This window comes from Lineus longissimus, chromosome 4 (genome assembly GCF_910592395.1).
Source record: "Lineus longissimus chromosome 4, tnLinLong1.2, whole genome shotgun sequence".
Classification (NCBI taxonomy): Eukaryota; Metazoa; Nemertea; class Pilidiophora; order Heteronemertea; family Lineidae; genus Lineus; species Lineus longissimus.
Window position 1 is genome coordinate 3,257,496 of NC_088311.1, and position 235,280 is coordinate 3,492,775.

Consider the following 235,280-nt stretch of genomic DNA (forward strand, 5'->3'; position numbering starts at 1 on the left):
ACAACACCACGCATTCTTTGATGCGTCGCGGTCAAACATTGACAATTTAACTGCTAAAAGGCTTAAAAAATCAATTGTGGTCTTGTCTCTGACAACATGATGGGAGAGATGATAGAGATGAGATTGTCACAGCCACAGTACTTCGATCGTTTCTCCTCCGCACGTGCTAGGACGTGTCTGTCGGAGCTGACAGCTATATCGATGATTAGGACCTCCTTTTCCTTCTCATAGAAGACGAGCATGTCGGGGTGCCGGTGTTTTATAGCCGGGCCCGTGGGGACTAGCGAGTCCCAGAGCAATCTCAGCTTCTTTCCAGAGTACGAGTGGTCATTGGAACCGGCTTCTCAAGACCACATACCGATGGTATCCATCAATGGTACAACCAACCTCTGCCAGCTGGTTATCTGATCTCACGAGACTGGCAGTACACAATATCTACCTGACAACTCTTTAAGTACAACTTGAGTACTACTTGGGACCACAGTCATCTTAAACGTGCCACCAAAATGACGTCAATATCTACATAAAAATACTTTACTTGATCAATTTGTCTACAGTGTAATTTTGGAAAGAAGCCCTCAAATTCGTTGTCAGTCCTCGTTTGATTTTTAGCCGTAGCACTAGCAGCCAATAGCTGGTCTCAAATCATCCACAACAATCAACAGAACATTGGGTTTCTGGGAATGTGCGATACCTGAAACAAATGCCAACACAACCGAGATGAAAGTGGATACAGAATTGTGACAAAGATACTGATGATAACATCACACATGCCAATGGAGTATTTAATTGTGCTGGCTCCTCAATTAGAAATTACTCGAAGAGAAATTTGTCCAAGAGACATCTCCAATAATCATATGGGCAGTCTCATCAGTCAGTCGGTCCTAAAGACATTTCTAATAAACATGGGGACAATCTCTTCCGAGTGGTAATCTGTCCAATTGACCAAGACCAAGTATCTGATTTATAGTAGGGGCCTATATGTAGACTAGGCCTGTGGTCTGCTGGTATGACCCATATTTTGGGTATTGTAAAATTGTTATGACAAATATATTTAAAAAACTCTTACATAAGAATATTAATTGGTGTAATAGGTATCTATCGAAAAAATCAAGATCACTTTCAGGTTGATATTTCTTGAGATGAAAACGAAAGAACATATTAGTGAAGGCACATTAGCAAAACCAAAATATTGATCTTTCAGAAATTAGTTAGGTATCAAACTTTCGTTTATCTGCTACACGTTTTGAAGTGGTCGTGATCGCGTAATAGACGAACGCCTGCTGACCAAATACTCGTAGCACAGTGACATGTGCATATCTTTGCAAATCTTGACTATTTTGCTATACAGCCATGTATATGCAACATAGTTAATTTATTCTAAGATATGCATGCATGCCATGGTGACCAATATTGAGGATCACCGATTGTTGATGTCTGGGGCATGACCTATCCTCCCATTGCATGCCCCTACATCCTCTATATAATGGTACCGGTACTGTTTACATCAGTCAAGGAGACACATATTGATGGATACCATCGGTATGTGGTCTTGAGAAGCCGGTTCCAATGACCACTCGTACTCTGGAAAGAAGCTGAGATTGCTCTGGGACTCGCTAGTCCCCACGGGCCCGGCTATAAAACACCGGCACCCCGACATGCTCGTCTTCTATGAGAAGGAAAAGGAGGTCCTAATCATCGAGATAGCTGTCAGCTCCGACAGACACGTCCTAGCACGTGCGGAGGAGAAACGATCGAAGTACTGTGGCTGTGACTATCTCATCTCTCTCATCATGTTGTCAACACGGTGGAGCAGCCAGGACTGATTCGGCCTGGCTGTGACTTCCTCATCTCTCTCACCATGTTGACAACTTGGCAGAGCAGCCAAGACTAATTTGGCCTGGCTGTGACTGTCTCATCTCTCTCACCATATTAACAACTAGGCAGTGCGGCGAAGACTGATGCCGCCTGGCTGTAACTGTCTCATCTCTCTCACCATATAGACAACTTGGCAGAGCAGCCAAGACTGATTTGGCCTGGCTGTGACTGTCTCTCATCTCTCTCACCATGTAGACAACTTGGCAGAGCAGCCGAGACTGATTTGGCCTGGCTGTGATTGTCTCATCTCTCTCGCCATATTAACAACTAGGCAGTGCGGCGAAGATTGATGCGGCCTGGCTGTGACTGTCTCATCACTCTCATTTCTTCAAAATCTACGTTATTTACTCACACTAAAATTTTTTAACTAATAAAACGCTTTATTCTTCCTATCAGCACTTTCACAATCAGAACACTATTTAACACCAGATAAGTACAGAGGGTCCACGAAACTACAAAGATAAATCAACAAACATCAAACCGTGCACAATAGAAAGACGGATAACGCAATGCGGAATCCTTCCGCATTGCTAACCAAAAAATAGATCGTATAACTGCGATTTCTTCAAAATCTACGTTATTTACTCACACTAAAATTTTTTAACTAATAAAACGCTTCATATAGAGGCAACTGTCAAGAACATAACACAAACCTAATTACAACCACTATGAAAAATGTCCATACAACTCTACACATGTGCTGTCTTCACTAAGTTTACCATGATTACTGACAACCCAAAACTTGAGCTGTAAATGAGTCTGGCGCCTGGGGATAAACATAATGATTCATGAAAACCTCCTTAGTTTTCCAACGTCCAATCTGCATTGCTGTCTCGGGTGCAACCCCTGTCTGCACCGCAAGAGTGGCCCCAGTGGGCCGGAAGGATTTGGCCGAAAAACCCAAATGGCCAAGCCCTGCCAATTCGATGGCCTCCTGAAGAATACGACTAATGGTATCTCCTGAAATTGCCTTATAAGGGCGCGTCAAGGACAGAAACAATGCCCTGTTATCCCCAAACCGTGCACAATAGAAAGACGGATAACGCAATGCAGGCCGAATCAGCCAGGATTGATTCGGCCTGGTTGTGACTTCCTCATCTCTCTCATCATGTTGTCAACACGGTGGAGCAGCCAGGACTGATTCGGCCTGGCTGTGACTTCCTCATCTCTCTCACCATGTTGACAACTTAGCAGAGCAGCCAAGACTGATTTGGCCTGGCTGTGACTGTCTCATCTCTCTCACCATAATTATTGTCAACACGGTGGAGCAGCCAGAACTGATTCGGCCTGGCTGTGACTGTCTCTTCTCTCTCGCCATATTAACAACTAGACAGTGCGGCGAAGAATGATGTGGCCTGGCTGTGACTGTCTCATCACTCGCATCATGTTGTCAGTACGGTGGAGCAGCCAGGATTGATTCGGCCTGGCTGTGACTTCCTCACCTCTCTCATCATGTTGTCAGCACGCTGGAGCAGCCAGGATTGATTCGGCCTGGCTGTGACTTCCTCATCTCTCTCATCATGTTGTAAACACGGTGGAGCAGCCAGGACTGATTCGGCCTGGCTGTGACTGCCTCATCTCTCTCACCATGTTGACAACTTAGCAGAGCAGCCAAGACTGATTTGGCCTGGCTGTGACTGTCTCATCTCTCTGAAGAATACGACTAATGGTATCTCCTGAAATTGCCTTATAAGGGCGCGTCAAGGACAGAAACAATGCCCTGTTATCCCCAAACCGTGCACAATAGAAAGACGGATAACGCAATGCAGGCCGAATCAGCCAGGATTGATTCGGCCTGGTTGTGACTTCCTCATCTCTCTCATCATGTTGTCAACACGGTGGAGCAGCCAGGACTGATTCGGCCTGGCTGTGACTTCCTCATCTCTCTCACCATGTTGACAACTTAGCAGAGCAGCCAAGACTGATTTGGCCTGGCTGTGACTGTCTCATCTCTCTCACCATAATTATTGTCAACACGGTGGAGCAGCCAGAACTGATTCGGCCTGGCTGTGACTGTCTCTTCTCTCTCGCCATATTAACAACTAGACAGTGCGGCGAAGAATGATGTGGCCTGGCTGTGACTGTCTCATCACTCGCATCATGTTGTCAGTACGGTGGAGCAGCCAGGATTGATTCGGCCTGGCTGTGACTTCCTCACCTCTCTCATCATGTTGTCAGCACGCTGGAGCAGCCAGGATTGATTCGGCCTGGCTGTGACTTCCTCATCTCTCTCATCATGTTGTAAACACGGTGGAGCAGCCAGGACTGATTCGGCCTGGCTGTGACTGCCTCATCTCTCTCACCATGTTGACAACTTGGCAGAGCAGCCAAGACTGATTTGGCCTGGCTGTGACTGTCTCATCTCTCTCACCATAATTATTGTCAACACGGTGGAGCAGCCAGAACTGATCCGGCCTGGCTCTGACTGTCTCATCTCCCTCGCCTTATTAACAACTAGGCAGTGCGGCGAAGATTGATGCGGCCTGGCTGTGACTGTCTCATCACTCGCATCATGTTGTCAACACGGTGGAGCAGCCAGGACTGATTTGGCCTGGTTGTGACTTCCTCATCTCTCTCATCATGTTGTCAACACGGTGGAGCAGCCAGGACTGATTCGGCCTGGCTGTGACTTCCTCATCTCTCTCACCATGTTGACAACTTGGCAGAGCAGCCAAGACTTATTTTGCCTGGCTGTGACTGTCTCATCTCTCTCATCATGTTGTCAGCACGATGGAGGAGCCAGGACTGCAAGCTCTCGTGGCATCCGATATGCCACTAGAGCTTGCACTTACATAATAGTGTAAAACTAAAATTTATATAATATATATATATGTATATAAAACCGTCATCGGATGCGCATCCGATATGCCACGAGATCCTTCACCGTCAATTCCCTTACCGTCTTCGGATCCGATATGCCACGAGATCCTTCACCGTCAATTCCCTTACCGTCTTCGGATGCGCATCCGATATGCCACGAGATCCTTTACCGTCAATTTCTTTACCGTCATCGGATGCGCATCCGATATGCCACGAGATCCTTCACCGTCAATTCCCTTACCGTCTTCGGATCCGATATGCCACGAGATCCTTCACCGTCAATTCCCTTACCGTCTTCGGATGCGCATCCGATATGCCACGAGATCCTTTACCGTCAATTTCTTTACCGTCATCGGATGCGCATCCGATATGCCACGAGATCCTTTACCGTCAATTCCCTTACCGTCTTCGGATCCGATATGCCACGAGATCCTTCACCGTCAATTCCCTTACCGTCTTCGGATGCGCATCCGATATGCCACGAGATCCTTTACCGTCAATTTCTTTACCGTCATCGGATGCGCATCCGATATGCCACGAGATTTTTTGTAACTTAACCGTCAATTCCTATACGGTCATGGATGCCACGAGCTTTGTTGTCGTTGTAAAGATTTCGGGGATACGACCAATGCATGCGAGCACCGTCGGCGGAACCCCAAACCGCCCTCTCGATCTATCCGTAAGGACAAGCCACTCTCGTGACCGTCACGGTTACGGACTCCGGACCTCCAGACTTTAGAGACCGAGCTTTTCTTTACCTTACAATTACTGTATACTCGGCGCCTCACTTATATGTGGTTTTTTTCACATACATTGTTCTCGTGGTTTACGGAAAAGTAGGCCTAAAATGTTATAGTGTCTAAAAACAATATTCAGTTAATGGAATTACACTTTTTTCCATTACTGCTTGCTTGATATTGCCCTAACAACTTTTTCATGAATCAATTTTGAGCATTATGTTTACAACGTAGTTATTATAGCACGAAATATGAGTCTAAAATGCCAAATACTTGCAACTATTATGTTAATCACTGAAATCTTAGTGTACTAATTGCTCGCTATAAGCTAGGTTATTGCGCCCCTAAACCAACGTACTGACAACGCTACCTCCCCGGGACTCAAACTCTAACGTGAGTTAATTGTAATCTTACTCTCTATATACCAAAGTGATTTACCTAGGAATACAGTTGCACTTCACCTGAAAACTAATGATGTGTTGATGAGTTCAATGAATCCTTCGATTCCTTTGGTTTTCTTGGGGAACTGACGTCCGACAATCAATGACCCGTTGACGTGTACCTGCAATACGCCATTGCCGTAGTGTGTAAACAGATCTATTTTTGGACGAAACTCAGCCCCTCACAAACGATTTCACCAGTGATGACACTGCCACTGCTGTCCGCTGCCGGCCGCTGCTGGATCAACCCCCTCGCCCCCCCCCCCATCATCAGATTCAGAGGCCTGGCCCAGCCCTGTGATTTAGCCAAATTCAATATGATTCTTTTCTACTGTGATCATGATGTTATTGTTAAGGCCCTTGTGCCATGCAGCATATTCTGTAGCACCGGTACACAACTTATGTTAAACCGCGACGTCTGCTTCAATTCAAATTGCATATGACGCACAAAAAATAACTCATATGGTGGTGTCATTTTGGGCAGTAAACATCCCCTTCTCGAAAGTAACTCAAATAAAGAAAACAAGAACCTGTTGATGGACAACGCTATTTAATAGACACCCTGCGAAAATAAATTTCGGCCATTTTGAAACGACCCTTTTCACAGGCAATGTTTGCTTACCATCGCATACATGGCATGATAAAAGTAAAAGCTCGTTCAAGCAATTAACTTAAAGTCGTCCATGCCTTTCAATGTTCATGATATTTTGAATGCTTTTGGTGATGATTTCATTTAAAACATCATGGTAAACTTACGCTGCCTGTGAAAGATGGCCGAAATTTATTTTCGCATAGGCCTACGGTCAATTGCAATTGTCCTTTTATTTGTAAACTACAATACATATAAATGTTACTATTTATTATGAATTTGATCACTTAGTAGGCCTAGGGCCTATGTAGTTTTTTTGTGTCCGAAAATACTACCACTGTCTAGTAGGCCTACTGCTACTTCTATAGTAGTAGTATAGTAGTACAGTAGACGGACAGTACCATAAAAAGGCGGGCCCACTATCATCCACTTAAGAATAACGTACTAACACTTATCATGACAAAGCGTCGACAGCCAGTGTCATGTTGAGTCATGAGTGTACTCGTATCATACTGTAAGACTGAGGGACAGAGAGACTAGTTGTGAGTGTCATGCCTGTATTCTGCACTTAAAATGCTAGCAATGCCTAAACATGTAAAATACGAGCTTTGCATTTTGGCATTGCTAAATTGTCTTTTCCCTGGGAGTCGCTCCAAGGCCTACTAGTGTTACCTTATGCATGAAATTTGTGTCAATTGCTTTCAGAATGAATAATGATTGGTAGCATTCTTTTGCGGCCTCTCCTGCAGGCTTCAAAATGGATGGCCGCTTCCAGAAACACGAGCAGAGTTATCAGGCACAGACACTCAAACCCTCGTCGTTCATTTATGTACGTTCCTGCTTGTCAGGACAAGATGATTAGAAAGGCTGCAGCCATGGACGTTGACTGTATTGTGATGGACTGCGAGGATGCTGTAGCACTGAATAGAAAGGTACATGATAGTCTCAAGGAAGTAATTAAAGCAAACTAGCAAGTAGCAAACTACATCCTTGTTTGAAATTAAGAGGCCTTTGAACCATCATCCCTGCAGCAGTTGTTTTCTAAATACTCTGCCTCTTCATGGTGAACCATTAGGGAACTTCCCTACAGTTTGTTACAGCATGTAGGCCAAGTGACCAATGGTGTCACTCTGGACAATTGCCTCCAGTGTCCCAAACACTTTAATGTTGTCTTGGCCCCTTTTCGGACACCTTATGTTGATATCCTTACATGCCCCATCATTCAATATTCTAGGAAGAGGCCAGATCTCTTGCAGCCAAGGCATTGGATGAGTTTGATTTTGGGCGGTCTGAATTCTCTGTTCGTGTGAATTCTATTGGAAGTGGGTTGGCAGAGGCAGACCTTGATACCGTCCTTCACGCAAAGAGGTTACCTAACATGATAAACCTTCCAAAGGTCCAGAAGGAAGAAGATGTGATGTGGGTAAGTTTCACAATTTATGCTATTGTCTCTAAGTTTGAGGTACCGGATACAAGTAGTGTCTGAATCTATGACTGTCTGAAGTTATGCGACAATCTATGACTGTTGGAGGTAATGTGACTATCTATGAGTTGACTACATGTAGTACTTTAGGAGGGGGTATGTGACAATCTACGACTGTTTGAGGTACAAGATTGTAGCGTCACAGTCAATGTTACAAATGTTTGTGATGTCACAGGCTAAATCAGGTGATGTTGTTACTACAGTCCTTGACTGTTGGTGGTCATTTTGTGGTCTGTGATTGTTCGCAGGGAAGTATTGTCACAGTTGGACTGTTGGTAGTTGTGTCTCAATCTATATTTTTGTTTAGTATCATAATTCATAGCTATTGGAGGTAGAGTTGTGACAATGTCTTCACTCTGGAGTGATACAGGCAACTTTGAACAACATTTAGATTGTCATGTGCATTTTCCAATATGGTGTTTGCATATCTGTTTATCAATTTGAAGGAGAAGTAGATTAATAGGCTTCTCTTTTAGCTTTCAGATCAGCTTAAAAAGAGACTTGGGCAGCACCAGCTCTCGAAGAAGGTGTCTCTAACCCTCACGATTGAGAGTCCTCTTGGTTTAGTGAACATGAAAGACATCTGTAAAAAGGGTCTAGAATTGAGTGAGAATGCTCCCTTCCAACTTGAGGGGGTTATTTTTGGTTATGACGACTTCTCAGCTGAAGTAGGTAGGTAACATTTTGATTCTCACCACGCTGAGCTGAAAATAATAGGAAATTTAGTCCTGGTGTGCGTGCCTTTGTGCTGACTAAAACCCCTGTCTCTGTGGTCACAATTCCTGTGTGCCTTACTACTGAAGCCCCTTCCCCCTGCTAAATACGACCCTGTACTACAGCAGATTTCTTTACACTCTAGTCTTCCTACACTTCAGGTGTTGAGAGAACCCTCGAAGTGTCTGAATCATTGGTAGCCCGCCAGATGATGGTGATCATCGCCAAAGCATACGGTCTCCAGACAATAGATGTGGTCTTCACAGAATTCAAAGGTGAGAATGTCATCCTTCTTCTGGATGCTCAGATGGTGAAGATGAGATGAGGAAGTCAAGAAGTTTGTAAAATCTGATCCTATTCCTTGTCCCCAAGTGTTTGATCCTAGATTCTGGCTCTGGATGGCCAAAGACATATCCCTGCAGGCTGTCAAGTTTATACATCTTGTTTGTCTCTGCTCATCAGTCATTGGCTAGGCTTTGCGAGGTCATAGGTCACTCGCGCTAATTCCAAATTGATGCAGGAGATGCAGATGATGTCTCTATGGTTTGCAACTTTTACAACAAATAGTTCTATGTTTTTTTTCAGATCTTATGGGATTAAGGAAACAGTGCGTGGAGGCGGCCAAGATGGGCTACACTGGGAAGCAAGTGATTCATCCATCTCAGGTTTCAGTGGTTCAAGAATGCTTCTCGCCAAGCAAAGAACGGGTCCAGTGGGCCACCAAACTGATGGCAGCCTTTCAGGAACATCAACAATCTGGAAAGGTATTTATTTTGATTTTACTACTGATCCATTTGCCATGCCTTGTACAGAGAAAATTCACATTTGTGCAAAACACAGAATTCTAGGTTATTTTGATATAGGCCTACTCTTCATAGATGGCAGTACCGTTGGGAATTAGCACCGGGAAAAGAGAAGTCATCCAGTCACCAGAGGACATGGACAAGTGATTGTGATTGCCTTCCTTGTGCTTTGAAGGATGTGTGCTTTGTGCCTGGAACTTTGAGCTGATCCCTGCAGGATGATTACTTCCCGAGTCTCCGACCAAGTGAATAATTTGTTCTTGTGCTGTTTCAGGGTGCATTCACATTTCAAGGAAAAATGGTCGACATGCCAGTTTTTCTCCAAGCTCAGAGCATTGTGCAACTGAAGGAATTCATCGAGGGAAAAACGTGAGGCTATATATGTGCTAGAGGATTTCTTAAATAGTGCGCTTCTAAGGCTTATCGTGTGGTACTACTTGTAAAGAACAGCTGGTGGTAGCTATATTTTCCAGCGTTAGTTAGGCTTGTGTCGTTAACGTGAACCGAGACGTAATACATGTTATTGATTTCTATAAAGGCTTTTTACAGAAATATCTTGCCTTCTTTTTCAATTTCAATACCCATGCCGGCATGCAGCCATTGGGGCATCCTGAGGAAGTCAGGGGTTAATGTTCGCTTCTCCGGCACTGCGCACAAACCCCAAGTAGCCAGTGCAGAAGTAAGTCGCCCAATCAGAGCGTCGCTTACATTTGAGTCTAGGAATTTCAAAAATGATATCCAAACTCGCATTAATTCTCCAGCGCAGTGGATAGTAGTGATAGTAGTCCTGCACTATGCTTGAATGTTATCGCTGCTTTGGAGAATGACTCGCATTTGATCAAGCCGACAACGAGAGAGCAGTGCCTCCTTCGAGGTGCGCACTGCAACCTCGATTCTAAGAGATCTGAGTGCGGTTTTCATTCTTACAAATCATAGAACTAGAACCGAGATTGATAGTCTAATCTAGGTGCCGACTTAAAAGTGATGTATGCCTGTACTTCACCAAATGAGTGCGAATGTCTCCGGGGTTTGTGTGCAGGGCAGGAGAGGTGAACATTGACCCGATTTCATCAGGATGGCATTGGGGTACGGACACTTGACAAGTCTTTGCAGATGGGGCAGTGAGGCGTGTACACTCGAGTTCCCATCGAACGCAACATTGCATTGTCATCTTCATCAACAGCAGTCAACAACTGCAGTCGACTTCGAACACATAAAGGGCCAACAGAGCCAGCGAACAGACCTAGTAAATGACGTGAATTCGAGGTTGTGACACGTGATTGGTTTGTCATGTCCGTTTCACTGTGTTGGTTATTATTAGCTCAGCTGACTTTCACTTCCCTCCAAGGGACGATGTCACAACCTACTCAACACCAGCTTGAGCATGTGCCAACCACAAGTTGTGATATTGTCCCTAGCAACCTGTTTGCAGCATGGTGAACAGAGAGGGCTACTTGTTTAGTATGTGCATTCCAGGGGGTCAAGATTAAATTTCACCTTCGACATTGCGACAGCTAGGCCATAATCACCAGTTGTGACATTGTCCCCGTGGTATACCACGGTAAAGGTAATTGTACCGGTACACAGGAGACTGTGCCCCCTTGCAGAGTCAGTTCGCCACTACCTCATTCTTTCGACATTGCCAGTGTCCATCAGCAACTCCGATGACCTGCCTTATTGATAAACAGTAGTTGGAATGAACTTGTAACAGCTCTCCTTCTCCTTGTTGGTAGAAAGGCAGTTGGCATGGCAGCAAATCAACTGACTGGTTCCGAGCTACCAATAACTACCCAGCAATCATAATGTGAATACCTTGACCATTAGGCCATGGGGACCATGAACAAGGCAAGGGAGAGGAGAACAAAACTTATTTTTTTTATGTTATGTTTATTGCAACTAAATATTCTAGTCATGAACGTGGCGGTTGACAGCAGGTCATACTGCAATAGTAAGCAGCTTTTTTGGCATGGATATTTTTGTGGAAAATCACCAATGCACAATGAGCACCGGTCCAGTGGGAATTGTATTCGTGGTCAAATCCGAAAAAATTACCCTGCAATCAACTGTCAACATCTATAGTGCAAGATACACAAACCGTTACAGAGCGTGCAAAAGACATTGTGCCTTCACCATCCCAGTATAACTGCATAACACCTGAAGCCGAGAAAAACCAGAGAAATCACAACCAAGATGTGGAAATATTCGATATCAGAGTTGCCAACCTGCTGGAATGAAAACCCAGGAGGTCAAACACAAAGCATAGGTTTATTCAATATCAGAGTTGCCAACCTGCTAGAATGAAGTCTCGGGTGGTCATCTCCAACTTATTCCGAGAATTTAGTTGTGTATTTATTACATAACTTCCTATTTTGGAGCTCTCACTGCCAGCAAGATAACAACTTCATATCATGATCAGCAAAGAGCCATACTACACTGAAATTCACACAGAGGCAGTATGAAGTCAGACAAGTATCCCCAAATGGCCAGTTGTCATCAAAACAAGTTATTTTCCCTGGACACTCGCCGATTCGTCCTGAATCCTGACTGCTCTCTTGCTATAACCTGCGTCATTTCTGAAAAATAGGTTTTGGCAAAAGAGCGCACATCTGCACATGTCCATGATGATTGCAATGATGAGACTTCAAATTTCTCAGTCAATAGGTCCTACACCAGTGTCTTCAGGGGGTTGATGCCTTATTTGGCTACAACTGGCTAAAACAGCAACAACACACTGCTTGAGGATCCTTGCTTGACTGAGGTGAAGAAGCAGTGCACCAAGTACAGTCAGGCATTTCCAAAAATATCTAATTTATTTACCTTTCTGAAGTATATATCTTAAGTTCCTCACCTATATTTATCACAGATAGAAAGCAACCTTTTCACAGAGGTGACAGTCTAAAACGCTGAATATCAGCCACTTTTGAATGGAACCATTCGAATCAAAATGGAAACATTTGAATCAAAATCACAGTAATCACAGTCTATCAAACCTTTCGTGTTTTATAGCATACCGGTACATGAAAAAAAATTCTTTGTCAATTTTATGCCGATAAGGCTTCTGATGCAAAAATCGTTAAAAATGTTAAATATATTAACTTCTCCTTATATTTCCAGTGAAGTCATATCAACTACCGTAAACCAACTTCACAGATTTTCAGATTTTGTTAGAATACAGATCAATTAGAAGCTACCACTACAAGAAAAGCATTCCTTGATAACATCCATGTCCAAAAGTATAAAGATTGCGACAGATTTAACAGAATAACTGGAAAATAGCAAATAGTGAAACAGTTTATATTCCCAAAGCTGTAATCTTGGAGATAAGATTTCATAACTCATAATTTCATAATTCAATCAACAATTTTATGAGGCTTCTTCCATTGAACCAAAGCTGGTTCAGTGTCCGATGGGGTTCTGAACCTTGGTTTCATGAAGTGAGCATACAATAAATCGTAGTTGCGGAATTTGCTGTGTTGCCAGTCTTGATTACAGTAGCCTGGGACGGGGTTGTCAACCTTGAACGCATTCAGAGAATCACTTGCTCTCGAGGCCTGAATTAGAAGATTTAAAAATTGCTGATAATTTAACAACTTTTGAGAGGTTTTCCTCTGCATCCTCACAAATGCTATTGACAAATAATTCTTGACAGGCTCTGGCTAAATGTGCAAAAGTTTTTCAAATTAATCATTAGAATGTATTGATTCCTCACACTTTAACTTGACCCCCCATTTTTTTCCATCTGCGTTGGCTGGAGTCCTCAATCTTTCGTGGTTTAGGCTTTTGGTAGAGATAGCTCGAAAGTTTAGAGAAAACCTTGTCCAAGGATAGGTTACTTTGTACTTTCTTTATACTTCATAATTTCACACTAAGAAGAGAGCACTGAGAGTAACGGACCAGCTTACAGTACAAGGCTTACCTTGTTTGCAAACAGCGTAACCAAGAATTTCCCGGGCCTAAAGCAGTCGAGCACATGCTCGATCATCACCTTGAAGTCGTCCTGGGGCACGTTCGTCTCGAAACTCACATAGGAGCAGTTCGGCTGGGGAGTGACATGGATAGTAAAGTAGTGGTCCTAAAATTTAAAAAGCAAGAAAAAGTTCATTAACAACTGGTATCGAGACTGAATTTAAAATAGGTCAGTGAATGCGCACAGTTAAGCTGTATGCTTTGTCATTGAGAAGATCTTCAGGTAAATTCTGACGCTGCTCTTCGACCTTTGTCAACATCCCAACTTTCCTCTTATCTTTAAAAACCCTTAGCAGAAGCACAATAAGTATAGGAACAGATCAAAACTTACATCCTCCAGGAGGCCATTGCAAGAATATCCATACGGGTCAAACAGATACGCATCAATTACTGATCCTGGTACAAGTTTAGATATGCCCGATTTCTGAAATGAATAATGAGACATTTTAAGTCCGTAGCTCCTCTTCCACACTGTGATTCTGTAAACCACAAAGTTTTTACGAGTATTTTGCTTTCGTGAATGACCTCAATTCGCCAAAATAAACCATGTCAGGACCAAAAAATACATCTAATGTCAGTGGCTTCATTTACTAATCAGCTACATTTCTGGATGCACAAGACCAATATCTAGAGTTTGTTACCATCTGTAGTGACACGTAACAAATGCCCACGAAGACTGCAAGTTGGAAGAAATGGACCTACCTCAGTACACTCCTCCCCCGTCTTGCAGCACTTCATAGAGAAGACCTCCATCACGGCAGGGTCTAAATCAGTCATCAGTAGGTGAGGAAAGTCAAGGAAATCAACCGAACAGAGCAAGCTCGCTACATGTCAGACCATGGCTATGTTTGCAAGTCATGTGCTCTTTCATTCTGCCACACAGCCTTACCTGATTACCTTGGAAGATAACCATAAAAATAACTTTGGAAGTTCATATGACTTATATTCATCTACCTCAAGAAAAAAACAACCCCGAGGAATTTTTTTCGTCACTCTTCCCATTTTCATCCCTTTTCTCTGTGGAATTTTTTTCGTCACTCTTCCCATTTTCATCCCTTTTCTCTGTATGTGACAAGGGCCTTCTTTTACCAGAGGAAGTAACATATTCCACCTTCACATCACTGTTTGATGAAATGAAACACGATGGAGATTATTGACTTGGTCTTTTTGTGGAAGCTCAAGAAACAGTTATCGAAAAAGCATGGAAGAAAGCTGTACACCTTTGAATGTTTACAAAAGGATATCTCTAAAGTCTGGTCTGGCTCCATCACTCCGAGTGTATCAATCGTGTAAAAATACCAACACTCTCCATTCAATCGACCAAGGGCATATGCAGCGCCATCTGGAATAGCAGGAGAAATGACAGGACGGAACAAATGGCCAAGGATAACTTCAAATTACAAGCTAATCAAGATTATACATGATAATTCCACTACAGCATTGTGAATAACTGCATCATGGACAACTTGTAATTACAAACTACAGTCCTCTTTAAACAAAGTGAACCAAGCAAGTGAGTTCGATGATGGCTGTGCAAATAAAGTAACTATTATAGAATTCAAAGTGCAAAGTTTAAAATCATACATAAATGTTCATGTATGTGGGCCTCAACATCCTGATGAACACACATTCATGTACATGAGGCCTCAACATCTTGATGTACACACAACATGCACAATGAACTTACTTTCAAACGATTCGTCCAAATGACAAACCTGAAATTCGAGGCATAAAGTGATAAAGATACTATCAAGTATAGATTAATCCATACTTGATACTATCAATACAAGTTATAGCAGACAAGGCTGGGTTCAAAAGAGACCGCAGCCATTGCATCAGAGCACCCTGAACAAAAACCTTTAAAAGTTATAACGAGGCAAATTTGCTCATTATTGATTGGCTATTCTTTTTGACAGCAGTGTTCGCATTGACAAGTGTATATTCAATAAGTAAACACCTCTTGAAATTTGTCTAACAAGTCCTTGAGAATCGGCAGATGGTCTCTATTATCAATTATTTTGCATAACATAGCAATAATAACCAGTCTTTATTTCATTCACAACACGTCACAGATGGTATGTATATGAAAATTAGTCAGGTAACAGATGAGGGCGGTGATTACATCTCAAGTACATGAAGGTGAAATGTAAATTCCCACTGTATTAATTGAAGGATTGTAATTGGTAATCACTTATTCCCTAGTGACTCACCTCATCGTCAAAGGTCTGATGGATGTTGTGCTGAAGCTCTGGTTTCATGAAATTCTTTCGCGAATAAAACAGGTCCTGGAAGACAAAGCAATAGCAATACATGACAATATATTACGTGAAACTACAACTGAGTGTGTTGTAACAGCCGATTTAAAAACTGTTGCCGATTCGGTCAAAATAAGACTATGTGCATGAGGAAAATGTATTTTGAAATACATGTATAAGTAAACGTCTCACGATTCCACATTTTGAGGCAGCTGGTTGCTTTAACAAGTCAGCTGATTCGCAGGGATAGATTTTAACCAAGGCATGAAGGCCTGGTGACCACCTAAAGTAGCCTCATGCCCTCAGATTTCTCTTTGATTAGGTCACATTTTTTACAGATGACCTTAAAATAGGTCCCCCAAATTTCTAGCCCTGGATTAAATCCGGACAAACAAGAACTGCAGGTCTATGTGTGTGTAGTGTGTATTCCTGGTAACTGAGTGATAACATAATGAAGTCCTTCCAATGGCATGCATGGGATGATGCCCTCAAGGGTTTTAAGGATCTTACCATGACTTCAAAGCCACATTTCTCGGTGGCTTCCAACAGCAGTGGTTTGATGGACTTCAATAACGTAGTGCTGCCGCACGTCTTCAGGATGAAACGGTTCTTTGAAACAAACATGCTGCTTTCACTGAAACAACGAGACAAGATGATATTCTTGATGTTGTAGTTGTACAAGCTGAGAGTCAGCTACAAAAACAGAAGCTTTTTTCCATCAATCTTTTTTATTCCAAGGAAAATCAAAAATTGCCAATTTACATGTAGTGAGTACTTAAATTTCAAAGAGAAAAAACCCAATTGAGGATTTACGAAGATTAATACACATGCACATGTATAATACATGTATATAATGAAATTGACTTACCTGAGGATGTATGCATCCATTCCACCAAGGGACTTTTTAGCCAGGATGACACACTGGACATTTGCAAGGAGTTGATCCCAGAAAGGCCTAGAACATGAAACATCATAACTGATTGAACACAGAAAATCTGAGATGACTTGAATTTTAATTGGCAAATTGCGCCTTACAAATGAAGAAAGTACACACACGATTTTTGAGTTGCAGCTACCCCTGTCGCTGCGGGTGACATGCATAGCACATCATGTACATGGTCCCATCTAAAATACAATTTTTCCAGCACCTGGTCGCACCCTCTCTAAACACACTTATCCTGATAGTATAGATGGCGACATTTTCGAATAGCAAATAGTTTTGACCGTTCAGTTAGAAGTTAGCTCCACTGTTTATAATTGGTATCGACTGTCGTCAGCAAACGGCGACGCTGGCCGAAAAATGGCTGCCGCAGTGAAACTGAAGGGTTAAATTTGACGGTTAAAACTTACAATCCCCGATCGGAAATGACGTAGTTTGATCGCATTCAACTATAAATCCATTGAACAGTGGTGCTTTTTTAGTCAACCGATGACCTTTTTTTGGGGTGTGATCGGGGATTGTAAACTCGTTCCAATTTGACCTTTGACAAGATTGCAGCCAGAAATCTACACACACCTTTCAATTGCCCGCAAATCTGCTCCTTCATCATCGCAATTTGTAAACCAGACCTCCAACAGCTTCTCTGTTCCCTCAAAAAAAAGGTGACCATTGGACGCCAAGCTGTTTGCTGCAGTCGCCATGCTTGTTAAGACCCCCTTTAGGAGGGGCTCTTAAGATACACGTGTGTGCGGGAGTATACAATGTAAATGAAGTGAAATAAAGAGAGTAAATATTGTATATCCAACAAACAATTTTTTTTGGTAAATTTCTGAATTAACTCCGTTGAGTTTACCGATTTCTCCGCGATCTTCCGGTGGTGGTTGCTATCCCATTGGTTGAAATTAATTTAAATTAATTTAAATCTTCATGGGAATTCGCTACATCATATGCCTAAGAAATTGGCCAATTATATTAATATTTTTATTAGACAAATATCCGTCCTAAATAATGACAGAAAAGTGTGGTTAATTTCAATTTTGTGTCGACATGATCGAGGTCACGTGACATAAAAACAAAACAATCGCACACACCCGTCCAAAAAAGGCACTTTAAGAAAAACAAATACGTTTTTCCAGCTTAAAACCACACTGACGACTAAGTTATATTGGTCTTCTGCCCAAATCTGAAGTATCAAAATGAATCACAAACTAGAACTAGCTCTATTTAGCAAAAGTTGCGTGAAAAATTCGGGTGAGCGACGTACATTCTGTACCCTAGCGGCCAATAATTACACTACTTTCAGCCGTCTGCTCCGGTCTCGTTAGGGAGTTTTTCCCAAATGTACGCGATGATGACGTGCCCCATTAACAGGACGTAACATCTATTTTAAAATGCGTTTCGAAAGTGAATGCATGAGGACAACCCATTTGTGTCGTATATCACTGGAAACGCCCGATTCCCGTGAATAAGGTCAATCACAATGTATTACATTACCAAAACAAAAATGTGTCGGAAGGAACTATATGGATGGTCCCATCGCACCCCCCCCCCCCTCCAGCAGTATGACACAGAAGGGCTAGTTGACTGTCCACCGGGGGGGGGGGTTAGGGGGGAGCTTCCCCCCAACGCACTGGTAAAAACCTATGTCGACGGAGGGGGGTTTGGGGGGTGTCCCCCCATTGTAACAGCTGTAGTTGTTAGAGCTTGCACTTAACATATGCTCGTAGGGGGGTTCGGGGGAGCTCCCCCGACCTAAAGGGGGGCTCACTAAGTTCTTGACTTTACATATTATTTGATGTTCTTGCACAAGTGACAAGTAGTGTATTAAAAAGTCAGGTTACAACTATTAAATGAAGTTATCCGTCGTATATTCCAATCTTAAAATACCAGTATTCTTGCTTACTAGCTTCAAATACCAGGTGCAATTAAACGAATGTGGGTGCACGACTGGCCGATTATGGAGGTCGTTCCAAATCGCGATAGTTCCGCTTGTCTGGTCAACTGATCCGGGTGTGCTTGCAGAAAACCATGGACATAACAGACATTGCCGAGGGTTCCAATTCAGATGGGCAGAGCTTCATTGACGAAGGTCTCACCGCAGAAAGTTCGCTATCAAAATAATGCATAAACAATAAATATCAGCTGGAATATTTAGATGTAATGATATTTCTGTAGAAAAAGTCGGAAAATGCGAATTCAGTGAGGAGTTTCAACGCTCATGACGCTCCAGACTGCCAGACATGCCAGATGGCGGCAACGGCGGAGGATTTCATGGGTACCCGGATTTCATTTGGTTATTGTCGTTTCATTTTACTGTTCATTTTGACACACTCGGTGCAAGCCGCAGATGTCTCCAGCTGTCTTCGGCACTTTCCAGCGAGAGGTTGGTTGGCTGTTTGAATTGGTCCCCATTCTCTGGCCTGTTTTGAAGTTTTAACTTCTAAAGAACCGGGGGGGGGGGGGGGTCGGTCAGACTCAACCAAGCTGGAGATGTACATCAATGAATTCTTGACTGCATGCAGGGCAGTCTTCCCCCAATAATTGGAGTTGCAAACCAACCTCTGCTGCATTAATTAATCTTTACTAAAGTAGTAAAAGCACAATATTGGCACTCACAAAAAAGGTGGAATCTTGTAGATTTTGAAACAAAACTACCAAACTTGCGATTTAGCGCTGTTGGCGGATAGCGGTAGCCTATTATATAGCCTCGATCTGCTGAGCTGTACTTCCAAGTATTGGTCGATGTTGGCGGGCTGACGATACTCAACGTTACACCCATATATGCCCTAGAGTCCAATTTTGGTCTGCTGCAAGGGTACAGGCTACCTTCTGCCGGCACCTACCTGCATAAATAGTCCGCGATGACAATATTACATGGCAGATATTAAGAGTTCAAGCTATAGCTTATATCTTGGATATTAGTTTATCTTTTGAAGAAACAATAACACTTAAATTATACTGCACAAATTTTATTTCGCAAGCTAATATTTGATTACACAAACATGCTTCTAATATTTGATTAAACAAACATACACTGTACATATTCAAAAACATCAATTTGATCCAGTAGTGGAAGGTCGTTGGAATGTCAGGAGTAATTGACCAGAAAAAGACATCCAATACAGATACCGACAACGACATGGAAGGATACCATTTATTGTAGATTACCTAATGAAACCATTTGTCGCAAATTGCAGCACTCACTAAGATTCATGTAGCGTATTCATCATTCAGTCAACAACCCAACAGAAAATCCAGAGTTAGTCTAACATCGGTACGTACTGTGCACTTCCAATGTTTTGGCCCCGGGAACAAAAAACTATATTTTTAAGTAGTAAAAACATTCCATTACAGTCAACCTCTTGTATATTGAACTCAACTAGACCAAAATATGTTCCTGTTAAATACAGGAAATCTGTTTTTCCCAAATACTGTATAATATAATACTAGAATACAACGGGACCAGGACATTGAAAACCTGTCCTTTATAAGGTAGTATCCAGTTTAAGTTCGATATTCGTGAGGTTGGCTGTCCATAATATTGACTGCTCTAACAAATCTGAAATCTATAGATCTTTTGACTATGGAGTTCTGATTTGATAGTGTGCCAGCCTTAACTTCAGAAACACACAATCTTTTGCAAAACAACTTATAATATAGATAATTATAGTAATAATATTCAACTTAATAGTTGGTATGATAGAATAAATTTCTAAACTGATAAATAAAACAGCTACTACAGCTATGATCACAAGTAACTATCGTAACAAACCAAACAAGCAGATTCACTATTACAAACAGATCTTGATAAAATATCTGACTAATAACCCTTTCGCTGGCAGATTTTCATACTTAGAGAATTTTTCATACCATCTTGACTCCCCCCCATGGATGAAGCAGTGTCTCCCTCCTCATCCTCACTCAACCAGCTAAAACTTTAAACCAGAAGGTATTACTTCACCTACATGTAAATCAGGAGCAGAATACTGAGGCTGACATTTGTATGATTGACGCCCCCCCCCCCCCTCGCCCACAGGTGTATCTGGCAACTGAGGTAACAGGAATTTCCCCTAGTATTCTCTGTACATTACACTTGTTCAATGACAATAACCTTGTTAATAGGTCTGACTGCCAGTGAAAGGGTTTATCACAGTGCTCACAACTGCTCACACTTGGCCCCATTCCTCCCCAGACACTCTAGTGACTGAAAGTTGGCTAAGGTTTGCACTTGCCATAATTTCTTGAGTGATCCTTATCCCTTAAGCCCCGTATTAAAGCAATAGCTATAAATGTGACTCTAATTTAAAAAAAAAGATGTTCCCTTAGCCAAGGTGTCCAAAAGTAGGCTACTTTCACTGTGCTGGTTTTCTCCAGATAGAATAGGGCCCAACCTATGAGAACAGGACAGTTTCACATCACAGTCAACAGCATCCAAGGCTTCCTTGGATAATACATAACGAGATCATGCAACTTGATTTGGCATCAGGACGACATCAAATGAACAGGTCGATGTCACTCTAAACATCTTCATTCCACATCCCTAGTCAACTCATTCAGTATCTTGTCTTTAACAATGTCACGTAGTTTTGCTATATTCCATAAGGTGGAGAGGTAACACTTGGCTCACATCGAAAATGATGTATTCTTTGTTGAGTGACTTTAATTCTGCATCGTCCTTTGAAGATGATGACAATCTGCCTGGAGTCTGGAAAGCAAAATGTCCATTTGTTTAAATTTGATTTTGAGGAGAAAGATAAAAAAATTATGGGAAACCATTGAGGACCGATGCACTACTGGTGCAAATTCCATCGTACAGCTTTTAAGGATTAGGGTGCAAGTGTTTCAAGCACCATGCTTATAACCAAGTCCCAGTTATGTCACCAACACTGGGGTTAATGTTGGTCATTGGCATTGCAGGAGCCAGTGACAAGAATTGGTGATCGCACCAACCTGTCATCAATAAAAACCCAGGGATTTTACCTGTAGACTAGAGATCTTTTGTTGCAAATTGCAGCAAGTAGAATAGCAAGTCGCAGCAACAAAAATTGCTTTTTTGCGCGTCGCGCAGTGCTTTATACTCACTATGACTGAATCAAAGCCTGAAGACGGTGAGACCCGTGTGTGATCTTTCTTCTCGATTGCTTCCACTTTCCCAACCGCTACCTCAACAGTCAAAAGCTTCCCAAGCTGAAATAGTGAAAGGTACACATAGTGGATTATGAGAAGTACTATTTTGCAAATCTTTGTCACCGAGAGCCATCTACTGGTGATATAACATTTTCTGATTCAACAGAAAGAGTTTCGACGTGCAATAAAATTGACAGATTAAGTGATGAGGAACTGTTAAGGAGTAAAGGCTTGACCTGGTATTGGCACCAGGGGCAAGGAACCCCAACAAAGGATGTGGCAATCGAGCCACACTAGTCGGATTATGAGTCAAACTAAAGAACCACTTGACCACACCACCCTCTTTTAAGTGAGGGTGATGTCAGATGAGAGATGTACACAGCACTTAAACTTGATTCATAAAATATTCAAATCTTCCTTATGGAGATATCAAGATATAATCTACCAACAGGACAGCCATTCATGATTGAGTCAATAGAGCGGAACACACAGCGCGACAGAAAGCATTCAACACACAACAACACAAACTGGGTCAAAAACTTTAAAGTCAAGTGAAATGTCCAGCCAGGGCACTTAGCCCTCTCTCTTCTGATGTGTATGAAATAACCTCACTAAACAGACACCTCTGCTTGAGGACATTCCCTTTCCTAAGGATACACAGTATGATCCTGAATTGGTAAATTCTTATCTGTTCCTCTATAATTGAGAAATCTCTCCATTCACATACAAGATTTGGAAGGGTGTCATGAAAGAGAGGTTCTACTGCTGTATAACTTATCAAAATACTCACCGCTGAAAACTGTGCTGCTTTTGATGGATACACTGAAAAGTGTAACCCTCTTCCAAATTCACCATTGGAAAAGTCTGCAAAAACAGGTATTGTGAATTATCAGCAAGGCTCGATGTACAATCAATGCTTAGTGAATGAGTGAACATCCGAGGGGCAGGGAACAGTGGTCAGATCATCAAGCAAACTTCAAATAGTTACCATATGAGTGGCGGGGACGATCGGATGATTAATCAATATCTGGGTAGGGGGTAGTCTGATGATTACGGTTGCTGACTTCAACCTGACACACATGAGCTTGTTACCTCGTACCTGTTATTCGCTTCTATTTTAGATACTTCAGAATTGGACACAAATTCCTACTTACCTCGTTCTGAGAATCCATGTTTGATGATGTCCTGTAAGCGTTCCGGATGCTCTAGTGACCCACAAAAATACAACCGCATCTTCGCCTTGGGGTCGTGGAGTTTGGATGTCCTCATTTGGTAACGCTCTATCACACTGACATTCAGTGTTGCCTGTGATTAGAAAATATATCATTAGACCAGGTTTTCGAAAGTATAATCAGGAAGGATCAGCCTCCACTCATAAGAACTAGTCTAGTGTCACAAAAGTGGCATGACGTCATGTTGCCTGGTGTTGCCTAGCAACTGCATGGGCAAACCCCATTGATTAAAATGGGGATGAGCCCAGGGGTCAAGTTGTTGAGCCCGCGGTTCTTACTCTTCAAGGACCCTGCGTGGATGTACACTTACCCTTATAACCAACTTGACTTCATAATTTCCCTGCACCGTTTTGTCTTTCCTCATAGTTGACTTGAATTCCTCTGTCACTCTGTAGAAGTCCTGCGTATCCTTCATATGGTCATACGGCTCTTTATTCTCATTTGAATAAACCATATACCGCGTCCGGTCTGAAAAAGGGACACTTTTTGACATAAAGAAGCTTTCTTAAAATTAAACTTTCTCTGCTAAGCATATTTTGTACAACTACCAAGATCCTGCTCAATTTGTTAATGGTACATTTGCATCAATTTGAGCTCAAGAGCCCTCATGTACATGTACTCCTATACTGACACTCCTTCGATAACTAGGAACACACCACCATATTGTCATGACAGAAATATGATATCTGCTCAAATAGTCAAATGGTCATCTCCATAGAAACTAAAGCAAAGAGAGCATTCACATAAGGCCGTAATTTCCGGCTCAAAACAAACCAATTTGTCATCTCTGGGCTCACATGGCGTAAGTATCAGTGAGAAATCATTCAAAATCTGACGCCTTAACTCATTATATTAGATGAAGGTTTCTGCTGCACCCAAGGACTACAATACAAACCACAAACCACATACAAACCCTGAACCAATAATTTGGGCCAGCATGGCATCGTCAAAGTCTCAATCTATAAGAAACAGAGGTCAGGGGTTTGGCCCTCTCAATATTTTTGCCAGAAACTGACATTCTATTAACAAAGTGAAGATTCTTCCTACCTATGACATTCATGGCTGAAGCGTCAATGCTCTTTTTCTTCTTATCTCCCTTCTTCTTCTGCTCCTTGCGTTCTTTGCCGGCTTCGACTTCTTTCTCTAGATCCTTGATTAACTTCTTGGTGGTTTCAGGGTCATCGTCATCTTCTGAAGGTAAAGAAGCCCAGATTAATCAGCAAGATAGATCAAATTGGCATGAATAGACTAAATCTGAAGAAAACAGATCGATAAAGCAGAAGGATCAAGCAATGATGCATACCAGTGTGTGATTGCATATGAATTGAAAACGCAACGCTGTAATTTATGTAGACAGTATGATATTGAATAAAATTATATTGTGAGCGAAAAAACAACCTTTTTTACACATGATGAAGGAACAAAATGTGAGTTTGTCACACTGCAAATGAAGTGAAATGGTTCGAAAGGGTAAGAAGATGTGGGAGGGTAACTTAAAACTGCCAAATTTTCACTGCCATTTCATTTTTGCGTAATAACAAATAACCGAGATGCACAATTTGCAATCTGTAAAAGTTAAAATCGTGTATTTTTAACTTTTTGACAAAAAACGAAATTAAAAGACATGAAAATTTCACTGATTTCAGTTAGGTGAAATATTTAAAGAAAAGAAGAGGAAGAGAGGAAAAGGCAGAATTGAATGGTAGGCAAAACCCAAAGCTAGAAACCAGAACATCCTGGAAGAAGATATCGCAATGTTTGAACTCACCACCGTTCACTTCAGGCAGAACAGGAAGCGACAAAACTGAAAATACAATTTTTGGGTCTGTGAAGTCTTCCGAACGTTTGGGCATTTCCTCCCCACAGATCACTCAGAAGATTCCAAACTGCTCCAAGTCAAACTGTTGACTTGATCTGAGGTTGGGCCGTTCGCACAAAGGAGTTTGTGATGTCAGACATCGTGCATTCATGGGGGCAGTGGGGATTCAGGGTACCTGTGTTCACTCACCTTTAATTTCAAATTCAAATTCGCTGGGCGTTTGACAAAAGTCATGTAAATCACCAATCCACAAACTCATGTTTACTACTCGAAGATGGCTGTTAAACTTTCGAAAAATTCCATGAATTATTGAATTTATTTCGTCTGATAGTCCACAATTCCAAATTTAAATAAGAATTTGTAAAACACAGGTTTTCAATTTTGTAAAAACTTCCTTCTGGGGATCATCTGCTTATTCTGTATCTAAGTTATTTTCATAAAATGTCAATTCACTCCCAACCACAACAGCACTTCACAATCTTCAAGACACACACCCTACATGTTCCCTGACGCTGACGGAAATATGAACGCTATAAAGTATAGGATTACCCCAAGAGACAATCATTAGATAAGCAAATCAAGAGCAGTCCTGGTCCCCTAATTAGCAGAAATTGCATCCCGTGGTGTTTACAATTGTTGTACAGAATCTGAAGAATGACGTCAAAGTTCCAAAAGATTCCTTCTGCTGTACTTCAGTATCCCAGAGCCTTTCGGGAATGTTTATTTTTCAAAACGCAGTGATGACATAGGCTCCATTTGATCTCTGAACTCCAATTTGCACATAAATTGCAGGGAATCAAACTCAAGTTTTTATTTGTGAAGAAAGGTTTCTCTCAATTCAGTATGAAAATCACAGAAGCGTAAAAAACTTTTTTTCTCAAAAATTTTAACACAGCTGTTGGCAGTCCTCTATGAATCCACTCTGTCCCACCCTTTGCCCCACCACATAGTTTAACACAACTAACTACAAGGAAATTTCTTGAAATGATTTCAAACACCCATGTTGACATGAAAAGGTCATGTGTCAAAGACGGAGTAAATGATAACAATGAAAAGCACAACAGAGGGACAAAGGAAAGTCTTCATTATCATATTTAAAGACCAGGTTTGTTTGGTCAAAATTTGAACTTTGAAACTGAATTTGAAATTTTTAAATAGGTCAAAACCTGATACTTGAGAGCTTAGAAAAGGAAAGGAGACATTCAATTTCTCATAAAAGTTGTTTCTGAATTGGAATTATCTCCAATGTTATTTTCCAATCTTTACACAGCGCCTCAAAAGTAGCCAAGACATTTTCTTCTGAAGCCAACAATGTTACATCGATCCCAACTGTAGTGGCACTGAAGCCAATTTCAGAAAAATAATCCAACAATGTTGGAGCCCAACTTTAGTGGCACCAAACAAACAAGAGCAAATACGAAGCAGGAAACTCAAGATGAATGGTGCACACTCAACTGAAAACGATTTAATCATAGTTTGACTTTCGAGATACTTTCAAAAGATAATTCTATGATTTATTCTGATTTGTATCATGTTTCTATAGCTGTATTAACCTGTTTGAAGGTCTTGATATGCACCATTAGATATCTAGGGCTTTTACTGGGCTTTCGCAATTTGATGTTGTAATGGGTGAAGCTCTACATGTATGTCTGGTTCGCGATTCCTTTTCATTTGAATATCTAATAAAAGTCAGAGGTTCTGTCAATATCAACTGATAAGTGATTTATAATGGCCTTAAAGATAGAATACACACTGTAGAGAGGCCCAATTATGTTTTTAAAAGTTTTTAAAATGGTATGGAGGAAAACATCTGGCATCAGTTTTTTAAAAATATCACGTCACAGCCGTTTCAGCTATGACTGAACATGGTAAAACATGCTTGAAATGTATACAAGATAACTACTTGATTATAAAACAAAAAACCAGTAATAAATTTAATTACAAAAAATTTTTCCCTAATTTGATCCATAAAAAAATATGTTTGAACCATCTATTTGTTTTTTGCAAAAGATGGTGACCATCTGTGTGCCACAACAGGTTGTTTTGATCATAATGACGTTATCGTTATGATGGTATATAATGAATGCTTTGACAAACTGCAGGAAATGTGGGTGTAGGAAATTTATACTTCACTTCACTTCACAACACATTAACACATGGTGGAGAACATTTTAAAATTTCTCTTTTTTGTTCCCATTCAAGTAGTTATATTTAATAGCCCAACACTGATTGACATCCAAATATAGACGATACCACCAGAAGTTGTACCAACACACCACTACATTTTTTGTTGCTTTTCCACCCCTGAACCCCTGAATTTCCTGACCAAATGACTTTGCGGTGAGGAAACTACTCAATCAGACACAACAAAATTCTACTTACGTCTTTGCCGACTAACAATGTCTACATCTGAGTCGAGAAGTGATTTGGCCACCTCAAATCTATACGTCAAGTATTCCTTCTCTGTAAAGAGCAAACTAATTAGCTTAGTGACAAGATCAAGTTTAGATTATGTAAAGGTTACCATAGTAACCATACTAAGACTATCAATTAAGCGTTCTGATTTTGAAAAAGTGGTAGCCAGGAAATCAATCAAAGAACCAATCCATTCCAACTGTGCCTCATTAAGTCATTTGATGGATCGAAAAATTGACTTCACAGGAGGTATGAAAAAACATAATGTCGTTGTTTTTCTCACCTATGTGGAACTTATCTCTTGTTAACGAATCGTTATCAGCAGCTAGTTTACCAATTAGACCTTGTTGCGAGTTCACCTGAAATGACACGAGATGAGATGATGGTGATGAAATGCTTGACATCAACTTTTTATTTGGATCATGCCAGAAGTTTGAAAAAATATGGAATTTTGGCAGAGAAATGGCTGAAGCCCTCCCAATTATACGAAAAATCACTCATGCTATCAAACAAATTTTGCGCTCCTCTTACATTTTATTTAGTCCTAGTTCACCCCTAAATCAGGCCTACACTGATTTTTCACAACATGTTTTGAAATTGAACTCACCGCAGAAAGGGCCAAGAAAGAAACCAAACTCAATGTACAAGACCATTACCTGTTTGCCATCTACAGTAGACCTTTATATATTTATGATTGTTTACATAGAACGATATACTCTAAGAGCAATCTATTTTAGTAATATTTGGAGTCTAACGCTCTGTAAAGTTTGAAAGAAAATACCAAACATTTGCTTGACCAACACTGGCATGCAGATATAAGACGATGCAGGGCTAACATTAAATCATACAAAATTAATCCCAATACATTATTACTCAGAGCAGGTTATAAATATCTATGTTTTAAAAACTCGAAAAGTTCCTCAACATGAAGTTGTTGATGTCACCATGTCTTGGGTGAGTTTGATACAGAGAGAACAGCAGGTTTACCCAGGGTGACTACATGTAGTAGTAAAAATCAACAATCACTATTCCACCTCGTTTACATTCATGGGAAATGCACTTATAAAGTCAAGCAACAAAAATTACCACCGGCCCCCATCAAGCGCAGTTTCTACAAGAAGACATCAATTCAAAACATGCAGCATGGATGCTTACCTGTCAGAAAAGTTTTTCAATTTTCGGATCTGAAATAATTCACTATTTTTATAAATATCGCGGCCATAGCAAAAATCCACAGGCCATATAGCAAAATAACCAACCAAGACCATCAATAAATCTTGTCGGTACAAAGGAGACAAATAGATCAAATCTCCCAGAAGGAGCTTAAAATACATACAGAGCTATTCACTCCACCAAGGCACAGTGTTATTATTTAGATGAATGAAGGTTACTTTTCTGTTCAATAGATCAATGACAAGGACAAGATTTACCACTCCAGTTTTTCATTATATTCTGACTGATACAGTTCACTGCATCGGGATAAGACTTGTAAGATTACAACCACTCGCAATACTTTCAATATGATCATACTTGTCATGCCTCTGTGCTAAATTCTCATTTCATGTAGTTACCTTTTTTAATTTACTAAGTCCACGAAGATATCTTCTGCGATATCAGTGCTGTTGTGGATTAGAATTGAACAACTTGCTCGAGATCAGAAGGCCGTGGATTTGACTCTTGGAGAGTCTTGAAAATGGGCCTACCTGATCCAAGAACAGCAAGAATAAGCCCACGAAATAAAAACTCAAGCAGGAAGAAATCCATAAAAGATCTCTCACAAAATCGTCAATGTCTCAAAGTAAAGTCACATTCACAGCTCACCTTTCAGGAATCCAGCATGAAATAAGGCAAAACAATGGTATTCACAATAAGTGCCAAATCCAATAACGTTATCAAATCATAAATTATATTGGCAAAATGGCGACAACTTCAACACAAATATGTGCCAATATCACCTTATATCAGAGAACCTGCTTTATTGGTAATATGGACGAAATATCAATGTGCTTGTTAGAATCATAAATTAACCCCCTCAAAACCATTCCCTTGTGCAAAATGGTGGGACATGGCATTTCAGGAGAACATTTAAGTTTGAAATCATATCATGTTTTACTCAGGTTCTCAATTTATACCTGTTCTCTTGTGGGAGGAATTTCCATATGTTGCTGAACAACTACTAACTTTGAATGAACGGGGTTTCGGCACAGGCATTATTACCTCTTGGGAGTCTTAGCGGTTAGCTTCACATTTTCACATGTAACTGTCACTTTTTACTTGTCATTGATGACATGACGAACAGACAAAGACCTATCCAATGAGGCTACATACGACTCACAATGTCGCTTTTCACTCTAAGCCATGCCATGTCATGTTTTCAAGACTAAGTCAGTTTACATACATGCTAGTGACTAGTGAAAAGTGACCTATGAACTGAGAGAACTGACAACATGACTCCTCTATACACCCCGCCTTTGGGGCCTTTATATAAAGATCTACATGTATTAGTTTTGCATAGATGGCAGCACCATCAAGAGAACTAAGACTGTGTCACCATCAGTCTAAATTGGAATGGCATCCGGTAACAAAATGCTCTTTGCATATGAATGTTTGTAATTATAGGGGCTTGAAATTCATATATTAAGGATGGATTCTGTTTGATGATGATTAGCACCAAGTGCCCTCCTGGTGCCTTTACAAATATAGCATTGCATAACATAATTATTGCCATGATAAAAAAAATTTAAAAAAATTGTAACGAATGCAACTCACCACTGCACGTAGTTGTATAATTTCATTGCGTAATCTCGTGGCACATGTTATCTGGGCCTGGTAGGCTTCAACACTTTTTTCTTTCCTGAAAACAGGGCAAATAATAAGCTCACATGTATCAGTCACTTATAAATCCTTAGGCACCAAACCCTAGAAATAATGACAGTAACCTTCAATAATGTGTCATTGAATTTTGTGGCAAAAAACCCTCATGTTTCTCACTTGGTGGGGTGTTTTTAACCTGCCCTGGTATAGACACCAGTTACAAGGTTAAGACTCATTCAAGGGACTGTGAAGAGCCAGGAATTTTTGTTACTTGAAAACCACGTCAGTTCATCCTAAAATACAATCCTGGGTTCTTCCCGGGATCGAACCCGGGCCCTCTTGCGTAGTACCCATGCAATGTTAACCACTAGGCTATGAGGCTCCTCCGCCTTGTTGAACTGAAGACATTTTCTTTCAGCTTTAATAGCCCCTGTTCAACTACAAGATTGGATTGGATGTCTTCCATTGGATCTTTGATTTGCTGTCACCCCATCTTCTACTCACCATTTCTTGAGCTCCTCTTCCATTGACACCAGGTCAATGGCAGCTGTCATGTTACCCAGAACTCCTTGACCTGGAACAGGGAGATTCTGTACTGTTGATAACCTAGTTACCCTGTCCAAGCCAATCTTCTCATATAAAAGACATCAAGTGGGACTCCCTCGAAAACAAAAGTAGGACGAGGAGAGGCACAAAGCAATGACCAAGCCCAGCAGAAACCATGAACTCTCACTCAAGAGGCAGCTCTTTATCACAGCTACATTTGGCAGACTAATTTGTATTCTTATCTGAGCTAGTATGGGCTGTATCAACTCAGCTCTTAGCTAAATTGGTTCAGTTTGTGCCCTTTTTGAATCAGAGCCAATGTTTCAAACCGGATTAATCTGACTGAACATTTACCTGTAAAAGGTGGAAGGTAGCACATCAAAGTGCAATTTGTAAATTGTTCTGCCAGATCACTCCATCTGCTGTTTAGAATGATGTCGTCTGAGAAGTTATAACGACCAAAGAACTCGGTTGCAGAATTGTCCGCATGGACTACGACGGCATCATATGCACCCACTACCATTGGATCTTTGATTTGCTGCAAGCAAAAACTCAAAATTTCAGATACAAATATATTCCCTCTCTGGCCTAGCTCTTACAACACTGCAACCAATTACACTAAGGTATGTACGTCGCACTGCCTCTGTCCGAAGTCTAAGTCTCATAGAAATAAAGACATATGGCCAAATGACAATCTAACCGGCAGAACCAAGTGTACAGAGAATGCAATGTAGAAGAACTGTCCAGCTTTAAATTTTCTGGTTTGGATGTTGCTGCTATTTGATAATACTTACATGTAGTAGATATTTTCCTATTCCCCATTTCCGGAATCTCTTCCTGACCACTATTAACGTCAGGTGTACGACTTTATAGTTTTTACTACAAAATAACAGAGGAAAACATTGTAAAAAACATCAACATAAGCAATTCCAACAATGGCTAGGTCTAGTGTATTTGTACAAAATTTAGAGTAAGAATGGGTCTATGGAGGATCGTTTTAATTCTATCATTAAATTGAACATCTAACAGGGGAACGTTTTGGAAAAAATATGTATTCAAAAGGCGTATTTTAAAAATGGCACAACAACAGAAAAGAGTAATTCCTTCCCTTTTTTGGCTTTTACAGTAAAAAAATCTTTAAGGAAAACTCCTTCTTCTCAAAACTATCAAGACCTAAGTTAATGCCTTTGTGCAGAGGTCCTCTCCTTACCAATACTTTTTCTCCATGGTTGCACATCCAACCAGCCGATTTTCAATGCCCACATGTTCGACTTTATATGGACCAGTGTGTGATTGTCGTTCTTTTCGTCTTTCTTCCACAGCTTTGATGAAAGCGTTCATGCCCTTAGAAAAGTCCTCTTCTTCTTCTTCTTCCCTGTGATGTATAACAGCGAGTATTAGAAATTGGAAATTATAGTTAGAATGCTGGTCTCATAATTAGTTTGTAGATTCAACCCTCAGAAGGATCACCACTGTTTCGTCTTCTTGTCCTCGAGGAAAGCAAGTAATCCTACATTGCTTCTTCTTTCAAATGAGAAGTCAAACTGAGGTTCCTTGTTTCTAGAGACACCAAAAGACCCCTATTCCAAGTGGAGAGTAGCCTGCACTGGACTCATCCAGTCTCCAAGGCCAAAGTTGGAGGGCAGGCCCCTGTCCAATAACCCTGTGTGTAACCATATTGCCATGCAAGAGTGGGCTTTCCCATCTAAGAGCAGAAATACAATGGAGAGGAACTCCCCCTAGTGCAGAGCAGACTCTGAAAAAGGAGAAAGCTAAGTAAACTAAAAAGCTTACTCTTCTTCATCCTCATCTTCTGTCTCCGTATCACTATAAACTGCAGCAAATGTACAAGGGCCGCATTCCTCTGGCGAGTAAATGTCTTCCTCTTCCTCCTCTTCCCCATCCTCTTTCCCATTCTCCACAGCACCATCTAACTTGGACGCATCACCCGATTCAATTGCAGCACCAGTTGTTTCGGTTTTGGACGGTTCTGCCATAAAAGATTTCTGTTCACTATCATTGGACGGTTTTGGCTCGGAGGTTAGTTCAGCAGTAGGAGATTCAGATTTGTCAGTTTTTGAATTTTCGTCATCATTGATTGTCAGGCTTTTCATCTCATCACTAGCATCTTCCGATTCCTTCTTTATGTTTCTTTTCTCTTCAAACTCATCTAGCACATCTGCAAAGCATGAAAGAGAATTTTGAAAACAATTTAATTTAGGTTCACCAAAAATACAGCCAGATGCAGAGTGAAAGGCAGGATTGTAGCTTCTCAAGCCTTGTACCAGAGAGAGAATCATGTACCAGTCACAGTGTTTTCCGCTCTATTTTCTTTTATCCAATGTAGTATGACTGGTAAGCTAAGATTTTGTTCAGATTAAAATTTTTGTTCAGTGACATGCTTTTGGGTCCGATGGTACACTATGTTTAGTTCTTAATCACTGTATACCAGGACTGGCTGCAGGAGGGTTAGTTCTGTTTACACCAAGTAACAAGTGACAGTGATACACAATGATAGTAATGAAAAGGCTTTGCAACCTATTCCTTCCAGTCATACCTCTAACATCCCTAATCAAAAGAAGGGTTCTTGCCCACTTCTCACAGACTGTCGCATAGAGAACGTCAGGGGTCATTTCCGACAAGGAAACATCATAAAGCCCTATCACGGCATGGAGAAGATCTGTATTGGAAACCTGAAGAAAGGATGATAAGTGACCTTGTTATAAGAAATTGGACAATATCTTGAATAATGATTGATAATATTGACACTACAGCAATATTACTGACTTGGAGCGACCTTGTTTATAGGCTTTAGGCTAGCCACCCTTGTGGCTTTGGTGTGGCCTTGCTTAGGCCCATGCCGCCCATGATGTACTTTCAGCCAAGTATACAATAAAACCTCTTTTAAGTTTTGGCATGAATGATGGCGATGCATTGTACTGTCTGTAAAGTGTACATGTAGGCAATGTGATATGGTCATCCTAAAACATGAATTTATGAAAACAGCGTCCACCAGGTTTAAAGTCACTTTACTTTTTAGTCAGGTAAAATAGAAACAACAGTCATCAAAACAAAATTTAGTTGCCATAAACAAACTAAGTACACCATAAAACCCTTTTTACAGATTGCTAGGATATTGTTTAGAGATTGATTTTGAGAGTCTCACCCCTGGAATGACACAGATGGAGGACGATGAACTTGTGAGAAGTCGACGGAAATCGACGATGAGTGGAGTGACCGTCAGTTGCCGGCCTTTTTTGTCATGGAACTCGTGTTTTTCTGCAAATTGCGTTCCGGTTAGAAACTCTTCACAACTCTTAGCTTCTTCTTGAGCTGGCATTACAAAATCTTTATCTGTTTTGTCACTTTTTGGAGAGAAATTAACTGGGGAAAGCCGAGAAGTGAACGACCACGACTCCATATTGTCAACATAGTGGTCCCGCATTCGGTCAAATGCTTGCGAATTGATTGGTTGGAAAAAGGTTCCGGTGTTGTCAAGGCACGGGAAGTTTGTTTGGCGGGAATTCAAACTTATCTGGTTGTTTCGCACCCTGAACTTTTCGCCCCAGTCGTTTCGCTCCCTGGGACTTTTTTGTTGGGGATTAATAAAGTATCCCGTTACAATGAATTATGATTTGTTGAAATTCATAGATAACTCCACATGTACAATAATATTCACTGCATTTGCGGGAAAGTACAAGTGTTAGTTAAAGTTGTCAAATCTACAAAGAAGGAATCGTTTGGCCATCTGTGATCTTTGGCAGGTCACTTGTTGAGGATTACTAGTACATTGTAGTATAGTATAGTAGTGGGTTAACGTATGCTGTCGCCATCTGGTGTTCTTTGTTCTTACTAATCATCAAGTGCTCTTCTGTGATTCTTGTGAAGGTGCTTTTATTTTATAATTAAAGACGATCCCGCCATGTTGGTGAAAACCTGTAGTTTGTTCAATTTTTATCGCTCAATAAAACCACCAGTGTCGAGCGTTGAGCTTTGGTCCTCGACATCACTTGTCTCCCTTTATCATTCGTCGGTCATCAAGAGTGTGATCCGTTGGGCAAGTGTTTTCTTGCAGTCATCAGGGCAAAGTTTCTGGTCTCTCTTGTGATCCAGGGACATTCAATCTTGACACATTTCTAATTGGCATCTTGGGCAGATCACTATATTGTCTAGTTCATTGATTGGTCATCTAGAACTAAGTCACTTGTCCATATCTCGAGTCTATAATATGGTCCTTGGAATTCAGTCTTGTCTAAGTTTTTATGAGTCGTCTACAGTGTGACCTCGGGCAAGACATTTGTCTGTTTTGTGATCAAGACCTTGGGCAATTCCCTTGTCCTATCTTATTGATTGGCAGGCATTTTGAATTTCGAATTTGCACAAGTCACTTATATATATATAATGCATGTGTATCTATTATCAAATAAAATCTCAGGCTTGCACTTACATAATAGTATAAAACTAAAATAAATATAATATATATAACCGTCATCGGATGCGCATCCGATATGCCACGAGATCCTTCACCGTCAATTCCTTTACCGTCGTCGGATGCGCATCCGATATGCCACGAGATCCTTCACCGTCAATTCCTTTACCGTCATTGGATCGATGCCACCAGATTTTGAGACTTCACCGTCAATTCCTTTACTATCATTGGATCGATGCCACCAGATTTTGAAACTTTGTAAAGGTTTTGGGGATACAACCAATGCATGCAGGCACCGTCGTCGGAACCCCAAACCGCCCTCACAATCTATCCCAACCGTACCACTACAGCATTTTATTCACGGACCCCAGTATATAGACCATCGAGCCTTAGAGACCGAGCTTTTCTTTACCTTACAAATACTATATACTCGGCGACTCACTTATATGTGTTGTTTTTTTCACATACATTGTTCTCGTGGTTTACGGAAAAGTAGGCCAAAAATGTATAACCCGTTATAAATGTTTCGCATGCTCCGCTATTTTGCCGCTACGCGGCGCGTTGGGTCCCTGCGTCAAGTTTTCTGACAAGTTAAGGATCAGCCCTTGACACAATGCTAGCTAATCCATCCTTAAGGCCAGGTCACTTGTGCTAGCTGGGGTAATGTCCTGGGAATGATATCCCGCTCCCTGGGACACGTGGGAACATCAAGTAGTAGCCTACTAGTACCTGTGTGCTAGCCTGTACATGCCAGTCTCAGTTCAATACCTTATTACGTGGTGCGCTCGCGTCGTTTATCGAATCAATGTATCGAAATCCACTACTGAGTACATGCTATGAAACGGACCACACGTTAGTGGTCGTTTCTAAATTAAATTGTGAATAACTTTGCTAAATGTGACAAAATTTCTGACCGGCTAGGGCCAACATGGAATACCTGTCTTGGAGATACATATCGCTGTTTGCGGTCATTTTGTGCTCTCAACTTTGGATAGTAACACCTCAAGGTAAGTGACTTTCTCTACTGTTTCCCTTCATCCGATGATATTACCTGGATATTGTAAACTCTTAGCTGCTGTAACTGCCGTGTCATTCCGTGTTTTCCAGATAGCCTTATAGACTATTATGCTGAGTATCATTTTATCCGTTTAAAATGAAAAAATTGCTATGGGCGGATCATAAAGTTACAGGCCTACTATTGATTTCAATGATTGTGATGTGGAGATAGGGCCTGTCTAGGCCTATATTTTGTTTTTGACGCAAGGGCCCAATGCGCCGCGTAGCGGCAAAATAGTGGAGCTGGCGAAACATTTATAACGGGTCACCGTGGCCTTATTGTGGACATACAGCGCGATTGTGGGGTTGTAACTATTTTGCTGTATTGTCACCAGGAAAGAAAAGCACGCGACCTAACGCCGACCTATTTATGTAAAGTGATAATTAGAAGGTATATAGTTCGGGAAATGTTAATAAAAAATCATTCAATATCGTCTTTTGAGAGCATTTTTAATTGTAAAAGATATATGCCTACGTCACAGAGTCTCTGCAATGGTCATTTTTATCAAAGTAGTCTCGCACAGCCAGAAGTTGTTCACTTACTAGTCTGGCGCATGCCATACTGCAGTGGTCATTTTTATCACAGAAGTCTCGCGCAGCCAGAAATTCTTCACTTATTAGTCTGGCGCATGCCAGACCTTCTTTGTACGAGACGTTTTCGAGCACGATGTATGTAGGCAGAAGCAACATTGCGCAAGATTACCTCGAACAGGGGCTAATGATAGATTATGCTAATGAGCATACCTTCCTCATTGAGTTTTCCCAGAATGGTCCATATCGCGCGAAGCTCGGGACGGCATGGTTCTTCTATTGTATGTATAGAGCATTTTTAATCGTAAAAAGTATATGCCTACGTCACAGAGTCTCTGTAATGGTTATTTTATCATAGTAGTCTCGCGCAGCCAGACCTTCTTCACTTATTAGTCTGGCGCAAGCCAGGCGTTCTTTGTACTAGACGTTTTCCACCACAATGTATCTGGCCCGAAGAAACACTGCGCAAGATTACCTCGAGCTGGAGCTAAGCATAGATTATGCTAATGAGCATACTTCCTTTCCAGTTGATGGTGATAAATATCTGTGGTCAGAGATACTTTAATGCTTCATAAGTTAACAGCTCAGTCAAGCTTCAATTTTCAAAAAGGGTCAGCAAGGCTTAACACAGTACTGTCCAAAAGTTACATCCTGAGGTGTGTACACAACTTTACTCACTTCCAGACTGTACTGTATCTTTTTTCAATTGATTTGAAATTGATCTCTATTTCATTATGCCAATGTTGCTAAAAAGAATATGTATGTGGTACTATCGTTCCATTTACATCAAGATCTGTATATTATAATTACCAGAACTAACAATCTTATGTTATAACCAGGCAAAAAATTTAGATAATTTGTCATGGATTTCACGCTGTCTTTTTTACGGATAATGCCCTCTATTTGTCATGATTGTAATATTTATCAGATTCATTATCTTGGGAATGATGTTTAATCAATGGTTTAGAAAGATTCGCAGGATGAGGCTGCTCTGCGGCATCGCTCAACTGACACTTCCATTGATTTACCATGCGACGTTGAAAACATGTCAACGTTTCATAAATTCCGAGCATCTAGATATATTTTCTGTGTTATCATTGGATTAGAAAATCTATATCAACGCTGTCCGCCAGATTCTATGTTTACTGGTGGTTTAAAACGACTCAGCATCACCGAGTGACGTTCTCCCAAGAACAGGTACTTGATTTATTCCATTTACACTATGAAAATAACCCTCCCAACAAAATTCCACATTGCTATGTTTAAGTGACACTTTTTGTGCAAGGAATCTTTTAATTTGTTGAAGCAGGAGCAGTTGACCCCATTTACTTTAGTTTACAAATGCTGCTGAATGGTGTTTATAATCTAATGAGTAAATGTAGTACTGGTCAGAAGTAATACATATCACATGCATTATGTCATGATTGTAATGTTGTGCGCAAGGGATATTACTCCTGGGTAGTGTGAGTACTGTTTTCGATAATTTGAACTAGTGACAATGAAGAATGAAGACGTCTGTGTAATTGTGCCTACAACCCATGACAGATTTTGATGTAGTATTACTGGAGAGCATATCTCTTAGTGAATGAAATCCTGGACCAGAGCACCTGGTCCTGAATAGAATTTGATTGTGGCCATTAATTGTGCCCTAATCAGGGCTGTTATTGACTATTGTCATTGGAACAATAGCGTCGGTTGCTGTGATATTTGCAACATCAAGTGCTGGTATTCTTCTGTCATGATAATCTGATTCAAGACTTGTTCCATTGTCATGCTGGTCTTGAAGTTAGCAACTTATGTCCACCAGATTAGCTGATGACTGTATTTTGACAAATTCCACAATTTATCAAAGATTGGCTTTCCTGATGTTTCCTGCTATGTAGCTCTAGTGTAGTGGTTCAAATCTTTAGACAGATCATAAGCACTTTACTTCTTTACTGGCCAATATTGGTAGATTTTTATTTGTTCTGTCATGTTTTTTCAACATTTACCCAATGACTTAAGTAACTGTTCATAACTCATAGCAAAAGGCCTATATCCCATGCATAAGGTCTTATTCAAATCCTATGTTACTATTCCAACTCCTCTATTCCACAGACGATTTTGTCCTCGAGATATGTGCATAAGGTTTTAGTGTCCAATAGTTATTGCGAAGTGCCTCATGTTTAAAGTAGGTTGTTTGTGGTATAGATTTCGTGGCTGGCTGTCTGTTCCAATATCAAGTCCATTTGTTGTATTTGACAAATAAAATTATGATATACAATGATACTATCAGTTTTTCCCAACAGGCTACCAATGATATAGCAGGAAGACAGATCTTAGGTCATAAATTCAATCTAAAGTTCGGGCCCAGATGACGGTATGGATGTTTTCTTATCGACTGGGGCACTGTCAATGACAATACTAATACTGTCTATACCCATGAGTGTCTGCAGCTGCTCTCTGACCCTCAGCCGCCCTATTGTGAAATATCGCTCCCACAAGGGCCGTCTTGAATGACGGGGTGTCACTGGATCTTGTCACCACCGATCTAACGCGTCTAATGATGAGTAGGCTGCATGTGGTCCGCATTTTTGACTCACTTAATTAGCTAATTACTGTCATCATTGGTGATAAACAGTATGCCTCATTAAATGACCATAATTTTCGATGATCTCAAATGGCCATCCAGGTATCAAGTTTCATAAAATTGAAATCTCATGATTTGCTATCCCCAAATGCCATCCTTGCTTCATGAGTATGTGAGAAAGCCGAGATCTTCAGTGTCAACATTAATTATTGCTTGTAATGATGTTCATCTAAATGGCGAATTGTCATTATATTCTCTAAAGCAAGCATTGGGTCAATGTACTTTCTCAATGACTTCTCCTGGCTATGAAAATCTGACAAAATATAGGCAACTAACGTAGGCTCGTCAAAGATTCGATGAGTCACAATAGATGAAGTGAGACAAAGCAATCAAAGCAACCAGAAACAATGTTTTTTTCATTAAAACGAGACCAGAGGGAACACCCCAAGCTAGTCGGATGTGGCGATGAAATATTGATCCTGAGTGTTAACACGCGCTTAAAATCTACCACTAGCCAGTTATATGCTACTAGCCCTTAGGGCTAGGTAATTGCATTTTGAAAGCATGTTAATTTTCTCATGGTCTTTTCCACAATCAGTGTTAACCCTTTTCCAGCTCACAGCATTTTCTGAGATTCTAAGGTTTTTGAAGTTTTTCCCTTCCTCGAGATTTTTTTAAACCCTACACAAATTCTTGCTCCAAAGATAACATCATAAAACTCATGGCAGTGAAGATTGATTGGTAGCTCCAGCATCCTTTTTAAAGATTAAACATTTAGAACATAAACCCAATCAAATCGACGACAGAATTATCCGATTTTGTCTTTTTTAATGGATCGTAATCCCAAAAGCTGCTTCTGAAAGTCGGGTGATACATCATTGATATAGCCATTTAAACAAAGGCGGTATCAGCCAGGCACCGCATTTAGCAGGAGCTAACGGAAAATGTGGAAAATCACACGTTTTTCACCGGCATTTGAATGGATGTAAGTTAATGTGGAATGTGGGAAACTGTGACAGATTTGAAACACCAGTCCCTTTGGAGTTGCACCCCGATCAAAGTTTGGAAAGTTCCCTTATGCCATTGATGATGATGATGATGATGATGATGAAACAGAAATGACATTACCTGAGCAGCCATTGTTTAACTTGGCCCATTCAGACATGAAGAGGAAAAACTTAGTTAACGTCCTGGTAAAAAAATCAAAGCGGCTTGGAGCTTCATCACCACAGAGATAGGCGAGATGAAAGAGTGAGTGATATTGATGGCTTTTGATAGTACAGGGAGCCACGCTATTGTAATATCCTGATATACACTTGATGTCTGCCCCTTTGGGTTGGTATCAGAACTCACTGTCACCTCTGGTTTGATGAACATTATACCCGTTTGATAGATGAGTTTGGTCTAATTGAGCGGCGGGAACAAAACGGACAAAAAGCGACTCAGGGTGTTAGGAATAGGGAGATGAAAGATAGGAGGATGATACTGATACGCCTTCAAAACAAGTGCCATACAGACCTGACAAAAACATAGGATGCGAACCCCAAGGAACTCGAGTCAAGGGGCTAGCAGAATACTTGTCTGAATGCTGTGCCTCAAAGGACATTCTGCTACTATTCTATAGTTCCATGATCTTGATTGGGAGGGTTTGACGTCAGAAACTCGATCGTATCAAAGTCCTTTGACTAAAGCTTGTGTCCCAGAATGTGTCTGGCTTGCCTTGCACGCTACAAACTCCACCCTGCTCTGGCTTTCCTTGAGAAGTACAAAACTCTACTTCCAGTTAAACCCTTCCCTGTCTTCCCTTCTAGAAACCTCACCCTGCTCTTGATTTTCTGGATAACTGAACCTCAATTTCCTGTTGTTCCCTGGCTTGCCCTGCATCCTCCTAACTCCAGACTTCAATCTGATGTTCTCTTGCTTTCCTTGCATACGATGAATTTCGATACTTCATCCTGATGTTCTCTAGCTTGATCACCTGAATGTGATGTATGTTTTCTATTGATGGGTGTTTTCAATCTTTCATCGATCTACCAGTAAAACAGCCGAAGTCATTTTCGTACCAATGTAATTCTCGCCAGCCATTTAATTAGCATAGCCCATCCATCAGACTGCTCAGACAATTCAGAAAGCTAATTAAGGGATGCTGTGATGATTTGGGCTGGCCTACCATCAAGGGAATGTACATCATGTTAAGATCAAGTATTCCGTCAATGTCGGGAGAATATTTCACCAGTCGGCTTTTACTGCGATCGTGCAGAAGGGGATGATAAAATTAGAGGATTCAAGTATGATGGATCGGTTGTTTTAACTTTCAGTTGATTGGTTTCATAATGTGCATGGTGACTGCAAGATCACATTGTTGACTTCTTTGAACATAATTCTGCATTTCGGCAAAGCTGTTTTTCCAAAATGGGGGTTTGTATTGAGAATCAGATTGTTTCCACACCGAGTGGGCCAGCACACTACACCAGGTTCAAATGATGTTGACGTGGCAATTTGGTGTCCACTGCGCCTGCATGACCGCAACTGAATGAAGAGATCATTCAAGGACTGTCTGACAGCTGTGATTGTTGACTACACCAGGTTCAAGTTCACTCCCAGGTTTCCTTCTCCTTGACTGTTTGCCTGCCAAGGCTTAGGAGGCCGAACCCCAATGCTATATATCAGAGTTTTCCGTCTTCTAGACTGGTTACTTGCCATGGCTATGGGGACCAATCTCATCCAATTTTGATAATATAAACCAGCAGCTAATAGAAACCTGTGGAACATTGAGGATCTGTGATAGAATCTCTGTGAACGGTTTCTATCAGCCATGAGCTAATTGCAAAACAGCTCAAATGCCATCTTAACAAGAATACACACGACATACCATAACATTAACTCAATATTGTTCACGACAGTCAAAGGCGACAAATATCATGTTTGATTTCCGTTTGTTTTTTGTATTTGGCGATTGCAGCTTTGACGAAGCGTGTAAAACATTTGTTTGCATGACTGATATCACTATTGGTGTTTTTGTATTCCACGCTCCTGCCACACGAGTCTATTATTGGACATCACGTTTAGCTGTGATAAGTGGACTGTTAACTAAATGTTCCTTGGAGGGGTCCCTTTGTTTTCGTCCCAGATAAAAGCTTTTGTTTCTTTTTGTTATTGTTTTGTTCATGAGAAGGCGTTCTTTTGTTATCGTTTCGTGATGATCTTTCTGATTTCTGACTTCATATTGATATTGCTCATGAGTGTCACATTCATTAAGCCCGTCCTTTCATGAAAAGGTTAAAACCTGATTACTTCTCTTATGATAAAAAGCAGCACAAGTTACTTTTTATACAGTTTTATTCTTAGTCAATGTTAGTGTCTGCAATGTTCTTACGCTCTTAGGCATGTTATAATTTTCGTGCTCTGTTTTCAGTTGTTTGTACACTAATACTGTGTGTCGAATGATACATTGGCCGTTTACCCAACGAAAAAGGTCCATAACATCTCATAATTTTAATGCAGCCAACAGAGTCAGTGCTGTATGTAGAATTACGTGTTCAATTCAGATCAATTAGATCTGTACTATACCCTTTACATAACCTATTATGACAGTATCACAATATTATTGTGACAATGAACAATATTGAAAGCTCCATGAACAGAATGACCAGACTTACATCATGATGATCAATAACGAAACTGAAGCAAAAATACGAGTCCTTTACTGTGAGAAGCCGGCCTGCCTCCTTTTTCGCCAGAATATTAGGTAATTTAGATGGAGGGCATCAGTTGTAACTTGAGGAAAACTGACTGTTATGGACGAGGAGTTATATCATGATTGCCGAATCAATTGTAGCATTGCAAAAAAATTACTCAGTGCAATGTAACACCATTGCAATATTGACATTTGGTCTTTAAAGATGATGACAGGATGACATCATATTGTTGTATTGAATAATACCCGCTATAACACTCTTCCGTTCATATGCTTTTGGGACCAGTTTGGTAGACGATTCATTGATAGGGCTATGTCAGACAACACTCACAACATCCTTTACAAATACTTCGGTCACAATCTTTTAGTTTACTTTTTCTACTGTTGTGATGTGCAGTGTGCAGAGTGAAATTGTTGGCAAAAGATATGAAGTAAGTGACAGATATGTGGGAAAATGTGAGGATAGTTTGTGATAAAAGATTTTCAACGTGTACAATGAACCCTTGATAACGTACATGGCTGTACTGATGATGTACTCAGGAACTTGAGGTAGTTTCTTGCTTAACAAGGCACTCTGACTAATCCTCTGTTGGCTTGTGGTACAGCTCCAAGTGGCTTGATCAATGCTGACCAAGACACAAGCCATTTTAAGTTGCGTTCTCTCACATATGACTCAGGGCTGAATTACTTATGGTGACAGTTGTAGTACCTTGAGAGACATTCTGGACAAAGATGAAGTATGCAAGGCCAAGTGCACTGGATTCCTAGTTTCTTTTTATCAGCTAGGTTGATAGTGGATCAATTCTGATCAAGATGCAAGCCATTCTGTGTCGCGATCACTCACATATGACTCAGGGCTGAAATACTTATCTTGACAGTTGTAGTACCTTTGAAGGCATTCTGTTCAAAGATGAAGTATGCAAGGTCAATAAATAAATTCTTGGTTTCTTGGAAACTTCTGAAAGAACTGGATGGCTTTTGCTTTAGTGCACTTAGTTCTTGACAAGAGGCTTTTTCAAGGCTAGAACTGGAGTAAAAGTGAGGATTCTAACACTTCAATTGGTTGAAGTCACACATACATTGAAGGTGGTATGTTGGCAAAAAGTGTGGGGTAGGAGTTTAAGCGCCCCTCCCTTTGCCTAAAGGGTTAAAGTTGTCATCCTTCACAAGACATCTTATCTGCTGCTGAATGCATTGATGCAGATTGGTCTGCTGGAACAACAGACTGTCTACTTTGGTAAATGCGGCTTCCTCTCATTGAAACAAGACTTCAGCATTTTCCCACCTATCTAATCCATCTTGAAAGAAAATAAGCTGCTCAGTAACGAGACTGCAGTACATCATCTCCGTGATGGATCCGTTGTTACATCGAAATCTCTTTGTCTTCGCGACACTCTCGTTATTATCACTTTTTTTACGACCAGTGACGCAATAAAGTATCCTCCTTCGTGATTTTATCGGTGGTGATTTCAATATGGTTGTGGCCAAGGGAATACTTTCCGCCACTAATGCTTTTTTTTGCCAGATTGTTCTTGTCTGAAGAGACAAAAATTGTATATCATAACTGTGAGTAGAGTGTCCTTTTGTCTTTTAAGTAATGTGAAAGGGGAGAGGCACACTGTCTGATATTTTCAAATGTTCGGTCACCCCAGCAAGGATTGCCTGAAGAAGTGAATGGCGATATCAATGTAGTTTATCACAAGGCAGTTTTAAATTTGATTGAACTTGTCAAAGATGGTAAGTGGGGAGCAATGACTCAATAACTCAAGAGAGTGCCAAATTTCTGGTTGTGGTTGTGGGTTTGAGCCCCTTTCAAACTAATCAATTTTCTTTCAATGACAATTTGGCGATTTGCATTTGAACACATTGGCCCCTTGTCTTTCTGAAGAAAATTTGAGTTGCAGCAAAGTGTCATTATGAACTCAAACTTGGTAGCTTTAACTTTATAGAAGTTGTACTGGTTGCAAAGAATGAATGGTTATTCTCTTTCAAGGGTTAAAGCGTCGTCAGGGCTAATTATCCGCAATCACATCATTCTGCACATTCTCTCCTTACGAATGTCTCCCTGGCAGTTAGGCATATCCTCTGCTTCTCCTGAGACCAATACACCAGGAAGTGCTAATCATTCTACCGCTGCAGAAATGTTAGGGACGTCATATAAGTGTTTCAGTTGCATCAACTCAAATCCGATCCAATTGAAAAGTATTGCCACTGCAGGGGGCAGTCGGTATGCCCGGACTGCACACTCGAGACAGAGACAATTAGAGAATTTGCGAACTGGCTTGGATGTGAGTGATGTCCATTTTATTGCCTACACGACATGAATACAGTTGATGAATTGCAAATTTCATTTCGACACCAAACTTGTTCCCTTGGCATAGCCTGTTGGTTTTCATGCACATCTTGCCACTTTGCTAATGTTACCAGGCTGTAGGGAATACTTCCTATCATATTATGCCTTGGGTTGAAATGCACGATTCAGTGTAAGATGGTGCTGTGGGGGTTGTTTGTAAACATATTCAATAAGTGTCTGGCACCATGCTACCCGCTGGAACAGTGGAACAGAACACAAGAGACTGTTTCTCCAGAAAGTCCTCAGGCAAGATAGAAGTTTTTGTCTGCTTTTGGTTCACTATTCATCGAGCATTAAAGAAACAATCGATTGTCAATCTATCTGTCTAGTTACTATCCTGCTTGAGGGCTTAAACTGGTAGTGTACTAAGTTCTCCGTTTACTTTACTTTTCTCATGCAACCATTAAGTTCATAATACACCTCTACCGGACTGAAGTGTTTGCTTATTCGGGATATCCTGGGGGAAACTGGTTTTAGTGACTAGTCGGGTGAAGAAAACTCCTTTTATGGCCAGATTCATGATTCTCATTAAGAATTCAACTCTGAGCTGTGTAAGAGCTGTATTTGCATCCCCACCCCCAGGCATGCTGTTGCACAGTGCTTTTGACTTTGTGGACATGTAGGACACAGTCCATTGCTGGGAGTCCGCTCCCTTTCCATGGAGTCATAGGATTTGACTGAGAGGAGCACCAAATCGGAATGGGTCTAAAAGGTATTCAAATTTCAGGTGGCACCATTAAAGTGCACCACTCCCTGGATCCAAACAAGAGTTAAGCTCATTATCAGCAAAAACCATCAGATCAGATCATTGCATGTAATTACCCAAGTCATATTCAGCCAACCATCAATTTTAGGATATTATATTTGAAAATACCTGTTCTTCAATCTAATATCTCTGAAATTTGATCTTTTCATTAATCCCTTAAATCAAATGAAGCGTGACCTTTGGTTCACCCTCACGTGTCGACCTGACGAAACGTGACATACACAGTATCCTATCCCTCTAATTCTGATGACAATTTCATATGGCTTTGGGCTACAAAACTCATTTGACAATTGAAACCCTCCATCGACATGCTAGAAGCTTGGTCTTGACTGTAGAAGCTTATCAAAATCATTATGAGATTACGTGTCTTAATTTTTGAAGTCTCGTGCTTAAGGAGTCAGTTGCTAGGTGGAACGGTGATTAGATGCACTCAGTTCGTTGAATGTGCTAATCTGGTTCTTGTGTTGAAATCCCGTTGATATTTCAGGGCCAACGATTATGAATCATCTCATCAAAATCCAAATTTTGGCAATCTCATGTGTTGTTGACTCACATTGACTCACCTGTGGGCTAACATTTTTCATACTACTTGTTAGTACACAAACATCTATTTGAATTTCCTACTTGAATATATTGAAGATGAGGTGTCGAAAATGAAAGCTTAAAGCCTTTATAGTACCAGTGTTATTCAGTTGTGCCTATCTGACACAAATGAAGTGCTTTACAGAAATGTGTCTACTTTAAGATGGTGTCAAGCACATGAATTGCATGTTCACACATACCATTTGAATGACAAATCTAAGTTTTTCGAAGTTGTCTCTTGTCATTTCTAGTGTTTTCAAGCATGTTACGCACACCATTCCTACATTTCTTGAGATTGTCTTTACATCTAGTGTTTGCAAACAAGCTGACACTCATCACTGAAGTCAATGAGATGTTACGCACACCCGGCCCTGACACAGCACACCCGACCAGACAGACAGCGCCTCTGAATCACTCAGACAATGTCTCGGACATGAACACCGAACTAATCACGAATACACCATGGTAAGGAGGTGGATGCAAATGAGCGTCAAGCGACGACAGTTCCTGATCCAATTTTGCGACAACGTGATGTCATTTTGATGATCCCATCTACCGCGTCGCCTCTCAATGTCGTGGCCGATGTCTTATCTACTTGCGTCGTACACTAAGATCTATCTCGACAGGCAAAATTTAATTATCGTCTTGAGATTTTCGACCTACTCTGAGTTCTCGCTGGGTTCCTCCACTACCACACTTTTAAGGACCATGAATCATCACATCTCGACGTCGGGAACTAATTTTAAACAAGAAGTCGATTACGGAGACATTTTTTTAGCATCATTATCTTATTTTGTGATGTTGCATTAGTTTGCATCCATGGTCTTAACCCTTGAACTGGAAATCGGAAGTTTCCGAAAAGCTTGGTTTACGATGTTTTTCATGGAAATAAATTGCTGAACTTAGATAGATTTTTTTTTCGGCCCATTGCAACAAAACAACCATTAAGTTACCTTCTGATATAACTGCTTGCCAATCTTCTAAAAAGAGTCATTTGTGGCTGAAAAAATGGTCAAGTATCTTTTGACAGGTGGTCATTAGATGATACCGCAGAAGTGCTATGTCATTAACCCAGTGATGCACAAGTTACGGTTTAGTTTCTCAGAGGGTCCAAATAGCCGGCCAGTTCATGCCATATCAATGACAATATCATTAGCCCGATACAAAAAATGGTCATTGTGTTTTGGCAGCTGGTCATTTGGTGATACCTTAGAAATGCTATATTATTATTAACCCAGTGAGAAATAGGATTAATTGAAAAGGTAGTGGCCATTCTTATTGTGCTGCAGGTGGAATATCTGACCAAGTGTCAGTGTCTTGTCACATAATAGGCAATCTTATGACAAAATGACCATTGACATAATGACATGTTACCCAAGTTATTACGTGACTCAAGGTGCTATCTGGACAGTGGGCCTCGGCCATTCTGAGTAAAGTCGGCATACCGTTCTTGAATATCAATGCAACTGATGCAGTGTGTTGCGACAGAAATCAGTGGTGTGTGGAGAGCTTGAGTAAACCAGGTAATGTGCATATGCTATTATCCTTTCAAAAGACTTCTCAAACTGCAAAAACCACAAGTGATACTCTGATGGAATAGCTTTCATTAATGTTGCAGAACTCGGTTGGTTCCTGCGCACGCAAGTCTGCAAGTTCATCTCGGTCAAAACAATACTCATCGCATGTCAATGTTACCGCTGACGATTCCAATGTCAATTTATCGACCGTACGTTTCAAATTATTGCCTCACGTGTGCAAGTATTATGATAATCAGCATGTTTCTTATGTAGGTGTGTGATAGCAATTTGTGATGGCTACGATTATTTGTACGGTGGTTCTACTGTATCATCTGATCAATAAAATACAACAAGCCATGATACCTGTCTGTTTTCATTATGCTCTTTTGTTTAGCAGTAAAAAAGTATACATCCATGTATCATGTTGCATGATATAGCCATGCTGAATTGATCAGTCATTCCTTGTTGACAAGGGAGAATACTACATGTAGTAGGTTTTGAGTTGAATTGAATCAACCATCTAAGTTGAAAGGGGTTTAGAGAGAAAGGTTGGCTCTAAGAGGTTTTCATCGCTTTCAAGGTACAGTTGAACCCCGGTCGACGATGTGATGTTCAAAGTGACATATTCCAGGTTGTTGGCACTGGAGAGACTCGACCAGTTGAGAGAGATCATCATGAGTTTTTCCTGGCTGAATACAGCTCTTGGAGTGGCAATGTTAATTGTTTTCTCTCTACCTTGCAAGCTCGGGAGCGTGGTGTGAATCAAAATGATCACATAAAAAGTTCTTTCCTAAACGGCACAGTGGGAAACTTACAGAAAAAGATACAGCCATCAAGTGCTTTTTGGGTGCGAAGAAGAAGTGAACTCGTACTTAATAAGTAGCTTTCCTTGTTACTTATATTTCCAGTAGCTATCCATTTCGTGTTGTCATTAGGTGAGGCAACCAGTGGGAGAGAGAGGAAATGAAAAGACACAAAAAGGTTAGGTTCCAACAAGTTCAATTTGGGTTGTTATCGGCATCAGATGGGAGTGATTTATTGCACCTAGTTGGAGTATTTGAAACCTTCAGCAGGTTTCACTGCTTGAGAAGTCATGTCAGTGCAAGGAAGCAATAAATTGATCACCGATGCTTGGCAGATTGCTGCATGGAATATGTGCATGGGTGTTTTGTGTGGAAGCCCTTTGAATAGTGACTGCGCCTTCTTAGCTGAGGTTTGCTTGTTTTGAAGATTTACGGCATACGGCAATATTGCAAGGGCCTTGTTTTGCATAATAGGATATTGGATTGAATTACGGTGTGTAGCATCTATATATCACACAAAGCTTTGAGAACATGCCTTCCATCAAGGTTGATATTCTCAAAGGGAGCAGACAGAATGGCCGATGTTTATGCTGGTAGTGAACTTTGAAAATCGTTGAAGTACCTCAATAAGTTTAAAGCGGGCTTTGTGAAATATGGCTTGAAAAGAGCGATTAACCTTTTGACACATTTGATAAAGCTTTGACAGGAGAACACGCTATGGTGACTCCGCCATTGTATCGTTACATGGACCATTTACAGCCGCCATACGTGATGTTGTTGTATTCATTGATTTTTGCTGCTCACGATTTCTTTGATAGTTTCAGACAAAGCTTTGGCTTTGGTTCTCATCTTTGAAGGTTATATAGAAAGAACAATGGATTTTTGTACAATATCCTTTTATCGCCTTTTGATATTGTTTGATAACGGGTAAGAAAAACGTTACCATGAATCTCTCATACGATGCGGTTCTTTTTAATCTTAATGGCCATTGATCTTTGGTTTCGAAGTGCTGCGCAAAGTCTTAAATAGAGATTTTCTCTTAGAGACATTCCTGGGTGGTCGTGTGTCATGTATTGCTAAAGGATGCTCAGGCGGTTATGTGTACCACTGCAATTTCCAGCACAGTACTATGTAGCAGCAAAGACTCCGACTTTAGTCAGAGGAAACCCCACTATCTTGAAGATAAGAGGCCTTTATAGTTGGTTTGGTAGTTCTTCCAAAACTCTGGCAGTTCATGCGAGGTTGAAAACACTGTATAGTTTAGCTCATTTGTATAATGCGCACACAGCAGCCATTTTCTATGATCACCACATCAACCCAGTTCATTAATGCACAGATTAATAAGCGCTGGTTTAATTGACCTATCAAATTAAGCATATATGCTGTTGTTATTTGCTTCCACATTGAAACTGCAGACAAACTGAAGCTGTGACAATAGCAACGTTGTCGCGGAGGTCTCTATGGTGCAAATGAATTCTGAAGAACAGACTAATTGTAGCATAATGATCTGCCCTCTGGTCTAATAAAACATGGAATTTACCGGTTGTTCTGGTGGCATTATTTATCTTGGCTGGAATCGGCTTCAGCACAAACATGATATTTCGAGGATATACGATGTAATGTGGGCTATTGTCTTGATGATGGTGTCGTAATTGGTTTCTCAGTAGGTTTGTATTTTACTTCAGGCTATTCTGTTATGAAAAGTTATTCCCATCAGGAACAAAAACATCACACTTGCTTATGATTACAAAAAGCGTTACACAGTAACTTGTACTTTTCATTCACGAGAACAGAGAATCCTATTGATAAATCTTCGATTACCTCATCTCAATGCCCGTGATCCATCTCAATCCCCTATGGCCATTCTGACAAGGTATGCTAATGAAGTCTGAAGTGTCGTGTTCCCAGATGCGATTACCCGATTTTAACACAGCAGTGTCTCCATGACAAATCTTTTGTTCTGGACGTTCATCATGATGGGGAAGACGGCAATACTCTCACACGCAAAAAAGGCTATCAGAAAACAATGTCCATGCTGTGTTATTAATCCGATCGCTATGCTCTATTCCTATCTCCCTGATGGCTTCAAGATGATAATGTTAACCCTCTATTGCTGAGGCAACTTTGGCTGTCATGTTTCTTGTTCATCACAGTGATTATCGTTGCAGGTCAAATCATCAAAAGTTGTTCATTTGTAATGGGCTTTATCAAGTCACCGCAGTCATCAACATGCCTCAAATCAAACCTCAAATGGATATTTTTCCCTTGAGAAGGCCAAAAACTATCCCAAAGTTTGTTCTCAGTCTTTATGACTAGTTACTAAGCTAGTTGATGAAAAACACGAAAGTGACACCTCATCCATTAATTCAAGCCATGCCTCTCCGCAATCACTACCTCATCAGGAAATGAGTTGTGTTTTTCTCCCCCATTTCCATTCGTGGATGCAAATAACGTTGTTTCTGATAGCCTTGACTAATCTATGACAATAGGAAACAGGATGGGCAGGAAAAGGTTTCATTAAAATATACTTTTCAGGATGTTGGGAAGAGAATCATCAATCTCTTATATTTCCGTCTTTTTGAAAGACAAAAATAGACATTTTTGATGAAAAGGACATAACATCAACAAGAGCACATAAGAAATTTAATTAGCAGACGTCATGACCGATGGCAGCAACTTCTTCTCTTCTTCCATGTAATCAACTTTACTTAGTTCTGTTCTGTCCATAAGTAACCTAGCTTGTGGCGTTTCGGGACACTTCACATCCAACCTTCTTCTGTGGGATTACTAGGACCAGAACAGGGGCCAACTTTTCTATATAGTGGTGGATATCTGCACAAGTGATGTTACTTCTGGTTGTCACTGTGCTACATTGGTTACATTACTTCTAACCAGTACAATAGTCTTACAAATCTGTCCAGTTTGACCACCACCTGTTGCATTGTAAATTGATATTATTTTTCCGTTTCCTGATCGATGGATGAAACGTCTTATGAAACGTCTTATTTCCTTGAGAAAATCTGATCATGCTAAGCTTGATTAGAGATATCTGGTAACCATGACAACTGGTGGAGATGGTCATCACTTGCTTATTGAAGCATGTATAACTTAATGACTTGAGAATAAGCACGTCTCTGAGAGGGTGTGGCTTGTTTAGGTGAAGAAAAAAGTGTTTAGTTATTGGTTGGTTATGCTGGACCAAAGCAAGAACCTAAGCAGGTTTTGGTCTGAGATGGACAGGGTTTCAGTTTGTCCCCTTCCTATTATGTTTGAACTGGGTTACTTCTGAAAAGGATGATGGGATTCCAAATGATACTGCTCAAAAGTAATATCATTTCTGCAATGCTACTATCTGAAACCTTACCTATCCTGTAACATGTTGTACGTATAATCCCAGGAAACTCTACAGGCTGAACATAATAGTTACGCTTTAAAAGGTTACACGGATCGGCGTTTGAAGATGTATTCTGCTCTTACCATCAATACAGGAAGTCCATAGTCAGAACAATCCATGTCCTCCATCAATTAATCAAGGACCAAACTAGGAGAAAGTGTTCCTGATCATCCTCATCAGTCCCCGGAGAGATGATGACTCATCCCGTAAAAAACAAGGTGTCAATGGCCATCTTGACAGTGGTAAATGCTTAGCACCAGTGCTGGAGATGCTGGAGGTCCATTGTCTGCCGAGAAAGAAACCTGGCTAGGAGCCCTGACATTGATTAGTCTCAGGACAATATGATATTTCCAGCCTACAGAAAGCTTACCCACAGCTTCCTATTGAAAGTTATACCAGTGGTTTCAGTTTATTTATGTTGAAATTTGATGTCCGGGTGCAGTTATTTTGCCTCAATTTTAGCGTTAATCAGTTCTTGGTATTTGCTGTAAGAGCAACTCGGTGTATTAAATTTAAGTCGAGACCAAAGTGGCTTTTGTCCATGAATATATCAATTAAACATGTTTTAGCAAACAAGTATATTATTATTTGAAGTGAAGGCAATGGACAGTTTCGTTTGAAATGTGTATGACGTGCACATGTCGCGTGAGTTTCTAGGGTGTAGTATTGTACGGATGTTTTGCCTGGCAAAGAATGTTACTTATGAAAAGAACTGTAGTCAACCCAGGTTTTCTGATGGTTGCACTTCAGGGAAATATGCAAATGGCCCTGACTCCCTGGGAAGCTATGTGTAATTGGTTCCTTGTTTGATAAGGAAATATTTTCTTAATGAAATATTAATGTCTTGATTGCTGTAGACCCACATCATATCTAAACAACAGAACGATAACATTGTGTAAGAAATTTGTTGACAATAAATATCAATTAATGTGCATAATGATGAAATGATTCGGAATGTAACTGCCTTTGCCCCCATGAGCAAATATTTGGACAATTGCTCACTTTTAGTTTGGTCTGGTCTCCTGAGGTTTGAAAAACTGTCAAGTATAAGAACTTTCTGGTTTTCTTCTGCTACAAATAAGAGAGATGCTCGGCATAGTTATGGGGGAATTGGTGGTAAAATTGTAAAAAAATCATCTCATTGCATTATCAGTCCTCTCTTGATGCATACTTCTTTGGATACTGGCCGAACAAGGAAGTTATATATGTGCATTGATCATTGATATGATGGTCATGATATGCTGCTCTTCATGTGTATGTGATCACTTCCCTGAAATTTGAGTCAAGGATCGTGCCCTTTGGCGGTTGCAACAGATAGCTCTGACTCATCTCGAACATCATGAGATGATCATTTTGATCCTTTCCCAACTCTAGGAAATTGCAATACCTCCCGCGGTGTCAAGTAGAATCTTGTGTGGGTGAATTCCTCTTCCAGATGAACAGTCTGGTGAAGATTCTGAGTCCTAAAGATAATGGCCCTTGCCGTTTGAACTATACAGCATTACTTAGAGTAAATACAGGGTGTTCCCCAAAACATGCTAACATTCCAAACAAAAATCGTCAATAGTTTGATGGTCAAATGTTGCTGAACGACAGTATGGATCTCTAACATGAAATTTGATCTAAAGGAAGGATGCCCAAAGGATGCGCAGAGGGTGGAAGCAACAGATATCTGTGACTCATCTCACACCATACGATGATCATTTTCGGTCCAAGGAACTTTCAATACCTCCCATAGAGCCCTGCACATCTTGTATCAGTTCTTAGTATCACTGAGCAAGATGGTGCTCATTCTGCACATTCTGTGGCTAATATCATTACAGTAATAGCAAGGGTCTTGTTAGTCTTGCCAGACGAGTTGATGCTTGTCATGCGACCTTTGCATTACTTGTCGTTAGTCAATATTTGTAGAAGATACCTGATTTGGGATGGTTTAGGTGTTACCCTTAAAGGGTCAGTCAGAGTTGATGGTGTCAGGGCGAGGACCTCTTCGAGAAAAGATATCGAAAGAGCAAGCGAAATTACTAAACCGCATTGAAAGGCCGATTGCCATATTGCACTACTATCATTGAGTTTGGCTCAATGGGTGTACTATCATTAGTGAACTAAAGGTTCCTGCTACCCTGACCGCATACTGGGAAGCTAAACATGACATATCATTCAATGAAACTAATTTGACATCAATTATGTTCCCGAATATTTATCCAAAACAGAAACCCAGCACTCCTAACCCCAGCACCAGCTGCAAATGCAAATTATAATGGAAAACAGTTATTAACATTTTACAAAGCGAAATGAACTGATCAGCTTCCAGATTTCTGTCCAGACCGGTGAATTTGATATTGTGTTCTAAATCCCTTTATTCCAGTTCAATACCTTCCTGTAATATCGCTATCATTCATAAACAAAGACGCTAATTCGCCTCCCTCATAAATTGACATTTGATCTGTTCTGTACTGGCCACATACAGTTAGAAGACGTGACGGGGAACCCTTGGGTATGATGCTTGACTGATTTTCTTGTAAAATATCAAATATATGATGTCGTTTTTGGCTCACCGAAGGGGAGCCTGTACAATACTACAGTGTCCAGCGTCCGTCGTCGTCTTCTATCGTCTGTATCCTGTTTCAAAAGCAGTGGCACGTTTCTTAACTGCTAGGGTTATCAACTTGAAACTTTGTACACAAGACCCCCTAGGTCAGGTTACCTCTGACACTGAATTTCTGCTCAAAATAAGCAACGTCATCAGTCCCGAAAACAAATATTTTTTTCACGTTTTTTGTTGTTGCTCAAAATGAACTAACATCACCTAAAAGTTCAGCCCCCCAATCTTTTTGACTTCTTACTGAATCGTTTCTTTGTAATCGATCAGACCTTAGAGACTTCTGCTCCAAATGATAAAAACTTCATGGTTATGACACAAATTAATTACTGTCGCTCGCAATTCTTCGATCAGTCAAATTTCCGCCGAACCCAAGTACTTTGTGTGACAGGTAATTCATAGTTACCTGCAACCCGAACTGTACTGAACAAAATGGGCGATCCCAGGGGAACGTCTGGGGATGGCTGATTATTTGCAGAAACATTTGATTTTGAATGACGGGAGTCATGGGAATTGGTCCCTGAACAGTTAAACCTTGTCTCAGACTCCATGCTCGGACGTTCAGGAAAGTGCTGCCTGGTTGGTTGTGCAGGTCAAGCAATTGCTGGGGTCTGTATCATTTCATGCGCGACATAGAATATTCCAGACGTGCTTGATGCAATGTGGCCGCATCCCAGGCTCCTTAACAGTCAGGCTTTGCCTCACTCTCTAGACGGAGTAGAGTTTTTCATTTCAACTGAGTTTGACTTCATAGTGTTCATTTGATTCAAAGCTGTGACACCTGCTGTCCATTTTGATCCAATATAACAGTGCTGGAAGTCATTGCTGGCTGCCAAACTCAATCAGCAGCAGCAGCAGCGAGAGTGACAGTTGACATCTGAAGGTGATTGCATCTGATGTTTGCAAAGGTGTCATGTGCCCCATAGGAGTTTTCTAAAAATTTAATTGAAAATGCCATTAAAAATCTTAATCAAATAATGTGTTCTTCGGTGGAATTAAAGGCAAGGCCATTTTGTCTAGTGACTTTTTTTCTCCAATGCTTCTTCCTTGAATATTCCTGTTGAGGTTCAAACATATCGTTGATGTTTTGGGTGCTTTAGCCACCATTAGCTATATGTGTTATTCTGTTGGTAATGTTGCCCAGGTTACTCATCACTAACAATGATAACTACTGCTGGTTGTTAGAGCTTAATTAACAGTACGACTACCTATGGGAAATAGCCGACAACATAATTGATACATATAGAGCCTAAAGCGGTGAAGGAACAAGCCCTAACCTCCTAAAAGGAACTCCTGTCTCCCAAATGGCCGTGGGGTTCGTGGAACTACTTAGTCACCTCGTCAATACGCCATCACGATTTAACGATGGTAATATCGGCTGTAACAACCCGACCTTTAGCTCTTTGTCAACATTTATTTTAGGAGGGAAAGTCATTGATGGAGTTGTGCGCGTCAAGCAAATATTTGTGGGCACCGGGCCATCACTTGGATTTGGAATGCGAAAGGGGAATGATTGTCACTGGTACTAGTAGCCTTGTCATCGCTTGAACAAGGCAAATGAACCTGTGGATGTACTGTTATGGTGTGCCAGCTTGGAGTTGCCACATTTCATTAGCTATTTCTTCCTGTACTGACATATACTTTTGGTCATGGGTACATGGTTGCTATGATCATGACTAAAAGCGTTAATGACGACTTAGAATTTTTTTTATGGCATGTTACATATCGAATGTTTTATGCTCCAGTACAGCCTTGAAGTTATTTTGCAGACTTTAGGGATTTGTGGATAACTGTGCATTTAATTCGTCTAATGCATTAAGCTGAATCAGCTTAATATCACAATTGACTGTAATCTATTGATCCAAGTAAGATATAATTCCAAGTTTTTGTGAGTTTTATATGCTGTACAAGTTTCTGCACATTAATTACGCAGCAGCTTCAGACAAGTTATTGGTGTTTTGGTCATGGGGGGCTAAAACGATTGTGGCGACACTGCTGAGTGTGTGGGAAGTTGTGTTGCCAACTATTGCTGATATCAAATAATGCTGCATTCTTTGCTTGTGGTTCTCAGTGGTGCTACGATATCATTAAGGCCCCTATAAAAAACACAATTTGTAATATGTTACAGGATTTAATACCGATACAGGACCAAGCTGCCTATGTGAAGAAAGTGACTTTCACATGTTCACCAACTAAAGCTATTGCCAGAAGTGAATGACTGCCCACTCCTCCCACATTGAGTTCTTATGATCTTATAAACCAGTCTCAATAGTGTGAAAGTTACCAGAAATCCATGGCGGTCATAGCCTGCGGGATCTTGAATGTGTTATTCACTGTGCAAACCAGACATAAAGTCAATCTATCCTTTGATGTATGTTTCGCCCATTCTTGTCACTTTCTATATACCAGCATGTGGTCACTAGTCTATCAATCCATAACGAACATTCGACCTAATTAGTTTTGCAAGTTAATTAGATGAGTGCGAAATCGCTTTTTGACATGAAAAGAAAGTTGAGATGTATTGTTCTGTAACCTTGGAGGGAAGATAATGATGTCATTTTCGTAATATCTGGGACACGGTAATTACTCACGGATTATTTCCTCATGTGTCTGTGGACAGTGACTTCCGATAATTTTTAGAATCCTTTGTGAAATGGAAATGAGGACCACTGATGTGGTGCATACTTGAGAGACAGACATCTGCATCTTCCTGCATAAATGCGCCTCGAAGCTCCATTGCTTCTCAGCAACCTTGGACAAATCGCTTTGCTCAATTGTCTTTGAATGTGACATTAAACCACGACTCCTCGTATTGAAAGCTATGCCAGGGAAGCAAAAGAACCTCCAAGTTAGACGTGTGGTTAGTATGGAGTTGGTCCTTATCTCTTGCTAAACATGGCGTCACTTGGCTCAACCCCAATTGGTGCCAAAGCGTAGCTTATATCTAATAACTCTTTCTAATAATAAGCACACAACATCCCAGATATCTATCATCAGTAAACAATTCTGATCGCAAAATCAATAATTTAATTGATAGTAAATTAAATAGTCAGAGATTTATGATGGGTTATTTTTGCCAATGTAGCGTGTTATAATTTTATAGATGAACGCATCCAAAATCATATGATTTATCACCAAGTGCAAGAAGACAGAAAGGCTATTTTCTGGCCCATATAGCACGTCATTATCTTGTTCCGCCAACTTGTTGAAAATGATCTTACGGCCTTCTCTTGTGATGTCATTGATCGAGCGCGTTGGTTTTCCAGCTACGATATGTCCATATTCCGATCCATCCCGAGGGAGTTTTATCAATCTGGCTTCATGATGTGTCGGGGATTTCGCAGCATCCATCTTGGCAGCTATTATCCTTGACACGTCAAACGGGCGGTTAAATCTTGTTTTTCTTTGGAAACCAATCCGGCAGTGAAATCTATAGGTGTGTCATTTTACAAATGTTACTGTTGTAAACGTGATGTATGGGGCAAAATACAGAAAGGGTTTTACATTTGAACTCATTCAGTTCCGATAATTGGAGACTTTTACGGTTATCATCATGGATTTTGATGTATTGTGTGCATGTGCATGCTGAAACTATGAAAAATGTTGCTGCCACCAGAACCAACATTAGTTCAGCTGGATGTAGTAACATGTCAAGCTAAAAAGGAAATCTTGGGGGTTTATAGTTTGATATCAACAACAGCGGAGGTTATCATCTAACCTCAGACATCATCATCATCATCATCATCGGTAGTATTTGTACCAAGTTTCAGCCTCCGTCATTTAGAGAGCACACATCGATTGGGGAGTAGCCATTCCGTTTACTGAAAGGTTTGTCTACAACTGTGATGTGGATGGCGACATTGTTTGTTTGACAAAATTGTTGACAGACTGATGAACACACAGTGCTACCATGTCTGCAAACAAGTTATGTTGTGAATCAAGTCTATATTGAAGGTTTACACAGGATCCTTTGTTACCAAACATGCCAAATGGAATCATAATAGTTTGCAAATGTATCAGTTTTGCAGACCCAATTACTTCCTGTCACAAGGGTTAACCTTTGACCTCTAGTCATCACACAGATCTCCCTCCCATGATTAGAAATACCGATCTCCCTTCCGTGATTAGAAAGGCCACGCACCTATAAATATCAATTGACATCCGGAGTGATGGATTCACGAAATCTGAAATATACGGGAACTAAATTTCCTGACAGATCAAGATTTGATTTCAAATGTTGATACAGAATGATCTGTGACAGGATATAAGTTATTCTTTATAAGTGAGGTGCGATGTGAAGGGATTTGTGACAATCCCATTCTGTGTATCATTTGGCATTGATTCTATTAACTTCCATCGTTATCTTCTGCTCTAATAGTTTGTTCTCATTTACTCTTGATTTGAAACACACCATACTAGTATGTGTAGATAGAAAACCAATAACGGACGTATTGGTCAAAATCACATTTAGCAAGATATCTCACTCACAGACATATTTTTGAGCACTCTCAAAAAAGTTCCCTTAGTTTAAACCTCTTGGCAACACTCTCTATTAGATGATATCCTTAATTGAGCTTTAGAAAATGAAAATTGTGAGAATCTACTTGACCAGTGAGATAATCAGACTGAACCTAATTAGCGCAGGGCAGTCGGGTGCTTCACTATCCAATTATTGCACATTCTCTGCATAGAACTGGCTGGCACGGCTCTGTCGTAAAATCGATGCTAGTGTGTTGTTAGACACGAATGAAAGTAGAGCATTTGCATTTGCAGGTGCTGTAAGGGTTTAATGAAAATGGACAGTTTCCTGAATTGAATGTCATGCCCAAATGAGCCTTCTTGCCTGCTGCACGTTAGGATTAAGTTGTTTGATCGTGTTGCCCTGGTTGCAATGAATGATGTATGATGGCAGTGAGAATAAATTCAATGGCTAAAATTGGATCAAGGTTGGCGTGTTGTGATCAAGCTGTCAAATGACTCAAGCCTGCTCCCATCCCAACATTGAGCCCAAACTGGAACCATTAGTCCAAACAACTTGCCTTCTTCCCAGAATGACATTTGGACCTCCTTTGCTTTCCCTCTCTTAGTAGTTTAGGGACTTGAAAGTCATTTGATCTTTATAACCTGATGGACATATGTCTGTGGGTCTGAATTGTGTAAAGGCTATTTGATGATTGTCGGTTGTCCTCAATGCAAGCCTTTTTGTAGTAATATGCTTGTAGTACATGTATATGGGCATGTGGGATCATTCATATGGTCATAAGTTCCAGAGCAAACCCTTGACAACTCGCCAATTACCTCTTCACTGCTGTTGAGTCCAGTACTTCAGTGTCAGCTAGTCTCATATCTGTAGCTAAGCGAATTACAGCGCACTAAAGAGCACATTCTTCATGTTATAGCACACACAGTTGGCAAATAGTAATTTCCCAAGTACCTTGATAGTTGTGTAGATGTCTGTGATATAGCTGGCTTGCAAACACTACAGCCACTTTCCATGATGAATTAAGGGCCATATGTTGCTCTTTGACATGTGTAGTACGTCTGGCCGGCAAAGATGAATAGAACCTGCATTGGATGCATAATCACACTGGACATTGCACGCGGATTTTGGCAACTCATTTATTTCCTGGAGCTGAAGGAGTAGTTCTGTCTTCACAACTGGAGCTGAAGCAGCTATTGAACTGAATTGATGTTTTTGGAAGTGGGGCTGCTGAGTACACACATGTCTAGTGATGAGAGACGGGGGTGTTGATCTGGATGATACTTTTAACGACCACCTGTGATTTGGGTTCATGTGAATTCAAACCAAGCAAATAGTCTATGTAAACAGATTTTCGATTCGATAATTTTGAGGATTTGGACTGCACTCTTAGTACACTCCTTCTGCCATTTTGACATCACCAAGCCAGGGCTCGCAGTTACATTAAATACACACTTGTGCCCAAATCAAGGGGGTCGGTCCCTCCTAACCATTTCTGGGTGTCAAAGTTCACTCTTTCAATGTAAAGTTGCCTACCTAGTAGACAGTGCTGAGGTATATCTATACTAGCTTCCTGATCCGGATACTCCCCTTGTAACACAACCTGACTTAGATCTAGCGTATTAATGAACTATCATGGTGCCCCGGTGAAAGGACCTGTTAATACTATGCCATTATGATTATCGACCAATCTCAGACGTATGCAAGATTCATCATCTTGTTATACATAATTGATAGGTCTGATAGAAAAGGCTGGAGACATGCAACAAAATTTACTCCAATGTTGATGAGATTATTACATTTGCTCATAATTGAAACGCATTGACATGTTACAAAAACTAAACATTGGTGAGCATTACGAAAGCGATATGATGATCAAGCATCCATCAATAGCATTCCACGATAATGACGTCACTGCAGCTGCTGCCCTCTATTTCCCCATCGCTGAATTACAGGCAATGTCGGACAAACATGCGGTTTCGTAATGGATTCAGGCTTTCTAACTAGGGCAGTTAGATTCAATCTGGCACATGTCCGAGTGTTGGAAATACTACATAATTGTTCTGAATATTTCTCGCTCTGACTCTATCATTCATGCTAAAAACAATGCAGGGTCAAAGATAATTGACTTTGAAATAAGCTCAAATGCGTAGAAATAAGTGTCGATGTCCGACTGTCACGTGACTAAAACGTCATCAATATCTTATTCAAATGACCTTGTGAGCTATAAATAGTAACGTCGCGGAATGCTGATGCTCCAATCCTCATTTTCTTCTCAGATCCGCCCCTGGCTGCTAACATGGGTACCATCTTGTAGGCTGCAGCAAGCTTCTGCTGACTGCTAGAATGCACTAATGTTCCAATCATCAGTTCTCCATTTTCTTTGCACATGGTGGTAAGATATTGACAGGTTTACGAAGGAAAGATGTATAGCTGTGCAGTTGTTGATGGTATCAGTGCCTTCTTTGATTCGAAGTGGTAGAAATACATGCAAAACAGCTGGGTATTCAGCTAGATATTCTGCTTCCAGCACCTTTTTTGTACTCTTCTTATTTGTATACCCAACTTAAAATCTGATCCAGGAAATAGTGAAGAAATGAACAATTTATTTACCAGAGATGAAAGGAAATATGTCTGTGGTGTAACCTTGCAATCCATCTTCTAACCATCAGACGTGTTAGCAGCATGTAAACTGAACCGTTATGTTGGAACTGTATATCAACAAAATGATTCAGTGCTCTAAATCATATGGCCATGCTTTGACATGAGGTGACCCTCTGAAGATGGATTGGGAGCTAGTATATTAAAAAGTGAGGCGGCATGTACTTTTTTTGGTGCTGTGAGGAAGCTCGTGAAGCTTGTGTGCATGAAAACGTCCATTTTCCATGGGTGTAAGAGCAGCCATAAAGATAAGAACTACATCATCTCAAAGGTGGGCATTGATAGCCTCAATCAAGTGTATTGATTTTGGCATCATATCACAGCACACCTGAAGATGTGCAGGAATTAATCGCAGTGTGACTCATACAGCAATCTCTCGATTCAGCAATCACAAGATGTCCTTTACAAGATAGGGGTGTTTGCTTGGTGTGATCGATGCTGCGATTGCAACATCCTGTCTCAGGATTGGGGACCTTCTGCTGCTTAAAGGGGCCCTATAGGCAGGAGAGAGGGGGTAAAATATGGTAGTCTCCAGGTGACCAGTAATAATGCACAATTAACCAACCTTTTAGCTAGTAAAGGGCTCATCTCATTCTCCCTATTGAGATGACCTGGCACACTGTAGTTTTAGGGGACACTAACCTCCTGAAGAGCGAGGCCGCATTAGGCTCTATGGACCAGTTGTAGTCAAGGATGTGATGATTCGTTTTGTCACCTGTCAACTTTCATGTAGCTAATCGGAGTCGGGAAGAGCCATTTTCTTGTCCAAAGTTATGAAGTTGGACATTCCTGCCATTACATGATTCTCTCTTCTGTGGGATGCTTGGCACCATCCCCAAAAGAAACAGAAAATATAGAAGTCAAGGTTATAGGCACATGCTCAAGGTCATAACAATGTTACATGGATGCAATCGGCACGACCAAGTATGTGATGCAGGAGTTAGATATCTGTGGGTGTTATAGTGACCACCAGAGAGCTCCTCAGGACGCAAATATTGAACATATTCTGTAATTAGATTCTCTGCTGATTTCCTCAGAATGCGTTTTCATGAAGTTAAATATTGCGATTGGCAAACTAGGTGACTTGCCAATTGTGCAGTGATTAGCATATGACATGGCTAGACGGATGATGATTTTGACGATATCACGCCAACTAAAAGCTTGACATATTTGCATTCTTTCCCTCGATGTAATTGCTACCAGAACATCTTCTGAGTCATCCGCGATTACCCACAGGCGACGGACTGGAGATCGTACGGTATCCCCCGATCGTATCATTTTCATTATGCTTTTCCCCACGTTAGATTGCCACTGATAGCGAACATTATGACATTACACCTTCTGAGAGGGTTAGTTTATGATCGAACGGTGTCCCAAGGGTTTTGTGGATAGTTCGCCGATTCCTTAACTACGGGGCAAAACTGGTATGAGTTTGGTGATTGGTATTACTGAACGTCCCCAGGACTCGTAAATTTGGGTAATTTTCAAACTCGAAGCGATTTCCATTGGTATTGCGGGAAATAACAATGCATTGTGGGACGAGAGAGGTCATTAGCTGCGATAACGCTTGCGGCTTGGGACTGGTTGAGGGTGATACGAGTGGAGATTGGGTTTTCTAGTGGAGTTGAAGTAATGTACTAAAAGCTTTGAAGCATAAGGAGTTCAATGGTTATTGAAGTGATTCAGCTCAGTTCAATAGTTTGAATTAGACACGTGATACATGTAAACCCCAAATCCCATATTTTGAGTTAACCAATTGGTTAAATTTCAATCAGCGACAAAAACTGTTCATATGCATGACGCTTTAGGCTGGTGGTTGTTTTTTAAAGGAAGAAATGTTACGTTTGCAAAGAATTCTGATTTTTTTGACAGGTTGTGTGATTTTCTTTTAGTATTGTTTAACATATCTGTGTATAGAATACCTTCAATAATAACGTAAACATGGTTATACATTATGCATCAAATGTGTTAGATTTTTTGACATTTTCGATAAAAATGGTAATTGCCACATTCTATCACATGCTTGATGCCTGGGGATTCTGGGTAATGGCTCGATAATTGCGTTGACTAGTTGTGATAGCGCTAGAGAGAAAAATGTTGATACATAACCCGGGGTTTTAGTACTTGAGCTCTAAAAGAGCAATAATTTTTCCAGTACTTTTTTTCCAGTATTTTTGAATTATGCTGATGTTCCAGTTTGCCTTCTAATTTGTCTTGAAAAATGTATATATGACGCTTTATGAGTTTTGATGATGCTCATTATTCAAACCCGGATATTCAAACCCGGATTGCCATATTAAAAATTCTTTCGAATCATTTACTTATTTTCATGGGGATTTCATGGCGTTTTGTCATATTGGAGTGATGAATTAACTTTTTTTTCACTCAGTGATGTAACACAGGTTTAAATATACACTCGCTTAGTCCCACTTTTGAGTTACCTCTCTGTTATAAAAGATTGGTAGTTTTCAGTATGGCTTGCCATTAAATCGAACTTGAAATTATGAAGGTAAAGGTATGTTGTTGTCATAAAATATACCACAGGTAAGAAAACTGGCGCAGATTCAAAAATAGAGATGGAATTCATTGAAATAAGACTCGACACAAAAGAGAAACTTGACGCATAATCAATTCTGAGCAGAATTTGATCAATTATAATCATAAATTATTGAAAATCTAGTATCATATTCATATTGATAAAACTCAATTCAATTGAAGTCTGAACAATCATCGCCTGTGGGGACAGTATTGTGCAATCACTTTTCTCCCAAATGCCCAACGGGGCATTTTTCTATCACCGATTGTTCATTTTGTTTCTAAAACCGAAACCCTAAATCACACGTGGCGGATATTTGCGAACAATGCGAAAACATTCTTTTAAATGTAATTTTTTCGAATTGATTGAAAGTGGTATATAGTGTCGGGTTGCGTGTTGTGGCTGAAATTGCATCATGCTAACTTTTTAAAGATTAGATTCATCAAAGGAAATTGCAAAAGCAATTATTTGTAAAGCCATAGATAAGCAATAAAAAACTCAAAAAAAATTATATTGCGAATGTGGAATTATTCCAAAAATATTGTATGTTCTGTAAAAATGAGGATATATAGTAAACAGGGGGTTCACCAAAACATTCTATAAGACCAAAGAGGCATCACTACTACTAAATGGACAAGAGATGATGAAAGAGACGAATAATCAAAGTTGTAGTACATGTAGTACATCATGCATGTAAAAAAGACAAATCACCACCATTGATCCCAAGACCCTTGCACACCAAATAAAGGTCAAAGGGAGCTTAATATGTAAACCTGTGAACTTTTCAGGAGGGAAACTTTGATATTCGAAAGCTATGAAAATGGCCTTTAGACACTTTTTTCGGCAAATACATGAAACGGGGACAGATCTACTATCTGTTTATTATCAATGATAACATAAATTTTCAGTTGACAGCATGCCAAACATAACATGAAAGTTGCATTAGATGTTATGTCTTCTCGTTAACCCTTTCATCATGAGTGTCCAGACAGCCACATAGACTTCGGGCCCCAGTGTGGCATGGCATCCATATGGGAAAAGAGAGGATCCAAGAGTGCACTCGAAGGCATTTAAAATGTCACATACCTCATGCGACACAAACCTGCAAATACTTGATTGAGCAATCAAAGTATACTATTGATGATTGATCTACCCGACATCATATTCGCTTGATCTTTCAACCACCATTTATAAAATCATTAATGTCCGCAAGATAAAATCTTAATAACGAGCATCCCATGCTTTAATCTCTTCCACGGAAACATTTTAGTGGTACGAGGTAATTTATTTGCTCTTGTGACCCGCAGCTACCTTCTTTGTGGTGTTCAAGTGGGGTACGAGCTCAAACGCCGGTGATGTCTTACTCATAAAGGAAGAAGAAGGTTCATTAAATGTCTGGTTGACAAGATAGAAAAAGGTTATTGATTTCATATTGATCTTGGGATTAAACTTTGAGAGTCATGGTTATTACTACTGTAGGGGGGGGGGGGGGGGGGGAGGGGCTCTGATTTTAACCCTAATCCTTTCATAAGTTCAAAATTCTGAAAATTTTTCAAAGTCAAAAAAGTTTGGGAGCGGCGATTCTTGGTCGTCATAGCGGGGTGGTCGCGTTACGGGGGTGGTCGCTGACCGGGGTTCCACTGTATTTACAAGGAACTGATATCAGACCTTAACGTTCATTGATGACTCTAACCTGTTCCCTTGGAGGTATTTGTGTCCACGGCAACTTTCCCACTGCACCGTGTCACCCTAGTCATTTCAGAAATATGACATACTGAAAGGAAGCCTCATCAGCCCCTACATGTAATGCCTTGAGGGATTTGGCTTATTCACTTCAGGGTTCAAATCCTGTCGCAACTCTCCCACTATCATGTCACATCCCTCAAGTTAGGGACATCTTGACAGGAAACCGACGTGGGGCTTCAAGATGCCTTAAGGGATCTCCCCTATTCACCTGGGGATCCGAAATGCCCAAGGCCACAACAAGGTAATAGTGATATCATCCTGAAGGAGACTTCTCATCATCCCAAGGCGAATGATTAATTAGCGAGGCAGTTGTACCACATCTTTAACGAGAGATTTTAATGGCGTGGTAGATATTGCACCAGTGGCTTGTCTCTTGCATTGAGTGTTGCTTTCTTTCTTTGCTGATTGGCCTGTCTTACCCATGACTGGTATCGTATCCATTGTAGATTTTATGGTACTTTTGTTACACCGATCTAAGACTATTTCTGATTATCTGAAAAACATGAGATGTTATCCACATATGCACCTTTCAGAATGCTGAATTTGGAAAGAAAATGAGTTGGGATGTTATCTGGTGGCCATATGATGACGTCGTGTTCGGGCTTAGCCTTTTTGTTTCGATTTCACAGAAAATAATCAACTGGTCTTAGATTAGGGAAATTGAAGTATATTCTGATTGAATTTAACTTCAGCATGCAGTTTGCCTCAAAAGAGCACATGCATTTCTATTCTAGTCCAAAATGATTCTCGGTCTGACCCCTGATTGATGGTATAATAGTGAGTTATAAGTTGGTAATTTCGAAAATAGGTCTAACTTTTAAAAGGAAATTGATCCGGGTCAGGCCAGGAATTTTGATATGTATAAATACCACTTAAGGTAGAGATTGACACTATGTCAAGTTGAATGCTATCGCACCATTTTGAGATTTCGAGTACTTATATAGAATCATCATCTCGTCAGCCTCACAGCTCAAGTTCCGATTGATCGTTAATTGGTGCAATTATCGGTGATTATATTACCGTTTTTAATGAATCTCGCAATGACTGTGAAATTGATTGATTAACGAATCTCATCTCTAAGTGTAATTAAGATATAATACATATGTGATAATGAGGATTGGGAATGAAGATAGCCAATGGAATTACAAGGAAATTATTCGAATTCCGTCGGCTGGCGTCGCTGAATTTCTGAATTGGGTAGTTGTGTTTTGGTATTTGCGTGCAATGTGATAGGAAGTTCAACATAACATTGTTGTGTTAACTTCATATATGGGTGCAAGCCGACGCATAATAAAGCGGTTCAAGTGTAACAGACGTCACCTAATTACCCACTAAATGAGGACAGATTTGGTTGGGTTTTTTTCTCTGAAACTGAGTTATCTCTTTCAAGCTTGACTGATTTGTATATGATTTCATCACACACCGGTATAGCCACAAAAAAGCTTATAATTGGCAAAAACCATCCAAGGAAGGGAGGATTTTTCGGCTGGTTGGTAATCTTCAGTAAATCATCTTATCTTAAGGGAGAAAAAAATTATAAATTTGCGGCCCCGCACGAAATATCTTTCAGTTCTTCAGGATGCAGTTGTGATTATCTTGTACAATGCATCTCATCCACTGTATTCGATTCCATGCTTAATTGAAAGAAGTAGTGTAATTTGTGTGCTGCGACATGGCACTGATTGGACAGTCTTCCCCTGAAACCGAATCAAGATATGTTTTGCGAATTTGCATGGCTGCCTGTCAGTGCACAAATTGAACGAGCCAGGCTGTAATTATCGGAGCGAGTGGACACTGACTTCCGTGATGAGCATATCAAGGTATCCCAAATCAAGCTACTTGACGCTCCATTGTATGCATGACAGGAGCCGCGGAACAATGCATTCTCTTCGTCTAATCCTTCATTAGCCGGAGCGGACGTAATCTTAGCGGAGAAGCTCCGTCAGTGGAGGATCATGGGAGATTGTGTCTCTCAGATGGCGGGTACGCGGAGCTAATATGACCCCAGGTGGTGTGGTGTTAGCAATATTTCGATGGGTAAAGTATACTCCATCATTACTTGAACTGATCTTTCCCGTACAACGATTCTGACTGATACATAACACATTTGGGTCAACATCACATGAAACTGAATACAATCAGACGGCAATGATAGGATTTCGTTTTTAAAATGAGACTGGACCATCTTGATTGACCAAGATTTGGACATTTCAAGATAATTGGAAATTTTCTTGGGCATCAGAAAGCGATGTCAACAATGACAACTTTTAGAGATGGATCTGTGCATCATCTAAGTTACAAGTTTCAGTGCCGTATTCTTTATATCATCGAAGGTTTAAACTTTTAGATTGTCTTTCAAAGATGTTCTTTGATATCCATCATGGCCTCATTATCTATTTCTTTTCACCATACCCTCCTAAAAGTAAAAAGATATCTTCAGAGACTCACAATGTCTCTAATGTTGTCTTAACTAATGGAGGTGGAACCAAACTTCCGATAATGGGAGCCTATCACTCATGTTAAGACTAAATGGATCCGCTGACAGATTTCTTTAAAAATGGATCAAATGACAGATTTTTTTTCAAACCGCTACCTTTCGTACCTGTTTTATTTGTAACTGATGCCCAGCAAGAAGTCCTTGACAATGGGCATTGTTGATAACGTTTAGTTTAGGGAATGAAAAAACGTATATTGGCCTTCTCCAGGGGCCCCACCAGGGAATGAGATAAGATGTGTATTTGTCGATCAGTTGGATGATGATAAGTTACCCCGTGGTATGGCAGTATTTGGTTGTTCTATTTACTGTTGGTGATAGCTGTGCATATCACTGTGGTGTGCTTCCATTGCCTACTTAGCTTGTGAAAGTGTTACTGATGACATCGGGGACATAATGTGGTATAAAAAGAGTAGTTTTTCGGTCTTTTTTCTTTTAACTTCTTCAGGCGTTATGCCTGATTCATCCATTTCAAGCTCAGATGAAGGTGACATCATTGTTTTTACAATACTTCTGTCAGCATAAGATGAAGGTTTGGTTCATAATCCTGTAAAAAGTTCTTCCATCTGACACCAGAGTTCCATTATTTATTTCCATATTAGTTCAGATGATAACAGACTAATGTCATGTTACCAGGCTTGCCCGAGGGCCGCCTTCCATTTCCGGTATTCCTGGGAAGTGAACAAAATGCGGTAAAAGGAAAATAATGCAGTGAAGATGTTTGGTTTCAGTTATCTTCGACATTGAGGTTGTTGGCTTTCAAGTAATGCCAAGTAATGAAATGTGACTGAAGGAAAATATTGCCTTGGGAATCGTGGTTAGTGAGGAAGCAGGATGAAGACATATGAAAGAAGAATATATTACATACAAAGGATGTCAGAAAATCGCTTCTTGGGTGTGGTTTGTGTTTGACATTCCTGTTGAGATGAGCGTAATGTGGTATATAATGAAAAGGATGGCTTGGGTATTGTGGTAGATGAGGAAACGTGATGGAGACATATTAGAGAAAAAAATGAACGATGAATAAAGAAAGTCCAGAACTTCTCTTCTTGGATGTGGTTGTCCGCCTTTCTGTTTGAGATTAGCATATTGTGGTAAATAGAAAATGATGCCTTGTGTATCCTGACTGATGTGAAAGCTGGAGTCATAGCAAAATGATGGGTGCGAGAAGTTATCTTTTTGTGTTGGTATAAAGGCTCTTCGTCATCACATTTGTCACATGATTTCTATAGTAATCCATCACGTTTGGTCGTCAGAATAGATAGATGACAGGTTAAGAAATGGGTCAGTTCTCCCCTTGATTTGGGCGAGGGAATACATGAAATAGATGTGAGCCCCGAGGCAAGATATGTAGCATGACTTCGTGAGGTTGTACAAACATCACACCATTACCTTGTCTAATATTGGACCAACGTAATGGAAGAACCATGTTAGGTGATGTTCCGAGACGACTTTCTGTATCCGACATCACGACATCGAAGAAATCCTTAGAACATCTTGATTGGGATTGGATCGCAATTTTAGACTAATCTTCACATCAGGTCACCCCTGTCAAGATGGGGTGTAATTGACTGTCTTGCAAAACTTTGTTTTCACATCATCTTTAAAGGCCAGGGCCTGTGTTCAGAACAAGTTGGTTGATTACTTGCTTACTTACATGAACCACGTCAGTTTTTATCTGTCATTCGTCTCATGAAGAACAAACAAGTTATTTTCGTGATTGTTACGTCACGAGTGCAGAGTGCTATTGATAGTTATGTACAAATTACTATTTTGGAACGCTCCAAAACCTTGTCTGCGAAAATGAACCGTGCTAAGCCTTGAAACGAGATACCTCCAGTGACACAATTGGAGCGTTGCCGTCTTGTTTCGCTCGACCTTTGATCTGAGAACTGAAACGTGACAACTGGATACCGATGAAATCACAGAACATTGAAAAGTCGTAATCCTGTTGTAGCATTTTCATTTCAAATAGGGATTTATAGGATGAGTAACGACAACAAAGAAACCTGAATGGGATTAGAGCAGACGGCAAGATATGCCTTTGTTGACACTGGTGAAAGGGATTTAAAGCATCTTGATCATTACATGAAATCTTTACGGATTTGAAGACTTCAACTGCGTGAAAATTCTGTCTTTGATTATAGGGGTTGTAAGAAGCTTGATCGGAATTATTAAAATTCCTTAATGAAATTCCAATTTTCTTTTGGCATGATTTGGCTCTGATGAATGAATAATGCAATGGTATTTTGAGAATTGAGGAGGAATTTTTCTTGGATTGTCAATTTCTGAAAACACTGTGCAATTGTAGCATATTGTTCATTGTCTAAAAGGTCAAGTGGAGCAGCATTAGCAGTTCCTGACAGCCTTGTCTACAGCTTAAAATCGACTCTCTTTTCTACCAGATTTTACATTTATCGTTGCACTTGTATCAAGTAAATACTGTAATATTGGAAGTAATCTACTGGTACATGTATCAGACATGTCTGAAGTACAAATCAAGTCGGCTACTAAATGCACCATTACATTTCAATGTAATTAACACAGACTATCAAATCAGCCCATTCAGCTGCGTGAAAAATCTGGATAATTAAACTGGCAGACACATTTGCGTCAGTTTTGATAAATCACGCAATAGGTTGGACAAGATAGAGTTTGTGCAGGCAAAGTTAAGTCAAATTGGATTAAACATTCAGGTTGTCCCTTAGGATTATGAAGTAGAAGACTTTTATTTGATTTTATTAGGAGTGGACTTGAAGTCGGTTAACTAGAATTAAGATTAGATTGAATTTTTGATTGGCCCATTGTCGTGTTGTCGGTCAAAATATCTGCCCATCTTGGCAGATCTCTCTCTTGACTAATGCTATTGTGATATCAAACCCACTCGTCTGTTTATTAATTCATTTCAATTGGCTGCTGAATCATGGCATGTCGATTTCGTGCACCTGGTGGCTAATTCCGTATCAGTGATTGGTCGCGCTTTACGCTGGGAACGTACCAGCTGGGTATCGGAGTATCAGAATCTGACCCCCCCCCCCCCCCCCAAGTAATGCTGCTGGCATGACACGGTTATTTCAACAGCACTTTTCATTCTCAGTCTGATACATGTATCACCTGCTTCTGCAGTTCAGAGGTAGTTCTGATGCAAACTGTATGGGACTTTTGAAGTGTTTCCTTCATGTTTTGTAGGAAATCCTAGCACGATGACCAATGTTTCACCTTTTGATCCGAGCTGTTGATCCCATATTCCATGCATGTTACTTCCTCAAGTGGAGAGCGACACACCCACACGCACACACACAAGAAAATCAGCCAAATGGTCCATGATGAAGAACCATACAGAAACCCCAGTTCGGAATGAACCAAAGTCGAGTATCCTCTCCTAGAGGGAAATGATTGAAAGTTGAGCATCAAATCCCTCGTAAACTTTTCACCTGCAATTAATATAGCCTTTCAAGCATGCCAACCACGCAATAATTGATCCATGGGTGACCACCCTCCTGCATTAACTACACGAGCCGATAATGAATGACATGTCCCAAATGAATCATGGGAAGGTAGAGCGCGCAGGAAATGGCCGTGGCCACTTGCCGGGGATCTTGATGGTACTTAGGTAACATGCGGCAAGGAAAACACGAGATGTGACGAGACTCATCATCAACCTTGGTCAGGAAATGGTGCTGGTCCAGAGGATGCTCTGTGACTTGCTGATGAAGATGGAAACACTACATGGTACAGTCCATGTCAGAAGTATCTTACCGGTAATCTTGATGGCACTTAGGGAACATGCTGCAAGGAAGCTGGAGACGTGAGAAGGTTCCCAAACAACTTTGGTCAGGGAATAGTGCTGATCTGGAAGAATCCCTGACTTGCTGATGAGGATGGAAATAGTCTGTGTCAAAAGAACCTTAAACCATATTCTAAAGTACTTGTGTGGCACGACATGCTGTCCTAAAGCTCCTCAAAGCCATTTAGTTAGCAATGTAAATGCTGCTGGTGAACAGTGCATTGTCTCATCTAATATGAGGATATGTGCTAGCATGCGTCTTGAAAGATCTAAAGGGTTAGATGAGTATGTCAGTTTCTTCTTGAAAACCGCTCCACTGACATATCACAGGCAATCATGTGTGTAATGATGCTACCATAAAGGTGAAAAGGTTACCATAGCTGGAGATGCTCCTCATAGCCATATAATTGGTAATTGTGATGATGATGATGGTGAACTCAGCATTGTCTTATTAAGGAAATTACGGAAGGATATTAGCCAGCATGCACGTTGAAGGATCTAAAATGAAATGTGACTTGTTAAATGTCATTTTCTTCTTGAAAACCTCTCAGCACCTCACAGGCAAGCATGCATGTAATGATGCTGCCGTTAAAGGTGAAAAGGTTACCATCGCTGGAGATGCTACTCAAAGCCAATTGATTGGCAATGTTGATGATATTGGTGAACTAAGCATTGTCTTATTTCTAACTAGGATATGACTGGAAGATATGTGCTAGCAGGCGTGCTAGCATGCATGATGAAGGGCTAATTAGATTTTCAAAGATTAATGACAATGATGGTACTTTAATCAGCACGACCTTGGGGTAATTAGGCTAATTTCCTCGTCAAAGTAGCTGATGTAGAATGCATCAGGTAATGACTTTTACGGTACTGTATTAGCAGTAATGATGTTTATTCTTTAAGGTTGGAAGATGACAAGTCATCGTTTTCTGTTATATATTACAGTATTTTGCTATATTGCATACAGCCAGGAAGTCTGTATTATGTGCTCAGGAACTTATAACAGCTTGTGTTGACGACGGATGCATGATATCATGAAATGGTTGAAAAACGTGTCTGTGTGATGGAACCATACTTATTGAACAATCTGCTGTGGATGTCAGTTACATTACGGTATATCAGAAACTGGTGTCACCAGAACTGAAAAGTGTCAATCATGTTTTGAAACACACAGTAGCTTTCCTATCGATGTTCAGCTGATTGGGCATTAACTTGAGAAAGCTTATCTTACATGATAGGCATGCATTATTTATCCCAGAGAAAGACGCTCGCCAGCTTGCACAGGATTCCTACTAGTAATTCCATTACTTGTATTGGCGGTGTGCCTTACAAGATGTTTGGGCATTAGCCTGATCATATCAACTGCTTTATACCGATTGTTGTTGCTGTGGTGCTTCTCGTGTACAGGTGGTCGCTGGTTTTCTGCCAAGTTGGAAGTGCCTGATACATATTGGTTTTATCTTGGGTATTGCCTCAGGTGTTTCGGGTTCGTGAATGCAATGCTCGCTTCATTTTAACCTCTTCGCTATTTTGCCATTGGAGAAATGCTCAGAATGTGATGCAGTGTTTATTGCGGCATCCTGCCCGAATTGCCTCGGATGCTGTTGATTCATCGGCATACAAATATTTAACCCTCACTAACCCTTGTATGTTATCAAAGCTTATCCTTTCACTCATAGTAAATATCTAAATACCCGAGCAGGTTGCTGGCAAACTTGTCCAACAGGTGAAGATACAACAGCCTCCGGTTCCAACAGAAGCTAACACTAAACAACGGGATAACTTCATGTGTCGTTGTTCATAGCCGTGATGGGTCTAACCAGTTCATTTACTCCTGCCTACCAGGCTAGCTGCTGAGTGTTTTCTTCAACATGTAGACCCTTTAACACAGTTTTTGGCTGTGGTCAATTGTGTTGAAGGGGAACTATCGGCAGTAGCCTGGTTAGCCCTGTAAGTTTCATAAATCAACGACAACAGTCTAACAGTACATTGGGTCTATTCACCCTTGAACGAGGAAAATTGTTTTCACAAAGTCCATCCAGACGCTGCGTATGTTAGTAAAGGTCAGACGCCACCAAGTGAACCCTCTAGTTCCTATAAGTGGCCAACCGACATTGGAGCCTGCAGGAGCTTTCTAGCAGTTGGTTGCTCAGCTGTAGTCAGAGACTCTTGGCAATCGGGCATATGTATATTGGAGCTGGAAACTACTCTGTGATATTTATACTACACAAAAAGAAGGATATCATAAAAGGAATTTGATATTGCTCTGTCTTTTCACCTACATGTTTGCTCTATCCAAGTTGGTCCTGGAGGTTCTTGGCTGTAACATGGCCCCTGCCCAATTTGGTTAATTTGGCCAATTTGCCGTGCTTCCTCTGTGGGGGAATTGTTGTGATTGATCTCCTTCACTTGCCCAGCCAGACAGATTGGGAAATGTGATGAATATGAAAGTGAACGGTAATGTGATTCTGGGAAGGAGGTTGATTGAATATGGTCATGGGCCAAATGGCAAATAGGTCGCGATTTCACCCTAAAAGGCCAAAACGGTCATGATCTTGGACTGGAAGCTGAAAGTGGGTCCTGAGGTAAAAAAAAGGTTGATCTTGACCAAAGGGGTGTAATTGTGGCCAAGAGTACAACTTACAAGCCCAAGGAGTCATGATCTGGGCCCAGGTCAGAAAAACAGTGATCCTTTGAAGAAGGCACATGTCCTCGTTACCAAAAGTAATGACATTCTCTGTAATCTTTGCAACAGCAACCTTACTTTCTTCGCATAATCACCCCTAGACAACAAGAACTGTTGCAATTTCCAGTCCCCCTCAAAGGTTTCCAACCAACAGATAAGAGAATTCCTTTATTACAGGTGGTTAATATCTACCTTTCTTCAGACAAGCCAATCTCCAATTATGATTGTTGGTTTCAGAGTCTAAAATATTGACGACTTTAAAGAACTCGATATTTCCCTCCCTTGAGGGAATTCCGTGAATCTCCGTCCTTGAACATTCAATCTGCATTCATTCAGTTGCATTATAAATGACTAAAGAAACACTCAGGGTATGTTAACCTCATTCCTTTGGCCCTATTTGTACTTTCGATACAGTATGTAGTATGTATGTAGCAACCTTGGAATGAGGTTTCAGTCGTCTGCTGCAGACATATTGTGGTTAACCATGGTGTCATCAAAAACCACATTACCTCCCGGTAGATATGCTGAGTCATAAGCTTCACAAGAAAGCAATTTGCAATCAGTGTAAATTCATGCTACATTACCACCGTCTTGAATAGAGGCAGGTTTGTCATTCTGGTGGGGAAGTCGCCACCTTGGAAAAAATCCATTTCATGTTAGGCTGGATGGAATAATGTGTGCATTGTCATCCTAATTTTGTGCATAGTGTACTGTTCAATTTGGCATGTAGGTTGACCCTTCGTGGGCTTTGACACCAGACACGTTCGGCAAGTTACTTTACCCAAAATGTACTGGATCGATTTTTGATGACAACAGCATGCCACAACACTCTTCCCCTTAATCAGTTAATTCAGGAGCTTTTTCAGCATCATCCCTCGGAATGTCCCTACGGCTTTCTCTGACATGACTTCTGCTCAGCACTGTTAATGTTCCATAGTACATCTACAAAAAACGCTTAGGCTGACTACTACGTGATTCATGGTCCCCATGAGACCTCTGGGTTAATACCTATCAGTGTCCAGTTCCTATCGCTACTCCTTCATGACCGCTATTTTAAAAAGCCAATTGCTTGTGGAGCGTCCGTCGTCAATTGCTTGCCGACCTGGATGGATTGGAAGGAAATGATCGCGGTATCAAGGGAGATTGCTAACGGTGCCTCCATTGACAGGCGAGAGATAGGGAAGCAATATTGAATGAAAATATTGATCAGTTTAGAGGTGATTTGCTGATCGTACGTGTATGATGACGCCCATAATAACCTATCTGCCTGGTTGGTGCCTTTTCCGAATGATGGTGATATTGTCCAATGGCCTAGATCTTGGGGTCTTTTTGTGAAAGTTTGATTCCAGGGTGGTTGATCTACCTCGCAGTATGAATCTTTTTGTTCCTTGAGAGCCAAAGTATTCACTGATCACTATGACCTTCAATCAATATGAAAATCAGCGACTACTGGTTTTTACCTGTAGTCAAGCAATCTCGACAGCTCATCACAGCAACAACTGTCTCGGGTCAAGGTCACGAAAACCGCTGGTTTGCTGGGCACTCAAAGAAATGTTGAATGCTTTCAAGAGTGTCAACATTTCTTTCTTTGACTTCCTTTATTCACACCAGTTACTTAGGCGACAGAAAATATTGAAGTCTCTGACTCAGGTTTAACCTCTGTGGTTTGACGCTTTGTCAGAATTCAAAGGAAGAATGCATTTCTGTGTGGTTTGTATCTACCAATATCTTGATCAGGTAAATATGGATCAACTGGACAAAAGGACCTTGATTGATCTCCGGGAATTACTCATTTGCCTTCCATTGATAGAAGTCCTTCGCCCAGCGTCGGATCAGGCAGAGGCGAAGGTGCGTACTGCATCAAGCAGTCATGTCATCGAAATTCCAATAGTACTGAGTCAGCGTTTATTGTCGATCATAACGGAAAGTGACAATTTTCTAGCTTTTAGGCAATCATGAGATGTGAGTGCTTCACCTGTGATTTAGCTCATATGGGCTTTGTGATGAGATGCTAATTGAGGAATAGTCACTTCCTGGGCATTTTTTACTAGTCGTATTTGCCATAGCTGTTGCTTGTTTGGGTTTGCACCCCCACATTGAAATATATAACTACACTTGACAAAAGTTAATGTATAACCCTTCCTGTTAATGTTTCCTGTTGCATTTTGGCATTTTTTTGTATTGGCTTATATACCCGTACGAAAATGAATGCCAATTCACCATGGTGAAATGATGATTTACAAAGTCCAAAAATACACTGAATAATGTAAAGGATTAACTTGTATACGTAGGATCTGAACAAAAAAACGGATATCATAATTCATCTTTTGGCTGAATCGATCCAGGGATATGTACTAAATGACGTGGTATTGGGAAATTGGCTCAAACTGCCTTAAACGATGTGCTGGTTTATAAATTCGTACAAACACTTGGTGTGCTTGACAAATTTCCTTCATCAGCCGATGATGTATATCCCTGTGGAATGATAATCACGACCGGCGAGACAATAAACCGCTGAATGTGTAGCCCGGATAATTAATAAATTACCCATAATAGGGTCAAGGTATTAGCTATAATTGCGTGCATAAAATTGCTTTGGAACCATTATGGTTACAACCTATGCAATATCTGATATTTTCCTGATATATTGTTAATTTTGTGCCCGGGTTGCCTTTGGAGTTCCGAAAATACACAACCCTGGCATTGGCACCAAGCTGATTCTAATTTCGTCCTGTGTTATTCGGTCTCGACATGCTGTTACAAGGCTCTTAGAAGTCCCCTTGATATGCTTCCTCAACCACAAATTTCTGCCCGTGAAATACCGTGACGGCTGGAAAACACCATCATTGGCTAATGCTTGAAATCCGTATAAACACTACCACCCCTCCCTCTCTAGACTGCAGCTTGTTCAACATCGAACAGTCTCACTTCATAACTCCTAGCCAATTACACTAGCAATGAACGCTACAAAAAGCGCCCGGAAAAATGAAAGCTATCCAAGCCAATTTAGCACTTCACTGTGACATGAAATCACTCCGAAAGCATTGCAAATTTTGATACCATTTGCATGAGTGTTATTCGCAGAGATTGTCAAGATCATTTCCCTAAAGAAGCACTTGCCAGATTACGCTTCCATGAATTCGACACACCCGTAGTTCACGCATCATTTCCTCAATGATATTTTTAAGTAGCTTATAATGGGTACTGTCAGGGGAGGGGAGGAGTGGGGTAAAGGAATGGCCTAACTGGCTTTGATCCAGACAAAAGTTTAATTTATGTTGATACCTAGAAGAATCTTCCCATGAATTGATGGACGGGGAGGCACGGGGCACGTGAATGGGATAACATATACACAAGTGATCTCCTCGGACTCTTACTTATAGTGCTGAGGTATACGAGAAATCTCCTTAAGATGGTCAACTTTTAGATGTTTCCAAGAAGGCATAAAAAAATGTCCAATTTAGGGTTTATTGTTGCACTGGAGAGATACTATTGGGACTGAGAGCCAACTGAGTCAGCCAATAAAGGCGCTAATACAGCGCTAAGTCATGACAAGGAGGGACTGTCAGCCGAATACGGCACACGTTAGTCACCGTAATTCAATTTTTTTCGGAAGTGCCATTGTAATACATGAAATCAATGGACGCAATGCATCACTAATAGTGTCGTGATGACAAACAAGTTTGCCTTGGTGCCAGCGTGAAGAATCATTGCTCTCATGATAAGCTCTATTTGGCTGACACTTGGAGTTAGAATTTGAAAGAGTATTAATGAGAAGGTATGTTTGCAAAGCACTTGAATTTCATGCTTTTTCTCACAGGAATGACATCATTGATTTGTTGAACTAACTAACAGTTGCTTTGTGCTTTAGGCACGTTTTCATCCATATTTGAACGTTAACTTTGGCATGAGTTTCTTTACTGCTGATTCCTATGGCGGGCAATTATGACCAAGTATAACTCTGTTCTTGGTGAGGTTTCTCCTTGGAAACTTTGACTGGGGAGTAACATGCTTTTGGACCATCATCCTCTCCGTTATACTCTAAGCTGTGAACTGTCACAGTATAACCAGGATTAACACAGGCCTCTTCGGCGGCTCGGGCAATAGCCCAGCAGACATGCTTATCGACTGGTTGCTGTATAATTGCTCCGGCTGGCTGCATTCATCCCGACATGCGCATGCACCATTGAATCAATACATGCCCCATTAGCCAAATGAAATGCGGAGTTTGAAATGAACTGTAGCAAGGATTGATAGTGATAACATGGAACGTTGATGCAGTGGGGACTACTAACAAATGGGACAGGTAACACCTGTTGTTGGGTTAAGTTGGAAATACCCAGGGAATATATCATTGTTGGCAGAACATGATAGTTGTAGAGGACATTGATGCAAAACATTTTCGAGAGAAAGTTAGACCAGAGCAGTGGCAATAGTTACTATTCCTCTGCAGTGATCAAGTGTAACTAGTGTACTTCACTTGTGGAATTCTGCCAGAATATTGTTTTTTGCCTATCAGCCAACATACTGACAGAATTGATCTCATTAGCTACAAAATTGAAGTAACTACCTGTTTACTTCCCTGTAGAGTACAATATATTGCAGAGTTTGACACTTTCATTGCCATGATGTGTACTTTGTTGCTTGGATGTTGGTAGCAAAGTCATAAACAAAGTAACTACCGTACTGGCAAAGTTAGTTATATGTTATAGTAGAGACCTTTCCCCCTCGCAATCTATATAGACAGAGGTCAATTACAGCATTTTGCATTGAGTGATGGAGCAGACGGTTTAGGCCAGGGTTGCAAGGAGCTACATGATATCTGGTTTACGGACACGCCTGTAAAAACGTTCACATTATCATGAACCCTTTGTGAAGCCATTGGTCACTGGTGTGTCCATATATTGTGTAGCTCTATTTCAACCTGGTCTAAAGGCCAGTGTCACTACAGCAGTGAAAGCCGGAAACCGTCTGGATTTCACAGGCGTTGGAAATTAATGCGAGGAAGGGGCGTCTGAAGTCATGAGTCTCAGTCCCTAGTCTTTGCAGTCAGGGGTACACACGGTTTGAATCAATCCGGCTACTATACTTGTGCCGTTCCATTACTGTCTCAGTACCACATCTACCAAGCACACCAAACATTACGAGAATGTTAGCCATTAAATAATCTACATCCGACATCTTGTGAAAGCCTTTTGCTGAGGGAAATTATTGACTCTTCATCTTCTAAAGTGCAATGAAATTGCCGAAGTCTAGAATAAATGTACAAACTTCTTGCTTATCTACCGGAAACGACCCGCCAATCTTTTGAAATGCCCTGCAACACATTCCTCTGCAGGATCAAAAAAGTGTAAAGCAGCAGTTATCTGGTTAGGAATGTCTTCATTGCTTATTGCTGTAAAGTAGTCTTCATTGCTTGAAGTAGTTGGAATCTGAAGTGTTGAGACTTGGGTGGTTAGCCAACAGCAAGTTTCAAATGGGTTTTGCACTGACGGAGCACTGGGAGTGGAAAACTATCCAAATGGAACAGGAGGGGTTCGGGCACATCGTAACAGCCTTGGTGCATTGGGTTTTGTCTCAGTTGAAAAGTCAGAGTAGTTTTCCCACTAGGCAGTAAAGAGGTAAATGCCTTTACAAAGTTCAATGGTATACGTATCCTGCCTCAGAACTCTGAGGACCGGTGTTAGTAGCATTCGTCTTGAAAGTTATTCCTATGGATATCAGAGTAAAACTAGACTATATTGCTTTATTTCCATATCATGATATTGACAACAGCGTCAATGAAGAAGTTATAATCCTCTTAGTGAAATCAGGGCTGCTCAGAAAATGGCAAATATTTACAAGCCGATCAAGTTCACTGGGATGGCTTACTCCCATTTCAATATTAATTTCATTATAATTTTAAAATAGGATTAATTTGATTTCAAGAATGCCCATAGGATTTGAATTCTGCGTCTGTTCGTAATGTAATGCATCAGACTTGTTGCTGGTGACTTCACGTCCGTAGCGATGCACACGGACGTGTCGTTTGAAATCAGGTCGCCGTCTAATCCGATACATCCACCGACAAATTAAATCTCCAATCACAAAAGGTCATGCTTTGTCACGTCGCTCCTTCACACTGGCAATTACTAATGAATTTAGGAACGTTCTTCCAATCATGAGGCCTGCTGTGGGTGGTAATGAACCGAATCACAGATCGTCTCTTGTTACAGCGGAAGCAGTTGAAATCTGTATTCATCGGGGAGAATTTGGCCGGGCTAAGTGTCTGTTTATCCCTGTCTTTGATGTCAGGTTACAGACTCACTAGTCTGGCGATATTGGCAACACTGGGCTGGTGTACTTTTCTAGTGCTACCAGTATGTGAGACACCTAACTTCTTGAATTATTCAAATATTTGAATTTGCATACTCTCTGTTTAAAAGATGAGCACACTTTACCAATCTAATCCATTTCCTTCATTGAACATGTTGACTGTAATCAGATGACATTAACACTGCTATTAGCATGTCATTTGCATAATTTTCAAGTTGAAGTGTCTTCAGTTAGTGTCATCAACTCATTTGAAGCTGGCTGCTGACATTGGATAAGTCTTTATTACAAAGAAACCTGAAGGATATTATTTGGGAGGAATGGGAGACATTGGACCAGGCCCTTTGTTGTGCATCCGTCTCTCGGTGCTGCCTACTGCCTTCTGCTCACAATTGCTCAGTAAGATCCTATTCTTCTTAGCTCTTTCTAAGGGCTGCGATACCTGCCTAGTATCAATCTGAGCCAACGGCCAGCAGTATGAAGGAGAAGGAAATATTTACTCTCATACATTGAGAGCAGAGGAAATTGGACAAATCTTCATTCCAAACTCTTATGAAGGACAACGTCAGGCACGAGAACCACCCAATGGGTGCGTGAATGAAATTTATCTCAAACCACAAGCATCTCGACGGACAAAAGTCATTCTATGAGAATCACCAAGAAGTCATTGTGATGGAGAAGCTGGTGAGGTGCACATGGGAACCACCTGGTGGGTTCGATGAGTCAGGAGCAATGAGAGACGACCCTTGGGTTTCGGTGTAAATATTTTATGGGTTAGGTATTGAATCATGCATCTGGAACGTAGCATCAGGAATGCATTGGATATTTGGTGTGATAGAATTGAAATTTACACTGCACTGTTGGGTCATTGTACTAAATCGAGACCATAGGGTGGAGCTCAGATTCCGCCCAAACCTTTAGCCGAATGCCTCAGGTGTGGGCCTACATTTTAACTCCACCCTCCGAGTCTTGATTTAGTACAGAGAGGCCTGCAATGCGGTGGTGGCGATCATGAGGTTGTATGGACAGCGCTGCACTCATGTTTACCTACCACTGATGCAATCAACATACCTCAAGCCCATCACTACATTGCAAGGAAATTGAGATGCGACCAATCCTTTTTTGCTCCCCAAGTTAATATCTCCCCATGGCATTCTTGCGCACGGCTGCATGTCAACAGAGAGGTTTTTCATTGGTTGCCAAAGCTACCTGCATCCTTCGTGAATAACTTATTGCGCCCACAACATTGTGCAACAGGTGACAGTAATGCGCAACACCACTATATCGGCATGTTTGCAATGTAATGAGAACATCCAGCCTGGAAGTGATGAGTTTGAAAGGAAAAAAGTAAATATCGATTAGAATATTTAAATTAAAACCCAGGAAACTCTGGGTTTTAAATATCTCTGTCACCAAAAGAGTGCGCCACATGCGGACAGCATCATTTTTGACATCGCCACACTTCACAAGAGCCATTGTTGTGCCAACAACAAAGTACACCAGGTGGGTCAATGACGTAAAGTTGACGTCCGAAAAGACTTTGATGACGTCATCTACATGGCCTCTATAAGACACTTGGTAGTTTTTCAGTTAAGGAGAGCCTTTTTATGGTGTGCTCCGGAATTGATTTTTTTCTGCATCCAATGTTTGTTCAGTATCCTGGTTTCCGTGTTTATCATAGCATCTTGCTCTTATCACATTCAACTGGTTTCTTCAGCTTTCAGGCCATCATATCCTGCTTATTGGAAATCCATTGATCGTAGGTACAGTTAGCTTGAGCAACTTACTGAGTAAGTGGATTTCCATGTCAAGGAGTCAGACTGCCAGGGGATGCGTTATATTTGGTTTCTGCCACAGCCTCTCTATGATGGTGATGGTGCACTGCACAGACTCTCTTTAGCATTAACCACTTAAAGATGAAAAAAGTAACAAGTCTTACTGAACATTTCAATTTGTATTTCTTTCTTTGAAAGTTTTGTTTTGGCGTTTCTGGTTTTGGAAGCTTCCAGAATTTTCTGTTAAAAACACAGGGTATTTTTGCAAATATACCTTGTTTCTTCCCAAAAAATCCTTAAAAAACCAATATTTTTACAAACAAACGAAGTTTGTTCAGGTTATTGAAAAAACAAACATAGTTTCTTTGCGAAAAAGTTAGTTTGTTTGAATAAATGAACAAACGGTTTGCCATAAATACAGATGGAAGAAGAAGATTGGCTGATAGCAGCACCTCCAGCTGCCAGCACAAAAGCAATCCAACAATATTAAGCCAACTGACTTTCTTTTGCCATCCTATTGTCCTCTGTGACAACAAAAGGCTGGTATCATTACAATGTTTAGATTTCATCAGATGGGGTAGAGAAAAAAGACCGACATACGCCTGAAGGAAACGATTCTGATTGGCCAGTTAGAATAGCTGTAATGCAACTAACGCTGGAAAATGAGATTGTTTTATTTAGCCTTATTTTTCATGTTAGCTGTATCTGACATGGTTGCACAATAGCTCTATCATTCGGGACGACTTGCAAATCTTTCTATACCCCTAAATTTTACCTTCTTTTGCTTGCGAACCGACAGGATGTAGGGCATGTCAATATTTGTCACACCCAGTTCAATTGTCTGACAGAAAGTATCACAGCAACACCAACCTTCTTTCTATTTTAGTTCTGTAGCATTTCCTCAACAACCCCAGCAACTTTTCCTCACCCATGAGATCTTTATAATAGTCACAGCAGGCAACTAAAGTAAATCTTTTGTCACTTTCCTTGGCTTCTTTTAATATGGTGTTAATGACATTTAGCCACTCCATAATATATTCGTACGCAATGGTTTCTTTTGACAGTGACTTCTCAATAGATGATGTTGTGCCTTCTGTTATCATCGTCATCTCAATATAAGGTCTATACTGTGAACCCTTTATTATCTCAAGCCATACTTTTTTGTGGGAGGTTGAAACACAAATTTTAGCGGGGCATAAAAATGTTCTACAAACTCCAGAATCCAGTGGCTGAACACATAGTCTCTATCATTACCTCATCGAATACCACACATAACAGTTCTCATAGTCCATGTTAAGCAATGAGGGGTTCTTGTCCTTGGCTCAGAGAGGTGGGTTACCAATTCCCCAGGGTGAGTGTGGTTGGAGCCAAGGTACCTAGTTTATGATTGCTTCCTTTCTTTCATAGTCCAATCAGATATATATCTTCGGAACAAAACATCCAGGAAATTACTTGTGGTTGTTTGAAGCTTTGGGCTGAGGACTACCTGACTTGTGTACTAGATCCGTTGCTTGGTATGCCATCAATCTTTCCCATCAAGCAAAGGATATCTAGATAACTAACTTTTGAAAACAGGAAATTACCTTTGTGGAATAAGAATGGGGAGGGTTCTGGGGAGAATTGTTTGAGAGAAGGCGTTTTGGTACCAAGTAGATTTCAATGACTTATCGACCTTCAAAAGCTTTGATAGAGACAGGCAAAACAACACAATGACCCCATGCACCGATCTTTGAAGGGGTTAACATGGCATCTCTTCCAAGGATTAGTCCTTTTCAATCAATAATGGTAAGTTATATCAATATGGTTGCATCTTCAAAGAGAAATGCTCGAAATCGTTGCTGCCTCTTCTGTGACCTGAGGCCATGATAAAGCCAATATCGGTATGCATCCCAATGCAACGCCAAACATTGTATCAGCATCAGTTAGCACGCCATCAGCGCCGACTATACAGCACGAGTTGACACCAATGCATGCACGTTCCAGCCATGTTAATCCCTTGGCGCTATTGTATTCTTATTCAATGTCAGTCGAAGGTGAAACATGCACTGAGATCGACATACGAGCAACGCGAGCTGATGCAGCGTTAGATTCGAAGTAATCAATTAGTCGTCATCGTTTTGCTTGCAGTGCAAAGTTGTCATCTCATAAGGCCGTGTTTCCTTTTTGTCGAGCTAAATGGAGATTGGCTCTCTCACAGTAAATTCAGCTCTTGGCTGCAAAGTAAAAGCTTTGCATGTGAAATATTGGGGAAGACAGTTATGTTATGGCGAAATGGGTAAATCGTTTTTAATAGTTTTAATAGCTTTTAGGGTTTGTAGCGATGTCTTACAAATGTACAAATGTACAAATGGATTACTTTTTTCTGATTGTTCAATATGTTTTCAAAATGTGATATAAGAACCATGCTGTGTACATTAGGATAAAGCGAGTCTGGGCATGCTGAGAAAAACATAAAAAGCCTTAATGAAACTCCTTTTATACCGTAATAACTTTCTCGTTCGTGGCCTTCAAGATGAAATGTGCATGTGTGAAAAACCACGACAGTGATGAACCTTTTGGCTATCAAAGCATAATGCATTAGTGCCTTTTAGCTATTAAAAGAACAACACCATTTTTGAACATATGGTTTCAATCAGGTATCAAAATGAACAAAGTCACACGAAAACAAAAGCACAACATCATAACAAAACAAGACATCAGCATCTAAGGATTTTGAAATCAGACTCCAGGACTCCTGCTTCCTTCTTGAAACATTTCAGTCCAGAATCTTCTGACGACTAATTACAGTTGGGAAGAGCCCCTGGACAGACTGCCTTGGGCGACTCTAATTGATTTACCATAACATCCACTTCAAGAACATGAACAGTTAGAGTCGAGATTTCTAATGACTCATTTCAATGACTGATTGCTGTTGCTAAGATGCCGTAGAAATATCACAATGTGTGTCAAATAAGACCAATATCTCAAGAATATGTTAGTCATGCATCTTTCTCCTTATAAAATGCTTAATAAGCACCTTGCATATGTTCTTCCATCAATAACTGGTTGTCAGTTAGTTTTATAGCGCCTGGACACATTGGACTTGTCAATTGCAGCCATAAAGGGATAAATTATGGGCATGAGCAGGACAATATCTGTACATGTATCTTCATTTATCAATGGTACCTTTCCTGTCTAGGCCAGTTGAGTCTCATCTACAGAATTCTAATCCAGTGGTGAATATCGTTGCAAGCTCTTAGAGGAAAGAAAGCAGGCAGTTACAGGAATAATATTTGGAGAATATCCAAACTTCTTTTAGAAATGATAGCCAAATTCTCAATCATTTTCTCACGGCGAACAAGGTAAATCACCAAAGGGAATGGAGGATTAGTTCATATGTAATTCGAAAGCTGAAAATCTCACCATGGCCATGTCGTCGTCGTTTTCAACTCACTGAGTGATGAAAAAATTTCAAAGTACAAACATTTTTTTTTACAAAATTTTGTTTTTGCTCAAAATGAACCAACATCACCAAAAACTGCAGTCCCAACATTTTTTTGATTTTGAAATTTTTGAAAAATTTTCAACTCACTGAGTGATGAAAAAGTTATAAGTACAAACATTTTTTTTTACAAAATTTTTTTTTGCTCAAAAAGAACCAACATCACCAAAAACTGCAGTCCCCAAATTTTTTTGATTTTGAAAATTTTGAAAAACTGCAGTCGTCGTTGTCGTCGTCGTCGTCGTCATGGACGAGGGAATTAGCTCCTGCCAAGCAAAACCAAGATTTGCTTGATCAGCAGCTCCAATGTTCCGCATGCCAATCATAGGTAATATCCTTTCTATGCAAGTCTAGGTTTGTAAATAATGAGAAATCCCGCTCAAGGGAGCACCGCTCGTGCGCCATCAGTTACACCCATACATCAATTTTTCCTGACAGCTCGAATAATGAACGTCCATATTCTATCATGCAAACTTTGCGATAATCGCCAATGCTAAGCTTCAGGGTGCCAAGGTGATTTTTCACACATAGTTTATACTATCAGATGGTAGAAACAATGCAAGCAGACTGCTGGGTAGCTGTGAGAAAATTTGGTGCGTTTTTGTACCATAATGCTATGATCGAGTTCCAGAATTCCTTGTTTGCTTTACTAGGCTGAGGAGACTCTACTACATGTACAACTCCTTAACTCACCCACCTTCTCGGCTGACATCAGTAACTCCAGCTAAAAGCCCATATGAATGTTTCATGCGATCTTCAAAGTCATATCCCGCTATTTCTTCTGGATGGTTAAGTGTAACCCAAAGTACTTGAGCAGTCGACTTTAGATGATTGCATTCAGAGTAACAAGGCTTGTGAAGGAGATGCCATTCTGTCTGAAGAAGGCGAATCATTCTTGACAAGGAGATCACGCCGTGTCCTCGAATGAGACTATATTCTTGTTGATAGTTCAAAGGAAGGGTAGAATGATTGGGATGTTCTTGACTGGCTCCTGGAACTTATCTACAAACCTCACCAAAACTTTGAGACAAGTGAAATATCCTCCCACAGCTGGCCTTTGTATCACGAGTCCTAAATTACACTCAATTAAAACCCTGCTGAAGTTGGCGTGACCAAGAATGTCATTCATGATGCTGATGCCATATTGGTCAAGTAGAAATTTGCCCTCTGCTCTTTCATGCTATCCTATCGAAAGTCAATGTGATCCATCACGAGTTCCAGATACCCTCCTAATCCAAGAGCAACACCCGATGGCTATTTGATCTAGATCCAAGCCAATCAAATTAGTAATTAAGTCACGATAAGTACAGTTGAGAGCACCTCAACATGGCACATTTGTGGATTGTTGACTTTTGGGCTAAAGAGTCTCAACAAGTGGCAGACAGGGCTGGCAGACTGCTGAAGACTGTAATCCTGTAAGTTCTGGGGCTATTACGAGAAAATGTACAATTCATTTCCAAAAATGAAGCCAGATGGTATATGTACTACATGTTCCACTTACTGCCAAGTGAGAGCTTTCCAAGGAATGATTACAAAAAACAACCTTTGACCATTTTTAGTTATTTTGGGGGGTTAATTTCACAAAATGTTTTAAAATTGATCTAACTCAAACTCCAATTGTGAAATGGTCAACAGGTTTAAAATATTTCCATCAGTAAAGTGGAAATGAATGGGAATCGGGCCAAATATTCCCCGGAATGGCAGTCAAGATCATAAACCAATGTGGAGGTGGAGACCGTGGCTATTCCATTACATAAACTGCACTTATATAGTCGAGGAATGTCATTGATATATTTCTATAGCCGAGCCACCATCCGCTAATACATATTTATAACTCCACACACGCTATTTTTGATTGCATTGCCGGACACCAAGTGAAGCAGAAGCATTAATTATGGAACACGTCAGAGTAAATGGAACGGCTGAGTGAAATATAGGTGAGCGAAGTCACTTTCAAATATGGAAATGGTATATGACGATAATGACATAGCAAAGTTGATAGAGGGGAATAGTGAGAGATCTGACTCAAGCAAGAGTCAGTCTTGGGTGACCCAACTAATATCTTGAAATGACTGACGATTCTGTGTGTATTGTCAATTTGGAGCAATATCTCCAAGATAGCGTAGATGCCATGATGTCTCTTCTTATCAATTCGATGATCATCTCTCGTCCTTCCATTAACCATGCTGCGTGGGATTGCGTGATCTCAAGACAATGGTCACATGTACTCTCGTGGTCTCTTGGGACTGCCAATTCCTGGTGCCATGTGTTACTTCGCATGTTCCGTGCCGATGTCTGTTCGAAGTTATTGTGTAAACTTGACATAAGGTCCTGAGACGAATTAACCAGATGCTGAAAAAGACAATGGCCGAGTGAAATTGGTGTGAAGTGTTTAATATTGCACATTAGGAAAGAACAATGGTGTTTTGCCGCAGCACGAGATGGCCTTGAGGCATGGGTTTTTGCCTGAGGAGTCAGATACGGGTAAAAAATGAAAGGAATGTAGTGTTGTTGATGTGACAAATCTAGTCGAAACTCAATAAAAAAATCAGCGATTTTGCAAAGGCATGTAATTTGCCATAGGACATTTGGTTTTTGCAGCATTTATCATAAATCATTGTCTTTTGCTGTGATGCTGATGTACCAATGTTAAAAATAAGATGAAAAAATGTCTAAGTCCAAAAAAATTTTTCACTTGTTTTGTTTCTGCTCAAAATATAGAAACGTCATCAGTCCCAAAAAGTTTTTGACTTTGAAAATTTTTCAGAATTTTGAACTTATGAAGTCCAAATATTTTTTTTTCACTTTTTTTCTGCTGATGTTTCTTAATTTTGAGCAGAAAAAAACAAGTGAAAAAAATATTTAGTTTTTCATCTGTAGTCTGACAAATTTGCTGCAAAGAAACATTCATCTTCAGTCCACATCCTGTCAAACAGGTCAGACATAGGACCATCCACCTTGGCAATCTGCTTCCCCTTTGTTCAACAATCGATACAGAAGAATATTGACCAGGCATTACTTGGGACAGCCAGAGATGACCAGGCTTTAGCCCGAGACTAAAATGGTATTAGCCCATCACATATGATGTGAGAGTTTTCGATGTAGGGTGAAGGAGGCGTGGATAATCACCAAAATTGGCTCGAGGTTAGGTCAGGTGTGAAATTTGTGGCCAACTTGGGCATGGCATAGATGAGGACATTATCCAGGGTGATTGCTTCCTGAGCATCATAAGAACACAAAAGTCGAGGAACTCCAACATTCATAATTAGTTTCAGTAGCGTGCCTGACTCTTCGAGTAAACGAAAAGAAAATCATGCAAATTTTCTTGGTGTGATTTACCAGATTCTATACATCACAACACGCCAGATGAAAATGCACCAGCTTTGAAGTTGTAACGCAAAAGCCTATTGTTCTAGTCTTTGATAAAGCTTTATAAAAGGCTTCCTTAGATTACTTCCGTTTACCCTCTTCAGAAGTCCATTAGGAGACTGCTTTAAACGAAAGAACTGTATCTGAAAAAAAGGCAAATGGAACATGAAATAGCAAACATTGATATCTTGATAAGACTTCAGAATTGCATGTATGTTTTAGCTATGGTTTTGCATAGTGAAGAAAAGTCATCACCAGTATGGCAGTTGTAACCCATTCAACTTCTTGGTGAGAAATAACAATTTTAACAAGCAAATCACAGAAGAAGTTCATTCAAGGCAACCGCCTTTGAAAAAGTAGAAAAAAGTTATAATATATTCTAAATATTTACAGACATTGCACCGGGCAGTTCATGAGTACCGGTAAGTCAATAGAATTCATATTGGCTTTGAGCACTGTAATTCCCTGCATGCAACTCAAATTAGTGTTGATACTACATGCTCACGCAATTGAACACCCCTTTTGTGTGCATAACATGAAATAATGTGTTGATTTTTCCGGTTACCCATTTACAAAGACAACATCAATATCCGCTTTCCCGCCGAGATTCCTTAGAAATCAATACCATTTTGATGTGGCAGTTCAAATGAAGCTGATGCTTTCAGGAGTAAAAACATGTGTAAGCAAGGGATGCATAGAAATGAGGGGAGGGGCTATGTCTTCTGCACCATTTCTGAAAAAGATAACAGGCAAATGTCCCCCTATTGTTCACCTGTGCTTTCCTTAATTGTTGAGTAAAAAGCAACCAGATAGAAGAAGCTTGCTATGACTTTTATAGTAGACGAAAAAGATCGTATGAAACTCTTGAAAACTTTTTTGGCCACAGATATGCTCCCTACAGAGGTTTCAGCAAAATAAAAACCCTAAAGATTTGTTTAGAATCTCAGAAACCTTTATGAGTGATACAAAAACTGATATCGAACATAACTTCATGTTCTTCTGCTTAAGTGCTGCAAACGAGTGATTTTTATCAATGCAACCTGCATTGACCGGGATTGGGAAGCCACTGCAGTAAATCGCAATCAATCATCATGTTGTCAGTGCTATTTCCAGGTAACAGCAACAGCAATGGCTCATGTTGATTGCCTTTGGTCACCATTCCCAGATGATTTGGGAAGGTCTGGTTACGTTCTGTCCCCAAATCATATTACAGATAATAGGCATCATGATGGTCTGCAAAGGAATATATCTGTATGTTGCGATGAGCATCCTTGCCACCTTGGGGAGGTAATGAGATCGTGGGTTATTAGCTTTGAACTCTTGGGTAAGGGCTGGGCAGTATGGGGCCGGTCCATCTCGGGAAGTTATCTGACATTTCATGACGAGGTGGTGTCAGACTTTGCCTTCAGGGCCGCAGGCTAGGGTTCATGGAAACAGTGGCATTAATCATGCTCTCTGCCATAAATTTCTCTTAGTATTACAAGCCGCCAAATGTCTAAAATTGCTTGGTTGGACCTGAAATTATGGTATCATTTGCTGCCATTACCTTGCACAGTGCACAACGCTACAGTCACCTTACTGAATCAGTTAGCACAACTTCGAAGTAAAAGATTACAAGATAAATTCTCCCAAAGGATGACATAGCATGATTCAATTTTCATGCAGCGTCCTCAGAGACATGGAAAAAGTCTTTATAAGAACTCACTCAACAGTCTTGTCTTTTCTTTGACGGAGTTGAAAAAAAGTTACTCTCTCCTCTGTTGCTCTCGGAAAGCATTATTTCATTACCTGGTATACTTCATGGCGGGGTAAATGCATTAGGAGATCATGCTCCCTGAAAGCAACTGTTGACTTGTGCCTGCAGAAAGTGGCTGGTGAGAGTCGGGGAAGAGTGGTTGCTGCTATTCTGATTCAATGGGGGAGTATGATAGCATTGGTCGTGTTGGACTACTTACCAAAGGTCTTGGGGGCGAATCCCTTATTAGCGCCAAACACATATAATGTGACCAGTTGTGATCAGCTTCTTCTTTGGCTCGTCACCTGAAATTTTCTGATTGATGGATTTCCGCAGAAAACATATTGATTCCGACTTTCTAAATAAATTGATTGATCTCGATGTATAACTAGTGAATTGATGGATGCCGTATCGTTCCGAAGCCCATTGATGGATGGTTCAAAACTTCCTCTCAATTTCCCATCCATCCAATAAGCCCAACTGTCTCTCTTACGTTTCCCTCACTTACCAATCGAGCGTCTCGATTATTCCGCGATTGTGACTTTGATTTTCCGAGCAGATAAGTGAACATACCTTCGCCATTTTCTGTGATTGATTTTCTCGGGATTATTGCGTGTTGGAAGTTTGCGGAGTTGCTCCCGCTTTGGGCGATGTCACAGCACTTTGATGGTCATGCCCTTTCAACGCGGCAGTGTAGACTAATTACACCAATCTACCCAGCATGCTCTTGGCCGGTATTATGATCTTTCAGAAGAAAGTATTCCAGAATAAAAGGTCATACGAACAGGAGATGTATGCACATGTTTCCCACCTCTTATGGTCCAATTATTTTTTCGATTTTCCTTTGAGATTTTTCTTCCCCCTTGGTATGTTGGTCTAATTGCCGCTAGATTTTGTTATTTGAAACTTTGAAAGGTTTAGAAGTTCATATCATTCTCAGAAATCAAGGATTGAAGGAAGTGTTATTAATTTTGATATTTGTAAGGTACTTGTCAACTTGTCTCAGGGCTTAGAAGCAGATCAAAAGATGAAATTTGCCTTTTTCCTGATCCCTAGTGGCAGAGTTCTGTCCTGGGCACTCGTCTGGAAGAGGCAAATTCGAATATGATTAAAATGTTGTTATTGTTTCAATCTTTTAAAATTTTGAGTAATTTCTCTGCAATTTAATTTATTGTTATCACCTTTTTCTCTTTCCAGGTAAGATCATTGAACAGAGCAGAATGAAAATGAAAATAAGGGGTATGATTCACTCAATTATGCTGTTACTTTATGGTCACACATTTTAATCCATTGAACACATCATCTTGGTATCAGTGTATCACCTGAAAAAAGGTTGTTTGGCATCGAGGTCATTACCCCAACCACTTCAGGGACTGTCTGGTCCTTTGTCCTAGAAATATCAAATTTAAAATAAGGTTCCCGAGGATTTTTAAATGCCCTTTACTTGTCACGGTTGTAGTGCCAATTTTCCTACTCCATTCCTACGCTCTGTGTCTGTTTGGAATGCCCTGGTAACTTCATCCTCTCATGCTGGCAAATCGTTCTTTATAATCCAATCTACATATTACATTTGACTTGCAAATGAGACATAAATCAATTGAAACATATCAATGCTTTCACTTCTCTCCCAATTTCTTCGGAGCCATAAAAGCTTTTTTATGTTTGGAAATTGCCGTCAATGATGTATAGCCTACCTGCAATGTTGGCAATATTTGTATTGTGAAAGACTTTGTTCTGGGTGTTGACTTACCAATTTAGGTATTTTCAATTTTCATGAAAATGAACACTTAGCTATATATAATGTATGTTCATATCAGGCTACGTGACTTCCCTGTATAGTTATATTCTGATAACATCGATCCAGCCGTTGTACTGAAATTACATCATACAAATAGTTTACCTCTAGAGTTTTCTGAAACCCAGGTGTTATGCTTAAAACCTCATTTTGTGGCACCCCGAAATCCTTTGTTTCCAACTCACCTCTCAAGTTGCATCCCCTTTTAGTTCATTGGTATCAGAATTGTCCATTTCGGAACGCAGGTGCTTCCATCCTAATTTATCAAAGCTTCTGATTTCTTTCAAAGTATCATCAAAACCTTTGTGTCCGGATGCAACTTTCTCTAATTTCACTCCCCCAGGAAGCTTGATGCGCATTATCCGTATCTCAGCATAATTAGTTATATCTGCGACTTCCATGTATAGTATCATGTCACAATCATGGTCAGCCATTAAAAGAAAGTCAACTTTATCACTATTGTGTGGTTAAAATCGTAGCCGCAGGGCAGTTAGCGACTTGTTAATTAGTTATGATTCAATAGGATATTGAGCATTCTTCAGAATCTAGTATTACATGATAGGTCAACTGATTGGTGAATCTAAATCCTTGTCGCCTTAGGCTAGGATACAGGATATTTCACTTCAGAATAGGAATATGATTGTCAAGATCTATATATATTGTAGAAGGTCATTAGGAATTGATTAACTTAATTAGCTATCCACCTGATATTGGTTGGGCATCTTTATAGCAACATGGTATCTGACCAGCAGATTACTAAACGCGCATTGACCAGAGACTCAAATTGTCCGCTCTTGACTTAAAGTATTAACGGTAATGTGTAAATTTGGATTTGTTGAGGCTGGAACAAGATCCATTACCAATCATTAAATCAATATTTGGATTTGACTATAGGAACCACTGCAGAGCACCCCATCATTTCAATCGAAAAGGATTATTGCCACTTCCAACTGGATCAGCTGCCTGCGACTCCACAGAATCCAACATGCAGTTTTTTTCTCCTTCCCAATAAGCATCATAAGATGGTTATCAAAGAGCTCCCACACTTTGTGAAACTGAAAGAAACCACTGCTTTTGTGAAAGAAATCTCGAATTACCACAAGAATGCTTCAGATTCTGTCAATACCGATAATCAAATCTCATCAATACTGTCAACAGTACTGGAGCCACTTAGATGTGGTTACTGAACAAATCCGTGATGTGGGTTCTTACAACTGTTAGCCAATTACCGCTATTCTTTTCTTCTGCCTCTCAGGTTTCTAGTCGTGGTTTACCTGTAAGACGTCTGATTGCTTGTCTTTGATGAAGACAATCTGATTTGTGTCGTACAACTGAAGAAATCATCTTTGGTCACCATTGATTGGCTTGAGTGGAGACTTATTCGAATCCATGAGAACGGCATTGCTGATAGCATACTTGTATCAACAGCATTCGCTGATAGCATACTTGTATGAACAGCAATAGCTGATAGCGTAGTTGTATATCCAGTCATTCTGCACTTGTATGAACAGCAATAGCTGATAGCGTAGTTGTATATCCAGTCATTCTGCACTTGTATGAACAGCAATAGCTGATAGCGTAGTTGTATATACAGTCATTCTGCACTTGTATGAACAGCAATAGCTGATAGCGTAGTTGTATATCCAGTCATTCTGCACTTGTATGAACAGCAATAGCTGATAGCGTAGTTGTATATCCAGTCATTCTGCACTTGTATGAACAGCAATAGCTGATAGCGTAGTTGTATATCCAGTCATTCTGCACTTGTATGAACAGCAATAGCTGATAGCGTAGTTGTATATTTAGTCATTCTGCAGTTGTATCGACAGTCTTCCTGCAGTCTTTAGACCTTGGTTGTCTGGTAACCAATCTAAAGAAAACACCTCTGGTTCCTTTATAGGTCTAGTCAAATTCTTTCTTGATTAAAATTGAAATGAGTTAAATTTACCCAACCAATTTTCAATCTGGTTAGGATGTCATAACTCAAGTTTATTGGTTAATATCACATCCAGGTGGTTGACAGTGGCATTATTAAACCTAACAGTGACTGGCATTGTGTCATTTTAATCTCAGGAACTGCTGTTCAATACCGATTGCATTCTCCAGCTACGGGGTAGGAAATCAAATCATATCTACATGTACATGGTGAAGGTCTATTTGAATGATTGAGTTCTTATTCTGGACTATGGGTATGGAGATTGGCAATAAACAGAGTTGGTGAAGTTGTGGGTCATAAAGTATGCATGATTTAAATCTCGTGGAGTTCAGGGACTTGGCTGTTGAATAGAAGAAGTAGTCAATGGGGGGGGGGGGGGGGGGGTCCAAAGCTGGCTCAAAATAATGATACAGAAGACAATCTAAATCTAAACTCAAGCTATTTTATGTGAGAATTCCTTTAAGCCAACTTATGACACCTTCAAGAATCACATCCGCGAGACCCCTTGCACTACACAATATACAAACTTATCTCTTCAGCCTGACTGCCCCAAGACAAAAGAAAAAGATTATTTTACTTCTTAATTATATCTTTGATGTCCTCTTAAGATGACCAACGAAGCGTGGAAGCTGTTTGATGTTGATCATCCGCCAATCAAGAAGGGACTCAAATCGTGATTCATCTATTTGTGACATCTGAGGTGTTGCTGATTGAGTATCTAATTGTCTTACGTGTGTCGGCTTGAATCTTCTTTGATCAAGATGGTGTTGGATTTTGGTCTTTTTCTGGTAGTTAAGACCTGATTCATGGTTTCATTCAAGTAACAATGATTTGTGAATTTGTCTATTTGTGACATCTGATGTGCTGTTGAGCTAAATGTCTTATGTTTGTCGAGTTGATTCCTGTGTTGGACTGTGGGTGAGATTGGTGTTGATCTGTTCGTTAAACATGATTCATGGTTGCAGTGACATTACCTTTGATGAAACTCTATAAGATTCTTGATGTAGGTCTGATCAAACGGTTATGTTGATATGTCATTGTATTGCATTTAAGCAATCTTTTTTATCATTTCATCACTACGATCCTGAGTTATATCATCGTTAATTTTGTTATGAATATCTCTTTACCAAAGCCTGCAGAATATGATTCGAATCGAATACCACCTTCTCCCTGCCAGCTGATGGCAGCCAGGCTTTCCCTGCGTTGTCATTATATCCAAGGCTATGCTATAATTATAGTTTGAATGTTCTCGAAGATGCAAACCAGTCCTTTTGATCGAAACGTGATGGCGCATTTAATAATTGATTATCTGGTTTCAAAGGGAGGTATTGATAATGATATCAATATTGGCATCTTTTGAAGGTTGTGGAAAACTGCTAGTATTCCTCCACCATGGTAATACATGCAGGGAGGGTATCCGCATTCTGATAGTCAGGCTTAATTTCACTAGGGAAGGCGCCAAAGTGGCGTCAAAACTCAGACGAAATTGACGTTACATCAAGGCAACACCCTAGTGAATGTCAGCACCACAATTTTGCTGATATTGTGATCATGCCAGTGGAAGTAAGCGAGCGGTCTCATCACTGCGTAACTGCGTCTGACAGAATCTCCCGGTAACTACAGTAATTAATCTACAATTTGCCACCAGCACGTAGGAATACGTGCCCTAAGTATGGTGTGAAGAAGAAATGAGAAATAGGACCTAAGCATTCCCAAGGGGTGTGACAAGATAATTGAACACCTGTAGACTGGCAACCAAGCAGCATATCAGTTGTCTATTTCACTTAAAGGGAGAAAATAGGCTTGAGAATCTGCCTTGTTTGATCACGGAATATGATCAGAAATCGAGGGTTAAAACAATGCCACTGCAGAGCCATCCACGCCCTGACTCTCTCAGCAGAAGCAAAAGCATCCAGTTATAAGACAGCTTTGAAAGTGAGCCAATTATCTCGCGTACTGTGGTATTGATTATAACTTAATGTCATCATAAAGTATGATATCCTCGTTTCTTTCCTGGTGCTTCAACTTAACACTCTACCACTGGTGGTATGCTTGAATGTTTGAAAACTAGGTCATTTTCAATTCTCAGGCTAAGGGTGTGGTGTTGTTCAGCATATTGACTGAGAGGTTTCAGTCCTTTCAAAGCCAGCTATATCTTACGTTCTTCAAATTGATCGGTGATGCCAGTGGAAACAACACAGCTTCCCTCACCCAATGCAGTTAGTGCAAAGAGTCCCCAATAGAAGTTGCTGTTGATACCAACTGTAGCACTTTCCTCTTGCGGTTACCATAGCTTCCTTTGTTTTATATGGTGATAGCTTGATGATTATTAGAGCAATCTCCAGCTGAAGTTGTCCTCACACGGTACTTGATGAATATGTCACTTTGCATAAATGTTTCTCTGAATCCCCAATACAGTTCATTAGGTTGGTCCAGGCAGTTTGTAATCCAAATCGCCCATAACTCAATCTCAATATTTTCATAAATATTTCATCTTTGCATGTTATTCTGTTAACAATTTTGGTACCATTTATGGAATATATTTGGTGCTGTATTGCACTATGATGTAGTAAGAGGTGTGAGCGCCGGGCTGATAACCAAGCCGTCATGGATAGGAGTCTCTGAAAGATCACTACTATTTTCAACTAAATGTTCGAATAGAGCAAGGCAAGCTGCCCTACATTGTTCATCCTTCGAATGAGTTGTCATTACTGCACTGGTCAAATTGAATAGAACAATCCAATTTGAAACTGTCCTCAGTGTCCTTGATAGAGAGGGGGTCCTGCTAACAGATGTGTCTGCTGAGGTAGGTTCCAAAGTGTATTCCTCTTGGGTTTGGGTTAAGATCCTCGTTGGTGTACTTTAAGAATCCACAAAATATCAAGATATTATATCAATCAACAGATTACTCTGCTGATGGAGTTGCGTGATTAGTAGATGAAAAAAACTTGCCGCCAAAAATATCCCCGGAGCAATCCGATTGTACGAGGATTTCAGCACCGTGTTGATTCACCCGTTTGCTTCATTCAAGACATCATGCCGATGACACTCTGTGGATAAAGTGGAAAAAATCTCTTGCCTGTCATGGACAGGTTGAGATGGTTTCTTAGAAATCCTCGGGTCTCAAGGAAGACTGATTAGCATTAATACCAGGGTGTTGGTGATAGTAGTATGCAGGGATGATGGGCACCTTTGAGAGTGCTGTGATGTATTACATGTGAGCTGAACACTGAAGTGCCCCATACAACCATTAAGATGTACATGAAGCAACATGCCAACATGATGTTAAAAACAAACATGATTTCTTTACAACCGGGCCCTGAAGATAATCGGGAATATTTGCATATAAAACATTTTTGAGAATTATTGACGTATCCTTTGTTACTAGAAACAGTCAGATCTGGTGCATGTGACTGACAAAGAAAACAACGTCTTACGCCTCCCTAGTGATTAAAATGAAATCCCCTCTAGGTTTTCACTCGCTTCACTCATAGTTAAAAATTTGTTAAAAGTGTGAAAAAGCTCCTCAAAGCAGCTTCATATAAAAAGCCCCAACCGAAGGATGAAATTGAAACTTCTTTGTCTTTGTGATTTGATTTCCTCCCTCCAGCACGTGTGAAGTAATTTCAAGAAAATATTTCTTTCTTCACGTTTGTTTCTCTTCTTTTAAAGAGAGGAAAATTTCAAATTACATATCAGATTTTAGGTCTGTGGGGCATCTGATGCGAAGAAAAATTGAGACTGCCATTCAGTTTGCTATAGCTTTCTACCATTTCATTCTCACCATTGACGTATTTGACAATGCCATCATGGAATGTGTCGTAGTTCATTGCATCATGATATCATTGGACTGATGGTTTGGTCTAGCATATTGCACCATTGCGCACTGGACCAGAATTCCAGTCTACCTTAGTGAAGTGGTTATATTATAGATCATTTGATCCCTTACACCAGTAGCATCCCCATCTCCTGAAAAGAACATTTGTGCTGTCCACCTTCTCTGAGGAGTTAACAGTTCCTCCCCTGAGTTAGCCCCTCCTCCACCTATGACCAAAGCACTACTTCGTCAGTGGTGGTATTCCTTAGAACCAGTGATATATTCATTGATAGAACACCAGTGGAGTCCTCCAGCTAGAGTCAATGATATTTACCCTCTCTAGTTTCACTGAGGTTGTGCTAACAAGGTCTCACACAGGATGAGGGCTATTGGTTTCTTCTCATGTATCGTGTCCGGTACTTTCAGGTGGCTACTTCACCTTCCACAGCCAGAGTGCCACTTGGAATTCTTATTTAGGGCTAACCATAACCTGACAGTGGCTTTTTATGGGATTTGAACATTTTTGGAAGGTTCTTGAATGATCCTTTTAGTGGTCTCGCACACTACTCTGTGGATCTCCATGCAACCACATTAAGAGCATTTGTACTTTGAAATTTTTTCATCAGTCAGTCAATCAGTTGAAAATTTGGAAAAAATTTCAAAGTCAAAAAAGTTTTGGGACTGAAGATTTGGTGATGTTGCTTCATTTTGAGCCCCCAAAAAAGTGAAAAAAATATTTGTACTGATTAGTTCTGATCCCTACCTTCTGCAGACCTGTCAACTACCATCCCAAGTGGAAATATATAACTATCTGCGGGAAATATGTTCAAAATGAAATCACTGATGGAGATAAATGGAATCCAGAATACAATGGTCAATATATATAGCAAGGGGAAATCCGGCAACTCAATTTCGGCAATGATGAAATTCGATCGCTTGTGATGAATAACGGATATATGAATTGATGACGTCCAATAAAAAGGGCGTCGTATGCATTAGGAAGTGGGACTCGTCAGAAAGTTGGTAGTTATTGATGAATTCCATTTAAAAATTGGTTAGAAATCTGATTAGAAGATGTTACAACTCCGAACCCATGAGCCTTTGTCATTTTATTGAAACAATTATTTTTGTGTAATGAAACACTTCATTTCTATTCTTATCTCAAAAATGCATCGGTATTTTATATCAAGACGTTTTTGGCTCAAAATGATCCAAGAAATGATCATTGTTTGACACCGACTCAAGTCATATGATAACAGATTCTCCCGTTACTGGTATAGATCTAATCTCTTCTTGCTGTCACCAGTATCGTCAAGGCTATGGAGTTACAACACCTTATTATCCATCATACCTTCAGTACGGTGTAATTATCTTCATAGTGTTACATGTTTGAAGCTATAACTCAAGGAATGGCGGTCTTTGTTCATCATGTTCATGTGGAATTATCTCGAACTTAAGGGAATGTTACTGAAAGAAGAACGATGCCGAATGCAGGTGATCTACAATCTCCCTGTCCTGGTCCCGCATAGCTAGCAATGTTTGTCAAACTTTCAAAAGAGGAAGGTGCATGTCATGATAACGTCTCAAATCATTTTCAAATACTTGTAGATCTTCAAAGGAGGAATATTAATTGCCAACCTATTTTAATAACGATAAAATGTAGCTGATATTAGCCTGATCATGATTCTCGGATGAAACACAGAGTTCAAGGAGAGGATAGATGTGCTTAGAATCGGCAACCTTGGCGATGTCGGAGATGCAATACACGAATAGGTAGTTGACAAAATGTGTTTTAACTGCCTGCAAAGCTGCTGAACCTCATACAAAGGATACCAGTTGAACTGCCATACGGGACTCATGTTGGGTGCATGTTCTTGTGATAGGGAAGGGAGGATAAACTACCGATGCCACATGTTGATTAATTATTCAGACATCATGGCTACATCCAGATAGTCACATTGTTTGGAACAGTTCACTTTAATCCATCTTCATAAGCCAGGAAGAACGAAAAATGTTACGGCCTGGAAATACACGATCTTTCCCCGCCATTAATCTCGACGTGACATCTGCCGCGTTTGGTATGATTAACGATATACACGTATGGAATATTTTCCTGGTTTATGACTCTGATTATGTACAGCATAATCTGGTTCAACTAAACATGAAAACCCGAGTATTGTATATGGTAGAAGCACTGGAATCCTAGTTCTTCTTAGAATGGAATGTATTGTAATATTACATAGACCAAGACTCGTGTCGCCAGCTGATTCCTGGTGTTTCCGGCATCAACCATTATATTTCTTCTCTGCAAGCTCAATTTTGACAGGGTTTGTTTTGGCATGGCAAAAATATGAAATCTTCTGTCATGGGCATTTTCAGAGGGGCGAAGTTACTCCGTTTTGAAAACAGCCCTTCAGTCTCTGTGACTAGTAAGCCGTAGTAGTAGAAAAAGGATCTGGCACCGCCCTCCTGTGCGCTGGGGCATTGAGAGTACACCTGTTGTCATATCTGTCTTGACTGTTAATAACAAGAAGCCATCATATTCATATAATCCATAGTCATATTATATCTCTGCTAATGGAAATCTGGGCAATAAGGAGCAGCCAAGGCCATTTCAGATACTCTTAGAATACAATACATATTTCTAACCATACAAAATGACATGTTGTCAGGTGACAAACTATTCCATGTTCTGCTCTCTTGATAGAAAGCTTTTAAAAATTGCTGAGCTTCTTGTTAGCTCTTGGTGACTGGCAAGAGATCTTGCTACCGGAGCAATGACCTATCGTGATGTTTATGAAGATTTACACAGACTGTTCCACGTTGCTATTCGCCTCACACTCCCCAAGGAGGAGCTAAAACTTCTTCAAAGGGTTCAGCAAAAAATGCACCTATCAATTATGTATGAAGACTTTGTCCAAGATGTCTTTGTGATAAGAATATTCAGTTCTTGTTACATGTGTTGAATATCTCTACAGAGTAGAAAGGACTTTTCGACTTTCTTGTCTATAGTATAGCGAGTTTGAAGGTTGACTAATTCCTTCGTACCAGAAGGAGTCTGTCCTGGTCATTCTTTGACTGCTCATTCAGCGACTGTAGGCAGGAGATTCAGGCTTTGGTATGCCATTATAAAAGGTGTAGGCTTCAAGGCGTGTGACAGTTTGCTGATTATCAACGTTAGAAGGAGAAAAACTCCTTCATCGTCACTCCATGGTTTGCCGATCAGTTTATCCCACATATTACGTATCATCTCAGCCAGGGTCCTCCCACTTGGCTAACGGTGATTAGCACTGCAAACCTCATGGTGCCCCATGAGTTCTTTCCGATATTAGCTAATGTAACTCTCTGGCCTGCCCACTGATTCACACCAAGGACCGGTCATCCCCACAAGTGACTGAGGTGGCCAACTCTGATCCTGGGGGCCTCTCACCGTTCTCTCTGCGATTGACACTGCAAACCTCATGCTGCCCAACAAGTCCTCTCTAATGTTGGCCAATATAACACTGTGGTCGCCCACCCTTTCACCCCACAGATGACCAGCCATCCCCACAAGTTATTGAGATGGCCATCCTGAGAACCATTCAATGTATAATGGATGATTATCGGGAGGCAAATGGAGCAGGTCATTCCTGATGGATGCGTATGCCATTAGTAATTGATGATGGATCATGCAATATCGTTGCCGAGATAGAACCAAGAATGACCTGTTGCATGATCAGATTCTCTAACCTCGGGAGAAGCGATTAGAATGGCCTGTTGCCTTCTGATAGTGTGGGCAATCAGAGGCGGGAAGCCAGGCTTTTGTTTCATTGCTATTTTCTTGTTTATGTTACAGTGTTACCAGAGAGGGGTTGGGGGTAGTTTAGTGTTTACGATGACAATCTGAATGACTTGGGCAAGGTACATGCAACAGCCTTTGAGTGAGGCATATAAAACTTATATATTCATTGCTCCTTGTGCCCATTTTCAGAGACCATGTCGGGTCCATATGATGAGATCCCCAAGACAGTCCTTACTTAAGTCTCTTCAATACACTGTCAAGAGATGTCATATCGCATAACATATAACTCCAACATCCTTGTACAGGTGTTGGCATTCTAATGGTGAAAGAAAATCCATTCCCAGTAGTCAAGGATGTTGTGTTGTATCTTTACATTGACCTTCACGACAGCTCTATAAGAATACGATTGGTTTCCTCTCATGTTACCTTCTTCTGTTTCAACAATATGTGATCTCATATAATGGAAATAAGGCAAAGGGGAATGGATGTTTTTTTTCCATGTTCCTCATCCTTTCAGAGAAAGAATTGGGGTACCTGCCCCGGCGTTCCATTATCCCAAAGGGCTGTCTAGATTTCTGATAAGCAGTATTGTCCAAATCCCAATTGGCATGCGCATCTGAATAATAAAAAGAAAAATCATATTTCATCTGTTCAATCTCACTGAAATTTATCCTTTAAGTGCTGATGATATACAAGTCTTAAGATGATAGCAAGTTTAATCCTTTGCCGATGCCTTGTAAATCTCTAACATTTAAAACATACTACTTTATCGGGGTTAACTCAGCTTACTTCTTACAGTTAATCAGAATTGGCATGGATTGAACTCTTTCTTTGATGAAAAAGTGTTCCTTTATTTTAATGATGGGAGTTTATATCACTCACAAAAATAGTGTTCGCAGTCTTTGATGTCGAGCTATAGTTTCTACTCATCTGCTCAACGATATTGGAGCAGGCAAAGAAAATCAGCTGATTGTCTGTAAAGAGACCTTAAGGAACGAGCTAATTCTGCTGAAAGCAAGGAAAGGAAGTCTGCTCATTACGTCTGGAGGAGGTGAATGCGTTAAGACCCTTTGAGATGGTGAGAAAAGCTGTTTGACCAAGAGGATGAAGGAACATCTGTCTGACTCCACCAGGTACACAAAACATGAGGAATGAAGACAGGATTGGATTCGTGACATCAACACCTCTTGTATCTAGCAGACTTACAAGCTTTAACACCTCAAAACCTCAAAAAACAAACTCAAGGATAACAAGGTTAAGACTCAACTTCGAAATCCATATTGATTTGTCACAATGGTGGAAACTGTGCCAGTACCACTGATCTGATTTATCAACCAGCATCGTTATACAAGTGTGGAGAGCATCGTGTCAACAATTAGTGCCTACTGTGGCTAAGCCAATAAAAATATCACATTTGTGATGGCAAAACGTGACTTCTAGACATACCCCAGCCACAGAACATGCAGAAAAAAATCTCTCAAGTTCCACTTAGTCGTTGAATGACATGATTGGCAAGAGTCACGCAAGAATAACTAACTCCTTCATCTTCATTAATAGGAGCACTCAGAGGGAATGCGCCAGTATAAAACATGTATTAATCCTAATTCACCGACAGATTGCCGACACGAGAAATCGTCCGCTCGCAAAATTGAAAGTGTCATATAATGAATATCTCGCAATATGCAGATGGGACCCAGCTTCCTTAAATTGTCGGCGGCAATATTGCTCAAATCAGGCCTGATTATCTTGAAATTGACAGGATGGCCTCCAGGTAGCAATCAACAAGTTATTTTACATTTTCCATCCTGCAACGCCGTTGGGGAAGCTGTGATTGCTGAAAAGTCTCTCTTTGAGGTAAGTGAGTCGTGCATTATGGAGGAGGGCTATGAGTGCATTGCGATATGAACGCTGCAATTAACAAGACGATTTACATTTTCTGTCGTGTTCCGTGCCGGTGGGAAAGCTTGGAGTGGCATCGTCGGTCTTGTTGCGGCTAAGAGAGTCTTGCATAATGGAGGAGAACTAAAAGCATGGCTGTAGAAATCATAAGAAACGCCATTTTGAAAGTTGAGAAGCTGCAAAATGTTCAGTTTGGCATTCTGGTAACTGAAGAGGAACGAGACTACAGTGGGTTCCAATCACTGCCATTTTGAAAGTTGGGTGTGTCAGAACTGTTGTAACAATAGAACATGGACATCATTGTCTACGCTTTGTGTTTATGTGTAGCATATTATCTCTATTTGTTGTTTGAGGAGCATGGCAAATAATGGCAAAGTTCTGAATTCTTAATGGAAGTTGTGGCAAGCCTTGAGAAAAAGCAAAACTTCCCTGAATGCCTATCTTTGCCAGCTATCATTGTGTGAGTAAACATCACTGATAAATAAGCTGCAGGCAGTAACATTGTTATCTTCCCCGTTTCGCTTTTGCTGAAATAAAGAAAATCTATGTCTTTTTGGTTGGCCAACTGTTGATGTGCATACATAACGGCTCATTCTTTAGGCTGCACCACGCAAGGTGGTTGTTGTTGGTGAATTACTCTGCAAAGTTATTTTGTAGTTATCACTTGAAAAGTAACCGAATAATACTTCGATACCGTATGACTAGACACCATGCAGGTAACTTTGAGAATTCCAACACGGTTTAAAGATAATGAGAAGCATTCAGCAGTGGCATACCAATGCAATCTCAGCTTATCGTGGAATTCTGTGGCTTTCTGGTGTGATTAGTTGGAAACAAGACATGCATCTCAAATAGAACTTGTAAAACATGAGAGTTTTATGTTTCCTCGACTGGTTTAATATCCTATTGGAGAACGGACTCAATGGATTTGTTGTTAGCGCATTCTTTGAGTTGTGAGCCAAGCATTGATTAATTTATAGTATTGTTAGCTCTTGAGAAACATTTGTGGGTGATTTGTCTAAAGAAGCTTTAAAGTCCCCAGGGGAAACATATGCTCTCATTGAGAGTCAGTCCTCATCAAAGGCGTCTATTAGAAAGCCGTATGATGAGACAGCCGTATGGTTAGAATTTGAACCAGTGGCGACATAGTCAACAGATGCAGAGTTTCATATCACTCTGGCTTTTCAATATTTCTCAATGTCACATACTCAGCCAAACCCGCCAAACCCGTACCTAATCTGTATGTTCACCGGTGTTGTTAGAGAATAGAACTGATCAAATCTAGTTTCCGCATTTGTAAAGATTTCCTCCCAACGAACCTGCTCATCTTTTGCTGTAATTGTCACGGGATAAATATCGGGTGATACTTATGAATCGCTGGTAAAACCGGCTTATGGTAAGCATCAGTATTGTGAATACTTGTAATTCTGCGGATTGCTGATTGCTTCGCTGAAGTCAATTCAGATTTACTCAGGATTAAAAACAAATAAACATGACTAGCGGACATGTTGAAGCTTGTTTATGTGAAACTTTGGCAGCAGTGTTGAGATTAAGACGGGCTCCATTCCTGCTCATTATCAGGAAGAGTATGGACATTGAAGGTCTTCGTGATAGATGCGTCACTACTCATAAGTTTGTTCTCAACTCCTACAGCTTCAGGCTGGATTTTACTTGGTTTATATGTGAACAAAAGGGATATCCAGGTTACCATACCATACTTTGCCTGGACACCAATGGTGTCACTTGGGCTACGATGCTAGCAGCATTTCTCTTTAACGAGTAATTGACAACAACTGATAGAGGTAACAATTCGTTAGCATTTTGGTTTAGGTCAAAATGGCAAAGCCAAATGGGGATAAGATGCTCTATGATACGTATCTGAAGGCATCCATTACTGTGTTCATGCATTTCTGGAAGTATATATCTATTGAAAGAACCAACAAAGCTTAGCAAAAACAATAACACTTTCTTATCACCATTGCAGACTTATTTCCTGCAATGTTAATGGTAATGCCATCCTAATGGATTGTTTACTAGCAGTCATGATTTCTATAGTCATTAGTTTATATTTATGGATATGTTAAATGTTTGGTTCCTTTTAGCCTTTTTGGCTCCCTGTGATGTGAAAGAGCTGCCTTTGATGATGATTGTTAGTGTGGCCTTATTACAGAACTTGGAGGCTCCTGGCTTAAGATCTAATGGAAAAATAAGAGTAATGGGTGGGATGAATGGGACTAACATTATAACAGATGTTTGTTTGATTTGACTGGGAAGCCAGCAGGGTGATTTGTTGGCAGTTTGATCGGATCGTTCCTTAAGATGATAAGTGGTGTTACTTGTATCAGGAAGAAATGGATGCTGAGTAGAGATTGCTGACGAGAATTCATCAGGCTAATTTGGCATTGTTGATTGTCTAATGGCGTGTGTGTAAGGTCAGCAGGATTATACATTATTTATCACCTTGTCAACTTCTGTTATCACCATGTTGAGAAGTTCCTTCCGCTGCTTTCGTCCGATGTGTTGTATTCCACGCATCAAAGAGTACTTGGTCAATATTAATTTTGCTATCTCGGGTAAAAGAGGCTTTTGCGGGTTTCTTTGTGCTTGAGTAATTTGTCAATATGTATCTCATCAGGGACTTTTAGCGGATATAGGCAATCTGATATCTCTTTTGCAACGTTTCTTTTAACACCTTCTGTCCCAACGTTGGATGACTCAGGCAACCTTTGATCTTTTTTAATGATAGTCTGTGCCATCCTTTGTCTCTAATTACATAGCTTCATATGCTGTAGATTAAAGACTTCCATGTAGATTGTGTAGTGAGCTGTGTGAATTTCGATTGGTTGCAAATTAACACAGTTTTTTTGGTCTTGATTGGGTACAGATTGGGTGCAGATTGTGTCGTGTTGAACACAAAGTGTTTTTTAAACTTGTTACTCAGTGGAGGGGACAGGACGGTCCGGTAGCTCAGGGGTTGACTCATATTGGCTCAAATCGTCTCATTTTGTGGCTCATTGAAGCTCACTGCAAACGGTATGGGACAAGATTGATAACAACAAGTATATTTAAATTGTGTGGTTGGAATTCAAAGTAATAAAAGGACAAATGTGAAAAATTCGAAAAATCAGCATGCCGCCAATCTAGAAACAACTCATAAAATCGAAGCCCTACATGACGTCGGCTTTCAAATCCCAAGCACATTGAAGCTACCGCCCTTCTAATTCAATTTGAGCTGGAACACATCAGCCACTCTCAACCTCTTTGGCAGTTGGATGCTGTGGAGTATTAAATTGACAGGTGAAATTAAAAGTCCTTGATGGATTGTTGACTTGATAAATCGGGTTGAGATGCTTAGCTTCGGGAGGTGGCAACTGTTGCTTTGAGATATTAACCCTTTTAGTGCCAATGTGCAGATGGTGAAATCAGGTCTTTTATTTTGTTAGTTATTGGCTTATTTCGAGATAGGGGTGTGCGGTTAAATCAGGCTAACATGCTTTGCTTCAGGAGATGACAAGTGTTGTTCACGTGGCTGGCTGGGTGGGTTTTCTGGAAAACCTTTAAGCGTACTACATGTATTCTAAAGATGAAATTAGTACTAAAGAATGCATTGAAATACAAACTTAGAATCATCCGTGTCTCACTCTTTGTTTTCTTTATGTTTTCCAGAATTATTCAAGACAGCGAGCCGATGTCACGGCGACTATCTCGACCTGCGATGTGGACCAAGGGGGTTGCTCGTGTTCCAGTCCGCCACCTACGGCCGAATGTCCTCCATGGCTTGTGGCGTGAAGGGAAAGACCGGCTGTTACATCGACGTCCAAATGTACATCAAGCGCAAGTGTTCGGGACGCCATGAGTGCCGGATGCTCGTCTCGGAGGAGCAGGCGCGGAGTCAGCTCAATAATCCGTGTGGAGGCGACAAATCATATCTACAAGTGAAATATAAATGTATAGCAGGTAAGAAGATACACAGAACTTTCTTTCCAAAACTTTCTTTGCAGAATTGCTTTCATGTACTGCTCTGACGTCATGAGACAACGCAACAAAATGCATTGTATGACATTTTAATGCATTGCCTTAAAGAAGCCAATAGCAAGCCTCAAGCTGCGATGTACCAAAGGTTCATCACAGTATGAAAAATGATTAAAAAAGTTTAGTACCATCTATTGACAAAAGTAATGACTAATGTACCCTTAATCCAGCTCAAGTGATTTTCAAAATCTTTGAAGCAGACGTGAAAGAATGTCTGGAAGAGTTTCAAAATTCTGACGTAACTTCCGCAGCACGTCTAATGGATTTCCTTTTACTGCCTGATTATCATGTTTTGCTTTCTTATTTATCTTGAATTGGCCAACCAGTTTTAGAGCATGCACCTTGGGATCAAAGTCCTCATGACATTTCAGGTGTAATGCTGCCTTTTTTGCCTCCTTCTACTTTGTTTCATGTTTTATTTTGGGACGATCCACCCAATAATGACATGTCTCCCGCGAGGAACGGAAAAGTCTAAAGAAACAAGTCTTTGGATTATTAGAATGGTTCTGGGGTATGAGACGTCTCCAATATATGATTGAGCTCATAACGTCATGTAGCTCTAAAGGTCTGGAGGGCAAAGAAATGTTCTTTGGTGTATCTAGCAATTGAGATATTTTTATGAAAAATTTCACTTTTGCTGTTAGTTCTTTCTCTTCTCTCTCTTGATGATGAAAGAAAAGTTGTTTTTAGGTGCAAATTCTTAGATTGACCACGTGCTGGCACCCCAATGATGCCAGCTTAAAGTCTTGTGCTTTTTATCCATCCTCAAAAGAGACGAACTTTAACCAGGAAGTAAAAGATCGTGTTCGAGAAAAGTTCTTAAATGTTTTTCTTCACTCGAATTTCAAGTTATTTGAAGCAAGTACAGAAGCCAGATCTGCAACTTCCAGAGTTCCTCCCGTGAATAAATGGCAAATCTTACACCGTTATCTTGAAGTATCTCCAACAACTTGATTACCATTCTCAGCAGCCTAGGCAGCCAGTAATCCAGTAGAGCTCATCATCAGATCCAGCTTTGCCTTTTGTGAGGCTTCCTTGATAAATCACTTTGATTTCGCCATCATTTTCATGACTGCTCCGTGTCTTAATTTTCTGAACCAGTGATTCCTTAAGAGTTCAAATCTTTGCCGTTATTAGCCTTTGTTTTAACTTTTGTGATTTCTAGAAATGTCACAAAAAGAATCGTTCCCTGACTCATTTTTCAAACTTCATTCATTTGAATCAATATCAAAGAATCTAAAAAAGCCTTTTGATTCTGACTACTTTTGATGACGTTTGATGTCGTGAGATGTCAGTGTTTTCTTGGGAGCTAAAACAGCTGCTCTGATCGATCGTTCTAAGGTTGGATTTGATTAGCGATGTTGCCAGTTTTGATGGGAGCCAAAAGTTATCTCTCCAACAACGCTGTCAAACTAAAAAGAGTGAAGAAGCAACCTGAAAAAATTCACTGCCAGGCAAAGAAAGGATATCAACAAGATTTGAGCTCAAGCAGTGCTTGGAATAAGCCAGTCATGCAATCCTCTCAGTGTCTTTCTTTTGACATTAGAACTCAGAGTTTGAGAGGTGTTGGATTCCATATCTTATGAGATTAGTTAGATTCTTCCGGCATTGCTTTCGAAGAAATATGATACAATTTTCAAAAAGGAAAAACTTCCCGATGGATGAGGTTCCCTGAACAGAAGGAATCCTGACCACATACGCATGAATGGAACATAAGAAAGACTGACCGCATGTGCATGAATCACGCAGAAGCCTCAAGAAGCATCATCTTTGATTAGATGCATCATTGGACCTTTTTCTGACCGGAACCTTTCAAGAGCAATACCTAAGATGCCATACATCTGAGGCCATGGAACGGTATCTTTGTTTCTGAACCTGTGCAAGCGGGGACTCAAGACTCAGGTTAGAACCAGGACTGAGATACATTCACAAAGAAATAGATGTTTTGGAGACCTACTGAGGTGGATGATGAAGTGACTCAGTGATGGTGTCAAAGGATTGGTCATGCCTTGATTTTACTCGTTAGGGTAGTATCCATCTGATGAAAAAATGCAAAGACGATAGATATGAGGTTCTATTTTATCGAAATGTTCCTATTTGTGAGTAATTGGATGATGTTACAACATATTCGATTGGGATGCTTAGGATACCCTTCATGCGATGAGGGGACTTCAAGAAGGGGAGCAACGTCTTACAGGTGAATCACCCTTGGACGTATTTCAATATTGTTTATTACCTTGGTATGGGGACGAAATAGAGAAGTCGGTCTCTTTCTTGTTATTATTTCTTGTGCCATCCAATTCTCTCATGAATCATACCAATAGATTTATGATATCATTTCTGCATGATAGAGTAAGGTCTACCAATGTCGTTCTGATTCTTAGCTGAACTCGCACCATTTCTCCAGTCACCCATCATATCATTTGTATCAATTTCATCTGAGGTACGATTTCCTTGATGGCACATTAGACCTAATAACACACATTATTTGTCCCTTTTATCAATTCCCTTGTGTCAAGAACTAGGGTCAGGACAGATATGATTGGCTAGATGTCATCTATGATGACCACCGGTCAAACATTTTCCTGGGAACATTTGTGACTAATCTTGTAAATTTTCTTGCCACTTCGGCATATTCAGCTAGGAAGTGAACCTCAAAGACTGTCACCAGACAGAGATTGTCATTGGTATCTTATCTTGCAATAATCCCAATATTGGATTGCAAAGTCTTGAGATGAGATGTATCATAGATTGAAATATTCTTGTGCTGTCACCTTTTTGGCTTGGTTATGTTTTGCAAATGATGCAATGTAATGCTCTTTGGTCTATAAGACGATACTTGCTGGCTTTTAGATCAGTTGCGAGGTGTGAAAGCTTTGAAATGAGTAGCCAGTACCATTAATATTCTAACAGCACCCACAGCAGGGTAAAGGAGATGATTTCAATTTAGACTGCACAATCTCACTGCCCAATATTCGACACGCAGAATGATATATTTGATACATGTATGATACGCTCTCAGCACCACTGCCAACCCAAACCAGCTGTTAATCAGCTTTGAAAAACTCTTATCTCTCTCCGTTCATTAGATGCAGCCTTTTTCCAATTTGAGGCTTTTCATGCCAGAAAACTCATGATCAAACAACACTCCCTGAATTATAAGCGATGCGTATCAACACCGATAAATCCTGATGAATTGGTCCCAGGGTGACTCTTATGAACTCTGCATCGTTTTTGTGACATCCTGACTCTGACATTGGAGTGCTGAACGGCAAAGGTTTCAGGGGCAAGTGTATTGACAAGTTTATGGGTGATCTGAGAATTCTCTAAACTAGTTTTTTGAACTGATGACTAAGCACAACTTTTCTCTCTGCCTTTGTTGGTGAAGCTTTGATTTTCGAGCTTCGTCAGATCTGTCATCACAATAAACAGCTTTGATGCTTTATAATGTTTTTTGTTCCAGAGGATTATTGAACGATATGTAAGTTCGACTTCTCGTTTTAGTGTAGGTGTTCATCGATATACTTGATATTTCAGTGAAATCCTGGTCCTTTCTAGATCTTGATTTCTCTTTGACTATGCCATGTTCCGGGGTTTGTCAGACTGGTGGGCAAAAAGTTTCCAATTATTTTCATAGACAATGGAGGGTTAATCAGTTTTCTGCAAACTGTATGTGTTAGAATATGCTAAGTATGTAACGAAGTTTGTTTTTAGTAGCAAAGACGACTGCAGCAATGCTAAACAAAGTCAGATAAACACAGATAAATAAAATCTACTTGCTCTTGGGAATTCTCCAGATGGTGTTAACAGTTATGTCGATGAAGTTGCTTTACTTTGCACAGAGCATACTAACGTTTTTACAGTGTCTTGAGAATCAGCAAATATTTTAGGAAAGAGTGAGTTTTCTCAGTGTTGATGGTGAATGCCAAGGTGAATAGCAGTTGCATATTGACATAGAAGGTTCTGAGGTGGCAATGTTCTCGTTACTTTGGATATGAATCTGCTGTTGCTAGGTGTAGGTTTCCAGTTGGTCTTGCTGCATTCATTGTACGAGGTTGCTTCCTCAACAACAGGAAAACGTCACAGTTTTCCACATTTCAGAGGCTTTTGCATCGAAATTAGCCTGTGAAAACCACCTGGTCTCCTGATTTCGCCTCAGTTTCTCACTGTAGTTGAAACTTAGCCTCAGCCAGTTTCACGGGCAGCTTCCGATATTTGTTTTCCTCAAACTTTTGCATGCTTGAGAAGAGCGAGCGAGCATGTAACTGGGAAGGGTTTAGGCCAGTTTGGCTTATAGATGTTTCCTCCTCAAAGCTTGGTGTGCTTGTGGAACTGGTTGGCATGGAATTAGAGAGGGGTTTGGCATGTTTGAGCTGGGTAGGCTCAGCCACTTTTTGGTCTAAGTAACCAGCTACAAAGATTTCCAGTGATTGCTCAGAATAGAATCAAACTTAAAAATCTCCCCACGTTGCTGAGCAAAATAATTTGACTTTATAAGCCTGGAGATTACCTATAATAATTTACAGAGCATGACAGTTAATTTCAAAAGGAATGTGATCTGTTTGAAAAATTAATCACAGAAATGATTTTGTTATTACATGGGTGCGGTCACGAATGTGGCTTTTACAAAAAGAAATTGCTCATGCGGTTCATGACATTTTACGGTTCTGCCCATGTTTTGTTATAACATGTGTAATCATGATAAAACATGATCCGGAATAAAGGTCAGTTGTTTCTACAAGTCATGGCCTGTCTAACATGCGGATAAGGATTAAAGGTAGATGGTGAACTGTAAATCTGATTATTTTTGTAATTATTTTAATTTTTTTAAAGAGAAGCTCTGCATCCCGAAATGATTATATTTCCAGGCAGTGTAATTTTTCAGGCGCAGTCAGGGCTTTGAGCAGGGGTCTGAGTCTAGGAGAATATCTCCCTGTCATTGAAATCTTTGAAAGATCTGGAAGTTTATGGGCTGTACGTGTATAATGAAAGCTTGAGTCTTTATGTTCCAAATATTGAATGTGGTATAGATTGTAACTTCTACGCGTGGTCATAGAGTATGCATTGATCAATATATATTTCATACACATATAATTATCATCTTCTGTATTTGCCCATGGTCTTTTGAAGCTCTTAGAGTATGGTTTAAACTACCCTTGACATTAAGTGATCCAGACTCACATGATATGATAATATCTCTTATACTATCTGTATTTCCAAGAGACAGCACCAATTTAACAAATTATACCCTTGATGTCGATGATCATTTGATATAAATATAGAAAGCCCAGAGGGGCTGATATTAGAAATATAGACCAGACAGTTAGCATCCATATTTTATATCAAACATAGAAATAATAAATGAATTTTATTTCGATTGCATCGATAAATCAATTGTAATGTGTAAGGCCAGTTAACTCTTTGCATATCTTTTGTACAAAAACAATGCCTTGGGCAGGTTTGCGGAGACAACTCTGCATAAATATGCATGTTGCTGTTTCATCAAGACATAGAAAATAGATCGATAACTCTCATAGGGGAAATAAAATGAGATCCTCAAAGGTTAAAACTAATTGAATACCATTTCACAGCATTTCATATTTACAAATTATGGATCTCAAAGGAAATTTCAATTTCAACATATTGTCAATTACCTGCCAAAAGTGTACTTTGATATCAATTAAAATTGCCTGACCTGTCAACTTGGTAATGAATTAGCTTTTACCTTTGGTTTATTTTATTCGGTTTAAATCGGCTATTAACGACATGACTGATGTCATACCACGGAGAGTGAGACAGCTGATTGGCCGATTGCATGACTTGAAATTGACGTAGCTGCAGAGCCAGCAAATTAATAAGACATGCTGCAGATGTGTTCACTTCATCTTATAAAAACTGACAAAACGTTGTGTCACTACAGGAATTACGACCGATTCTTTGGTGAAATGTAAGATACAAGTCTCAGTTGAACAGTCGGGGAAATTAAGCATTAAGGAATCTGTGCTGATTGGGTCTCTTCACCGAAGTGACATTTTGTGAGACTCCGCTTGTTTTGCTCATGAGCTTGCCCTTGACTTTTCCCTTGACATTGGCCTTGCATTACTGAACATATGCTATTCCATTATAATTAACCAATGCCAATTTGTCTTATTAGCCCTCTCTGGAGGAATCCAGGATTAATAGAGACAAACAATCAGACTGCTGCTCTTCTGTGATCCATTATCATTTGACCCTTTGATCTGAGGGAAGGTCTTGTCATGTCTTTGATCTTAATCAAGATCGGGAACCTCTGATTTGTATATTTCTCATCTGTCTACTAGACATCATTAAATGCAAAGGTGATGACCTCGTGCATTTCACATCCATGGTGCTTAACTAAATGAGCCTCCTGGATGCTACATTTGCTGCCTTTACTTTGAAATGTCTTTCGGTGAGTTGTGGGTATGGTGAGAAGCATTGAACCTTGACCTGAGCACTTTAACCAAGGAATGGTTTAGGTTTGAAACAAATCAGTGATTCATATCTTGGTCCTAATTAAGAGAGGTCAGGTCCTGTGCAGTTTTAAAATCCAATCCCTGGATGCTTTCTTTCTTCCCCTTGGCTAGAAACATCTTCCAGCAAGTTGCAAGAAACATAATCAAGGTTCAAGAAACTTTAATATGTGCTTCACCAGCTCAATGATGTTATGGATGCATGATTGATTCTTAGCCAGATGGAGCACCGGTAAAACCCACATCCTTTATTTTCACAGAGCAAGTTGGCAGGATTATGTGTTTTTGTTGTGCTTTGATCGGAAAAATGTCATCAAGAGCACGTTCTTGATCGAGCTAATGGCCCAGGTCAAAGTCACGTGCCTCCCTTGTACCCCAAAGGCCACAGTAATTCCCCATCGAATGGCTAATTGAAAGAAGGTATCAAAAATTCTCTCAACGCTTTGCCAGCATGTTGCTTGGCATGAGGCGAGTGAGACCAGTCTTTGATCCTCAATCCGTAGCACGGCGATTTTTCCCGACTTCTTTTGCCGCCGTCCATTTAGACCATTAGTGTATGATTTCTGGCTCGTACTTATCAATAGAAGCAGGCCTCCCTGAGGCCAGACTCACTCTTTCACTTAATGCAAGGAGATTCGGATTTCATCTTTTACCTGTTGCTCAGCGGTTTTGGGCGACCGTTATTTTCGCTGTTGTGGTTGATTGATGAATGATTGCATTGCCTTTTTAAATTGGTGGCATTGCTGTAATTTTTATGGCAGGAAACTGGTATTCTCGGCAGTATTCACAATGCATGAAATTGACTTTATATTGATGTATCTAGGTGAGATTATGAAAATTGATGTCACATTCTTGAATTAGCGATACGGACTGTCCAGTGCCAGCTTTCAATTCATCCAGTGACATGATCTGCCTTATGTTTACAAACATATTGACCATAAAAGTAGGCGTATGCATCAATGCTCGGTTGTAATCTCCAGTATTGATTTCATGACCAGCGATAACAAGTGTAAAGAATTGAAATGGCTACACGGAGGAAAAAATGAGGCAAGAGAAAATGCCTGTGTTTAGAGATAATCACGAGTTGTCTGTTGTTTGTAAATGTTCCAATGCCTGTGTTTAGAGATAATCACGAGTTGTTTTTAGTCTGTTGTTTGTAAATGTTCCAATGCATCATCATAGTCAACTGTGAAATAAAAACATGCAAATTTGCAAGCTTTTGGCTCTGCAAAAATAACTGGTTAATGTAACCATACCACACCATGTATATCTCAGATTGCATAAAAAAGGACAATTCTGTTCAAACGGAAAGTTTATTGCAAAATTCGTCAGGAAACGCACAACTAAATTCTGAAGAAGTTACTGAGTCAGAACTGATAGGCTTTGAGAAACCATCCAAGCATAGTACAAGAAAACCACATGTTATTTTCCCCGACAGAGCAAATCTGAAACCTGTGAAACGTATCGACCGCATAGCATCCCGCTAACCTTATTGAGAATACAATAAATCTGTGCGCATGGATGATCAGCTTTCACCGAATAAACATCTTCCCCCGAGACACAAATTCGCTTTCCGATCTGCGCGAAACTTCAAAGCTTAGATTTACCTTCGCCAAAGCTGAATGTGGAAATGGATCCCCGAATGTGAAATATTAATAACTGCTTCATATCATGATATTAGCTGGATGTTTGTGCTTGGTCTGGTGGGGCAGAGATGGAGGATCGATGGTGGATGTGGATCATTGTGTAAGGGTTGCTTTTGTGAAGACGAGGTGGAAATGTGGCGGTCTGAAATTCAAAGTGTCTGTTTGCCTATTGTATACATAAAGAATATGTAATATGTCCTTTTTTGTCTCTTTTAAGTGTCATCTGTCATGTTTTGCTAAAAGGTAGAAGGCGAACCTGATCGTTGCTGTTAACAGCTGTCATAAGGCAGCATTAACTGAAAGGTTTTGATGGATGGATATAAGGAAGGGTCATTTGGTTGTCCTTGTCAGTGTGGAACAAACTTGGGCTTGTCACGTCGTTTTATGTGGCATGCGGAGGGAAATGTGTTGACTATAGCCATTTCTATCTACATTTACTTCATAAAAATGCTGATAGAAAGCACACAACGTTAAAAACTTTCCGCTAATTCAAACCGAAGTTAGGAACCTCTACATCTGCCTCATTGGAGTTTGTCATACATTCCCTTAGTCACAGAGAAACCTTCCAAAAGCATCATTTGCGATATTTCCTTGTATTTCTGCGGCTTCTCTGTCATCGCGACTTTCCACCACGCACATACCTGACAGATGACTATTATGGGATGAACGACAGGTCAGGATTAGCGAGACGATGAATATTCTCGGTATTACTCTAACTATCAGTGGGTTTGTTACTACTTACATCCGCTGTGTTGACACCTTCAGATAGCCGTGGATGGTAAAGTCTGTTTCAAAGAATGCAGGCTTGTTACCTCTTAGATATGCTGTGTTGACAGCTACAGACAGCTATAGAAGGTAAAGTCTGTTTCAAAGAATGCAGGTGTATTGCTTCTTAGTTCTGTTGTGTTGACAGCTGAGGAAGGTAAAGTCTGTTCAGTGATTTGGTGTTGGATTTGTAGCTATTAGATCTGCAGTGTTAACTGCTATCGTTGGAGAAGTCGATGGTAAAAGGTTTTGATTCTGTTGAACAGATACAGCGTTCTTCAGCGTTAGTTCTTATCACCCTGCCCCTAGGATTTGGTGACTTTCAGTACATCAGAGAGCAGGAGCTTGAGAGTCTGCAGATCACATCAATATCTGGATGATTGCAAAATTTATCACCATACAATGCATATCACTGATTTATGAGGACATTGAGATAATTTTGGGGCATGGTATTCTGGTGAGGTGTGATTAGTCTCAGAAACATGCATACAGCATCACTCTGCCAGACAGCCATCCATATGTATTCCTACTGGAGATCCAATGGTGTAAATTTATGTTCTTCTGGCTTTTGCATATTTATAACAGCGTGGGCACATTAGGCGAGAACGTTTGCTCAAATGGGAACATAGATCACGAAAAGCGGGGAGGTCTACAACATTTACCATTAGAGGCAGATAACATGTATATTGTCTATCATGCTTTTAGCAAAAGGCAATGGTTGCTCCTTTTTGTCTCATATGGGGTGTATCAATAAAAATGTGTCAACCTGGTATGGATTGCCCTTTGTTGAACGTTGAGAGTTTACATGTAGTAAGTGATTATCTCACTTGGTCATACTCTTTTATGACTTATCCTGAAAATGTCTTCTCAACCGTCTTCAACTTACCATCTGACTATTGATGGTACCATCAGAAAACCTTATTCACGGTACCAAAAGCACCCTCTGATGGTACCATTTTCTATTTGGGTTGATAGTCACTTTGAGTAAGAGATATAGACTCGCTCACGGCTTGCAGTTCTTCCTCCTGTTTTTAAACCAATTTTCTCTGTCTAAGGTGCTTCTTTACCTGCATTAACTGAAGAAAGATAAATCCATTTATCTCGGAATTGTGTTTTAATTCCATTAGTATAAATTGTTAGAGTGGTTGATTTAACTTGATATAAGCTTCTTATTCGAAAATTTGTAAGTTAAAGTTTTTTTTTGCAGTTTTCTAACTGAGATCTGTGAAAATAGAAATCACGAAAATATGTTTCGATTTGAAAAACCTAGAGAAATTTCATAATCCTTCAAAACAAAAATCGTTAAAATTAATTTTTTCAGATATCTTTGCGAATTGCAAAAATGTAGAGGCGTTGAAATTTGGCTGTTAACAGAGTGTCTTAGTCCGCAATATAGTTCTCTCATGTCTTGTTATCAGGCTAACTAATTGGATCACTTCATTTAGCAGTTGATTAGATTATGGGCCCTATTAATTCAATTATTGTTATTTTCCCGTCAAGCTTTAATGTGGAAGATTGGTGTTGACGCAAGGGATGTCGCTGTTTTCCATCCGTAAAGCTTGAGCTGTTTGACTTGATTATTTATGAGGTAATGGAAGGCCTTAGGCAGGTTGACAGAGGAAGAGAACTCGAAAATTATGGCTAAACTAGGGACAACCCATGCAACCACCACACCCCTTTAATTTCAACCCAACAATTGCATGTGCGACCAATTTGTCCTTGGGAACACAAAAACATATACAGCTGACTGCTCAATATCTTCCATGAATAATGGACATGGTCATCTCATTAATTACTAACACCGATGCGATATATCTCTGGCGCCAAAGCCATTTAATCAGAAAGGTGCATTTGCATGTGCGGTTTTAGCGAAAAATGGTCTGAAAAACACTCCGAGGACTACATCTTTTTTTTGCCTTCCGGGTTTTTCTGATTTCATGTTTAACAAAAGTGCATCAGAGCAACTCGAATAGACACTGCAATAGTAGTCGGGACGTAGCATGGAATGATCCAGTGGTCAACAGGAATACTAGAGCTGTGCCCTTCATCTGGCATTCTGCAGCTTTTGAGTCTGTGACCTTGACCTTAGAACAGATGACTGTGCACCTAGTGCTTTCTATTGCCGCCTCATACTGACATCATGATCGCGTATGATGAAATGTCAATCTATGAAAGCTTACATATTGCTATCTCACAGGAGAACATGATCTTTCTCAACTTCATAAAGAGCCAAAATGGCAAGAATTTGTTATCAATTAGCCTCACTCACATTCCTAGATCACTTGTTACAAAACATGGTTAATTTTTCAACTGAATTTTTCCAGATAAGATCGAAATACATACCGACACTGGCAAAGCATGCTGGTAGCCTCATCCTTTGTCAGCTTGTCGGTTTATCTTTTTTTTGTAAATAGGCGTAATATGGTATTGAAAAATCCCGAAGGATTATCAGGAATACTGTCATAATATAAATACCAAGCTCAGGAAACACATAGATTGCTGCCTGCATTCTGTTGAATGCATCGCTGAATGAATTTTTTATCTCAGTCTATGTACACCTTAGCGATCTAATTACTCTAATCAATAATGGAGGGCGCTTAACGAAGTGCAACGAGTGCATAGCTTAATGTGGAGTGTTGCGTTGACGCAGCCTGTGTGGTGCGGTAGGCGTAAATGAAGCCAATGGCATGCGATCCATTATTAATGGACCTTCATGTTTCTGTAACCACCCCCTGTGATTTGTGTCAGTTATCCACCAAGGACATGCCACGCAGACATCACTTATAGCAGCTGCTGCTGCACAAGTACGCAATAGTCACAGTGTTTCAAGCCCAGATTGTTTGCTTGTTGGGAAACACTGAAATATGAAGGACAACCAAAAACACTGCACCAGGTTGGGAAACTGCCGAACTGTTGCTAAACTTTTGTACTCTTTTAAGAGCGGATTCATGGGTATCGCCTTGGGTGTCCTGTTATTCTGTCGTCCATTAGTGAGCATTACTGGAACACCTTTCTCCCGGTTTATTGGCTTGGCAAAACCATCCCTAGTAACCATACCCATTCACACCAACGATGTCAAGAAAAACAAAGGTATTGCCATTGGTGGTGTCAGTCTACCTTCTTTCTTCTTTCTTCATATCAACACTATGACAGATCTGTTTTACTTCAGAATATTATGACAGAAACGTTTAGTCTAATTATTGTTTTCTATCAGGTAACCATGAGTTACTCATGATAACTTGCTCTCCTAAGGCAAATTATGCCTCTTTTAAAGGCTTTAATAGCATTTCTGCTGAAAGATTGCTTAAACGACTACATGGAAACCTATTGTGATTGCTTGCCAGAATCGTTTACCGTTTCCATTGTGTCATAGAGATGTAGTCTCAAATATAGAACATGAAAAGACTAACATTATTTGCTGTAGCCCTTTTCCTTCCGTTGTGGTACCAAGTCAGAAAAATCCTTCTGAGAATTCTCATGGTTTTCAGCTGTGACAATGCAAATCAACTTTAAGTTGCTTCCCCCAGAATGTGTCATTCCTTTCCATTTCCGCCAAGTCTTACAGATATAAATTGGTATTACCAAGAAAGATCTAATGGCTTGAGCCTTAGGTCTGCTCTTGGTTTCGTTGCTGTGGTTATCACAATACAATGTAGAAGAACAAAGTCATTTACCATTTCCCAATACCTTATGATTTGGTTTATAAAAGCACATTTCCTATCCTCATAATGGAAACTATTTGATAGTATTCCTTTGGAAGATATTTCAGAGGTGGCAAAGTTGGCACATTTTCTGATGAAGTTGGCATATTTTATGGTTTCAATAAAGCAAACTAATCCTATTAAGATCGTCATATATTGCCATGGGCACTGACTGGCCAGGGGCATCTTGGTGGTTATATTGAATGTAATACACCCCCTGAAGGAACTTTCCAACCTTGATTGAGAATAATGAGAATAATAATTCAATTTTTTCACTTTGATTAAGTTTGTTGGACGAGTGAAATTGGCAACTGCCCGTTAATCTGGAATTCTGATGACCATAATTCTGAGAGGCCAAGGTAGAAATGGCCTCTTGAGATGGAGTTTTCACCCAACTTTTGTTTGAAATGGAGACTATAAATCGCAGTTGTTGTCCGGCTTTAAAACAGGATGCCGATACATGTGCCCCCTTGGCTAGGACTGCTGGTGACATCTCTTGCCTGATGAAGCTACCAATACCAGTGATATTCTCCTTTTGCTCTCGGTGCACCAGTTGTAACGTTATCGATATCTTCAGCGTCATACACTGCTGATATCTTCTTGAGAAATATTTGAACAGGCCTAGAGGACCTATTGCAAATAAAAGTTTTATCTCACAGTACAAGATGTTGCCATTATCTCTGACAAACGTGACTTTGCAAAGTTAAAAGGCTTCAAGCTGCAGAATTTTCTGGATTTGCATGTCAGGGTGATCCCAGGCAAATCGTTGTTTTTATTCCATCACTGTCTTCTATCATATTTTTGTTATGAATGAGCATGCTTGTGCATTTATTTGCATTCCTGACCTCTCTGATGTAAATGACTTTGGACCGCGAACGTCAAAAACTTCAGTCCCAAAAGTCCCAAAAACTTCAGTCAAAAAACTTTTGGGACATAAGTTTTTGGTGATGTTGGTTCATTTTGAGAAAATAAATTTGGGTCACAGCAAAGCATTAACCAGAAAGGTAAGCACTTTCTTTGCAGATCCTTCCTCTAGGCACATATAATTAGGTGGGGAAAAACTGGTGAATTTCTGCACCTATTTCATCACCAATCAAGGACCATGCATAAAAGCTGTTAGTTCTTGCTGCCTCTGGGTCTTCAAGAGTGGACAATTTATCATGGCTTGCCTCATCGATATCTTCGCACAATCATGAATGGAAATTGTGCTCGATGCCAATTACGGTTGGAAAGTTACCGTAGCCGCTGGCTGACGAAGTCAACCAGGTGTTGGATGGACTCCTTTATACCTCATTGGGTACATTGGATGTGCCCTCAAGACCGTTACAGATGCTTGATGGTTACCACTAACGCTGCGGGTGATGGTGTGTATTACTGCTCTCTCTTGATTATTATAACACCACTGGCAGTGGCTATCATGAGAATCCATATGAAAACTTTTGTACAGGCAGTTTCTATCAGTTGAAAACTAATAATAAGAATTTTGAAATTTTGAAAAAAGTTCAACTCGGAAAGATGAAAAATTTTCAAAGTCCAAATATTTTTTTCACTTGTTTCGTTTCGGCTCAAAATGAAGAAACGTCATCGGTCCCCGGATTTTCAACTTCACTAACGCGACCACCCCGGCCATTCAACCTCGGTCCCTTGAGGGGTCGTGTTACCGGGGTTCCACTGTACTTACAGTATCATCAGGTAATCTATAAACATCACCATTAAATATCATTGGTGTTATTAATATAATCTTTAGTTTAGTATAACGATCAGCTACCGTGTGATAATGGTTATTTTCCCCGGCCGTATCATGTGCTATACTAATGGTTCTGTCCGAACCAGAAAAGCCATTAATCCAGCCATACTGCCCATTAGTTTTCATGTCAAATAGTTGTGACAGGCTCTGTAGCCTACTGATAAGGTGTGATGCTTTGCCTTGGTCAGTTGCCATTGCTGGTTGGGGTACTTCACAAATGAGGGAAGTACATTTGCTCGGAGTATTGAGTTGTGCCTCGATTTCAAAATTTCAGACAGATCTTGACCCGTTACTTGTATATCCCTGGGTGTGTCCTTCTTCTTTTCCTTTTACTTTGGCAGACAGAGGTGCCTCCTGATTTGATTATAAAGTCAATTGTTCTCTGGAGTTGTTCTTTGTCTCTAAATAGCTGGTCATGTAGACAAATCTTCCTCCTGACGGTCTCCAGTCTTGGAATCTTCTCAGTCATGGGCTCCATGATGCATGGGCAGATATTTCCTTACAATTTAGAAACTACTGAACAGACTGTCATTGTCTGTTCAATGGTGCTGCACTGAGTCTTATGAAGGTGAAATTAGAGTACGATAGTATTTCCTTTTTGTCGACATTGCCACCCAGGCACATCAAGAATCACTATTATTGCACTATTGTACCCAGCCCTGAAATGTCCGATATCCAGTGACCTTCAGCTACGGGTAATAAGACCTGTGACTCCTGATAGCCAATTGGACGACACCTCATCTTTCATGTCTCCATCAGAAGCAGTTGTAGCTCACCTTTTGACTGATGATGATGTCTGGTTACCAGATCTTAGATATTGTGGAAGGTGTGAAGGATGTGGTTATCTCACATCTTGACTGCTAAGTGTTTGACATCGCTACACCAATTGTACAACCACTGTCTGTTGTCTAGTCTTGGGTGGACACTGCCCTAATATGTTAAGAATATACTTTTAGTAACTACTCCGGGGACGATGGCATTGGCGAAGTCAAGAACAAGTCCTTCCCTTTGAGAGCATGTCATACTATATAGCTCCAGGCAAAACAATGGTCACCGCGTGGAGAACATTAGCAACATGAGCTATAAGGTTCTTTAGGCTAATACCTCTTGTGTGGAACTCAGAATTTCTAAGACGGAGTGCTACCCTTTGTTTGGAGAGAAAATGTTGCGGGTAATTTGAGAGTTTGATGTATCCATCCTTCAAAAACATGTTGTCATCAAACAAGCTTTTCCTTCATTGTACGATGTTGCCAACTATAAACCATGTTGGAAGTAGAGGCTTGATTGCCCATTAGATGCATTAGCTCACTGTAGTTAAAAGAGGTAACTAGGTTTCCACCGCAAGCCATCGCTCTTCTCTGTTTGGAAAGGAATCAATGATGGCTTCAAGGGTACTTCGAGTCTGTCTGCCCCTAAGACCAAGTCAATTGCGAACTGCTGTTACCTACCAACTCTTAATTGTCATGCTCTGGGGAAGACATTGCCAAGGATATTGAACGTGGAATATATCTAGGGCCATGGGGTGATGGTGTAGGCAGAATTTATTTTTACGACAATGTTCTCACTGTCTCTGTTTGGAAAGTTTACATATGTGACTTGCTCTGGCATACTGCCTACTTTAGCCAGAACGAGTCACAAATATAGGGCATGCAGATGAAAAATAGATCCAAAGTGTTCATTCCCGAGAAGTTTGACATGTTAAAAATATCCTCTGTTAAGATTTTAATGAAAATTGAATTATTTTGCTTGATTGATGACTAAAAGTTAAAGGGATTGTCTTTCATCTCTAATTGACAACTGGAACCAAAGATTTTTCCAAAGTTTTCTATTTAATTGAAATTGGATTAGTGGAGAAATTAAACTTAAGCTTGATAAAATAAATTTGTTTTGAGGAAAAACGTCATTTTAATATCCTTAAAATTCAGTTAACGAAAGTGTGTTACGGGAATAAGGATCAACTGAATTTAAAAAAAAGTTAGTTCCAGCAAGTTGGTCCTGTCGTGCACAATAGAATATGGCCTCTGGTCACCAAATGTCGCATTAGTATGCCGAGGGCACATCATCATGGGTAATTAATTTGTAACTTGATTAGTCTGGACCCCTGCCTGGCGTTGAAGCCACGGTCACACCCCAGCCCGTCACAGTCATGCTCCTCCTGTCTCAGTTTCATGTGATTACCTAACAGCATGAGACATTTGCCTGCAGTGTATCAAAGTGGTCCAATCTGTTCTCTCCGTAGGGATTTAATGCAGGCGCTGAAGGTTGAAGAAACTTGATAAAATCGTTGCTGTTTCTATCAAAATATACAGTTTTACAGCCCTATATGTAGTTTTCTTTACGAGTAGACCTACCCTATGGCAAATATCCCTGTAGAATATAAAAATTAATTTTGGTAGGCAGGTACCTTCAATATCAGTTGTATCTATAAATTCATGCAAATAACACTTTCGTCATCATCCATGTCAAATGAAGCATTATGCAAAGTGTGGCAGTTGTCATTTTGACTTGGAACAAGTAGGCTCATATTTACACTTGAAATGATGGTCAATAACAAAGTGACGTCGCTTTCAAATAAACGGAAAACTGGACAAGTGGAGAGGAAATTGACAAACAAGGAACATGGCTGCTGCTACTTTGTGCCAATACAAGTCATTGATCATGAGGTTGTAGGTTTAAATCCAGAATATTCAGTCATTCCTACCCTTTGACAATTCAAGTTGGAACATACCCCCATCCCAAAATATTGGAAATAATTAGGTCTTGATTGAGAACTATATCAGAACTAGAGGTACATTTTTCTCATTTATTCACTTTGCACCAGTTTCGCCTAAATGTACTAAGTGGCAAGTAATTGAGTTACTTGCCAATACAGCACCTTGGACATACTTAGCCGAGGGCAGTCGACAAAGGTAATTAATTCTAATGAATTTTCAGGTGCCACTTTTCGGCCTTGATCAGTGTCATAGTCGAATCTTGAGAAGTTCCGTCAAATTGCAGTTTCAGGTAGAAAGATCTAGTGCTGATTCAATTTGAGGCGAGATAATTGTTAGGTGGCGACATCAAAGGAGAGATACTTCAGGGTAGGGCTAGAAATGGAATGATGATTTTGACTGTTACCTGGCCAGAATTGTCGTTCATACAGTTCTCTCAGGCAATGAGGTGTGGAACCAAAGCCTGGCGATCATAGTGAAAGTCGTAGTCATGTCGTGTTGGAGTCAGTTTGGTGATCATGAGATTCGGGTTTTGTATCACTTCTGTGGTATGTTGTTCTTCTCTCAGTATTTACGTTCAAATGGCAGGTGATATAATGTTCCATTACGCTGTAAACTGCCAAAAATGTGAGCGAAGTAGGCGAAAAACTGGTCCTGCAAGGTTGCAATACTCTGGAATATTTTCAACTTTTGGAGAGCAAAAAACTCGTAGTTCTAAATCTCCATGTCTAGGGAAATCATTCCGATGGTTTTATGGTAAAGCTGGTGATAGCCGAACCACCAGCCTAAGCCATCAGGATAACACGAAACTCTGCAAAGCTTCTTTAGATGATTATTACCAAAACCTGCCAGTTCTCGCTGGCGGGAAAGCAAAGTATCAAATACTTAAAGGAGGATGAAAATGAATGTTTGCCAAATGAGAGCTATAATCTTCGACTTCTATTTCAATAGATTTACAAACCAAGCTTAGATGTAAATCTTGATGAAAAACCTTTGGTGTTTTGACTTGACAGTGACCTTTTGACTAGACACATTGGTGTTATAAGCTGCGAGCTGAAAGTTGTGTTGCGAGGTCAAGCTTTTACTGATGTCATTCTGTCATGGTGGTATTGCAATGCAAATGGATAACAAATGATGTCCCTGGTCATGTCTGTCACATTTTCCACCAGCCTTCCAAATCAGTGCCAGTTCCTATAAGTTCAAAGGTTAATTGCTGCATTTGGTAGCAACATCGGCTATACTACTATATTCAAGTCACAGTTAAAGTAATGTTCAACTTGCGGTATCTATGACTAATCCGAAGTACGTAGGTTGTGGCCTGATTACCATATCGAAATCACTATTCCACGCCTGGGCAACATCATTAAGAAAATATTACCACAACCAATCAAATCATCTTGCATGTCTAACCTCTTCTCTGAACTCTGAATTCCGCTCTCGCATTCTGGCCATGTTGGTCTTGGAGGCAAACCACATTGTCGTCTGGCGGAAAACCGTCTGTTCATCCAGCGTGATGTCAAGTTGGTGAAGTATGCTGTGGTACAAGGATTGGGAAACTAATTGCCTCATTATTCCAGTTGGTGGTGTTTTTGATGGTGGACATAAGGGTGTGAGGGGCGGAGGGCCCAGGAGGTGGAGTGGTTGGAGGATGATGGGTGGAGCTGGGATGGGTACTTAGTCGGTTGTTTGGCCCTGGTAGAGATTTGAAGGTAGACATAAGAATGTGAGGACTGGAGGGCCCAGTAACTTGGAATTGCAGCATATTATGTGCCAACCTTGGCGGTAAGTGAATTACTAAACTGCCTTGGGTATTGGTGCAATATTTATCATGCCTCACAGCAAGATCTGTTCACAGTAATTGATTTCCTCCGAATGAATTTCCCATTATTGAGAACATTATTTTATTTTATTCCGAAAAATAAAGTTATTGAAATGACAAATTAATAGGTGTGTAATTTCAGCCATCGGAGATGCTTCTTTGCTGGAAAAACAATAATCTATTAGCAGAAGTAATTGTCTGTTTCTATTCTATTCTGCTTTGGCTGTCTTTCAGCTTCTCAGCGATGAATTGTAAATTTTATTAAGGCAAGTTGATTTCTGAAGTATGATTGAAGAATTTCATCGCAACGTGTGATATTCACAACATCAACACCATGTTGATGTTAACCATACCATGACATTGTCCATACGATTACTGATCTCTCCTCCAGAATCTAGAGCATTTGGGCCAGCAGTAACACATTTATCATGAAAAATCTCCAAGATTTTCCAATGAATTCCAACGAAGTTTTTTTTGCTGTTGATTGGACTCACGTTAAGGTTTTGATTTCAATCATGTGCACTCACAACACAAACTACACACGTTGCAAGTATCGGATTCTACGCAAACCGTCCCAGTAAGATGATGGATGAGTGGTACCTGGGCGTATTCCTTTCAAAAAACCTTTGGATATTTTTGAACCGAGTGACTCATGTGGTCTTCTTATGGCTATCACAACTAGGCCTATGCAATACGGAGTGCGGTGTAAGGATGACGTATGCTAGGCAGCCCAATTATGGCAGGAAATATGCAGAAAACTAGGTTGGAAATTTGGGATGGGGCATGCTAGAATCTCTTTTAATACAAGATCCAAGATGGTCACCACAGCGGCCATCTTTAACTGATCTTCCATTGATCGAGATGGCCACCATGTACAGTACAACCAAGTTCAAACGAGAAATGGTTGCTTTGCAGGAGGGCATTTTACAGGAAGATCATATAAACAAGAACAAAGTAATCGCCTCACAGAGAAAGTATATACATGTAAATCCGAAAAATCATGTACTTCCTTCTATGCTCCCACTGTGTAGCAACCACTTCTCTTGCTCAAGGTTAGCAATCATTAGCACCAAGATAATTGTTTTCTGCTGGTAATTTGATTCCCAATCTCTGATGTGTTGCCCAAAGGTGAGAGCATTAGCCGTTTTTTTCTGCGATCGATTACTTAAATGGCGAGGCTGTTATGCTGCATTGCTGTATGATGGGAAAAAATGAGCATTTCTGAGGTGTTCGTCATTGTAGATGCTACAATAGCTTGAGGGGTCGGTGTTGTCCTTTGAAGCCTGCATACACACAGGAATCAAAGGGAATATAGAAAAAATCTATCACATGCCGATTAGAAAGTGGTATACAGGGTGTCCCACAGAGCATGCAAATGGATTTGTACCAATTCATCAGTTTCACAATGGTGAATGTTGTATCGTCACACCAGGTGACATTTGTAATGACTATTTTCTCTACTTGCAGAATACCTATCATTGACAACTGTGCTTTACATCATTCGCTATCATCTCCACTGCATTGCATCTTTCAGTGAGCCAAGCAGGACATGTATAATCCATCTGCATCCCTGATCCAAAAAAGAAGAAAGTCCCTTTAATTTGAGATGCTTACGTTCTGGTTCTTCCTGGGTTATCTGTTCTAACCATTCCTTTACCGTTGTATCTTTCAGTGAGCCAGATAGCAACCACATGTAATGAGATGCTTACGTTCTGGTTCTTCCTAAGTTATCTGTTCTGACCATTCGTTTACCGTTGTATCTTTCAGTGAGCCAGATAGCCACCACATGTAATGACAGCCACCCTATTGCCCTAACACAGCGGACCAGCTTCATCCAATCTCCTAACTTTCCAAACAAATACCCGCAAGACCATGACTGCAAGTGGCAGATCAACTTAGAAAAAGGCTACCGCGTTAACTTCACGATATTTGACTTTGAGTTAGACGGACGCCGTAGCATGCGGTGCTTTGACTTTTTGACAATTAACGATAATTCTGAGCAGGCCGAGGCAAGAAATGCTCAGGGAAAGACAATATTTTTAGATTGCGGAGTGATTCTTGGTCGCCAGATTTCAAGTACTCAAGGTGCTAGTCAAGTTAATGTCCATTTTTCGTCCCATGCCGGGACTAACAATCGGGGATTTCTCATGCAGTATACTGGTAAGTTGTCCTGGACTATAGTTTAACTATTGATATTGAGAAATTTTCCTTACTTAAGTTTCTCTTGGAATTTCATTAACCTACCGCAAAAGAGTCTTCATATCCTGTCCGACAGTTTTCCCAACTTCTGGCTTCTATTCTCAGCAGACGTACTGCTGCCATCTACTTTTATCTTCATAAACTCAAAACTAGAGTTACAGTATTAATGAAAAAGTAGTTTTGACTTTTCGGAAGATGGCACTTGCTTTGGTAGTTATAATGAAAACACCATGCCTACTATATGAGGGCTGAATTAGGAAGCTGAACGAACCTTTGTACCCATTGATCGTATTGATTGAAAGAACTATTAATTTCAGTGTACGAGACAGACCACCTATTGTTTGAGGAGATCCCAGCCATCCGACCGGCGACCACAACGTCTGGTATGACCGCAGTTGACGTGTTTCCAAATGACCAAATCCATGAGAACGATACTAAAATATCTTATATGCCCGCAGGTTTGTAATGTTCGGAGAATTGGTGAAATAAAAAATTGATTTAAGAAAATGTTATAAGCAGTGGCCCCTGATAGATGTGACGTTTTTTTCAGTCTATAGGCAATAGTTGCTGTTCCCCTGTGAAGTAGCAGTGAATGTGTGATTGTTTATGAAGTCTTGTACATTTATATCAAGTAATGTACATTTACTTGTATCTTATGTTCACTCCTTTATTTGTTTATTTGGTGAAAATCATATAAGCAGAGATCACCGTTGCCTTTGATTGAAAAATGAAAGAAATATCATGATGAAGTAACAACTTAGCAATACTTTATTCTGTGCTTTTATACAACTTCCTATGCCATAAGATCTTTACTCGAGATAGTTTAGTCTGCCAAATTCAACTTTGCTATCATTTGCTAAGTCTCACAAATTACAATCTTTAGACCAGGCTTTACAATCTGCTTGAAATTCTTCGCCAACTGTTTAGAATAGCTTAAAGGAGGAGTGTCACAAGACGATGCTGGGTCGGCACTGATGATTATTACCGAGTTAATGTAAGCGGTGCTGCTGATATGCATCTGAAAATGTGCACAAATAGTTTAAAGAACACATTTTATGATACATGTACATCTCGAACAGCCCTCTTTACAATTTCATTCGTATCAGGCTGGCAGTTTCTTGAGAAAATCTTCCTTTATATGTTTTGATTGAACAAAATTATGGGTTGACTATGGTTCTTCGGCTTCAGTTCTGTACAGTTTTCACAAGTTTCCTCCAACAGTCCATAATATCACTTAGTTGGTCTAAAAGTTCTCACTCATCAGCAAAAATTAACGGTATCCGTTAAACTGAGCAGCCTAATGCCACAATGTTGATTCCTCACACGTGAATGTCGTGGCCAACTGCATAGAGAGTCCCAATAACTTGAACTACTTCTGAATAATTAATTGCCATCATCTCAAGTTTGAAACCAGAACAGCAAATACATATGTTTCTCGTGTTTTCTGTTGCATTTGAAATCTGGTTGTTCCATCTTGTTGCATGCAGATGTTGCATCCTCTGTGGCTATAGTTTTATCCAGTGCGATAACGTGTAATTATGTTAATTGGTTTCTAAGATAACCAAGTTAAGATGCGACAACAGTGCTGTGCTAAGCGCAGTACGTTTCAAAAGAAACCTTGGTTCACTTTACAGTATAAAGGAAAACATATAACAATCAAAAGGTTTTAAAATAGTTATTAAATCTTGTACATAAACTGTATTGTATCATGTCTCGTAATCTTCTGCTAGTACTGGGTGTAAAACAATGTCCTGAACTTCACAAAATTCAAAACGTCTTGTGAAAAAGACTTAATTGTCTTTCTTCAATAAGTCGAATTGAAAAGAAGTTGGACATTCTTATCCACCCAGTGCTGTACCTTTACTTGGCGTTTAGTCAACCCTGGCTTTCTCCCCACTTTGCCTGTCTATGTCGTTTACGTTGCTCGCATGTTTCTGCTTAGGTAAATCTGATGTGACCACCACACACTCCCCGACCCCCCTCGGAGACACGATGTCCAACGACCACACCCAAGAGATGCTAAGCCCCATGTTTATAGGTAATATATGGCATGTCATAAAGAATTTGGATGATTGAAGATATGGACAACAGATGGCAACACTGGGTCTTTTGCCGTCGAAAACCAGTAGTTTTACCTCATGGCCAGAATTTTCTGGGATGAAAATAGCAGTTATATCCTCCACCTTTGAAATAATGGTGTCATCTGTTGCCATATTCCTGCAGCATCAGTCTGAGTGATGAGTTTATAGTATTTTCTGTTCTGTTAATCAAATGATTCTAGGCGCAGTGCTCAACATATACAATGTTTCTTCTGACCACTCCAGTATGACTGCCTCCATCTAGTTAGCCTGTCCTCACATCTAACTTAACATCTCGACTATGCTTGCCTAACCTAAGTGTTACACTAACTTTGATATGTCAAGAATGTTTGTTAGGTCTCATAGCAATAATTTTCAGAGATATTTTGATTTAAGCTATTTCATTCTTGTGTAAAATCCTGGAACAGTGGAATCCAGCTATTTCAACCAATCATCATCCACTTGTTTTTTAGCCACCCATGTTATTTCTTGACTGCAACTAGAATTCCTCTTCATTCATTTTCGATGTTCCCCTCATGTAGCATGTAGCATGATCAGTGTTTTTCCAGATATTATGATATCTGCAATAGGACTCCGTAGTTTTATCACGTTTGTGGCATTTTGTGAAAAAAAATTCTCATTTCCTTAGATCCTTATAGTGCCCTCTGTTGGGTGACATCAATCAATGTTCTCAAGGAAATTTAGCTGCATAAAACAAGGAACAGGAAATTGCCTTCAACATGTTTAAAATGTAATATGTATCGTGAAACTGGCTCGAGGATGATATTGTAAACCCATGGTGAAGATGTCTCATTGTATTGTGTAAAGTAAAGTACAAGTCAGCAGTAATATTTCTTGTTGTCTTTTGTACATTACACACGTATGGTGGGTCTTCGTTCCAGACTGCAAATTTTAGGAAAGAATCTCATCTGAAATAAATGCCAGGCAGTTGCACAAAAGTTGGATTGGCTTTGAAAATTTTTCAGAATTTTCAACTTATGGATTTTCAACTTCACTAATGTGACCACCCCGGTAACGTGACCATTCAACCTCGGTCCCATGAGTGGTCGTGTTACCGGGGTTCCACTGTAGTTCATATTCAGACTTTACTAATTGCGTGTATTTTCAGGGATAATTGTTGGCGTTCTCTCAGCTATTATTGTGCTCCTACTCATTGCTGTGATAGTGCTGCTGTTGTACCGAAAGTAAGTAATGATGATCCACGTTTTTGGAAAGTATTGTATTCATAGGATGCATGACTCCTGACCTGTCCTTGAATCTGTTCTTTCCATCGAGGTTTGCTCTATGATCGCTGGGCTGAATACTACCCCCTATACTGCTACCCATTTCATAAGTGCTGGTTAAATCTAACCAAAGTCAACATGACCTAACTAGATTGGTCCTGGGTTTTCAAATGCGTACTTCAGGAATCAATTTTTGTTGTTTCATATGTTTTGCATTGCCTTCTCACATCACTCGTAACAAAACATAAGTTCATTCGTTCTTTGTCCTTCAGGTATGGTTCCAAGTCCTCCAAACCTCGCGCTGTCGATGCTCACGAAAAAGATACTCATGAAACTCTACTACGTAATGGTGCCCAGCCGCCAAATTTCATCCAAGACGATGACTCAAAAGGTCGGCGGGTCGTCATGGAAATACAAGGGAGTCGAATAGCATCATTACATCTCGGTCCAACGAAAAATGGGGCGACAACACTTCCTCAGGAGGACACTAAAACATTAATGGCAAATCCTTACAAGGAGTCCTACCCTGGGGAAACGTGTAATAATGCGACGATGTGCTTCACTATGCCAGCAGCGTCACACTATAAAGACACTGGTACCAGTTCGACAGGTCGATACAAGGATCCACCGCGTATTCAGAACTATTATGATGATGGATACAAGGCACCACGCCGCTCCGTGCCACACCGCCATAGCGGACATGGATACCAGGAGGAAAATGAGTATGCGACGATAGACGAGGGAGCTTACGCGGTCAGTGACATTACGAGACAGGTTCCGCCTGACCCACTAGCTCGACTCATGTACAAAGTACCCATACCAGTGGCGCCACCAGCCCCAGCACCACAAAACACAACAAATCTTAACAGAAAAAGCGGAACTGTGCATTATTTTGAGTATGACCAAGGATTCTCGAGTCGTGATGACTTGGACGTTGGGCCACCTGCTGACTCCAGTGATGACCCTGCGTGTTATTCTTACGCTGACAATACTCACCCAGCTCATTCAAACATGTTCTCGACATTCCAGGCCCGCAGACACCAGGGGGAGCCGCCTGAAGAATTCTTAATGGAAAGTGACTTATATCGGCATAATACTCATTATAAAACATGACAGGAATTCTAAAATCTAGTTCACCTTAAGTTAAGTTGGAAAGTACTTTACATTTACATACGTGCTTGTATGAAATGTAGAGCTTTTTTTGGCTTGCTTGTTGCGAAACAGTTTCTAAGTAAAAAGACTCAAATAACTGGTTGTTGGCTTCCACTTTTTGTCTGGGATGTCACTCACCTGAGATATAACACTTGAATGCATAACCAGGTAGTGAGTTTGTCTGAGCGCCAGTCAACTAAACCTCGGGGTTGTACCTCAAGTAAGGGATGTCAGTTGACTGAGGGTAAGACTGCAACCTGGTTTAATAAGTTATTTCATTTTAAGAAGGCTGACAGCTTATGTACACAAAGTAGAGTAAATGTACGCAAGCTGTGGTTCTGGTTAGGTCGGAAATTACTGTATAGTGTGGTCGTTTATATTTTTGTGAAATATTTATAAAGTTATGAGCTGTAGTGTGTACACCATGTGACTTCAAGGAACATGATGCCAATTAATTGATCTATCTAATTAGCGACAATTACATAATTGGTCATAAGCAGGATAATTAACCAGAGACATGATAGAAAGATACATTTTAGGCCAAGAGAAAGATGATGTTTCTTGTCCAGTGAATCGTTCGAAATTGATGTGCTAATCTCAATTCAAACAAATACCTGGGTATTTTATCATGTGGCTTCGAGTATGTATGCTGGTACGGAATTTTAACTTATCACATTCTACAAAATAAATTATTGGAAGGGGATCACAATAGGTCTTTAAAAAGTATTCTCCAGATAACAGAGATACATGTAGTCAAGTATTCAAATGAATAATTGATGTAGTCTATTGGATTAAAAGTGATTAACAGAATATAGCGGCAACATTGGTCAACCAATTTCTGCTGATTCTTTAGTTTTTGCGTATCTCTTCAAAAATGATTTCACCAGACATAAGTTTGTGATGGCATCTGTTTTAGTCGCAGTGATGTTTAGACCCCTAGTAATTGACGCATTATGTGTAGTCAGTGCATACAAATGTTTAAAAGGAGATTTCTATTTTATACATTTTGTACATAGATGATGTCAGTGTCACCCTGGTATTGTACAATGTGGGCTGGGTCTCTATACTCATACCTTAGTCGTTTTTTATACAATAGGTTTTTGTTTAAGATCAACCGAAAAAATGACTGTATGCTTTTCTGAGTGATAGCAGTGTATAGACATGCTACGAGTTCTCCTATCATGCTCGCTCATATTTGGCTCCGTAATGGGTGCATAATTTGGCCTATCAACATGATCAACTTACCTATTGCATAATTCATGCTCTCTTGTTCAATTCAATAGCTAATTTTACAACTCCTTCCATTTAGCTTGAACTAAGGTGATCAGCTCATGTAATAGCCGCGTCAAATAAAAGATGCCTTTGATAGTGTGTTCTACTGATATTTGGATATCAGATCTTTCCAACTACAAGCGCCATACATTGCATTATTAAGCCATATACGCTTACAATGCTTAGTTGACCTTAGATTGCCAATTTTCACATTAGTCTTTTGAATTTCCATCGCCTGAACCATCATCCAAAAGGTTTACTTTCTTCTGGCTGTATAGATCGAAACACAACATTAATTTTGATAATACTTTTATGGTCTTCTGTGTCAAATCCTGTGTTCTGTGTCATTTCATTCTCTTAAAAGCCTGCTCCGTTCATTCAAAAATGAGAAAATTGAACAAGATTTTAAAAAGTTCCAATAGCATTCCGCGATAATGACGTCACTTCAGCTGCTGCCCTCTATTTCCCCATCGCTGAATTACAGGCAATGTCGGACAAACATGCGGTTTCTTAATGGATTCAGGCTTTCTAACTGGGGCAGTTAGATTCAATCTGGCACATGTCCGAGTGTTGGAAATACTACATAATTGTTCTGAATATTTCTCTCTCTGACTCTATGGTATCATTCATGCTAAAAACAATGCAGGGTCAAAGATAATTGACTTTGAAATAAGCTCAAATGCGTAGAAATCGACTGTCACGTGACTAAAACGTCATCAGTATCTTCTTCAAATGACCTTGTGAGCTATAAATAGTAACGTCGCGGAATGCTATTGTGTACATTATAGTACTGAATACAAATTTGGACAATGCCATCTGTAGCCTGATGCACAAATGCTACAACAAGTGATAAAACTTCAGCCAGAACAAATATTTGATGTCTTGCCCCCCCCCCTTGCATAATATGTTGTGGACAATCTTCGAATCTGTCTGTGATTGTGTAGAGTAAAGATTATAAACTAAAGTCACAGTCATCAACAATGTGAAATCTGTAGTTTATGTTGTAAAATCTGGCTCATTATTTGTGTTAGAATATGAATCTTCTATACTGGGTGTCCCAGAAATGATGCTTGTGAAGTTAGTTTGGGTAATGATTAAGCTTGGCATACTACGGATGTGTCCAGCAGACAGCATTGCCCTGCTGGTAACTTCACCTTGGTAACTTCATTTGAGTGTTATTTCTTGGACAGCCAGTGACAGTCAAAATATCTGATCACCATGAGGAACTGAAGTTCTCCTTCTTGTATAGATTTTGTGAGATATTTTTGTAATTTAAAATGTTGTTTTTATTAAAATTATTAGAACAATGCAAGAGGTGTGCATCAAATTCTCAGTATCTCCGAGGCAGTCAAAGTTCTGTGAACTGCTGGTGCTGCTCTCTTTCAGCAAGTAGATGAACTGACTGTTCAAATTTATGGTAATTTTGGCTAAAGGGTTACCTGAATTGTAACCTATAAGCTTATTGAAGTGTAAGTAACCTTTTATCTGAATTCACATGACTAAAATGTATCTTTTAGCTAAATCAAGTGACTAAAAAGTGACCTTTTAACAGAATTCAAAACGTATCTTTTTATATTGTTTTTATTTGAGTAATTGTTTATTGTTTGAGCATCAAAATCAAAATGTTTTGTTAAAATAATGAACATCTAAAACTTTCTTCCAAGGAGGTACCATATTTTCCTCTAAAATGCAAATATATTCCATAGTCACACCGGTGTGACGGGGATAGTAGTCCTAGGGCTAATAGTCCGTGTAACAATAGCCCGCATTGCTAAATGTTTTGGTTAGGGTTAGCGGTACAATAGATCATGCTGCTTAATTGGTCAAATACAATGCTACCGGACTATGACTCCAGGGAGACTATATCCGCTGTCACACCGGCAGAGCCGATCTAAAGTTGACATCTTGCTTTTTGTCTATTCATTAAAGGAGGTGTGGCAAGCACGTTTGTAGTTCACAGAGGTCCTGAGGCTTGCAGAGAGGGAGCTGAAGGTATACACTCGAAAGGTTGCACAAACTGTTGATACATATATGAACAGCCATTCAGAACTTGCTTTTCCTTTCATAGCCTCTGCATGTACCTCTGAAAAAATCCATGCCATCTATCTCACACCTCCTCTAATATTGTAGACGGACAACAGTTGCTAGACTATGTATGCTGTACTGCTGCGTTGTGACAGTTGCCAGGGGTTATATCAATACTACACAGCAAATAAATCAGAATTTGTAATCTTCCAAAGAAGAGCTGCGAAAATAATTACAACCAACGCACTGCTTAATGAGGGAAATCTGATGATATATTCACATGTTTCTTTCTGAAATGTGGTAGGGAAAATTGGTGTATTAAAGGTAATTTGGAACATTTTTCATTATTTCATTGATATTGTGAATTTTAGGCAGAAGTATACTCAAAGTTTCATGAGAAGTATTTAATTTCACTGGGAAGGCTTCTGAAGCTTCCCTAGATTGCACAAAGCACTGAATTTATTCATAAATGCACACGTTGGTTATAAATATTTAAAACTTCTGTGACATGTTTTTAGTCATTGTTGCCTGTGTCAAGGAGTTTCCCACTCCATTGTTTTTGTGGCAAAATATGATGAAAAATGGGGGTGAGCGGATGCATTTACAATTTCTGTGTATGCATTTAAGACTGCTTCAACTGATCACTGACAAAGATCAATTGATCACTGACAATTGACAACTTATTTTAGTTAAAAATCGCTTTCTCGAATAATGGTATTCTATGAGTAATTCCATTGCTACAGCCAGCCCAGTAACTTGTAAGGTGATGTAAGGCAAGTTGCTGCCACCCCAATGTGAGACATGTGGGGCGTATCATATTGCCATCTTGCATAGTGTGGGGTTGATTTCGACGGCCGCCACAATAATATGTATGTATATTTTGGAGAAAATTATGGTGTAAATTATCTTGACATGACTGTCTGGGTTATATGTTCTGATTCATCACTTGATTGTGAGTAAAATTGAAAAGTTGTAAAAATAAAAGTGTCTTTTGTGATTCTGTGCCTTCTACTTCTTTTGGGAGCCACAACCATCATTTGCAGGGAGTACATCATACCAGGGCCGTATTTAGAGGGGGGGCAGGGGGGGCAGCTGCCCCCCCTGTGCAATAAATGTTGAAAAATATTTTTTCAGACAGTAATAAAAAGACAAACTAATCTTAGCCATAGCTTTACCAGCATGATAGCAGCAAATGGATAGCAGATGTTATCAACTCAGGTGCAACCCTTATAATCTGACCAGTCCAGTGCCCTGACCCTAGTCTTCATAAAAGTGCCAAGTGGTCCATTTTTAGAGTAAAAATACTATTGATTCACACTTCCAAATGCCAGGAAAATGCCATTTCAGACCTTTTATTTTCAAATTTTTCTGGGGGAGAGCCCCCAGACCCCCCCTTTCGGATGCGCCTGCGGCGCATGCAGATCGCCTTCGGCGATCTATCCCACTGCCCCCCCTGGACAAAAAAGTTAAATACGGCCCTGCATACTGAACGTCCAGTGGTAATGCCTCCATAGCCTCCACCGACTTGTCTTGGCGCTGTGCAATTTCAATACATTGAGGATCAAGATGGGGGTTGAGTTGTGTTATTTTGGCTCAATTACAATGCACCAACAAGGCATGGCTACCATCAGGCCTAAAACCCTTCCAACTGCTAAAAGGGATGCGGCCTGGCCTGGTCTAGTGTACAGTCCCTGTCCACCCATATAGTTCTTGATATGCAGCGAGATAGTAGAAGCACCTATTGATCAACCCTTAATCTGGCTGACCTGAGACCTTCAGATTGCCAACGTTTCACAACGGACACCCCTTTTCGTACCCCAGGAGAGTATCCGCCGAAGAGATTACTATCCCCTTCGGTTCCTTCTTCTCCCTGACGATGGCGATGGTGACGTTTTAACGTTGAAGGCATGAGCGCACAGATAACCAACTGGAAGAGGTGTCTTTGCCCGGGAAGCCGAGGCTTATAATTATATGTACTTGTAAGTGCAATCGACGATCATCTTGGCTAACTGATTAGCTTCGGCTACTACCGGCCAGTACGCAGATATAAAAGGCTCACACCCTTGGGGTTGAATCAAAATCTGGGGAATGACTTCTTCTGCTGAAGGAATCAACTCTCCCTATTTCGACCAGACTCTTGGTGAGGTGGTTTCCAAAAGGCTTTAACCTAGCCTTGTTCTGTCTACAAATGACTAGTCGTTAGATGTTAGGCTAATGGCACGCACACATTGGTACGTGAAAATATTTTATAGATGATGGTGATGGTGTGTTTGTGTAGGTGAGTGTGGGAGGGGGGTGGGTGTCGGGTGAGTATGTGACTCACAGACACGACTTGGCCGGTCAATTTGACAACGAGAATTGGAGTTGGCATTCCTTTTTTTATTTCATCAAATAATTCAATTAAAGGCACACTCTGTAGTGAAAGGAACACACACATTTCTAAAAACATCGAAAAAATATATAGAAATCACATGGTTTAGAGCATAAGACTGCTGAGTGTATGTATATATCCATGAGTCTATGTTGCGTTAGATAAATGTGACCCGTTCAAGCCAAACCAGTCGCATGTCGCACATAAGATGAGCCTAGACGACACCAGGAGATAATAGAAGAAATTGATGTCGTCAGATTTCACAAAATGCAGACAATAGTGAATGAACAAACAGTCCATCTCAACCTGCCAAGCTCAGAGCGACATGCGACTGGTTTTGCTGGAACGGGTCACAAATGTCGGTGTACGATGCCGAGGAGCTGTACGAAAGCTTGCCATTTAAAGCGTACCGGGTACAAGAATACATGGGCTATGTAACTGAACTGTGTATGTATGAAAATCTATTTCCCTGTACCAGTAATTCAGGATGACCTTGTTTTCATGAGAAGTAGCATTTGGCAGAGCAAGTCGTCCCAATGTGTAGCACACTGCATGTCCCAGTGTAAATAGTAAATAGGTTTTATGTCCGTTCAGAGATTTATAGCTGTAGAGGACTACAAGTTAGATTATGATCTAACAACAGAATCTTTGGTTAATCAAGCAACTCATGATCAGTTAAAAAGAGAAATTAGCTTTCATTTCAGGTGTCAACCTTTGCAGTTAAGATCGGAGACCACGATTAAAAAGCTCGGGAGTCGTCGCATAGCGCCAACAACAGCAAGTACATGTATCTGCGTTTCTTTTATCAACATACGGTACGCTTCCCTTCTGAACATCCAGAGGAATTCCCTCTGTCAGTCTGTGACTTACTCCGCTGATACGCCCAAGGAGGAGTCCAATCAGGGTCAAGATGCACCACCTCATGTATCCGCGTTTATTATTTCGACATAAGCAGCATCACCTCCTTGATCATCTCACAGTATCTCCTCGCATTTTCATCAGTTGTCTTGTGAGTGTAGTAACCACAGCTGAACATGAATTTACCGTTGACGGTCACACAGCCGGGCACAAAGAGGGCGTCATTGATGGAATGATCTGCGGTCGCCCAGTGCGTTCCTTCAAAAGTCACAGCATTCTCACCACTATCCGCCGGCGGTCTGATTTCAAAAGCACCCCTGTTCGTCGTGTAATAGGTGTAGTACGTGAACTCGGAATTTGCAAGGTGGTGTAATGTCCCCTCAATATCATCTGTGAAGTCAAAGGCAATCAGCCTTGCTTCAGCCATATGGAGGTTGGCTGCAAATGCGTTGTGGACGCCGTGATGGCACTGCTTGGCAAGAGACCAGAATTTGTCAGGGTCTCTGTTCGCCGAGACCGGGACGTCCTTGTTCATAGGGATGAATGAGGTCATACAGAGGACCTGTTCCGCCGGGATGGGTGGGTTTGCAAAACGGCGAATGTTCGCCATGAATGAGGTCTTCAGTTGGACCCTGTCGTCCATGAGACCGCATTTCTCCCCAAGTAGCGCCACAGTGGCACTGGCTACAGCAGCAGAGACGTAGCCATTGAACTTGATGCCATGCGCCCGGCATTTGCTGATGATACGCTTAGTGTCTTCAACGGAGAGTTCAAACACTTCAAGTTTTGTTGTAGCAGTGATGTTGTTAGTGTCTGCTGGGCGGATACTTCCCTGGAGAAGCGTTGTGATGTGGTCCGGCTCGTCGAAGCCGGAGTAGCGGAATGGAGCAGTTACTTTGAGCCAGAGGTAGTCAAACCAGGGCATCATTAGTTCCTGGTACATCTCGTCCCTACAGGGAAGAAGTGGTAGGGATTCTACAGGTTTGCTCTCTTCACCCGTGACGATATCATTTAGAAACTTGTGAAAGTCAGTGTTGATACCCGCCATGATTGAGCCACCGTCTAGAATGGCATGGTTGTATACAAACACGAATGTGTGCATCCATTTCCCGTTCTCTTGGTAAGGTTCCAACATCTTTACGCGCCACTGGAGTTCGTCGATCCTGAACTGTGCCGAGTTGGCTAGCTCACAGTGCACTGCATCCTTCCAGGCCACGGTAGATACAACCTCGAGGTCAGGGTCACTGTCTAAGTATGCAAAGTAGCGTTCCGTTCTATTCTTCTCATTCACCACAACCCGCATCCTCAGATTAGGATGACGTTCATAGAGTTTACGTAAAGCTAAACGTACCTGGTAAGCAGTGATTCGAATCTTACAACCGATAAACACAGCGTTCACGTTTAATAACAAGCCCATCTTCTCCATACCGAAGTCTAGAGCAGTCTCGAATGGTCCCAGCTTCCTTCCGATGAAGCCACGCTCAACCAGAAATGTCTCCTCATCGCATTTCTGATGAGGCGGTCGCCGCCGAAATAGAAATCCAAGCACCACTGGCGACGCAAGGGTCGCGGCAACCTTCAGCATTTTGACTGCTTACGAAAATCGGCGAGCTTTCTAGATCTGTTAAGGCTGAGAGGGTACAACACTGCAATATCCTTGTTCAGGAGGTGCTTACGCTGACGTCAGCCAAATATCGATTGCGCTTCAGATCAACTGAATCATTCTTTGTCTGGGTTGCGATGACAAAGGCTGATTCGCCACTTGCTCTGAGAGATGTCGCTTGATGGTAACCATGGCAATCTCTGGTCATCCTACCAGTCCGCCGAGTCTGGCGGAATGTGCAGACATATACCTCTTGGACATTGGTACGGTCGACAGTTGCTACAATTATCTCTGCCATTACATTTGGTTATTGTGAGAACTATCTGCTGTTACGTTTGGTTACTGTGAGAACTGTCTGCCATTACATTTGGTTATTGTGAGAACTATCTGCTGTTACGTTTGGTTACTGTGAGAACTGTCTGTCATTACATTTGGTTATTGTGAGAACTATCTGCTGTTACGTTTGGTTACTGTGAGAACTGTCTGCCATTACATTTGGTTATTGTGAGAACTATCTGCTGTTACGTTTGGTTACTGTGAGAACTGTCTGCCATTACATTTGGTTATTGTGAGAACTGTCTGCCATTACATTGGGTTTTTGTTTAAACTGTATGCAATTACATTTGGTTATTGTGAGAACTATCTGCTGTTACGTTTGGTTACTGTGAGAACTGTCTGTCATTACATTGGGTTATTGTGGTTGTTGTTTTTTTCTTTTATATCACTCTTGAGAGTGCGCTTTTTCACGTGTATTAACAGAAGAGAAAAGGATAAGGTTCTACAGGTTGTTTTTTACCAAGGTGTGACCCTCCAGGCCATTGCTTCAACGATGGCGAAAGGAATTATTGATTTTGGTAGCGAGATAGAAAGGGGCAATTTGGTGATGGCGAAATACACAGAGGAACCGCTCATACCGGCGGACGCAATTCTGCTGGTCATAAGGTTTTATTCAAGATCAAGTTGATGGTTGAAATAAAAAGGCGGCGATACTGTTTTCTCTCAAAGCTCAACTCTGCAATGTTGAACCTGTTTTATTTTCAGCGCGGGGATTGCGCTACTTGTTCGCCCGGGCCGGCCTGCGCCCTGTTGTTGCGCCGTGGAGGTTTTTCATAATCCCAAAAAGCATGAGGGTTCTTCAATTAACCGAAAAAGCTCTTTGCCAGCATTTATACTCCAAACCTAGAGGTCGAGCATTTAATGACAACCGCCCCCATTAACTGAATTCTAACCAGGGAAGGTTACTCCATATAAAACACTGACACTCCTATAATAATACTCAAATAGTAATTGAAATAATTAGCTTTCACCAATAAGTATAGACGAGGTCACAAAATTAACCACACTTTGTCGGAACAATAAAAGTTAGCGTTCTCTAATAAACTTATAGGATGAGGAATCTGTATATCAAGGTCTTCTGCCAAGAAATTTTAAAGGCAAAATCATATGATATTTTTGCTGGGCATTTACGGATTGACAGGAAGGACTGAGTCGGATGGGACTGGTCTCGGTCTATTAGAGACAGTAACAGCAAAGTCTGCTACTCGACATTGTGATTGTTTTAACCTGAGATAGTTTCGGGGATATTCTGAAGAAAGGTTTGGTAACTTCATTTGATCAGGTATCAAAGCAACTGACTGAACATAAGGAGACGATTTACTCGGAAGCAAGAGCGTATCAAGTAAGACACCAGCCGAATGGGCCATCAGACACAGTGACTTTATTTTGCGGTATAAGATCAATATTATTTCCCGACCACAGTTAGCCATGATTAGTTTAATGTAATGATATAGGCCCGATGACTGACACTGGCAGGTCACCTACACGATGCTGGTATGATGTGGAAGACACTGTACAATGTATAATGTATAACATGCAGAATACTGCTGTTCAACATTTTGCCGCATTGCCGCCGAGATCGCCAATTCCCTTAAAGGTTATGTGCCACTTATAACTGACTTTATTGTTGGAGAAGAGCAAGATGAGAACACTCGAGTGTGATAACCTCAATTACTCGGGACATTGGAACAAGATCCTGAAAGTCCGCAATAAGCCAGAGATCAACAAATCTATAAATAAGACTTTTTGGCAGGATGACAACGCTCCCAGGGTCCACAGCCTTGGAATCCGTTGATGGTAATCTTGCCTCGCGGACATGACATTATACAACAAAACCTCTAGACAACATTCACAAAGGTGTAACGTTCTTGGTGTTCACGTTATCTCCGCGTTCTGTTAACAATAGACTCACTCTCAAAGCATTCAACAAGGCGATCTGAAACTTGTGAGATAATAAAGGTTTGCTCCATTTCACACAAGGTTCAGTTCGCCATAGCCTGGCTATGAGACGCGAAGAAAATCCTCACCCTAACATTAAAGCGTTTGTGGTTCAACGGTTAGAATGCTGGACTTTCGATCTGGTGGTCGCGGGTTCGAGTCCGCTGTGATTCCATTATTTTATTCTCTTTTTTTTCTCTCGTCATTTTGTTGTCGTTTATTCATTCATGTACGTATAGTATTATAATGATAATTATTAATATCACTATCATTATTATCTTGCCCCTGAACCCGAACTGTACAAACTGCTATTATTTCATTATAAGTGCTTCGTTATAAGAGTTACATGAAGCCTCTGAGGATGTATTGCTGAGGTATCTTATTAACAAAAAACGATAACAGATAATGTGTACATTGTACCATGTCACATGACTCATATCTTGACCACCATAACATTACACATTTCCTTTATTGAGGTCACTGATTTTGAGTTTGCTTGTACTGAAAAGAACTATACCACAACACTATGGTGCCGGTGTAATGTTTTTGAGTGTTTCTGTTTTTGAGTGTTTCCCCTCATTGTTTGGGAACGCTCAAAAATAGATTGACGAGTTTTTCTGTGTATCCCCCCTATTGAAAAGTCATGGTCTCTCTAGCTGCCTATTGTTTGGAAACACTGAAACATGGGGAACAACCACAGATGTTACACCGGTGTAGAAGTAGAAAGTGTCACCCTGGAAAAAGTTGCCGACCCTATTGTTTTCGGAGGGATCATTTCATATGGTTCTATGACCAGCCAAAATCTTGATATGGGTAAAAAAGGACAACGAGACCATGTGACTGTGGGTGGGGGATAGTCAGCAACTCAATTACAGGTCGGAACCGGTTGGGCCAAAACTCTGGTAGATATGAGTGACGTATGGAACAAAGTTGAAAATGTTTGAAATTGTTTGACACTGAATAATGTTCTAGGTCGTGACTAATTGATTGATTTTGTGATCGATGAGTATTGTATTTAGACATCGATCCTGCCTATTGAGAGGAGTGTCTCACGGTTCAAGTGTAGTGTGCGCGTGCAGGTCATTGATGGGTTTACCTAAATTTCCTTAATTGGGTTTGAGCAACAAAAGTAGGTGGGTGAATTGAAGAGCAAATCGATCGGCCTATAAAATTGAACTACGTGTATTAATTTTTATGAATTTGAGATTTGAATATAACATATAACATGTGTCCTTAAAAAAGATGGGTGGGTTAAACTCCTTAATCTTGATCTTGAATAATTCACTAAAAATTTGGTTTCCTCTCGAATATATTGTGCATTTTGGAGCAATCGTTGATGGAAAGAGACTAGAATGCGAATATTAAGCACTGGTAATACTGTAAACTTGCAAATTTGGCGCGGGTGCTTCATTTTCGCGGAATTTGCGAATATTTTGGATACGTGAAAATATGAGAGATCGCGAAAAAATATTTTTTGGTTGGAAACCCGAGAGAAATTTCGTGAACCGCAAATAAGAGCGTGAAAAGTATATCCGTTTAGAAATATTTGCGAATTGCAAAAAAAGTGTAAAAAAATCCATTTGACAATATATCTGTTCAAAATGTCAAGCCAGCGAGTGCAAAATGATAGAGAGATATTTTAAGATATCCAGGAAGACAATACTCAGTTATTCATATTGGATTTTTATATAAGTCGCGAAGAACAATCTGCTGACCCATAATCAACCTTTAAGAAACAATACCGCAATCACCAACCCTCACCCTTGAAGCCACAACTGACATCGAATAATTCTTTTTTTGCAGAATGTTAAAAACTTAAACAAATATTTAGATTCATTGAGATAACAAGTCCGATTAAACTTTCAATTCTGTCATTATTCGACCTGGTTGATACCATATTTCATGTAACGCATTGGCCTTTAGACAGCTCAAGAATTAAAATTTAGAAGATAATGAATTCAGAACAAGACCAAAATAACGTGACCCGGGCTCCCCGGCCCTGAGATGAAGGTTGAGAGGCGCTTCTCAATCTATCCTGGTAACTTAGGGAGTTGATGGATTGCTTATACCGATAGGTTAAAGCCCTTGACTCGGTGACCGAACTGCTTTGAACTCGTACTTGAGAGGTAATGAGGAGCTGGTCCATATTTCAATCATTGACATTTAAACCTTAGTGAACCATAGAAATGACACTTTTTTTATTTTTCTGCCGAAATCATCAATATATTTGTCAGTTTTGGCCGATTCGTTGTATTTACTGACTATTTATGTAGCTGTTTATCGCTTGAGCAAGAAGAAGGGAAAGTGTATGGAAAAGGAGGGAGTCGAAATCAGGTGAAATAGGAAAGTAATACTTGTATCTATCAAATTTTGGCGTTGTCATGAATGATGTAATTAGCAATATGTAATATCATTATCTGCATAACAATTTGAAAAACCCAAATAGATTTCTTTTTAAACTCTCCGAGATTGCCTCCGGATATATAATGTATCTCAATAACGTCAGGCTGTTGAAAGACAAAACAGATATTTTTGTTGTTGCTATTGAAATATCAAGTCCCTTGCTAGAAGAACAAAGAGAAACAGATTGTCGATCATTATCTTTCAGATTCAGCTTTTAATTCTGGTGATTGGTGAATTTAACTTCTTGCACAACGGCCAGCAATATGTTGATATAGCTGGTGCCGTTTCCTATGATTATTCAATGTGATGCAATTTTAAGTGACAGAGATTATGACACAAAAGTATATATCCATGCCAGCAAACGTTTTGATATAAACATTGCGTCATTTTGTTGTGATGTTGTCCTTCAAGTACATTTGTTACGTAAATGTATTCGTATATCGAAATATGTGTCAAGGTTTATATATTTAGTGGATATTTTGGTAAAATAAGTTACATAACAATCATAAATACAAGTTGCAAAATATGTTCATGTCGAAAAAAATCGTGCGATGTCCTTTCCCAGCCACCGTATAACTCTCATAACTTTACAGCGCCCCATGCGCACGGGGTTATAAAACAAAAATGAACTGTCGAAGAAAAGTTGATGACATCATCATTATTAGCTCACGACCAGTTCTCTTGCACTTATGTTATAAAACTGTCCTGGTAAATACATTAATCATTATAGGAAGTGCAGCATATCAAATAATCTCATATCATTGCCTCAATTTTCTTTTCGTCATGGACTTTGAAACCATATTCTAGAGGAATTTTATCTGTATTGTTTCACATGTAGGCCTTCTTAAGTGAAATCTATTACACCTGTGGGCGATGTCCCTCTTATTGCACCATCCCGCTTAATCAAAGGTTCATTCCAGGTCAAATATTAGGACTCGGAAAAAAATGATTCTCCAAGTTCTGCAAAGTATCTGCAAACCTGATTTTTTTTTGTCATATACACCATTATTCAAGAACAAGGTGATCTAAACAATGAATGAGAAATGGTGTTGCAACGGCCCAGTGCAAAAGAGCGACTGAAGAAGAGCACGGACTCGGGGGGGGATTACACAGATTAAACGCGGATTTTGAAAACACATCGATTTACAATATTATGTTTATACAAACTCCCAATCATGAGCATTAATGGTGACAGAGCGACAGGAGAAGGACTAAGAACAGTCACACAGAATCGGCGGAATGCGCGGATTTTGAAAGCACATATCGTTAACTTTGTTTACAAAATAGATGGTACTTTAAATTAAAATAAGGAAATAAACTTTTGCGCCCGAATTCTAAGTATAAATCGGAGAAAAGTCGAGTTCTAAACAAATATCAATCTAAAGTTTGTGTGTACCAGAGAGATATAACTGATAAGTTTTAAGCATCCATCAATAAATTTGGATGTATGACAATATCCAATTGTGTCGCTTGTTGACATGGGTACAGGGGGCTACTACCCTGGAGCGCGGGACTGGGTCGAGGCCAGTGCATAGTCACAGGATTCCACAATAGGTGGGCAAAGTGGAATCATGACAAGTGTCAGGTCAACTTGGCTATAGTCCACTCTGCGTTGTATAGTGTAAATGATTGTCCTGTTAAGGTGGAATGGGTTTTGATATTGAGGTTCATGTTAAGTTGACTTGTCATCAGATGTAGATAGGGAGAGGGCATAGCATGAATATCAAGGAAGTTTCGGCAAACTTAGACTGAAATCAAGCTTGAGCTATCACGATTCGAGGACATGGAGTAAGTTAAGGAAACGTATATCCCGTCCCTAGTGTTTATATGAGATATTCGCCAATCAATTTTTAACTATTTAGACATCTATGATATCTTAGGACGAGGTAAAAATGACGATTCAGCACATATATCAAATCAAAGTCCGGGAAGATTTCCTTTTCGTTTCACCACACAATCGCATATCTTTAGACTCTGACCTCAGTCATTCTCCTTGGTGAGATATAAGCCCCGTTCGGATCTGAGTTCTGTCAAACCTGACATTAACACGGTGAAAGACACATGCAGGTGCCCATTCCAACATAGACGCGAGCACTGATTTCAAGAAGGCCTAAAGTCTTTTCACATAATAATGGACTCGAGGATACTCCTCGTCTCCTTGGTGGTCTTAACGACCGCTTCGGCAGGTAAGTGTTGTCAATTATTGCTATTTTCAAAACAAAATGTAAGAATTGGACAGGACACTAATTAACCAGGTGTCGAATGAATTATGACATTTCGGATAGCTGCAAACATGTGCTTCATTAAACTCTTTTTTATTCGGCAAAAAAATATGAGCCACATGAAAAAAATTCTTTTCTTCTGGTTATGGCCTGTCCTGTCCATTTCAGTAGAGTAGTGTGTTCAATCTATCGACGTGTCGCCCTCCTGTCCAGATAAATCTAAACTATACCTTCTTCCAAGCATTAAGATGTCATGTAATGTAGACGCCTTCTCCGTATTCAGTTTGTGTTTGTAACTTTTAAAATGCAACCCCTGATGCTGCAAGAAGTCCATTCATTACTCATATCAAAGTTTTGGAACAATACTTTTCCTTTGGTCAAAGTTCTTGACCTTCATCGCTCGATTGTTCCTTACAGTATTAAGTTTAAAAACATATCCGATGCACTATGCTTTATTACATATATATGTACATGTCTTATCATATTGTCAATTTGAATTATCTTTATATGGGCATGACATACCCACCAAATATTGCACAATTTTCCAACTTAAAGTATATACGCAAAGTTTAGCTATGAAAGGACTGTATAGGCTACATGGGAAAGCAGGCCACGGTTGCCCTATCAGCGTTATAGAAAACACCAGCGTTAGAAAAAACGTTATCTCCCCCAAGCAAATTTCATTTACAAAACATGCAGTTGTGTTACATGTAAGGACTTAACGCCAACGTTACTGCTAACGCTAATTGAGCACTGAGCCAAAACTCCATTACCCGGTGTGACAGAATTTCAAGTCACCTGAAATAAAAGTCCCACTTCCTATTATATATCTTCTGTGGTAATAGACCCTGATCAAACCCTTAAAAAGAGAAGCCTGCATTAGTAGTCGTCGTTTACCATTTATTTCGTCATGCACTGATGGTGACGATTTGCGGTCAGGACTTGGGTGTGACCATCGCCTGTGTCAAACCAATTACATGTATAAGGGTTAACTGCATTTCAATCGAATTAAAGTCGAGCTAAGAAAATATGTATTGCTATTCACTGATGAAATCATAAGTGCATATAAAATTGATCTAATATTGAAATTAGTGCACCTAAACAATGGTATTTATTGATAAAGATGACACACAGAACGTGAAAGTATAAAGCCTGCATGACTTCCCGTATCTTAGGTCAAGAGTCCAATAAGACAACGCAGTGTCATTATGGTGACCGCTATTATAAGTCATTAGAATCCTGTCTTGGACTCTGAACTCGAGATTCGAGTGCCCGGAGTCAGCTGGGAGATAAGTCGACCCGGGGTCGACGATCCGTGACAATTAAAAGCTCAATTAGGTCATTCAATAAGTGTTCGATTGTTTTTAAGTGCATTGTTACATTATTTTCCTAGTTATATTATGTATGTCATCGGAAAGTTAGTTGTTTACTATCAAGATATAGGACAGTTATTGCTCGTGGGCGATTGGTAATTTTGTTATTTTCAGAGTTAGTTTCGTTTCTACATGTAAATGCCTGATGATTTACTATAATTTATCAGGCCTGACATCTAAATATTGATGAATTTCAATGAATTGCTGTCTCAGGATCCCAACCAATGATAGGGGATAACACCTCAATATAAATACATTTATTGCGCAAGAAAAAACTAAAGATCGGCGAAACTCAGTCCCCCCTCACGTTTCACTTGATGTAATTGAAAAAGATTATTTAACAAAATTACCTAATAAAGTCCTTCTACCCTTGATACTAGAAATGTCCGCTTCGAAACAGAGGGTCTGCCTGTTAAATGACTTCGCATATTATACTGCAAATGCCATATTTCTGATGAGGTGAAAGACGCATTACGAACTTATCCGGGAAATGTTGTGCCACGCCCTAAAAGACATGTTGCCTTGATTCGAATCATTGTTTAATGAATGCTTCTTGCATGCATATTTCCTTGTCTATCGTAGACTACTTTCAAGATACATGCAGGCCTACTTACAATGTTTGGCTCTACTTTGTGGCTACAGTTGGGCCCTGTATATCTTGCCCTCCATGGACAATCATCATAAAGAGTGGATCAGGTCTACACTGCTCTTCATTACTATAACCACAGACGTATTAGGCATCATTACTATAACCACAGACGTATTAGGCATCATTACTATAACCACAGACGTATTAGGTATATTGGTCACGTTCGTTTCATTTTGTATTTTCCAGGTCCGATTAACCTCGGACAGAGAACGTGTTCAAAAAGATGTACAGGTGAGTTGATATCAATTGTTTCTTTACTTGATATGAGGGAAAAGGCGACGAAGTCTGCATCAAATTTCCTGATTTAGTTTAAATATCGTCGTCGACAACACACCCTTCGCTTACTTACGAGGTCAATGAGGTTACATTCGAGACAAAGAAAAACATGTAGAAATGGGGCAATGCGAGGCAGATTGGACCTGATTGAATCTATGCCTTCCCACAGTCGCGAAAAGGCATCAAAATCACGCATCGTGTGCATTTTCTTGGTAGCTGGCGAATTAAGGAAAAAAAGAGTTTGTAATGAAAATACAATCATTGTATGTTCTCATGAAAGAACAATACCCAGCGTTCGTGTCGAGGTTTAGTCTCGTCCGCTTCTTAAGGTCGAGTCTATCACGTCTTGGCGGTGTAATAATATCGTCAACCATCCAGGCAAAATGCATCATGACTAAAATACATGATGGTGACAAAGTCAAAAAAAGTTTAAAACATATTGGTGGTCAAGATGAGCAATGTGCGGCTGAACATGACCATTGTCAGCCGGCGTGTTCGTATACCGTGTAGCTCTATGTAAACCCAGCCTGAATTATGAACTGATTGGAGCTTTCAAACGTTTGCCAAAAATCAAAATCTCCTTATCCACCTCTTCAGGAAGCGAAAAATTCAAATATACACCCGGCACAACGTACAGATACGAATATGATGGTAGTGTGACGACAAAAATAAATGGAGCCATGGGAGAGGGCTCCGGACTGCACCTGACGGCGGCGGCTGATATAGAGGTCTTAGACAAGTGCAACCTTGTCCTGAAGGTAATGAGAGACTTTTCGACGTTAATTTTGCAAATACCTGTCATATCGGAATTTTGTCCTATCTAAATGCCCTATCATATCCAGGGGCTTCCCTGTTACACAAAAGCTGGATTTTGAACTGATATTCACAGAGGCTTCCAAAGGACAGGTCAAAGGTTTTAATTCTTAATTTTTGCATTGTGTCATGTTTCTCAATACAATATTATTGGGTCAAAGATAATGGCTACATAACAATTGTGATGATTATATAATGTACCCAGTTGTAACAGTTATTAACTTTTGGATGCATTTAATTTAAACAATGACCCATTTCACCTTCCGTGTTCCCCATTCTTTTTTATTCAAAATTCAAAATCCCAATAACCTATTTTCTAATAGCTTGTGCTTTTGTCACAATTTGCTTTTACTCAAAATGATGCTTTTCTCCTTCAGCTCCGTAACGTCCGCCTTGAAGATTTAAAAAAGACCCCCATTGCTGGAAGCACCCGATTTGGACGATCTCTGGAGGAGAAGCCTCTGCACTTCTCATTCCAAGATGGCCGCATCGAGGAGCTCTGTACCGTGGATGACCAAAAATGGGTATTGAACATCAAGCGTGGTGTGCTGTCCGCCTTCCAGAACAGCATGGAGGACCTCAAGACTGATACCGTCACAAAAGAGGTACATATTTTGAGAGAAAAGTAACCGACCTAGTTTAATGGAAACTATGCGTCGCGATCGTAGCCCAGCCGCACATTCTTTTGAGTCGAACACCAATCTACATGTACCTTTTTCTCCGGAAAGATAGTTGAAATTAAAGATTCTCTTCGCAAATATTTAAATAGGCCGCCGAATATGATACAAAATGTTTACTTCGCATTATTGTGTTTCACGACTGAATTCTAACTCTTCAGATCGATGTCGCCGGTGAATGCGATGCTGAATACAAACTTGGCGAGTCCGGTTGGAGAAGCTTCAGCATCGTAAAGAGAAAGGACCTCATGGCTTGCACCAGCCGCCAGTCCGCCAAGACCGCCCTCCAGGCAACACCCTACAAGGTCGAGTCGGTGAGTGATAGAAAAATAACTATTCACCATTTCCTCTAGTTCTGTGAATACGCTCTTGTGATTGGTTCGGTCCTGAAGACTGCACTGATGAAGCAGGATTGAGAACTTATGATTGGCCATCTTTGACAGGAAGTAGTGACATGATGGTAATAAGAGGCTCGATATTAATCATAATTTGCTTTGATTTCAGGGCATGCAGTCCCTCCCACTGACCAAGGGTACCCACGTGTGCCAACATGACATCCACAACAACGGTTACCTGTTGAAATCCGACTGTCAGGAAGAACACATCTTCCGCCCCTTCTCGAAGGAATCCAATGGTGCTACCACCAGCGCCAGCCACCGCTTGGAGTTCGTTGGAGAGGCAGCAGGAGTTTCGTCTTCATTCAGTGAGTATTTACCTCTTCTTGTTGTCAGACGAGGCTGCGAAAGAATGTTTATAAGATGGGCAAAACTTCGTAGAGGGAAGAAAGAACGTTGAAATATTGTTCTTTGGGTGAGAGGGGGGTGGGGGCTCTTACTGCCATCAGTGATGCTCATCTCTCCTCGTTTTGTGCCTTTATTGAGTTGTAGTTTTAACTTTCCTTCTACCTCCAGGTGGTGAATACCGCCGCACCAACCTTCTCTACGAGCATGAGCTCGAACCAGAGAAGAACAGCCGCGACATGACCGCTGCCATGGACAGCCTCAAGGCTATCTGCGAAGAAATGAAGAACGACGTGAGGCCAACCACCCCACGCCTCTTTGCCGAGCTTGTATACAAACTGAAAGACATGGATGCCAGATCCCTCAGCAAGCTTTACCGCTATGTTAACAACAATGGTGTCTGCAAGGACAACCATCAAGTCGCAAAGTAAGTTGATGTTGCAATTTTTGTGGGACCGAAGAGTTATCTTCACGAATCGAATTACAAACTCTTTTTTAAAATCTGGAACAACTTCCCTCGAACTGACTATGCCACTCCTTCCTTGTGAAGTGGGGCAGATGCTCCCTTCTTCTTGCTTCATCTGACACTTTCGAAGTCAATGCATATAACTCACGAATTCTAACTTCTTAATATTCAAAGCCTTGAATAAAAGAGTCACAAACTGAGCCTAACAGTAACATGGCTGTCCTCCTTGTAGGAAATTCTTCATGGATGCCATCCCAATGGTTGGTACCACTGCCTCGGTCTCCCTCATCGGTGACTTGGTTAGCCAGCGTACCATCAAGGGCTCCGAGGCCGAGATGTGGCTGTCTTCCCTCGCCTTCATCCAGCAGCCAAGCCCACAAATGATGTCTTCTGTCAAGGTAGGCAACTGACTCTTACTTGAAGTCCGTTTTAAAAGGACCTTATGTGAAGTTGTAGTTTTCCACATTTCTGTTTGGAACAAGGACAACATTTTTTTTTTGTAATTCACCACTTTTTTCAAGCACAATCTCGTTCAAGCTAAATATGTAATTCTTGCAGCTGTTATTTTTGGAACACCTTGAACCCTTATCACAGGTATTCCTATTAATTTGAAGTGTTTCTTTCAACTGTATTTCAATGACATTGGAAGGTCAAGATGAATAGTCCGGGTTTGGGTTCATAGGTACCTGGCGGCAATCCAAAGTCAATTCGAATTATTGCATTGTTTTTTAAAGTGAACTGGATTAAAGTCGAATATAAAGTTCAAACTTCAATTGGGATATATATTATCAGAGAATCTAAACTCGAGGTTCCATAATTACTATTATTGGTTCATTGCCCAATAAGGCCAACAAGGATACCTTGAATTAACTTCGAATAGAACAAATACACGAAGTGTTTAAAATTAAAAAGTTTATACTCCTCACATCAAATAAGCATAGTCAGAGAATCATGAACAATTTTCTGTTACCGATTAAGAAGTAACTTACATGTACATGTAGGAGACGCTGAATCTATGATAAAATTGCACAGTTGTATTTTGGTTCCAACAGTTACCCTGTATATCATTATGTCTTCCCCACAAGAGAGGAGTTGATCTACTTTGCTTTATTTTTGTCTTATTCTTCATACAATTTTTTTACTTATTATTTCTTGATTTATTTGTCCAGCAACTGATGGAATCCGTGACCGCCACCAAGACCACCTTCCTCTCTGGTTCCGCCCTGGTCAACAGCTACTGCAAGGACAAGGTCTCATGCAGCAGCGACCCAATGATCCAGGCTATTGCCGCCACACTAGAGGGCAAGCTCAACTACAACTGCCGCCTCCGTGGCGACAAGGACAGAAGCAGAATCATGATGACCTTGAAGGCACTTGGCAACATGGGACACGCACCACGCGCTACCCAGACGATCACCCGATGCATGATGGAAAGCACCAACGCTGTTGACATCAGGTTGGCAGCCATTGATGCCCTCAGGAGACAGCCATGTGATCCAGATGTAAGTTTACTAGAACCAGTCTTTTAGAAGCTCTAATCAACTTCAAACAAAGAAAAGATGGGTTCTATAGAAAACTTGGTTCGTAAATTTAGCTCGCCGGCTACTATAGTCAACTAGAGTTGTGCGAGATATTTTCGTTATCGCAGGTTTGACGTACATTTACATGTATCGATAAATCTTACAAAAGCTGGTTTGTTTCTACGTTTAAAAGAAGATAACGATAATTCGTGTTTTCTTCCAGCGTGCCCGAGTCTTGACTCTCTTCTCTGACGCCAACGAAGATTCCGAGGTCCGTATCGCCGCCTATCTTGCCTCCATGCAGTGCGCAACCCCTGAGGTTGTTGATGCTGTCACACGCATGCTCACCAACGAGAAGGTCAACCAGGTCGGGTCATTCGTGTGGACTCACCTCACCAACCTGAAGGAAACCACTTGCCCACTCAAACAGGATCTCCGCAAGATCTTAGAAAACCAGTACCTCCAGAAGGAATTCGACTTGGACGCCAGGAAATACTCCCGCAACCTTGAGGGTTCCTTTTACTCCGATATGCTTAACACTGGTGCAAATGTCGAAGGAAACCTCATCTGGTCCCAGAAGAGTTTCGTCCCAAGATCCGCCATGATGAACCTGACTGTTGATCTTTTTGGCCAGTCTGTCAACCTCCTTGAGGTCGGTGGTCGAGTTGAAGGTATGGAGCGACTCCTTGAGACCTTCTTCGGACCCAACGGATACTTCCCAGAGAGCTCCGTCGGTGACATGCTGAAGAGATCCAAGAGATCCGCCTCTGATGACAAGATCAACCGCATCGACCATGAGTTTAACAAGAAGCGTAACAACGACCTGAAGGGCTCCATGTACTTCCGAGTCTTCGGCCATGAGCTCAACTACGTCGACTTCGCTGGTATGTCTGGCAAAAGTGACTTCAATGTCCTCGAAATGTTGATCAAGCTCGCCAGCAACCACGACATCAACTTCAGCAAGAGTATAATGTTCCTTGACACCTCCGTGACCATCCCCACCATCCTCGGTATGCCACTGAAGCTCGCCATCAACGGAACCGCCACAGTCAACATGCAGATCAGTGGCAAGATGGATGTCCGACAGGCCTTCACCTCACCAAGGAGCATGGACATCACAGGATCAATCAAGCCAAGGTAACCAACTTACTCATTTATTCCGCGGCAAATATCAGATGCAATAGCTGTTCCCTTGTGATAAGAGCAAATAACCTTCTATACTTCTACCTTCTCAAGCCGCAAGCGAACGTCCTACCTTTCATATATAGTCACAGTCAGAGCTAGCGGGCTAATAGCACCATGACACACTGCGGACCTGCCCACCAGGATAGGGTTAGATGGAGAACGCTTCTGGCTGCCTCAGCCGACTGATTTTGACTTTGATGATGGTAACTTCTTCCACGCCGAGTCGTTTTTTTCCTAAACCTATCTTCTTTTGTTTCCAGTGGCGCCGTGGCTATCTCCAGTCTCATGAGCGTAGATGCTGGTGTTGCCCGCACCGGTCTCAAGATGGTCACCACCTTGCACTCAAGCAGCGAGATCGATGGCTCCATTAAGATGGAAGATGGACAGGTCCTTATCACCAAGTTCAACATGCCGCGTGAGAAGATTGAGATCCTCAATGCTGAGTAAGTGATATCATTTTTATGTCCTTCTTCTTATTTCATAAGTACATGATTTATATGTTATAAGGTGAAGGTCTTTGGAGCAACGCGGATGATGGGATCGACTTCAGTTTTTGATTGAAAAAATTCCATTGGCAACACAGGTAGTTAAAACATAAACTTGATGGAAGAGCGGCTTTAATAACTGACGACGGACTCTTGCAGGTAGAAGTATTGGTAACGCCTTGTTGCAATGAAAGAAAACTCCTTAAATTTGAAACTTTTTTCAAATTGATGTACCCTGGTATGTGATAGTCTCTTCCGTACTATTCTCAGTGGCAATCATGTGAACTCGTTTGCTTACAGGAACAAATTCTATATCGTCCATGGAGAAAATGAGGTCGAAGAGACCATGCCCACAGCCAAGCGCATCACGAAGAGCAAATGCACAAGCAGTTTCATGACCCAGCTTCTTGGAGTTGAACTGTGCGGAGAGATCAGCCATCCAGCTTTCGAAGTCAAAGAAGCCACCTTTGCTCCCCTTATGGGACCCTCAAAGATGTCCATTGCTCTCAGCAAGAAGGACACCCTCACTGGTTATGAGTTTGAAGCCCGGTTCCAAAACCAGAAGACCCGCGTGAATGGCAGGACCACCACCAATCACGTGGCTCGTCTTGCCTTCAACACCCCTGGCTCAAAGATCAACCGTGAGATGTCAGTGGACTTCCTCATGAACAGCGGAGAGCGCAAACTGAACTTCAACCTGGTCTCACCATGGACCAAGGTCTCATTGAATGGTGAGAATGTCTGCCTCATTTTGTATGAATCGTGACTCACCTATTGATATCGCAATGAATTCCAGAGCTAGCTTGACCATTGTGTAACATTACAGCTGACATAACTGCCTGGTCTTTCTTTGACTGAACGAAACCTATCGAATTTCAGGTGAAGTCATCAATACCGAAGAATCCAAGCAGGCCAACCTCCGTCTTGTCCTCAACGACAAGGATGAGTACGCCTTCCTCTCCCAGTTCAGCACCGTGTCCAATAATGGTCGCACAAGCTTCAGCCCCAACATCGAGATCAGGATGCCCAAACGCAAACCGATCACCGTCAGTGGCATGCTCGACTACGTGAACGGTAGAAAGGTCGATGTCAACCTTGTCATGGAGAACCTTTTCCGGACTCCAGTTACAGTGAAAGGTAAGCCAGTGCGGATGACAATAGAAAAGCTTTAGATTTGTGGACTAGGATAAAGGATTAAAAAGATCATTTCTCTGATACATACATGTACTAGTATATCTTTAAGTAACCCGAACAAAACGTTGTCTTTAAGTGAGTTGGTCGCAGAACTTGCCAGTTTTTAGCCAGTAATGCATCAGGTTTGATAATAAATCAGTCACTTCCTTTCTTACTTTAATCAGAACATTACCAACAGGCCTTGTTGTTATCTGTTGGTTAGAGTCCTGGATGGAATGATTAATAAGTCTGACTAGCTTGCAATAGAATGCCATTAAATATATTTCAAACTAACGACTCGTGTTAATCTTCAGGTGGAATTGAAAAGGACGTCCGTGGCTCAAAGACCAGGTTCAGCACCAACATGGACATCAAGTCCCACTACCTTGACACTAAGGTCTCAGGTTACGTGGACAATAAGCCATCCATGTACAAGTCCCGCATGACCGTTGACTACAGGATGATGAACGCCATCCGCCAGCGTCTCTCCCTTAACTACAAGATCAGGAATGTTGAAACTGTTAGCATGAGGAAGATCAGTGTTGATACGTAAGTCATAATCTTTTCCCTTCTCGATAAAATCTGAATCGGAGATTTGATGGTTTGATGCTCGTCCAAAGTGGGAAGATGTGCACACATGTAACGAGTCGAAAGACCTTCTATATTTGGTATCTCAAGTTCTATCGAAAAATGAAACTGAGAATTGTTATGAAATTATCTCAGAATATCTTAACTAACTCTTTGTGTTCCCTTTTCAGTGCTGTTCAGACTACCCAATGGCCAGAATACAACTTCGAGCTCAGTACTGACGTCCAGAAGACCAGCCGCCATGCCGAATCCTCCATTTCCCTCCGATACGGCGCAGATGACACCAACCCTAACAAGAGATTGGCTGCAACGGCCATCGTAAACTACGACATCAACGGAGATAAGGTGAAGGCTGATGGAAGTGCCAAGCTGAACTTCCCTGCCAAGAACATCGACTTCAACATGAAGGTCAACCACAATCACGACCCCAAGGGCATCCAGTCCAAGGCTATTATCGAGTACCAGACTGGCAAGAAGGTCAACTTCGAGATGAACCTGAGAGATCTGAGCACCAAGCTGATGAAGATGTCTGGTGACTTCACCCTCGAACTCCCATCACGTGTTTTGGGTATGTCCCACCAGATTGAGGAGCGGGAGCCACGTGAGTACCACCACAATATGTTCTTACAGTGGCAGAGGGGCAAGCAGCTCCAGACCACCAGCATGTACAAGATGGAAGACTTGACCCACACCATTACCAGCAACATCCAGCTCCCAGAAAGGCGACCAATCAACATCAATGCCTACACCACCCTTGACCCCAAGAACTTTGCCGGGTCTGTCCAGGTTGATTATGAGAGGAAGATTTACGGTTTAGACTTTGGATACACTTTCAACCAGGCTGTTGAACAGCTGTTGGTCGAGGGCCGCTTTGATGCAAGACACCCAGCAAGAAGAGTGACTGGGTCTGGTTCAATCAAGCGCACTGCTGATGAGTACAGCACAAAACTGAACGTCAAATGGGATGCTGACCGTGATGAGACCAAGGCTGTTGCTGTTGAGGGAACTTACAAGCTTGAGTATGTTTACAGAGGTAGACACCACTCTGGTAACTTCCTCCTCAGCTACCCAGGACGTCAGTCAACCATGAACATGGATATCCTCAATGCCAATGGAAAGTACCAATCCACCGCTGAAGTCCAGTGGGAAACTGGCAAGAAGATTACCCTGGCTACTGCTATGGTCAATGCCGAAAATGCCTTTGATGCCAGTATCAAGTTCACTTCTCCATTCCCATATGTCGAGACCATCGGAGCTGGTATCACCCACCGTCGCCAACATAGTGAGATCAGCACCAATGCTCAAGTTACCTGGGCTGCTGAAAAATCCATAAAGATCGAAACTGCCATCCGACCGAGAAGTGCCAAGAACTTCGAAGCAACTGCCTCTGTCGCCACTCCCTTCACTGGTTACAGAATGATGACCGCTAACGCACTCTACTCCCTAGGCGACAGGAGCTTCTCAGCCGCACTCGAGGGAGCCCTTGAGGATAGGAAAGTTGGAATGACCATCGCCGGAAGCATGCGCAATGGCGTCAATGGTAACATGAAGATTGAGCTTCCAATGATTGCCCGGCCAATTACTGCCAAGTTCAACCACAAGAGCTCCGGGGGACTTTACGACACCTCTGCTGAAATGACCTGGTCCCTGAAGAAGATAAGTGCTCTCTTGAAGGTCAAGCCAGTGAGCTGGAACGATATGGAGTTCACTCTCTCAGTCAACACACCATTCCAGAAGTTCACGACAATGACTGTCCAAGGAATTCACAAGTTGGACAATGAAGGTCTCAGCACCAAAGTGTTTGGCCAATACGACTCTAAGAAGATTGGGCTCGAGATTGGCGGCAAGTACACTGGTACTCGCGATAGCCATACGATTGAGGGAACCATCCACCTGAACAGCCCCTTCCAGGGTTATGAAGACATGTCCGTCAACCTCAAGCACACCGATGATGGCCATCGATTCAGCAGTGGCGCTGATGCTACCTGGGACGACAAAAAGATCGGAGCTGCCCTCTACATGACCAACTCCATGAGTGGGTGGACTGTCCAGACCACTGGTAGACTTCAGGTCATCACCCCATTCAGTGGTTACGAACGCACCTTCTACAACTGGCGCCACAACAATGACCATCATGAGATCAGCTCCACACACTCATTTACTATCCGTGGATTGAGATACACCATGTCTGTTGGCGGAAAGAACCAAGTGACCAGTTCAGGACGCAACCTTGAAGGCAAGCTGAACATCCAGACTCCTCACGAGAGTGCCAAGAACCTAAATGCGGAGATGACCTTCCAGATGACCCCTGCGACCTTTAAGATTAACATGCTCCTAGGCAAAGTAGAGTCAGAGAAAATCGAGCTTGGTGTCGAGGGAAGTTATGACTCTCGCAAGAACTTCATGGGAAGTGCCACCCTGGATCTGTCTGCAGTCGTTGAAATGATCCCAGCACCGCTGAAGGCTACTGTCAAGGGACAGATGAGCGCCATGCCATACACTGGGCACGCTGAGGCTGTCTGGGCTAAGGAGAAGATTGCTGTTGATTTCTCTGTGAGTCCAATCAGCTGGAAATATTTTGAGGGAAGCATGAGCATGAAGACTCCATTCTTCTTCGCCAAAACTGTTGGCATGAAGGTAACCAGCACTGTAACTGACAATGAGCTGACCACAATTGTCACCACCCAATATAATGAGAACAAAGCCGAGCTCCACGTTCGCGGCAGCAACAAAGGAAACGACAACATGATCAATCTTTCTGGGGACATCAAGGTCGTCAACCCACTCACCAGCGATATCGCAGTCGGCATGAAGTTCATGAAGCAGACAAAGAAGATTGCAACCACCATCTCTGGCAGCTACGGCACCTACAAGACTGAAGCTGGGTTCGACGCTCAGTATGACATGAGCAGTGGCTTCAGAACTAAGGGAAATGCTGCTCTTGTTCTCCCAGTCTATGGCCAAGTAAAGATGGGATACACGTGGGACCTCAACACAGACCTGAAGACAATCTTAAACAGCCAGAACACATTCGCTCTGAATGAAATGACCTTCGTTGCCAACGCTGACTTAGCTGTCGCCACCGGAACCTATGGCTCTTCGTCCAAGGCGCATGTTACCATTGAGACTCCTCTTGCCATAGCTCGTGTGATGAAGATTGACCTCGATCATTCCAAGCGTGGAAACAGCTGGACTGGCAACATGAGGTTCTCCAGGAACAGGCGCCAGACTGCTGCCTTTAACATGGAGATGATCATGGACACTATCTACAATGCCGAAGGAACTGGTAAACTCACCATCAACGACATGGAGCCCATCTCCTTCAGTGTGAAATCTGATGTAGAGAAGTCACCTTACAGTGGTAGTGTTGAGCTTAGGTGGGGAAGAGAAAAGATGATCGGTGTCTCAGGTACAGTTGCGACCAGTGCTAATGCCATTGATACATCTGTTTCCCTTACTACTCCATTTGAGTATTTCAAAAAGATTGCAATGAAGGTCAACCACATGACCGAGGGCAATGCCGTCATTACTGCTGCTACAGTTGAGTTCCAACCAGACAAGGTAATCTCTCTCTCCACCAAGTTTGACAACAGCAAGAAGCTAACTGGCACCATTGCTCTTACCACACCCATCATTTATCTGGAGAAACTCTACGTGTCCTATGAACATGAGGGATCTATGGAGAACTTCAATCACCACCATGAAATCAAATACCAGGGCGTTTATACGAACATGGCCATGACCAACACACTGGACTACAATGGTCCCCAGCATATCACTGGGAATACACATTTCCGCAGTCCATTCTGGATGTTGCAAGACGTGAAAGCAAATTTCGTCCACAGGGAAGAGAGGAACGCGTATACCACTACTGTTGACATCGAGCTTGAAGAGGGAAAGAAGATTGAAATAAGCAGCATCTTGGAGAAATCCGATAGCCCCAAATACACTCTGACTGTCAGGTCACCATACGAATATCTCAGATCCATGAAGGTCAACTTCGAACACCGAGGTCAGTTCCCATACACTACCACCACTGGTACCTTTGAAATGCAGAATCGATTCGTACGTGCCTCTATCACCGGTGATGTGAAGATCCAAGGACTTGACTCAATCACAGCCAACCTTCGTCTGATTACACCTATCAAGTACTACGAGCACATGTTCGTAAGTCTTACCCACGGAAAGGTTCGGGGTGAATGGCGAACTAGCCTTGAAGGCCAGACTGACATGAAGAAGAGAATGAACATCAAGACCACCTTCAGTATGGAGAACAACGTAGAAGGAAGCGTCACTTTCACCTGTCCCTACCTTGGAATGGACAAGCTCGCTGTCAGCTTTGAGCATGAAGGATCCATGACTCATTTCACCTTGAAGCCTAAGTTCGAGATGAAATGGCAGGGTGAGAAGACCGAATTGGATGGAGAGCTCAAGGTCAATGGCATCAATGACATCAAGATCACTGTCAATGGTGATACGCCCATCTCTGGACACCAGACTGTTTCCATTGCTGCCCAACATAGCACAGATGGCCCAGTCAGGACCATGACTGCAACTATGGAAACGCCATATGGTAAATCTGAATTCACCAAGAAGATCACCATTGACCCTACATACAAGGTTGAGATTGAGGTCAAGACGCCATACAACTTCCTCCAGAGCCTGACTCTCTACATGGAACACGTGGGAGAGAACATTGACAACTTCCGCAACAAGTTCGAGTTCAGCTACATCAACATGTTGACCCGTGTCATGCTGACCAATGACTGGACTGTCAGTGGCCTTAACTTGATCGATGGCAGATTCCATTTGACTAGCCCCATCAAGCACATTGAGGTTGTAAATGCTGCATTCACAAACAAACGAGAAGATGGCAAGTTCACCACTGTTGTAGATGTCGAATATGCCCCAGGAAGGCAGATCCTCCTCAAGTCCACCCTGGATATTGCCATGAAGACCCTTGACATGACCCTGAAGACTCCCTTCCAGCAAGTCGAAGATATGGCCCTCAGGATCCAGCACGATGGCAGCATGAAGACCTTCACAAACAAAGTCTTTATCACCTTGAACAGGGACCAGGTCATCAACAGCAACATCTGGATGAACGGTCTCTCAGCGATCCGTGGAAAGACTGAGGTCCTCAGCAACGTCTTCACCATTGCTCACCGTTTCACCCCAGACATGATCGATACCAAGATGACCCTGAAGGATATCGCTGAATTTGTCCTCAACTATGAATCAGCCCATGATAGTTACAACGGCCAAGTTTCTCTCAGTATCCAACCGTCAGCAACAATCGACACTACCTTGTTGAAGTCAGTTGAGGCTTCATTCCAGCATTCCATTGCCCATGGCACAGAAACAATTGCCCATGTTGCCTATGATGGTTACATGGGGCAGAGCCGTGCTGATATGACAATGAAGATCAATGGACCTGAGATGATCACTGGCAATCTGCACATTGTGAACCCAATGATTGACGACATTGAAGTGATTGTTGACCATAGGGCCATGCGTGAAGCAACCTACCAGAGCAGCATCAACGTGATCTCGGGCAACAAGAAGCTTGCTGATCTCAAGAGCACCCTTGCCATCACTTCTCCATTTAGCATTGATATCACCATTGATACACCCTTCGATTTCCTCAGGACGATGACTGTCAAGATGAGCCATGCAGGCGGGCTATCAGGCCGGATATTCTACTTCACCAACACAGCAAGCATTCTTTTTGCTACCGCCAGTGACCGTTTCACCATGGATAGCAACATGCGAGTCCGAGGCCTCCAGAATATTGAAGGACGCATGGACCTTAAGAGTTCTCTCTTTGATGATATTGTTGTAACAGTCAATCATGGTACCAAGGGACAGTCCGAAATCGGCAACGTTGCCATTGAATTGAGCCCAACTCAGAAGATTGTATTCACATCCGAGTACAAGGATGAGGATGACTTATTTGTCAAGGTCACACTCCGCACATCATGGGAAGTGATGAGGGATGTTGCTGTCGAACTGAATGTCGCCTCAGACCTTTCTAACAACAGGATGCTGATCCGCCACAATAAACTCAACGAGCCAATCACTCTTTCCACTGAAGTTAAGATTGGGGATACCATGGAAGGCAAATTTGTCTTCACCAGTGGCTGCCCAGTCCTTAAACGTATCGAGATGACCGGTCAACTTAACATTGATGGTGACAACTATCACACTGAAGGTACCATGACCTGGATGGACCAAGTCACATCTTTCAGTGGTGACCTCTCCGTGACGAGTCTGAATGAGATGAGTGGTACAGTCACCTTGAAGACTCCATTCCCACAGTTCTCCGATATCTTGATCAGCTTCGAACACAAGGGTGATATGTCTGCCTTCACCACCAAAGCTGATGTTGACATCAACAACAATGGCAAGATCCAGATGACCGCTGCATGGAAAGCTGGTAACGACATGGAAGGTACCTTCGAACTTCAGACTCCTTACATGGAGATTGTCAAAGTCGGAATCAGCCACAGGAATCCCAGCTACAGGAAGTACGAGAGTAAGATGGACGTCACCTATGGAACCAAGGCAGTCTCAGTTGAAAGCCTGATGACCATCTACAGCCTGTCAAGCTTTGAAGGTTCAATCATGGTCAAGATGCCTTGCCCCAAGTACCCATACATCAGGACATCATTCTCCCACCATGGTGACCTCAAGAACTTCCGTAACAGCATTGCCATGGAAACCGCTAGTGGTGCCATCCGCGCCAGCAGCGACTTCCGTTTGGATGAAGCCATTTCTGCCAACTTGAAAATCGAGACTCCATGGGCTCCTCTTGCCAAGGTTACCGTTGGAATAAAGCACACTGGTGGACTTTCCAAATGCCAGACAACCCTTAAGATCGGAACAAACTACTACGGCGATATGGAGATGACCGGGCAATGGTCCTTGTCACCAATGGAAGCTGCCATCAGTCTAACCCTCCCATCCTACGAGAAGATGTCCACTGGCTTCAAATACCAGAAACTTAGTGACGCCATAGAGGTTGAGCTTGAGGCCAAGTATGGTGCCAAGTTATTGAACTTCAGGGAGAAATTCACTTCCATCAGCCTGAACGACTTCAACACAGAAATAGTTGTGAAGACTCCATGGAAGTTCTCTGAGATCACTTTGAAACACAAACATTCTGGAGACATGAAGAAGTTCACGACTTTAACCATTCTTGATACCAACGTATATGGCAAAATTGAATTAGATACCATCATTGCGACCAGCCCAATCGACATCACTATGAACTTGAGGACTCCATGGACAGGTTTCAAGAACGTCAATGCTAAGTTCAGCCACCAGGGTAACTTAGATGCTTTCAACACTGCCTTGAATGTCAATGCTGATGGTGAGGAGATCGCTGTGATTTCTGCTGATTGGACCATGTCTCCTATCAATGCCAAGATCGTAATCAACACCCCATTCCATGAGGAGGTCAAAGCTATGATTACCCACGAGATCCGAACTCCAGTCTACAAGACTAATGCCGAATTGAGCTATGGTACACATGCATCAACTTTTGGATCCACTATCTCCATCCGAAGTCCAACTGATGTGCATGTTGAGGTATCCTCCACCACACCTTTTGAGGCCGTCCGTGAAAGCAGGCTTGTCTACAGCCACAGTGGAAACAGTGAAGCCTTCACAGCTTCTCTGTCTGCTGATAACAACAGAGTGCCCGTGCTGAACGTCAATGCCGAATGGAACGAAACAACTCGCAACATGGAGGGAAAATTGACCATAAGGTATGTTTTCGTTGAGGACTTCGTTGCCCACTTCAAGTATGCTGATGCACTGACATCCACGAAGATAAACGTAGCATGGGAAGCATCTGTTTCAAGTGGTGAGAAGGTCACTGGCATCAGCGTCAACGGAGATATGTACGGAATCACAAGATGGGAAGGTGTGACCACTCTTAGGACGCCTATCCAGGAGTACTCAAAAATGCAGCTTACCGTCAACTATGCTGCCGCTGACAACCACCGAAATCTCCGCTCAGGAATTCAGTTCGATAGCCCCAGGACAGGGAAATTGGCCGCGAATGTCGAATGGAATTATGGTGAAGTTACTACAGCCAGATTTGTCATGGATACCCCGTACTTTGACAAGGTCACCGCAACTGTCCAGCATGATATCCTTGGAACAAGAACCTATAAGACTGAGCTCTCAGGTAGTTACGGATCCCTTGCTTATGATCTCACCAGTAACATCAAGATGAACAACTTCGAAGACATGTCCATTACAGCTGACTTCAAGACTCCTATTCCAAGCTACAACTTCGAATTCACACACAAAGGCAACTTCGAAAAGTTCAACTGCAACATGATGCTTCAGTCTGAAGGTGGAGTTATTACACATGTGACCACTGACTTCGCCCTCATACCATTCAAGGCAACTGTACAAGTTGCAACCGCCTTTGAAGGATACAGAGATATGCTTGGAATCGTTACGTACGCAAGCGACAAAGCCACTCTCACCCTCCAGAAGGAAAGGGAGCAGATCAAAGCTGTTGCAACCCGAGCGTCAGGATCCGGAGAAATCAATATCCAAACACCTTTCCCAGGATTTGAGAAGATGTCCGCTAAATTGAGCATTGACCTTTTTGCTCATCATTCACATGCCAGTGTCATGTACATGACTGGCAAGCAGATTGTTGCTGACCTCAAAATCCAGGACGAAGGAGATTTCACGCTAACTGCCTCCATTAAAACTCCATTTGAGGGAGCTGAGATTACCGAAGTCGACCTCCGACTTGCTAGAACAAAGAAGAGCTTCAACACCAACATCAAGATCAGATACATGAAAGACCAAACCATTGCATACAACATGAAATTCAACATGGGACATAAAGTCGAGTTCACTGCCGACCTTGAGACTCCATTTGAAGGTGCTGAGATGTCCACCCTTGCATTCACTCACACTGGTACCCTCCAGAACTTCAACACCAATGCCAAATTGACATACATGAGGAACAAGGTCATTGAAGGTGATATTCAGTTCAACATCGGCAAAAGGATTGAGCTTACCGCCACCCTTAAGACTCCCTTCACCGGTGCTGAGATGTCGGAGCTATCTTTCACCCACGATGGTAGCCTCATGAACTTCAATACCAATGCCAAGGTCGCCTACATGAGGAGCAAAATCATTGAGGCCAACGTACATATCACCATGGGTAACAAGATCGAATTATTAGCAACCCTGAAGACCCCCTTCGCTGACGCCGAGATGTCTGAGCTTTCCTTCAGTCATGAAGGTTCTCTCAAGAACTTCAAGACCAATGCTAAATTGACGGGCATGAACAAGATGATAGAAGGTAACATGCACTTTGCCATGGACGACAAGATCGAATTGACTGCAACTCTGAGGACTCCATTTACTGGTGCCGAAATGACCAAGATTACCTTCACCCATGAAGGTGAGTTGATGAACTTCAACACCAATGCAAAGGTCGCATACATGAGGAATCAGGTCATTGAAGGCAGCATTCAGTTTGCCATGGGCAACACGATTGAACTTCGAGCAACCTTGAGAACTCCCTTCACTGGTGCCGAAATGTCTGAGCTTACCTTCAACTACGAGGGATCTCTCCAGAGCTTTAACACCAATGCCAAGCTGACCTACATGGATGGCCAAGTAATTGAGGGCGACATGCAATTCTCCATGGCAGGTAAGATCGAATTCACAGCAACCCTGAGGACTCCATTCACTGGAGCCGAGATGACGAAACTCGCCTTCACTCATGATGGTGAACTGATGAACTTCAACACCAACGCAAAGGTCACGTACATGAGAAGCCAAATCATTGAGGGCAGTATGCAGTTCACCATGGGTGACAAGATCGATTTCACAGCCAACCTGAAGACTCCATATTCTGGTGCAGAGAACTCCCGTCTGATCTTCTCTCATGATTGTGACCTGAAGAAGTTCACCACCATCGCTAAGCTTTATGCCAAGAACCAAGAGTTCCTCTACGCCATGACCTTCAGCAACGCTGACAAAGTCGAGCTCACAGCAAGCTTGAAGACTCCATTTGAGATTGTGGAGAATCTTGCACTTGCATTCAGCCACAAGGGAAGCCTGGCCGACTTTGAGACCAGCGTCAAGGCAACGTATCTCAGGGACCATGTCATTGAATACAAAATGGAAATGAAGAATGGATTTACCGCAACTCTAAAGACCCCATTCAAGGGTGCTGAATACACTGAGCTGACCATGAGCCACGAGGGTGACCTCTGGAATTTCGACACCAAGGCCAAGCTGACCTACATGAGGAACCAAGTCATCGAATACAACATGAACTTCAAGAGTGGTGAACAATACGCATTCACTGCTACCCTGAAGACTCCCTTCAGTGGTGCTGAAAGCTCTACGTTGACCGTGACTCACAGCGGAACTACACTTTCAAGCTTCCGTACCAATGCGAAGTTGAACTACCAGAAGAACAAAGTTATCCAGGCCATTGCCCACTTCAGCATGGACGACAACATTGCCGTATTCGCACAACTGCGTACACCATTTACTGGTGCTGAGACAACCGAGTTCACGCTGACCCATCACAATGGAGTCTCCGCATTCCGCACAGAAGCCAGGCTTGACTACATGCCATACAAACGCTTTGAGGGCAGCCTCGACTACAGCCTCTCCCGAAACGATCTTGAGATCACTGCTCAGCTGAATACACCTTTCGCTAATGCCAAACAAAATGTTTTCACACTGAAGCACAATGGTGGTCTTAATAATTTCAACACGAACGCTAAGCTGACTTACTCAGAGCAGGAAATTGCTGCAAAGGTGAACTTCATGAACACTAACCTCCGAGAACTCGAAGTGTCGGCTGAGCTGATGACCCCATTCAAGGTAGCTGAGAAGGTATCCGCCAAGTACACTCACAATGGGGATGCAAGCAGATTCGAATGCAATGCCGTCGTTGAGTATAATGATATGAAGCCTATGACTGGTAACCTGAAGTTCCAACAGACTCCATCAATCGAGCTAACAATCACAGTCAGCACTCCTTTTGCCAAGTACTTACCGACGTACGTGAAGTTTAACCACAATGGTGTCAGGAACCAATTCCAACAGTCCTTTGTGTTTGGTATTAACTCGAAGGATGTGTGGAGCTACAAGGTAGAATTCTCAAACGAAGGCCTTTCTAAGATTGCCCTGAACTTAGAATACGTATTTCCATTCTTTTATGGAACTCTCAAAACGGCTGTGAAGGCAAACCACAACAACGACGGCAAAAGCATCAGAAGCAACATCGATCTCCTCTGCGAAGATCGTGAATTCGCTAATGCTGAGTTTGTGTATGAAGGTCACAGCCTCAACCTCAAGGCTAACTTTGCAAAGGAGAGCATTGCATTAAACCACGAAGGTGACCTGAGAAGATTCAGAACAACTGGTACCGCCACCTACCGACATGAGAAGCTCACCACTGAGGCTCGCTTCAACGCCGACGATATGTCAGCTTCACTTTCGATCGAAACCCCTGATGCTACATTGGCAGTGACTCATGACGGCAAGCCCTTCGTGAACTCAAAGAGCGGAGCTTCACTCAGTTACAGTGGAATGGATTATGTTTTCGCAACCGAATTCAACGTAGAAACTATGACTCTTCTGGTTAAGATGACAGCACCAACTGGTAGCGTGGAGATCAACCATGCCGGCTTCCCCAGGAAGTTCACAAACAAAATGGTCGCCATATGTGCTGCCACTGGAACCTACCAAGTGGAAACAAACTTCGACCTTGAAACTGCCATGGCCTCGATGAAGATCTCCACCCCAGGAATGACGATGGCAACAACCCACAAAGGACAAGCTTCAGACTTCGTCACCAAGGTCATTGTCATATGCAAGAAGACAGGAAGTTATGCTGCTGAGGTCAACTTCAACAAGGACACGATGGCTGCCAACCTCAACATCAACACTCCATATGGTATTGCCGTGGTTACCCACAATGGCAGGATCGAGAACTTCGAGACGAAATCCACAGTCAACATCCACAGTTATGGTACATACAATGCTGAGGCCAAATTCAACGTGAGGGAGATGGACGGACACGTCATTGTTGTCACACCTTACGGTAATGCCAAGATCGCCCATAACGGTCCGATCACCAAGTTCACCACAACAGCAACTGCCACCATTCTGGACAAGGATTACTCCTTAGAATACAAGAGTGACATGGGTGCCCCACTATGGGACTTGAAGATGAACTGCCCATTCTTTACATACACAGCAACCTGGACCGGTCCGGTGACCAACTTCAAGTACAACACTTTGACAATCTATCCCAATGGTCTAAGGACTATCATGGAGACCAGCTTCAGCTTGGAGAAGAAAATCACCGGTTCATTCCTATACAGGAGCCCAGTGAAGTACCTAGAGCACCTCGCTCTTTCCTTCAGTCACCACGGAGACGCCAGATTCTTTGAGACTGACGGAAGCGTAAGCTGGACCACCACTGATACCATAACTGCCCATGTTGACTTCAGACGTAGCAGGCGCTACATGGTAGTGAACACCAAGCTCGAGACACCATACACAGACCGTTTTGCAATGAATGCTCGCCACCAGGGCCAACTGACCGAATTCAGGTCAAGCGTCACCGCCGACTACGGTAGCAAGAGAGGTCAGGTCGTTGCTCAATACAACAAGGAATCTGCCACAATCTCCCTAATGACACCATTCGAACGATTTGAATCCCTTAGCGCCAGCTACAAGAAGACCCAGAACAATGGCTACCATGCCGAGATCTCCTGGGCACCAAGGAAGAAGATCATGGCTGATATCACGTACACTATTGATGGAACCTACTCAGCTGCTGCCGCCACTGGCACCTTTATGATCACCACTCCTTTCGCCCCAATCCAGTCTCTCTCCATTGAATTCGAGAACCGTCACTCCCTGTTCACATACCTGAAGAACATCATGAAGATTGAGTTGAACTCTGAGACCCGTTGGGACACCAAGGCTGAGATTCGCATCGCAGCAGACCGTGTCAATGTTAAGGCTACAATGACCATCCCCCACCCAACAACTGTCAGTGTTAAGATGTTCAACTCCGAGAAGGAAAAGACCGCTGATGTTGACGTTAACGTTAACGGCGTGAGAGTCTACCTGAATGCCCTCCACAAGGATGAGAGCAGCTATTACCGCGTCAAGCGTGACAGCAGCATCAAACTGGTTGTCCCAGCGCGCACAATGGCACTCACCTCAGCCTACGACAGCAGCCGCTACCAGAGCAACCACAAGGTCGAAGTCACCCTTGACCAAGAACGGGGCAAAAAGGTCACGTATGAGGGCACTTTTGCTGACCGATCCCGTAGCTACCAGAAGAACTACGAAGGCACAGTCAAGCTGACTACTCCACTCCGCACCCTGAAGACCACCGTCACCCATACCCAGTCCAGCAACAACTTCAACACCAAGACTGTGATGATGTGGGATGCTGACCGTGATCAACAGAAGAAGATGGAGGTCGACACTGTCTATGAGAGGAGCGGCAAGAAGCACAATGTGGCTGTCACCCTGGTGCACCCACGTCTCGACAAGGTAATTAGAACATATTTGAATTTATCATGATAATGCCTAATGAAAATAAGACATTAAAGAAAAAGGCAGCCAAATATGAAAAACAAAATGGCATCCGCTTTATCTGAACATGGTTTATTTACAATTTTTGACCGCCGTCATTTTCAGCCAATCAGCATCCGTGGTGAGATTACCCTCAACAAAGACGACTTCATGTACGCCGGCAAGACTGAGCTCCAGTACTCCTCCGACCCTAGCGAGACGCTGACCCTCTCCGGAAAGGTCAACGACGAGTCCTACGGCCGCCGTCAGAACTACTCCATGAGGATGCAAGTGTCCCACCCCAAGAGTCTCATCAACATGGACGTCACCTCACACATTGGTAACACTGACAGCAAAATGTCTGCTGGTATGGAGATGAACTACCTCACCGCTCGTAGGTCACAGGAAAACGTCCTCCTCAGAGGTGAAATCGACAAGCTCAGGAAGTCCATCAGTATGAAGGTGAGATATTAGACATTTCAGATATTATTACTTAGCGCAAAATGAATCTTTACAAATGTTTTGTGATGAATATATGAATATCTAACTTGTTTAATGAAAGTTCAATTGCATGCACAGAAAATTTGTATTCTCATAAGACCTCGTTACAATTGATATAATTGATACAACTACATATGTTTCAGGGTAATTTATTGTACGCAACGATAAAGCCTTACAATGAATGTGCATTACCATTACAGCTGAGAACTCCAATGAAGAACATCGCTGTTGACGGTGGTATGAAGCAGAGGCGTGGCGTACTGAACATGTACCTGACCAACACCATGGATACCACCCCCTACCGCCATTTCCTTGAGATCAACAGCCAGATGCCATCATTCTCCCTCAAGACCACATTCGCTCCAGGCAAGATGTACTCCCTTTCCGGCACCGCTAACGCTACCACCGCCAAGATCGAGTCAAGCCGCATCTACGGCAGCAGGATCACCACTGATGGCCTCGCCTCAGTCAGCTTGAACGGCAGCAAGGTGCTTTACACTCGCCTCCACTGGACTCCTTCCCTTGCCAACGAGATCGAAGAATACGCCACCGAGACCTTCACCGCAACCAAGACCACTCTGACCAAGACCTGGGAAGATGTCGTCTCTGCTCTCACCGAGGAGTGGAACCAGCACTCCAACCTTGTGAGCAACGCCATGCCAGATGTCGCTGCCGTGGCCAGCTACATGAGCCAAGAAGCTGACTCAATCAAGGTTGATGGTGAGAGAATCAAGAACGAGTGGAACAGCATGTACTACAGGAACGAATTCTTCATGAGGAACGTTGACGAGTACATGAACACAGTCATGGAATATATCCAGTAAGTCCACGTTTTAGCTTTCATTTGCCTCCTGTTTATTCTGCCTGATCAGTACCCTAACTTGCTTAAACACAATCATTTATGGACATGTCAGTACTACACTAAGTTCACCAGATCGAGCTTTTCAGACATCATACCAGTCTTTGGTGTCCTAGCTCTTCTCGCATATCGCAATATAGTAAAGATAACTGAACAAAATCAAAATGCATCATCTCGACGTACACTTCTGGGTCATTCTATCCGCACAATGATCAAATTCTCATAAAGCATTCATTCTTTTTCTAGGGAAAAGGCAACACTTATCCAATTCCAAATGAGGCGTTTCTCAGCCGAATGGAGCCGATACTACCAGGCCAAGATGGCGATGTTCCGCCGTGTCTGGGACGAGAAGATGGGCAAGTTGGAAGAGACCATTGCTGCCATCGTTCTGAAATTCCGCCCAGCCTGGCAGAGCTACGCCTATGCCGTCATCCGCTCCTACCAAGAAACTACTCAGAAGCTCCGACACAAATTCGAAGAATCCTTGGAAAACATGGAAGAATACAAAGCAATTGTTGTCAACTACTTGGATGACAAATTCGATTTCATCACATACAAGATGGAGCCATACTTGGCCAAGTTTGGTAATGTCCAAGAATCCCTCCGATACTACCTCCTCTCCGATAAGCAGAAGACCTATTTCGATGTTACGAAGGAGCGTATTGTCTCCTTCTTCCAGGGAGTCCGAGAGGAGTACACGCAGTGGAGGACAGCAGCAACTGCAAAAACTGAGCGCATGATCGTCGAGACAAAAGCCAAGATCATCCGCAACCTGGACCAGATCCTTGGACACGAGTACAGCAAGATGTTGACCGACATGGCCCAACAAACAGTCGTCGACATGAAGAACGCGTGGAGCGAGTACGAGATCGAGAGCCATCTGAAGGACCTTATGAAGGGCGCTTACTACAAGTTAGACGACTACGCACGCAAACAGGTCAAGACCTTGGTCAAGAACTACATGCGCATTGGTGAGAGCCGTTTCACTGTCTTCGAGCCAGACCACGGTAGGATTGAAGCTAAGATCTTCCTTCCCCTCGAAGTCAAGTCACTGGATCAGTTGCCTGATCTCAAACTCGCCGAGATGAAGCAGGAGATGGAGAAACTTTATGCCAAGTACAAGCCAAGCTCCGAGTTCAGCATGTGGGATGTCTACTACAAGTACAAGCCAACCTCTGACGTCATGAACTGGATTCCTCCTTTCAAAGGTTAGTATTGGTTAAAAGTAAATCATGAACAGAAAATGTGCATTTTCAAAGACGCATGTACACTTTAGAAAAGAACAACATATAGTTTTGCATAAAAAGAATGAATAGATACGCTAAAAAAACCACCCGATTTCGATAGATCTATAAGGCATAATCAGAGAAGACACGTAAGAAAATTCTAAACCTTCAAAATTAATACAGCAATACCCTCATTTTCAGCTCACGCCACCCTTGCCCATGGCAAACACTTCACCACTTTTGATGGACACACTTTCGAGTTTGCCGGTACCTGCAGCTACATGTTGGCGCGTGACTTCGGCGATGCCAACTTCACCGTCATTGCCAACTACCAGGAGGGAAAGATCGAGTCCTACACGATCCACAGCAATGGAAAGAAGATTGAGATCTTCCAAGATTTCAAGGTGAGCAGACGTCCATCCTTTCATAGTTTGTCTAGAGTTGTGGAGGGACACTTGCTTTATTCACTTGAGTGCAGGCATTTGGGGTTTTTTTATACACAAGAGTTTGTCAAAATCTACCATTTGAAAATCCTCATTACCAGTGCTCTCGGTTTAAATCACAAGGAGGTATTACCATTTTAGGATCCCGTCAGACTTGGACTAATTAATTGTTGTCTAACTTTCAGCTCATGGTAAACGACGCCAGAACTGAGATGCCTTTCGAATACAAGAACACCACCATCTCACGTGACGAGACCTCCATCACGGTCATCAATGCCAAGGGTTTCGTATTCACCTTCGACACCGCCAAGGACATCGTGACCTTGGACATTTCGGGCTGGTACTTCGGCAAGACCGCTGGTCTCTTCGGCATCTACGACAACGAACCAAGCAATGACTTCATGATGCCTTCCCGAAAGATCGCTGACGACGTCCAGACTTTCACACACGCTTGGGAAGTCGCCCCATACTGCCGTGGATCACGCAACTTGGCCAAAACCGCTGGAACCCAACCAGGCAGCGAGGTAGAGACCGTGTGTAAGAAGTACTTCGAGAGTGGCAAATCTGTCTTCCGTCCATGCTTCAGTGTTGTCCCAGTTGCCAGCTACTACAGGAGATGCGTCAGTGACCTGGAACAGGACCGCACCAGTCAGCCAACCGAGTTGAAGGCATGCAAGGTCATCCAGACTTATATTGCCGAGTGCAAGAAGGCTGAAGTTGAGCTCGAAGCCCCACAGTTATGTGGTAAGCATTATGTTTCTCTTTTCCGGCACTTTCCTGCATCAGGTAAAATACATTAAAAACCGACACGGAAGGTTGTTTGATTTCAACATAATTTAATCATCAACATAGAATCACTATAGTGCAAGTACCAAGCTTCCGACTATGCTTCCACATCCTTTTCTATAAGGACGAGTATGACTGATCTGAACAACCATCAACAACTGTGTTCACATTGTTGGTTCTCATTCTTGTAGCAACCTGCCAGAGCCCCCGTGGTGAAGTCATGTACCCAACAGAAAATGTCACATTTACCACTGAACAAGTACCAACCACCAAATCAGCTGATGTCGTCTTCGTTATTGAGGAGAAGGAATGCAACAGGGATGTCGCCACCAAGCTGTCTGCCCTTGCATCTGAGATCGAGAAATCACTCAAACATAAAGGTATGTAAAAATTACAGGCCTGCCGACCCCCGAATGCAGGTCTTGTTGAAGTGTTGCCTTTTAAGGAATTCTAAATTCTAGTGTTTGCTGTCCCATGGTATCTAGTGGACAGCTGAGCACCAAAACTGCTTGAGCAAACATACGTTGGATTCTAATGCTGTGCAACAAGAACAATTCTCTCTTCAAATAACTGGCATACAACATCGATATTGTGAAAAAATTGTTTACGTACAAACCTTGAAAGGAATTACATCGTTTCTTCACAATGATCTATCTTTTCAGGTCTGAAGAACAACCGATTCGCCGTAGTCACCTTTGGTGGACACGGTGTGCACAACGCGCCCCACGCCCACACCATGGAGGACCAGATCTTCAATGATGCCCGCAAGATGAACCTCATCGACCTCGACTTCCACGCAGAAGGCAGCAACACAGATGTCCTCAGTGCAGTCAGCTTTGCCACTAAGTACAACTTCCGCGCTGGTGTCTCCAAGTCCATCGTCCTCATCCCATGTTCAACCTGCGAAGACACCAAGAAGACCACAAGCGACAAGCTGTCCGCATTACTCAAGGAGCAGGACATTGTCCTCCATCTGATGAAGGATCATGACTTCAAACTCATATCAAACTCACCAAAGAGTAACTACATCTTCGGCATCGATGCCATCAGTGCCTACACCAGCAAGGACGTTATTGAGCAGACCTTGAGAGGAGACACCGCCCTGCTCCGCCAGGTCGTCGTACCCAAGGACATCTGCGTCATCCTCGCCACCAAGTCCCAGGGCTCATTCTTCAACGCCCAGAAGCTCACCACCGGACGATACTCATCACAGAAGTCCTTCCTAGACGTTGCTGGACGCCGCATTGCCATTGGAGCTGCTGTCAACCCATGCCAGGACTGCAAGTGTGTCGTTGGTGAGAATGGAAATGGTAGAACTATCTGCAAGAGCTGCCCAGTTGAGCTTGTCAAGGTAAGCATCGAATATAAGGAAAAATCGCTGAGAACAATAAAGCTAAATGTAACCGGCCAAAGAGTATTAAGGATGACAACTCATGACTACTCCACTTCGTTATTATATTGGAGATTCGAATATTTTTGATACCTTTGTATAATACCTTGTATTATACGTTACCAGGAACTGAAAAGACGATCTAAGTCACTTTATCAATAACATCCTACTGTACTTATATTCCCTATTATTTTGTGTCGCTTCAGCTTACACCAGCCAAACAACATCTTCTCGGACATATGGGTGAAAACCCAGAAGTCGGCCCACTGGCCACACCACCAACCATGGAGTTCGATGAAGCCCCACTCAGCGGTGCCCAGACCTCTGTCAGGATCTTAGGCCAGAGACGCCCAGTCAGCTACAGAACAAGGCAGTAGGAAACCGACAAGGAGACGTAGTGTGAACAAACTTAATCACGATCTGTAACTTACCAAAATGAACAATGAACAACAATGCAACTCAACGTGTACTCGGACAATGCAAATGAAACAGAAAAAAACACTCTTTTAGATTGATAATCGGAACAAGATCAGAATATAATTTGAATGAACATCTTTGTGATCTCCTGTTGTATTTATTACACCGACTTTGTAACATGCGGTAAACTCCACTATGTTAGCCTGCCTCCTGTTAACGCTGTTAATTTCTTCTTCACTCAGTAGTGGGCTGCACGAATACCGGCAATGGTGTTCATCGGTGTGACGACAATGGCCACTGATAGTTGAAATTAATATTGTGTCCAATTGATGTTAGCTGAATATTCATGGCCGCTAATATACTGGGGTATACTTGTACAGTAACTGTAATTTTTAAGATTATTTATTAAATCATATAAGCATACATCAGTCTTTGTTGTCTTTGATATTTCACATTGGATTTCCCAAAGTTAGAGAGTCTTAGGTTCGTCGTCCCTACCTTGGCCTCAGGAACATGAGCTGCTTCAAGTAGAGTTCTTGGGTTGACAAGTAGAGTAATTGGCCCTGATAGGATGGACCTCAGCGCAAACCAGAAGAGCCCCGATGTTGCACATTGTATTGTAGACCACAGGCAACCAATTTTCCTGGTTGTTCCTGTCTTCGAGTGCGCAGATTGCTCAGGGGAATAGTTGTAAGCTCCATCATGCAACGGGAAGGTCCTGGTGTTCCAGGTACATCACACCTCAGCTTAATACATCATGGACCCGTCTCCGAAGTGACAGAAGTGAGCTCTCCGACCCAGGTACCTGGGGTGCCTCACTGGGCGCGTGAGATACTTAAGTTGGCTTCTTAAGTACGAGTATATAATTATGTTACTCAAGTAAGCCATTTGGACCCGCCTTCAACTGTCAGATACCAGTAAAAGGTTAAGAAGCTCTGCCGAAATCTCTACCAGAAGCTCTATAACCCATGCCTTCAAGTGCACGGAGAGCGCAGGAAGTGTAGGGCAGACGGGTCCTAATGTCGTTCCGCCTGGTATAACATGTGTTACCTCAGATACGTGCACTACATCATCAGGTACATGACCTCCTGCAAGAAAGCTACTTGAGCAGTCAGAGGTAGGGTACCGGAAGCAGAGAATATACCCGTGGACACGACAAAGGCAAATATTAAATCTTGTCTAAAGTCAGAGTTTATTACAAGTAATTAAAAATTGTACAATGACAATGAATATACATTGTCAAACTCTACCAATGGTCTCATGCTAATTTATCTTTAGTTGATGAGTGGTGTGAAGGGATCTTATACCCCTGGAGAAAAATTCCAGAAAGATAAGTAACCTTCTGAGATCGCCAATCCAACGGCTTTGTTCCCAGGCCTACAGCCACCTTTAACCTTGCTTACACTGAACAAAGCGTAGGAAGTTACTGCAAGTGGCTTAATTACTGTCACATCAATCACACTGGTTGCAGCTGTCCTGAATACTGTGCCTTTCATATTGTACAATACCGAGAATTGTCTCTGCGTATTGACAATATGTCAATGTTTATCGTACTTCGAACAATATCCATGCAGTATGAATGCTGTACATCAGGGGATGGCTCCTGCCTTCTGTTGGTCTTCAGGCAAGATCGGATTCTGAAAAATCAAGGGTGCATTTATCAAAAAGGATGTAAGGAAATTGATAAAAGCTTGTACGGCCCCTTCTGGCTGTGTTTTTCTACATGTACTTTCACAATACAATTACCGTTGAAGCAGTCTCAAATGCTGGCCCTGGAAAACGTGTCCGTCCCTTTTACGTGCCGCATTAAGGTGAATGGTTCTAAAGAGATCATGGCCGACACTACCTCAGATATCAACAGCGCGTACACAAGCCTTTTCCCCGACCCTTAATACATGTACTTACTATCCTTCCCCCGCCGGGACAAGCACAGCAGTTCCTGATACTGTACATGGATATGATGAAGAAGACGAGTCCCGCCACGAGGCACAGCCCACCAACCAAACAGAAGATGAACTCCTTCTTCTTCAAGATAATACTGGTTTCTTTCTTGATGTGAACATGCGGGTGGTGAAAGTGGCTGTGGTGATGGTCATGGTGGTGCTCGGGGTTCCCTTTCTCGAGGCATCTGTCCGTGGCTTTCGCCGTCTCTTTACCTTTTGAACCCTCAGCCATGGTTGAGTTACGCGCTGCCTGAGAGGAAAATGCAGGTAATTGTCAACATTTCAACGTTGCCATACGCATGTACTTATCGCAAACCGCAGGCAGAATACCATACGACAACAGTCCACTGATATTGTATTGACCCACATAGAACTTAACGGCTTTAGATATAATGCAGGCTTTTAAAATGTCATGAATTTTTTAAACTACTGATCATTGTTGTAGGCCTATACACGTATGTACACAAACATTTATATTTGACTAGCTGAACGAGGACTGGGAGAGGGGCTTGGACAGGGATGAAGTTGTCAGGATGTGCTGCCCGGGTTGTGACCCGCGGAGGCGACTCGTCTGGTAGCGGTTGACATCGCGTTCCCGCCTCATTCATGCACTGGCTAATCGGGGAGACTGGATAATGTACATGTGTCATTTTAGTTCTAACATGCCATCTGTGGTCCTACCTTAACACCAATAGACTTAAAGCAGCTCGGCAGAAGTTGGATCGAGGTAGCTCCGCGTCCAGTATTCGGTAGTGTCCTTCCCTGGGTGTCCTCCCTTCTTCCTTAATCCTCTATAGAGTACGTCTTCCTCTATTTACTCTACTTTAGAAAATAACACTGTTACTGGACCACTTAAACCATGTATGAAATGAAATCTAGGCCATCTGGGCGAAGTATTCAACAGCTATGAAATCCCAGTGATAAATAATCATGAAATTATGGAGGACACGGGACAACAGTTGTTATAACCAGGTCGCCTATTAAACGGTGCACATTGTACTGCATTGTAGTTTATGCAAACCGTGGTCAATGTTTAAAGATCTTTAATCCAGAGTGAGCAGTCCTTCTCGATGGTTTAGGAAGCATCAGTGCCATAGCAACAGCCGATAACAAGTCTTTGACGGAGTGCAGCCTCGACACACAAACAGCGGAGATGGTCATCAGATACTTTGAGATGGACTTTGTGACGATGTGATTCAAAAGCAAACGAGGACTGACAACGAATTTGAGGTCTTCTCTCCAAAAGTAAATGGGGTTTGATAACAAGAATTCCTTGCCCTTCCATTTTCAGTTATGATATACAAAACAAACATGACCTTTCAATGAATGAGCTAAGAGTTGAAATGAGCTAATAGATTAGAAATGAGCTAATAGCCTGGGGCCATGTGACCACGCCCGTTGCCACGGCCATGTTGTCCTTTTAAAGAGGTAGCATTTTGCATATCTTGGTTAAGAGAAACTTGGGATGCCCAAGTTACAAAATGTTGTCCTTTTAAATTCAATTATATATGGTCGTGGGGGGGTCGAATTCTGACTTGTATTGGTCGCCGCCTGTTCGTCTTCGCAGGTCGTGCAAAAGTGATGCGCTCACTCAGAGTGGCGCAAGGATATGCCGTTTTCCCCGCTGTTTTTGTCGTCAGGATCATCATCAAGAGTGTGTGAATGTTTTTTTATGTTTCCGTGTAACTTACTCCCTAGTTTTTTTTCTTCTGGATCACTCTCTGTAAGGTTTGTAAGGATGATGACCGTTCACTTTGTCTTCGAAGAGACGCTTTGTCGTCAGATTATTTGTTCTCGAAGTGTCGTTGTGAGAAATCACGTCTCGCTGACCAGCTGTTTTGGCCAGGGCTCCCTGGAAATGAGGCGGTGTGGGAGAGGGGAGGCTTGTTCGCCTCCGATGGAGACAGTCCGGGGTGTGGCGCTGAAAGAAGGACGCTTACATGGAATTATTTCTACAGAGTTTTTCTCACAAATCTAACATATTTTTGCCCACTCTTTGGTGTATTGTCATTCAAGACCGTTGCCATCTGTTTAGCGCGTCTTTTTCTCGGCGTCAAAGGGTCCGCGCCGTCTCCCATCCATGTTTTGGCGGAGTGATGTCCCCCGTTACTGTTATGCCTTGGGTGTCGTCCTAACACCACCCCTCATTTTGCCACGAGAGACACAAAACCTCCGAGACGTGGGATTGTCATCAACCTGCCCGGACTTCTGCTTTAGACATGCAAGCGCCTTTTTACCTCGCAATCACCTTCTTATTAAGTTATAACCGTTTTTGTACATGATAATCAATCCCACCTTCACAAAGTGAATAATTTACTTATTCTGAATACTAACGCATTAATTATGACAACCGGGCGTCGGGCTTCATGTTCTAATTATACTGCCGACACATTGTCAAAACCTTCGCGAAATGATATCCAGGCGAACAGCGACAAAACTCTCCAGACCAGCATGCACCTAACCCGCCGTAACATCCAAGACACAAGCGCAAAAACCCACGCAAAGGTGTTTTTTTCTGAAGTAATTCGCGTTCTTAGTTTTTGTTCACCTAGCAGAAAAATCTAACAACCTGCCCAGTAATAATTTTGCACGTCAGCTCAAAGAAGAGCCCGTTTTCTTGCTTGTTTTTTCAAAGCGCGCAACACCTTTCTCTGATGGGCGACAGTAGCGACACTGTGCTCGTGACGGACCGATGCAACAGGTTGAAAAGTTCGGAGGCGGGAAACGCGAGATGAGCTCCTGATGATCGGACGGCCGGAGAAAGCAGTTTCTGTTGACAAGTGGTTTTTGCGTCATAGGAATATGGGGCTGGTGGGGCGGGGCGGGGGGGGGGGGGGGTCACATGCGCCTGTGTAACTTAGCTCACCAGGGCATTTAAAAGATAGAACTGTTTGTTAGACGATTGCGTAATACAAAGCACTTCAAAGGACATCCACTGAATTAAGAACAACCTGTCTATTAAAGGTACTGCACTAGGTCCCAAATCAGTAATTTCTTAAATGTGACCTCTGCAATCAGGGTACCTCTCAATTAAGGACAGCATTTGTCAGCCCCAAGGATGTCCTTCATAGAGAGGCTCCACTCACTGGTAATGAAACTTAAAAAACTGGAATCGATCAAGAGAAAATATAAGAAAAAACTTGGGTCTCTACCGCCCATGACCCTTGGCAGGTGACCACTTCCCTCACATTAAATTACAAAAAAATCACCCCGGGCCACAACCATTATTAAAACATTGTATTTCACAACCAAACAAAAACGTTTTTTAAGAAAGAAACACCACGAATCTAGAAAAGAAAGCTTTTAGTCTGAAGGGAGGAGCCAACACTCTCAGCGCGTTTTTTACCTCTTTGTTCCTTTTCCGCTCGAGTCCGTTAACATGTCAGGTCAACCCTAAATTTAATTCACTCTTGAATTTTCGAGAGTGATAAGCATTGGTCTGCTCAAAAGTCTTACATACTGCTGCAGGCGATAATGGGAAAATTAGCCTTTTTCTCACAAATTGTAACTTCGATCCGATTACAACGAAAGCTGTCGGAGTGGTGCAGTGGAAACATCAGTGCTTGTCACCTCGGAGACCCAGGGTTCGATTCCCGATACACTCATGAGATGGAGAAGGCGACTCTCTTCGACAGCGTAGGTTTCCTCCAGGGTCTCCTTGATATCTCATCGTCCACACTATCGTCTCATTTGGGTTGTGACGGCTCCTGACCGAGTTTACAGCATGTTATTTTATAGTTTTTCTACTCTGTAGCCCAGGCCGACCGAGTCCAGTGTGGAAGTTGAAAATTTCCCCCTGGAAAAAGTGTCCGGATCTATTGTATTCTGACGGATGGACATTCTATCCGAGGACATTTCAAACTTCTACCAGGAACCGGGAAGCAAATAGTAGCATGTAGCATTTACATTATAATAATTGTTTGTTTGTCCTTGCCAGTTAGTTTTCGCATGCACCAATGGTGGATATGACAAGCGCCGGTGTAGAAGTTTGAAATGTCCTAGAATTGAATCTCGGGGAACAAATGATTCTATTATGCGAGTTTAATCTTTGAAGTGCATGTATTGAAATTAATGGCTTTTATAGAACCCTTTACCATAATCCGTCTTCATACCATTAGGTTGTACAATCTTTCCAGGGAAACATTTTCTTCTTCTTCACCGGCCGGTTACCAATGACAGACCCATGCTTTTCGGTTGAAGAGGCAAGCTAAGGTTTTCAGTTGTCTTTCTCTTATTGCTGTAGAGACACAAAGGTTATTTTAAGACCAGTTATAGCCGTAATCAGCTCGTAAAAGAAAGCGAAATTAAAACCGTGGTCCAACTTGGGCCAAACGTCCCCCGTGGCAGAGACGTCCTTCAAACGCAACTCGCGCGAGAAGACACTTCAGCTTTAGACGGGTTGCTTCCAGCCGGATGAAATTCCACGCGGGGAGCCTTTTTTATGTAAAAAAGTGAAATTCCATCCCAAATGCTCGAGATCAAAAACCTGTTCTGAACATCGACATTGACAGGTTTCTTTGTTTTCATAAAGGAAGAGGGCTTTCATATTTTAGTGCTGTGTGAATGCCTACTGATCGACGTCTACAAATGTAGCCCCCATTCAAATGAGAAAAAGACCAATCCAGTTCTGATGGACAGGCTATTGAACTCCTTCTCTCGGGCATTCTCTCGACCAATAAAACCAATGGCAGCCCAACGGTAGCGGCACGCAACCAATGCTCATAAATGTACAGAAGAAAACTGAGGTCCGCAATCGGAACAAGCGAAAGGTAAAACAGAGAGGATAACGTTCTGGATGGTTGTACCATTCTAGTAACGTCTTTTGGCCTATTTTGAGTATTGTAAATGTGCAACATATAATCGATGATGCCAACTATCAGCCAAAGGTTCACGAGTTGGCCATATCAGACCTCGAGGCCCAGCATCAATCTGATCTCAACTAGAAATGAATGTACCCCTGTCACGTGGAGCTACTTCACCTATTCAACTAGTGCGACGTACTAAGACTACTAACGCTAGGTTATAATATTTCAAATATTCATCTTAAAATTCATCAAACTAATTGGTACATGTTTTTGTCCGCGCAAAAAATGGCTCATAGTAGTTAAGAAAAAACTGCCGCGGGTGTGAAATGGCAAGAAAATAATAGTGCTTGGTGAAATCAAAATCTGATAACAGCAAGTGGGTTCTTCGAAGACAAAAGAGTTAGTGCACCTTGCGTGGCACGCTCGAGTCCAATGACCTGGTTCCAAAGATACGGGACCCTTCCGGCCATATGGTGACACTTTCACAGAAATATCTCGGAACGGCGCGAAGAAATATCGCTCATGTCATCACTTGAATCGGAGTTCGGTTTAATGACCCGATGCGGGTCTCGAGGTCCGGTTTTGTCGTGGGCTGTGGGAGGTGCCAAAGAAACTCAATTTGGTATATTAACCAGTGGTTTTCGATAAACATGAACTCCGCCTCGCGATTGTAATGACGAAGGAGTGAAAAAACTGAATCTCAGGATGAAGCAAACTATCTCCAGTCGATACATCAGAAATTCACTTGATGACAGTCGCCCGGAAACCATTAATTGGCCCTTGATCTGGCGCATGCCTATCGTCCTCCTTTAAGGAAAATTTCCAAGAATAAATAAAAAAGCATTATTGATATCTAACTTGCTTTGTCTTCAAAAGTAATTGCCACCAATATCACCTTTCTACAATTGCGCAGACTGATTGGACAACGGCCGGCAGACGACTGCATGCACCTGCCCCCTCTCTCTCTAGCCACGGGCAGAGTGAAAAATAATCTCGCTTATAATGCCTAAAGACTTCATGATATTCTAAGCCGTCTCATGGCTCCAGGGTCAGTCTGCTCTTTCCTTGGGCTACTATAGCCGCGCGACAGATTTTGACAACGAAAGCCCGGATTACCACCATGATAACCTCGGACTGGTGGGATATCATGTCGTCTATGGCCATATTTGGTAAATCTTTCGCTCCTCGTATGAACTGAAATGAAAGTTGGTCGTTCCTATTGTCTCTTTCGCAAACACCGTCAATTGAATTTGAAACTGCAGAAAGCAACAGTGATTTTGAAATCATAAAATTTATATTTTTGGAGGTTGCGCGGGGGACGTCTAAACATTTCAAAGAAGATCCGAGAAAGTAGAATATCAGCCTCCAGGTTGTGACTCGGCGACGACATGATGTACATGTAAGAGGCATCATAAACGAGGTGACAGCTTAAGACAGGGCCTTAACCCGAGGGGACAGGTCGGTCAAATGCGCCCCCAAAGGGTCCCCAAAGTTTGCCGTGTCATGCAGGTTTTGGACGTTTTCAGACTGACGAATGAGAGAAGTGTTGACCCCCGTGACCAAAAAGTGAGCTAAAGACATTGCAGGAGCAACATCATGATCTTAGAGATGACCCTTCGAATATTAGCCAATTCCTAACAACTCGCCACGAACTTTTGTGCCACATACCCCTTTTATAGTATCATTTTTTATCCCGGCCGCTCTAGTACCATTATCTCATTGTCCGCAACACCCAAGGCATTTCTTTTCAGCGCGGATTTTTTTCAAGTGAAAAAAACGTGGCATAATTAGTGAAAAAAATATCTGAAACCCTATAACATAGATTTAAGACTTCACCAGTTGAATGGCAGAAATTTCTTACGCGTGTCAGAACTTAGTCTTGTCATTATCGTCAAAAATGTCGACATGCGGCAATTATAGAACGTAGCTAATTTCGAGAAAAAGCATTGCAATTTTTGTAATCTCGCACTCGGGATATCCTGCATTGATTTTAATGGGTTTTTGTGATGTGAGATTTGTACAGTTTGAAAAATAACAAAGATGTTGTTTAAGTAACCCCTGGGCAATTTAACTTTTATACCAGCGGAACGATGGTATCTCGCAGGAAAACAGTCTTGGTCTATATTTTCTGTCCGCGCCCACGCACTGAAGACAGTTTTTTTTCCTTATACAACTAATGGTCATTCCGAAGTCTGTACCTCCTTGGTACAGTAGGCCTACTTTGCATATAATCTATTCTCATTATATAAGTATGGTCGCATTGTCTTGGATTGTCATGTTCTGAGTTGTCCTCTCCCTCATCCATGTGACAAATGCTACGCCGTCTGACTTTGGTCAATATTGATATACATGTACATTTCGATGCAAAATTAAACTCTAGTTTTGATTTTAAATATGCATCAATCTTTTTGACCGGCTGGCGTCTGTCGGCTGCTATAATATTCGAGGAAACGACGCCAACTCGGCAACAGCGTGCCCCCATTTTATCATGTAAATAACCATAGCGGCGTGGGGTGATTGTCGTAGGGCGTCCGTCCACCATTGTGAGCTGCACACTCGAGCTGGCTGCGATGCCATCTCAGCCGGAGTCTGAATGCCAATGCATTGGTCATACAAGCCGGGTGTCATCTTTAACAAAAGCTGGGGATATCCCTTAGTCAATTAGCAAATTAGGTAGCATCTATCGTGAGGCATCTGGAAACTGGACCACTGCTGTCTCATCTTCGAAGACGTTGGACAGATCACTGGCATGATTTCGCGAACGGATGAAATCATCCCGCTTGGGGCCATGACGACAACAGCACACCCATCTGTATCAGTGGAGGTGACATGCCAACGTTTTATATGTAATTAGCAACCTCCGACAGGAAGGATGTCCTCCTCGTCAGAGTCCTATGAAATGGGGACTTTCAACAAAAGCGAATCTCCTCCGGTCACAGTCTTCTACAGATGTCACAATCTTGGGCTTGGTACTGAAAATCAGTATTATTTTCGCCATGGCCTCTCATTGAGCTGAATTCATATAAAGATACTGACCTGCAATAGTTTAACTCAAATCTTGCCTACATCCTGATCAAGAATGCCATTGTTGATCCTCGTACATTTCGGTAGCGTCCGCCCACCGCGGACCTGATCGAGGCTCGAATATCGCCACGGGCGATGGGATCAGATAGAATGGGAGGGTCCGCAGGTGTACCGATGTCAAAGTCTGGTTGGGAGTCAAGATGACCCAAACCCACTTGTCTGTCGGTGGTGGACGAATTCAGTCACAATCAGCTTTTGTCTCGAAGACTTTACTGGTTCTGCACAATTCAGAGAGATGGCGCTGTTGTACCTGTCGTCGGCAGACGCGAGCGGTGAACCGACGATCATAGCTGACTGCTTGACTGGCCGAGAGCAGAGGCCGAGAGCATTTCCTTTATACGACGAGAAGCCAATCCTTGATGTGATCTCAACAGTTGGCACTGTTCCTTCCTCCGTATCACAGTCTCGATGCCGACGGCCTGCGCTATATGGGGTCCAAAGGACACGGCATGGCCCGCAAAGTGAGCAACATCATGTTGCACAGACGGAAAGAAAATAGGAGCTTTTATTCGTTGGTGTTAACCCAGCGCCTCTTGTCTTTCCTTTAAAGAAAATTTTTGTCCCATATTGTCCTGACTGTTCTTGATACACTTATATAAGGAGCGCAGTATAAAAGTCATCCTCAATTTTGTAAGCGGAAGGAGAATAGACGGTCATACGAAAGAGGGGAACCTCTACTTATCAAACAATGGTGTTGTATAATGGTTATCATCCACAGTACTTTTCAACCCCGATCAATGAGTATGAATCTGTACCGTGGGCTACGAGTAGGACGTCACAAATTTGGTTCCTTCTGATTGGTTGAAAGTTTTGCTGATGTACTCTTAAGTTGTACGAAACATTCGGGAGAAAAGTCCGCTGGCGGGGAGAAACAAATCCTCATATTCATGATATTCCTGTGAGGAAATACCGGCCACTCTGTAAGGGAGCGCCCGACACAAGGACGAAAAGGGGCGGGGATCTCGGGGACAGCTTGACGTTAGATCTCAATTCGCCTGTCCCTTGAGATGAAGCAACCTCACCGGAAAGACCCGGTGGACTTGCCCTGCGAGGGTGTGACACCCCCTGAAATAAACTGAAAGGATAGTCTTGGCATCCGCCCTGCTTTGCCACACCTCACGGGGATGGTCTTTTTCCTTCACACATTCGACAACTTCGCGTGTCCCGATCCTCAGATTTTGTTTTAGACATTAGATCATTAATTTTGAAACCTCGTGGTGGAGTGATGATAAACAAACCCTCGTTGTGACTCACTCACTATCTGTCATATCTACATGTAAACTGTTCATATCATAGCAGACGACAAAACCCCCGTATATCGTTGCGAATGGACTCGCCAATAGAAGCGATCTGATTGGTTGGCGGCGTTCGTTTGTGGGCCGTAACCTGTATACTATGTACGGTGTGGCTTTTTGTCGCCGTACAACGCTGAGACACGGCATATGAGAGTCAGACGCGCTTAGCGTTGGGACTTAGCAGATTTTGTGATATTACCGATCAACCCTATTCAGGGACTGTCCGAACACTTTGAGGCCTTTTTTCACAAAATGGGAACTCAAGCGGATTGTAAAAAGGCGGATTCTACGAGTTGCGCTCAAACTTTAGGCCCGATGACTCCGGATTCCAACGCACGCGTGCGTCTCATCATTTGCCCAATTGCGGGTGGACACTTTGAGTTGATTGTCTCGCTTAATGATACTGTGGAGGGCCTAAGGAAAGCTATTGCAAACAGATTAAAAGTTCACAAGGAGCGAATACATCTTCTCTACAAACAACGGTAAGTGCGCTTTACTATGTTCCTTACTATATGCTAGAGTTGCATTTATTTTTCCTACTATGGATGCGTCGATTACCTTTGCAATAACTCCGTTGCTAAGGACTTCCCGTTGCAGCCTCCCCTTGCAAAACAATCTGGGTAATAACCTGCCTTTTGCATTTACAGGGTACTCAAAGAGGGGAGCCTCGCAGAGAACGCTGTGCTCGACGGAGGCAAAATCACCCTGTTGCCGAACGTGGAAAGTGGACTGGCGGTAAGATCATTGATCATTAATTTCACCATGTGCGTCACTGGCGACCTAGTTAGTTACGGGAGCATGAATCGCTGAGAGTACAACTTGTAATCGATCGATCATCATGAATGAGTCGAGGCAAAGGCCTGTCTATCGGGATATCAGGATCAACTTAACATAAGAATATATTACATATCGGTTAAGATAGCTACTATGCGATCCTTTGACAGTTAGACAGGGGATTGGCTTATCTGATTTATACATCAGTCAGATTGGTAAAAAGCTGTTGCAGTTGCAGTGAGCGGGCCAAGTCGACAAGATCCTCATTTAAGATGCAGCCTGATGCATCCAATTTCTTTTTATCCTTGGGGTCTTTGCATTGGGGGTCTTAAGTGGGTCATCTATTGATGATACCGATGGACTGATAATGTATGGTGGCCTGTGATGGACTGATAATGTATGATGGCCTGTGATGGACTGATAATGTATGGTGGCCTGTGAGGACCTGTGATCATGCTTGGGTTATTTTAGGGCACTTCCTGGGGCCAGGTCTCTTTGAAAACTACTCAATGGGTTGCGGTCAAATTGAGGTCACAGGTTCTGAAAGCCATTTGTAGTAAAATCTGAAGCATCATCTTCTGATGAAAAGAACAGTTTATGAGCATATCATTAGGAAAACACAATGCATATTACATGTATTATAACTATTAATTGACCTTTGTACCCTTTGAGACATGGGTTGCTTTGTGGAATTTTCTGAAAGAATAGGCCTAGGCATAGTTGGAAGGAAGCTCAAAACTAGATATTCCCCATACTACACTCATAGGGTATATATGCATTTGGTGTAGTCTTTTGTGGTTATCTAAAATGTGGTGATTTTGCATTTTCAGCCTCAAAAAGCTGAACAAGGTGTTATGCAGGCCCTGGACCATCTGTCTGAGTCACAGGTGAGTCATGACAATATTTTCATGTGATTGAGCCTTTTTAGCTTATACGATACTGTGGTGTCCGTCGTCCGTTGTCCTTCGTCGTCATCGTCGTCCGTCGTTAACTTTTGACAAAAAAGTGGCATATTTTTTAACCACTTGACCTAGAAGGTTCGTACATGGTGTATGGGTACCCCTAGGCAAGACTCTTATTTAACACTCACATTTTGGATTATTTAGCAAAATTATCAATACCAATCTGAGAGGATGATTATGCTGACAACTTGGTGAGTTGGTTTACAGATGTATTTTACATTCTCTTCACATCAGCAGTGAATTAATTCCTAACCACCAAATGTCTAGACGGTAAGCACAATGGCCCGTGACCATTTCATTTTGTTTGATTTGTAATCTGTTCGCTATTACTAGTCTTGCAGTTATCAAATGAATACAGAGCTTTTGTATTTGCACTGAAAGAATCATGATTATGTTGTGAAGCCTGTGTTTCAAATAGTATCGTGTTTCACATTATTGTACAGGGTCCTTTACTAAAGTAAAATTGCACTTGGGATCTAAAATCTTTAAAAAATACAAATTTATGGAATCAATGGTCATATTCTTTTTAATGCATCATGTACATCTTAAATCTAGTTCATAGACCAGGAACTTCTTTACAAATCTGTGGCAGAAATCACACCTACACATATGAGTTAATATTACATATCAAATACATTTGTTACAACACGCTGGCCAACCCGGATGATTGCCCCAAGTTAGTCAGGTTATTGATTACCATAGCAACAGGGTGTATATTGTTTACCTTGGCAACAGGTGTTAGTGACTAACCCTTGCAATCATCTATGATACAAGTATCAAATGGAAACAACCAGTCTGGGCTGGTCACGACAGGAAGATTTAGCAAGAGCTTATTGTGACATGTGTTCAGATATCACTGGGTGTGCCTTATCGTCCAGTGGATGGCTATATTCTTTGTAAATGACCATTAAACTGGCAACAAATGCAGTTGGCTCATATTGTATATACACATATTGATCTTGAAATATAATGTGGGCGAGTGTGTTTTATCCTAGCTTGACTCAGCCATGCCACACCAGCTGTCCAGCTGTCCAGCAACCGATGCATAATTGGACACTGATACCAATTGATGTATTGTAGTCTTTGAAGTTGCATTGAAACAGTTTGGTGTGGAAACTGCCTACCAGTTTTCCCCATACTCAAATAACACAGGATGGATAGAGTTATTCTTGCTGTGCTGCAGACTGCAGTCTCTACTCTGTCTCCCAGGGCCTTCTACCATCTACTCTACTGGCACCATCGGAAGTCAAACGACTTGTCAGGAGGAGCCTGGCTGTTCCTCCAGCCCAGCCCTCCCATCTGTTGTCACACTTTGAATGCACAGATTTGCCTCCCTCCCCGTTCCTGTTCTCATCAGCTGATGACCGATACCATTTCCACTCTGTCAAGACCTTCCATTCCTCACAGGAGAACAATAGATAACCAGTACCCAGCTGCCTCCATCCTTTAGATGTCACAATAGTTTATTTTTCAACAACCTTTTCTCAAAGCAAATGATATGTAGACAATGCACAGCTGCTATGTATCTTGTACTCAATCAACTCATCTGTTGATATAGGAATATTTGCAGTATTGTACGAGTACTTTAAAAAAATAATTTAAAAAAATAATTCACTGTAATGTTGCAGCAGACTTATTTCCTCTAGGTTGAGGCCTCAGTGAGAGCATGATCCCATCCATCCTCGGGTCCACACTGATCCATTCATCCCAAGTTTAGCTTTCTTTCTCCTTAGTTAATAGTCAAGGTGTTTATAAACCGGCCACCTGTATCATATCGTCCTGATGATTCCACACAGTAGTGGTCATCATCATCATCATTGTAATGATTCCAGCATAAAAATTATCAAGATCCTTGCTGAAATTTATGCCAACTATTTGAAATCTCGTTTTCCCTCTCAAAGCAGAACAGTGCCCAGTGTCCATTTCTCTACAGCTATAACTAGTCAAGCCACGTTCCCTTTTATATATCATTATCCATTCATCACCCATATTATCACATTGACATCAAGATTCTTATAGTGTCTCTCTGGAGAAGCCTGCTTAGCATTGACCCTGCTTTCCCTCTCTGCGAGTGGAACAATGTCAGACGGAACAATGTCAAGTGACCTTTTTCTTTACATCCATAACAACCAGAGTATAGTCCTCATTGTATCAAACATGCATCCCTGCATTCAGGAGCTTTGAAATTCCCATCTTATCTTATTATAAATCTGTCAGCTGTTAGGTAAAGAATGAGTTTGGGGCTGCTTGAGATTTTTGCTTGTGAAAATTCATTGTTGTGGGTGGATGATGAGCGATAGTGATGGACAGATGTTGTAGCTTGTGGGGAGGATTTAGTCAGAGGTGATCAGCCTTGCTCTTTCAGACGGTTTCATCTCAAGTCGAAATCCTTCTGTGTACATTTATCTATGGATCAGGTACACATATGATTTGAAAATCCTTGGGTCAAATTGATTAAGAATGACACAACATATTTTTCTCTCAATTCACAAGGTAGTTGGAATAGAAGAGCATGGTGCCACTAAGATTTGGCTTTAGAGACGGAAACTTACTGCCAAGAAACTGCGAAAATGTAGCAAGAATCTAGTGGCCTCACAACTCTAAATCATGCTAGGGTAAAGGGAAACAATTTCTTTTCCGGTTCCAGTTACTAGCATGTTATTATCTCAATACATCACCTCATCTACAGCAGCTAAACCTTGGCAATTACCACTCGTATGCATAATAAATATTCTATTGACGTCATAGATGCTCTGTACCTTTCTCCTTGCCGTACTGGGTTGATCTCAGCATGGTTACACAGTCGAGTTGGTACCGTTGGAGTAATGGTTATGGAAGAATGTGCATGTACTGGCTGTAACGGCTAGCAACGCAGCTGAATCTCTCGCGGATCTTGTGAAGGCGAGTGTTTCATGCTTCCAGGAACTGTGACGCAATCAATACTTGAATGGTCGTCACGTGGTGTAGCTGTCTGATACACTGTCATGAAATTGATCGTGAGGCTGTTTGCAATGGTCGACTCGCCGAAGTCATACATAAGTTATTCGTGCAAGATGACGCAGGGTTGCGTAGGCAGATTGATTTCTTGAGTACATGGGAATGCCTCTGTTATTTGGAAGGGTTCTGCTCTGCCACACATCAGATTTCGGAGAAATATCCCAATTTTTGATGAATTGTCATCCGGGTGGTGATGGCATTAGAAGAGGGATCCGGCATCGCTTTGACAACTCCCTGAAGATTGCTATGTTGACTGCAAAACATCAGGCAAATACAACGATGTCAGTTTCCTTAGAATATTTATTTGACACCATCAGACTAGAGCCTAAGAAAGAGTCTTGTTTTTGCGGACAGTCTATTCTACCTAGCTCTTTCAGATACTCAAATAATTGGCTTAGAAAATAGCAACTTTGAATAACTTTTTCCAGTAAAATAGTGGGAAAATGGTGAGAATACTGTAAAGTCCATTTACCAGCCCATCTATATGTAGGGTTAGTTGTACTCTAGGCTAGCAACCTTTCTGTTTCTTGGAAATGCGATAAATGATAAACATCACTTACTGATGATGTTGAGGCAAATTGCCATGACTTCTATCAATAACAATGATAGATGAGTTATACTTGTTTTAACAGAGAGGTGTATTGGCCTTAAGATTCAGCTGCCTCTCCATTCCTGAACCATGAATAGGTATTGTTGGGTTGACCACTTTACTTCAGTATTAGGTGCTCTTACATGTACTTCGACTTTATAAAGGACAAGTAGGTAAGGTATACCATTACCTCTCATCCTTGCTGCTTATAGAATACCTGATAAAGAAGGATGCTGATGTCATTTCTATTCCAAAACAAAATACCAAAGTCACAACATATTCCAAGCTCCCAATTTGATCAAAGCGCATTCCAATCAAAGTTGTGGGCGATACTTATACTATCAACTGTAACCTAGATAGTACTGTATCGTAACAATTGCTTAATTGCCTGCATTTCTTGACCTAGTCTTGTTTTTCATATCTCCAAATTAACATTTATGTAAGCCATGCCATCAAAGAATGTTGCTTTTGGCAGCAGCAGCTGCTTTGGGTTATAACACTGCTTGCTGACCTTATTGGTATGACTTAAGAGTTATTTTGTTCCATCACCGTTAATTGTGACCTTCAAATTCTTCCAAGAATCGTGACAGGCCTGCATTCTGGTCAAGAATTCGATGAATTTATTGTTATCATGTCTTAAAACCAGGGTGTACTTTTTGTGTGGATGAAGAGCAAACTATATCATTCGATAGGTAATACTCGGCTTTTCTACACTTCCATCTCAGCAGAAGACGGCCTACCGACTTGTAGGGAGTCTGCCATTAGCCTACAAGAGGCTTTGTAATAGGTAATGGTATTGTTACAGTTACAGATACCTCTAGGGGTGGTTCAACATTTCCAACATTCTGACAAGCATTTAAACCATAACCTAATGGAGACTGAGGGGCTTAATGCCATATGTGAAATGTTGAAAATGTGGAGCCCCTGCTAATATCACGGATACATATGACTTACCCCAAATAGATGGCAACCTTTAGGAACAAGTTTCGAACACTTCACCTTCCAACCACAATAGGCCTACCTCCGTTATATGTTGTGGCGGGTACCCATAAAGTACATGCCATATCTCGGCATTCTGGTTGCCCTTTGCCTTTAGATAACTGATTTGAGATAAATGGGAATTTATACTTTTTTTCATGGCCCACAAGAGATCACACCACATGATAACAAGTAACCTCTCAAACATGACTGCATAGTAAAATATTGATGATATCATGTCCGATGTTTTGCTGAGTGGAAAACATGATTGCTCATCAATTCTGACAAGACCCCTGGATAATGAGTTGTGTAGGAAAGAGTGGGGGTGGGCAACATCAGGTAGAGCATTAACTATGTATTGAGAAACAAGGTAATGCCTTGTTGAAAATATCTCCAAGCATGATTGGAATAGGCAAACAGTGTCACTAACCACCTGATTCAGAGGTCACAGACTGATACAAGTTCAATTTTACTGTGGGTGACTGTTTCGTGGGTTCGAATGTTTCCTTCATGAGACCACACCTCCTTGGGATATTTTGACCTCGTGCTCTTATATGAAGCATGAACAGTTCACACTGACTGTGTTGGCGCAAACTGACCGCTGATTCAAACGTCACTGACTCAATGTCGATTTTATAGTGGGCCACTCAGTGGGATAAAGATATATGATTGGGCAAAGCATTGCAGAACAAGAAGGGCCTGTTGCACATATCCTTGGAACAGTTATAGTCTACATGCAACAATAACTCAGCTTTCCAGGAAGTGTAGTGGGTACCCTTTGGTTAATCAGGAGAAACTGGACTCTACCAGATTCTTTTGCTGTCTGCTTAATGCTCTGTTGCCTGCATTGCCTTTGTACATGTATCAGAAGAACTCCAAGAGACATTGCCTTTTACTGAATCAAGGGAAATATTGCCAGATTTCTCATTTGAATAGCAGCTATCACAACTGCAGTTTCTACTGACTTGTTTCCACCCACTGAAACTGTTCTAAGGCTGCAAATAGCTTGCACCAACGTGACGTGATATTCGCCTTTGGGGAAAGCCGGTGCTTCCCTGCGCTGATATTTCCACTTTCCCTGTTCTTGGCAAGGATTGCGTTGAAATTGCTGACTCATTGAGTGTTTCCATGGTGACAAACAGAAAGAAATGATCAGAGTATAGTTCGTTTGATCAGCAGTGAGCTTTGAATCTCCCCTATTGATTTGCCGCTTCGTTTCCCGGTGTTTCCTCAGTTCAACACGGAGAAACCCGGCAGGAGAATTCCCAGTATGCACTTGGTTCCCCTATGCAAACTTGGAACATCTTACGGCATTTCTAATTCATTGGCCAATCGGATTGGGGCAAATGATGTCAGGTTGATGACGCACGTTTTGGTTTTTCTGGGGGTATTTCATTGGCTGCCGCTGATCTGTTTCTTGGAATGCATGCTGCCATGGTTATGTCCTTCACCGCAATAACGTTATTGATCATGAGTTGTGTGTCTCCGTTGTGAGAATCGTGGTAATATAAATGTTTCATGACCAATTCAGCGCCTTAAGCAAAACATTTTAATCGATATATTCTCTCTTATGTAATGTTTGATTAGCGGTGAAGCAGATTTAATCAAAGCTTAATCCTGCAAGGTCTTCCCCAAAGATGACATTTAGAGTATTATATAGTGGACCGATGACATATGCAAAGCTGATTTCAGATATTGTCAGGTGATTGAACTTTGTCATGTGTTTCTCAATGCATTTGACTCAATATCTGAGTCACTTTCTTCTTTTGATGTGGAACATTACCAAAACTTGAAGTCTCTTCTGGGTGTTATAATAATTCAGGATGTATCAGGGCATTTTTGATTGGCTGATTGTATGTATCCAGGATCAAAGGTTTATGTTCTAGTCACAAAGTGTTCCCCAGAGTTGATATTTGGATGTACTCACCTGTAATTCCCCTTGATATCAATAAATAGTTGGGTTTTTTAGTTCATATTCATCATTGTATGTGTGGTAATCCTGAGTCAGGTTTTGTATTTTGGATATTTGATATTTGATAATGTCAGAGGTATTGTCAGTGCCTTTGATATTATAAATAAGCAAGGGATTTCCCCTTATTAAACATGCAGTTCTACTCGATGGAACATGCATCTGGCTGTTTTGCAATAGGTCAAATGAATCATTGCTTGAAGAATTACTCCATGGAGTGCTTTGTGAATATCCTTGTTCAATCCTGTTCAAAGTTCAAAATCGTCACATTGTCCATTTTACCTTGATATTGATTTATCTTGTCATGATATTGCAAGTGACATGTCTTTGGGTTGCTTCCTGTGACATTTTAACCTTCAGTGATGATATCATTATTTCTTAAAGGTCAAATTAGTCGTTCAGAACCCTCAATTTGATTTGTTCGTTGCAAAGCAACATCTTGTGTCATGAATTCCTAAGAGGACTTCTTGTGACATTTAGCACCCAGTATCATTTCTTTATGGTCAATTTAGAATTCTTGGAATTGACAGTTGTGGTGTCACAAGCAATGCCTGAATGTCATCAGTGACTTTGTAGCTTGAGCCATATGCAATGTCACGTCATTTTCTTCGATGACAACAAAAAACATTGATGACACTGATATGGATCATTGCATTGACTAAGAATTCAGATTGGTCATAGTTTGGCAACAGATCAAAGATCTCAGTCTCAGGTTTTTGTGCAATGCCATGATGCATTATTCACCTGTTTTGTTGCTGTCAAGCATGACTTGCACATTGTGTGATAGAGTCACTTCAGAGGAACCCACATGTATTTCACTCATTCTGAACCATCAGAGGTATTCGGTCCATAACCTCCCTCTTAAAGGAGTCCAGGTTGGCAGAGTGGATCCAAAACTTGATGGTCAAGATGATATCACCGGGTGTTCACTCTGGTGCTCATTTCCTTGGTTTGTTGTTTGGCTTCAGAAAAAGCTGGAAAGGTTTTAGATGATAAGATCTTGGCAGCAACATTCAGCTAAACACTGTGCAACCCCCTCACGCCAATATTTTGTCACAGCTGTTTCAAACTTTTTTCTCTTTTAAAGTCTAGACATCTTTAAAATACATTAAGTTGTCGAAAACAACCTGAAGAAAAGAGAATAAACGATTGTAAAGGTCAATTCTTTTGACCTTTCTGGGTTCCTAAATGTTGAGTTGACATTTAAATCTAATTTTAAACTCACACTTTATATAAAAGTAGTTGTTAAAGTGCCTATGCCTTTGAGGCTGCTTCCTCGAAGGTAAGGTCATGCTTTCTGCAAGGAAAGCCCATCCCTTCATAAAACCATGTAGTTGACCATATTTGCACCCCTCAAACTTGCAATTGTACCCACTTTTGCAAAAATTGCAAAAACATTAGGTTTCATGAAAATAACGAAGTCAGTCCTTTTAAGTGAAATTGTGTGGGAAGGTTTTGATGGCCAGGAAGCAAAGGACAAAACAGACGGATATCGGCCTTGCATTTCTAAGTGGAAGGATGCTTTGTGACAGAACTATAGATTTTGGGGAGTTAAGCTCTCAGTGGGTTGAGCTGGCTTTCAAGGCTCTCAGCTGGCTGTGCCTCTCTGCCCTCAATCCACTCCCTATGATTTTTGATCGATCAGGCTTGGATGGTGATTTAATTGCTTTGGCCAGGGGTGGGGAAGGAACGGTACTTGACATAAAGGTCAGGCATATTTATTATGCAAGAATATCAACTGATGGGTTGGGGAAATTGATACTCCACTTTGACATTCAGAGTCCACTTATGTGTCAGGAAGAGAAGTGCCTAGCCCTTTGGGACTGCTTCCTGAAGGTTAGGTCATGATTTCTGCCAAGAAAGCCCTTGTAATTAGCTAGTCTCGGGTCAAGATCACTCATCGAGCCATGAGTTCTTGAATGGAAGGAAGTTGGAGTTAATGATGCAAAATGTCAGAAGCAGAAACTGCCTATCCCTTTGGGGGTGCTTCATTGGAGGTTAGGTCATGTTCTCTTCAAAGAAATCAGTCATATGCTGCTTGGGTCAAGGAGGCCTGTCCAGTCCAGTTAATTTGAGGAAGTTGAGTTAAAATGACGCAAAAATGTCAAGAACGGAAGTTCCTCCCTTTGGGGATGGGCTATGTTTTTTCCGAGTGAATCTCACTGATGTCTGCTGGAATACATAGAAGTTGAATTAATTTTGGAATGTAGGTCAACTGGTTTGAAATAATATGAAAGATGAGATACGCATGTTTATCAGTTCTCTGGTATTGTGAGAGGCATCCTCTTCAAGGCAAATATGGCTTTTTTGATAATTATATTTTCAGTTCACAATAGAGTTATGATGTCGTCCTGAGCCTTTCTGCCTAAACGCCTCCGTTTGATTCTTGGCATTGAAAACATACATGGAAAAAGAAACATGGAAGAAAAACCTGTCTCTTGTCAGAAAAAGTTATTTGATATGCCAGACAGATTGTCACTTGGATTTCAATTACCTAAAGAAGAAAATCTTGGATTATTTGTCAGCTTTTTATGAAATTTAGCTTCTTTACCGCTAGGATTTTTACGAATAATTACCGAGAGATTATGATATTTGAATAAGAGAAGCATGCTTGGGTATGAAACACAGTGGCTTTGAGTTGGTGTTGGTCGTGTAATTGCTAAAGATGTTATCGCCCATGGAGTGTTATTTCACAACAATTGAGTTCCACGCAGTGGATTTTGCACCGGGATGATAAAATATTTAACAAAGGGAACGTTTTTGCGCCAATTTTATAAAATTTACACCTTGTCGTTTTGATTGGGCGGCAATTATCTCATTGTCTCGTTTGTGTAATAATTGATAACGGGGCGCGCCAATGTCAGCCTCATCTCCAGTGGGAGGTCACATGACAAAGATCGCCACTTCGTTGAAATATTCTTTTTTTCTGCGGCATCAGCACATGTTTGAAGATCCAGCAGCAAGACTAGCTTGTCCATTAAAGACCGGAATGGTAACAATAAAAACTGAATATCATGCTGGGGTCATGAATAGCATTTGACCCGGGATCGAAAAAGGCCAGATGATACTGGGCTCAATGTGACCATTAGTATAGTTATCAAGGGTCACTGTGTGGGCCGGGATGATGCTGTGAAAATAACCGGGTTTGAATAGAAACAAAACGTTAACTCATCCAGAAGAAAGTGGAGCATATTGCTATTTTCTATGATTTGTTTTATCTACTCAGAACAATGAAATTGGATATGACAATAAATATTTTCCTTGGAGCCAATAACATTACCAGTGAAATATTATACGGTACTCTCTTAATTCTGAAGGGTTGCATTTTCCTAAGTAAATTCCCCTTGTCGGGTTATAATGAAATAGAAGAAGGGTGAAAATTTGTGTTGGTGTAAATGGTTTCCATTTAAACAGTTCGGAAGAATGCTCAATTTGATTTGACTCTGTGATTGCCACTCTAAAATTTCATGATTCGAAAGTGTTCTTTTGTGCGGTTCAATGGGAAGCATTTTAGTTTAATTGGATCTTAGTTGCTGTGCTGCCTTTCAGCAACATCTTAGCGGAAATTGAAGTTTTAAATCCGAGTTCTGGTTACTCGTTTCGAGAGGGGTTTTTTTATTTAAAAAAAAGTGGGAATCAATTTAGAAGAGCTTGGCCTTGGCCTTGATTTTTGTTTTTGTGCTTTTTTGCTCAAACCCATCTCGTTAATCCAGTAAGCTATGTTTCCAATGAGAATCCAGTCCTTCAAAGGATTTCATCAGACCAACTTTTATGCCCACGGTAGATGTATGGTTGCACATTGTTTTTTATAACAGTTCTCGTCTTTGCGACATTGACTTAAAGCAAGTTATGTGTAATAAATTTGTGAAAGGATTTACGCTGTTCATGTCTGTATAAATACTTTCATTAATTTTAATCCATTTTATTGCTAAGTCAATGACACCCAATGAAACTGTCCTCCAAATTTACTACGAAATTTCATGGAATAATTTCACTTTGTTTAGTAGTGCACTAGTGCATTAATTAATGAGTGTTATTACTTGTCATAATTTTCACCCTGAAGGAGGTCAGTTTTCCACGGATGCAATAAAAAAGCCATCACACAATGGTTTCAAAAACATCTTGAAATTAAACAGGGTTTATTGAAATCTCAAGAACTTCCAGCCCACTTAATTTTGTGAAAGTCATTGATGATCTGTACTGTAATGAATGTGATTGTTGGACCTAATTTTGGTCCTGGGGCAGGTCAAATTTTCACGGCCAGTCAGATTTTAATTAATCACCCCATAGGTTTGTTCAGTAAGACACTCAAGACGGTTAGAAGGACCCTGTGCGGACGTCTCCTCAGTGAAAGTGCCTCCTTCTTGAGGAACAGATCCGTTGCTATGTCCGGCTCAGCTAATGACCCATTCAAGACTTTTTCTTTACTCCTGGTTCTTTGTTTGCATTGTCAACACAGTCTCAACAAGGCTTAAGCAGTTATGACAGTCAATAATATTGGCCGGGACTTCAGCTTTCTGAACAAGGCCTTCTCAGCTACATGTATAGCTTCAGCCCAATGACAAGGAGCAAATGATAGCCACTCTCCGCAGTCATGAAGGCTGGCTTGGTTAGGACAACAACGCCTTCATAGCCTCCCCCGAGTGACAATGGGAAAGTCAAAGGCAGTATATAAGTTTTAAGGCCACTTATCCAGTGCAGGGACTTCAAACAGAGTCTCGAGAACACCTTCTCAGCTAGGTTTCAGCAATGACAAGGATAACGTGATAACCATTTAGGGCAGTTTTTAAGGCCGACGTGACTGTAACATGGCCCCACAGAGTGTTAACGTGGACTTCTCTGCTTGCACCCTTCACCCAATGACACGAAAGTGATATTTGCCCAAACAAAGGCCAACATCTCCATATTGGATCATTGATCCCCCTGAACACGTTTCCACAGCTCTTCTGCCCCACCCACGAGGACAGGAAGTTGACAGAACGTTAGATTATGGTTTAACGTTACAAGGACAAGACGCCTTTGCACAATCTGACGGAGCACTTGATTAAATCTCGCGCTGCGGCATATGTTGTCTTGAATTGTTAAGAGGAAGAATTGTGTCGTGAGGATGTAATTGATGACATTTGCCGTGACATGGAGATGTTGTCAGTGATTATTTGAGGGATTCAATCGCAATTAATCCCTGACATCTGAAGAATTAATCGAGTGTATGTTTTGATACGATGGTTGGGTGTTTGTTTTTGATTTTCTCAGACCAATCAGTCACCAGGCCTGACAGTTGCTTGGGGGTAGATTAGAACAGTAAATATCAAAAAGATGAATATAACTGTTGTGTAATAGCTAGGGTGTGAAACATTTGACAAAAGATTCTGTTGCCAATGGGTCACAAGTTGTGCTCAATCAGATTACTAATGCAAATATGTGAAAAAATCTGGTTTAAAACATCACAGATAATATCTTTGGGGTTTTTTTGTCATGCTTGACACCAGCTCAGATAAGATCATGCAAAACCTGATGAATATTTCAGTTGATGGAAAAGGTTGGAGGAAGGTCGTTTTGTGTGATGGATGGTGAAGATATTTCAGCACTCTTTATCAGCTGAGGACAGGGTTGAGCTTAACAGGGTCATCTTGGCCTGATAGCAAAGGCCTACAACTCCCCACCTGGAAGACCTGTAGATCATCATCTGAACTTACACCTCTTTTATCAGAATCAGAGGTGGATTATACATTGTGGTTTCACCTGAAATGATGATTGATGAAATCACAGCATATTAAAAGGTCACACAACTATGACCTGGCAGGTCTCATTTGCTTCAACTGGAATCGATACCATATTGTCAGACATTAATTTCGATGTGGCGCTTCTTAATAAGACGTGCGCACCCCATAAAGATTGTATGGTCTATCACCCTTTGACACTTGCAGCTTGTCTATAGCGCAACCTTTAACATTTCGTTACTCTTTGACCTATTCTGAACATGTTCGGGGCTAGAATATTATGGTTTCAAGTGCTAGGAAATGTTCCTTATCCTGTGCTCCGTGACAGTAGGACTGAGTTATTGTTATTTATAACACTGTTATCCAATCAGGAAAATCAGGTTGAGAACGTGTTGCTTTTATTTGGCAATACATTTTTCATTTGAAAGGTCAGGGGTGCTCTGTGTTTCATGGTTTATCCTTGGTTTCTCTCTCTGCACCATTTTGGCAAGGTTTACATAGAGTTTATGTTTTCACTTGTAACGTGTCGCTTTCGCAGTGAACGAGTTACTTCTGTAGAACAGGCTACATATGAGTCACGATGTCACTTTCCACCCCATTGGATCATGTCTTGTAATGTTTTTGAGCCTAAGTCAATCAACGAACATGCTCATGACTAGTGACATGTGACGGGTGAACTCTGATAAGTACAATGTGAAACCTATGTAAACCCAGTCTGTTTGCTAAATGTAAAGCTAGAGTAACATTGATACATGTGAATGGTCTCACAACACCAAAGATATTATCCATTGAATTCTTCTTCCCTGTCCAGCTCCAATGAGTGCAACATTAATGTCGATATATGAGTACATTCCATTTATGACTCTCTTGAACCTTATGACTTTTCATTTTAATGAAATTGAGGAGTGGTACGTGTATGTTCATCGATCCTTCACAGAAATCAATGGGGGAGACACACATTTTTTCCAGGGCGTGGACATTGGAACATTCCTGTGCCCTTCCCTGAGTTATCATCAGGTGATAGCTTTTCAGTAGGCCTAGCCCTGCTGCCCACTTATTCACTTTATGGCTATTAATCTTTCGTGTGATTTATCGTTTGTGTAGGAGTGCCGCCACGCCAATCGGTTGTTTTCAGTAATCAATATTTCAAACCCTGGGCAAGCATTGTGGAATTTCATGATGTCTGGTTTTAAGTACTTCTTTTTATCAGCCCAGTGTCCGTATGGGGCATCAACGATTTTTGGTATGCGCAGATAAGGACAGTTTTTGGACGAAAATTAGACGCTGCAGTGTTGGCAGTTCAACATTGTGCCGATAATTTGCCTTTTGTGGAAAGCAAGATGTCATTTGTGTCCTCCTCGCATGACTTATCTCCTGGCTAAATTTGTGGTCAACCATGAAAAGATGGACCAGCGATTCTGGCATATGTGACCGTTCTTTTGTAACCATCAGAGCTCTTTCAATCCTGATCATGTTTGAAACCACTACTAGTGATTGCCAATTGCAGCTACTGCAATATTGACGCTTTGCTCCGAGTAAATATTTTGTAGATGAACCAGGAGAATACAACTGTACAAATTCTACGATTACGCTTCCAGGAAAAGCGGCTGTAGACAGGTTGAATGATTGGATGCAAGGTCATGGTGGTGTGATCAGGCAATATGATCATCAGCAAATACACGCATGTCCTAGTTGTAGTTTTGTGTCTGATCGGTGTTAAAGGGTAAATATGTGTTCAGATGCATAGGCCACTGAATCCACATATAAGGATCTTTGAGTAAATATTGTAAATTGCTGCTTCTAAGTGCTCATATATTGCATCAAGTCTAATCCTTATCAATCTAGATCCGCATTCAACACGATTTACAATAAAATCCAGATAACAGGAATGATTGAAAATGCCCCCTCTGCAGTACTCAACCAAGCGGGTAACCAATACTTATATCAGAAATGTACATCTGTTCACAATGAAATGAAGTGCACTCACAAACAGAAATATTCCAGGAAAATATTGATTTCATGATATGAAATATCTCCACGCCCACGCGAATATTGTTTTGCAGAGATCGGTGTGTAGAGTCTCTTGTTTCAATCCTTTTGTTATATTCTTCTTTCGAGGTTCCACTTTCCAATCTACCTGTAATTCTGTCCAATTAACTTTGTTTGCCTGTGCGGGGGCAGTCATTTGCCTACATATGTTATTGATGATTTTTCGCCAATGCCGCTGGGCCGGTATTGAGTAAGTCATGGGATGGGTCCAGGCGGGATTGATTGGAAATTTGCCGTGCAAATAATTTGCAGCTGGCTGCGTTATTGATTTCACTTGTTGTTCTAATATTGTTGAAATCGGTTGGTGAGTTCTGTTCACAACACGTTTCTCTCAGGTGACTGACCGCTTTGGTTTGTTTGGTTTGTCCACTCGGGTTATGGCACATATTATACGTTATTGCCTTGGCCGACACGTTTGGTCATTTAGAACTACTAATGGTAACATTTTCCCTGGCTAGTCATGTAATGATTTACAATTTCATTCCTAAATGTTGTTGGCAATTGAAAACAGATGATATCTACCTACATTAGGAAACAGCATTTATTTTGTCATTGGCTCATATGAAAAAGTGAACATCAAGCACGTCTGTGTAGGGTCAATGTGAAACTTTATCAGTCTAAATTTTCACTTATTTCTAAAGGTGTCCATTAAACAAGTTTTTGAAACAGGTGTATGAACACAGCGGAGGGCGGTAACTTTGAGCTGTTCTTTTTTATGTGGCAATATTGACACAATCAAGCTAAAACATTTACCCGAGCGTAACTGTACAATTGACTGCTCTCTTCTCATTGTCATGCCCGTATCTTGGTAGAAGTGATTAACAAAAGTAACGGCGTTAAAACATAGACAAAGTCTTAACTTCTGTGCCCATTTTTTTCATTCTTTTGTTTAGCCCCTATCTCTCATTGCGAAAACAAAAAAAAATCAAATGTTTACCAAGACACAACTCCTCCGTACAAATTTCTTTCTATTGTTAAACCCGTATAGCCACATGAAGTAACAAAAAAGTGAAAAAATGACCCAGCTCCCAACCAATCTATAAAAAATGCCGAATATTCTACGCTGAACTCTCGGACAATATGCCCCTATAAGTGCTACGTGATTTGGCTGGCGTCCATCCAACTTATTATGAATTCAGGTCCCTAACAAACGACCCCTATGTTATGACTGTGTGATCAAATTATTCCGATCCTGTGGGGGCCCTGGGCAAAATCATGCCACTATTTCCACACGCCTACGCAGTTGAACTAAACTGTCCACTTTAATAGTACTTTATCACCTACGTGTAGACGCTATTAAGCTGGTTTTGGTGCCTCTGTGTCATAGGCCTATGCTCATAATGTAGGCCTCAGGTACAGGCGCCCTTCAACCGGGTACAGCTCTACAAAGTATATTAGGCAAAGAAGTCTTTTCAAACTGGAGTTTCTGCCAATTTGTGTTTTGCTTTCGATATGTATGCCTTTGTGTTTGATCATCATAAAAAGTAGCCTACTTTAATGCATGTCCTACAAGTTGGCCTGTGACTTTATACTAGGCCATGCCTGAAGTCCCAGGCATAACCTATCTCGATGAAGTACCCATTGGCATATTGATATTTTGATAGCTATAGGCCTTACCAAAACTGTTGCGATATCAAAATATAAAGTCATCATATAACAGTGGTTATGTAGAAATGGTAGGATCAATTGTACTACTTGTTAATTCATATATGCATGTCATGGTGGGGAACATAATTGCCTATTTAAGGTAATTTTTCAACAGCCATAACACAGACAGCGCTAATTTTAACCCTAGTTACACTCCCACTCATCCGACATGCCAAACCTATTTTATCTGTTTGGGGTCAAGGGTTCGAAGCCTGGTAATTTGAGGTTCACGTTTCTTTCAAACAAGTTCAAATTGTCTCTTTATTTGGAACTTTTTTTGTGGGTGTTGTGACTGCTCTGTTGGTAGACCACAAATGTTACAGAAGTTGCCATGCATTGTGGTTCTGAGTTCAGATGTTCACTCCTATTCATCCAAAACTAATGACATGAATGATGTCCCAGTTTTGGAAACCCAGAGGGTATACATTTCCATTTGATATTTTGCTGGGAGTCTCATGATGAGAACTAGGCCTCTGATTGCTATGGATGTTGTGAGGCTATAGACTTGCAAGTAAAACTCAATGAGGCTGTAATAGTTGAAGACTTTCACTCAGTCAAGTACCATCTTGCTGGTGCAATCACAGCCGCTCAAGCCTAATGAAACATAATAAAGAAGTTCAAGCATTTAAACAAAAAAACATTTTACGATAGACCTCTACCAATGTCTAATCAGGAAGGATTTTTGGCAAAATTGACTTTCATGATAAGTCTATAAAAAACGAAACCAGGAGGCCTAGACAGCCAAAATGCCCTGCTTAGGCAATTTTGGTTACCCTTGGTCTACTGTTTGACCTTTTAAATGTTGTGGTCCAGTTCCACACTTGACATCCAACACATGACTCATTCGAAGTCCTGGTTTGTGCCGGTGGCCTGATTTCAATTATCATATTATAGGATGTCAGATGATTGTAATTGTACCAGGATTATGTGATTGTGATTGTTCTAATATTGCCTTATATCACGATCAAATTTTTTTTATATGTAATGCTAATAGTTGAGATCCTAGAAATGGTTATGTAGGATCAATTTCCATAATGGATAGATATGAATCTAATGTTTGTATCCATCTATTCGATCAATTGTTAAGTAACTTTCATTATGCAGCTCAGTCAGTGACTAACTGAAATTGGAGAATTCGACGAAAAGATTTTCAAATATGCTTTGTTTTCTCTTTACAGGTGACGGATTTCCTCTCCGGAAAATCACCGCTGACTCTGATGATGCGTCTTGGTGACCACATGATGTTCGTCGAACTACAACTCTCCACAACACCTCAGAACGTACGTCGCACAATGTCCGTATCTAGTCCAATCAAGCCCACTGCGAGCCGGCCTATTCCACAGGTGCAATCTCTCCCGACCCCAGCCCTTCCCCGGGAAGCCACCACTTGTACAGCTAGTCCTAAGAACGTTCCTATACTGGACGGGTCGGCCATTGCTAAGGCCAGTCGCAACTTATCACAGAGATTAAAAGAATTATCGCACACATCATTTTCAAATAAGGTAAGAAAATGTAACTGCTTATACCTTTACTTTACATTTACGTTACACAAGTGATTTAAATCGCTATTGCCTATGATCACATGCAACAAAAATTGCTGTCTGACTGTGACCCCAATGCCGGTGCCCCTTCCGCTTCCCATGGCCATTATGACCAAATTATCATCCTGTAACGAGAGCACTCTGAGAGTCTCGCACGAGTAGGATGTCGATCATTGAGTGACGTTAATAAGTTTCGGGCTCATGCGATATGCGTGGGCGGACCAATTGATCCCACTCTCCGTGGATTGATCCCACATCTTCGCCTCCGGGGCGACTGAGACTGACAGCTATTCTTCAGATTTTTTCAACTCCCCAATCTCATCCAAAGAAACGCATTGTAATTTTTGTAGGTCACGGTGCATATTACTGACGTTTGTTGTCAGTGACAATAATGTCCTATACACTCTTAAAGTAAAATAAATGTGCAGCCCACTTAAACTCCTAGCTCTTTTAGAGCTACTTAACGTTACTCTAATCAAATCGGCAGACGTCATCATTAAACCCCCCCATTACTAGTGCAAGGATTTTTTTTGAAAAAGTAACACCCTCTTCTACTTCCTTTAAAAACTTTCACCGTGAAGTCATCAATCCTGATTACGAAAAAAACCCATCCCTATTGGCAACGATAATTCAAAAGTGACAACGGGAAAAGGTCACAATTTCCATCGAGTGACATAGTGTCATTGATTCATCGTATGTCGTGCAAGGGGGACTTCCTTTTTCTAGGCGGAAATGCCACGAAAGCCACAGTTTCTCACTTTACAAAGGTTAATGGAAACGTTGACATTCAGAGCTAACGATCTTCCAATATGCAGACTTTTCTCCAGCGAGATTGATGCACATTGTATTGCCATCGCAGTTAGAAAGGTTAAAGATGTGCCATTTGTCTAAATCGCTCTTCTGTAACTGAGAAGTGTAATCAGTGAAACTGGATTATTGCATTATCTTATGTATTGCTTGGTAAACCCAGATGATTTAATTAAACCAGAATGCTGGTATATTCAATCGTCATCTAATAGATTTTGTGCAAAGGGATTGTGTGTATCACTGCGAGTGTGAGGTCGATTGGGGGCTGTACGTACAGACCTTTTTCTGATTTATCAGTACTACTTCCAATCAAGATAAAACCTAGCTATTATGGGTTATACCAACAAATGAGATATCTTTATGTTCCACTTAACAGCAATTATAATTCGAGATTGCAGCAATTCAGATTGCGTGTTTGCGTGGCACTTTAGACTGTTCGCTGAACGGGTGACTATGGACTGTCATGTCTCTTACCCATCTCTACTTCCTGTGCATTACTGGCTATAAAATCATAACAAGCGATATCGGATGCTCTCCATGAGGACCTTATAACAGATAAACCAAACTGACTCCCACACACCAATAATCATTGGCAAACAAATAAAGAACACTGAAGCTGCCATCAAAGTGACCATTAGCGCCCAGTTTAATGCATGGCAGATTTACGATGGGACGACATTGTCATAGCGCAGACAAAAGCGCAGATTTTTCATGAAAAATCACAATTTGGCGATAGTAACAATCTGAATGGCAGTAATTAAGAAACCTGTGATGATAATTAAGTGAGGTAATTAGCCCGGTGATTTTACGGTCAAATGGCCTGGCGGGAAATAGCTAAGTACCTCATAGACTTATTCATACACGCTCTTGTCCCGTGTTCCGATCTGCTTTATGACAAGTTGCAAGACCTGACAATATTGCTGTGACTTTGGGGCATATGGCTGGAGAACTCTTAAGACAGAAGGGGAGGCTTACACCTCCGTGGGGCACTGCAGCAAGTTTGGCGCACAACAATACTGTACAGATTTAGCGCCCGAAGCCATCGCCTTAGGCAGTACAATCATCTTGCCTCATGTCCCAAACAAAAAATCAAATTTTTCATCCGATTGACGATTGTACTTGAGCTTTGCTCCCGAGCACAAGCTGTAACCAAGGTCAAAACCAAACTGATGTCTTCCACTGGTTTTACCTAATTACATTTGCAAACATGGTGGGGTGAAGGTTTGTAATATTCTTTAATAAGGTTTAACAATTGCGTGTGTTGTATAATTAACATTGTCCAATTATTGATGGAAATCATGTCGCTTGTACACTCCGGGATGCCCAATGGGTTTCTTTCCAAGAGACCTGAGGGGGCAAAGAAATCCTCATCTGCCAAGTTAGCGATGTTGCAGGCTCTTCTTTCAGACTCCTACACCTAAGGAATAAATTAGAAAACAGAGACGCAAAGATGAGTTTTTTTTCGGAGAAATCTGTTGTTGCCCTTTTACCATTTCATAGCCTGCGAAGTTGGATTGAGGCAATGTACTTTGACAATTACAATGTAGAAATGTGGAAACAAAAGACTGAGCCAATTTGTTGGATAATTTTATGGAAAAAATACTGTTGCCGTCAGCATTCTGAACACTTCAATATGTTTTGGCCAAGCTATCTGAGGGAGACGTAAGTGTATGAATCAAAGACTAAGAGAGTTTAGGCTATTCTTGCTTCATTGCCGGAAGGACCAACCTTTGCATACATGCAGCTAATGTAACAACCTTTCCAGTTTGAAATTTGCAAACTAGTCTTCTAAGTTTAAAATGAGAATTTTAAAATGAGATTCGTTTTCCAAAAGCTCTCATAACTCATTAGGATCTAATGGGTTGAAGGTAATGGCCAGTTACATGTTCTTTAGAGAACAATGGGGATCGTAGCACTAAGGGTCCATTATTTACTTGAATAATAAAGGACCAATACTAACAGATGTTAGGGACAGACCCTCGTGAACTCTTATCATGAGGGACCACGTTTGTGGGACACAATTAAAAATGTAAATTTTCATCAGATACTTTAAGATATACAAAGAAGATGACATCCAGTCTGTTTTAACAAAAAGTCCCTGTCAGGGTTTACAGGGAGATTTTCGCTACCTTAACTTGGTAATGTATCATTTTGAGAGCCCTGAGGCGAGGGTCTCAAAAACCCACACACCCACTTAACAGGTTGTCAGAAGTGAATCTGATCCCTTTTTGCAAATCTGACACCCTTTATCCCCGGATTCTAAGAGCCTTATGTCACCTTATGAAGGCGTGGTTGGGAAACATGACTAGACACAGAGAAAGGGTAGGTCGTCTAAGATAGGAGACTGTATGGCTACTTAGTAAAGTCTCTGAAGATTGTGTTTTTGACTGTGATTTTGACCGAAAAATTTCGAAAAGTGCATACTGAGAGCATCTTGCCTGCTCCCCCGCCCCATCCCAAGGCCAAAAAGCTATGTACGCCCCGGAATAACCAATATCAATTCTGTTTGTAAAGTCAATCCTATACCATGTATTAGTATCATAACTTACTCCCTCGCATCTACAAACACCAACCATAGAAACCCTTTAATCTCAGACACCAATGATTGTGTCTTAACGACAGCCACCCTCGCTTCATTGCCGACATATTACAGAAAGTGCCAGATCAAAGCACCTAAGATTGTCATCGTTTTCTATCCACCCCCGCGAAATCCAATAGACTTATTCGTCTTCCCCTACGTTATATAAGTTCTGGTGGATCAGACCCGCTCGTGCAGTGGATAAGTATCGTGGGCTGCTGAATACGAAATTAGCACTTTTCAATCAATTACGGAATTCTCGATGATGCTGATGCTCATTTTACTGTCATAACTGTCATACTGTGATACCTGGTGGTGTGATGTAGTGTTGTTATAGAGGTCAAGATTAGTGTGAAGAAATTGCTATAAATTGCTTCAGGAAATTTGGCACCAAGTTTATGCAGAGATATTATTTTAACTCTCCTGCCTAATTTCTAAGCAGTTTCAAACTTTTAGCAGGCTAGGTTTCTTCAAACATATTATATGTGTAGGCATAGCATTTCTTGGCCCCCATTGCCTTGATCTCTCATAAGCACAGATATCCAACCCCCATTGATTATTTGTGATTATTTGTTGTGGGATTGAACAGCCGATTATCTGACCACAAAATAACACCGCCCACGCTCTCCTGTCGAATCCAGACATGAATATGCTAACGCTAACACTTCTATAGGCCTACCCCGTATTCCTAATTCAACGTAATTATCTTCAATACATACAGGTGGGTTAAGATTTACGGCCTCAAAGCCGGTTGGCGAGCCTCCAATGTTTAGAAATTGGCCATGGCCAAACTAAACCTGCGTAAATTAAAAAGTCTGTTTATCAACAAACCAGGATCTAACTCCTACATACATATATTTTCATGGCGTCTCAAGTTGGTGATATATTTGTATTGATATGTGACAAATTGTACATGATATTGTGGTGAACATCGGTGAAATTTCCATAGTGTCAAAATGTCCTTATTAGGAAAGCTGTGAATTGGACAGGTTCATCTGGGGGTAAATCTCATTGTGTTGATATGATATCGAACAGGATCTGTCATAACTTGTGTGGGTTAAAAAAATAAATCACATTTCAGTGGTCCACTTAACCACTTAAGAACTAGATCCCTTTGTAATATTTCAACCGAGACATCTCCTTCATGTTTCATAGAAATCGGTGTGTGACCTCAAGTCGTGCACTGCAAACATTTCTTGAGCATAGCCAACTGCCAATACCCTCTCGCTCTGTAGCAGAGCGCCGAAGAAATCCAAGCAAGAGTGAGATTTCATCTATGCCCGTGTGTGGGAGTCCAAATCTTTTTATTCAGTTCATGACATTTCAAGGCCTTCACCTGCCAAGGCCTACCTGCAGCTTAGGAAAAAGTCAAAAAGTTTACCTTCGACAAAACAGACTCATCCATTATTGCTTCCCTGTTGGCCAAGAAACATGTTTCATAGGCTTAGATGGTAGGCTAACCCTAAGCCAAGCATATAGAGTTGAGTCTGCACTGAGTAATGCTGGCCAGTTCATTGGACAGACTACAAAAGTTAAGAATGCTTTAGAGACTTGGCAAAGGACCATATAAAGTCTTGTAGATCATTCAAAGTTCCCCCACATTTACCATACTTATTCCACATTCCAACCATTTTAGGCCACACTGCAAAACAAGTGACGAGCACTTATTTGGCATCATTCAAATTAGACGATGTCAAAAAACAATGTCATTATCTTATAAACACACTTAAGATACAATTCTGAACTTGATTGCTAAGATATTTATTGCATTACACTTTGAGAGTTGAGATATAACTTTCATTGCTCATTTCATTGCTTTCATTTCCACAAGCAGGTGCTCGACGTCCACCCACCACATTCATGGCCTCTCAGGATCCAAAGAACATTGGCATACCGGTACTTGAATTGAATTTCTTTATGGCAAAGTCTCAGCTAGCAATTTCTGAGTGGTTGAATTTCACTCCCACTCGATAAAAAAAGAGATTGAAAACTAACCTACTTTTTAATGAGTGATGTCCCGATAATGGAGAATGATACTAAATAAAACAAGTAGGCGTTTCATTAAAGTGTGAGGAATGGGCTTGGTTGAGGGAAAGAACAATTTCATTACTTTTTGATGTGTACCAATTAGCTACGACTAATTCAAATGAAGGTTTCATCAGCTTTGACTCTGCATAAAGGCAGTCTGTGACATTATGACACAATGCACAATGCATGACGCATTGCATGGTGTAAAGTTGTCGTGTCATCAGGAGCTGTAGAAACTTACAGTTCTTCCTGAAAATGAACCAAAGTTTTGATTTGGTAGTAAAGGAGTACAAGGGAAAAGAGCCATCCTACATTCGCCCGCCTTTCCTAATGGTTGCTATATACAAGCCAAGCACTGACTGAAGCCAGACAAGGATGTTATCGAATATTCAAGCCAAGGGTCCAAGGGTGAAAACAAAACCTTGAGGCGTATCAATAACGCTCTTCCTTTCCATTATGTGTGGGCGGGTGTCGATACATCTTTGTATAACGCCTTGTGAAATAATTCACTTGCAGTGACAGGGCCGCTGTGTCGACATTGTTGTTCAAATACTGTGGCGTAGGAAAAGTCCTGGCTGCGTTGATTAAAGGGCTTCGCTGTTGGTATAGTGGTGGCTCTATTTCAATTACAAATATCAAATTTTTAACCAATGGTGTTGGTCTTGATATAATTGAGGTACTCGAGAGTGCAAAAACATATTGATAGTTGTGTATGTTCTTTGATGACGCCATTCTGTGGTTGGCACACTCAACCATGAAAACATACTAATACATAATGTAGTTCTATAGATATTTTGGAAAATTAAGTATGCATTGGGGATTTAACAGTGCAGGCACAGGGCCAAGTTGATTGATTGCTTTAGTGCAATGTGCCTTGGTGATAACCTTTAAAAATACCCGATGGGGTCTGTTGTCCTGTTAACTCAAATGTCAGCTGTCATACCCAGGAAATGGCATTGGTTTATCAAATGGCACAATGTTAGAATATGTGATGGTGTTGGTGTAGTGTTCAGTGGGAGCATGGTTTGCCTATTCTAATTTCCATTTGTGCATCCTATTCCATTTGTAATAGGATGCTGGCTAGCTTGCTCTACTTTTGGGCCAGTCCTTCCCACTTCTTGTGAAGTTTTATGATAAAAAAATATCATCAAAAGTCGTAAGAATGCTTCTGAACAAGATAATCATTAATCAATTAAATCTGCAACAAGTATTCCTTCTGGAACACCATTTAGAACTTAGAAACAGCCATCATTTCAAAACATTTGCCGGTCCATTAGCTTTTGAGTTGGTTTACCTGTGACCTCAGGCTAAAGGGCCTGAGAGACCTTGGAGAATAAAGGTCACCTTTCTACTTATAGGCCTGAAGTTGTATAAAAAACTGATGATGATATTGATGGTTGTATCTTATTTGGTCTATAAATAGCTGAAAGTGACGCCATACATAGTTTACTAAGATTGCCGCTTCTTATTGTCACTTCGAGCATAAAAAGTGAATAACGTCATATTCAGATTTATCGAGGTAATCCAGTTTTAGAAAAGGACGGAAATAACCCAAGCGAAATTTGAAGATCAAAATGAAGCAAAATAAAGGTCACCACATTGGAAAAATCGCCTCCAATGAATCTGGCCACAATATCAGAGAATAGCTTGAGACCAAAATAGAAAAAAAGGCTGCTAAAAAAGTTTGTCATTTTGTCAAAAAATGGCTCAGCACCACCATCCGTTTGACGTCAATTGAATGTCATATTGACCTATTCCCACCATTGTACGCCACTTCTTTACCACGCATAAAAACAGGGGACGTCTGCTGTCCCACTCTCATCGTAATCCCATCATAATCAGCACCAGACAATGACTGACAACCGTGCTACAATGACGGAACGATAGCGTCAATGCTGCACACATAATTCCCTCCTTTCAAATTTCGCACAACAGATTTTCAACCTGCTCCGACCCCTGTCCTTGAGTAGGTGTCATAATCTCACATAGCTCACACCCGAGGCGTGAAACTCGATAACACATGTGATGCAACTAAAGCACAATGACGCGAAGACATTGAATCTCGTAAGATACTCCCTGAAGCAAAGATGACCTCTTCTTAATTAATTGCTTCTTAATCTCATTCCTGATCTAACGAGATGGAAGACATTTTTTGTCAGGGATGATCCTGCTTGTGACCTCTGGCGATTCCAAGCGCCAGCGGCCATAGGCAGTGTTCAAGGCTGATAAAGCGGCCATCAGTGCCAAGCTTTGCGTTAATTCTCTGAAAATCAATTAGCAATCTGCTCGCGTGCTGAAACCCTTTCACCCTTTTCATAGAGAAATTAAACAATAATTAATTACACAAGCGTTAGGTGTGCAGTATGGAGTGTGTCCCGGTTAATTGTTCGGCTGCCAATTACTGGCGGATTAGCGCGATCTTCTGACAGATGCAGTTGACCTATGTCATGAGACTAGCGAAGGGCGACACCCCGGACCATTACCGATGATTGCACCCAGCATACAAAGGGTACAGAGTTATGGGGTCGTGAAGCTGTGATTACTCTAGGTTATTGGTGGCTTTCAGTGCGTGGGCCGCATAGCGAATCACCCCACCACTAATGATGGACAATTATGCTAAAAGAGACAGGGTTAATGTGATAGCAGGTCACGATGAGTTCATTAGAATATTTTTGCGACCATCTCTTCATCAAAAGTAGAGACAAATCAAGCACTGGTGTAAACAAAAACCTTTATTGCTACTGTTTTTTTTCTCATAAGTATCTTCAAACCAATTATTACTATAACCACTTTTCACTTTGAATGATAGTGAGTTGTCAACCTCCCCCTCTCTCTTATATCTATACGCCCTTTTAGGTGAATTAGGCGACCACAGTCAGACATAAAACTATGGCAAACATGATGTTTCAACCAATTGATCTCTCTGCTTGGCAGCTTTGCCTATTTTTAAGGCCATTTATTGATTCTTGTAACCTACCTAACTATCTTCTCTCTGAAGTTAAATTGCTTTATCATCATTTGCCCACTTTCTCTCACATCTCAACTGCCTGCCAAACCAATTCAATTTGGCGTCGCCATTTTGCTCAGTCACTCTCTTTCCTGATTAAAGCAATTTCTTTAATCTTGCAAGCAGTTTGCCGAACATTGCCTGACAATGTCACCAGAGAGATGTATGGCTATGTCGCCCACTCGCTGCCAACGCGAATCGCTACATCGACATGACGGGGAAATCAAAACAAGATTGTCCAAGGCGGCTTGTTGATGAGGGAGCACAGTACCTTTGAGGCCGATCGGTGCATTAGGGATTGAGCGTGGGCAGAGCTGCCGGTTCACTCCTGATAACCCCATCAGATTGAGGAGTTTTTCCAATCATTTCGTTATCATGATTTTATTGGGAAAACCCCTGTTGCAGGATGCAAGTCACTGTTTATCAGTTATGCCAAAGGTTAGCACTTTGTCCCAACAAACCAGCCTCATTCCTGGTAGCAAAGGACTGTCCCAGCAACGACTGGTTTCACCCACAGAAAAGAGATATTTTTATCACTTACTGCAGCAAGACATGAAAAAAATGGGTAGCTCTATAAATGAGAATCACATTGTCACTCTCCTAAAAAAACGCGGTCTCCGCCACGAAGTTACGTTACCAAGTGTTCTCTAAAGGAGGTTCTTGTAGTATCAACCCATCTGCTCACCTAATCAGATCAGCAGAATTGATCGCCAGCGGCAGAAATGATTGACTAGATTTACGGCGCTTATTTATACGATTTTCTGATCAAATGTGGCCTGTTGCCTCCCACCTACGAAATGTATTTTATCGATTTTCTTCTTCTCTTTTTGTTGTTCATTTCTTATAAACAATAAATAGATTGGTTGGCGTCATATTTTGACAAATTGGTTAGCTCTGCAAGCATTTCGCGGTTTGTGGTACTTCATTTGATTACTGTGTCAAAATTTTACAAAAAATTATCACCACATAAGCCTCTGCCATCAGTCTACCTGTTTCAGTAGTCAGAGTGATCTTTCCCAAGGAATAATAAGCCTTACATTTTCAAGCCTGGAAAACAACCACATTGAAATGCATTGAAACGCTTTCCGCTAATAAAAAACGTGGCTGAAATATTCCTGGCGTCTGACTAAAGAAACCAGTGGTGAATCCCGACTGTGTAGGCGGGGATAGGAGTTCTACAATATCAACTAGAGCCATGCGGGATTACCTTTTATCCGCGAAATGTTTTTCAGATTGTAGCTTTAGTTGCGGAATATTAGATGCGTAGGAGGTCTTGTAAGCTATTTGATTGCCGCTAAGGGAATTGGCCTTTGATAGGCCTACTGCTAGTGAAATATTTCCGTTAGTGTACTTAATGAATGCTAGTATCTTGGGACTGATGCACTTAATGACTCTGCTGCTTTTGCTGTTGGATTGTCATTTGTTGAATGAGCTATTGTTGCACATGATAAATTCGGGAAAATTTGAAATCTTTAAATTAAGGTTCTGGGATGTCCATTATGGTGGCAAATGTGAGAAAAAAACTTTTTTCGGAGGGGAAGGTCATCAGTTAGCCATACCCTCTTACACACAAGGCTGCATCTGTTCTGAGAGAAAGTAGGCAAATTACAAAAGGAGGTTTTTTCTTAGGGGAAGGTCACCGCTGATGACCCCACCTCGGAGCAGACGCTTCTGGGCTCACAATAATTCGCCCGACACCATCCTTCACACATCCCACCAGATTCCGTAACAATTATGGCAAATGCTAAACGTCAAGCCCAGACCATAAATAGGCAACAAACTCGTGAACAATAGATATGAAAATGATTCGGACCATTACGGATATAAGTCGAAAAAAAGCAAAAAACGAGGAAAGAATATAAAACAACAACAAAAGAACCAATTTAGAGATCTACATAGAATTTTCTATCACTTTTTGCCGAGTCAGTAAAAGTAGCGATTCTGTTTATTGATTTGGTGTTTTCATGTTCATATCTAATCCTTTTAGAATGTGACACCGTGGTATTTCATTTTCCTTTACCAATCGGGTAATTAGAATGCCGCTGGGAACTTGCTATTCAAATGTTGTTATGATGACGTGCTGGTTGTATGCAGTGTTGGTTTTATTCACGCTTGGCATTTGGGTTACCTCATACTAGAGTACCTGGCTTATTTTCATCTGTTTTCCTGCAACATGAAACATTTTGATGTATGATGATCTTTGTAAGCCAAACTGTAAAAACCCGGACGTCTTTTGCTTAAACACTTTTGTGTATTTTTCAACCTGTTACTTACAATTTTTGCTTTTTTTGCAGAATTAGTTACAATGTCAATTTGATGGTGCTACTTTCTTTCTTCAATTTTCGACTTTCTGCATCACCTTTAGAAAAACGTTTCAACAAAAATAAACTCAATGTTTTCACAATCCTTTACATTTGTCATTTCAGATTGTAAATAGTACAGCAACGCCACCTTGCCAAACACAAGCATGTACAACAAGTGTACCCTCAAGTGCACGGTCACCGGGAGCCATTATAGAAAGCATGTACCATCATGGCCAAGGGGTATTCTCGGGGACATTTTCTGGTAGGTTTGAATTACAATTAAGTTAACCTTCAATTTGGCAGCCATTTTGGATTTCAGTGGCCATCTTGGATTTTTGGCACAATCGGATCAGTTACCCACGCATGTACATTAGAACTTCTCTAATAAGAACGCTGTTCGAACTACAAAGCATTATTGTTCTTAATGGAGAAAAATGTAATGAGTATTGCTGAATGCGTAGGTGGAAAACAATTTAGACGTGCGTATCATAAAAATTGCAACAGATGACTTAGTCTTTGCCTAAATGGCTGATTTCTTTTTACCGTGTTGAACCTCCTCTGACTCGTTAGAAGGGATGAGTTTTATGACGTCATGCCAACAGAAATAAACTGCAAACTGACAAAAAGTAATGATTGCACACGATATAAAAATAAGCATTAAAACTGTCTTCATTCCAATAATCATTCCAATGAAACAGTTTGATAGTGTGCTGCCATCCCGATATAGTGGATGGCGTGTGTTAATGAGTACAAAATCACCAATATCCCATTTGATGAATCGGTGTTTACCATGAAGCGTGTACCCAGTCGATTTGCACCGCTTGCCTGATAAATGGTTGTTTTCGCTTTTATTGATTCAACTCCCGGTAGGAACCTTATGACTAATCAGCCGATTGTTCATTCACCCGGGTTTTGACGTCATCAACACATCTCCTCTGGCCTAGAATGTCACTCACGGATTCCCAAGGCCGATCCAGGGGCCATTAGTGACGTCATCAAGTGGGCTGACCCAGATACGACTGTCTGAGATGCATGCTTGGTGTACAATTACACACTCTTTATGCTCTCATGATGAATAATATGTAGGTCTTATACATATCTAGTGGAATTTTAATTCATCATGTACCATTAAACTGGCTTTAGTATAACAGATGAATGTTACATGTACTAATGATAGGAGTAACTCACGGGGTGTTTAAATTCAGTCGCCTCATGGTCTTTAAAACCAAGGAAATCTTATACGAAATGACAATGAAATTTAATGGAAATAAAATCAAACATTTTGGGGGGAATTTCTATCTGCTGTGTGTAGTCGTTTCTGGCAAATAAGTCAGGTTGTCTTATCGGGGGACATTCTCATCCGAACTTTGTTTGTGATGAATGCCCCCAACTGCTGGTGGTTTAGTGTGTGGGCATAAATGGTGAAAGAGAGCAATGATTGTTAGAGTCTAGGTTTCTGAGTCCAAGTGTGTAGGCCTAGGTGTTTAGATACGATACAGTGGAGTCTGTTTTGCCCTTGAATGTTTAGGTTGCTGACCCTTCAGCAATGCAAGGTTTCTCGGTTCAACTGTGTGGGCGCCTAGGCCTAGAATTTCAAGCTGAGTTTGTTTTCCTAGAATGCTCAGGGTAGGCCTATTAGATTTACATCTCAATGTTGGAAGGAAAGTATAGACTGACAAATGTTTTTGCCGCTTTATCTTTGCCATTTGCTAAAATTTCTGAAAACAGTAATGCATGACAATTCCGTACTACTTATATTGCAACTTGCCAAATTCTGCTCTCAAAAAGCACAAGAAAAAACAAGGTCAGTAATTCTTCCGAATCCACGGGTAAATCTGACCTCCCACTAGGCAACAGCCCTCTTCCTTTGTCCCACCCGTCCCCACATTTGGCAAAAATCTCCGCCATCAAAAAATCAACAGACTGTTTTTTCAATGGATTATTTCTTGAAGGCTCAGGGCGTGCCGTGGACACCCCAACCCTTGTCCTTGATTCAGCATCTCCGCCAACAAGGACAATCAGACAAAATCGGTCTAGACACCCTGTTGTCCTCTGACCCAATTACACCTCACCTCGAATTGGATATGAATTATTTTACATGTACAAGTTCAAGATTTGGGTTGGTGATTAACCCGATGCGCTTTTTGATTTTCAAGGTTTGCTGTGTTCTGCTGACCAATTGTACAAGTTTTGTCAGTTTTGTAAAATCATCATGTAGGCATTCGTTGACGAAAACATCATTTTGGTGGTCTGTCCTTCGCATAAGGCCTTAACCTGTATTCAGTTGCTTCCTAGTATCGTGCCCTTACCCTGTATGGCGATCAACCATGAGACCCACGCACATATCAGTTGAACAACCATCTTACCCTTATCAAATATCCGCAGAGACAAATAAACCTCGCTATTGAGGACACCCTTCAAAATGATGGTTGCTTCTATGTCCTGAATACAGAGGTTGCCCCGATAGATGAGTGATATTTTTCTAGGTCCAAGTTTGGTGACGGTGAAGAGAAGGCTCCTTTGACGATGTGTCCATTATCAGAGGTTCTTGAGTAATTGGTTGTGGTGAACACGTCCTTGTGGTTTCTTTGCTCGGCCACTGTGGACAAAGATATAATTACAAAAGTTGGACCCTGATATTGACATACCTCTCAGGAGATTGTGGAAGTGGTTATGATATTAAAGGCAGGCATATGCGTTAAGGCATTCTAACGTCTATATTGTAAAGCATAGTTCACTGAGTGGACTTAGCCATTAAATTGCCCAATGGTTTTAGCACTTGCCAATGGAAGTCTCTTTTTGTAGACATTCTGATTCTATCTACAAAAGGGTTATTGACTGCAGAGCACTGACAGTGATAATCTGGTGCAGCTGAGGCCGTCCAAATAATCATAGGGTTAAAATTCAATATTCCATTGACGTCATCAGCAAGTGTCCAAGTCTCTGATCGCAGTACGGAACATCACTTGAGACTCGTGTTAATTGAGACCGGTTCGAATCCAAGACACGCTGTTTATATGTGAAAGTAACTTCTAAGTTTTTTTAATTCACAGTAATAGGAGTGAATCTTTATTTTGTTAGTAGTTTAAGCACTACAGGACTAGGATTTTCAATAAGACGGAAATATCTGTAATTGCCCTTATACATGCCGTGCAAATGGAACCACTGTAAGGAACTGCTGGTTCTGATCTTTCCAACGAATGCCAATAAAGCCTGCACCTTATGGAAGGTATTGATGGCTTCAATGTAAAAATTATTTATCTTCATGTAGTCTCTTTGAAGCTTTGATCAGATCAATTCGAGGACACTCACGTTCTTACCAGCTCACTGGTTTGACGTCATACACCTGATGGTGACAAATTGAATTTCATGATGAGGGGGTGAGCGATATCATCGTCTTAGCGTGTCATGATGATAAAACAAGTGCCTGTCTTTCGGAGTGGTTGGGGTGGGGTGGTAGGAGCTGATGGATCCTTAAATATTCTCCTATTTTCATATGCCTCGGAGTCAATTAAAGGAGTTGAAAAAATGAGATGTTGTTATTGCTTGTAACGTATCATTCTCCAATAAAGAATGTACGTCCCATCTTTTATTCTTCGACATTTCCTTCCACAAGAACGCTGTAAGCATTGACAAAAAAGTTCCAGAGCATTTGCCACAATTGGCATTCATTGCTTGGACAGGAATTGCGATACAGACTGTGACATTTAAGGATATCAAACTCAGTGGGTGTACCACCCCAGCTGACCTCAGCTGAATTTGATAAGTGGATGTTGCTAACGGGTGCAACCGATTCGCCCTTCTATTTTAAGAGCACGCTACAAGATTTTTGCTGGATGTAACAGGAGGCTCCTATTGTCATCTGCTGGCGTTAGGTGTGAGTTTGGTTAAGGCTGTTGGGCATGAACAATGAAGACTGGGTGACGCTCTCGCGTGGCTCTCTAAACGCATTCCGGAGGCGCTGTCTTTCACCTGTGATTTGCCATCCCTGACAAGCCTTTACTTTAATACTTGAGCTCCCCCTGGCCGGCACACCTAACTGGGTTAGGGTAAATAATGCGGCCAGATAATACACTGGGTGGGAATGGAGGCAAAGGGAAGAATAGGCGGGTGAGGCTGTGTTGGGGATTGTTGAATATATTTCATTGAGTGTAATCTGCTGCATGGTACGCCCTGTGCTCTCTAATCCATTCACTCCTTTGGTGAGGTGGGGTAGGGGTAATAATAGATTGACACTTTAGCTGGGGATGGATGCAGATGGAAGTGGTGCGGAAGGCAAGAAACATCTCCGTCTTCATCCTTTCGCTATTGGACAGTTTGGTTTTGAGGTCCTAGAAGGACCTTGCCAACCCGTCATAGTTAGCTTTCTTGATCCACATGCAAGCCACAGTGTAAAGCATACTGCAAACGATAGGCACTGAGTGAGGGCACTCACCTGTGTTACTATGAAACTGTAAAAAGTGTACATTGAATCAAAAGTAAAAAGTGCATGTACTGCAATCTTCAGGTCAGTGGTATGTACTGCAGGGGTGTCATTTTATGTACCCCTCGGTGGGGTAATGGGTAGCGAAAGGATTGAAATCTTGGATTTGACTATTCTGCATTGGCCCTCCTTTTAAGACAAGATGACAAAGGTGAATCAGTACACTAAATCATAGCGTGGGCTAGCACTATAGTTAGGATTTTCCTTTAAGTCATTAACTATGGTTAATTGGAATTTATAGATTTGCTGTGCGCAAATGTTAAAAACTTCCTCCTCGACGATGCGTTTGACATTTTGCGAATGGCTTCTCATAAAAGGTTATAGATTCCTCTTTGTCGCAGTCTTAACTTTGGTATTTAAAGAAACGTATGTATGTCACAGGGAAATCAATAAACGCTGGTTTCTCTATTAGGAGTATTACTTTCTTCTGGATAGGTATATGTTTTTCTTTAAGATGGCTCAGGGTTTGGCCTTTAATTGTTCCCCTCCGATGTCTGAGATATTGCAGAAGGATGGGCTTGGGTAGGAATGGAAAAAGAAGGCTAACCAAATGGGTCAGGTCACATGGTCTTGTTCTTTTGACCTTTAGCTCTATCTCTTCAGGCCTGATGCAACGTTTTTTGTCCCAAAAAGTTAGAATACCAGGTTAAAAATAACCTGTATCCTAGGTGTCATACATGGAAACATTTGATTTTCAGATCAATCTTTAAATGTCAGAAATGTTAGTTAAAAGCTAAGTAATCTATGTAATCACTATTCATTGAATAATCCCAGTTATTTATTACTCTTTGCAGGTACGCTAAACCCAACTCTCCAAGACAAAGACGGCAGACCACGAAAAGACATCAACACGATAATACATATATTAAACGATTTACTCGGTGCAGCACCACAGTATAGAAATGGCCTGAAGGGGTCGCCATCCCAACTACAGCGACCAATGAGTCCAGTTTCACCCACTTCACCATCTTCACCTCGATTAGGTAAATTGCACTTCTAGTCATCATTAGAAAAAGTAGGTCCAAAGCCCAGCTCTGTGGACCTGTTATTTGTGGGCGAAATGGTCAAAACATTATGCAGTGAATTGAAAAAGTTGAATTCACAAGTTTGTGTCAGTGTTCCAGGCCCACTTAAGACTTGACCTGATCTTTCATTGTGATTTATCCTCTATATCAAAAATCCTGTTTTCTTGGTAATCTTCCGTTACAATCTTGTTTACAAGTTTTTGATTGATGTCCTGGTGGCTCTTCCCTAATCATGGGAATTTGATTTTTCACTTGCCACTAGTTCCATCTGTACATGATGGACACAACAAAATTAGTCACAAGAAGTTGTGCTCCAATTGTTAGATCTTGTGTGAGGACCAACTTCAAATAGGCTGCAAGAACTCAGCCAGAACTGTAATGCGAAAAGATATGATAAAATCAAGTGTTTGGGAAATATGACTTAAGACATTTTCAACTTTTCCAGAAGATCCCGGCAGCAAAGAAAACCGTGCAACACGGGGAAAGATGGAACAGATTCGCCAGATGCTTGAGGAGCGTCGTCATCGTCGTAGGGTGAAGCGGGAACTCCGTGCATGTCCGTACTCCGCATGGGCGATCCGACAACATCACCATCTACGGAGCCAACAGGGGCCGGCAGCCGAAGCAATGGACCGAAGTGTCAGCGATACGAAATACATGGAATTAAACGGCGAGCCGGTGGTAGCTTGAACATTCTGTGCCGCAGAATCTTAGGTAATTTTGCCGGTAATTGTCGCCGTGTGAAAATGGCGCATATTTCACCAGTCGTTAATGCCAGTTTTGCAACCTGGCGGAGCGTGGATAGATTACAAGACGATGGGAAGGTGGCGTTGTGATTAGCTAGTGGTTTATTTGCATAGTTTGATAGCATTCCACGTAATGTTACTCCCAATAATTATTTCAACCCCAGACATCAGATCGCAAGGTCAAGTTGGAGTCCCAAATGGAATGCGAAAACATTTGCCTGAAACGATGAACCCAACGGGTTGAAATTGAGAGGCTGATCATTCTGAGGGATAATGGCTGATGCTAAGAACTTTGCAAGAATGTTGGACAAGTTAGGAGAATGAAACGGAATGGAAAATGTAAGGAATTTTGTTGATGACCTTCAAGGTGAATTCATGTGTGGGACGGGTTTGACTTGAATAAATGACAACTCACGTCCGCACGCAATAGTATATACAGGCATATTTTTGGTGATGTTGGTAGAGGGCATATAGGCAATGCATAATTTTTTCACAGTTTTGATCTGTATGGTTGTAGGTACTCAGGATGTTGACCGCTTTAGACAGTGGTTAGCCTATAATTGATCAAAAAATTGAAAAGTTAAAAAAAAAGTTCATTCAAAATGAGAGTGTATAGCACTAGTGAAGCTTTGTACTTCCTTTTCAAACCATTGTATTCAATTTTGACTACTTTTGGAGCCCCTTGGAATAGTTTATTCATGTAGAAGCGCACACAACATTGTGAATTACTCTCATAGACGGGTTTCCTTATTTGTACAATGGGGTATGTATCATTCATGGGCTTTGCAGTAGTATGCAACAGGCTTGCTTGTACCCTACACTTCTTGGACCTGAGATTGAAGAAAACCATTGTATGTAGCAAGCTATAGGTGAAAAGGTGAAAGATAAACCGATAAAAAGATGAATATTTACATGTATGAGCTGTGTTTTAATAAGATTCTCAGTTATGAGAAGGGGCCATCAATTTAATTGGTACGCATGAAACTTTGAACCGCACTAGATTGGTTAACATTTAGGAGGACATTTTGGTGTATAAATCCCAGTTAGGATATTTGAAATTCCATGAATTTAATGAAATGCAGTCTCTTCCTCTCTATTTCCATGATATGCAACCAGTTGTTTCAAATTTTGTTTGTTTGGTTTTTTTACATGTGAATACGACAGAGACTTGACAGTGTCTCATGGAAGTTGGTGAGGTCCCGAACAGTATTTATTTTGGGACCAAAGATTTTGTTCTGATTTATTTTTGCCACTTCCAGTGCACTTCATTTCTGAAGTAGTCCTCGTTTTTTTTGTTTATTTTGTTTTCGTTCTCGTATATACACCCCTTTTTTTTGACAAATTTAGCAATTTCGAATCGGGCTATTTCAGACTAAGTTGACTCATGTCTGAAGCATGCAGTTTTCAGTTTTATCCTGTTCTTGACCATCAAAAGAAGTCATAGTATCTTCATATTTCTTTATAATCTCAAACCTAATTTGATATAAAGAATAACATAGTCTCAATTATCATATAATTGCTTATATGTATGTAACCAAAGGATTTTCTCAAAACATCTTCTAAATTGAAGAATGTTTCATTGTCATGGAAATTGGAGATGGCTAAGTAATATTTTGTGCTGCTTATCTGCTTGTGGTCATCAAAACTGGTTAATCTTGTGATACAAATTTGACCTGATCTTCAGTTGTTAATCAGTGATCTCGTTCTTTAGATTTTTGTAATATAAATTGTGTTGCTGGTGATGATAACATCTGTGGGCGTGCAATGGTTGGTGTCATTGTGGTAACATCACGAACCCAAGAAGAAAGTAAAGAAATAGTTTTTAAAAGGGTTTTTAAAACCTATTGACATACTATGTCAGTGAAATGCTCTCCAAGTTATGAAAGTTTTGGGTGAACGGTGTATCGTACATTTTCCAAATTTTCTCGAAAAAACCCAGTCTGTCGTAAGGATTTGAATGACTGTCATTAGATTTGAACACTAGTCGTTGCAAACATCTTGTAATGAGCAGGTCATTGTATGAAACATCTTGCAATTGTGGCATCTAATATAGACCTACCTCAGTAACATTCTAATATTTTGATGTGCATTCTAAGTGTGTGCGGAATTCGTTCAGCATTGTATCATGTGAAAATCTTGCATGTGCCTTTCAAATGCTCAAAGAAATTCCTCTTGATTGGACCTCAAGCACAAAATCATACATGTATGTGCAGTACTTGTCTATCGACATGTATAACCAATGATGCCTTGTGGTTTCTGCATCTGTCGATAGCCTGGCTGGTTTTTGATAGAGAAGGGTAGTCACTGTATGAAGAGATAAGATGCAAAGGCCACTTAAAGCCATTCTGAAAAAAACGGAGATATTGGTGAGATGAAACGGACAGTGCCCTGGATCTAAATACCAATGTTTTTCAATTCAAACGCACAAAATCCTTTCAAAAGTCAAGTTAATGAAATGTCGCTTTGAATGTGAAAACCATAAGAGTCACAGAAGAAAAGTTGCAATTGCTGGAAAAGAGCTGAATTCTACTGTAACATCAGTCAGGAGCCACTGAGCCTCAATGTGCACTTGTCTTATCGCAAGCATCAATACCACGCGACTGCCGCAGAAACGATGTCTTTGTATTAATCTCTGCATGTTACTACTCAAAAATTATTTGTGTTTGTCAGTGGTGTTCTATTCTAATATGTTCCTATATTGGTGCTTATGGCTTTTGTGAATGCTTCTAGTTTAGAGGGTCTGTGTACAAGTTTGTGTCTTTGAAAGATGTTTAGGGTAATATGTAGGCTCTTTGAAACTGTTTAAAAGATTTGTTATAATACTGTAAACCATGTTATTTTTGTGAGTCTAACATTTTTAGCAAGCCCCCCCCTCCCAACACCCCACTTACAAAGCTTTTCATTAGAAATAGGACGTAAAAAGACATAATTGTCAAACATCTGTACTGTGCATTGATCACTCTGTGTGTCTTATGGCATTGTCCTGCATTAGTGTATTTCAGGAGTCGAAACATTCCCAAATACTGTCAACTTGACCATCTTGAAAGTGAGATCTCCTAGAGGAGTTTGCACTGATTGTAGTGCTGTTTATGTAACTGCGAACGGTGGCGTGGAGTGACTTTTATTTTAGGGATCGAAGTCACATTCGCAAATTCCACAAATATAAAACGCCTGTGAAGTTTTGCTGTTTACAATGTTACCATGCAGGCTATTCATTGAATGACAGGATGTTCCATATATAGATTCAAAGTTTAATGACGCAGTTGTCCGACAAAATGAAGACATGTAACCTAGTTTTAACCCAGAAGATGTGATCATTTTGCATGAATCCATAACATATCACAGAAATGGAAACTCATTATTAACTCATGAATGTAAGTGTGCATACTGTCATTAAAAGTCAACAGTAATAAGAAGAGTGTAAGATGGTGTTACTCTTCCTCCCTGTAGATTGTACATTCCTAATCTATCGTAGTCTCTTAAAGCGCACAAAGTTGATATACTCAGTCTGATGTGGTTAAAGGGAGAATATAGGTGATGCTATGATGAAATGATTATGTTTTGTGAATCCTGAAGCAAGGTTGGACCCGTGTGGTATCATTCTATTCAGTGACTTGTGCTGTTTTGGCTAGATGCCATGAGATTCAAGGGCTATAAGCATCCAAGTCCTCAGCGTTGTGGCTCAGGGCATCTTAAGCCTTGGCTGTAATGCTTTTCACTGAAAGCACAATGTATGATCTCATACCTGTATTCTCCCTTTAAGGTCACAGAGTTTCTGTTATCACTATCAGTCTGATGTTAACAAAATAAATGTATTTGAGATTAACTGCCGCAAACTTTCGTGGTATGGTACATGGGTAACAGTGCCAGACTTTTAATTCTTACAACCGACATCAGATAAAGAATTATTATTTTCTTGAACATCGCTGAGAAAATTGCAGCCCTTGGGGAGCAATCTTGAAAGTCCCAAATATGTCCCCTGCTTCATAACATAACGAATGGAGGCCTTCAAGAAGTTTTTGGTTCCATTCTTCAACCAACTCCTGAAATTCTCTATTTCCTTTTAAACACTGTCACTAATTCTAATTGGTTTAAAAGTCTGGCCCACCCATGCAAGTGCTATTGTACCTGTATATATAGTGGACCTAAAAATGAGTGTAAATAGATCAAGTTGGCCCAGTAACAGCATGGGAGGTGAAGAGTTAACGCAACTTGGAAGCAGTGTATCTGGAAGAATTGTACAGGGAGTTTCAAAAATTTACTACTGAGTGTTGCAAAAAACAATTAAAAACATCTTTTTTTCCGGTTCATCACCTAAATATTGAACAACTATGATTCCATTCTCAATTATTGAAATAAGGCTGTGTTTAGAAGAACAGTGCCTCACAATCAACCCGATATTCCAGATCCACTGTCTCCAAATTGTGCATCAATCCTTTAGAATGTTCTCTGACCATGCCTATTCCTGGACTAAGTTTCGCTGCAATGCGCACAGTCCTCTCAATCTTGTGTTGACAAATGTACATTGCCATTTTATATAGACGCTTCTGTAATATAGATTGCCACTAATATCAAATCCATCTCAAAATGAACCTAGATGTACTGCATTACGTCTGTAATCCACGCATGGCATCTTGGTTCTTGTTGAGTTGGAAAAAACTGGAACAGGAACAGTATTTGTACAGCTCTCTTTCTCAGGCATTCCTTGATTTTTACCCAGATGTATGATTTTTAACTTTGAATAAAGAGCCAGTATCTATATATCTGAAATAGAATATTTGTTAGACTGAAGTCTTTTTGATGACCATGATAATGGGTGCATCAGCTATGTCACAAATGCAACATTGTCACCTTTGCTTACTTAGCAAATAGGATTTCCTGGCAAGTTTTATGAAAACAAAGAAAAAGTTAGTTTTCTCCTTGTATGGATTTTGGCAGTTTGTGGTGTCAGTTATGCCAGAATGCGGCAAGGACTAAAGTGAGTGATCAACATAAAGCCTCACTTAAATGCTCACTAATTGCTTATGATGAAAGATGGTGACACCTATGCCCTCCCCATACTCCATACCGGCACACTCACTTTGGTCCTGTTTGACCAATGAGCAAATATCACCGATTGCAACCTGATGACAATACTGTTCCAGTTCTAAAGCTTAATGTATAGATTAACTCTATCATTTGTACAAATTACCATACAAGAAATGCCAAAAAGACGTATCTTCCATAAAAAACACCAGTGCAGTCATGTAAAATAGTAGTATCAAAAAGTATATATGTTTATCGACCATGTGGAGGTCATGACTCATACGCACAACTCACGACTGTAAAGAGGTGTTAGCAATGGTCTTTTTGGCAATAATAAGTTTTACATTGGATGTGTACAGTTTTTGTAATAATAAATGTGAATCATCATAGATTAAATGTTGTAGTCTGCAGTTATTTCAAGAAATGTGGCTCTGTAAATTCCACTATCATTAATTCACTGTCCTATGCCTCAAATGGAACTGGCCCTAAATGGACCAGTACAGTTATTTCAAGAGATGTGATATAGTGTTAACTCCACACTCGTATAATAAGTTCACTGTCCTTTGCCTCAAATGGAAATTCATTCCCCTTGACCCCAGATCTATGCCATATGCAGATTATCTTAGATGCCCAAGCACTCTGCTCGTGCACAACAGCAGAAGTCTAGCTGGGGTTCAATACAAATCATGTTGTAATTAAAAGACTTAGTGTCATTGGCGAGCTGCAGAAAAGTGTCTCCTATCCTACATTGTTGAAGATCATACCTCTTCCATTCATTTTATTGATGTTTCATCAGGTGAATTGCTGAGATGATTGTTAATATTCAGTACTTTGACAAAACATCAACACACTGTTCAAGCAACGACATGTTTTTGTACCACTGCGATAAAAGTGAAAAGCCAACACTGACATTAGCAAAGACAGGTTTGGCTGATAAAGTTCCACAGTTTATCTAACTGCGCATATTTCATCATTAGACAATTGTGTTGGACTAGTTCTCCTAGGGATTTTATGGTCTGTTACACCAATTCTAGTTTTAGACTAGTGATAGTCATGGCTACAGCAGGTCTGTTGTTTAAGGAGGATCTGGAAACTCCTCCCAAACATGTTCCCATACTGTTTTCATGCTGTTATTGTGTCATTCCATATCTGTGCTCTGTATACATTGATTTCTTGGCAAATAAATGAGATTTACACAATTTAGTCTTGTTTTTTATCAGTATGTGTTTGTGGTTTTGGTGATGACCTTCTAAAGGGTTCGGGCCCATCTCAGGAAAGGGTCCATGAATTTTAGTAAGATGGAACCCTGCTGGTTCTTAGGGTGACTTTACTTAAACTACTGGTCAATTTCTATGAATATCATTTCAAATAAGTGGGGAACACCTGGAGCACCCCAGTGTCTGCATGCATCTCCTAAGTCAGACCAGACCTGGACCTCTAGGGTCGTGACATCTTCCCGGAGCAGGCATTTGGGTAGTTTCTAAAATACACTCAATAGGAGCAATGGAATCCAGACAGCCAGAGCTCATTGACCCAGGACTGTCTCCCACATCCTCTTTGATCCTCATACAGCATACAGAGTTCCTGTATTGAAGGTGCATAAGAGCTACATCCAAGAGAGAACACAAAACATTGGTGAAATGCAGATGCATTACAGAGACTGGTGGCATACACTCTACTTCTTCCATTACCCTTTGGAGGAGATAGCAAGCAGTTACAGATCAAGTGATTGGAACAAAATTTCAACAAGATTTTGGGTCTGGTTGTGCATGCACATGATTGATTACTCGTGCATGTGTTAAACCAGATACAAAATCTCAGTAATCTTGTTCAGACTGCAAGCAATCATGGCACTGATTCAAAGATCTCAGAGTGAATACCTCGGTCACTCCTTCATGTCACTCCTTCATGTCACTCCTTGTGCTCTTTATACCAATCCTGCACTGACTGCCATCAGAAAGTACCTGCAGGGTAAAGGGTTGTCCTTGGACTCGAGCCCATGAAAAGGTCATCAATTTCTATCGGTTCTCCATCTCCCACTTTGGCTCTCCAACCGGCCAATTTGAATATGACATTTCCTTTTTCATCCCACCAGGCCCTTCCGTTACCTTTTCACACCAAAGCACGAAAGCCATGTACAAAGCCTTTGAGGTCTCTGAGACCTTAACCTTTGAGGTCGGTGCTACCTTTAGATGGCTTTATTTGACCACACTCTTCCCTAGCTTTAACAACAAAGACACCTTTTGATGACAAAATCTTCAAAGTTTTTTTGAGGGTGACAATAACAATGTTAAGATGCTGTATACGATCATAAAAGACACAATTGCCTTGACACTGGTCAAAGACTATGACAGATAATTACAATGTTTGTTCTGATGTGCAGTCCCTTATCGAGGAAGTTAAACTAAAGTGCCCTAATGCTATCTCTTGTGGTTTAACAGAACTAAAGCGGCATCTACTGCTTCTCTTGTGGGCATTAGATTTGTTGCATGCCATTGGTTAGGGGCCAACTGAGATCGCTCAAGACTTGTGACGCATCCTCCCAGAGCAGGCCTTTGAATCATTCCTGAAATACACACACAAAATTGATTGAGTGTAATAGGAATGATACAAAGGCGTGATTTATGTTATAATATGACTCCATCTTTGGCCAAGAAGGATTCACTTATCACTGGCCAGTCATCCTGTTCAGATGATACAGGGTCTTTTGCTTGCCCCATCATAGGAACCAGTAGCAAAAGTGATTTCACTTGAAGTCTCCATCAAAGTAAATAATGCTCATGACTGTATGATGATACTCTTCTTAGTCAATGAAAGTAACAAACCAATAATCGATGGAAGCCCTTGTCTACTTTGCAACACTGAAATGTCAAGGTATAGATCTCTACCAATCATTTTCATATCAAATTTCTTCCTCCAGGAACTCTCCAAGGTACTGTAACATTCTAGACAATCCTTGATGGGAACCGTGGCCCTTGTCATCTCCACTACTCATAATCCCTTCCATCAAAGCGCAACCTGATCCACATCCTCAGGGCAGGCGTATGACGTCATTTAAAGAGAACCAGATTACGGGTCCAGGGCGGCATGCAGCAGATGGCTGCTTCTCCACTCCGCATCTCCTGTGCCAAACGCTGACATTTCCAAGGAATGGGTTTCTCAGTTGGTTCTGCGTCACCACGATGCAATTACCAGCCACTTAAGTGCTAACTAGGACTGAAATCAGATATTCTGCACCTAAAGGGGTACTTTCCTCACCTTAATCGGTTTTATATCTCTGGTAACAGTACATTCAAGTAACACAATGTCAGAGCAGTTGCCCGAGTGTGGTATCCATCGAAAGAAATAACTGTACCAGTACCAGTAGGAACAAATTATACGATTAGTCATAGTGAGCTTTCGCCAGCACCTGGGTAGGCCAACAACTATGTTAAGCGAAGATTCATCTATTTATCGAGCATGAGCACACTAAAGAAGATCACTCAATCTACAAATGTAGTTGCTTGAATAATCAGGCAGTTGCGAAAGCTCACTATCAAAATGATGAGACTGTGGAAGTTGACGGCCATGACGAATGGTGTAGAGGTGGGGGTTTGTCAGACGATGGAACCTGTTGAGCACTTATTTTTACGTGCCTGCGATTTCAAGGGCTGCCACATTCGATTTGGCTCCGATATCACTAGAACACCTCCTCTGGCTATCCCGACAACCTTTCCAAGTCAGGCCTACATCATATCATCCCGAGGAAATAAGGGGTTTAACGCTCGCTTTTCCAGCACTGCTTGTTTGTCTGGCCGAAAAAGTTAATGTTACCCCCAATTTCCACAGGATGTCATCATATAGGGCTAGTTACAATCCACCAGTCCAGTCTGAAAGCTTATCCAGTGACAGGAGAAGGGTGATTGCTCCGAAGACAATGCCCACCCACAACCGGATACTCATCTTTACCTTTCAAATGGTATGTTTCCTGTAATGATAT

At 41.2% G+C, this 235,280-nt stretch overlaps 6 protein-coding genes and 1 long non-coding RNA gene across 12 annotated transcripts; 4 read left to right on the forward strand and 3 right to left on the reverse strand.

The window, feature by feature from the left end:
• Positions 1-5,600: 5,600 nt before the first annotated feature.
• Positions 5,601-10,014, forward strand: LOC135486441 (citramalyl-CoA lyase, mitochondrial-like). Its single transcript, XM_064769225.1, has 7 exons — positions 5,601-5,828; positions 7,170-7,396; positions 7,699-7,887; positions 8,424-8,619; positions 8,823-8,936; positions 9,247-9,425; positions 9,739-10,014. Exons 2-7 carry the CDS (start codon positions 7,178-7,180, stop codon positions 9,835-9,837), a joined length of 996 nt encoding a protein of 331 aa, XP_064625295.1. The 5' UTR covers positions 5,601-5,828; positions 7,170-7,177; the 3' UTR covers positions 9,838-10,014.
• A 1,317-nt stretch (positions 10,015-11,331) lies between these two features.
• On the reverse strand, positions 11,332-18,873 carry LOC135486343 (S-adenosylmethionine decarboxylase proenzyme-like). 2 transcript variants are annotated; one of them, XM_064769059.1, is made up of 11 exons: positions 18,414-18,873; positions 17,202-17,331; positions 16,554-16,640; positions 16,196-16,319; positions 15,641-15,715; positions 15,118-15,145; positions 14,675-14,772; positions 14,133-14,213; positions 13,762-13,854; positions 13,381-13,536; positions 11,332-13,015 (listed from the first exon to the last, which is right to left on the reverse strand). In XM_064769059.1, exons 2-11 carry the CDS (start codon positions 17,324-17,326, stop codon positions 12,815-12,817), a joined length of 1,068 nt encoding a protein of 355 aa, XP_064625129.1. In that variant the 5' UTR covers positions 17,327-17,331; positions 18,414-18,873; the 3' UTR covers positions 11,332-12,814. The 2 variants fall into 2 exon arrangements, with proteins under 2 accessions (XP_064625129.1, XP_064625130.1); XM_064769060.1 differs by lacking the exon at positions 17,202-17,331 and having other exon boundaries at positions 18,529-18,873.
• Positions 18,874-19,578: 705 nt separating this feature from the next.
• On the reverse strand, positions 19,579-33,993 carry LOC135486244 (uncharacterized). 2 transcript variants are annotated; one of them, XM_064768908.1, is made up of 17 exons: positions 33,745-33,993; positions 33,136-33,271; positions 32,373-32,757; positions 31,789-31,953; positions 31,373-31,457; positions 30,933-31,116; positions 30,537-30,606; positions 29,988-30,072; positions 27,502-27,577; positions 27,186-27,266; positions 24,753-24,788; positions 24,032-24,175; positions 23,295-23,452; positions 22,907-23,057; positions 22,543-22,616; positions 21,708-21,812; positions 19,579-21,330 (listed from the first exon to the last, which is right to left on the reverse strand). In XM_064768908.1, exons 1-17 carry the CDS (start codon positions 33,916-33,918, stop codon positions 21,202-21,204), a joined length of 2,238 nt encoding a protein of 745 aa, XP_064624978.1. In that variant the 5' UTR covers positions 33,919-33,993; the 3' UTR covers positions 19,579-21,201. The 2 variants fall into 2 exon arrangements, with proteins under 2 accessions (XP_064624978.1, XP_064624979.1); XM_064768909.1 differs by lacking the exon at positions 24,753-24,788.
• A 1,858-nt stretch (positions 33,994-35,851) lies between these two features.
• On the forward strand, positions 35,852-139,046 carry LOC135486432 (uncharacterized). Of its 2 annotated transcripts, XM_064769214.1 has the most exons (7): positions 35,852-36,014; positions 108,834-109,124; positions 129,847-130,239; positions 130,596-130,736; positions 132,221-132,316; positions 133,486-133,561; positions 133,873-139,046. In XM_064769214.1, exons 1-7 carry the CDS (start codon positions 35,936-35,938, stop codon positions 134,711-134,713), a joined length of 1,917 nt encoding a protein of 638 aa, XP_064625284.1. In that variant the 5' UTR covers positions 35,852-35,935; the 3' UTR covers positions 134,714-139,046. The 2 variants fall into 2 exon arrangements, with proteins under 2 accessions (XP_064625284.1, XP_064625285.1); XM_064769215.1 differs by lacking the exon at positions 132,221-132,316.
• Positions 139,047-149,609: 10,563 nt separating this feature from the next.
• Positions 149,610-179,369, forward strand: LOC135485929 (uncharacterized). The gene is made up of 23 exons (XM_064768325.1): positions 149,610-149,744; positions 151,989-152,033; positions 152,676-152,836; positions 153,269-153,496; positions 153,730-153,882; positions 154,073-154,271; positions 154,480-154,735; positions 155,007-155,172; positions 155,944-156,276; positions 156,518-157,431; positions 157,740-157,922; positions 158,265-158,695; positions 158,844-159,101; positions 159,452-159,686; positions 159,896-173,303; positions 173,451-173,786; positions 174,026-174,645; positions 174,931-175,892; positions 176,112-176,314; positions 176,539-177,097; positions 177,331-177,519; positions 177,802-178,490; positions 178,736-179,369. The coding sequence occupies exons 1-23, from the start codon at positions 149,690-149,692 to the stop codon at positions 178,904-178,906; spliced, it is 20,754 nt and encodes a 6,917-aa protein (XP_064624395.1). The 5' UTR covers positions 149,610-149,689; the 3' UTR covers positions 178,907-179,369.
• Positions 179,370-180,121: 752 nt separating this feature from the next.
• LOC135486481 (uncharacterized) lies at positions 180,122-181,994 on the reverse strand. Of its 2 annotated transcripts, none has more exons than XR_010446712.1 (3): positions 181,571-181,994; positions 180,852-181,139; positions 180,122-180,583 (listed from the first exon to the last, which is right to left on the reverse strand). It is a non-coding gene; the product is annotated as an uncharacterized LOC135486481 (long non-coding RNA). The 2 variants fall into 2 exon arrangements; XR_010446711.1 differs by having other exon boundaries at positions 180,852-181,135; positions 181,571-181,990.
• Positions 181,995-190,191: 8,197 nt separating this feature from the next.
• Positions 190,192-232,500, forward strand: LOC135485891 (midnolin-like). Of its 2 annotated transcripts, none has more exons than XM_064768248.1 (7): positions 190,192-190,555; positions 190,721-190,808; positions 191,678-191,734; positions 208,937-209,260; positions 220,146-220,284; positions 225,300-225,488; positions 225,979-232,500. In XM_064768248.1, the coding sequence occupies exons 1-7, from the start codon at positions 190,326-190,328 to the stop codon at positions 226,218-226,220; spliced, it is 1,269 nt and encodes a 422-aa protein (XP_064624318.1). In that variant the 5' UTR covers positions 190,192-190,325; the 3' UTR covers positions 226,221-232,500. The 2 variants fall into 2 exon arrangements, with proteins under 2 accessions (XP_064624318.1, XP_064624317.1); XM_064768247.1 differs by having other exon boundaries at positions 190,193-190,555; positions 225,976-232,500.
• Positions 232,501-235,280: the final 2,780 nt, after the last annotated feature.

What these genes read in the sequence shown, in the direction of transcription:
- LOC135486432 (XM_064769214.1), top strand. Translation starts at nt 35,936, where the DNA reads ATGGAATACCTGTCTTGGAGATACATATCGCTGTTTGCGGTCATTTTG. An exon ending in TTGGATAGTAACACCTCAAG is followed by an intron (nt 36,015 to 108,833) that starts GTAAGTGACTTT and finishes TATGTTTTCCAG; the next exon opens with AATTATTCAAGACAGCGAGC. An exon ending in GAAATATAAATGTATAGCAG is followed by an intron (nt 109,125 to 129,846) that starts GTAAGAAGATAC and finishes TGTATCTTTCAG; the next exon opens with TGAGCCAGATAGCCACCACA.
- LOC135485929 (XM_064768325.1), top strand. Translation starts at nt 149,690, where the DNA reads ATGGACTCGAGGATACTCCTCGTCTCCTTGGTGGTCTTAACGACCGCT. An exon ending in GACAACCATCAAGTCGCAAA is followed by an intron (nt 154,736 to 155,006) that starts GTAAGTTGATGT and finishes TCCTCCTTGTAG; the next exon opens with GAAATTCTTCATGGATGCCA. An exon ending in GCCCAGTTGAGCTTGTCAAG is followed by an intron (nt 178,491 to 178,735) that starts GTAAGCATCGAA and finishes GTGTCGCTTCAG; the next exon opens with CTTACACCAGCCAAACAACA.
- LOC135486343 (XM_064769059.1), bottom strand. Translation starts at nt 17,326, where the DNA reads ATGGCGACTGCAGCAAACAGCTTGGCGTCCAATGGTCACCTTTTTTTT. An exon ending in ATGGATGCATACATCCTCAG is followed by an intron (nt 16,320 to 16,553) that starts GTAAGTCAATTT and finishes TCGTTGTTTCAG; the next exon opens with TGAAAGCAGCATGTTTGTTT. An exon ending in AGCCAGACCAGACTTTAGAG is followed by an intron (nt 14,214 to 14,674) that starts ATATCCTTTTGT and finishes GACTTTCCTCAC; the next exon opens with CTACTGATGACTGATTTAGA.
- LOC135486244 (XM_064768908.1), bottom strand. Translation starts at nt 33,918, where the DNA reads ATGCCAGCTCAAGAAGAAGCTAAGAGTTGTGAAGAGTTTCTAACCGGA. An exon ending in ACCATGGAGAAAAAGTATTG is followed by an intron (nt 31,458 to 31,788) that starts GTAAGGAGAGGA and finishes GTTATTTTGTAG; the next exon opens with TAAAAACTATAAAGTCGTAC. An exon ending in TCTGCCTGAAGTGAACGGTG is followed by an intron (nt 24,176 to 24,752) that starts GTGAGTTCAAAC and finishes CTTTACCTTCAG; the next exon opens with AAGATGACGATGACCCTGAA.
- LOC135485891 (XM_064768247.1), top strand. Translation starts at nt 190,326, where the DNA reads ATGGGAACTCAAGCGGATTGTAAAAAGGCGGATTCTACGAGTTGCGCT. An exon ending in ACCATCTGTCTGAGTCACAG is followed by an intron (nt 191,735 to 208,936) that starts GTGAGTCATGAC and finishes TTCTCTTTACAG; the next exon opens with GTGACGGATTTCCTCTCCGG. An exon ending in ATTCTCGGGGACATTTTCTG is followed by an intron (nt 220,285 to 225,299) that starts GTAGGTTTGAAT and finishes TACTCTTTGCAG; the next exon opens with GTACGCTAAACCCAACTCTC.
- LOC135486441 (XM_064769225.1), top strand. Translation starts at nt 7,178, where the DNA reads ATGATTGGTAGCATTCTTTTGCGGCCTCTCCTGCAGGCTTCAAAATGG. An exon ending in AGGAAGAAGATGTGATGTGG is followed by an intron (nt 7,888 to 8,423) that starts GTAAGTTTCACA and finishes CTTCTCTTTTAG; the next exon opens with CTTTCAGATCAGCTTAAAAA. An exon ending in CGACTTCTCAGCTGAAGTAG is followed by an intron (nt 8,620 to 8,822) that starts GTAGGTAACATT and finishes CCTACACTTCAG; the next exon opens with GTGTTGAGAGAACCCTCGAA.